Below are 264235 nucleotides of genomic sequence, written 5' to 3'. Positions count from 1 at the left end.
ATAGTGAAACCCCGTCTCTACTAAAAATACAAAAAATTAGCTGGGCGTGGTGGTGGGCGCCAGCTACTAGAGAAGCTGAGGCAGGAGAATCACTTGAACCAGGGAGGCGGAGGTTGCAGTGAGCCAAAATCGTGCCATTGTACTCCAGCCTGGGCAACAAGAGAGAAACTCTGTCTCAAAAAAAAAAAAAAAAAACAAGGGCCAGGCGCGGTTGCTCACGCCTGTAATCCCAGCACTTTTGGAGGCCAAGGCGGGCAGATCACGAGGTTAGGAGATCGAGACCATCCTGGCTAACACAGTGAAACCCCGTCTCTACTAAAAATACAAAAAATTAGCCGGGCGTGGTGGCGGGCGCCTGTAGTCCCAGCTACTCGGGAGGCTGAGGCAGGAGAATGGCGTGAACCCGGGAGGCGGAGCTTGCAGCACCACTGCACTCCAGCCTGGGCAACAGAGTGAGTCTCCGTCTCAAAAAAAAAAAAAAAGCAAGAGCTTTGAGTGAAGTGGGGTGGGGGGTGAGCCCCGACTTTCAGGCCTTGTTCTTGGAGCTATCAGCTTTATGAAACTTCTTCTATGAGTAGGGAAACAACAACAATAAAAAAGAAACTTCTGGGAGGAAGGGGTGCAGACTTGCAGAGGATTACTCTTGACTCACCAATAAGCAAACAGCCTTTGTGATGAGCATTCATGTCAAATAGCATCTATTGGCAGCATCCGCCCCTCAGTCTCCTGATTCATGATCCAGTATCTTGGTCACTAACCTCTCATTCCCTCTTTGCTGCCAGAAAGACTGCAATTGTAATTTCCTCTCTTTGAGTAGTCATAAAGATGCCTGCCCTTAGCTTGTGCTGGCAAAGCTAGCATCTCTAGCCAGCACCTCCTTTCCTTTCTCTGCTTTTATCTTCCTGGGACCCAGTCATACAGAAAAGACTTCTTGCTTGTTTGTGGCAAGGACAGAAGATTACACTCTCATCTCAAAGTAATGGAAAATTACACCTGAGCTTTCTATTAATATACACTAATCTATTCGTATTGTTATACCCAGTCTATTATTGTGCAAAAATCCAACAATCCAACAACAATGTCAAGGTCAGAGTGTTGTCATGGTGTGTCTTGAGTAGGGAGGAGGTGAAAGCTACTGGAGTTGAGGTCCAAGAGAGAGGCTGGCATGTTGGAGAGATCATCATCCAGGATGGTAGTAAGATTTGTGCTTAGAAAGGAAGACTGTGATGCCAAAGACCTGAATGTATGTAAGGGAGTATAAATAATAAGTTAGCCGGGCACGGTGGCTCACGCCTACAATCCCAGCACTTTGGGAGGCCGAGGCGGGCGGATCGCAAGGTCAGGAGATCGAGACAATCCTGGCTAACATGGTGAAACCCTGTCTCTACTAAAAATACAAAAAATTAGCCGGGCTTGGTGGCGGGTGCCTGTAGTCCCAGCTACTCAGGAGGCTGAGGCAGGAGAATGGCAAGAACCCCGGAGGTGGAGCTTGCAGTGAGCTGAGATCACACCACTGCACTCCAGCCTGGGCAACAGTGCAAGACTCCATCTCAAAAAATAATAGTAATAATAATAGTTATTTACATTCTTCTAAATATAAGTAATAGTGGTTAGCATTTACTGAATGTTTGCCATATGTCAGGCAATGTCTTAAGTGCTTCGCAAGCTTTATCTCGCTTTATCTCTTTAATCTTCTCAGTAACCCTCTAAGTGTTCTTCTTTTTTTTTTTTTTTTTGAGACAGAGTCTCGTTCTGTTGCACAGGCTGGAGTGCAGTGGCATGATCTCAGCTCTCTGCAACCTCTGCCTCCTGGGTTTAAGCGAGTCTCCTGCCTCAGCCTCCTGAGTAGCTGAGATTACAGGCACGCACCATGGCGCCGGCTAATTTTTTGTATTTTTAGTAGAGATGGGGTTTTGCCTTGTTGCCTAGGCTGGTCTTAAACTCCTGAGCTCAGGCAATCCACCTGCCTCAGCCTCTCAAAGTGCTAGGATTACAGGTTTGAGCCACCACGCCCAGCTGCTAAGTGTTCTTTTTATTCTTATTTTGATTCAGAACCTACATTGGTGCCTGGCATATAGTAGATATTCAAGACAAGTCAGGTCACTCCTCCACCTAAAACCCTGCAGTGGTTTTCCACTTGGTGGAGGCAGGCACAGGGTGCAGTGGGAGCCCAGAGGAGGGACCCAGATCAGAACTGACTCCAACAGGACTTCAGTGTTGAAAGACAAGGGAGAATTAGCTAGGTGAAGCAGGAGAAAGGCATTCTAAGTGGACTCGTCAGAATGTGCTAATGCATAGAAATGGAACAAAATAGCATGTACATGGGGCATGACCATTAATGTCTTATGGCTGGAGTGTAGCTGCTAACATTTACTGAATGTTTATTGTGTTCATGCTGTGTTAATTATGCTACATGGTAACAAAGACTCTCTCCTTGACCAAACCTAAGTCTGGGTCCTCTGAGCCCTCTTTCTGACTAAGCTCCAACCTTGGGCTCTGTCCTTGACCCACTTAATCCAGTTTTAGCAAAAATACTGCTGAGTCAGTTTAGTAAAAAATGCCTGCCCTCAGTGTCTGATCAACCTCAATATCTGATCAAATTCCTCATCCTCTACTCTCCATGTCTTTCTTTTTTTAGATTTTTTTTTTCTGTGTGTGTGTGTGTGTGTGTGTGTGTGTGTGTGTAAAACAGAGTTTTGCTCTGTTGCCCAGGCTGGAGTGCAGTGGCACAATCTCGGCTCACTGCAACCTCCGCCTTCTGGGTTCAAGTGATCCTCCTGTCTCAGCCTCCTGAGTAGCTGAGATTACAAGCGCCTGCCACCATGCCTGGCTAATTTTTGTATTTTTAGTAGAGACAGGGTTTCATCATGTTGGCCAGGCTGGTCTCGAACTCCTGACCTCAAGTGATCTGCCTGCCTAGGCCTCCCAAAGTGTTGGGATTACAGGCATGAGCCACCATGCCTGGCTGGATTTTTTTTTTTTTTTTTTGAGAGATGGGGTCTCCCTGTGTTGCCCAAGGTGATCTCGACCTCCTGGCTCAAAAGATCCTCCTGACTTGGCCTCTCAAAGTGCTGAGATTACAGGTATGAACCACCATGCTGGCCTACTCTCCATATCTTATCATTCTAGCCTGCCTTCAGCAAGAATCCTGAGTCTACCTAGCAAGATTTCCCCTAGCCTTAAAACAAAGAAAGAAAAATAAGATAAAATAGAAAGATCCCGAACAAGGAGAAAACAGAAGAAAAAAATTCCCCTATCTTTGATGTCTCCTCTTAGTAACTTTCCATTCATTGACTCCTATCCTGTTCCTTGGCTATAAATTCTCATTTTTTCTTATCATATTTGGAGTTGAACCCAGTCTCTCTCCCCTATTGCAAAATCTCATTGCAGTGGTTCCTATACCTGTCACCATAGTCCTGAATAAAGTCTGCCTTGGCCTGGCCTGGTGGCTTATACCTGTAATCCTGGCACTTTGGGAGGCCAAGGCAGTTGGTTTGCTTGAGTCCAGGAGTTCAAGACTAGCCAGGATGACATGGTGAAACTCCATCTCTTCAAAAAATACAAAAATTAGCCAAGGACGGTGGCTCACGCCTGTAGTCCCAGCTAGTTGAGAGGCTGAGGTGGGAGGATTGCCTGCGCCTGGGAGGTTGAGGCTGCAGAGAGCCAAGATCATGCCAGTGCCCTCCAGCCTGGGCAACAGGGAGAGACACTGTCTTAAAAAAAAAAAAAAAAAAAAGAAGAAGAAGAAGGAGAAGCAGAAGCAGAAGAAGAAAGATACAAGAAACTTCTAATTCCTAGACACTCCTGTGATGCACATTCAGTCAGTTTGGGTTATGTTTTGGGAAAATGTATGGCTTCCTCAAATTCTCCAGCTGATTCTGATGCAGCCAGTTTTAAGAACCACTTCTGGAGGCAAGAGAACCATCAAAAGAGTTTGAAGTAGGGTAGTGAATTGATCAAAGTTGGGTTTTAGAAAAATCAGCCTGGTAGGGTAATATACAGAATGGATCAGAGGGAAGGGGTGGGGAGATGACTTAAGACACTATTGCAGTAACCCAGGAAATGAGGAAGCTTCCAGCAGAGGTAGTGGCAGTGTTAATGGACTGTAAAGGAATGCTTCTAAGAGTTGTGAAGAGGGGCTATTTGTGGGAGGAAGAGAGGGAAGGTGGGGACAAGTGAAACAGCAGACTTCCCATCTAGGCCAGGCCCCTTTAAAGACCCTTCCCAGAAGCCTTATCGTATTTGCACTTACACTTCATTGGCTATTCCCTGCTGCAAGGAAGAATGGAAAGTGTATTTTTTTTTAATTGTTCAACTGTTCTAATTTTTTTTTTTTAAATTGATACATAGTTGTCATGCACGTTTGTAAACACCTGTAATCCTAGAACTTTGGGTGTCTGAGGGGGGCGGATTACTGGAGTCCAGGAGTTTGAGACCAGCCTAGGCAACGTGGTGAAACCCCGTCTCTACAAAAAAATAACAAAAATTAGTCGGGCGCAGTTGTGTGTGCTTGTAATCCCGGCTACTCAGGAGGCTGAGGCCGAAGAATCGTTTGAGCCCTGGAGGTCAAGGCTGCAGTGAGCGGTGATCACAGCACTGCACTCCAGCCTGGGTGACAGAGACCATCTGAAAAAAAAAATACATAATAGTTGTACTTATTTATGGGGTGCATGTGATATTTTCATACATGTATACGATGTGTAATTATCAAATAAGGGTATTTAGGGCATCCATCACCTCAAATATTTATCATTTGTGTTAAGAACATTTCAAATCTTCCCTTCTATTTTGAAATACACAATAAATTATTGTTAACTGTAGTTACCCTACTGTGTGTGCTTCAAACTGTTATATAAGTAAAGTTTCGGTGCCACAAAAGAAATAGCACTCGAATATAAAATTTTCTTTTTAATTCTCAACAAGGCAAGGTACTTCTACAGAAGGGTGCACTCTTATAGATGGAGCAATGGTGAGCGCACACCTGGACAAGGGAGGGAAAGGGGTTCTTATCTCTGACGCACGCGACCCCTGCTGCTGTGTCTTTCCCCTATTGGCTAGGGTTAGACAGCACAGGCTAAACTAATTCCGATTGGCTAATTTAAAGAGAGTGACGGGGTGAGTGGTTTGGAGGGAAAAAATGGTTATGCAGGGTGGAGAATGAGTCAGGGCGGAGCAGGTAGCAGGTAATCGGAATGAGTCAGGGTGGGGCAGGTGATTGAAAGGAGTCAGGGTGGAGCAGGTAATCTAAAAGGGTTGCTTTATGAGGAAGTTAAGTTTAAAAGAAGAAGGCAAAGAATTGAACATACTGACATATTGATTCTTTGAAAAGAAATATAGAATCCATATCTAACAAAACACTAGAACTTGTAAACCAAAGTGTATGCGTGACAAGTCTCAATTTAGAAAGTTTATTTAGCCAAGGTTAAGGATGCACCCGTGACACAGCCTCAGGAGGTTCTGACAACATGTGCCGAAAGTGGTCGGGGCACAGACTGGTTTTATACATTTTGGGGAGACAAGAGACATCAGTCAGTATATGTAAGATGTGCCTTGGTTAAATCCGGAAAGGCAGGACAACTTGAAGTGGGGGAGGGAGCTTCCAGGTCATAAGGAGATAAAAGACAAATGGTTGTATTCTTTTTTTTTTTTTTTTTTTTTGAGATAGATTCTCACTCTGTCACCAGGCTAGAGTGCAGTGGCGCGATCTCAGCTCACTGCAACCTCCGCCACCCAGGTTCAAGCGATTCTCCTGCCTCAGTCTCCCATGTAGCTGGGATTACAGGCGCACGCCACCACGCCCAGCTAATTTTGTGTATTTTAGTAGAGACGAGGTTTCACAATGTTGGCCAGCATGGTCTCGATCTCCTGACCTCACGTGATCTGCCCGCCTCGGCCTCCCAAAGTTCTGGGATTACAGACATAAACCACCACGCCCAGCCCGTTGCATTCTTTTGAGTTTCTGATTAGCCTTTCACTGACTACGCAATTCACAGGAATACTCACTTACCCCTTAGTCTGGCTTAGTGAAGCAGTAGGGCAAGGGAAGCAATCAGATATGCATTTGTCTCACATTAACAGAATGCTTATTTATGGAGAATGGAAGGCAGGTTTGCCCTGTGCAGTTCTCAGTTTCACTTCTCTCTTTGGCTTAGTGATTTTGGGTTCCCGAGATTTATTTTCCTTTTACTAACTTATTCCTTCTCTTTTTTTTTGTTTTTTGTTATTTTTTGAGACGGAGTCTCACTCTGTCGCCCAGGCTGCAGTGCAGTGGCACCATCTCGGCTCATTGCAACCTCCGCCTCCCGAGTTCAAGCGATTCTCCTGCCTCAGCCTCTAGAGTAGCTGGGACTACAGGTGCACGCCACCGCATCTGGCTAATTTTTTTATATTTTTAGTAGAGACGCGGTTTTGCCACGTTGGTCAGGCTCGTCTCAAATTCCTCAACTCAGGTGATCCGTCTGCCTCTGCCTCCCAAAGTGTTGGGAATACAGACGTGAGCCGCCGCGCCCGGCCCAACTTATTCCTTCTATCTAACTGTAGGTTTGCACCCATTACCCAACCTCTCTCTTCATCCCTCCCCTGCTCCCACCCTTCCCAGCCTCTGGTAACTATCATTCTCCTCTCCACCTCAATGAGATCAACTTTTTTTTCCTTTTGAGACAGAGTCTCCCTCCGTCGCCCAGGCTGGAGTGCAGTGGCGCGATCTTGGCTCACTGCAAGCTCCGCCTCCCGGGTTCACGCCATTCTCCTGCCTCAGACTCCTGAGTAGCTGGGACTACAGGCGCCCGCCACCATGCCCGGCTAATTTTTTGTATTTTTTTAGTAGAGACGGGGTTTCACTGTGTTAGCCAGGATGGTCTCGATCTCCTGACCTCGTGATCCGCCCGCCTCTGCCTCCCAAAGTGCTGGGATTACAGGCATGAGCCACCGCGCCCGGCTTTTTTCTTTTTTCTTTTTTTTTTTTTTGAGACGGAGTCTCGCTCTGTCACCCAGGCTGGAATGCAGTGGCTGGATCTTGGCTCACTACAAGCTCCACCTCCCGGGTTCATGCCATTCTCCTGCCTCAGCCTCCCGAGTAGCTGGGACTATAGGCGCCTGCCACCACGCCTGGCTAATTTTTTCTATTTTTAGTACAGACGGGGTTTCACCGTGCTAGCCAGGATGGTCTCGATCTCCTGACCTCGTGATCCGTCCGCCTCGGCCTCCCAAAGTGCTGGGATTACAGGCGTGAGCCACCGCGCCTGGCCTTTTTTTCTTTTTTTTAAGATAGACTCACTCTTGTCACCCAGGCTGGAGTGCAGTGGTGCGATCTTTGCTCACTGCAACCTCCACCTCCCAGGTTCAAGCCATTCTCCTGCCTAAGCCTCCCAAGTCGCGGTGATACAGGTGCCTCCTGCCACGCCCAGCTAATTTTTGTATGTTTAGTAGAGACAGGGTTTCACCATGTTGGCCAGGCTGGTCGAGAACTCCTGACCTCAGGTGATCCCCCTGCCTCGGCCTCCCAAAGTGTTGGGATTACAGGCGTGAGCCACCACGCCTGGCCAAGATAAACTTTTTTAGCTCCCACATATGAGTGAGAACATGCAATATTTATCTTTCTGTGCCTAGCCTATTTCACTTAACATAGTGACCTCCAGTTTTATTCATGTTGCTGCACATGACAGGATTTCATTCCTTTTTTTTTTTTTTTTTTTTTTGAGATGGAGTCTTGCTCTGTCTCCCAGGCTGGAGTGCAGTGGTGTGATCTCAGCTCACTGCAACCTCCGCCTCCTGGGTTCAAGCGATTCTCCTGCCTCAGCCCCCTGAGTAGCTGGGACTATAGGCCCCCGCCACCATGCCAGGGTAATTTTTTGTATTTTTAGTAGAGATGGGGTTTTACCATGTTGGCCGAGCTGGTCTCGAACTCCTGACCTCAGGGTGATCCACCCACCTTGGCCTCCCAAAGTGCTAGAATTTCAGGCGTGAGCCACTACACCCAGTCAACATTTGATTTCATTATTTATGGCAAAATAGTATTCCGTTGTGTATGTATACCACATTTTCTTGATTCATTTGTCTGTTGTTAGACACTTAGGTTGATTCCCTATCTTTAGTATTGTGAATGGTGCTATAATAAACATGGTGGTGTCTATATCCCTTTGATTTATTGATTTCTTTTCCCTTGGATAAATACCAAATAGTGGGATTGCTGGATCATATGGTAGCTCTATTTTTAGTTTTTTTTGAGCAACCTTCATACTGCTTTCCATAATGACTGTACTAATTTATATTCCCATCAACAGTGTATAAGAGTTCCCTTTTCTCCACATCCTCACTAGTGTAATTGCCTGACAAGTTCTTACCACCCACTACACAGACAAAATCAATCCACTGAGACCATGGCATTGCAGTAGAGAGTTTAACTGGCATAAGGCCATGAGGCTGGCCCACGTGGGAAAACTGGAGTTAACACTCAAGTCAGTCTCCTCAAAGTCTCAGATGTTAGCAGGTGTTTTTTTGTTTGTTTGCTTGTGTTTTGTTTTGTTTTGTTTTTGTTTGTTTGTTTTTGAGAGGGGGTCTTGCTCTGTCCCCCAGGCTGGAGTGCAGCAGCGCAATGTCGGCTCACTGCAACCTCAGCCTGCCAAGTAGCCAGGACTACAGGCGTGAGCTACTGCGCCTGGCCGATGTTAGGGTTTTTATGGACAATTTGGTGGGCAGGAGGCTATCGAATGGGTGCTGCTGGTTGGTTGGGGATGAAATCATAGGGGTGTGGAAAATGGTCCTTATGCACTGAGTCAGCCTCTGTGTGGGGCCACAGGACCTGTTGAGTCATGAGTCACAAGTCTGGATGGGGTCAGTCTGAAAAATATCTCAAAACACCAATTTTAGGTTTTACAGTAGTGATGTTATCTATAGGAGCAGTTGAGAAAGTCATGAATCTTGTGATCTCTGGCCACATGACTCCTGAGCAATAAGGGATTATAGAAACTGTGCCTACAATTTCGTAGAGTTCAGGCCCCTCCCATAATCCTATTCTTGTGGCCTTTCATTAGTGTCACAAAGGCAGTTTTTTTGTTTTTGTTTTGTTTTGTTTTGAGACGGAGTCTCGCTCTGACGCCCAGGCTGGAGTGCAGTGGCGCTATCTCGGCTCACTGCAAGCTCTGCCTCCCGGGTTCATGCCATTCTCCTGCCTTAGCCTCCCCAGCAGCTGGGAATACAGGCGCCTGCCACCACACCCGGCTAATTTTTTTTTTTTTTTGTATTTTTTGTAAAGACTGGGTTTCACCATGTTAGCCAGGATGGTCTCCATCTCCTGACCTCGTGATCCACCCGCCTCGGCCTTCCAAAGTGCTGGGATTATAGGCGTGAGCCACCGCGCCCAGCCAGGCTGTTTTTGATTTAAGAGCAAGAAGGGCATTAGTTTTAGGAAAGGCCTATTATGATCTTTGCTTTCAAGTTAAACTGTAAACTAAATTCCTACCAAAGTTAGTTTGGCCTATGCCCAGAAATGACCAAGGATGGCTTGGAGGTCAGAAGCAAAATGGTGTCAACTATGTCATATTTCTCTGTCATAATTTTGCAAAGGTGGTTTCACCAGCGTTTGTTATTTTTTTGCCTTTTTGAAAGTGTATTCTTTTGTCTGGGCACATTGCCACCCAGACTACATCAGGGTTCTGTTAGGAAGAAAGGGAGGATGGTGGCTCACACCTGTCATCCCAGCACTTTGGGAGGCCAAGGTGGGAGGATAGCTTGAGCCCTGAAGTTTGAGATAGCTTGGGTAACCTGAGCGAGATCTTGTCTCTACTAAAAGAAAAAAAAAAAAAGCTGGGCGTGGTGGCTGACACCTGTTAGATATGAGTTTTAAATTTCTTTTCAAAGAATCAATATGTCAGTATGTTCAATTCTTTGCCTTCTACTTTTAAACTTAACTTCCTCATAAAGCAACCCTTTTAGATTACCTGCTCCACCCTGACTCCTTTCAATCACCTGCCCCACCCTGACTCATTCCGATTACCTGCTACCTGCTCCGCCCTGACTCATTCTCCACCCTGCATAACCATTTTTTCCCCCCAAACCACTCACCCCGTCACTCTCTTTAAATTAGCCAATCGGAATTAGTTTAGCCTGTGCTGTCTAACCCTAGCCAATAGGGGAAAGACACAGCAGCAGGGGTCGCGTGCGTCAGAGATAAGAACCCCTTTCTCTCCCTTGTCCAGGTGTGCGCTCACCGTTGCTCCATCTGTAAGGGCTCACCCTTCTATAGAAGTACCTTGCCTTGTTGAGAATTAAAAAGAAAATTTTATATTCGAGTGCTATTTCTTTTGCAGCACCGAAACGTTATAGCACGCCTGTAATCCCAGCACTTTGGAAGGCCGAGGCAGGCAGATTACCTGAGGTCGGGAGTTGGAGACCAGCCTGACCAACATGGAGAAACCCTGTCTCTACTAAAAATACAAAATTAGCCGCGCGTGCTGGCACATGCCTGTAATCCCAGCTACTCGGGAGGCTGAGGCAGGAAAATCGCTTGAACCCGGGAGGCAGAGGTTGCGGTGAGCCGAGATTTCGCCTCTGCACTCCAGCCTGGGAAACAAGAGTGAAACTCCGTCTCGAAAAAAAAAAAAATTAGCCAGGTGTGGTGGTGCATGCCTGTCGTCTCATCTACTTGGGAGGCAGAGGCTGAGGTTGGAGAATCGCCTGAACCCAGGACGAGGCTGCAGTGAGCTGAAATCGCGCTGCTGCGCTCCAGCTTGAGCAACAGACCAAGAACCTGTCTCAAAAAAAAAAGAAAAAAAAGAAAAGAAAGAAAGAAAAAGAAAAGAAAAGAAGACCAAAAGAATGGATTTTAGATTGGGTAACCATCTGTCTTTGCCACAATATTCATGGATCGGTGAACTCAATATGAATATATTTCCCCAGTGAATCTAAATACAGATCCTATTGAAATTCCAATAAAAATCTCAACAGAGTTGTTTTTTTGAGACAGAGTCTCACTCTGTCACCCAGGCTGGAGTGCAATGGCATGGTCTTGGCTCACTGCAACCTCCGTCTCCTGGGTTCAAGAGATTCTCCTGCCTCAGCCTCCGAAGTAGCTGGGATTACAGGCTTGAGCCACCGCACCCGGCCTTTTTTGTATTTTTTTAAGTAGAAAAGGGGTTTCACCATGTTGGCCAGGCTGGTCTTGAATTCCTGACCTCAGGTGATCCTCCCACCTCGGCCTCCCAAAAGGTTGGAATTACAGGCGTGAGCCACCTCGCCCAGCCCTACTTTTGTTTTTAATCATTTCCACGCTGTATTCTTTGGTTGGAAGTTACTATGCTCAGTTTATAGTAGGAAGTGGGTAGTTGTGTGCTCCATCTCCTGAAAGGTAGAGTATCTACATACATTATTTAGAATACTTCTGCATGGGGTACTTATTCCTTCTTCATTACTTTCTTTTTCTTCTTTTAGAGACAGGATCTCAAAAGCCCACTGCAGGCTTTGAACACCTGGACTCAAGTGGTACTCCCACCTCAGCCTCCCAAGTAGGTGGAATTTCAGGTGTGTGCCACCACCATGCCTGGCTTCATTTATTTATTTATTTTCTTTTTTTTTTTTTTGAGACGGAGTTTTGCTCTTGTTGCCCAGGCTGGAGTGCAATGGTGCCATCTCGGCTCACTGCAACCTCTGCCTCCTGGGTTCAAGCAATTCTCCTGCCTCAACTTCCTAAGTAGCTAGTATTGCAGGCATGCACCAACACGCCCGGCTAATTTTGTATTTTTAGTAGAGATGGGGTTTCACCATGTTGGTCAGGCTGGTTTTGAACTCCTGACCTCAGGTGATCCGACTCCCAAAGTGCTGGGATTATAGGTGTGAGTCACTGCGCCCGGCCTCAATCATTTATTTCTATCAGTATGCACTCATGGAAAAATATTACTTTATTTTGTTGCTCAAATTGCCCAGCTTTGGCTGAAGGGAATTATTTCAGCTGACTCCTGTGTTCCTTTCACATACCTCCATCATTGTGGGTTTTTTTTTTCCCTTTTTTTAAAATCTTTTTAGTGCATCCTTACTTTCTGGAAGTACAAGATGGTCCAGGCTCACCTTATGTATTTCCTGTACCATTTCTGGAATTAGCCATTTCTCCAAGGAGCCCTGGTTCCTTTTAGTGGAGAGTGGGATTAGAAACCAAGATCTGAGTGGTAGGTGGGACTGTTGCTACTCGGGTGTCATTGCTTCTAGACTCAAATGACAGCAAGAAGATATGTGTGTGTGTCTACTAACCCATGTATATACACATACTCAAATATTTCTGCATGTAAACATCAGTATCTATCCATCTATATATATACATATACATATATATACACATATACATATATATACACATATACATATATACACACACATATACATATATACACACACACATACATATATATATATATATGTATTTTTTTTTTGAGATGGAGTCTCGCTCTGTCGCCTAGGCTGGAGCGCAGTGGCGCGATCTCGGCTCACTGCAAGCTCCGCCTCCCAGGTTCACGCCATTCTCCTGCCTCAGCCTCCTGAGTAGCTGGGACTACAGGTGCCCGCCACTGCTCCGTGCTAATTTTTTGTATTTTTAGTAGAGACGGGGTTTCACCGTGGTCTCGATCTCCTGACCTCGTGATCCACTGGCCTTGGACTTCCAAAGTGCTGGAATTACAGGCGTCAGCCACCACGCCCACATAATTTTTTGTTTTGTTTTGTTTTTTTGAGACAGAGTTTCGCTGTTGTTGCCCAGGCTGGAGTGCAATGACACGATCTCAGCTCACTGCAACCTCTGCCTCCCGGGTTCAAGAGATTCTCCTGCCTCAGCCTCCCAAATATCTGGGATTACAGGCATGGGCCGCCACACCTGGCTAATTTTGTATTTTTAGTAGAGATGGGGTTTCTCCATGTTGGTCAGGCTGGTCTCGAACTCCTGACGTCAGGTGATCCGCCCGCCTTAGCCTCCCAAAGTGCTGGGATTACAGGCGTGAGCCACCATGCCCTGCCCCGGCTAATTTTTTTTTTGGTATCTTTAGTAGAGACGTAGAGACGGGGTTTCACCATGTTGGCCAGGCTGGTCAAGAACTGCTGACCAGGGCCGGGCACAGTGGCTCACGCCTGTAATCCCAGCACTTTGGGAGGCCAAGGCGGGTGGATCATGAGGTCAGGAGTTCGAGACCAGCTCAAACATGGTGAAACCCCATCTCTACCAAAAATACAAAAAATTAGCCAGGCGAAGTGGTGTGCACCTGTAATCCCAACTACTCAGGAGACTGAGGCAGGAGAATCACTTGAACCCAGGAGGTGGAGGCTGCAGCGAGCCAATATTGTACCACTGCACTCTAGCCTGGGCAACAGAACAAGACTCGGTCTCAAAAAAAAAAAAAAAAAGAACTGCTGACCTGGTGATCTGCCAGCCTCGGCCTCCCAAAGCTCTGGGATTACAGGCATGAGCCACCACGCGTGGTGGCTCTGTCACCCAGGCTGGAGTGCAGTGGCACAATCTTGGCTCATGGCAACCTCTGTCTCCCAGGTTCTAGTGATTCTCATGCCTCAGCCTCTCCAGTAGCTGCTGGAACTGAAACTATAGGTGTGCACCACCACATCTTGCTAATTTTTTTTTTTTTGTATTTTTAGTAGAGACAGGGTTTCACCATTTTGGCCAGGCTGGTCTCAAACTCCTGACCTCGGGTAATCTGCCCACCTCAGCCTCCCAAAGTGTTGGGATTATAGGTGTGAGCCACCACACCCACCAATATCTATATATATTTTTTTTGAGGCAGGGTCTTTCTGTGTCACTCAGGCTGGAGTACAGTAGTGCCATCTTTGCTCACTGCAACCTCTACCCCTTAGGCTCAAGCAACCCTCCCACCTCAGCCTCCTGAGTAGCTGGGACTATAGGCACACACTACCATGCCCAGCTAAATTTTTTTTTCTTTGTAATTTTGCAGAGACAGGGTTTTGCCGTGTTGCCCAGGCTGGTCTTGAACTCCTGAGTTTAATCAATGGGCCCATCTTGTCCTCCCAAAGTGCTTGGATTACAGGTGTGAACCACTGCACCCAGCACAGTATCTATATTAACCCAGAGACTTCATATTGATGTATCCAACTCTAATCCATTATCACATGGTTAATTCTAGACTCTTCCTATTGCCTATCTGTACCTCCCACTCCAACAGTAAGAAACATGGCTCCCACCGTCTACTATCCATTTACTTACTGTTGAATCCCAGTATACACATACAGCAATTTCAGAATTGTTAAGCCATATCTTCATGGGAAACAACTTTGACAACTACAGTACAGTGCTTATGCACAGTTCTTTTTGTCTTTAGTCTTACAGATCTCAATCATTTCCAATAGTACTTGCATTAGCACCTTTCCTCCCACCCTCTTCATTGAGGTTATGCTATGCATTTGTAATACAGTTAGATCCTTTTGTCCCAGCCTGCATTCCATCCTGGGATTCCCTTGATCTCCTAAATATTTTTTCCTTAATTTGCTATATTAAAATTTATTCTCTTTTTTTTTTTTTTTTTCCAGAGAGGGAGTCTTGCTCTGTCACCCAGGCTGGAGTGCAGTGGTGTGATCTCGACTCACTGCACTCTCTGCCTTCAGGGTTCAAGCAATTCTCCTGCCTCAGCCTCCCAAGTAGCTGGGATTACAGGCATGCACCACCATACCCAACTAATTTTTGTATTTTTAGTAGAGATGGGGTTTCACTATGTTGGCCAGGCTGGTCTCAAACTCCTGACCTCATGATCCGCTCACCTTGGCCTCCTAAAGTGCTGGGATTACAGGCGTGAGCCACTGTGCCCAGCCGATGCTATGGTTTTTGACAAATGCATTGTGTCACGTATCCACTGTTACAATATCATACAAAATAATTTCATCACCCTAAAAAACTCCTTGTTTCACCTATTAAACCCTCCTCTACTCCAGCAACCATTGATCTTTTTACTGTTTCTTAAGTTTTGCCTTTTACAGAATGTTATATAAATGGATTAATACAGGATATCACCTTTCCAAACTGGTTTATTTCACATAACAATATATATTTACAATTCATCTATATTGTTGTGTGAATTGATAGCACATTCCTATTTATTGAAAAATATATGCCATTGTAGGGCTGTTCCACAATTTGTTTACCCATTCAGATATTGAAGTTTACCTTGGTTTCTTCCCGTTTTTGGCAGTTATGAAAAAAAGTGGCTATAAACCTTCACATGAAGGTTTTTTTGTGGGCATAAATGTTCAAATCCATTGGATAAATACCTAGGAGTATGACTACTGGGTTAAATGATAAGAATATACTTATATTAATAAGAAACTGAGGCCAGGCCGGGTGTAGTGGCTCACACCTGTAATCCTAGCACTTTGGGAGGCTGAGGCAGGTGGATCACTTGAGTTTGGGAGTTCGAGACCAGCCTGACCAACATGGAGAAACCCAGTCTCTACTAAAAATACAAAATTAGCCGGGCTTGGAGGCACATGCCTGTAATCCCAGCTACTTGGGAGGCTGAGGCAGGAGAATCTCTTGAACCCAGGAGGCGGAGGTTGCAGTGAGCCAAGATCGCACCATTGCACTCCAGCCTGGGCAACAAGAGCAAAAACTCCATCTCAAAAAAAAAAAAGAAAGAAAGAAAAGAAACTGAGGCTGAGCACAGTGGCTCACGGCTGTAATCCCAGGACTTTGGGAGGCTAAGGTGGGTGGATTGCTTGAGGTCAGGAGTTCGAGACCAGCCTGTCCAACATGGTAAAACCCCGTTTCTACTAAAAATATGAAAAATAGCTGGGCGTGGTGGCGCAAACCCGTAATCCTAGCTACTCAGGAGGCTGAACCAGGAGAATTCCTTGAAGTCCGGAGACAGAGATTGCAGTGAGTGAGATCGCGCCTTTGCACTCCAGCCTGGAAGACAAGAGTGAAACTCTGTCTCCAAAAAAAAAAAAAGAAAGAAACTGTCTCAAAATATGTGTACCATTCTGTATTCTCACCAGCAAAGGATGAGAGTACGTCCTTACCAGTAAGTGGTATTGTCATTTTATTGTATTTTAGCCTTTCTATTAAGTATGTAGTGTTCTGTCAGTGTTTTTTTGTTTATTTATTTTGTCAGTGTTGTATTAATTTGTATTTCCCTAGTGATGCAACATTGCTTTTAATAGTGAAATATTATTATTATTATTTTTTTGAGACAGAATTTCACTCCTGTAGCCCAGTCTGGAGTGCAATGGCACAATCTGGGCTCACCGCAACCTCCGCCTCCCGGGTTCAAGCACTTCTCCTGCCTCAGCCTCCCAAGTAGCTGGGATTACAGGCATGTGCCACCACGCCCAGCTAATTTTGTATTTTTAGTAGAGACAGGGTTTCTCCATGTTGGTCAGGCTGGTCTCAAACTCCCGACCTCAGGTGATCCACCTGCCTCAGCCTCCCAAAGTGCTGGGATTACAGCCGTGAGCCACCACTCCCGGCATAATGGTGAAATATTGAAAATGACCTACATATGTACCAATACTGGACTGAGTAAATACATTGTGATATATTTATACAATGGAAATTCTTTTTTTTTTTTTTTTTGAGAAGGAATCTCCCTCTGTCACACAGGCTGGAGTGCAGTGGTGCTCTCTCTGCTCACTGAAATTTCATACGCCCAGCCTGGAATTTCATATAATAGTTGAAAAGAATGAATTAAAGAGTTGCATGTGGCCGGGCACAGTGGCTCACGCCTGTAATCCCAACACTTTGGGAGGCTGAGGAGGGTGGATCACCTGAGGTCAGGAGTTCGAGACCAGCCTGGCCAAGATGGTGAAACTCTGTTTCTGGTAAAAATACACACAAAAAATTAGCCAGGCGAGGTGGGGGGCACCCGTAATCCCAGCTACTTGGGAGGCTGAGGCAGGAGAATTGCTTGAACCCAGGAGGCGGAGGTTGCAGTGAGCCGACATCATGCCATTGCACTCCAGCCTGGGTGACAAAAGTGAGACTCTGTCTCAAAAAAGAAAAAAAGAGAAAAAAAAGAGTCACATGTGGTGGCCGGGCACGGTGGCTCACGCCTGTAATACCAGCACTTTGGGAGGCCAAGGCAGGTGGATCACCTGAGGTCGGGAGTTTGAGACCAGCCTGACCAACATGGAGAAACCCTGTCTCTACTAAAAATACAAAATTAGCCGGGCGCAGTGGCGCATGCCTGTAATCCCAGCTACTCGGGAAGCTGAGGCAGGAGAATCGCTTGAACCCAGGAGGCAGAGGTTGTGGTGAGCCGAGATCGTGCCATTGCACTCCAGCCTGGGCAACAAGAACGAAACTCTGTTTCTTTCTTTTTTTTTTTTCTTGAGACAGAGTCTCGCTCTGTCGCCCAGGCTGGAGTGCAGTGGCGCTATCTCTGCTCACTGCAAGCTCCGCTGCCTCCCAGGTTCACGCCATTCTCCTGCCTCAGCCTCCGGAGTAGCTGGGACTGCAGGTGCCCGCCACCATGCCCAGATAATTTTTTGTATTTTTGGTAGAGACGGGGTTTCACCCTGTTAGCAGGATGGTCTCGATTTCCTGACCTTGTGATCCGCCCGCCTTGGCAGCCCAAAGTGCTGGGATTACAGGCGTGAGCCACCGCGCCCGGCCTGAAACTCCGTTTCAAAAAAAAAAAAAAAATGAGTTGCATGTGTCATGGTCAAGTGAGGTGGCTCATGCCAATAATCCCAGCATTTTGGGAGGCCAAGGTGGCCAGATTGCTGGAGCCCAGGAGTTTGAGACCAACCTAGGCAACATGGGGAAACTTCGTCTCTACCCAAAATACGAAAAATTGGCTGGGGATAGTGGCTCAGGCCTGTAGTCCCAGCTACTTAGGCAGCTGAGGTAGGGGGATCACTGGAGCCTAGGAGATCGACACTGCAGTGAGCTGTGTTCACATCACTGCACTCCAGCTTGGGTGACAGAGCCAGACTTTGTCTCTGGAAAAAAAAAAAAGAGAGAGAGAGAAAGAATGAAACATATACTACATATACTACAAGATACATATACTATAAGAAAAATGGATACCACGTTACAATTATGCATCTATAACTATGTATACAAATGATAGATACCAAATTATTCTAGTGGTGTTTTGCGGGGAGGGAGAGGGAAATGGGATAGAGGAGAGATACACAAGACAATTCAAGTCTGTTTATACTTTTCTTGCACTATTAATGTTTTATTTTTAAAACAATCTGAAGCAAAAATGGCAAAATGTTGGGCCGGGTGTGGTGGCTCACCCCTGTAATCCCAGCACTAGGGGAGGCTGAGGGGGATGGATCATGAGGTCAAGATATCAAGACCATCCTGGTGAACATGGTGGAACCCCGTGTCTACTAAAAATACAAAAAATAGCTGGGCATGTTGGCACGCATCTGTAGTCCCAGCTACTCAGGAGGCTGAGGCAGGAGAATCGCTTGAACCCAAAAGGTGGAGGTTGCAGTGAGCCAACATTTCGCCACTGCACTCCAGCCTGGTGACAGAGTGAGACTGTCTCAAAAAAAAAAAAAAAAAAAAAGGCAAAAAAAGGCAAAATGTTGAGATTTGTTAAAATTGAGTGGAAGAAAAAAGAAAAATACTTAGATATAAACCTAACAAAATATGTATAAAATTTATATGAAGAAAACTACAGGTCCAGGCACGGTGGCTCCAGAAGGCGGAGGTTACAATGAGCTGAGACTGCGTCACTGCACTACAGCCTGGGTGACAGAGCGAGACTCCGTCTCAGAAAAAAAAAAAAAAAAAAGAAAAGAAAACTACAGGTGGGATGCAGTGGCTCACGCCTGTGATCCCAGCACTTTGGGAGGCTGAGGTGGGTGGATCATTTGAAGTCAGGAGTTCTAGACCAGTCTGGCCAACATGGTGAAACCCCATCCCTACTAAAAATACAAAAATTAGCTGGGCATGGTGGCGGGAGCATGTAATCCCAGCTACTCGGGAGGCTGAGGCAGGGAGAAGTGCTTGAACTGGGAAGGTGGAGGTTGCAGTGAGCCTAGATAGCACCACTGCACTCCAGCCTAGGCAACACAGTGAGACTCCTGCTCAAAAAAAAAAAAAAAGGAGCCAAAGACCTGAACAGATAACCTCAACAAATAAGACATACAGATGTCAAATAAGCATATTAAAAGATGTTCTACATCATATGTTGTTAGCTGAATGCAAATTAAAGCAACAATGAAATACCACTGCATACCTAGTTAGAGTGGTCACAATTCAGAACACTGACAGCACCAAATGCTGACGAGGATGTGGAGCAAGAGGAACTCTCATTTGTTGATGGTGGGAATGCAAAGTAGGACAGACACTTTGGAAGACAACTGACAGTTTCTTAGAAAACTAAACATATTCCTACCACATAATCCAGCAATCACACTCCTTGGTATTTATCCAAATCAATTGAAAATTCTTGTCCACACAAAAACTTGCACATACGTGATTTTTTTTCTTTTTTCCTGGTCCTTAATCAATCACAAATAAAATGCGTATGTATGTTTATAGCAGCCTTATTTATAATTGCCAAAATTTGGAAGAAACTGAGATGTCCTTCAGTAGATGAATGGATAAATAAACTGTGGTATATCCAGACAAAGGAATATTATTCATCACTAAAAAGAAATGAAGTGGCCGGGTGCAATGGCTCACGCCTGTAATCCCAGCACTTTGGGAGGCCGAGGTGAGCAGATCACTTGAGGTCAGGAGTTCGAGACCAGCCTGGCCAACATGGTGAAACCCTGTCTCTACTAAAAGAAAAAATGCAAAAATTAGCTGGGCGTAGTGGCCTGTAATCCCAGCTACTCTGGAGGCTGAGGCACGAGAATCGCTTGAACCCAGGAGGCGGAAGTTGCAGTGAGCCAAGATGGCACCACTGCACTCCAGCCTGGGCGACAAGAGCTAAACTCAGTTTCAAAAAAAAAAAATAGGCCAGGTGCGGTGGGCTCACGCCTGTAATCCCAGCACTTCGGGAGGCCGAGGCAGGCGGATCACGAGGTCAGGAGATAGAGACCAACCTGGCTAACACAGTGAAACCCTGTCTCTACTAAAGATACAAAAAAAAAAATTAGCCGGGCGTGGTGGCGGGCACCTGCAGTCCCAGCTACTCGGGAGGCTGAGGCAGGAGAATGGCGTGAACCCCGGGGGGCGGAGCTTCCAGTGAGCCGAGATCGCGCTACTGCACTCCAGCCTGGGGGACAGAGCGAGACTCCGTCTCAAAAAAAAAAAAAAAAAAAAAGGAAAAAAAAGAAACAAAGAAATGAGTTGGCTGGGCGCAGTGGCTCACGCCTGTAATCTTACCACTTTGGGAGGCCGAGGCGGGCAGATCACTTCAGGTCAGGAGTTCAAGACCAGAACATGGTGAAACCCCATCTCTACTAAAAATTTAAAAATGGCCGGGCATGGTGGCTCATGCCTGTAATTCCAGCACTTTGGGAGGCCGAGGCGGGTGGATCACGAGGTCAGGAGATCGAGACCATCCTGGCTAACACAGTGAAACCCCCTCTCTACTAAAAAATACAAAAAATTAGCCGGGCGTGGTGGCGGGCGCCTGTAGTCCCAGCTACACGGGAGGCTGAGGCAGGAGAATGGCGTGAACCCGGGAGGCGGAGCTTGCAGTGAGCTGAGATCGCACCACTGCACTCCAGCCTGGGCGACAGAGCGAGACTCCGTCTCAAAAACAAACAAACAAAAAAAAACCCAAAAAGAATGAGAAACGCTGTCTCTACTAAAAATACAAAATTAGCTGGGCCTGGGGTGGCACATGCCTGTAATCCCAGCTACTCAGGAGGCTGATGCAGGAGAATCGCTCGAACCTGGAAGGCGGAGGTCGCGGTGAGCCGAGATTGTGCCATTGCACTCCAGCCTGGGCAACAGGAGCGAAACTCCGTCTCAAATAGATAAATAAATAAATAAATAAATAAATAAATAAAAATAAAAAAAACTAGCCCGGCATGGTAGTGGGCGCTTGTAATCCCAGCTACTCAGGAAGCTGAGGCAGGAGAATCACTTGAACCTGGGAGGCAGATGTTGCAGTGAGCCAAGATTGCCCCATTGCACTCCAGCCTGAGTGATAGAGTAGGACACCATCTCAAAAAAAAAAAAAAAAAAAAGAAAGAAAAAAAAGAAATGAGTTATCAAACCATGAAAAGACATATAGGAACTTTTTTTTTTTTTTTTTTGAGTCAGAGTTTCACTCTTGTTGCCCAGGCTGGAGTGCAATGGCGCGATCTCGGCTCAATGCAACTTCTGCCTCTTGGATTCAAGTGATTCTCCTACCTCAGCCTCCCAAGTACCAGGGATGACAGGCACGTGCCATCATGCCCAGCTAATTTTGTACTTTTAGTGGAGACAGGGTTTCTCCATGTTGGTCAGGCTGGTCTCAAACTCCTAGCCTCAGGTGATCTGCCCGCCTCGGCCTCCCAAAGTACTGGGATTACCGGCATGAGCCACCAAGCCCGGCCTAGATATGTAGGAACTTTAAATGCATATTACTCACTGAAAAAAGCCAGTCTGAAAAGTCTACATATTGTATGTTTCCAACTATGTGACATTCTGGAAGAGGCAAAACTATGGAGAAAGTGAAAAGTTCAGTGGTGATCAACGGTTAGGAAGGAGAGAGACAGGGATGAATAAGCAGAGCACAGAGGATTTTTAGAGCAGTGAGACTATTTTGTGTGATACTATAATGGTGGATACATGCCATTATTCATTTGTCCAAACTCATAGAATATACAACACAAGGCCGGGCGCAGTGGCTCATGCCTGTAATCCCAGCACTTTGGGAGGCCGAGACGGGCAAATTGCTTGAGGCTAGGAGTTCGAGACCAACCTGGCAAACATGGCAAAACCTCGTCTCTACTAAAAATACAAAAATTAGCCAGGCGTTGTGGCGGGCGCCAGTAATCCCAGCTACTTGGGAGGCTGAGTCAGGAGAATCGCTTGAACCTGGGAGGCGTGGATTTCAGTGAGCCGAGGTCATGCCATTGCACTCCAGCCTGGGCAACAGAGAAACTCCATCTCAAAAAAAAAAAAAAAAAAAAAGAATATACAACACAAACGTGAACCCTCACTTAGTGTCAGAAACAGCAACAGCCTCCTATAGGAAGGAGTAATCAGATGTTGTCAATGGAAACAACTGTATTGTCTTTTTGTTTTGTTTTGGGCTTTGTTTTTTGTTTTTTTGTAGAAATGGGGTCTCAATATGTTACCCATGCTGGTCTTGGAGGCCTAGGCTCAAGGGACCCTCCTGTCTTGCCCTCCCAAAGTGCTGGGATTATAGGTATGAGCCTCTGTGCCTGGCCCCAACTATCTTCTTCACCTGTCATGCTTTGGACTCAATCACATCTTGGTTGTGTGGACTGGTTTAAGGGTTGTCAAGCTCACACATAAGACAAGGCAAGGGCCGGCCGGGCGTGGTGGCTCACGCCTGTAATCCCAGCACTTTGGGAGGCCGAAGCCGGTGGATCACAAGGTCAAAAGACCATCCTGGCCAACATGGAGAAACTTTGTCTCTACTAAAAAAAATTAGCCAGGTGTGGTTGCATGTGCCTGTATAGTCCCAGCTACAGGAGTTCGAGACCAGCCTGGCCAACATGGTGAAACCTGGTCTCTACTAAAAAAATATGAAAATTAGCTGGGTGTGGTGGCATACCATGCCTGCAATCCCAGCTACTCAGGAGGCTGAGGCAGGAGAATCACTTGAACCCAGGAGGCAGAGATTGCAGTGAGCCGAGATCGCGCCACTGTACTCCAGCCTGGCAACAGAGGGAGACTCTGTCTCAAAAAAAAAAAAAAAAAGGCAAGGCAAGGGCCAAGATCTGACTAATTTGGTTGGTAAAGAAACAATGAGTCATTCTAGATTTAGACGTTTTATTACTTAGACAGCAAAAAGACGACTAAACCTAGGTGAGAGCTCCCTGTGAATCATTGTCCTCAACACTAAAAATACAACACTGGCTGGGCACGGTGGCTCATGCCTATAATCCCAGTGCTTTGGGAGGCCAAGGCTGCAAGATCACTTGAGCCCAGGAGTTCAAGAACAGCCTGTGCAACATAGTGAGACACCGTCACTACAAAAAATAAAATAAAAATTAGCTAGGCATGGTGGCAGGCACCTGTGGTTCCAACTACTCAGGAGGCTAAGGCGGAAGGACTGCTTGATCCCAGGATTTCAAGGCTTCAGTGAGCTGTGATTGCACCATTGCATTTCCAATCTGGGCAACAGAGTGAGAATCTGTCTCAAAAACAAACAAAAAAACATGACAATGAAGTAAAAAGGGGCCAGATGACTGCAATGTGTATTGTGGGACATTCTATTTGGGAGGAGTCCCTTTACAGCTGCCACTTGGAGGTTTTGTGTTCTGCAGCTTTATAGTATGCAGGATATATATTTATATAAATTTATATTTAATATTTATACAAAATGTGCATTTTATAAATTTTTATTTATGTATTATATTTAAAAGCAGTTTTATATTATGTGGGAGTGAGGCAGAAAGCTCCATTCCTCATCAGAGCCTGAGAGCTGATGGGAAATTGTCTCATGACAGCCTCCCATGGGAGATTTGAGAGGTGGGACATGGCCTTGTAGGCTCAGGCCTCTTGTGATTGATCAGGCAATGACCTGGATTGGTCATTATTTGGAACAAATCCAAGTTCAGACTTTTCAGGTAACTGGCTGTAAATTCCTAGAATCCTTATGTTGTCCTAGAGTTGTCCTAGAAATTGCTTCACTTCCCTTAATCATTTCTTGCTAAGGGCGAGGAGGAATTAGTGGTAGTTCATTAGCTCATAAATTTAGCCTTTATGTGAATTGCAATATGGTTTAATTTTTTTTTTTTTTTGAGACAAAGTCTCACTGTGTCACCGAGCCTGGAGTGCAGTGGCGTGACCTTGGCTCACCACAACCTCCGCCTCCTGCGTTCAAGTGATTCTCCTGCCTCAGTCTCCTGAGTAGCTGGGATTGCAGGCATAGCACACCACCACACCCAGCTAATTTTCGTATTTTTTTAGTAGAGAAGGGGTTTCACCATGTTGGTCAGGCTGGTCTCAAGCTCCTGACCTCAAGTGATTCACCCTCTTTGGCCTCCCAAATTGCTGGGATTACAGGTGTGAGCCACGGCGCCTTGCCTCCTTCTGGTTTTCTTTAGAAATTCCTGAGCAAAGATCTGTTCTGTGTGAAGTAAAGAGCTCTTAACCGGTGGATGGGCCTAACTCAATTACAGCCAGGTTTCTGCCCAGAGAGAGCAGACTGAGTCAACAATCCTGCTTCAGAATGGTGTCTGAACAAGGCTAACTCCTGTTTGGGTATGCCACATGTTACTAGACATTAGGACAAATTAAGACTAACATTCAAAAAGTCAATAACCCACAGGAAGCCTGTGGACTACTTTAAAAATACTTTTTGGAAGCCTGAAAAAAATGTATGCCAATGATAAAAAATACTATGCACTTGGGAAATAAAACCTGCAGCTTGGTGAACTAGCAAAGTGAAAGAGGCTATTGTAAGTGAGGGAAAAGTGTCTTTCAAAAAATGGAAATATAGTTTCTAATGGGGAGAACAGGGAAGTCTGGAAAAGATGGAAGCTCATATATAAAGTAGAAATTACATGGGCTAAAAATGAATGATGGGTTCTTTGCCAGGGACTCTAAAGCTCCTCTCTGAAATATATCCAAGAGAAAGCCAGCTAGAGAATCAGTGGGATCACAAGGATTAAAAAGGGATTTGACGTGTGGCAGGAGCCTGGGAGGTGGGGGTTTCAGGTTGCTGGTGGCTTAAATGAAAGGGCTTTGGCACAGCTTTTGGTGAGGCCCTGGAGAGGTGACTGAGTAAGAAAAGTTTTATCTTTTCCTTTCTCTAAATCTCTTCTTTCCTCCTCCTATTTCATTCTCTCCCTGGCTTTTTCCTGATTCAGCTTTTTTGCTCTTCTTTGCCTTGAACGTTCTTTTTCTGTTTTTCCTTGACCTTATCTTGGACATTTCCAAATTTCCATGCCTAGGGAGACTGCACAACTGGGTTTAGTCCGTAGGCAGGCAAGTTCTCACCTAAAATCGGTACTAAGATATTTCTGGGCTGGGTGCGGTGCCTCACGCCTGTAATCCCAGCACTTTGAGAGGGCGAGGCGGGTGGATCACCTGAGGTCAGGAGTTCGAGACCAGCTTGGCCAACATGGCGAACCACCCCCCCCCCACCCCCCGCGTCTCTACTAAAAAATACAAAAAAATTAGCTGGGCATGGTGGCACACGCCTGAAGTCCCAGCTACTCGGAAGGCTGATGCAGGAGAATCCCTTGAATCTGGGAGGCGGAGGTTGCAGTGAGCCGAGATTACGCCATTGCACTCCAGCCTGGGCAACAAGAGCGAAACTCCATCTCAAAAAAAAATCGGTACTGATATTTGTGCACCTAAGTAGCTCAGAACAGCAATAGGTGAAGGGCAAATCGTCGCACCAAGATCCTTTGCTCTTTCTTCTAGTGTTGGAGAGGATAGACAACCTGGACACCCTTCACCTGGTAGGGTTTGGCTAGGGGAGGCTGACACCTGGTGGTCATATTTGGGAGGTGCAGAGAATTCATAATAGCTCCATGCCTTTACCGTTTACTAACCATGTGTATATTGAGCTATTTGCTGTACATTAATGCTCTCTTTGAAAACTCAAAACAATGTTACCCTGTGGAGTGGGTATCATTACCTCTACTTGATATTTGGATGATTTATGTTAAACGGTTATGAACTAATTTGAGCAATGGGATAATGTGGTCTTTTCTTTCTCCTTTGTCCTCAGCTTCTGGGACAGTACCTAGCATGTAGTAGGTTCTCAGGAAATATTTGATGAGATGTTGTTTTATTTATCAACATCATGGAACTTTAATTCAATGTCATCCCTTTGTAATAGAGCTGATCTGAATACATTCTTGCCAGATAAGCCTAGACTGTCTGCTGCAACTCTTGCTTAAACACCTTTCCCAGACACTTCCCCATATAAGATACTTGGATATCTAGTCAGCTGCTGAAAAAAAATTCAGAATTTTTTTTAGAACTGACACCATCCTCGACTCTCTATACTGGACACCACAAGGCTGAGTCTCTGTTCAAATGCAGTGCTTTTATAAGGAGAAACCACCAAGAAACCAGAAGGTTAAGTCAGCGAAGGCTGTTCAAATGCTGCCATCTTAGACTCCCCAACCTAGACATTAAGTGCCCAAGATGGATGTTTATTGGTAAGAACACTGAAGTCATCCAGGTTGATGGCCAATTTAGTAGAGGAAGACTGTGATACAGGTGGCAATATATCCAGTGGGAGGCTGGCCAGTAGGTTGTTAGATGACTGCAATGAAGAAGAAAAACTGAGTGACATGAACTTCAAAGACACAATGTTGGAAGAGTTACAGCTTCGAAACAGTGACAAAGTAGTAGGAGCATATCCTACCTCTGGGTCTTTTTTTTTTTTTTTTTTGACCAGAGTCTCACTCTGTTGCCCAGACTGGAGTGCAGTGGTGCAATCTCAGCTCACTGCAGCCTCCACCTCCCAGGTTCAAATGATTCCCCTGCCTCAGACTCCCGAGTAGCTGGGACTACAGGCATAAGCCACGACGCCTGGCTAATTTTTGTATTTTTAGTAGAGACGGGGTTTCGCCATGTTGGCTAGGCTGGTCTTGAAATCCTGATCTCAAGAGATCAGCCTGCCTTGGCCTCCCAAAGTGCTGGGATTATGGGCGTGAACCACCACGCCCGCCCTCTGGGTCCTGTAATATGTAGAAAATGAATAAATGTGTGGCCTCCCCTGGAGGGAGATGCAGGGCAGTGGTGTCTTGAGGAGAGAGCAATGTTTCATTTAGAGCTAGAAAGTGGGAAAGTTTCCATGGAAAGGAGTTTGTCTATCTTTGAATGAGAATTCCCTATGGTGCAGTGGAAAAATCTGAGAGGGAGAGGTGCATTGTGGATTTGTGTTGGGGAGGAAACAGAACAGTGTGGAGATGAACGGAAGGGAAAGGATAGATGATCCGTGGGGCTTCTCTTGGCCAGTGACCAAATGTGATAGAACGTAAAGAAGAATGTGGTATGCTTTCCTCAAAGCTGAGGCAAGGGCAGCTATGGTGGGAGATGGGACATTTGGAGCCATTATTTTGAAACTTATCAGGGAGGGGTCTGGAGTCATCAGGATAGGAATGGTGGTTGTAAAGATAAAATCAAAGCCATCTGGCCGGGCGTGGTGGCTCATGCCTGTAATCCCAGCACCTCAGGTGGATCACCTGAGGTCAGGAGTTTGAGACCAGCCTGGCCAACATGGCGAAAACCCGTCTCTACTAAAAATACAAAAATTAGCCAGGTGTGGTGGCAGGCACCTGTAATCCCAGCTACTCGGGAGGCTGAGGTAGTAGAATCGCTTGAACTCTGAAGGTAGAGGTTGCAGTGAGGCGAGATCACGCCACTGCACTCCAGCCTAGGTGACAAAAGTGAAACTCCGTCTCAAAAAAAAAAGTCTGTGCTTCTTGAGACCATGGACTGACTATGTCTGTCTCTCAGATGCCTCTTTATTTCTGTCTCTGTCTAGTTGATATTTTTTCACAATTGGAGAAAATGAAGTGAAGCAGAAAATTTCCAGAGAAAGGTTGAGATGGATAAGAGAGGAATTAGGGAAGCTTATGTTGGATGGGCTCATTCTTTCCCACATTATGGAAGGCATGATCATTGGCTGAAAGCGAAGGGGTAATTCATGCTTCATAAGGTTGTGAGCATTCAATGAGATAGGGATGTGATGCATTTAGTATAGTGTGTGGCTCAATATATAGGAGTTTTAAAAAGCTCCAGTGGGCCAGGCACGGTGGCTCATGCCTGTAATCTCAGCACTTTGGGAGGCCGAGGCAGGTGGATCACCTGAGGTCAGGAGTTCCAGAGCAGCCTGACCGACCTGGAGAAACCCTGTCTCTACTAAAAATACAAAATTAGCCGGGGGTGGTGGCACATGCCTGTAATCCTAGTTACTTGGGAGACTGAGGCAGGAGAATCACTTGAACCCGGGAGGCGGAGGTTGCAGTGAGCCAAGATCATGCCACTGCACTCCAGCCTGGGCAACAAGAGCGAAACTCCGTTTCAAAAAAAAAAAAAAAAAAAAAGGGCCTGGTGGGGCCAGGTGTGGTGGCTCACGCCTCTAATCCCAGCACTTTGGGAGGCCGAGGGGAGAGGATCACAAGGTCTGGAGTTCAAGACCAGCCTGGCCAACATGGTGAAACCCCGTCTCTACTAAAAATACAAAAAAAAATTAGCTGGGCATGGTGGCCCGCGTCTGTTATTCCAGCTGCTTGGGAGGCTGAGGCAGGAGAATAGCTTGAACCCGGGAGGCGGAGGTTGCAGTGAACTGAGATCGTGCCACCGCACTCCAGCCTGGCGACAGAGTGAGACTCTGCCTCAAAAAAAAAAAAAAAAAAAAAAGCTCCTGGTGAAGTCAAAGTCCTGACTTAGCATGGAAGTAGTCACGGCAACCGACAAGGGTTGGGCAAGGTTTAGTAACTGGAAAATGGTGTGGGTGGAGTAGATGGTGCGGCGTGTGGCGTGGGGCAGCACTCAGCAAGGGATGAGTGAACAAACAGGAACTGAGATCTGAGCAGAGTAACCAGTAAGCTACAAAAGTTCAAGGAATACATTCAAGTTACATCATGCATATAACCTTAAGCTGTGGGTTTTAAGTGACACATGGATCCTGGCAAACCATTTGCTATCTTGGCAAACAATTTGCTAGCCAGAAGGCTGCCTTAGACACAAAGGCTATTCCTTTCCAGAGTTGGATGTTAAGGGTTATCCATTAAGAAACTGACTTTGTATGGAATCCAGGCAGTATGATTAGAATTTCTTTCTTTTTGAGACAGAGTCTCACTCTTGCCCAGGCTAGAGTGCAGCGGCATGATCTCGGCTCACTGCAACCTCCGCCTCCGGGGTTCAAGCGATTCTCCTGCCTCTGCCTCCCATGTAGCTGGGATTGCAGGCGAGTGCCACCACGCCCGGCTAATTTTTGTATTTTCAGTAGAGACGGGGTTTTGCCATGTTGGCCAGGCTGGTCTTGAACTCCTGACCTCAGGTGATCCACCCACCTCGGCCTCCCAAAGTGCTGGGATTACAGGTGTGAACCACCAGGCCCGGCCTGATTAAAATTTCTTTCATAACACTTAGTAGGTAGGAAGATAGCCAGGCACTGTGGTGCACTCATGTAGTCCCAGCAATTCTGGAAGCTGAGGCGGAAGGATCACTTGAGCCCAGGAGTTAGAGACTGCAGTGAGCTATGATTATACCTGTGAATGGCCACTGTCCTCCAGCCTGGGAAACATAGGGAGACCTCAACTCCTGAAAAAAGAAAAAGTAGGTAGGAAGACGGAGGAGAGAAAATGGGATGGGGTGGAAGACTGTTAAAAAGGAAAGTGAATGAGATAATTTAGGATAGTAGAAGCCATATTGTTGAAGTGTTTGATAATGAGATGAAGCCGAAAGAGGGAAAGCATTTTGAAGGATAAGAGATGACTATAAAAAGAAGGGAAGGGAATGGAATAAGATGCTGTATATTTGGTTTCCCTCCGTCAAATATAGTATCTAGACCCCAAATATGTAATTGCTGGAAATTTAATTTTAAATAAGAACACTACAAATCTATAAAATATGAAGTAAATTTACCTATTAAAATTGATTAAAACTATACTATCATAATTACTAAGGTAAAAAAACAGAGCAAGCAAGATGGATGCAAAATATTTCCCCTGATTTTAAAATATAGAAAGGTCTTTATTAATTATTAGTAGTAGTATTATTTTTTGAGACGGAGTTTCCCTCTTGTTGCCCAGGCTGGAGTGCAATTGTGCGATCTCGGCTCACTGCAACCTCCACCTCCTGAATTCAAGCGATTCTCCTGCCTCAGCCTCCCGAGTAGCTGGGATTATAGGCATGTGTCACCATGCCTGGCTAATTTTGTATTTTTGGTAGAGACAGGGTTTCTCCATGTTGGTCACGCTGGTCTGGAACTCCTGACCTCAGGTGATCCGCCTGCCTCGGCCTCCCGAAGTGCTGGGATTACAGGGGTGAGCCACAACGCCCGGCTTTATTTATTTATTTATTTATTTATTTTTGAGACGGAGTCTCGCTCTGTCGCCCAGGCTGGAGTGCAGTGGCATGATCTCGGCTCACTGCAAGCTCCGCCTCCCGGGTTCATGCCATTCTCCTGCCTCAGCCTCCAGAGTAGCTGGGACTACAGGCATCCGCCACCACGCCCGGCTAATTTTTTTTGTATTTTTAGTAGAGACGGGGTTTCACCGTGTTATCCAGGATGGTCTCAATCTCCTGACCTCGTAATCCTCCCGCCTCGGCCTCCCAAAGTGCTGGGATTACAGGTGTGAGCCACTGCGCACGGGCGATTTATTTATTTTTGAGACGGAGTTTCGCTCTTGTTGCCCAGGCTGAAGTACAATGGCACGATCTCGGCTCACCGCAACCTCGGCCTCCCGAGTTCAAGCGATTCTCCTGCCTTCGCCTCCCGAGTGGCTGGAATTACAGGCATGCACCACCATGCCCGGCTAATTTTTTGTAATTTTAGTAGAGACGGGGTTTCTCCATGTTGGTCAGGCTGGTCTTGAACTCCTGACCTCAGGTAATCTGCCCAGCTTGGCCTCCCATAGTGCTAGGATTACAGGCATGAGCCATCATGCCTGGCTTATTTTCTTTTTTTGAGACAGCGTCTCAGTCTGTGGTCCAGGCTGGGGTGCTGTGGCGCCATCTGGGCTCACCACAACCTCTGCCTCCAGGGTTCAGGCGATTCTCTTGCCTCAGCCTCCTGAGTAGCTGGGACTACAAGTGCCCGCCAGCACCCCTGGCTAATGTTTGTATTCTTAGTAGAGATGGGTTTGCCATGTTGGCCAGGGTGGTCTCAAACTCCTGGTCTCAAGTGATCTGCCCGCCTCGACCTCCCAAAAAGGAGGGATTACAGGCATGAGCTACCGCGCCTGGCCTTTCTCAGGAATTTTTTTTTTTTTTTTTGAGATAGAGTTTTGCTCTTGTCGCCCAGGCTGGAGTGCAATGGCGCGATCTTGGCTCACTGCAACCTCTTCCTCCCGGGTTCAAGCGATTCTCCTGCCTCAGCCTCCGAGTAGCTGGGATTACAGGCGTGCACCACCACGCCCGGCTAATTTTTTGTATTTTTAGTAGAGATGGGGTTTCTCCGTGTTGGTCAGGCTGTTCTCGAACTGCCGAACCTCAAGTGATCCGCCCGCCTCAGCCTCCCAAAGTGCTGGGATTACAGGCTTGAGCCACCGTGTTGGGCCCTTTCTCAGGAATTTTTAAAGGTCTTTCTTTTTCTGAACAAGTGTGTGTGCTTTAAATCTGTGGTAAATTAAAAATTTTACTTGTTTTACTATTAAAAAAAAATCTGCTGGGCGCGGTGGCTCACGTCTGTAATCCTAGCACTTTGGGAGACTGAGGCAGGCAGATCACCTGAAGTCAGGAGTTCGAGACCAGCCTGGCCAACATGGTGAAACCCCATCTCTACTAAAAATATAAAAATTAGCCGGGCGTGGTGGCGGGCACCTGTAGTCCCAACTACTCAAGAGGCTGAGGCAGGAGAATCGCTTGAACCCAGGAGGCGGGGGTTGCAGTGAGCCGAGATCGCGCCACTGCACTCCAACATGGGTGACAGAATAAGACTCCGTCTCAAAAAAAAAAAAAAAAAATAGCTGTATTCTAAATTGGTACCACTTGGTTAACACGCCCTGGTACTAGTTCAGCCATCCTAATTGCTTCACTGATGTAGATGTTTGATGAAATCCAGTTGGCGTTATACTCACTTTTTAAAAGAGGAATGAACTCACTAGTGAACTAGTGAAAAAAAAAAATCCAGCTGGGTGTGGTGGCTCATGCCTGTAATCCCAGCACTTTGGGAGGCTGAGGTGGGTGGATCACGAGGTCAAGAGATTGAGATCATCCTGGCCAAGATGGTGAAACCCGTCTCCACTAAAAATACAAAAATTAGCTGGGCGTGGTGGCGCCTGCCTATAATCCCAGCTACTCGGGAGGCTGAGGCAGGAGAACCGCTTGAACCCAGGAGGCAGAGGTTGCAGTGAGCTGAAATCGTGCCACTGCACTTCAGCCTGGGTGAAAGAGCAAGACTCCGTCTCAAAAAACAAAAAACAAAACAAAACAAAAAATCCTTGGTATTTAGACAGGGTCTAACCAAAAAGAAAGGAAATAGAAACAAGGTGTATTAATTTCCATAGGCTGCCATAACAAATTCGCCCTGAGTGGCTAAAGAAAAACAGACATTTATTGTCTTTCATGGTTCTGGAGGCTAGAGGTCAGAAATCAAGCGGTCAGCAGGGCCTCTAGGGAATAATTCATCCTTGCCTCTTCTTAACTTCTGGTGATTGCCGCTAACCCTTGGCATCCTTTGGCTTGTAGACACATCACTCCAATCTCTTCCTTCACATGGCATTCTCCTCAGTGTGTCTATGTCCAAATTTCCCTTTTATTTATTTATGTATTTATTTATTGCGATGGAGTCCTGCTCTGTTGTCCAGGCTGGAGTGCAATAGCAGGATCTTGGCTCACTGCAAACTCCGCCTTCTGGGTTCAAGTGATTCTCCTGTCTCAGCCTCCTGAGTAGCTAGGATCACAGGCGCCCCCCACCATGCCTGGCTAATTTCTTTTTTTTCTTTTTTTTTTTTTGAGACGGAGTCTCGCTCTGTCGCCCAGGCTGAAGTGCAATGGCAAGATCTCAGCTCACTGCAACCTCTGCTTCCCGGGTTCAAGCGATTCTCCTGCCTCAGCCTCCTGAGTAACTGGGATTACAGGTGCACATAACCACACCCAGCTAATTTTTGTATTTGTAGTAGAGAAGGGGTTTCACCATCTTGGCCAGGCTGGTCTTGAACTCCTGACCTCATGATCCACCCACCTCGGCCTCCCAAAGTGCTGGATTAAAGGCGTAAGCCACTGCACTGGCCTTTTCTTTCTTTCTTTTTTTTTTTTTGAGATGGAGTTTCACTCTTGTTGCTGAGGCTGGAATGCAATGGCGCGATCTCGGCTCACCGCAACCTCCGCCTCCAGGGTTCAAGCAATTCTCTTTCCTCAGCCTCCTGAGTAGGTGGGATTACAGGCATGAGCCACCATGCCTGGCCAAATTTCCCTCTTCTTAGAAGGACACCAAGGACACCAGTCACATGGGATTTGGGGCCTACTCTAATCTGATATGACCTTCTTTTCACTTGATTACATTTGCAAAGACCTGTCCACAGGTTCTGGGTTGACATAATTTTGGGGGACACTCTTCTTCTCACTTGTTAGGGAAAACTAACCATGTTTGGATTCTTTGGAAAAAACTCTCAAACGGGTTTTTCTTCTGCTCTCACACCAACACAGCAACAATCAATGCAGAAGACTTCTGTGACCAAATGTAGGGGATTTCTCCACACCAACAAACAAGCAATCGATTCTGCAGCGGACACTAACTGGGTGTCCTCTAATTCAATTCTAACTTTATCTACCCTGAGATAACATCAGATCTCATATATGTTGAGGGCTCAGTCCCCAAGACTGCCCCCCACCAGATACCACTCGCAAGTCCAGGCTTCCAGAACTTCTGACTAACCGGCTTTAAGTTGGGTTTCCCACAACTGCCTCTTTGGGTTTGATTAATTTGCTGGAGTGGCTCACAGAACTCAGAGAAACATTTACATTTACTGCTTTATTACAAAGGATGCAGATGAGATACATAGGGCGAGGTATGCGGGAAGGAGTGCAGAGCTTCTGTGCCCTCCTTGGGCACACCCCACTCCAGGAACTTCCATGTATTCAGTCATCCAGAAACTCCCTGAACCCTGTCCTCTTGAGTTTTTATGGAGTTTTCATTACATAGGCACGATTGATTAAACCATTGGCCACTGGTGCTCAACTTGACCTTCAGCCACTCTCCACTCCCTGGAGGTTGGCCTTTGTCTTTTGGGTGAGTCATATCCTGAAGCTATCAGTCAATCATTAGCATACAAAAACACATAACTTTGGAGAGTCCAAGGATTTCAGTAGTTGTATGCCAGGAAACGGGGAGGAAGACCAAATATATATATTTCACAGTATCACACCAGTACACACCGGAACCAGGAGAGTAAGTATATACTCTGAGTTTCTGAAACTACCTTGGGGAATGACAGCAGTGACTGGTAGAGAAACTAAAGAAGAAAGGCAAAGAGTTAATGATAGCAGAGAAAGGGATCGTCCTTGTTACTTGTTTGCTATCCAGATTTTTTAGTATCTAGGCATAATGAATGTTTAGGAGTACTCCTTGGCCCACAAGTTGAAACTATTGATGTGACAGATGTGATCAGAGTAAAGTGTTGCGTGTGGAAACAATAATTGTTTTAGGATGGGTCTGCTCTGTGGAGGAGTGGGTTATGCTGTTCCAGCAGAAATTGAGAGCGTGAAAAAGAGTAGTTTGGTTGTACTTCTTTTTTTTTTTTTTTTTTTTTTTTGAGACAGAATTTCACTCCTGTTACCCAGGCTGGAGTGCAGTGGTGCAATCTCGGCTCACTGCAACCTTTGCCTCCTGGGTTCAAGCGATTCTCCTGCTTCAGCCTCCTGAGTAGCTGGGATTACAGGCGCCTGCCACCATGTCCGGCTAATTTTTGTATTTTTAGTAGAGATTGGGTTTTGCCATGTTGGCCCGGCTGGTCTCGAACTCCTGACCCCAGGTGATCCACTCGCCTCGGTCTCCCAAAGTGCTGGGGGTTATAGGCGTGAGCGACTGCGTCTGGCCTGGTTGTACTTCTGATGGAAAGTGTAGCACCCACCCAGACAGGGACCCATATTCTGCCACCACTCAGCATATTAGATTATGGCCCCTTCCCAGAGCTGGATGGGCCTATAGCTATACCACTGCTTGAAAAACTATGAGGCACACTCTTGCCCAAACACAGACTCAGGCCCATGCATAAAAGATCACTTAACTTTTCAGGGCCAACCTGGTCCTATGTCCCAACTCTAGTCAATATACTGCATGGCAGTTCGTGTAGTATCCCTACCACTATTCAACAAGTCTAAGTCAGGTGCTCATGCACTGACCACAGTATGTACACATCTCACCTCTCAACACATGTGGAGACAGCCCTATCTTGTGGGAACCTACACTGACTTCAGCCTTCTTTTTTTTGAGACAGAGTCTCGCTCTGTCACCCAGGCTAGCATACAGTAGCGTGATCTCTGCTCACTGCAACCTCTGCCTCCCGGGTTCAAGCAATTATCCTGCCTCAGCCTCCTGAATAGCTAGGATTACAGGCTTGAGCCACCATGCCTGGCTAATTTTTGTATTTTTAGTAGAGACGGAGTTTCACCATGTTGGCCAGGCTGGTCTCGAACTCCTGACCTCAGGTGATCTGCCTGCCTCTGCCTCCCAAAGTGCTGGGATTACAAGTGTGAGCCACCGCACCTGACCGACTTCAACCATCTGATCTGCACACTGAGAACAGTCTCCTCCTTAAAAGAGGAGCCAGACAAGTGACCAGTTGGTACAGACAATGTTATCTCAGAGGGTATAGGGTTATGTCTCACGGTGGGTAGGTTTATGCACACCTGCCCCAAAGTGCGAGGCAGTTCACCTTGATAGAGCCCTGCTCAGATCACTGCTCATACTCACGCATTCCTCAGCAAATTATGAGACAGCTCTTACCTTAGAATCAGGTCTCTACCCACCCATCTTAAAAATTTTCCTTGAAATAGCCTTCTGCCAGGCTGGAATCTATATTCAGATATTCAGATATGTGTAGTACATCAGGGAAGAGATGAACTCAAACAGGAACACTAGTCATACCACTATTTAGCAAGAGCTTAGTACAAAGACTTGCTTCAGCACGTCATGGGAAGGATTAGCACAAAAACCAAAACATATCTGTACTTTGTCCCTAACTCAGTGTTCTACAGAACGTACAAAGCAGAGACCAGGAAACACACTTAGCTGGGCATTCAGTAAATCAGCAGGAGCCCCACATCCAGAGCAATCATCAGGAATCATTCCTTCACTCATTACACTAGAAGGCCTACCATAACAATACTATATTGCAGATCACTTGTTAGCAAACCAAGAGAAAAAAATCTTATACGGAAAAGAGATAATACTATATATACTGCCACTGAACACCATAACATGAAGTCCTTGTTGACCAAGACTGATAACTATACTCACACTTAGCCCATCAGGAAACAGCTCTCACTTGGATAAAGGCCTACACCTATACCATTAGATATATCAAAACTGAAATCTGAACTAGGCCATGAAACTCCCCACCTGCCATACTAGGAGAGATTCATGAGCCAAAATGGGGACTAGATGCCTATTCACAAAACAAAGAATGAGCCCTGGCTGGGTGCGGTGGCTCACGCCTATAATCCCAGCACTTTGGGAGGCCAAGGCGGGTCGATCACCTGAGGTCAGGAGTTTGAGACCAGCCTGACCAACATGGTGAAACGCCGTCTCTACTAAAAATACAAAAATGGCCTGGCACATTGGCTCACGGCTGTAATCTCAGCACCTTGGGAGGCTGAAGTGGGTGGATCACCTGAGGTCAAGAGTTCAAGACCAGCCTGTTCAACATGGTGAAACCCCGTCTCTACTAAAAATACAAAAATTAGCCAGCCATGGTGGCAGGCTCCTGTATTTCCAGCTACTCGGGAGGCTGAGACTGGAGAATTGCTTGAACCCAGGAGGTGGAGGTTGCAGTGAGCCGAGATCATGCCACTGCACTCCAGCCTGGGTAACGAGCGAGACTTCGTCTCAAAAAAAAAAAAAAAGAATTGGACAAAATACACAAACAAAGCGAGGAAGGAATGAAGAGATTTATTGAAAATGAAAGTACACTCCACAGTGTGGGAGCGAGCATAGGGGCCCAAGAGCCCCGTTATAGAATTTGTGGGGGTTTAAATACCCTCTGGGGGAAAAAAAAATTAAAAAAAAAAAAACAAAGAAAAATAAATAAATAAATAAATACACTCTAAAGGGTTTCCATTGGTTACTTGGTGTATGCCCTATGTAAATGAAGAGGATGAAGTAAAGTTATAAAGTCATTTTATTGGCGTACGCCCTATGGAGAAGATATTTCCTGTCATAGCTGTAGTGTGTATTGGCCTTATGTTCCTTGCCTCCAGACCCCATTTTCCTGCCTCATTGCCACACCAGTACGTGGGCCACTATAAGACAGCACCAACCTAGAAACAGAGACTACACCATGCCACGCATCTGGCACACCAGAAAACCAGAAGTCAGTCCCTGCCCAGACCACACTTTGTGGTAACATCAAGACTGGGACATACCAGGACAAAGCACTCACAGAGAAAAACAAACACCATCGCTCAGCCCGTATGTTGATCCCCACTTCTCAGCTACCACAGGGTCTAGAGGACACATCCTCATTTTCTCTCAGCACCACTGGTGCCTACCCCTTCTCAGACAAAGGTCAACATCCATACCATCCCTGTGCACTTGAAAAAGCAGCATCAGGCCGGACACAGTGGCTCACGCCTGTAGTCCCAGCACTTTGGGAGGCTGAGGTGGGCAGATCACGAGGTCAGGAGATGGAGACCTTCCTGGCTAACACAGCGAAACCCCGTCTCTACTAAAATACAAAAAATTAGCCAAGTGTGGTGGCACGCGCCTGTAGTCCCAGCTACTTGGGAGGCTGAGGCAGGAGAATCACTTGAACCCAGCAGGCAGAGGTTGCAGTGAGCCGAGATCGTGCCACTGCACTCCAGCCTGGGTAACAGAGTGAGACTCTGTCTCAAAAAAAAAAAAAAAAAAGAAAGAAAAAGCAGCATCTGCCCTCAGAAAGACCATTCTTTCCTTCCCACAAAAATGCTTCACACATAAGGAAATAGCCCAGACCAAACCAGGGTCTACACCACCATTTTATGAACCAAGAGACAGCTCTGGGCAAAAGCAGAGCCCAGGAACACATCTCTGCTCAGTGAGTTACTGGATAGTTGGGGTGATCAGGTCACTGATCCTCACACTGAGAACAGTTTCCTGCCTAAAAGATGACCCAGACAAGTGAACACTTCGTACAGACAGTGTAATCTCAGATAGTATAGGCTTATGTCTCATGGTGGGTAGGTCTATGCAACCTGCCCCAAAGTTTGAGGAAGCTAAAAGGCTGAAGAAAGAGGCTGACAAATCCACTTTCTCATTTTTTTTGAGACAGAGTCTTGCTCTGTCACCCAGGCTGGAGTGCAGTGGCATGATCTTGGCTCACTGCAACATCTGCCTCCTGGGTTCAAGGAATTCTCCTGCCTCAGCCTCCAGAGTAACTGGGATTACAGGTGTGCGCCACCACACCCTGGTAATTTTCGTATTTTTAGTAGAGACGGGGATTCACTATGGTGGCCACTCTGGTCTTGAACTGACCTCAGGTGATCCGCCTGCCTCCGCCTCCCAAATTGCTGGGATTACAGGCATGAGCCGGTGCACCCGGCCCATAAATTCCTATTAAAAGTTTCTTTCTAAGAAAGTGGATTTGTCGGCCGGGTGAGGTGGCTCACGCCTGTAATCCCAGCATTTTGGGAGGCCGAGGTGGGCGGATCACAAGGTCTGGAGATCGAGACCATCATGGCCAACATGGTGAAACCCCGTCTCTACTAAAAATATAAAAATTAGCTGGGCCTGGTGGCACGTGCCTGTAATCTCAGCTACTCGGGAGGCTGAGGCATGAGAATCGCTTGAACCAAGGAGTCGGAGGTTGCAGTGAACCGAGATAGTGCCACTGCACTCCAGCCTGCAGATAGGGCGAGACTCCGTCAAAAAAAAAAAAAAAAAAAAAAAAAAAAAGGCAGATAGAGAGGAAAAGGGGTCCTTGGAAAGTTTTTGTCTTTTTTAAGGCAGCTCCAGAAACGTTTCATGCGTAGCAGAAAAGTCTCAGCGCTTTTTGTTTTTGTTTTTGTTTTTTGAGATGGAGTCTCCCTCTGTGGCCCAGGCTGGAGTGCAGTGGTGTGATCTCTGCTCACTGCAACCTCCGTCTCCTGGGTTCAATCAATTCTGCTGCCTCAGCCTCCTGAGTAGCTGGGACTACAGGCGCGTGCCACCACACCTAGTTAATTTTTGTATTTTTAGTAGAGATGGTGTTTCACTATGTTGGCCAGGCTAGTCGTGAACTCCTGACCTCGTGATCCACCTGCCTCGCCCTCCCAAAGTGCTGGGATTACAGGCGTGAGCCACCGCGCCTGGCCGCCCCTGCTCTTAGAGCAGGCAGGCAACCTTTGATATACAAATATAGGCCATTGGAAACGGGGTCCACCCAATACGGGGATTCCCACCCTTGTCTTCTTGCCCTTGCCCCCACCTGTGCCTGGCATTGTAGTCGTCCCAACACGTATAGAACAGCACAGCGCCCTGCATTTGCATATTAAAGGCTAGGGTGGGAGGGACAGTTTTTTCCGCGGGCTACGTGAATGACACGCCTGGTCAAACCAATCCCCTGAGCCCTATGCAAATCAGACAACGTCTCCTCCAGCCCCACATATAACTGGCTGGTATCTGCTGCCCGCAAGGGTCTCTTCTCTCGGCTTTGGAGACCCCTTCCCTCTTTCTCTGTACAAGGGAGTTTTTCCCTTTCTTCTCCCTTCTTTCTTGCCTATTAAACTCTCCGCTCCTTTTTTTTTTTTTTTTTTTTTGAGACGGAGTCTGGCTCTATCGCTCAGGCTGGAGTGCAGTGGCGCGATCTCGGCTCACTGCAAGTTCTGCCTTCCGGGTTCACACCATTCTCCTGCCTCAGCCTCCTGAGTAGCTGGGACTACGAGTAGATGGGACTACAGGCACCTGCCAACACGTCTGGCTAATTTTTTTTGTATTTTTAGTAGAGACGGGGGTTTCACTGTGTCAGCCAGGATGGTCTCGATCTCCTGACCTCGTGATCCGCCCGCCGCCTCGGCCTCCCAAAGTGCTGGGATTACAGGCGTGAGCCACCGCGCCGGCCAACTCTCCGCTCCTTAAAACCACTCCACGTGTGTCCGTGTCGTTTTATCTAATTCGACTCAATAGGAAGAACCCTGGTGTTCCTCCACTCATCGGAGCCGTATCAAGATGGCGCCACTGCACTCCAGCCTGGGCGACCGAGTGAGACCCGGTCTCAAGAAAAAAAACAAGGGACTTATGAACAAAAGCCAGGTCTGTGTCTTGGGTGACAGCAAGACAAAATGGTGGATCCCTGCAGCATTTTCCCCCAGACCTAGGGTTTATATACCATAGGGGAGGGGGGTGGTTCAGAAGGGATATGTAGGACAACTGAAGTATGATAAAAGGTTGTTTGACCTAAGCGCGGGATTTACGGTAAATATTAATACATGTTCTTACACTAGGATCAATACATAAACTGGAAATCTTAGAGGCCTTCCTCGAATAGGGGTTGATGGGAAGCCAACATGGTGAAATAGCTTCCAAGATAGAGTTGCTTTAGCCTCCACAGGCTAAGTCCACACACTCATTGGCATGCCAGGAACTATCAGAACATGAATCATACCTGAGCCATTGCTCAGTACACTATGAGAAGGGCCTCCCTGTAGACAGATCATTGCCCAGTGTTCAGCAAACTATGACACAGCTCCTAGACATACCCCAGGTGACCACTTGATCAGCAGATCAGAATGTGATGCTGGTTCTGAAACTGCCATTGCAAAATGATAACTGAGACAGTGAAAGTGATCTAACCTAACCAACCCCATCTTGCTTCTAACCTCCAAGTTGTCCTTGTTCATTCCTGGCTGTAGGCTGAAGTAATTTTGGGGGGAACCTAGTTTATAATTTAACTTTGGAACAAAGATTATAATAGCTCTTTCCCTTTTTGCCTGTGGACTAGACTGTCTTTGTAGGACTAATAAATTAGCCAAAAGATGATAAATTATGATTTAGGCTGGGTGGAGTGGATCACACCTGTAATCCCAGCACTTTGGGAGGCCAAGGCGGGCAGATTATTTCATCTCAGGAGTTCGAGATCACCCTGGGCAACATGGCAAAACCCCATCTCTACAAAAATAAAAAAATTAGTCTGGTGTGGTGGTGCACGCCTGTGGTCCTAGCTACTCAGGAGGCTGAGGTGGGAAGATGGCTTGAGTCCCAAGAGGTCGAGGCTGCAGTGAGCCGAGATTTTGCCACTGCACTCCAGCCTGGGTGACAGAGTGAGACACTGTCTCAAAAAATAAAAAGAAAAAGAAAAGAAAAGAAAAGAAATTATGGTTTAGCAGCCATGCAGCTGGAGGCTACAAGATTCTGACCCTCCCCAAACTGCTCCTAAGATCAGTGCTTGACATATTTTTCAGACCCTGCACCTGGCACCATCCAGACTGATAAACTGGATTATCTGATCTTGTGGCCCCCACCCAGAAACTGACTCAGCACCAGAGGACAGCTTCAACTCCCTTTGAATTCATCTCTAACCCAACCAATCAGCACTTTTGACTCACTGGCACCCCACCCACCAAGTCTTCCATAATAACTCTGATCCCTGAATGCTTGGGGAGACTGATTTGGGTAATAATAAAACTCTGGTCTCCCATGCAGCAGGCTCTGAGTGAATTACTCTTCCTCTATTGCAATTCCCGTGTCTTGATAAATCGGCTCTCTCTAGGCAGCGGGCCAGATGAACCCATTGGGTGGTTACAGTTCCAACACCAGCTGAGATAACTACCTGCAGGACAGCACTCTACCTATATCCCTGCCCAACAAGGCACAGGACAATACTTAGGCCAGGATCTGTACACATGTCAACCCTCAAGCAAACTCTATGATAGCCAGCTCTTTCTGTGTACAGGGACCCAGTGTTCTCAGCTGCTCAAGATAAAGAATAAGAGACTTGGTTCAACCCATGATGTGAACTCTTATTACCTTGTAGCGTACCTGGACCCAGCCCCCAATAAGAACCTTCTCTCTATCTCTTCATTCATTTTATTTTATTTTACTTTATTTTTTGAGATGGAGTCTCGCTCTTGTTGCCCAGGCTGGAGTGCCATGGCGCAATCTCAGATCATTGCAACCTCTGCCTCCCGGGTTCAAGTGATTCTCCTCCCTCAGCCTCTTGAGTAGCTGGGACCACAGGCACTCGCCACCACACCTGGCTAATTTTTTGTATTTTTAGTAGAGATGGGGTTTCACCATGTTGGCCAGCCTGGTCTCAAACTGACCTCAGGTGATCCACCCTCATTGGCCTCCCAAAGTACTGGGATTACAGGTGTAAGCCACCACACCTGGCCTATCTCTTCATTCTTTATTCACTCCTTTTCTACTGCAGCCTTGCATCATCCTTCGCCAACTTCCTTCTTTTTTTTTTTGAGCAGCAGCAAGATTCATCGTGAAGAGCAAAAGAACAAAGCTTCCACAGCGTGGAAGGGGACCCAAGCAGGTTGCCCCAGCTTCCTTCTTATAATCAACTACATATCTTCCACTTGAAATCCCAAAGTTAGCCCCTCCCTCCCTCCCTCCCTTCCTTCCTCCCTCCCTCCCTCCCTCTCTCCCTCTCTCCCTCCCTCCCTCTGTCCCACCTTCTCTCCTCTTCTTTCCTTCTTTCTTTTTTGAGACAGAGTCTCATTCTGTTGCCCAGGCTGGAGTGCAGTGGTGCCATCATGGCTTACTGCAGCCTCAAGCTCCCAGGCTCAAGTGATGCTCCCACCTTAGCCTCCTTAGTAGCTGGGACTACAGGCGCACAACACTAAGCCAGGATAATTTTTCTATTTTTGTAGAGATGGGGTTCTGCCATGTTGCCCAGGTTGGTCTCGAACTCCTGGGCTCGAGTGATCCACCAGCTTCAGCTTCCCAAACTACTGAGATTACAGGCGTGAGCCACCATGCTTAGCCCCAAAACTAGGACTTTCTATTTCTATGTCTATAAATGTCAGAGCCAACTTTTAGAAGAAGTCTGTAGCCCCTGTGTCTTCATTCCTGTTCACCACTCTACCCCCGTAAGCTGGCCTCTGCCATAATGCCTCAACTGTGAAACCCCTCTCCTAAGATCAACATTTGCTACACCCCAAGGCTGCATTTCCAGCCCTCACCTACTGGACCTGATGGGGATGGGACATGTGGGCCCCACCTTCCTCGATGAAACGCTCTCTTCCCTCAGATCCCCGGACTCTGCGCCTGCCTCTCCCACTCTCCAAGTTCCCCTCCCGCTGTCCCCTGCTCCCATGGATGCTGTTCTCTGGGCCCTTGAAGACCTCCCCAACTACTTCACACAACTCCCAGGTGACCTGTGAATCTCTGCTCAGGTGTCCTCTCCTCAAGAAGCCTTGGATGGTCCCACCCACAGCACCTGGACTTGCCTCTCTGTCACAGTGTGACCGGATGTTCCCAGGTGCCTGTCTCTCTCTTCTGAGAGCTAAGGTCCTCATGGGCAGGAAACCACTGCCACTCTCCTCCAGGTCTCCAGCACCGAGCATGGTGCCAGGCTGTGAGCCAAGGCTCCGTAAAACTGGGTGCCTCTCGAGCTGGAAGCCTGTGTGTCTGGAAGCTCAGGGAGCAGCTGCGACCTGCACGTGGGATTCCTGAGCTCCCATGAACAGGCAGAAAAAGAGACACAGGCCTGCACGTTGCTGTGGAAAAAGCCCTTGCAGAAGGCAGGAGGGGCTGTCAAACCAGGCTTGCTCTGAAAATGTGGCAGCAAGAGCCGCCTCTAATAAACCCCGTAAGGGCTCAGTAAATGTGTGTTGAATCAGCAGAGAGGCGTCGCTGCAGACTTAGCCATCAAGAGAGGGATGAAGGGCCCTTGAGTTCCTCTGTTAGTGAGGATAATTTAGCAGGCACAAGAGAGGGAGGCTGCATCAGCGGCTTGTAGGGAGAAGCACTCGGCACAGCAGAATGGGCAGTGATGGCCCAACAATTCCAGGTCAAGCGATGGCTTCTGAACACGCAGGGGATCCGGGCCCCTCCTTGCACGCTGAGGGGGAGCACTCTCTGCAGTAGCCGGTGACACACATTTCATCACAGGGACGAGGAGTGACTTCAGGGTGACCGACTGTCTTGGCTTTGCTGGTACGAGGGGATTTCCTGAGAAGCCAGACTTTCCAGTTTAAAATCAGGCCAGTCCCAGGCAAACTGGGACAGCTGGTCACCCTCTGTTGAATTGGAGGGCATGTCAGTCTCAAGCAGGGCCTCTTCCCTTCTGCTGTTTAGAGCGGAGGAAGTGAAGGAGGCCTGGATCTGAGTTGTAGCTCAGTGGGACTATGGGCCTGCCTCCAGTTCTAATGGGGGTCTGCCTGGAAGTGGCATGGGTTGGGCCCTCTTCTGGAAGGCTTGCCCTAAAGGGGCTTGGTCTCAGCTCTGCTATGGGCACACTGTGCTTGACAGTTATGCTGTGAGGGTTAATGCATGTATTAACTCTTTGTAAAAGCCATGCCTCATATGGAGATGGCATATATTGAGGTATGCAACAAGGCTGAAATTAGCCTGAGTGTTTTGCCGAAGTTCTTGACTGGCACTGATCCCTGGTCAAAGCATGCAACATATTATCTAATAGTGTGGCTTTGTAACCATGGGTCTGATGAATTTCAGGGTAGTTTGTACTACAATGACATCATTGTATTGTTTATTTATTTATTTATTTTGGATGATTCGCATAACATAAAATTCACCATGTAAACCATTTAAAATGCACAATTCAGTGGTTTTTAGTATATTCACAATGTTGTAATCATACTATTTAACTTCAGAATATTTTCATCACCCCAAAAATAAATCCTGTGCCTCCCAATTTCCCCCTCCTCACATTCCCTGACAACCACTAATCTACTCTGTCACCCAGGCTAGAGTGCAGTGGTGCAATCTCGGCTCACTGCCAGCTCCACCTCCCGGGTTCACGCCATTCTCCTGCCTCAGCCTCCCGAGTAGCCGGGACTACAGGCGCCCACCACCACGCCTGGCTAATTTTTTGTATTTTTAGTAGAGACGGGGTTTCACCATGTTAGCCAGGATGGTCTCGGTCTCCTGACCTCGTGATCCACCCGCTTCGGCCTCCCAAAGTGCTGGGATTACAGGCATGAGCCACCGCACCCGGCATTTTTTTTTTTTTTGAGACAGAGTCTTGCTCTGTTGCCCAGGCTGAAGTGTAGTGGTACGATCTGGGCTCACTGCAACTGCCACCTCTCAGGTTCAAGCAATTCTCCTGCCTCAGCCTCCTGAGTAGCTGGGATTACAGGTGTGCACCACCATGCCCAGTAATTTTTGTATTCTTAGTAGAGACAGAGTTTCACCATGTTGGTCAGGCTGGTCCTGAACTCCTGACCTTGTGATCTGCCTGCCTTGGCCTCCCAAAGTACTGGGATTACAGGCATGAACCACCACGCCTGGCTCCTTTTTTTTTTTTTTTTTTTTGAGACAGAGTTTCACTCTTTTGTTTTTGTTTTTGTTTTTAGACGGAGTCTCGCTCTGTTGCCCAGGCTGGAGTGCAATGGTGCGATGTTGGCTCACTGGAACCTCCGCCTCCCAGGTTCAAGCGATTCTCCTGCCTCAGCCTCCAAAGTAGATGGGATTACAGGCTCACCCCATGACACCCAGCTAACTTCGTATTTTTAGTAGAGATGGGGTTTCGCCATGTTGGTCAGGCTGGTCTCAAACTCCTGACCGCAGTGATCTGCCCACCTTGGCCTCCCAAAGTGCTGGGATTACAGGCGTGAGTCACCGCATCCGGCCTCTCCAGCTGGGTTTGGTCAATGGGGAGGGACTGGCAAGAATTTTCAGAAAGGACAGAGAATGAAGTAAATTAGCCTGGCTAATTTTTGTATTTTTAGTAGAGATGGGGTTTCACCATGTTGGTCAGGCTGGTCTCAAACTCCTGACCTCAGGTGATCAGCCTGCCAGGGCCTCCGAAAGTGCTGGGATTACAGGCGTGAGCCACTGTGCCTTGCCTGACTTAACTGCTTACTATTGATTAAGATCAAGTCTCTGTAAAGTTGCATATTAACTTGCAGACTTCTTTAATGCAAATATTTTCTGTCTGGTGGAAAAGATAATCCCAAAGCTAACAGTTGTGTTTCCCTATGGGATATCAACCAGTGTTGTATCTAATTTAGTAATCTTATTCTAAAATTCTTTTAGTATCAATATCTATCTTTCAGATTTTCCTCTGAACCTACTTACCATACTGCTGTATGCTCATTAATGAGTTAAATACAAATTTTAAGGCCTGGCATGGTGGCTCACACCTGTAATCTCAGCACTTTGGGAGGCCAAGGCAGGTGGATCCCTTGCACTCAGGAGTTCAAGACCAGCCTGGCCAACATGGTGAAACCCTGTCTCTACTAAAAATACAAAAATTAGCTGGGCATGGTGGCACATACCTGTAATTCCAGCTACTCGGGAGGCTGAGGCAGGAGAATTGCTTGAACCCAGGAAGCAGAAGTTGCAGTGAGCAGAGACTGCGCCACTGCACTACAGCCTGGGAGACAAAGCGAGAATCCATCTAAAAAAAAAAATTTCATTGGTGCTCGCTTTATATTTTGTATGAGTCAGATTTTTTTTTTTTTTTTTTTTTTTTTGAGACAGAGTCTCGCTCTTTCGCCCAGGCTGGACTGCAGTGGCGCTATCTCGGCTCACCACAAGCTCCGCCTCCTGGGTTCGAGTGATTCTCCTGCCTCAGCCTCCGGAGTAGCTGGGACTACAGGCGCCAGGCACCACGCCCGGCTAATTTTTTGTATTTTTTTTAGTAGAGACGGGGTTTCACCGTGTTAGCCAGGATGGTCTCGATCTCCTGACCTCGTGATCCGCCCGCCTCGGCCTCCCAAAGTTCTGGGATTACAGGCATGAGCCACCGCGCCCGGCCGTATGAGTCAGATTTTTAACTTCCTAAAATTTATACTTTGAGAGTAGACACTAATTGTGGCAAGGGTAAGGCACTCAGGTGTCTTATTGAACTCTCCATATCAGGTTCATGAGGACATTAAAAACACCTCCTGGGGACTCCCAGGCATAACCTGGTAAAACAAATATTTTATCGAAACTTCCTGGTTTCATCTTGATTGTGAAGGCAAAAGGAAATTAGAAAAGGGAGACTGTCCACGTTTCTTTTTTCTTCTTTTTTTTTTTTTGAGACGGAGTCTCACTCTGTCGCCCAGGCTGGAGTGCAGTAGCGCGATCTCGGCTCACTGCAACCTCCGCCACTCTGGTTCAAGCGAATTTTTGTATTTTTAGTGGAGACGGGGTTTCATCATGTTGGTCAGGCTGGTCTCGGACTCCTGACCTCATGATCCACCCGCCTCAGCCTCCCAAAGTGCTGGGATTACAGGCGTGAGCCACGGCCCCCGGCCTTTTTTTTTTTTTTTTTTTTTTTTTAGGGTGGAGTCTCCTTTGGGAGGCCAAGGAGGGCAGATCACGAGGTCAGGAGATCGAGACCATCCTGGCTAACACAGTGAAACCCCGTCTCTACTAAAAATACAAAAAAATTAGCTGGGCGTGGTGGCGGGCGCCTGTAGTCCCAGCTACTTGGGAGGCTGAGGCAGGAGAACCTCATGAACCCGGGAGGCGGAGCTTGCAGTGAGCCGAGGTCGCGCCACTGAGCTCCAGCCTGGGCAACAGAGAGAGACTCCGTCTCAAAAAAAAAAAAAAAAAAAAGATGGAGTCTCCCTCTGTCCCCCAAGCTGGAGTGCAGTGGTGTGATCTCGGCGCACTGCAACCTCCGCCTCCAGGTTTTAAGTGATTCTCCTGCCTCAGCCTACTGAGTAGCTGGGAGTACAGGCGTGAGCCATCACGCCTGCCTAGTTTTTGTAGTTTAGTAGAGACAAGGTCTCACCATGTTGCCCAGGCTTGTCTTGAACTCCTGAGTGCAAGGAATCCACCTGCCTTGGCCTCCCAAAGTGCCGGGATTACAGGCATGAGCCACCACTCCAGCCAAATTTTGCTAATTCTATCTCATAAACATTTATCTCTTTTTGTCCAATCTGCCTGCCACTGCCTTCTCAATTCAGTTCTTTATCACCTTTTATTTTCTGAGCCTCCTTACCTGCCTCTGGTTCTACCATTCTTATCACTTATTCTCCTAGTCTAATCCATACAACATTGCCAGTTTCCTCTCACTAAAAGAAAATTATAATCCTGTTACTGCCCTGATTAAAAAACTTCAAGGTCCAGGCACAGTGGCTGGCACCTGTAATCTCAGCACTTTGGGAGGCTTAGGTGGGTTAATCAGTTGAGCTCTGGAGCTTGAGCTTAGCCTGGGCAGCATGGTGAAGCCCTGTCTCTACAAAAAAAAAAAAAAAAAAAAAAATACAAAACTTAGCGGGGTGTGGTGGCGTGCGCCTGTAGTCCCAGCTACTTGGGAGGCCAAGGTGGGAGGATTGCTTGTGCCCAGAAGTTCGAGGCTGCAGTGAGCCATGATTGCACCACTGCACTCCAGCCTGGGCGATAGAGTAAGAGCCTGTCTTAAAAAAAAAAAAAAAAAAAAGGGCCGGGCATGGTGGCTCATGCCTGTAATCCCAGCACTTTGGGAGGCCAAGGGGGGGTGGATCACCTGAGGTTGGGAGTTTGAGACCAGCCTGACCAACATGGTGAAACCCGTCTCTACTAAGAATACAAAATTAGCCGGGCATGGTGGCGTATGCCTGTAATCCCAGCTACTCAGGAGGCTGAGGCAGGAGAATCGCTTGAACCCGGGAGGTGCAGTTTGCCATGAGCCGAGATTGTACCATTGTACTCTAGCCTGGGCAACAAGATCGAAACTGTGTTCCCTGCTTCCGCCAAAAAAAAAAAAAAAAAACCCTTCAAGAGGAGCCATCGTGGAAGTGGAGTTGATGAAACCTGATGACTGAGTGAATATTGCAATCAAGGGTGTGGAACATATCTTCAAGGGTTTCTGACTGCCTCTAGGATAAAGTCCAGGCTCTTAGCACCTAAGGCAATTCATAACCCAGCCTCCACCTACTTTATTAGCCTCATCTCCAGGCACTCCCTAACAAACATTCTCTACTTCAGTTACATTACACTTTTCACAATGCTCTTTCACGCTTCCTTGCCTTTGCACATACTTTTCCTTTGTCCTGTCTTGATCCTCTTCTCTACTAGATGTATACCTATTCACCTATCAGATATCAGACTCCTCCAATCAGAGTTCACTAGTGTCTCCTTGAATTTTGGGCCCAGTATGCATTACCTCACCCTAGTCCTGACATTAGTAGACCTTAAAATATCCCTATTTGGCAGGGCATGGTGGCCAAGGTAGGAGGATCACCTGAGGTCAGGAGTTCAAGACCAGCCTGGCCAACATGGAGAAACCTCCTCTCTACTAAAAATACAAAATTAGCCGGGTATGGTGGCATATGCGGGCGGATCACCTGAGGTCGGGAGTTCGAGACCAGCCTGGCCAACATGGAGAAACCTCCTCTCTACTAAAAATACAAAATTAGCCGGGTATGGTGGCATATCCCAGCTACTCGGGAGGCTGAGGCAGCAGAATCGCTTGAACCTGGAAGGCAGAGGTTGCGGTGAGCCGAGATAGGGCCACTGCAGTTCAGCCTGGGCAACAAGAGCGAAACTCCATCTCAAAAAAAAAAAAAAAAAAAAAAGAAAAGAAAAAAGAAATTAATTCAATAAGAATTGGAAGGGGAAAAAACTAAACTGAAAGAAAACTGAAATAGGCCTAGCACAGTGCCTCACGCCTGTAATCCCAGCACTTTGGGAGGCCTAGGCGGGTGAATCACTTGAGCTGAAGAGTTCGAGAACAGCCTGGGCAATATGGTGAAACCCCGTCTCTACTAAAAATACAAAAATTAGCCGGGCATGGTGGCTCACATCTGTAATCATAGCTACTAGGGAGACCAAGGCACGAGAATCACTTGAACCCAGGAGGTAGAGGTTGCAGTGAGCCGAGATCGAATCACTGCACTCCAGCCTGGGCATCAGAGCGAGACTTCATCTCAAAAAAAAAAAAAAGACAAAACAAAAAATTAATACCTTCATTAGGGTACTTATATTGTGACTATGGCTCCACTAGTCTGTGAGCAATCACAAACGCGAACTATGTCTTATTCATCATTGCCAGGGCCTTGGGGTGGGAGGGTGTCTTCACAGCACAGGACAAATAGTAGGTGTAGTAGGAATGTTTGCTGATTTATTGACCAGAAGCATCTGCAAATGAATGCCTTGAAAAGGGTGTACTGATGAGTATTATTTCCTGGGTGACGTGTTAGGTAAGGGCACAATTAAGTTAAGGAATCTCTGCTAGTGCTCCTATCAAAAGCATTTACAGGTTTCTTAATGTTATTGCCTTTTCCCTTCAGGGACTCACTTGATATTACAGGCACACCCCTGCAAAACATGTGTTATGGGTTCCTCAGCTCTGAATGAGGCTTTAAGGCTTTCCTAAAGTCCAGACAATTTTGTTCAGGCTATGTTGAAATTTACCATCTCATGTTATCTTTATAATTGAGCAGACACCCTGAAAAATTTGTGAACACTCCCACACCACCTTCACAAAACGATATAATTGTAAGCCATAAACAGGTCACATGATTCACCAAGGAAGCTATCCAAACAAGTGCCTGCCTCATCACATCTGCCACTAATTAAGAGAGTGACTCATCAGTAATCCATGATGGTTAATTGTTGTTATTACTGCTTTTGACTTTTTTTCACTCATTCATTAAACTTAAAAAAAAATGTCAAGTATCTACTATTTGAGAGTTACGGTCCTCATCACTGAGGATATAGCATACAACAAAACAGATATGTCCCTGTTCTAACAGAGTCATGGAATTTAGTAGGGGACATAGACATCAAATAAATAAACACATCAGAGATTACCTTTGTGAAATTCAACATTTTAAAAAAGATATTAGGTCGGGCATGGTGGCTCACGCCTGTAATCCCAGTGCTTTGGGAGGCTGAGGTGGGCGGTCACTTGAGGTCAGGATTTCGAGACCAGCCTAGCCAAGATGGTGAAACCCCATCTCTACTAAAAATGCAAAAATTGGCTGACTACTTGGGAGGCTGAGGCAGGAGAATCACTTGAACCCAGGAGGTGGAGGTTGCAGTGAGGTGAGATTGTGCCACTGTACTCCAGCCTGAGTGATAGAGCGATACTCCATCTCAAAACATAAATAAATAAAAATAAAAAAATTAAAAAAGATATTAAAGATTCCTGAGCTTAGAACTCAATGCTCTGGATATGATTTCTTTTCTTTTCTTTTTTTTTTTTTTTTTTGAGACGGAGTTTCGCTCTGTCGCCCAGGCTGGAGTGCAGTGGTGTGATCTCAGCTCACTGCAACCTCTGCCTCCTGGGTTCAAGCAATCCTCCTGTCTCAGCCTCCTGAGTAGCTGGGACTACGGGCATGTGCCACCACACCCGGCTAATTTTGTATTTTTAGTAGAGATGGGGTTTCTCCGTGTTAGTCAGGCTGGTCTCCAACTCCCGACCTCAGGTAATCCACCCGCCTTGGCCTCCCAAAGTGCTGGGATTACAGGTGTGAGCCACTGCACCCAGCAATTTTTTAATTTTTGTATATATATATATATTTTTTGAGACAGAGTCTCCCTCTGTTGCCCAGGCCGGAGTGCAATAGCATGACCTCGGCTCACTGCAACTTCCACCTCCCGGGTTCAAGCTATTCTCCCGCCTCAGCCCCCCAAGTAGCTGGGGTTACAGGCACATGCCGCCACACCAGGCTACTTTTTTTGTATTTTAGTAGAGACAGGATTTCACCATGTTGTTCAGGCTGGTCTCGAACTCCTGAGCTCAGACAATCTGCCCGCTTTGGCCTCCCAAAGTGCTAGGATTATAGACATGAGCCACCATGCCACGCCAAATTTTTGTATTTTTTAGTAGAGATGGGGTTTCACCATATTGATCAGTCTGGTCTTGAACTCCTGACCTCAGGTGATCTGCCCGCCTTGGCCTCCCAAAGTGCTGGGATTACAGGCGTGAGCCACTGTGCCTGGCTTTGGTTTTTTTTTTTTTTTTTTTTTTTTTTTGAGACGGAGTCTTGCTCTGTTGCCCAGGCTGGAGTGTACTGGCGAGATCTCATCTCACTGCAACCTCCGCCTCCTGGGTTCAAGCAATCCTCCTGCCTTAGCCTCCCGAGTAGTTGGGATTACAGGCATGCACCACCACACCTGGCTAATTTTTCTATTTTTAGTAGAGACAGGGTTTTACCATGTTGGCCAGGCTGGTCTCGAGCTAGTGACCTCAAGTTATCAGCCCGTCTTGGCCTCACAAAGTGCTGGGATTACAGGCGTGAGCCTCCGCGCCCAGCCTGAATATGATTTCTTTAGGAAATTTGAGTGTAAACATTTTGTGGTTTCACAACATTATTAGTTAGAGTGTCTTTTTATATAGCTCTTCCTTGAATTGAAAGTCAATGAGTTGTTATTAATAGAAGTAATGGAATTATTTTGTAAGGAATTTTCTCAGTAATATAAAAAGGAGTTCTGGATCAGTTAAAGTCCAGTAGGAACAGATAGCCTAACCAATTTTTTTGAAAGAAGCACTGAATAAAACAACTATTTACAACATTTGCTTTTTATTTTTTTATTTTTATTTTTATTTTTTTTTTGACACAGTCTCACTCTGTCACCCAGGCTGGAATGAAGTGGCGTGATCTTGGCTCATGGCAAACTCCAGCTCCCAGGACCAACAATTCTCGTGCCTCAGCCTCCTGAGTAGCTGGGATTACAGACCTGTGCCACCAAGCCTGGATAATTTTTGTATTTTTAGTAGAGACAGGATTTCGCCATGTTGGCCAGGCTGGTCTCAAACTACTGGTCTCAAGTGATCCACCCACCTCCGCCTCCAAAAGTGCTGGGATTACAGGCGGCGTCAGCCACCGCTCTTGGCTTATTTACACTTGTATAGGATGTAGCGAATCCATAAGTGGTATTGCAGAACCCAGGTTTAACAAAGTAGGAAGCAAAGGAAGGGGGTGATTTCTTGCACTTGGGTTGGAGAAGAGCAAATATTGTATGGAAAGGGCTAATTAACAGGAGGAAATATGACCTTCATTCAGGTGAGAGAAAGGGCCAGCCAGCCTGCTGGAAACCCCTCAGTAAAAAAGTTAGGGAATAAGTACCCTAACTTCATTCTCTGCCCTTTCTGAAAATTCTTGCCAGTCCCTCCCCATTGACCAAATTCAGCTGGAGAGGCCGGGCGCGGTGACTCACGCCTGTAATCCCAGCACTTTGGGAGGCCAAGATGGGCGGATCACCTGAGGTCGGGAGTTTGAGACCAGCCTGACCAACAAGGAGAAACCCCGTCTCTACTAAAAATACAAAATTATCCAGGCATGGTGGTGCATGCTTGTAATCCCAGCTACTCGGGAGGCTGAGGCAGAAGAATTGCTTGAACTCTAGAGGCGAAGGTTGCGGTGAGCTGAGATTGCGCCATTACACTCCAGCCTGGGCAACAAGAGCGAGACTCTGTCTCAAACAAAACAAAACAAACAAACAAACAGACAGACAAACAAACCAACCCAGCTGGAAGCCAGAGGCAATGGGGCTCACTGATGTGATGTACATAGGTCAGTCTCCCAGAGTACAGAACAGAGAAGAGAGCAGATCTAGGCCAGGCGCGGTGGCTCACACCTGTAATCCCAGCACTTTGGGAGGCCAAGGCAGGTGGATCACCTGAGCTCGGGAGTTCGAGACCAGCCTGACCAACATGATGAAACCCCGTCTCTACTGAAAATACAAAAATTAGCCGGGCGTGGTGGCACACACCTGTAATCCCAGCTGATCAGGAAGCTGAGGCAGGAGAATCACTTGAACCCAGGAGGCGGAGGTTGTAGTGAGCTGAGAGCAAGCCACCGCACTCCAGCTTGGGCAACAGAGTGAGACTCTGTCTCAAAAAAAAAAGAGAGTGGATCTAGAGGAGCAAATCAATAAAGGACACACAGCACAGGCCCCTATTACTCGTTCCTCTTTTTTTGTTTTTGTTTTGTTTTGTTTTTTTGGAGTCTCGCTGTCTTGCCTGGGCTGGAGTGCAGTGGAGCAATCTCAGTTCACTGCAACCTCCACCTCTTGGGTTCAAGCGATTCTTCTACCTCAGCCTCCTGAGTAGCTGGGACCACAGGCACATGCCACTACGCCCGTATAATTTTTGTATTTTTAGTAGAGACGAGGTTTCCCCATGTTGGCCAGGTTGCTCTCCAGCTCCTGACCTCAGGTGATCCACCAACCTCAGCCTCCCAAAGTGCTGGGATTACAGGCCTGAGCCACCACGCCCTTTCCTCTTTTTTCAGTTCAGCCCAGGTCTTGAGCTGTTTGCCTCAACTTATCTTACATTTCATTTTCTGACCAGTTTCTGACCTTACCATCTTGTAACTCCTAAACTATTTTTTTTTTTTTTTGAGACGGAGTCTTGCTCTGTTGCCCAGGCTGGAATGCAGTGGCCCGATCTCGGCTTACTGCAACCCCCACCTCCTAGGTTCAAGCAAGTCTCCTGCCTCAGCCTCCTGAGTAGCTGGCACCACAGGTGTGAGCCACCACGTCTGCCTAATTTTTGTATTTGTAATAGAGACGGGGTTTCACCATGTTAGCCAGGCTGATCTCGAACTCCTGACCTCAAGTGATCTGCCGGCCTGGGCCTCCCATAGTGCTGGGATTATAGGCATGAGCCACCACACCAGGCCTAAACTTATTTCTTTTGGAAAACTGAAGACGATTCTTGGAAGACAATACTTGTCACCGCTTCTTACTTGTGACTTTTGGCTTCCTTCCTTCCTCATCCCTTTGATCAAGATGTTTTCATCCGCTGTGGATTGCCTTACCCAGTACAGCATGCACTCTGGAACACCATTTAAACAAAGGCCCTCGTAGGAAGTGCCCCTGCTATATTTGCTTTGGCCCTGTGAGTAGCAGTTGGATGTCACAGACTGAGATAGGAAGCACTTAACTGTGGCCGACTAATGACTCAGACATGACTCTAGTTCTGTTTACTTCCATCCCCCTTTCTTGCCTGGCAACCACTCTTATGAATAGATTAAAATCACCATGAACAAAGACACTGAACTCCAAACAACCAGGTTCAAAGGATACCTCATCAGAGGAGGGATGAAAATGATTGGAGAGACTATATGAACTTGAAAAGCTAGTATTTCTTGCCTATGCTGGATGATGAAATTTTAAAAAGAAAAAAAAAGGCAGGCTAGTTAAGAGTTCTGGCACACACAGGAAAGATAAGCTCCAATTTCAGAATAGTGGTTACCGCTGGAGAGAGAAGGAAAAGAGATACGGAAGTAAACAGGGATTTTCAACTGGGGCTATATTTTAGTAGTATTATTTTTTATTTTTTTAATTTTAATTTTAATTTTTTTTGAGGTAGAGTTTCGCTCTTGTTGCCAAGGGTGGAGTGCAATGGCATGATCTGGGCTCACTGCAACCTCTGCCTCCCGGGTTCAAACGATTCTCCTGCCTCAGTCTCCCGAGTAGCTGAGATTGCAGCTGCCTGCCACGGCACCCAGCTAAATTTTTTTTTTTTTTTTTTTTTTTTTTTTTTTGAGACTCAGTCTCACTCTGTCGCCCAGGCTGGAGTGCAGTGGCTTGATCTTGGCTCACTGCAACCTCTGCCTCCCGGGTTCATGCCATTCTCCTGCCTCAGCCTCCGGAGTAGCTGGGACTACAGGTGCGTGCCACCACGCCCGGCTAATTTTTTGTATTTTTAGTAGAGACGGGGTTTCACCGTGTTAGCCAGGATATTCTCAGTCTCCTGACCTTGTGATCCGCCCGCCTCGGCCTCCCAAAGCGCTGGGATTACAGGCGTGAGCCACCGCTCCGGCCAATTTTTTTTTTTTTTTTTTTTTTTTTTTTTTTTTTTTGAGACGAAGTCTTACTCTGTCTCCCAGGATGGAGTGCAGTGGTGCAATCTTGGCTCACTGCAACCTCTGCCTCCCAGGTTCAAGCGATTATCCTGTCTCAGCCTCCCTAGTAGCTGAGATTACAGGTGTGTGCCACCACGCCTAGCTAATTTTTGTATTATTATTTTTTTTAGTAGAGACTAGGTTTTACCATGTTGGCCTGGCTGGTCTTGAACTCCTGACCTCGTGATCCACCCCACCCTTGGCCTCCGAAAGTGTTGGGATGAGCCACCGAGCCCGGCCTATATTTTATTTTTTAATAAATGAAATTCTGAAGCAGATAGAAGAAAATGCTAGAAATTAATAATAGTGAACGAATAAGTGTTACTTATGAAATTCTTTGTTCTTTCTTATTAGAGACAGGGTCTTGCTCTGTCACCCAGGCTGGAGTGCATGGCACAATCATAGCTCACTGCAGCCAAGTGATGTTCCTAAGTAGCTAAGTCTTTGTCCTTTTCTATGTGTGGAGAGTGTGGCTGAGGAAAGTAGAACAGGGAGGCCTTCCTCACAGATGTGACAAGGGAACTTAGACAGGATGTAAAGAATAGTGCAACTATTTGTCTGCAAGGGTCCAGATGTTGCACTGCAGCATGTTGCTTTAGTCCAGCTGAGGCCTCAATGAACTCCAGAATCGTGATAACACTAGCAGGGTGGAGGCTGTATAAAGGTTGCATGTCTAGCCTTGCTCTACAAAGGAGACAGTTCTCTGTAGTAGATAGGAGCCAGTCTATAAAGCCAGCCTGCTTGGGGCCAGATCTTGGTTCTGGCACTTACTAGCTGTGTCACTTCACTTCTCTGTATCTCAGTTTCCTCATCTGTGAATGTGATGAGAATGTCACCCTACGTCAATAGGTTGTTGTGAGGATTATGGCCACAAACTAAATTTTATGCTATTTTTTGCCATCTATTATCCTTTCAGATGAGCTGAACAAATGGAAACAGTCCTTTAGCATAAGGATTGACAAACTTTAACTTTTCCTTTTCCTTCTTTCTTTCCTTTCTTTCTTCCTTCCTTCCCTCCCTCCCTCCGTCCTTCCCTCCCTCCCTCCCTCCTTCCCTCCTTCCCGCCTTCCCTCCTTCCTTCCTTCCTTCCTCCCTCCTTCCTTCCCTCCTTCCATCCCTCCCTCCCTCACTCCTTCCTTCCTTCCTTCCTTCCTTCCTTCCCCTCTCTCTCTCTTTCTTTCCTTTTTTTGAGACTGAGTCTCACCTTGTCATCCAGGCTGCAGTGCAGTGACAAAATCACTGCAGCCTTGACCTCCCGGGCTCAAGCAATTCTTCCACCTCAGCATCCTGAGTAGCTGGGACTACAGGTGCTCACCAGCACACCTGGCTAATTTTTTTTTTTTTTTTTTGAGACAGAGTCTCCCTCTGTCACCCAGGCTGGAGTGCAATGGCATGATCTCATCTCACTGCAACCTCCACCTCCTGGGTTCAAGCGAGTCTCCTATCTCAGCCTCCCGAGTAGCTGGGATTACAGGCATGCACCACCACGCCCAACTGATTTTTGTATTTTTAGTAGAGACGAGGTTTCACTATGTTGGCCAGGCTGGTCTCGAACTCCTGACCTCAGGTGATCTGCCTGCCTCGGTCTACCAAAGAGAGAGATTCGGTCTCAAAAAAAAAAAGGTGGACAGCCTAGATTATTTGGGGTGAGTGGTACACATGCCTAGGCTCTGTTTGGACTCTTACTAAAAACTATACTGTCCCTTTCTTCAATAAAGAAGACATTTTGTTTCCTTAATACAAGCTGGGGACCATATCTCCACCATTGCGACCCTCCCTAAGCAGATTCTGCTCGTATGCCTCCACTTGCATTACCCCAAGACTCAGGACTTGCTTTCAAAACAGGATCTCCTCAGTCATACCATTAATACTTCAGAAAACGCTCCATCCTGTTGAAGAACTATAGGGAGTCTCAGCCAAGCGTGATGGCTCACACCTGTAATCCCAGCACTTTGGGAGGCTGAGGTGGGTGGATCACTTGAGCTCAGGAGTTCGAGAGTAGCCTAGCCAACGTGGTAAAACCCCGTCTCTACTAAAAATACGAAAATTAGCCAGGCATGGTGGTGCATGCCTGTAATCCCAGCTACTCAGGTGGCTGGGGTGGAAGGATCACTTAAACCTGGGAGGCGGAGGTTGCAGTGAATGGAGATCGCGCCAGTGCACTCCAGCCTGGGCGACAGAGCGAGACTCTGTCTAACAAAAAAAAAAAAAGAAAAAGAAAGAAAGAAATATAGGGAGTCTCTAACAAGGACACTTAAAACCTGCCCAGAACTCAGGATGCACAGCCCACACAAGTTCTAAATCATAGCATGAGTCAGCCATTAGTTAGGTCAGTGACAGACATGGACTATGAAACAGACATTGTCTAGAAAAGGGCAAAAACTACTGCTAACATGCCAGGGGATCGCCACGGTATATACCTTTATCTCAGGAGACACCACCAGCCAAGATGACACCATGGCACATCAGTGCCAAGGACATGACCCACGTATATACCCACAGAGAGCACTTTCCAAACCAGCTCATGGCTAGACCAGGGTTTATAGCCAACCTTCAGCTAGACATACTGAGACAGCTGCCCCTCAGATACCTGCTCATGCCTCCACTAAGGGGGCAGGCTTTGCTGAGACAGGATGTGGACATCTCCCTGCTCAACAAACCATGACACTGGCTTGACACAGGCCTGAGCACACACTCATCCCTAAACCAGTCCAGAGTGCATAAACATTACAAGATTAGGGATTCCCCAAGACAGACTTTGGCCATACACAGAGCCCAGTTTAGATGAAGACAGACTGGTCTTAGCTCAGTCTTGGGTCCTTATGAGTACACCTGCCAAGGACAATGTGCCCATAGCAGAGCTGAGACCAAACCTCTTTAGGGCAAGCCCTCCAGAACAGGGCCAAATGTTCTGGGCATGGGTAATGTCAGCACTTCGGGAGGTTGAGGCAGGAGGATTGCTTGAGCTCAAAAGTTTGAGACCAACCTCAAAGGCAACATAACGAGACATCATCTCTACTAAAATTAAAAAATATATATCTAGCCAGGCATGGTGGTACGCGCCTGTAGTCTCAGCTACTTGTGGGAGTTGGTGGCTGAAGGAGGAGAATGGCTTGAGCCCGGGAGATCAAGGCTATAATCAGCTATGATGGCGCCACTGCAGTCCAGCCTGGGTGACAGAGAGAGACCCTGTCTCAATAATTAATTAAAAAGAAAAAGAAATTAAAAAAATAAAAAGAGGGCCCAACCCATGCCACTTCCAGGCAGACCCCCATTAGAACTGGAGGCAGGCCCATAGTCCCACTGAGCTACAACTCAGATCCAGGCCTCCTTCACTTCCTCCGCTCTAAACAGCAGAAGGGAAGAGGCCCTGCTTGAGACTGACATGCCCTCCAATTCAACAGAGGGTGACCAGCTGTCCCAGTTTGCCTGGGACTGGCCTGATTTTAAACTGAAAAGTCTGGCTTCTCAGGAAATCCCCTCGTACCAGCAAAGCCAAGACAGTCGGTCACCCTGAAGCCACTCCTCGTCCCTGTGATGAAATGTGTGTCACCGGCTACTGCAGAGAGTGCTCCCCCTCGGCGTGCAAGGAGGGGCCCGGATCCCCTGCGTGTTCAGAAGCCATCGCTTGACCTGGAATTGTTGGGCCATCACTGCCCATTCTGCTGTGCCGAGTGCTTCTCCCTACAAGCCGCTGATGCAGCCTCCCTCTCTTGTGCCTGCTAAATTATCCTCACTAACAGAGGAACTCAAGGGCCCTTCATCCCTCTCTTGATGGCTAAGTCTGCAGCGACGCCTCTCTGCTGATTCAACACACATTTACTGAGCCCTTACGGGGTTTATTAGAGGCGGCTCTTGCTGCCACATTTTCAGAGCAAGCCTGGTTTGACAGCCCCTCCTGCCTTCTGCAAGGGCTTTTTCCACAGCAACGTGCAGGCCTGTGTCTCTTTTTCTGCCTGTTCATGGGAGCTCAGGAATCCCACGTGCAGGTCGCAGCTGCTCCCTGAGCTTCCAGACACACAGGCTTCCAGCTCGAGAGGCACCCAGTTTTACGGAGCCTTGACTCACAGCCTGGCACCATGCTCGGTGCTGGAGACCTGGAGGAGAGTGGCAGTGGTTTCCTGCCCATGAGGACCTTAGCTCTCAGAAGAGAGAGACAGGCACCTGGGAACATCCGGTCACACTGTGACAGAGAGGCAAGTCCAGGTGCTGTGGGTGGGACCATCCAAGGCTCCTTGAGGAGAGGACACCTGAGCAGAGATTCACCTGGGAGTTGTGTGAAGTAGTTGTGTGAAGTAGTTGGGGAGGTCTTCAAGGGCCCAGAGAACAGCGTCCATGGGAGCAGGGGACAGCGGGAGGGGAACTTGGAGAGTGGGAGAGGCAGGCACAGAGTCCAGGGATCTGAGGGAAGACAGGGTTTCGTGGAGGAAGGTGGGGCCCACAAGTCCCATCCCCATCAGGTCTAGTAGGTGAGGGCTGGAAATGCAGCCTTTGGTGCTGAGCAGTGGTCATTACAGAAGCCTTGCTCCAATGAGGATTTCTTGCATGATGAGTGATAGCATAGTGAGTTTGCCTGGAGGCTATCACATTCTGTGCTGATCCTTGGTGTGTGAGCGTCTCCTCTGTGGAACAGGGGCTGCATTTGGGTGTGCTGGGGAGTGGATTGTGCATGGGCCTTATTCTTAGTGAGGGCCATCATGTAGCTGCTATGTTACAGCAAGTGTGTGTTTGTGTGTGGGGTGGGGCAGGGGGCTCAGGCCTGGCATTTCCATGGTATGCTTGGTATGTATAGAGGCATAGACCCAGCCTGAGTGGGAGACTATCTCCTGGTGGTACCCGTATTGGCTCTGATGTATACCATGGTTCACTGTTATTTGAAGAGCCATGGGGTGGGTACAGGGTTAAGCCAAGCCATGTGGTGTCTGCTTGCGGTCTGAGTCATTCTGTGGGCATGAGCTTAGGTCTGTGTTGGGGTCTGTCCCCTGGCTCACTGTGTGATGTGTATGTGTGAGTGTGGAACTGTTTTAGGCAGAAGGTGAATAGGAGTTTGCTGGTATAGATACAGCTGCTTGTAGATATAAAGCCTCACCAGAGTGGTCCCTCGTCTGTGTGCTGAAGCCTGCTGTGCTCCAAGGGCTCTCTGTGAAGCAGTGAAGAGGTAACTTTGATTTTTAGGTACTTTCGGGGGGGAAAAAACAGCTTTGAAATGGTAGAAGCACACAGTGTTTCTTTCTAGTTTCTTTATTTTGTATTTATTTTTAATTTTTTTTGTCTCAAACTTCTGGCCTCAAGTTATCCTCTCATTTCTGCCTCCCAAAGTGCTGCAATTACAGATGTGACCCACCAGGCCGAGTCTCTTTCTAGTTTTTTTGTTTGTTTGTTTGTTTGTTTGACAGAGTCTGGCTCTGTCGCCCAGGCTGGAGTACAATGTCACGATCTCGGCTCACTGCAAGCTCCGCCTCCCAGGTTCACGCCATTCTCCTGCCTCAGCCTCTGGAGTAGCTGGGACTACAGGTGCCCGCCACCACGCCGGGCTAATTTTTTGTATTTTTAGTAGAGACGGGTTTCACCATGTTAGCAAGGATGGTCTCAATCTCCTGACCTCATGATCCGCCCGCCTTGGCCTCCCAAAGTGCTGGGATTACAGGCATGAGCCACCACGCCCAGTGAGAATGGCTTTTCAATGGGTAACAGCTTAAAAGGGAACTATTATCTGGGGAGGGAAAGAAGGGGAAAGTTAGAGAAGAGTTTCCCAAATGGTGTGCCTCTGCACACTGGTGTGCCCTCTATGGGTTATAGGGGTCCCAAGGTATTGACCTCCTCAGTCCTCAGGACTGCCCTGCAGGGTTTGATATGGCAGAGCCCCCAGGCTGATCGTCTCTGGCTATGAGCTTCCTGTCCATTTATCACAGTGTGCCCCAAAAGACCTATTTATTTTTATTTTTATTTATTTATTTTTTTGAGACAGAGTTTCACTCTTGTTGCCCAGGCTGGAGTGCAATGGACTGATCTCAGCTCACTGCAACCCCTGCCTCCCAGGTTCAAGCAATTCTCCTACCTCAGCCTCCCGAGTAGCTGGGACTACAGGCATGCGCCACCATACCTGGCTAATTTTTGTATTTTTAGTAGAGGCAGGGTTTCATCATGTTGGCCAGGCTGGTCTTGAACTCCTGACCTCAAGTGATCTGTCTGCCTCAGCCTCCCAAAGTGCTGGGATTACAGGCATGAGCCACCATGCCCAGCCCAAAATATCTATTTCTATGACTACTATGATAAGAAAACAACCTGGAAGCACCATATTAGGAAACAAGGCATACACAAGGCACCACTCCTGATCTTTCTACCAGCCCGAAAAACTTAAGTCAAGAGCTGTTTAAGGTCTTCCACATCAGGTGAAGGCAGACCAGGTAATTCAGACTAACCTTATCTTTACTTTCTAAAGGTAAGTAGGCCGGGCGCAGTGGCTCACGCCTGTAATCCCAGCACTTTGGGAGGCCGAGGCGGGCAGATCAGATGTCAAGAGATCGAGACCATCCGGGCCAACATGGTGAAACCCCGTCTCTACTAAAAATATAAAAATTAGCTGGGCATGGTGGCGGGTGCCTGTAGTCCCAGCTACTCGGGAGGCTGAGGCAGGAGAATTGCTTGAACTCGGGAGGTGGAGGTTGCAGTGAGCCGAGATCACGCCATTGCACTCCAGCCTGGGTGACAGAGCAAGACGCTGTCTCAAAAATAAATAAATAAATAAATAAATAAATAAATAAATAAATAAAGGTAAGTAAAAAAAGTGATCAAAGCACATGAAAAGATGTTTAGAATCATCAAATGGCTACTAATGAGCAATTTATTGGTTCAAGATCCAAGAGATAATTAGATAATAAGGATAATATCACCAACTTTATGTCATAAACTAACATGTAAATAAAATGGATAAGTTCCTTGAAACACAACTTATCAAAATTGATACAGAAAAAGTAGAAAACTCAAATAAAAGTAAAGCTCCATATCTATATGTCTTTACAGTTGAGTTCTACTAAACCATTGAAGAAGAAATAGTTCCAATCTTCTCCAGAGACTAGAAATAGATAGGCTATTCATCAACTCACTTTATGAGGTTCCTATTATCTTGATACCAGAACCCACGAATAGTTTGAAAAAGGGAAAAGACATGTCAATCTCACTTATAGGTGCAAAAATCCTAAACCAAATTTTAGCAAACCAAGTCCAATAATATATGGAAAGGATAATGTATCCTGAATAAGTTGGGGTTATTCCCAGAAACGCCAGGATGGTTTATTATTAAGGAATCAATTGTTTTCATTGGTCGTCTTAATACATTAAAAGACAAAATCATATGGTAATCTCAGAAGATGCAAAAAAAACACACTTTCTACAATTCAATATCCCACTTATGATAAAACTAATGGCAAAATGGCGATATAAAGAAATGTCCTTAATTTAATAAAGATATTCAAATGACTGGCTGGGTGCGGTGGCTCACGCCTGCAATCTCAGCATTTTGGGAGGCCGAGGCGGGCGGATCACAAGGTCAAGAGATCGAGACAATCCTGGCCAACATAGTAAAACCCTGTCTCTATTAAAAGTATAAAAATTAGCTGGGAGTGGTGGCGGGCACCTGTAGTCCCAGCTACTCAGGAGGCTGAGGCAGGAGACTCACTTGAACCCGGGAGGTGGAGGTTGCAGTGAGCTGAGATCATGCCATTGCACTCCAGCCTGGGTGACAGAGCAAGACGCCGTCTCAAAAAAAAAAAAAAAAAAAAAAAAAGATATTCAAATGACTTATACTCATTATCATACTTAACGAAACAAAAGGTTTTTCCTTTGAGATCATGAACATAACAAAGATGCTCACTACAATCATCATTTTTCTTCAACATTGTAGCTGAGGTCTTATGCAGTGTAGTAATGAGAAAAATAATATAAGGTTTTGAGAGGATAAGTCAGAAGTTTTATTATTTGCATAAGATATGCCTGTGTATGTAAACATTCCAAAAGTATATACAGATCAATTCTTCTTCTTCTTCTTCTTATTATTATTACTATTATTTGTGATGGAGCCTTGCTCTGTCACCCATGCTGGAATGCAGTGGTGTGATCTTGGCTCACTGCAACTTCCACCTCCCGGGTTCAAGCGATTCTCCCACTTCAGCCTCCCAAGTAGCTGAGATTACAGGCACCCGCCATCATGCCCGGCTAATTTTTGTATTTTTGTAGAGACAGGGTTTCACCATGTTGAGGAGGCTGGTCTCAAACTTCCGACCTCAGGTGATCTGCCCGCCTTGGCCTCCCAAAGTGCTGGGATTATAGGTGTGAGCCACTGTGCCCGGCCGGGCTTAGACTTTCTGGTCCAGTGCTGGCTCATGAGTAAGGCTGATGTAGTTTGGGCCTATTATGTGTAGGGACTACCCTTTGCTAAAGAGTTATATGGATATACACCTTAATCTAGACAGAAGAAGTGTCCAGTAAGATTTGGGCTTACTTGTAGTCCTGGGCTGAGAGAAACTGTTTCATGGTTTTCGTTGTTGTTGGTGGTGGTGGTGGTTGAGACAGCGTCTCGCTCTGTCACCCAGGCTGGAGTGTAGTGGCGTGATCTCGGCTCATTGCAACCTCTGTCTCCCAGATTCAAGCAATTCTCCTGCCTCAGCCTCCCGAGTAGCTAGGATTACAGGTGCAGGCCACCACAATTAGCTAATTTATGTATTTTTAGTAGAGATGGGATTTCACCATGTCAGCCAGGCTGGTCTCAAACGCCTGACCTCAAGTGATCCTCCTACCTCAGCCTCCCAAAGTGCTGGGATTACAGGCGTGAGCCACCGCACCCAGCCTGTTTCATGTTATGTGACCCTTTGTCTAATCAAAGTTTGCTAAATGGCTCTGATGAGCAGAGCCTCTCTGCTGAACTGCACTGGATATGTAACAAGAACAAAAAATAAACCTTTGTAGTTTTAAGCCATTAAGTTTTTTTTTTTTTTTTTTTGAGACACAGTCTTGCTCTGTCACCCAGGCTGCAGTGCAGTGTCATGATCTTGGCTCACTGCAGCGTTGACCTCCCACCTCAGCCTCCCAAGTAGCTGGAACTACAGGTGTGCACCAACATGCCCAGCTAGTTTTTATATTTTTTGTAGAGACAGGGTTTTGCCACGTTGCCTAGGCTGGTCTCGAACTCCTGGGTTCAATCGATCCTCTGGCCTCAGCCTCCCAAAGTGCTGGGATTACAGTGAGCCACCATGCCTGGCCACCACTAAGATTTTTCAACCTTGGTATAATCTAGCCTAACCTGACTGATACACCAACTCTCACCATATGAGACATTCTACGTTCAAAACTAATCCCATAGGCGATGCCCCCATTCTTCCATTGCTATAAAAATACTGGACACAGGGTAATTTACACAGAAATGAAGTTTAATTGGTTCATGGTTCTGCAGGCTGTATAGGAAGCACAGCAGCTTCTGCCTCTGTAGAGGCCTCAGGAAACTTATAATCATGTTGGATGGCAAAGCAGGAGCAGGCATGTCTTACATGGCTGGAGCAGGAGGAAGAAAGAGATGGGGCAGGAGCTACACACTTTTAAACAACCAGATCTCGAGAGAACTCTATCACGAGAACAGCTAAAGGGGGATGGTGCTAAACCATTAGAAACCGTCCCCATGATCCAATCACCTCCCACCAGACCCCACCTCCAGCATTGGGGATTACTTTTCAACATGAGATTTGGGTGGGGGAACAGATCCAAACTATATCACCTACCTAAAGGTAAGTTTATGGATTCAGACTGCAGCCCATTCTCATACCAACACTCAGCTTAGTGTGAAACAGCTATCAATATAACCAGTTCCTATATCCATGCCATAGTTTAGAAAATCATGGCAAGATATAATTCTAGGTTTGTATATAATGAACTGTGAAGGGTCTGTCTCAACACTCTAAAAATGATCTGTCTAGTCAGGCTGTATCATGTGTAGTGAAAGGGTAGGGTGAATATAGATTTTTGGTTTTTAAGTATTATCTTCTGATTTGCCAAATAGTGGCATGTTTATGTATCATGGTCTATGAAGATCCTGTTTCAAAGCCTATTGAGTAATGAATTGCGGATATCTATATAACCACTATTTGTGGGGATGCTGTCTTCATTTTGACTGAACATAGGTAGAGGATTAGACCTATATCTGGATAGGGAGCTGCATGGCCATATTCTTGGAGGCGACTGTCTGGTTGTTGCTGAGCAGCAGGATTACTAGCTCAGATGCCAGCAGGTAAATGAACAAATACTGTAGGCTGAGTATCTACACATTTAATTGCAGAGGAATATTAATTACTTTCACAAAGAAATTAGCACTCCCCCATTTTTCCTGAAACACTCACCCCTCATGGAAACGGGTTCGGAAAACAACCTGTAATATGAGAGAAAAATAAACAGTATATGCTGGATGTGGTGGCCCACGCCTATAATCCCAGCACTTTGGGAGGCCGAGGCAGGTGGGTCACCTGAGGTCGGTAGTTCAAGACAAGCCTGACCAACATGGAGAAACCCTTCTCTACTAAAAACACAAAATTAGCTGGGTGTGGTGGTGCATCCCTGTAATCCTAGCTACTCAGGAGGCTGAGGCAGAAGAATCGCTTGAACCCAGGAAGCAGAGGTTGCAGTGAGCCGAGATCACGCCACTGCACTCCAGCCTGGGCAACAGAGCAAGACTCCGTCTCACAAAAAACAAAAAACAAAAAAAAGTGTATATTATTATTATTAATACTATATTTAGTAGATATGATAGAGGTGGGGTTTCATCATGTTGGCCAGGCTGGCCTTGAACTCCTGACTTCAAGTAATCTGCCCACCTTGGCCTCTCAGAGTGCTGGGATTACAGGTGTAAGCCAACACGCCCGGCCTTTTTTTTTTTTTTTTTTTTTTTTAAAGACAAGGTGTCACTCTGTCTCCTAGGCTGGAGTGCAGTGGTGTGATCACAGCCCACTGCAGCCTCTGATTCCTGGGCTCAAGTGATCTTCCCACCTCAGCCTCTCTAGTAGCTGGGACTACAGGCGCACACCACCACACCTAGTTAATGTTTAAATTTTTTGTAGAAATGTGGTCTCGCTATATTTCCCAGGCTGGCCTTGAACCCCTGGGCTCAAGCAAACCTCCCACTTCTGCCTCCCAAAGCACTGGTGACATGGGCCACTGTGCCCTGCCATAAATATTCTGATTTTTAAGTCTTGGTTCAATTCAAAAATGGACTGTGTGTGGTGGCATACTCCGGTAATCCCAGCACTTTGGGAGGTTGAGGCAGAAGGATCACTTGAGCCTGAGAGTTCAAGACCAGCCTGGGCAACATAGCGAGACCCTGTCTCTACAAAAAAAAATTATTAAGAAAAAAGAAGCATTGTGTATGGAGAAAAGTGTGCAATGTGGATCAAGAATCCACTCAAGGCCGGGCACGGTGGCTCACACCTGTAATCCCAGCACTTTGGGAGGCCGAGGCGGGTGGATCACGAGGTCAGGAGATCAAGACCATCCTGGCTAACACAGTGAAACCCTGTCTCTACTAAAAACACAAAAAATTAGCCGAGCGTGGTGGCGGGCACCTCTTATCCCAGCTACTCGGGAGGCTGAGGCACGAGAATGGCGTGAACTTGGAGGCGGAGCTTCCAGTGAGCCGAGATCATGCCACTGCACTCCAGCCTGGGCGACAGAGAGAGACTCCGTCTCAAAAAAAAAAAAAAATCCACTCAAGGATACCGCTTTGCAATTCCTGATATAGATGCTGATATAGATGAACTCCTGCCACAGTTCGTCTCCTATTGAACTGTGTTAGGGGTATGGACCTTGGCTGATTTGCTAGTGTCTGCTCAGAGGATTGTCTGCTTAGTAATTTGGGGAGCATATATCTGTATGAGGATCCTCAACTAGACAGAGGGTCATTTCCCACCTTGCTGGCTCCTATTGTTAAGAACTATGAACTGTATGAGGGCTCCTTTGTGTTGGGCCAAGTCATGGTATGTGAAGGAATCCTGAACTGAGCAGGGACCATGCATGGGATGATGGGCTGTGCTGTGTCCCTGGGCTCTGTATCCTGATAGTGACGGTTTATAAGGGAAAAAAATCAGTCCAGAAAATGGGGTTGCTCAAAATAAGTTTGATGAAATAACTCAAAAATATTGCTGCAAAATGCCAGGCGTGGTGGCTCATGCCTGTGATCCCAGCACTTTGGGAGGCTGAGGTGGGCGGATGACCTGAAGTCAGGAGTTTGAGACCAGCCTGACCAACATGGTGAAACCCTGTCTCTACTAAAAATACAAAAATTAGCTGGGTGTGGTGGTGGACACCTGTAATCCTCGCTACTCGAGAGGCTGAGGCACGAGAATCGCTTTAACTTGGAAGGCAGAGCCGAGATTGCAGTGAGCCGAGATTGCACCACCGCACTCCAGCCTGGGCAACAGAGTGAGACTCCGTCTCAAAAAACATATATATATCTATATGTCTATATATATATATCTTCAAAAACCCTGATATGATATTTAACAACAACAACAACAAAAGTTGTGCATTAACCATGGCCAAGTGGAATTCATTCCAGAAAGGTAAGAGATGGTTCAGTATAATGAACTATATTAATTGTATAGTATTTATTAGAGTAATAGATGAAAGGTAGAAAACCACATGATCCTCTTGATATATGCCAAAAAAGGCATCTGATAAGTTCAATGTTTATTTATGATAATAGTTTTTAAAAACCTTAGTAAAACAGGCTCAGATGGATATTGTGTTAACATGATAAAAAAAAAGACTTTAAACAAAAAGCCAACGTCATCCTTTAGTATAAATTTTTTTCTGAACAGCCTCCTGTCTGCTCTTCCATGGCTTGAGTAGCAAAAAGCAACTGAGTAAGCCCTAAAGCAAATGGTTACTATTTAGAATTTAAACACAAATCTTGGCCAGGTGCAGTGGCTCACACCTGTAATCCCAGCACTTTGGGATGCCCACGCAGGCAGATCACCTGAGATCAGGAGTTCGAGACCAGCCTGGCCAACGTGGTGAAACCCAGTCTCTACTAAAAATGCAAAAATTAGCTGGACGTGGTGGTGGGAAAAAAAAAATTACCCGGGTAGCAGGGTGTGGTGGCACACGCCTGTAGTCCCAGCTACTCAGGAGGCTGAGGCAGGAGAATGGCTTGAACCTAGGAGGTAGAGGTTGCAGTGAGCCGAGATAGCGTCACTGCACTCCAGCCTGGATGACAGAGTGAGACTCCATCTCAAAAAAAAGGGAAACCACATGGGTCAGAGCATGAACAGTCTTAAGTGATGCCATCACTAGGATAGATGAGGTGGTCGATACTAGCATAGCTAAGGGTCTCAGCTCTTAGCCCTCATTTTTCTTCTTTCTTTCTTTCTTTCTTTCTTTCTTTCTTTTCTTTTTTCTTTCTTTCTTTCTTGACAGACTTTCACTCTTGTCACCCAGGCTGGAGTGCAATAGCTCGATCTCCACTCACTGCAACCTCCGCCTCCAGGGTTCAAGCCATTCTCCTGCTTCAGCCTCCCGAGTAGCTGGGATTACAGTCACCTGCCACCACGCGTGGCTAATTTTTTTGTATTTTTAGTAGAGACAGGGTTTCATCATGTTGGCCAGGCTGGTCTCGAACTCCTGACCGCAGGTGATCCGCCCGCCTCGGCCTCCCAAAGTGCTGGGATTACAGGCGTGAGCCACTGCGCCCAGCCAGCCCTCATTTTTCTTACCTAGATTTTTACTATTTGGTTTCCTAGTTTATTTTTTTTTATTAATTTTTTTTAAGAGATGGAGGTCTTGCTACGTTGCCCAGGCTGGTCTTGAACACCTGGACTCAGGCTTAAGTGATCCTCTGGCCTCGGATTCCCAAAGTGCTGGAATTACAGGCGTGATCCGCTGTGCCAGGCTGGTTTGCTTGTTTAAACGACATGCTTTAACTTTCACCTTTTACCTGTGCTTAATCATTGAGCTTATTCTTCTACATTTCTTCTTTGCTCCCATTTTTAATTGTATTTCTACTTTGCCAGAGAACATTCGTCAGCACTTATTCTTACATTTGTTTTAGTCTTAGATTTATATAATTGAACATGTTCAATTCTTAAGATCTGTTTTTTTGGCTAAAATTTTTCAATCATCTTTTAGTTGTATGAAACTTGACCCCTAGTAGAATACTCAGAAAGAGTCCTTGAGTACAAAATTACTTGAGTTCTTGAAAGTTTAAAGATGGAATCTTTGGCTCACACTTTTTTTCTTTTTTTTCTCTGATATGTCTGAGTCTTCTGAAACTCAGACTTTTTAAAAGCTTGAGTTTCTTCAAGAGGTTTCTTCACTGTTATCTTACTTTCTATAATTCTGTCAAGTAGTTTGATGCCAACTGATTTTCTTTTCCTGTAGGTCACTTGAGTGTTTTATTTGTTTATTTTGCCTATAGAGTCAAAGGATTTTTTTCTAATCACTATTGTCTGTTTTACTGAGCTATGTCTCAGAGTTGATTGTCAGTATCCTCAAGTACACAGCAGGATCTTTAAATATGTAGAAGTGGATGTTGCTTTATTTCTAGAAAGTTTTGTTTAAGTTATAATTCTAAATATTATAACAGTTCTGTTCCATTGTTTTGTTTTTGTTTTTGTTTTTGAGACAGAGTCTCACTCTATTGCCCAGGCCAGAGTGCAGTGGCACGATCTCAGCTCACTGAAACCTCCATCCGCTGGGTTCAAGCAATTCTCCTGCTTCAGCCTCCCGGGTAGCTGGGATTACAGGTATGTGCCACCACGCCCAGCTAATTTTGTATTTTTTTTTTTTTTTTAGTAGAGATGAGGTTTCTCCATGTTGGTCAGGCTGGTCTTGAACTCTTGACCTCAGGTGATCTGCCCACCTTGGCCTCCCAAAATGCTGGGATTACAGATGTGAGCCACCGTGCCCGGCTGTTTTTTTTTTTTTTTTTTCTTAAGAACTTTCAGGCCGGGCTCGGTGACTTACGCCTGTAATCCCAACTCTACTAAAAACACAAAAATTGAGTGGGCGTGGTGGCACGTGCCTGTAATCCTAGCTTCTCGGGAGGCTGAGGCAGGAGAATTGCTTGAACCTGGAGGTGGAGGTTTCAGTGAGCCGAGATCACGCCACTGCACTCTGGCCTGGCGACCAAGCCAGACTGTGAGTTTGCTCTTTGCCCCTTTAATTTGTTTTGGTTGTCTTGGTTCTTTTTTATTCATTCTTTCTTTCCTTTTACAGCATTTTTCAATGATACCAATTCTCCTTTGGGCACCTTGTAATTTAGTTTTCTCTTCTGAGATGATTTTGTCTTTTTCTGCAATTTCTTTTCTGAGTTCAGTCAGCATGCCACATGTTCCTGCTGTTTGTTTCTATTTTGTGTGTGTGTGTGTGTGTGTGTGTGTGTGTGTGTGTTTTGAAACAGAGTCTGGCTCTCTCACCCAGGCTGGAGTGCAGTGGCACAATCTTGGCTCACTGCAGCCTCCACTTCCCAGGCTCAAGAAATTCTCCTGCCTCAGCCTCCCGAGTAGCTGGGATTACAGGTGCACGCCACCACACACGGCTAATTTTTGTATTTTTAGTAGAGATGGGGTTTTACCATGTTGGCCAGGCTGGTCTAGAACTCCTGGGCTCAAATGATCCACCCGCCTCAGCATCCCAAAGTGCTAGGATTATAGGTGTGAGCCACTGTGCCCAGCCTTAAATTTTTGATTCGCAGTAGTCTTTCATATCTGCAATTGCTTGTTTAATTATATTTATGTTTTTCTCTGCTTTACTATTCTTGTATTTTTTTTGGAGGATATTTATTTTCATCAGCTGAAAAGTTTTGGTTCTTGCTTTTTTACCCCCTTATAGTAACTCTGTGAAGATAATCATTTTCTGATTATTGTAAAGTATCCTGGATTTTCCTGATTCGGTGATAACGTTTTGACTGATTCTATATGAAGAAAAGGATTCAGATATCTTATTTGGTTTATTGGCTCAAGAGCACCCTCTTCTGTTGATACAATAAAGTATAGTGTCTCTAATAAATTATACTTTTGGAGGGAAGGATCATTTGATCTTCTGAATGCTATTCCTCCAATGGCTACTTCTTCATGTCTTGCCTTCACAAGACTACTGTCTCTTGTACTGTGCAATTTTTAGGCTTCTTCCTTTTTTTTTTTTTTTACGCATCTTTCTTTCTTTCTTTTTGAGATGGAGTCTTGCTCTGTTGCCCAGGCTGGAGTGCAGTGGCACGATTATGGCTCACTGCAACCTCTGCCTCCCAGATTCAAGTGATTCTCCTGCCTCAGCCTCCTGAGCACCTGGGGCTCAGTTAATTTTTGTATTTTTAGTAAAGACAGGATTTCACCATGTTGTCCAGGCAGGTCTTGAACTCTTGACCTCAGGTGATCCACTTGCCTCAGCCTCACAAAGTGCTGGGATTTCAGGCGTGAGCCACTACACCCGACCAACACATCTTTCAAATAACACCTTTCTGGCCAGGTGCAGTGGATCACGCCTGTCATCCCAACACTTTAGGAGGCCGAGGTGGGCGGATTTTCTGAGGTCAGGAGTTCAAGACCAGCCTGGCCAACATGGTGAAACCTGGTCTCTACTAAAAATACAAAATTAGCTGGGCATGGTGGCACATGCCTATAATCCCAGCTACTCAGGAGGCTGAGACAGGAGAATGGCTTGAACCCAGGAAGCAGAGGTTGCAGTGAGTTGAGATCGAGCCATTGCACTCCAGCCTGGGCAACAAGAGTGAAACTCCATCTCAAAAAAAGACAAAAAACAAAAACAAAAAACAACACCCTTCCTTTTGATTCTTAGTGCTCTGATCCATCAGGTCTCAAACTCGTTCTTAGTTTTAATTAGGGTGGGACTTTCTTCAGTGTGAACTCTATGTGGTATTATCATGAGAGAAGAGAAGTCTCTTCTCTCACAATTTCTGCCTCACATTTCAAATAAATGGAACTATATAATATGTGGTCTTTTGTGACTGATTCTTTCACGTAGCATAATTTCTTTGAGATTCATCCATGTTGTAGCATGTATCAGTACTTCATTCTTTTTCATGGCCAAATAATATTCCATTTAATGGAATAAGTGGAATATTTGGTATAAATATATCACATTTTGTTTATTCATTCATTAGTTGATGGACACGTAGATTGTTTCCATTTTTTCCAAAGTAGCTGGATTATTTCTCATTCTCATCAACAATATATAAGGGTTCCCATTTCTCCACATTCACAGCAACACTTGTTATTGTCTTTTTTGGGTGAAGAAAATCACTTTATTCTAATTAACTCACAAACAAAACAAAACAAAAAAATCACAACAGCTGGTTCAAGGAGGCCACACAAACATTTGACACGCCCCAAATTCTATACTATCTTAATGAAATTCTACCAAATAAGAACACCCTCTTCTATTGCAATTCTGAAGCAAGAAAGTAATGAATGACAGAGGATTGGTTTAACTGACAGTTTTACACTTTATACCTTCACTATTAAATATATATATATATTTATTTATTTATTTTGAGACAGATTTTGCTCTTGTTGCCCAGGCTGGAGTGCAATGGCATGATCTCAGTTCACCACAACCTGCGGCTCCTGGGTTCAAGTGATTCTCTTACCTCAGCCTCCCGAGTAGCTGGGATTACAGGCATGCGCCAGCACGCCTGGCTAATTTTTTGCATTTTCTTTTTTTTAGTAGAGACAGAGTTTCTCCATGTTGGTTAGGCTGGTCTCGCACTCCCGACCTCAGGTGATCCGCCTGCCTCGGCCTCCCAAAGTGCTGGGATTACAGGCGTGAGCCACCACGCCCGGCTATCAATTATATTTTTATGCTAAATTAACTTAGTTATGAGAGCTGATTTTCCATTTCTTCAATTTGAACTTCTTGATTAGATAAATCCATTTGCAAGTCTGCACTGTTTCACCACCTCATGGAAACCCTCACAGAACTTTATGGCTCCCTGATTCTGGGCACATTCCAAAAACCATTTTATCTCATACAAGAAAGGCTACCGCTGCTGTGCCAGGTGGGTTCCTTGAGGCTCCTGGTAAGTGATGTCACCACTTGGGGGCTCAGCATTATTTACTCCACTGAAGCTCCCATTGATGGCCTGACCCAGTATGTGCCCCACAGCAGAGTCCACAGCCATGCCAGCTGCAGTGATTGCCACCTAGGCCATCAGACCTGGCTGCCGGGGAGTGCAGCAGCAGGAGAGCCAGCTGCAGAGGGTGGGGCTGCTGCTGGTGGCTGAGCTGCTGGTGCTGGCCTGGGTGTAGTTCTTATCTGAGGTGCTCAGCTGGCCAGAGGGGCCACGTGGGAGGTGCAGCTTCAGCTTCCACGTGACGTTGCAAATGTGCTGCGGCTCAGCGTCTAGACGTGTGAAACTATGTTTCTAAAATTATAGCCATTCTTCTGCATGTGAAATGGTATCTCGTGGTTTTGGTTTGCATTTCCTTAGTGATTAGTGATGTTGAACATCTTTATTTTATTTGGTCATTTATTTTTGAGATGGAGTTTCGCTCTGTCACCCAGGCTGGAGTGCAATGGCTCGATCTCGGCTCACTGCAACCTTGGCCTCCCAAGTTCAAGCGATTCTCCTGTCTCAGCCTCCCAAGTAGCTGGGATTACAGGCGCCCGCCACCATGCCAGGCTAATTTTTGTAGTTTTTAGTAGAGACAGGGTTTTGCCACATTGGCCATGCTGGTCTCTAACTCCTGACCTCAGGTGATCTGCCTGCCTCGGACTCCCAAAGTGCTGGGATTACAGGTGTGAGCAACCATGCCCAGCCTTATTTTTTGTTTTTATGTAGAGATAGAGTCTCACTGTGTTGCCAAGGCTGGTCGTGAACTCCTGGGCTCAAGATATCCTCCCATGTTGGCAGCCCAAAGTGCTAGGATTGTAGGTGTGAGCCACCACGTCTGGCCCTGAACATCTTTAAATGTCTTTATCAGCCATTTGTATATCTTCTTTGAAGAAATGTCTATTTAAGCCCTTTGCTGTCCCCGCACCCGCCAACTTTTTTTTTTTTTTTTTTTTTTTTTTTTTTTTTTTTTTTTTTTTTTGAGTAGGAGTCTCACTCTGTTGCCCAGGCTGGAGTGCAATGGGGCAATCTCAGCTTACTGCAACCTCTGCCTCCTGGGTTCAAGCAATTCTCCTGCCTCAGCCTCCCGAGTAGCTGGGATTACAGGCACTGCCACCATGCCCGGCTAATTTTTGTATTTTTAGTAGAGACAGGGTTTCACCATATTGGCCAGGCTGGTCCCTTTGGCCAGGCTGGTCTTGAACTCCTGACCTCCTGATCCCCCTGCCTTGGCCTCTCAAAGTGCTGAGATTACAGGCATGAGCCACCGCGCCCGGCCCCTTTGCCCCTTTTTGAAAATTGGGCTTTTTTTTTTGGCTGGGCGTGGTGGCTCTTGCCTGTAATCCCAGCACTTTGGGAGGCCAAGGTGGGTGGATCAAGAGGTCAGGAGATCCAGACCATCCTGGCTAACACGGTGAAACCCCATCTTTACTAAAAATACAAAAAATTAGCTGGGCGTGGTGGTGGGCGCCTGTAGTCCCAGCTACTCGGGAGGCTGAGGCAGGAGAATGGCGTGAACCCGGGAGGCGGAGCTTGCAGTGAGCCGAGATCACACCACTGCACTCCAGCCTGGGCGACAGAGTGAGCCTCCGTCTCAAAAAAAAAAAAAAAAAATTGGGCTTTTTTTTTTTTTTTTAAAGATTATTGAATGTTAAGGTTATACATTCTAGATAAAAGTCCCTTGCCAGATATATGGTTTGCAAATATTTTCTCCCATTCTGTAGGTTGTCTTTTTACTTTCTTAATGGTGACTTATGGTGTACAAAAAATTTAAATTTTGATGAAGCCCAATTTATCTATTTTTTTCTTTTGTCATTTGTGTTTTTGATGCTGTATCTAAGAAGCTATTGCCTATCCCAGGATCACAAATATTTACTTCTATAATACTTCTATAATTTATTTTTGAATGCTAATTTTGTATCCAGCAATTTGCTACTCTCTAATTAATTATAATAATTTACTTTACTTACTGTACCTTCTCTTTTTTCTTTTTCTTTCTTTTTTTTTTTTTTTTGAGACAAGGTTTTGCGCTTGTTGCCCAGGCTGTAGTGCAATGGCACAATCTCAGCTCACTGCAACCTCTGCCTCCCGGGTTCAAGGGATTCTCCTGTTTTAGCCTCCCAAGTAACTGGGATTACAGGTGCCCGCCATCATGCCTGGTTAATTTTTTGTATTTAGTAGAGGAATTTCGCCATGTTGGTCATGCTGGTTTCGAACTCCTGACCTCAAGGGATCCACCTGCCTCTGCCTCCCAAAGTGCTGGGATTACAGGCATGAGCCACCGGGCCCGGCCCTAATATTTAATATTTTTACCTTTAATTTTTTTTATTTTTTATTGCTGTTTTGTGCCTAGTAAAATATTGAATAGAAATAGTGATAATGGATATCATTGTCTCATTCCTCATTAACAGGGGAAAGCTTTTAATATTTATTCTTTAAGTTTGATGCTTGCTTTAGGTTTCTTTTAAGATTAAGGAAATTCCATTTAGCTATTTTATAAGATTAAATAAATTCTACTTTATTACTACTGACAGTTTTTCTTTTTCTTTTTTGAGACAGGGTCTTGCCCTGTTGCCCAGGGTGGAGTGCAGTGGTACAAACATGGCTCATTGTAGCCTCAACCTCCTGGGCTCAAGTGATCCTCCTCCCACCTCAGCCTCCCAAGTAGGTGGGACCACAGGCATGTGCCACCATACCTGGCTAATTTTTGTATTTTTGGTAGAGATGGGTTTTCACCATGTTGGCCAGGCTGGTCTCGAACTCCTGACCTCAGGTGATCCACCTGCTGCCTCGGCCTCCCAAAGTGCTGGGATTACAGGCATAAGCCAACACGCCCAGCCAGTTGGTTTGTTTGTTTTCAAATCTGTAGTATCACCTTACAGTTTCTAGTTCCTTAAGAAGTATTTAAATAGGGGTTTTAACAGTATCTGGAGTCATAGTGGACGGTGGATGTATTTGTATTGTCTGTTGTTTCTGATGCTTCTTGCTCATTCTTTGTTGTCTCTCACTGTGTGTCTGGTTATCTTTTTTTTTTTTCTTTTGAGACAGAGTCTCACTCTGTTGCCCACGCTGGAGCGCAATGGCTCAATCTCAGCTCACTGCAACCTCTGCCTCCTAGGCTCAAGCAATTTTCATGCCTCAGCCTCCTGAGTAGCTGGGACTGCAGGTGTGCTGGTCTTGAACTCCTGACCTCAAGTAAGCCACCTCCTCGGCCTCCCAAAAGTGCTGGGATTGCAGGCACGAGCCACTGTGCCTGGCTCTGGTTATTTATTTATTTATTTATTTATTTATTTACTTATTTTTTGAGATGGAGTCTTGTCCTGTTGCCCAGGCTGGAGTGCAATGGCATGATCTCAGCTTACTGCAACCTCCGCCTCCCGAGTTCAAATGATTCTCCTGCCTCAGCCTTTCAAGTAGCTGGGATTACTGGTACCTGCCACCACGCCCAGCTAAGTTTTGTATTTTTAGTAGAGACGGGGTTTCACCATGATGGCCAGGCTGGTCTCGAACTCCTGACCTCGTGATCTGCCCACCTCAGCCTCCCAAAGTGTTGGGATTACAGGCGTGAGCCACCACATCTGGCCCCTGGTTATCTTTAGTTATGTGTTGGATATCCTATTTGAAGAATTATTATTATTAATTATTATTGAGATGGAGTCTTGCTTTTGTCGCCCAGGCTGGAGCGCAGTGGCGCGATCTTGACTCACTGCAACTGCATCTCCTGGGTTCAAGCAATTCTCCTGCCTCAGCTTCCCGAATAGCTGGGATTACAGGTGGCTGCCAACATGCCCAGCTAATTTTTGTATTTTTAGTAGAGATGGGGTTTCACCACGTTGGCCCGGCTGGTCTCGAACTCCTTACCTCCGGTGACCCACCCGCCTTGGCCTTCCAAAGTGCTGGGATTACAGGCGTGAGCCGCTGCGCCCGGCCCTGAAGAATTATTTATAGAAATAATTTGAGACTTGGAATAATATTATCTTTTCCCAGAAAGGATTTTTTTGTTCCTTACCAAGTGCCTGGGGCACTAATAGTATGAGAAGAGTATGGGATTACCTTATTCCAAGTTTAAATCTTGGTATTTTGTGGGCCATTCAAATGATAAATCTGATCTATAGAGGTCATGAAGGCTAATTTACTTCTGGTTCGTCCTTACTCCCAGGGTGTAGCTATCTAGTTTCCAAACCCAAAGCAGGGAACAGTACACCTTAGATTCCACCTTTTGTCCCCCAGCCCCATAAACCAACAAATGAGCAGCTCAGCTTCTCACATACCTCTTTGGAATGGTCAGACACCTTAAGGTTAAAAGCTATCCCTGCATGCTATGCTAACCTCTCTGGGTTTCTGGCCTCTCTCTAAGCTTGCCTTAGTCATGACTCACCTGAAAGCATTAGTGCTCTGGAAACAAAGCTTGAGGAATTTTTTGTTTCCATATTCCAGAGTGTAGTCCTTTGAGTTCTCTCTGCACAAGAGAGTGTAATTTGCACTAGGAGTCCCCTTTGGCTGGTGCACGGCTTCAGCTGCTTTCTTCAGTTCCCAGTGTCCACCCCAAAGCACCGCTTGCCTATCAGTTGTTTCCTGGGGTGGGCAAATGACCCCTGGGGCAAAGACTACAACAGAATCCTAGTTGAGAGAGAGAGAGAGAGAGAGAGAGTGTGTGTGTGTGTGTGTGTGTGTGAGAGAGAGAGAGAGAGACAGAGACAGAGACACACACAGAGAGACAGAGATATCCAGAGTCCAGGGTCTACTTTCCTGGTGGCTGCAGGTCACTAACTCATTGTCTTATGTGTCCCTCTCACTTAAGGAACACCTTTTGTTTGGTAAATGCCTCTGGAGGGAAGAGGCCCTGGCTCACTTCTTTCTGTTCTGAGCACAAATTACCCTCACCACCACCCTGGCCCAAGCTACCATCATCTATCTCCTGGATTTAACTGAGTTCCCAGCTTCCACCTTTGCCATTCTATTCTCCTCATAAAAGTGACTGATCCTTTAAAAGAATAAATCAGACATGTCGCTTCTTAGTTTAAAACCTCTCAGTGCCTTTTAAACCCACTCAGAATAAAATCCAAAATCGTTCCCATGACCTACAGGGACTTATATAACCTGGTCCCTGGTTACCACTCAGATCTTATCACCTGTACTTCAGTCACACTAGCTTCCTGCTGTTCCTCAAACAAGCCAGTTATGCTTGAGCCTTAGGGCTTTGTACTTACTGCCTGCAATGCTCTTTACCTTGATATCCTCATGGCTGATTCATTCACCTCCTTTAAGTTTCTGCTAAAGTGTTACCTATCAGAAAGGCCTTCCCTGATCAGCCCATGTAAAACAGCATTCCTTTCCTTTTATTCTTTATGCTCTTATCCAGGTTTATTTTCCTTATAACACTTGTCACCAATTGTCATATTTTATTTTATTTTGTTTTATTTTGAGACAGAGTCTCATTCTGTCACCCAGGCTGGAGTGCAGTGGTGCGATCTTGGCTCACTGCAACCTCTGCCTCCTGGGTTCAAGCGATTCTCCCGCCTCAGCCTCCTGAGTAGCTGGGACTACAGGCATGCACCATCACGCCTGGCTAATTTTTGTATTTTTAGTAGAGAGGGGGTTTCACCATGTTGGTCAGGCTGGTCTCAAACTCCTAGCCTCATGATCCGTCCGCCTCAGCCTCCCAAAGTGCAAGGATTATAGGTGTGAGCCACCGCACCTGGCTATTTGTTTTTAAAAATGTTGTCTCCCTCTCCAGCTAGATTGTAAACTCCATGAAAACAGGGACATATTCTTGTATGTCCAGCATACAAGAATAAACAGTGCCTTGCACATTATAGGTGACTCATAAATACGGTATTAATGAAGAAATTGTGTAACACCTATATAAAGGAGACTAGGCCGGGCGCGGTGGCTCTCGCCTGTGATCCCAGCACTTTGGGAGGCCGAGGCGGGGGGATCATGAGGTCAGGAGATCGAGACCATCCTGGCTAACATGGTGAAACCCCGTCTCTACTAAAAAATACAAAAAAAAAAAAAAAAAAAAAAAGAAAAAAAAAATTAGCCAGGCATGGTGGCGGGCGCCTGTAGTCCCAGCTACTCGGGAGGCTGAGAGCCAGCAGAATGGCGTGAACCCTGGAGGCATAGCTTGCAGTGAGCCGAAATCACGCCACTGCACTCCAACTCCAGCCTGGGCATCAGAGCGAGACTCTGTCTCAAAAAAAAAAAAAAAAGAGACTAAAATTAATCCAGAGGGACAGCAAAGGATTGAATTTTGCAAAAGTAGTAATTATTCCCAAATTAATTTATACATTTATCACCATTCTGATTTTAAAACTGCACAGTACTTTTTGGATCACAAGGTCAGGAGATTGAGACCATCCTGGCTAACATGGTGAAACCCCCGTCTCTACTAAAAATACAAAAAAAATTAGCCGGGTGTGGTGGTGGGCGCTTGTAGTCCCAGCTACTTGGGAGGCTGAGGCAGGAGAATGGCGTGAACCCGGGAGGCGTAGCTTGCAGTGAGCCGAGATCGCGCCACTGCATTCTAGCCTGGGCGACTGAGCAAGACTCCGTCTCAAAAAAAAAAAAAAAAAAATTACACATAACATTAAAACCAAAGGAAAAAAACCCAAAAACCAGTTTGTTACTTCACATGGCATTGGGCAGCTGCTGCTAATTTAAGTTGAAAGCTCTATAGCTAGCTAGCTACATGACTGATTCATCAGTTTGAGATTTGTTCTCCTGTCAAAAGTTTAAGTCTGATGGAAGGTTGGTCTCACATTCTGGTGTTTGGACATCCCTTAGCTAGCATATGTCTGGTCAAAAAGATCTTTGTGGGCTGGGCACGGTGGCTCACGCCTGTAATCCCAGCACTTTGGGAGGCCGAGGCGGGCGGATCACGAGGTGAGGAGATTGAGACCATCCTGGCTAACACGGTGAAACCCCCGTCTCTACTAAAAATACAAAAAAATTAGCCGGGCGTGGTGGCCGGCGCCTGTAGTCCCAGCTACTCGGGAGGCTGAGGCAGCCTAATGGCGGGAACCCGGGAGGCGGAGCTTGTAGTGAGCCGAGATCGCGCCACTGCACTCCAGCCTAGGGGACACAGCGAGACTCCGTCTCAGAAAAAAAAAAAAAAAAGATATCTGTGGCAAGCCAGATATCCTGTCACCTCGCCAAAGGGAAGGTATCCTCTCTAAGCTCTGCCCTCTTGGTTAGGTTGGAGATACCAGGGGATCTTTCTTTTACCACCAAAGGCTCCCTCTAGTGGTACTGCTGCTGTTGCTCTCAGCAGGTGGTGACATTCGCTTAGGGCAGGGAACTGCAGAGAGGGAGCTGAGGAGCTTCCGGCCAGACACAGCCTAGTCGTCTGTGATTTTAGGACTCTGGGCTTGGGTGAAACATCACGTTATTGCTTTGTTTCAGGCTTGATACTACCAGGTGCCTGCTCCTTGACCTCTGTTTAAATGAGGAACTTCAAGAATAGACAATTTCACGCGCGTCCGTGTGAAGAGACTACCAAACAGGCTTTGTGTGAGCAATAAAGCTTTTTAATCACCTGGGGGCAGGCAGGCTGAGTCCGAAAAGAGAGTCAGCGAAGGGAGATAGGGGTGGGGCCGTTTTATAGGATTTGGGTAGGTAGTGGAAAATTACGGTCAAAGGGGGTTGTTCTCTGGCTGGCAGGGGTGGGGGACACAAGGTGCTCAGTGGGGGTGCTTTTGAGCCAGGATGAGCCAGGAGAAGGAATTTCACAAGGTAAGGTCATCAGTTAAGGCAGGAACAGGCCATTTTCACTTCTTTTGTGATTCTTCAGTTGCTTCAGGCCATCTGGATATATGCGTGCAGGTCACAGGGGATATGATGGCTTAGCTTGGGCTCAGGGGCCTGACAGACAAAATGACTCTTTTCAGTTTATTGCATGAAGGAGTTACACTAGTTCAAATTAAAAGTAGATCACGGCCAGGCGTGGTGGCTCACGCCTGTAATCCTAGCACTTTGGGAGGCCGAGGAGGGTAGATCACCTGAGGTTAAGAGTTTGAGACCAGCTTGGCCAACATGGTGAAACCTCGTCTCTAATAAAAATACAAACATTTGCCGGGTGTGGTGGCAGGCGCCTGTAATCCCAGCTACTTGGGAGGCTGAGGCAGGAGAATCGCTTGAACCCAGGAGGCAGAGGTTTCAGTGAGCCGAGATCATGTCACTGCACTCCAGCCTGGGCAACAGAGCAAAACTCCATCTCAAAAAAAAAAAAATAAATAAATAATTAAAAAATTAGGCGGTTATGGTGGTGCGTGCCTATAGTTCTAGCTACTCGGAAGGCTGGGGCAGGAGGATTGCTTGAGCACAGGAGTTCCAGGCTACAGCGAGCTGTGATCACACCACCGCACTCCAGCCTGGGCTACAGAGAGACTTTATCTCTTAACAGCAACAGCAACAACAACAAGCAAAGAAAAAAGCAGGTGAGGGGTTTCTAAGCATGACACAAGCCAAGTTTTTTGTTTGTTTGTTCGTTTGTTTGTTTTTGAGATGGGGTCTTTCTCTGTCTCCAGGGTGGAGTGCGACAGTGCGATCATAGCTCACTGCAGCCTCGGCCTTTTGGGCTCAAGCTATCCACCCAACTCAGCCTCCTGAGTAGCTGCAACTACACTGCAGGTGGGCACCACCATGCCTGGCTATTTTTTTTTTTTTTAATTTTTAATTTTGTAGAGACAGGGTTTCCCTACTTTGCCCAGGCAGGTCTTGAACTCTAGGGCTCAAGAGATCTTCCTGCCTCAGCCTACCCAAGTGCTGGGATTTCAGGCATGAGCCACAATTCCCGGCCCCAAGAAGCTTTAAAGGAGAAAAAGACATAAATTCAACTACATTTAAAAAAATCTTGCATGGCATAAGGCAGCACAAATAAGGATTTTAAAAAACAAATTGTGAATAAATATTTGCACTACATATGAGAGAGAAAACCTTATTTACTTAATACAAAAAAAATTCTTACAAATCAATGACCAATGACGCATTAGAAAAATAGACAAAGGTTATGAGAATATACAGATGGCTAATGTATGAAAGACACTGAACCTCATTAATAACCAAATAAATGCTAATCAAAATATTTCATTTGATTTGTCAGATTAGTAAAGATTTGAAATATTGACAGTTTCCAGGGTTGGCTTGAATATTGATAAATAGCCATTCTTTTAACACTGTCTGTAGGATTATACATTGGGTTAATATTTTGATGCCATTTTATCAATATCTATAAACATTTTAAAGGTATAGACCTTTCTTTTTTTTTTGAGATGGAGTCTCGCCCTGTCATCCAGGGTGGAGTGCAGTGGGGCAATATCGGCTCACTACAACCTCCGCCTCCTGGGTTCAAGCAATTCTCCTGCCTCAGCCCCCCAAGTAGCTGGGACTACAGGCACGTGCCACCATGCCCGGCTAATTTTTTGTATTTTCAGTAGAGACAGGGTTTCACCATGCTAGCCAGGCTAGTCTTGAACTCCTGACCTTGTGAACCACCCTCCTTGGCCTCCCAAAGTGCCGAGATTACAGGCATGAGCCACTATGCTGGGCTGGTGTAGACCTTTTGATCTAGCAACTACACTTTGGTGAATATATCTTGTAGAAATACTTAAAGATGGATACATAGTAATGATCATTGCAGAATTATTTGTAACGATGAATACTTGAAAGAAGAAGCCCTAAATATAGGGCGTTGGTTAAATAATTGATAGTAATCCACGTAGTACAAATGACAAAACCATTAAAATAATTAGATAAATTGCTACTTAAAGGTTTTTCAAACTTTTAAAAAATTAATAAACTATTTTTTTTTTAACACTTCTAGGTCCACAAGGAAAATCGAGTGGCCACAGCTTTCTCTTGGTATTGTAGGGATAAAAACCTTCTTCTTCGCTAGTGCTTTTTCATGGAGGGCTAAATGTTGATATGAATATAGGTCATGGTTGTATAGAGATTGGCTCCTGGTAAATTAAGTGATGGTATGATGATGGCCTTGATTTAAAAAGGTGCTTTTGCTTGATGTGGTGAAAGTTGGTATAGGCTTTATTCTGGTGCTATGAGTAGGGATCTCAGTAGTACTACCTTATGGTTTTCTTGATTAATCAAAAGAGTGGTGATGTAATTCCTCATCTTTTTTTTCTTTTTCTTTTTTTTTTTTTTGAAATGGAGTTTCGCTCTTGTTGCCCAGGATGGAGTACAATGGCATGATCTTGGCCCACCGCAACCTCTACCTCCCAGGTTCAAGGGATCCTCCTGCCTCAGCCTCCCAAGTAGCTGGGATTACAGGCACCCGCCACCACCCCCGGCTAATTTTTGTATTTTTAGTAGGATAAGGTTTCACCATGTTGGCCAGGCTAGTCTCGACCTCCTGACCTCAGGTGATCTGCCTGCCTCGGCTTCCCAATGTGCTGGGATTATAGGCATGAGCCACCATGCCTGGCCGTAATTCCTCATCTTATTGCAGCCTTTTTACTGTATGGTGAGTGGTGGTATGGGTACAGGTTCAGCTCTAAATATTGGTTGCATTGCACTGTGGTTAAGAATGTAGGCTCTGGGCCAGGCGCAGTGGCTCATGCCTGTAATCCCAGCACTTTGGGAGGCCGAGGTGGGTGGAGAACTAGGTCAAAAGTTCGAGACCAGCCTGACCAACATAGTGAAACCCTGTCTCTACTAAAAATACAAAAAATTAGCTGGCATGGTGGCTCTTGCCTATAATCCCAGCTACTCGAGAGGCTGCGGCAGAAGAATCGCTTGAACCTGGGAGGCGGAGGTTGCAGTGAACAGAGATCATGCCATTGCACTCCAGCCTGGGCAACGAGAGCGAAACTCCATCTCAAAAAAAAAAAAAGAATGTAGGCTCTGGTTCAGACTGCATTTTTGACTGCAGTGTATGCTGGAGCTGAGTAGCTTGCCTTCTGGAATTTGCTGCCATCCTTACAACTCACACAGTGAATGCTTATGCAGTTATACTTGGTCCCTTCCTTCACATACTTACCTGCTTGAACCTAGTCTTTGAGTTTGCCACCCCTGCTTCAAGTATTTCAGTTTAGTCATTAAGATGTTGGGCCAGGTGTGATGGCTCATGCCTGTAATCCCAGCACTTTGGGAGACTGAGGCGGGCGGATCACTTGAGGCCAGGATTTTCAGACCAGACTGGCCAAAGTGGCAAAATCCCGTCTCTACCAAAAATACAAAAATTAGCCGGGTGTGACCACATTTGACTCACTCCATTTATTCTACCCTCAACAGGGACTGTACAGATATGCTGCAGTGACCACTCTGTCACAATGCAACCCCATGGAACTCATGTCTGCTTTCTCTAACTCCACCAATTGGAAGGGAACTCTGATTTGGTAGTATCCTGGGCTCCAGTGAATGACTCACTGCATAGGTCTTCTCTGTTTCTCACTCCCCTCTCACTGGTTTGACAATCTGCTTGTTGGCACCCTTCTTCTCTCTGGGATCTATGAATAATAAACTGCTTTTGTTTTTTCATGTGTTTTTGTTATGTTGTCTTCTCTGTACTTCACCTGACTGACACACACAGACCTAATTTTACTCCCAGTGAAAGCTCTCCTAAAGAGTGGCTATCTTGGTAGGAATAAACTGAACACAAGTCAGACAAGAGCCTCAAGGGCAGTTGACGGTATAAACAAGTTTCCTATGAGAGGGACACCTGACCATGGGTCAGATACCTAGGCATTAGGCCATCTGCTAGGATAAAGAAGTATCCTGTGAAAGGCACAGTGTAAATATCCACAAACAATCCCCTGGAACCTGATCAGGGCAGGGCTAGAGTTTACACTCCCTCTGCAGAGAAAGATCTCAAGACCAAACTAGAGAAATACGACATAATTTTTAGGTCTTGGAAAACCAATAGCAATGCTATTCCTACTTTCTTTCATTCTTCTCTTTGAAATTAGCATGGCTGCAATGTTTCTACAGTATGGAAGGTTAAAAAAAAATAGTATCCTCAAGTTCTGGGAAGATAAAAGCTTGAATAAATGTTCCTGACACACTCTTCCTCCTGAATCCTGCTGGAGAGTAACACAACAGTCAGGATAGGTAAGGTGATGGAGCCTAAAAACTGTATTTAAGGCTATATTTCTTTTAGGATTTTCTAGTGGGGATGGAGAGCAGATTTGAGCAGCGTCCAGCCTATGACTGCATATGGCAGTGATGCTAGCATCTGACCATTTCTTCCCAATATGGGACACTTTATTTTATTTTTAAAATTAATTTAAATTTAAATTTAATTTAATTAATTTTTTTGTGACAGGGTCTCATTCTTTTTTTTTTTTTTTTTTTTTTTGAGACGGAGTCTCGCTCTGTCGCTCAGAGCGAGTGCAGTGGCGAGATCTCGGCTCACTGCAGGCTCCGCCTCCCGGGTTCCCGCCATTATGCTGCCTCAGCCTCCTGAGTAGCTGGGACTACAGGCGCCCGCCACCATGCCCGGCTAATTTTTTGTATTTTTAGTAGAGACGGGGTTTCACCGTGTCAGCCAGGATGGTCTCGATCTCCTGACCTTGTGATCCACCCGCCTCGGCCTCCCAAAGTGCTGGGATTACAGGCGTGAGCCACCACGCCTGGCCAGTGAGACACTACAAATAGGCAATTTTGGCTCTGGAGTTCCCCTGCTGAATTGGCTGAGACTGTCTGATCTGCTTAGTGCCAAGAGAGAGTCAAGGGATAGGGCAGGGTACCTCTCTCTTTTTTTTTTGAGACAGAGTCTCGCTCTGTCGCCCAGGCTGGAGTGCAGTGGTGCGATCTCGGCTCACTGCAAGCTCCGCCTCCCGGGTTCACGCCATTCTCCTGTCTCAGCCTCCCGAGTAGCTGGGACTACAGGCGCCCGGCTAATTTTTTGTATTTTTAGTAGTGACGGGGTTTCACTGTGTTAGCCAGGATGGTCTCGATCTCCTGACCTCGTGATCTACCCCCCTCAGTCTCCCAAAGTGCCGGGATTACAGGCGTGAGCCACCGTGCCTGGCCAGGGCAGGGTATCTCTCTTAAAACCTGGGGGTGTTACAGCTCTTTTAGAATTTGTCTAGCAGGCTTTCCAGTAAATACCGGAAAGCCCTCAATGAATTTTAAATTAAAAAATTTAAAAAAAGAAACCTGGAACAAAGACTGATTCTGCTCTATGAAGCCTGTTCTATGAAGGTTCAACCTGCTCACCTGCTTTCCTGAAGCCCTAAGGGACCTGACTGATTCACATGACCATGATGGAAGTTGAGGAAAACTATTTTGCTGGCCTGAATTACTTTCAGCCCCTATGGTTGGAAGAGATTGCCACGTATGCTCAGGGAGGCTTGGGGCAAAGAGGCTTCCTTCCTATGTCTCAGCAAAGGCATATCTCTTCATCTAGTTGATTTCTCACCTACAACAGCAAAAACTGCTTAGTCTTCCACCACTCACTGGTTTACCACTGCTCAGGAGACCCTAATCTGACCTAACTGCTAAGGAGTCAAAACCATGAGCAGGTAAGGAGAAATGACCCATTTGAGGACATTTATTAACTAGAGGGAGGAAGACTAACTCACACAACTAGACAGATGGCTTCTATTGATGCAGAATCACAGGAAGAATCAGAGAATTAGTAAATGATTAAACAAGTTAATATTTGTAAAATATTTAGAACAGTGCTTGGCGTATATTATATACACGTGTGTCAAATGATAAAGTGTAACAAACAAGTAACGAAAGCTCTCAAGGGTGTGCAATTAGAGCACAAAAAAGACAATCTAGAACTAGAAAACATGGTTTTAGAATTAAAAAAAAATTAGTGCACAAACTGGAAAAGAGGATGATCCTTAACTGAGAACCAAATTAGTAATCTGGAAGATCAAGCAGAAGAAATAGCTTTCAACAGAGAACAAAAATGTAAAGAAATAGAAATCATTGAGGATTAAGAAACTCGGGAGATCTGTTGTGAAAATGATAGGAGTCCAGAAGGACAAAGCGAATATAAGAAAGCGAAAACCTAACTAGATAAATAATAGAAGAAAATTTCCCTGAGTTGAAGAAAGATTTGTGTTTGCAGATTAAAAGTGTTCACTGAGTCTTATGAATGATAATGAAAAAAGACACACATCAAAATTTATCCTTGTGAAATCCTTGAATTCCAAGTATAAAGAGAAAACCTTTTAAGTTTCCAAATAGAAAGAACACATTCTAGCTTCCAGCTAGCTTTGGCCACTGGGAGGCACTGGTAAAAGGCTGAAGACTGGGAACAGGGAGAAGCTTGGACATTTCTGTAGAACTTCCTCTCTGTCTTGGGTAATACGTCTGGTACTGGTTGCAGCTCCTCTATAACCCCAGATCCTGCCAGACAGGCTTGTGCTGGATAACCCTGATTCTTGGGCTCTGGTAACACCACTTTCTTTCTTTCTTTCTTTCTTCCCTCCTTCCTTCCTTCCTTCCTTCCTTCTTTCTCTCTCTCTCTCTTTTTTTTTCTTCTTCTTTTTTTTTTTTTTTTTTTTTTTGACAGAGTCTCGCTCCCAGGCTGGAGTGCAGTGGCGAGATCTCGGCTCACTGCAAGCTCCGCCTCCCAGGTTCACGCCATTCTCCTGCCTCAGCCTCCTGAGTAGCTGGAACTACAGGCGCCTGCCACCACGCCTGGCTAAGTTTTTGTATTTTTAGTAGAGACAAGGTTTCACCGTGTTAGCCAGGATGGTCTCGATCTCCTGACCTCATGATCCGCCCGCCTCGGTCTCCCAAAGTGCTGGGATTACAGGCGTGAGCCACCGAGCCCAGTCTTGTCTTGTCTTTCTTCTTTCTTTCTTTCTTTTTCTTTTCTTTCTTTTCTTTCCCTTCCTTCCTTCCTTCCTTCCTTCCTTCCTTCCTTCCTTCCTTCCTTCCGTCCTTCCCTCCCTCCCTCCCTCCCTCCCTCCCTCCCTCCCTCTCTCTCTTTCTTACTTACTTTTTTTCAGGGTCTCACTCTGTCACCCAGGCTGGAGTGCTGTGGCATGATCACAGGTCACTGCAGCCTCAACATGTCCAGGCTCAGGTGATCCTCCTGCCTCAGCCTCCCAAGTAGCTGGGACTACAGGTGTGCACCACCATGCCTGGCTAGTTTTTTTGTATTTTAAAAATCTACAACACAGAAAGGTAGAAAACAGTGGAATACCACCTGCAGAAAATTGGGAGAAAAGAACTTTTAACTAAAAATCCTGTACCAGGCCAGGCGAGGTAGCTCACGCCTATCATCTCAGCACTTTGGGAGGACGAGGTGGGTGGATTACCTGAGGTCAGGAGTTTGAGACCAGCCTGGGCAACATGGTGAAACCCCATCTCTACTAAAAATACAAAAATTAGCCGGGCATGGTGGCGCACACCTGTAATCCCAGCTACTCAGGAGGCTGAGGCAGGAGAATCGCTTGAACCTGGGAGGCAGAGGTTGTGGTGAGCTGAGATTGCGCCATTGCACTCCAGCCTGGGCGACAAGAGCGAAACTCCGTCTCAAAAAAAAAAAAAAATCCTGTACCAAGCTCTAGTAGGCTGCTTCTAAAATGGCTCCCAATGATCCTCACTTCTTCAATATTCACCCTCTTGTAAATCCCTCCTCTTGTGTTGGACCCAGCGACTTGCTTGTAACAAATGAGCCATGGCAAAAGTGATGAGATGTCACTTTCATAGTTAGGTTACAAAAGACTGTAGCTTCTGTGTCTTGCTCATATTCTGTCTCTGGCTCTTCCTAAGTGATTACGCTGATGCAGAGGGCCTCCTGGCAAGGAACTGGGGCCTTTAGTCCAACAGCCAGCAAGGAGCTGAATCCTTCCAGCAACCATTTGAGTGACCTTGGAAGTGCATCCTGTCACAGTGAGCCTTGAGATAAGACTGCAGCCCCAGCTGACACCTTGATTGCAGCCTGTGAAAGACCCTAAATGGACACCTTGATTGCAATCTTACGAGAGAATCTGAAGCAGAAGACCCAGTTAGGTCAGGACTCTAGGCTTCACAGAAACTGTGAGGTTATAAATGCGTTGCTTAAGCCATCAAGCTTTATTTAAAAAAAGTGGAATTCAAGATCAAATGCATTAAACAAGACGAAAAGGGGGCATAAATGTTTCAATCCTTGTTGAAGTGATGAATCACAAACTTTTATGTACTGAAGTATTATCGCAGCTTAATATTTACAGCAAACTCTCAGAAACCCAAGAAGATTTTGATAGAAAACCACCACCATAATGGGAGATTATAATATATCTCCTTCAGAACTTGAATGATCAAGTAGATGAAAAATAAGCTAGAGAATAGATGATTGAATAATGTGACAAACAAGTTCAACATATAATCATATATATGTATATTTCCACATACATTTTAAAATGTAAACTATTTTGTTTTCCAGGTCTTGGGAACTTGGAAAAAAATTTTTTAACGTAAATTATGTTCTAATGTCTATCAACTGTGTGCTTCTTCACAGAGGAAAACTTCATGAATTTAAAGAAGCAGAGATTTGTAGAGGCAACACATTCTCATTGTAATCCAGTAAAATTTAAAATAAATGGTAGAAGATGGTCAAAATATCTTTACTACTTAAAAACTGAGGAACAGTCTCCTAGATACCCCTAGATCATGGCTGGGTACAATGGCTTGTGCCTGTACTCTCAGTGCTTTGGGAAGCCAAGGTGGGAGGACTGCTTGAGACCAGGAGTTTGATACCAGTCTGGGCAACATAGTGTGACTCCTGTCTCTACAAAAATTTTGTTCAAGATCAAAGCCTGGGCAACATAGTGAGACCCCATCTCCAAAAAAAAAAAAAAAAAAAAAGTAGCCAAGCATGGTGGTGCATTCCTGCACTTTAGAGGCTGATGTGGGAGGGTTGCTTGAGCCTGGGAGGTCAAAGCTGCAGTGAGCCGTGATTGTGCCACTGTACTCTAGCCTGGGTGACAGAGCTAGAACCTGTCTCTAAAAAACAAAACAAAACAACAACAACAACAACAAAAAAAACCCAGAGCTTTGGGAGGCTGAGGCAGGTGGATCACTTGAGTCCAGGAGTTCAAGACCAGCCTGGCCAACATGGCGAAACACTGTCTCTACCTAAAAATTACAAAATTTAGCTGGGCGTTGTGGCGTGTGCCTGTAATCTCAGCTACTTGGGAGGCAGGAGAATCACTTGAACCCGGGAGGCAGAGGTTGCAGTGAGCTGAGATCATGCCACTGCACTGCAGCCTGGGCTACAGAGCGAGACTCCATCTTAAACAAACAAACAAACAAAAAAACCCCACAAATCCCCAAAAAACTCCTAGATAAAAGAGAAAATCAAGACAGAAGTTATAAATTTTTTAGGAAGTAACAAAAGGGTAAATGCTTTGTAACAAAACCTATGGAATCATCTAAGGCTCTATTTAGAAGAAAATGTATAGCTTTACATCAGGAATCACAAATGTGTCCAGGGCCTATGTAGGTGATGTAGATGTAGGAAGTGGTTAGATGTAAAAATAGGTAGAGGAAGGGCCTATGGAGAATTGGAGAGTACATGACTGTCCTAAAAGCATTCAAATCCAGCAGTTTGCAATATTCCACTATAAATGCTCTTATTATTAAAAGTGGAAAATATGTACACTGAGTAATATACTATAAACACAGTTGCCAAGCCACAAAATTATCCAAAAGAAAATACAAATAGGGAATTAATGAAAGATAAAGCTCAAATGAGTGAACTAGAAACTTGTCACAGGTTGGGTTGTCAGGGAAACAGATACTAGGGAGTTAAGGGTGTGAAAGGTTTATAGAGGAGTAATGTCTGCGGAAAAAAAGGGAAGGGGGTGTTGTATGACTGCATTGTAGACCTGAGAAAGTCTCTGTCAGTCCACTGGGGAGCTCTGGAGCAAAGATTGTCCATCAGATGAGTTCTGCATTGAGCAGAAAAGGCTATATCCCAATACCTCCTTTTGCTCCATCATTAGCCATGGGCATCCTGAGGATGATTTCAGCTCAAAAACTGAGGTGGTCTGACCTTGGAGCTACTAACAGCTGATGGCAGTAACAGCTAACCAAACTCCTTGAAGCTGGACAGTGAGAGCCTTCATGAAGTGGGATCTGAGTAATGCCTCTCTGTTTCTGTCACAAAAATAAACAAAAATGCGTGAAACCAAAACCCAAAAGCTGGCTTTTAAAAAAGTAAATTCAACCTATTAATGCTTCCACCGTTTTGTGTCTCTGTGCAATTTGCAAAATTGTTCAAGTGGAATACATGTGCACAAATTTTCAAAGAGTGGACATTTAGGATCTATTAAATTATATATTAGGCAAAAAACAAGTAGCAGTTAAAGGGCTGCCTGCCATGGTAGGAACTGTAAATCAACATATTTTCATGCTGGCCTTTCTTCCACTGCCCTAAACGAGGAAGAAATTTGTAATCAATTCAAATTTTAAAAGGGCTACTCCTACTAGAAAATAAGAGAACTTTCTATTAGTTTGAGGTTTGAGTGTCGCCTAAGATCAAAATCAGCGTGAGCCACCGCGCCTGGCTTGATAGTCAATATATTTCTAAGTGTCTCCTGGAGATTGAGCAGAGTAACTGTCCAGAACTTTTGACCTCAATGGCAGAAATAGAAGAAACTGCACTGTCCGAAATGGTGGTTGCTATTGAGCACCTGGAATGCAGCGAATCTAATCTGATTGGAAATGTGTTGTAAGTGTAAACACAGACAAAATTTCAAAGACTTAGAATGCAAAAAAAAAAAGTAAAATATCTCATATTTTTCATATTAATTGATTATGCTCTATTTTGGATATATAAGATTAAATCTATTACGATTTGGTCGGGTGCGGTGGCTCACGCCTGTAATCCCAACACTTCGGTAGGCTGAGGTGGGTGGATAACCTGAGGTCAGGAGTTTGGAGACCAGCCTGACCAACATGGTGAAACATCGTCTCTACTAAAAATACAAAAATTAGCCAGGTGTGGTGGCACACACCTGTAGTCCCAGCTTCTCAGGAGGCTGAGACAGGAGAACTGCTTGAACCCAGGAGGCAGAGGTTGCAGTGAGCTGAGACCGTGCCACTGCACAACAGCCTGGGCCACAGAACGAGACTTAATAATAATAAATCTATTAAGATTTATTTTACCTGTTTAACTTTTTCTAATGTAGCTACAAGAGCATTTAAAATGACACTCATAGCTCACATTTTTGGCTCACGTTATCTTTCTATTGGATAGTGCTGCACTAGCTACGTATTGTAGAGTTTCCTGTATTCCTCTTCTTTTGACTCACTCAAAGTTCCAACCAGTACAGAAATGATGGTAAGCTCATCCTTGTAGTTCTCCATGCCTTTAACAGTATAAGGCCAATGTATGTCATACTGTGTTCAATTTTTGATTCTCCATACATCTTTTGCTCAATAGGGAGGTCATACAGAGATGTCCTGTGTCTATCCATACCAGAAAGTGCACATCGACAGGGGACACATGATGGGAAGGCCATAAGCACCAGCAACAAAAAGACCCATGGAGTGCGATAATGGCTCTAGAATCTTTTTGTTAACCGACCCTGTGAAAGTCACCCTTCTAGCTGTGCTTTCAGTTGAGGTCCTGAGACTGACTACCACTGTGTACAGCCTGATCACTCGACTGGCCATCTGGTGCAGGAGGATGAACCGAGTGGCGGCGGCGGCGGCGGCGGCGGCGGAAGAAGCGGCTCCAAGAGGAACCAGGCACCGCGAGCCCAGAGCGGGAGGAGGAGAGGGGGAGGCGGAGACAAAGGAGGATAAGATGACATCCGGGGCGGCGACGTCGGGAGATGGGGCCCGGAAAACTCTAGGTCCCGCCCTAGCAATTCTCCTTGGCGGGGCTGAGTCCGCTGAGCCGCCTCCGCTGCTCCTTTCCTTCGGCTCAGACTGGCCTCATCTGCCGACTCTCAACTAACCCAGTTTTCTACCCTGGACTGGACCCTCCCACCCAGCCCCCAAAGCAAGTGTTTTTTGGCTTTTTTTTTTTTTTGAAAGGACTAATAAAATAGACAAACTGTCAGCTAGCCTGACTAAGGTAGGAAGAGAAAAAAAAAAAAAGAAGGAAAGAAGGGGAAAGGAGGGAAAAATATTAGTAATGAGCAAGTCGATAAAAACACAGCCATATGATAAAGATTTTAAGAAACTATTGTGGGTAACAAATGTGAATATGTAGAAGAAATGACTGGTTTCCTAGCAAACTATAAACTACCAAAATTGACCCAAGAAGTAGAGAACCTGAAAAGAGCAATAACCATAGAAGAGAATGGAGAGTCACCAGGTGTAGTTGGGTTTTAGCTAATCTTTTTTTTTTTTTTTTTTTTTTTAATGCTTTGATTAGAAAAAAAAAAAAAAGAGACTATGTTCCTCAGGGTGGTCTTGAACTTCTGAGCTCAAGTGATCCTCCCACCTCGGCCTCCCAAAGTGCTGGGATTACAGGTGTGAGCCGCTGTTCCCGGCCAATTTTAGCTAACCTTTAAAGAACAAATAATTTCAATGTTATCTAGTCCATTCTAGATAGTGTTTTTCAAAATATCTGCAGTGAAGAACACGTTTTTTAAAACTTAGAATTATTGTGGACATATACTTTTGCCATTTCTTTCTTTTTTTTTTTTTTTTTTTGAGACGGAGTCTCGCTCTGTCACCCAGGCTGGAGTGTGGTGGCACGATCATAGCTCACGGCAACTTCTGCTTCCTGGGTTCAAGCGATTCTCATGCCTCAGCCCCCTGAGAAGCTGGGACTACAGGTGCGCCACCACACCCGGCTAATTTTTGTATTTTTAGTAGAGACAGGGTTTCGCCATGTTTGCCAGGCTGGTCTCTAACTCCTGGCCTCCGTCCACCTTGGCCTCCCAAAGTGCTGAGATTATGGGCATGAAGAACCGTGCCTGGCCTACTTTTGCCAATTTTAATTTAAAAGACTAGAAAAATTAAATAATACGCAGACATAAAGTGCAAGGCCAATTTTCAAATTTTTAGAATAATCAGAAATAAAATTAAATGTTCTTAAAAAATAATCAAAATAATCCGGGCGCTGTGGCTCATGCCTGTAATCCCAGCACTTTGGGAGGCCTAGGTGGGCGGATCACGAGGTCAGGAGATCGAGACCATCCTGGCCAACATGGTGAAACCCCGTCTGTACTAAAAATACAAAAATTAGCTGGGCATGGTGGCCCGAGCCTGTAGTCCCAGCTACTCAGAAGGCTGAGGCAGGAGAATCACCTGAACCCGGGAGGCGAAGGTTGCAGTGAGCTGAGATTGTGCCACTGCACTCCAGCCTGGGTGACAGAGCAAGACTCCGTCTCAAAAAAAAAAAAAAAAAAAACACTTAAAAAAAATCAAAATAAATTTAACATAGGGCCGGGCACAGTGGCTCATGTCTGTAATCCCAGCACTTTGGGACGCAGAGGCACGTGGATCACCTGAGGTCCGGAGTTCGAGTGCAGCCTGGCAAACATGGTGAAACCCCATCTCTACTAAAATTACAAAAATTAGCCAGGTGTGGTGGCACGTGCCTGTAATCCCAGTTACTCAGGAGGCTGAGGCAGGAGAATCGCTTGAACCTGGGAGGTGGAGGTTTCAGTAAGCCAAGATCGTGCCACCACTGCACTCCAGCCTGGGCGACAGAGCAAGACTTTGTCTCAAAAAAAAAAAAAAAATTGATCGAGACCATATTGGCATCCTGGCTAACACGGTGAAACCCCGTCTCTACTAAAAAATACAAAAAAAAAATAATAATAAATAAATAACATAGGGACAAATAAGATAATTACAAAACCTGAATACATTACTCATTGATGAGTCCGATGATCACTGCTTGGATGTCATAATGATGTTAAATTGCTATAACAATTTCTAAACCCTCTCAATTTCTGTATTTATCTCATCATAGATGGTAACACGTTAGGGACAGGCACCAGTCCTCAGACCACAGAAAAAGATGAAAAGATCCGAAATTTATTTTGTAAAGCTAGCATAGCCTTACATGTGGGAATATATTAAAATATGATAATATTTGCACAAAAGATACATGTAGAAATTTGAAATAAAATATTAATAAACTGAATCTAGCAGTGCAGCAAAGAATAATATACCATGACTAAGTAGGGTCTATTTAAGAAAAGCAAAAAAAAAAAAAAAAAAAAATGCTGAGCACAGTGGCTCACACCTGTAATCCCAGCATTTTGGGAGGCCAAGGTGGGAGGATTATTTGAGGCCAGGAGTTTGAGACCAGCCTGGGCAATGTAGTAAGATCCTGCCTGTACAAAATTATAATTATAAAAATAAAGAAAAGCAAAAATGATTCAACATTAAGAAATCTATTAACATTGCTGGGCATGGTGATATGTGCCTGTAGTCTCAGCTACTCAGGAGGCTGAGGTGGGAAGATTGCTGGAGGCCAGGAGTTCCAGGCTGTAGTGTGTACTATCAATGCACCTGTGAATGGCCACTGCACTCCAGCCTGGGCAACATAGTGAGACTCCAAAAAGTCTATTAACATAATTCATGACCTGAAGCAATTAAAGGAGAAAACTCATGTTATTATGTCAATAGAAACTGAAAAAGCATCAAAAATTCAACAGCCATTTCTAATAAAACTTCGAAGTAAAATAGAAATTAAAAAGAAACTATAGGCCAGGCACGGTGGCTCACGCCTGTAATCCCAGCACTTTGGGAGGCCAAGGTAGGCAGATTACTTGAGGTGAGGAGTTTGAGACCAGCCTGGCCAACCATTTTGTCTCTACTGAAAATACAAAAATTAGCTGGGCATGGTGGCATGCGCCTGTAGCCCCAGCTACTCGGGAGGCTGAGGCACAAGAATCGCTTGAACTCATGAGACAGAGGTTGCAATGAGCCGAGATCATGCCATTGCACTCCAGCCTGGGCGGCAGAGTGAGACTCTATCTCAAAAAAAAAAAAAAAAAAAAAAAAAAAAAAAAAAAAAAAAAAAAAAAGAAAGAAACTATTTAAACATGATAAAGACTTCCAAAACTCAACAGCAAAGATACTAAATGAAAATGTGAAGCCATTTTCACTAAAATCAGGAACAAGAGAAGGATGCTATCACCACTGTTATTCAACATTGTTTTGTATGTTCTAAACAATCCAGTAAGACAAGAAAATGAAGTGGTATGTGTAGAAGACTGTTAGTTGTCCTCCAAAATCTATTCTCCCCTTCCTCCTCAGAAGTTCGGCTTTAAAGCACATGACTGAGAGAGACTACATTTTCCAGTTTTTCTTAAAGCTACCTGCAGCCACATCACCATGTTTGCACCAGTAGAATATGCACAGAAGAGATAGGTTTCAATGTACCCCTCAATTGCTTAAAAGGAAATTGCTTGTCCTAGACTTTTCTCCCACCCTGCTCCCCACAGGCTATAGGCTATAATATAGGTACAACTGTAATTTAGCTTCAACCATTCAGATAAGCACAAAACCCCAGTAGATGGCTGGACAGTAATGGATCACTGAATACCTTGTGGAGCAAGGATGTCCCACCAGCCTGAATTGGTCATATGGATATGTAATAAATAAATAAGCTGGACAGGTGTGGTGGCTCATGCCTGTAAGTCCAGCACTTTGTGAGACCGAGGTGGGCAGATTGCTTGAGCCCAGGAATTCAAGACCAGCCTGGGCAACATGGTGAGACCCCATCTCTATTTTAAATAAATAAATAAATAAATAAAAAATAAACTTCTATCTTTTTTTTTTCTCTCTCGCTCCCTCTGGCTCTCATTTGGCTTTTACTAAAACCAATATAATAGGAATAATTATCAGAAAAAAGACCCAGAAATTATCAAATTTTTATTATATTCATAGAAAACCCAATAGACTCTGGTTTTACAAAAATTTCCAGAATTGTTTTCCTCACACCATTGACATTTTGAAAAAACTACTAGAATTAATAAAAGTTTTTGGTAAGGTGGTTAGCTACATGACAAGCAAAAAACCAGTAGAATTTTCTAATGTTACGAATAACCAGCTAGCGATAGCAATGGGAAAATATTCCATTCACAATACCAAAAAAAATTTAAAATAACCTAGGAACGAATGGAACAGGAGATATACAGGATTTCTATGAAGAACATTATAACTTCTTTTTGAAAAACATAAAACAAGATCTGAGCAAATTGAAAGATATAAAAACACTAATCCTCCCTCAAATAACAAATACAATAAAATTCAAATAAGAATATTTGTAAAAATCCCATTGAACTGGATAAAACAACTTTATATTATAATTATTATAGAAATTAAAATCGTATTTATTATTTTGAATGAGTAAAATATTCATATCGTTCAAATTCAAAAGGTACCAAGAGGTATGCTGTGATTAAGCTCTTTTCCAGGCCTCCCCCAGCCACTCAGTCCATTCCACATAGGCAGCCTAGGTCACCAGTTTCTCCCATAAACTTTCAGAGATATTGGCATCATCATTATTATTTTTTTTTGAGACAGAGTCTCGCACTGTCACCCAGGCTGGAGTGCAGTGGCATAATCTTGACTCACTGCAACCTCTGCCTCAAGTGATCTAGCCTCCCATAATGCTGGGATTTCAGGTGTGAGCCAGCGTCCCCCCACTGTGCCCAGCCTGCATCATATTTTTTTACACAGGTGATAGTGTGATATACAGATTTTTCTGCATATTGCTTTATTTGTCTTAGCAATGTGACTCTGAGATGTACAGAGCTTGCTTGTTTCTTTTATTTTTTTATTTGTATACATTTATGTCTATGATGCTGTATTAGTCCATTTTCATGCTGCTGATAAAGACATACCCGAGACTGGGCAATTTACAAAAGAAAAAGGTTTAATATGGACTTACAGTTCCACATGGCTGGGGAAGCCTCACAATCATGGCAAAGGAAGGGAGGAGCAAGTCACATCTTACATGGATGGCAGCAGGCAAAGAAAAAGAGCTTGTGAAGGGAAACTCCCCCTTATAGTACCATCAGATCTTGTGAGACCCACCCACAACCATGAGAACGCCATGGGAAAGACCTGCCCCCACGATCCAGTTACCTCCCACTGGTTCCCTCCCACAATATGTGGGAATTAAAGGTGAGATTTGGGTAGGGACACAGCCAAACCATATCATTCTGGCCCTGGACCCTCCCAAATCTCATGACCTCGCATTTCAAAACCAATTTTGCCTTCCCAACAGTCCCCCAAAGTCTTAACTCATTTCAGCATTAACTCAAAAGTACACAGTCCAAAGTCTCATCCCAGACAAAGCAAGTCCCTTCTGCCTATGAGGCTGTAAAATCAAAGGCAAGTTAGTTACTTCCTAGATACAATGGGGGTACAGACATTGGGTAAATACAGCCATTCCAAAGGAGAAATTGGCCAAAACACAGGGGCTACAGGCCCCATGCGAGTCTGAAATCCTGTGGGGCAGTCAGATCTTAAAGGTCCAAAATGATCTCCCTTGACTCTATGGCTCACATCCAGGTCACACTGATGCAAGAGGTGGGTTCCCATGGTCTTGGGCAGCTCCACCCCTGTGGCTTTGCAGGGTATGGCCCCACTCCTGGTTGCTTTCATGGGCTGGCTGAGTGTCTGTGGCTTTTCCAGGCACACAGTGCAAGCTGTTGGTGGATCTACCATTCTGGGGTCTGGAAGACAGTGGTCGTCTTCTCATAGCTCCATTAAGTAGTGCCCCAGTAGGGACTCTGTGTGGCAGCTCTGACCCCACATTTCCCTTCTGCACTGCCCTAGCAGAGGTTCCCCATGAGAACCTCATCTCTGCAGCAAACTTTTGCTTGGACATCCAGGTGTTTCTATAAATCCTCTGAAATCTAGGCGGAGGTTTCCAAACCTCAATTCTTGACCTCTGCTCACCTGCAGGCTCAACACCACGTGGAAACTGCCAAAGCTTGGGGCTTGCAGTCTCCGAAGCCATGGCCCAAGCTGTACCTTGGCCCTTTTTAGTCATGCCTGGAGTGGCTGGCACACAGGGCACCAAGTCCCTAGGCTGTGCACAGCACAGGGACCCTGGACCTAGCCCACAAAACCGTTTCTTCTTCCTAGGCTCCCAGGCATGTGATGGGAGGGGCCGCTGTGAAGACCTCTGACATGCCCTGGAAACATTTTCCACATTGTCTTGGAGATTAACATTTGGCTCCTCATTACTTATACAAATTTCTGCAGCTGGCTTGAATTTCTCCTTAGAAAATGGGATTCTCTTCTTTATCACATTGTCAGGCTGCAAATTTTTCAAACTTTTACACTCTACTTCCCTTATAAAACTGAATGCATTTAACAGCACCCAAGTCACCTCTTGAATGCTTTGCTGCTTAGAAATTTCTTCCACCAGATACCCTAAATCATCTCTGTCAAGTTCAAAGTTCCACAAATCTCTAGGGCAGGGGCAAAATGCTGCCAGTCTCTTTGCTAAAACATAACAAGAGTCACCATTGCTCCAGCTCACAACAAGTTCCTCATCTCAATCTGAGATCACCTCAGCCTGGATCTTACTGTTCATATCACTATCAGCATTTTTGTCAAAGCCATTCAACAAGTCTCTAGGAAGTTCCAAACTTTTCCACATTTTTTCTGTCTTCTTCTGAGCCCTCTAAACTGTTCCAACCTCTCTGCCTGTTACTCAGTTCCAAAGTTGCTTCCACGTTTTCAGTTATCTTTTCAGCAACGACTAATACAATTTATTGCATTAGTCCATTTTCACTCTGCTGATAAAGACATACCTGAGACTGGGCAATTTATAAAAGAAAGAGGTTTAACATGGACTTCCAGTTCCACATGGCTGGGGAAGCCTCACAATCATGGCAGAAGGCAAGGAGGAGCAAGTCACATCTTACATGGATGGCAGCAGGCAAAGAAAAAGAGCTTGTGCAGGGAAACTCCCCTTATAATACCATCAGATCTTGTGAGACCCACCCACAACCATGACAACACCATGGGAAAGACCTGCACCCATGATCCAGTTACCTCCCACTGGGTCCCTCCCACAACATGTGGAAATTAAAGATGAGAATTGGATGGGGACACAGCCAAACCATATCAGATGCATATTCTTACTTTCCTGCTATATTGTATCATTCTCCTCTAGTAAACTGTACATTTGTAAGCACCCTCATGCTGGGTCTCCTGGGTCTTCTATAGCAATCCAACCCTGTTTAACTATTGGGAACTTATAGTAGGGGAGTTGTGCCTGACTCTTGTCTGTGAATTTTTTTTTTTTTTTTTTTTTGAGACAGAGTCTCACTCTGTCGCCCAGGCTGCAGTGCAGTGGTGCAATATTGGCTCACTGGAACCTCTGCCTCCTGGGTTCAAACAATTCTCCTGCCTCAGCCTCCTCAGTAGCTGGGACTACAGGATCGTGCCACTGTGCTTGACTAATTTTGTATTTTTAGTAGAGGCAGGGTTCCACCATGTTGGCCAGGCTGGTCTCTAACTCCTGGCCTCAAGCAATTTGCCTGCCTCAGCCTCCCAAAGTGCTGGGATTACAGGCATGAGCCACCACACCTGGCCCTGGCTGATTTTTAATTTTATTTTATAAGCAATACTCTTGTTGGCTTCTATTATGGGCTGAATTGTGTCCCCCTCAAAATTCATATGTTGAAATTCTAATCCCCCTTTCCCCAGAATGTGACTGTATTTGGAGACAGAACTTTTAAAGAGGCAATTGAGGTAAAAAGAGATCATATAGGTGGGCCCTAATCCAATATGACTGGTGTCCTTAGAGGGAAGAGATTAGGACACAGACAATACAGAGCCCATGGGGCAACTATGTTAGGATAGTGAGAAGGAGACCATCTGCAAGCCAATGAGAAAAGCTTCAGAAGAAACCAAACTGTCCCCACCTTGAATTGGACTCCTGGCCTCCAGAACTGTGAGAAAATACATTTCTATTGTTTAAGCAACCTATCTGTGGTATTTTGTTATGGCAGCCTTAGCAAATTAATATAGGTTCTCATCTATCTTGTTCCTGGGAATGACAGTTTGTTAACCATCTCTGCAGAGTCCTGTAGGTCAAAGTTCCATCTTTGCCATTCCAGACTTGCTGTCCATTATGATTATTACATTCACCTTGACTCTGACAGTTAACTGCTACCACATGGCCTCTGCTCTTTCAGAATCCTATTATCTTCATTGACAGACACCAAGGAGCCTAATTACATAGCAATCTCTCCTATCATATACCCTGACCCATAGAAAACAGCCACCATGGAGTTTTTCAATATTGCTAGTAGCCTTAACAAAACAAGTGTCCTCTGGGCCCTCTCGGGAGACATTGTCCACTGATATATTTCCTGGTTTTACAGAAGTAAGCTGTGCTAATTTGCCTACCTTTCTGAGTCTTTTGACCCTTCTCTCAAGTCAAGACAGTTCCAACAACTCCCCTTCATTTACTACAGAGGCATTGTTGTCTCCAAGTTTCAAGGAGCCATTCCAGCAGCATACTAGGACTGGCTCCAGATGTCCTTGCCAGGATGCTAAATCCTGAGTCATGGGAGAGTGTTCCAATAACTATAAATTCTTCCATATCCAGCTTTCTATCCCTTCCTGGTCCAGAACCCTCAAGATCTATTCCCAGTTTATTCTCGTGATTCCTGCAAATAGAAATTTTCCAAGACTGACAACTATTCAGTGAATAATCTCTTTTCTCCCATAGTAGAAACACTGTTTCTCTTCTTGGCCCATGTTAAGAATCACCCCTTGTTATTTGTCTATAGAAGAAATGTGCTGAGGTGGGGGCAGATCTTGTGGAAGACAAGCATCATCCTTCTGTGTAAGTCTATCACTCTCACAGTCAAACCTGGGGTCTATTAGAATAGACTATTCTTTTCCGGAAGATATTAAAAAAAAAGATACAATTTCTTATGAAGGCCTTTTGCTTTCACATCATTCTTTTAAAAAAATTTCTTTTTGAGACAAGGTCTTGCTCTGTCATCTGGGATGGAGTGCAGTGGCATGATCACAGCTCACTGCTGCCTTGACCTCCCAGGCTCAAGCGATCTTCCCACCTCAGCCTTGTGAGTAGCTAGGACCACAGGCATGCACCACCATGCCTAGCTATTTTTAAAAATTATTTGGAAAAACAGAGTCTCACTATGTTGCCCAGGCAGGTCTCAAACTCCTGGGCTCAGGTGACCCTCCCACGTTGGCCTTCCAAGGTGTTAGAATTACAGGCATGAGCCATCGAGCCTGGCCCACACTATTCCTTGAGTTAATAGCTGGCTGACCATGGCTGGGCATGGCGGCTCATGCCTATAATCCTAGCACTTTGGGAGGCCAAGGCGGGTGGATCAGCTGAGGTCAGGAGTTCAAGACCAGCCTCGCCAACATGGTGAAACTCTGTCTCTACTAAAAATACAAAAATTAGCCGGGTGTGGTGGCACACACCTGTAATCCCAGCTACTTGGGAGGCTGAGGCAAGAGGATTGCTTGAACCCGGGAGGCAGAGGTTGTGGTGAGCCAAGATCACACCATTGCACTCCAGTCTGGGCAACAAAAACGAAGCTTCATCTCGGAAAAAAAAAAGTTAGCTGACAAAACTTATCATTTTCTTCCTTTAGGGTTTTTATGGCCATTAACAATAGGAAACTAACTCAACTATTCTTAAAATTCCCACCTTTCAAGTGCTAGAACTATTGCATAAGCTTCCTTTCACTTGTACCCTATACCAATCTCAGCAATTGTGAGGCGACAGCATGCCAGGGATTACCAACACTCTGCTTACCATCATAATGAGGTTCTTGTTTTCATACGTTCTACAAGTGATCCAACTCCAGAATTCCATCCTGAGGGTCTATTTTAAATGACCACTTCTGGTAGCAAAAGTCATACTTTGGGTGAAACAGGCCCTGAGGTAAACGTTTGAGAGCAAGTGGTTTACTTGGGAGGTAATCCCGGGAAACAATGGAAGGAAGTGAGATAGGGAAGAAAGGGAAAACAATATATGGTCTGCCAAAAAAAAAAAAAAAAAAAAAAAAAAGCCATGTGCAAGTGGCTCATGCATGTAATCCCAGCACTTTGAGGTCAGGAGTTCGAGACCAGCCTGGCCAACATGGCGAAACCCCGTCTCTACTAAAAATACAAAAATCGGCCGGGTGCGGTGGCTCATGCCTGTAATCCCAGCACTTTGGGAGGCTGAGGCGGGTGGATCATGAGGTCAGGAGTTTGAGACCAGCCTGGCCAAGATGGTGAAACCCCGTCTCTACTAAAAAATACAAAAACTAGCCGGGTGCAGTGGCAGGCGCCTGTAATCCCAGCTATTCGGGAGGCTGAGGCAGGAGAATCGCTTGAACCTGGGAGGCAGAGTCTGCAGTGAGCCGAGATCACGCCACCGCACTCTAGCCTGGGCGACAGAGCAAGACTCCATCTCAAAAAAAAAAAAAAAAAAAAATGCAAAAGTCAGCCGGGTGTGGTGGCAGGCACCTGTAGTCCCAGCTACTTGGGAGGCTGAGGCAGGAGAATCGCTTGAACCTGGAGGGTGGAGGTTGCAGTGAGCCAAAATCATGCCACTGCACTCCAGGCTGAGCAACAGAGTGAGATTCTGTCTCAAAACACAACACAACGCAACACAACACAACACATGGTCTGCTAATGAACAAATTACACTGGGGCAACTCGGATTCAATTCCACTGGGGCCTCAGGAAGGGTAAATAGGACGTGCATCGAGTTTTCTGCCCAGGGAACAAGGAAGCTGGGGGTATTTTCCCTTCATTTGTGTCCATCATTGATTGAGGGTTTCTCCCAAGTGCCTTAACTCCCTGGCACTTCTGGCCTGCCTTGTATACTGGCTAAGCACACTCCTGTGGTCAGAAAGCCCTTAGGCAGAGAGTCACAAGTGCTTGCAGTAAGAAACCAGTGGCCCGTACAGAAACATTGAGTGCTTAGAGGATATTGGGAGGAACATCTAGAGTCTGTTATGAGGGGGGATGGTGAGCGGGAATTAACAAGTTTTTTTTGTTTTGTTTTGTTTTTGAGACAGAGTCTTGATCTGTTGCCCAGGCTAGAGTGCAGTGGCACAATCTTGGTTCCCTGCAACCTCCACCTCCCGGATTCAAGGGATTCTCCTGCCTCAGCCTCCCCAGTAGCTGGGACTACAGGCACCCTCCACCACGCCTGGCTGGTTTTTGTATTTTTAGCAGAGACAAAGTTTCGCCATGTTGGTCAGGCTGGTCTCCAACTCCTGACCTCAGGTGATCTGCCTGCCTCAGCCTCCCACAGTGCTGGGATTACAGGCATAAGCCACCGCACCTGGCCGGAATTATTACATTTGTTTTTAAATAGCCTTGTTCCCTTTTTCTGGTTGAGGTGAGCTAGTGCCTGTACACTGGTTGCCATGGAGCAGCTAGATGGAAGATTTTCTCATTTAAATTTTGAAGTAGGAGGTTCAGTACTACAAAGCTGCACATACTGGGCGATTCTTCCCCAAATAGGGAGAGGGATTGGATGTTGAGCAGCAATCAATCAGTCAAAAGAACAACAACAAGAAGAAATAACAATTGAAAAATTCTACTACCCACATTATTCATAACCACCAGTCCAAGTTTCTGTTATATTCTCTCATAGCCTCATACTTTTACCTTCTTATTGCTCAGAGGTGTTTTTGTCTGTAACAGAATATCTACCTACAACGGCTTAAAAATGGATTTCTGGGTTTATTTTCTCACAAAACTGGAAAGCTAGAGATCAGGGGCTGCTAGCATTTGTTCAGCAGCTCAACAATGTTAGGGCTGGTGGCTTTACAGTTCTTTTGGCCTTTTCCTCAATGCCACTAGATGACTTTTACAGCTCCACATTAAAGGCAAAAATAAGAAAGAAGAGTTAGAGACAGCGCTGTTATCAGGAAAGCAAAAGTTTTCCCAAAGAATCCCTGCATTCTTTTCCCATGACTGCTGTAACAAACTACCATAGACTTAGTGGCTTAAAAGAACACAAGTTAGTTTGTTTATTTATTTACTTATTCTATTTTATTTATTTATTTATTTATTTGAGACAGAGTTTCACTCTTTTTTTTTTTTTTGAGACGGAGTCTGGCTGTGTTGCCCAGGCTGGAGTGCAGTGGCGCGATCTCCGCTCACTGCAAGCTCCGCCTCCCGGGTTCACACCATTCTCCTGCCTCAGCCTCCCGAGTAGCTGGGACTACAGGTGCTCGCCACCACGCCCAGCTAATTTTTTTGTATTTTTAGTAGAGATGGGGTTTCACCGTGTTAGCCAGGATGGTCTCGATCTCCTGACCTCATGATCCGCCTGCCTCGGCCTCCCAAAGTGCTGGGATTACAGGCGTGAGCCACCGCCCCCCGGCCTAGATAGAGTTTCACTCTTGTTGCCCAGGCTGGAGTGCAATGGTGCGATCTCAGCTCACAGCAACCTCGGTCTCCCGAGTTCAAGCGATTTTTCTCAGCCTTCCGAGTAGCTGGGATTACAGGCATGCTCCATCACTCCCGGCTAATTTTTGTATTTTTAGTAGACACAGGGTTTCTCCATGTTGGTCAGGCTGGTCTCGAACTCCCGACCTCAGGTGATCAGCCCGCCTCGGCCTCCCAAAGTGCTGGGATTACATGCATGAGCCACCAAGCCTGGCCATAAGAACACAAGTTTAATATCTCACAGTTCTGGATGTCGGAAGTCTGAAATGGGTCTCTCTGGGCTAAAATCACAGTGTCTGCAGGGCTGTGTGCCTTCTGGAGGTTCTGGGGGTGTATTGGTTTCCTTTTCTTTTCCAGCTTCTCAAGGGTGCCCATATCCCTTGACAGGTAGCTCCCTTCCACCTTCATAGCCAGCAACAGCAATCACAATCACATCACTTTTGACTTTTTTTTTTTTTTCAAGATGGAGTCTTGCTCTGTCACCCAGGCTGGAATGCAATGACAAGATCTCAGCTTACTGCAAGCTCCACCTCCTGGGTTCAAGCAATTCTCCTGCCTCAGCCTCCCAAGTAGCTGGGATTATAGGTGCCTACCACCACACCCAGCTAATTTTTGTATTTTTACTAGAGGCAGGGTTTCACCATGTTGGCCAGGCTGGTCTCGAATGCCTGACCTCAGGTGATCCTCCTGCCTTGACCTCCCACAGTGCTGGGATTACAGGTGTGAGCCACTGCGCCCAGCCTACATCACTTTGACTTCTGTTTTCATCACCACATCTCCTTCTCTGACTCTTCTGCTGCCAGCTGTCTTCCACATTTAAGGACTCTTGTGATTATTTTGGACCAACCTGAATAATTCCAGCTGATCTCCCTATTTTAAGGTCACCTGGTTTGCAACCTTACTTCTATTTGCAGTCATAATTCCCCTTTGTCATGTAACCTAACATATTCACAGGTTCTGGAGACTAGGACATGTACATCTTTTGGGGGGCCATTATATTGCCTGCCACAACCCACTGTGTCTCTTTGGCCAGTATTCTAGCTGGGAGGAGGCTGGGGAAAATGGGACTGGGAGTGAGAGTTGGGTCGCTGAACAACAGTGTCTGCCATACCTTGCTAGAACTTTAGACAGTTTTTTACTATATACTAATTGTATGATACTCTCCCCAGTAGATTATATGTTCCATAAGAGCAAGAATCATGTCTGTTTTGTTAGTCATTGTATTTTCAGCACATAACACAGTACCAAACACATAATAGCGGCTCAATAAATTCGTAATGCGTAAAGGAATGTATGAACAAGTACATACACACACATATGCACATACTTGCTACAGCATTTCTTTCTTTTCTTTCTTTCTTTTTTTTTTTTTTTTTTTTTTGTTTTGAGACGGAGTCTCACTCTGTTGCCCAGGCTGGAGTGCAGTGGCGCGATCTCGGCTCACTGCAAGCTCCGCCTCCTGGGTTCACGCTATTCTCCTGCCTCAGCCTCCGGAGTAGCTGGGACTACAGGCGCCCGCCGCCACGCCCAGCTAATTTTTTTGTATTTTTAGTAGAGACGGGGTTTCACTGTATTAGCCGGGATGGTCTCGATCTCATGACCTCGTGATCCACCCGCCTCGGCTTCCCAAAGTGCTGGGATTACAGGCCTGAGCCACCACGCCCGGCCTTCTTTTCTTTTCTTTCTTTTTTTTTTTTTTTTGAGATGGAGTCTCGCTCTGTCGCCCAGGTTGGAGTGCAGTGGCGTGATCTTGGTTCACTGCAACTTCCTCCTCCTGGGTTCAAGCGATTCTCTTGCCTCAGCCTCCCCAGTAGTTAGGATTACAGGCGCATGCGACCATGCCCGGCTAGTTTTTGTATTTTAAGTAGAGACAGGGTTTCATCATGTTGGCCAGTATGGTAACAAACTCCTGACCTCAAGTAATCCGCCCTCCTTGGCCTCCCAAAGTGCTGGGATTACAGGCGTGAGCCACTGCGCCCAGCCTGTTACAGCATTTTTGGGGTCATAGCTAAGACCTGGAAACAATTTAACTATTCCTCTATGGGAAACTGATTAAAGAAATAATTGAGGACAGGCACAGTGTCTCACACCTGTAAATCTCAGAACCTGGGGAGGCTGAGGCCGGAGGATTGCTTGAGACCAGGAGTTTGAAACTAGCTTGGCCAAAGTGAGACCCTACTTCATTTACATATATATATATGTAATGAGCCAAGATCGTGCCATTGCACTCCAGCCTGGGCAACAAGAGTGAAACTCCGTCTCCAAAAAAAAGAGAAAGAATTGATTTTTTTCCCAAATAAATCCCTAGTGCATTTATATTATGAAATACTATGCAATTGTTATAAGCCATGAGGCAGATCTTAAATGTAGTGACATGAAAGGATGTTCATGATTTATCATTAACGGAAAATGCAAGTTGCAGAACAGCATGTATTGTATGACCCTATTTATGAGATAGAGAATAAACTGAAGCTTATTGCCCCAGGGAGAAAAGAACACAAAGAACCAGAAAGAACAAAGAATCAAATTCTTGGTCTTGAGTTATTCTAGGAACACATACCAAGCATATTCCTGTCTCATGGGTTTTGCACTGATTTTTCTTTCTGCCTGTAATACTCTTCTCTCACATATTAACATATTGACATGAATTATAATTAATAGCTTGCTCTTTGTTCATTAAGGTCTCTGTCCAATGTTTTCTTCTTAGAGATGCCTGATTTGACCACCCTATCTGAAATAGCATTCCCTATCACTCTTCATCTCCTTGCTCCACTTTATTTTTATGACATTGTATTTCTATTAGTTTAATCGCTTATTGTGTCTCTTCTCCTTTAAAACATACACCTCAGGAGGCCAGGGTTCTCGGTGATTCGGATGTAGGTTGCTGGAGTATCTCACTTTAAGAACCGCTTTTTTTTTTGAGATGGAATTTCTCGCTTGTTGCCCAGGCTGGAGTGCAGTGGTGTGATCTCGGCTCACTGCAACCTCTGCCTCCCGGGTTCAAGCGATTCTCCTGCCTCAGCCTCCCAAGTAGCTGGGATTACAGGTGTCCGCCACCACGCCCAGCTAATTTTTTGTATTATTAGTAGAGACAGATTTCACCATGTTGGTCAGGCTGGTCTCGAACTCCTGACCTCAGGTGATCCACCCGCCTCAGCCTCCCAAAGTGCTGGGATCACAGGCATGAGCCACCGCGCCCAGCCTTTTAAGAACCACTTCTAATGTTTAGGGCAGCAGTTCTCAAAATATTGTCTCTAGACCAACAGCAGGAGTGTCACCTGGTACCTGTTAGAAATGCACATTTCAAGCCCCACCCTAGACCTACTGAATTAGAAACCCTGTGAGTAGGGCCCAGCAGTCTGTTTTAATAAGCTTTCTAGGGGATTCTGATGCACACTAAAGTTTGAGAACCACTGACTGAATAAAAAAATTAGCCAGGTGCTGTGACATGCATTGTAGTACCAGCTACTCAGGAGGTTGAGAAGGGAGGATTGCTTGAGCCCAGGAGGTTGAGGCTGCAGTGAGCCATGATCACACCACTGCACTCCAGCCTGAGCAACAGAGAGACCCTGTTTCAAAAAAAAAAAAACCTGTCTCAAAAAAAAAAAAAAAAAAAAGAACGTTGAAATCCTGTGTTTAACTTAAGTTTAATTTTTTTGTGTCTCTAGACCTGTGATTACTGATCCTCTTTTCCTTCACGAGTTTCACTTTCCAGTAAATGCCCTGCACTCCTAATTTCTGCTTCTTCGTCCTAAAGAATGCTATCTGCTTGATGACCTCTTTGCTAGGGGAAATGGGACATTTTTAATGTGTGGCATGAATTGAATGGTGATTACTTCAATTATCACCCATGGTGGCTTCAAATGGGATGCAATTGTAGGACAAATCTTTGCACAATGAAATGGCTAGAGCACTTAGTCCTTATGGTGACAATGGTGATTGCTAACTTGGCTAAGGCTGTTTCTGATGACCATAAAGAATTTAAATCGAAAAGAGGACAAATTGAAAGCCTTGAATGCACACCTCATACCACAGTGGAAAATCAAAGAGCCACAATGCCAGCATTAAAGTAGTCTTAATTTTCCTGGAGCTGCAGAACAGATAAGCCTGAAGATCATGCTCAGGGACTGATTATAATTTTTTTTTAACTTTTTTGAGACAGAGTTTCGCTTTTGTTGCCCAAGCTGGAGTGCAATGGCGCAACAAGTGATTCTCTTTCCTCAGCCTCCCGAGCAGCTGAGATTACAGGTGTGTGCCACCATGCCTGGCTAATTTTTCGTATTTTTTTTTTTTTTAGTAGAAACAGGGTTTCACCATGTTAGCCAGGCTGGTCTTGAACTCCTGACCTCTGGTGATCCGCCCGCCTCGGCCTCCCAAAGTGCTGGGATTACAGGCGTGAGCCACCGCACCCGGCCGGGACTGATTATAAATGTTGCAGATGTGCTTCATCAATTAAAGGTACAGACTTGCCAGGACTCTTAGGCTAAGTTAAAGGCACTCCTGGGGAAGGAATAGGACCCTAACACATTGGATGGAATTATTTGGCCATAAACAGATGAGGCTGAGAAAAATTTAACCCCCAACTCCCCTTCCTTGCCAGTAGAAGCAGCCCTATATTCCTTGTCTAAAGCTACCAGGCTTCCCCTGCATAAAAACCTTTTATGGCCAGGCGTGGTGGCTCACGCCTGTAATCTCAGCACTTTGGGAGGCTGAGGTGGGTGGATCTCCTGAGGTCAGGAGTTCAAGACCAGCCTGGCCAACATGGTGAAACCCTGTCTCTAGTAAAAATACAAAAATTAGCCAGGTGAGGTGGTGGATGCCTGTAATCCCAGCTACTTGGGAGGCTGAAGTAGGAGAGCTGCTTAAACCCAGGAGGTGGAGGTTGCAGTGAGTGGAGATCATGCCACTGCATTCCAGCCTGGGTGACAGAAAAAAAAAAATAAACAAAAACAAGAAGATCTTAGTGTAGCCCAGATGCTCAAATGCCCAAGGGGAAGGGAATGTTAAAGTGGGATTATTATATGCCACCTGCTCAGTGCCTACTTCCAACTATATTCTCAGAAGAACTGGGTGGTGGGGTGACCCACTGTCTTGATTCACCTAGGACTTACAGGTTTCCTAGGTTATGACATTTTCAGTTTAAAAGCAGTACAGTCCCAGGAAAATTGGGACAACTTGGCCACCCTACTGGGAGGGCACTCTCTTCAATAAGGCATCAAGAAATACGTTGGTGAGATGAGCATTAGTATTATTGAAAAGCTCCATAGAATATCATTTGTAGGCCAGGGATAATGGTGGGAGATGCTTTAGTGGGAACAATAGAGTCCAAAAGGTACAGTGCATGTGATGGTACTTAACTTTGAGAACTAAGGTGGGTGCAAGTATCATAATAAAGTGCAGGGATAGGATGGCAATAGAGTGTTTTTGCCTCCATCTGTTGCAGTGGTTGATTATTTATGGAATTCCCTTGGAATAAAATAGGTGTGACTTTCAGAAGCAGAAAAATTCTAGGTCTAATAGGCAGAAACTTTGCAGACTCCTCGACTCCTACTCTGTTCCCAGATCTACTAAGCCAGTTCACAGATCTGGAGCCCATTGATTAAGAGGGAGGCTGGATCTCTCTGAGAAAGGACTCAGCTGTGATGCTATCACAGATATATATTGCAAATCTTCTAAATCTCCCTCAGACTGGGACCTGTGGCCATTTACCAGAGGACCATGACCAAGAAAAAGGAAATACCCAGAACTATTTGAAAATTATTAGATCCTGTCTCTGAATTGATGCTAATTCTTTTTTTTTTTTTTTTCGAGACGGAGTCTTGCTCTGTCGCCCAGGCTGGAGTGCAGTGGTGCGATCTCGGCTCACTGCAGGCTCCGCCTCCTGGGTTCACCCCATTCTCCTGCCTTAGCCTCCCGAGTAGTTGGGACTACAGGCGCCCGCCACCATGCCCGGCTAATTTTTTGGATTTTTAGTAGAGGTGGGGTTTCACTGAGTTAGCCAGGATGGTCTCGATCTCCTGACCTTGTGATCTGCCCTCCTCGGCCTCCCAAAGTGCTGGGATTACAGGCGTGAGCCACTGCGCCTGGCCAGTGCTAATTCTTATAGACATAGTTTGCCACTGTCGTCCATCACCAGAGAGGGGATTTATTGAGACAGGTGCTAAATAAAGTCTTGGTCTGAGTCCATTTCAGTGGGAACTTGCACCCGTCTTTGCAGAATCACCACACATTGTTTTTCTGACCCACATATCCACAGAGGGAAAGCTCTTATTATAGGGAAGTAGCAAATAGCAACCCTTTTAACTGTACCTCCTCCTCTCACCCCTACCACTAAAGCAATACCAAATCCCTGAGACAATGGGAGAGATTGGAACCAAAACCAAGGACTTGAAAAATGGAAATGTGAAGATTCCAACTACTTACCCGTTTAACTGACCCGTTTGGCCTATGGAAAATGCCATATAGGTTTTGGAAAATGATTGTGAGCTACTGTTAGTCAGATAACGATACCAGTCACAGCTGTGGTTCCCATTTACTGGAGCAAATGAACGTCGCCTCTGGCACCGAATTCCCTAGCAAATGTTATCAGCAAAGATAATCAGGAACAGTTTATCCTCATTCTCTTACCTCAGGGCTATCTTAAACTATGTTGTTTTCTGTCATAATCTATTCCAAAAGGAACTGCTTTCTTTTCATCCCACAGACATAATGCTGGTCCATTACATTGATGACATAATGATAATGATCACTACGAGCAGCAACAATCAAGCACCCTAACTGACTTGTGGTCACAGGCTAGGAGACAAATCCTGTGAAAGTTCTGATGTCTGCTAAATGGATGACATTTCTAGGGGTCCAGTGGTCTGGAGCATGTCAGGATACCTCTTCTAAAATAAAAGACAAATTGTTTTTCCCTGCATCACCCACCACAAAGAAAGAAACCAATCCTCTGTGGGCCTCTTTAGATTTAGGCGGCAATGTATACCATATTTGGGCATGCTGCTCTGGCCTATTTACTGAGTAACCTGTAAGGCTGCCAGTTTTGAGTGGGATTTGAAGTAAGAAAAGGCTCTGCAGCAAATCTGGGCTGCCCTGTTGCTTGGGCCTTATGACTCAGCAGACTGAATGGTTTTGGAAGAGTGTGGCAGAGACGTTCTATGAAGCCCAATACAATTCTCACAGCACAGAATCTTAGGGGATTGAAGCAAGGCTATACTTCCCCTTTTTATTTTTTGAGACAGGGTCTGGCTCTGTTGCCCAGGCTGGAGTGCAGTGGTGCAATCTTGGCTCACTGCAACTTCCACCTCCCAGGCTCAAGTGATTCTCCCGCCTCAGCCTCCAGGGTGGCTGGGACTACAGGTGCACACCACTGCCCCCTGGCTACTTTTTGTATTTTTTGTAGAGATGCGGTTTAACCATGTTGCACAGGCTGGTCTCGAACTCCGGAGCTCAAGCAATCTGCCTGCCTCAGCCACCTAAACTGCTGGGATTGCAGGTGTGAGCCACCACACCTGGCCAAGACTATACTTTCCTTGCTTGACAATTATTCTCCATTTGAAAGGCAGCACCTGGTTTGCTACTAGGCCCCTTTTCCTTTTCTTTTTCCTTTCTTTTCTTTTCTTTCTTTCTTTCTTTCTTTCTTTTTTTTTTTTTAACAGGGTCTTGTTCTGTTGCCCAGGCTGGAAAGCAGTGGTAAAATTATAGCTCACTGCATCCTTGAACTCCTGGGCTCAAGGGATCCTTCCACCTCAGCCTGCCCAGTAGCTAGAACTACAGGTGTGCACCACCATGCCCAGATCATTTTTATTTTTTATATAGAGACAGGGTCTCACTATGTTGCCCAGGATGGTCTCAAACTCCCGTCCTCAAGTGATCCTCCTGCCTTGGCATCTCAAAGTGTTGGGATTACAGGCGTGAGCCATCATTCCTGGCCATGACTGAATTTCTGACTATGGAACACGAAGAAATTATGTGACTTGAACTGTCCATCATTAACTGAGTGTTATCTAACCCATTCAATCATCAAATGGCCATATGCAGGCAGCATTCCATTGTTAAATAGAAATTGCATATAATACTGGATCCTAGAAAAGTGGGAAGGTAAAAGTAAACTGAACGAGGAAGTGGCTCAGACTCTCATGGTACTTGCCACTACTTCTCCGTAAGTCCATACATATGGCCTCAAAGAGAGCTCTCTATGACCATTTAACAAAGCAAGAAACTGTAGGTCTGTGGGTCTATGGATGTGTTTGCATAGTTGGCTTGCAGCTGCTGGAAGTGGGCAGCAGTTGTCTTATAGCCCCACTCAGGAATGGCCCCTAAAGACAGAGGTATAGGAAAATCTTCCCAAATATTACATCTGATTGTTTACATTGAATGAAAGAGAAATGTCCTCATATACTGATCTATGCAGATTCATGGGCAGAGGCTAATAAGTTGGCTGGCTAGTGAAGAGTGTGAAAAAAACAAGGTAAGAATTTGGTGATGAGGAGGCTTAGGAGAGAGATACATGGATGGGCCTCTTAGAGTAGGCCAGAGTGTGAAGGTATTTGTAGTCCTCGTAATTGTCCCCAGAGGGCATTCTTTGTAGAGGAGACACTCAGCAATCAAGTGGATGAGATGATCTATTTTGTTGTTGTTAGCCAACCTTTTCCTTCAGCTACCTTAATGTTTGCTCAGTAGGCCCTTGAACAAAATGGTCATGGCAGCTGGAATGGGGTCTATATGTGGACTCGACAGCAGGTTCTTCTCACTGGAGCTGATCTCTCTAGCATCACTGTTTAATGGGCAATCTGCTTATCAGCAGAGACCAAAAGCTAAGGCATCAGTGTGGTTCCATTCCACAGGGAACCAGATAGCCATCTGGTGGGAGGTTAGTTACACTAGACTCCTTTCCTCATGGGAGAAGGCACAAAATGTCCTTACAGGAATAGATACATACTCTGAATACAAATTTGCTTTTCATACTTGTAGTGTTTTTGCCAGCACCACCATGTGGACTCACAGAATGCCTTATTCATCAACATGGCATCCCACCGAACAGTGCCACCAACAAAGGAACTCATTTTAGGATGAAGGAAATGTGATAAGCTCATCTCCATGGAATTAATTGGTCTTATCCTGTGTCCCATCATGCAGAAACATCTGTCTTGATATGTCAACTGAAGAACCACATCAACTGAAAAATGATGAGGTTTATACATTTGGAAAGGAGAGTTTTTATGGAGTCTCACTCTGTTGCCCATGATGGAGTGCAGTGGCACGATCTCAGCTCACGGCAACCTCCGCCTCCTGGGTTCAAGCGATTCTCCTGGCTCAGCCTCCTGAGTAGCTGAGATTACAGGCATGTGCCACCACACCCAGCTAATTTTTGTATTTTTAGTAGAGACAGGGTTTCACCATGTTGGCCAGGCTGGTCTCAAACTCCTGACCTCAGGTAATCCACCCACCTCGGCCTCCCAAAGTGCTGGGATTACAGGTGTGAGCCACCGTGCCCAGCCACTGAGTTTTATTTCTCATAAGGGGTTGCAACCTGCAGGCTGGCAATCTTGCATGCTGGGAAGCAAATTCTCTGGCTGGACATATCAAGGGAGGAGTAAAGGGAACAGGAATTGAAGCTAAGCGGGTTGGCCAAGTATACATATTCAACAGGTTATAAGAGGAGCATGACTATTCATGAAGGAGAGGCACAGGCATGTGTAGTAAGCTAACATGTAAGCAAGAGGTGTCCCATGTTCACTTTGGGATGGAGACTTAACATTTAGATGTATTACAATTAGGCTCTATACATCAAAAGGTGAAGCAGAGGACATGAAATTCCTCTGTGCGCAGCCTCTGTAGAATAGTCAGAACTACCCCATGATCAGTGGCCTCTGATCAGGAAGAAATGCTAGTCAGTTGTTGTATCAAACCACAAAAGGGAGGGGCAGCGTCAGGTGTCAGGTGGTTGGTTGATATCAGTGGTGGAGCAAATCTTTCAAAAACACTGGTTTCTGTTTAACTCTTAGGGAAGAAAGCTTATTGGCAGTTAGCAAGAGAGGGGGTAAAATGAGGCGTGTCCTATCTCCCATCCCATCATGGCTGGGAACTAAGTTTTAAGTTTTGAAAGTTTCTCTGGGGCCCACTTAGCCAAGAGAGGGGCCGTTTAGTGGGTTGCAGTGGTGGGTGGGGGCATAGAATTTAATTTGATTTAATTTTATTTTATTTTTTGAGACGAAGTCTCATACTGTCGCCCAGGCTATAGTGCAGTGGTGCAATCTCAGGTCACTGCAACCTCTGCCTCCCAGATTCAAGTGATTCTCCTGCCTCAGCCTCCCAAGTAGCTGAGATTACAGGTGCCTGCCACCACGCCTGGCTAATTTTGTTGTATTTTTAGTAGAGATGGGGTTTCTCCATGTTGGTCATGCTGGTCTCGAACTCCTGATCTCGTGATTTGCCAGCCTCGGCCTCCCAAAGTGTTGGGATTACACGCGTGAGCCATCACACCCAGCCTGGATTTTATTTTATTATTTTTTTAAATTTTTATTTATTTATTTATTTTTGAGACAGAGTCTCGCTCTGTGGCCCAGGCTGGAGTGCAATGGTGTGATCTCGGCTCACTGCAACCTCTGCCTCCTGGGTTCAAGTGATTCTCTTGCCTCAGCCTCCCAAGTAGCTAAGATTACAGGCGCCTGCCACCATGCCCAGCTGATTTTTGTATTTTTGTAGAGATGGGGTTTCATCATGTTGATCAGGCTGGAATCTAACTCCTAACCTCAGGTGATCCACCTACCTTGGCCTCCCAAAATGCTGGTATTACAGGCGTGAGCCACCGCACTCAGCCAGGATTTTATTTTTATTTCTCAGAATGGTGAAATTTCCTGATGAAAGCTCAGTGATGACACCAGCTGGGTGGCAGCACCCAGCAAGTTTGGGATTCTGTCCTATTGAACCTACTATGTGCTGTACATCATAGGCCAATATAGCATATTCTCTCCATTGTTGCCATAATGTATGGGTCCAAGATTCAAGGGGTAGAGGTAGGAGTGACCCCCTCACTGAAAAAATATTTGCTTTCCATTTCCACATGTTGGACTCAGTGGGTTAGGAAGTTCTAGTGCAGGAGAAATGCTTCCACCAGGGAATATGACAGGATTCTGACATTTGAGAAGCTGACACCCTGCTCTCTGGCCATTTTATGCTCCTCAGTCTGTCGAACAGCAGCATGATGAACAGGGGGCAAATAAGGAGTCACTGTACTGAGCAGGGTGGTCTATTTTGACTACTACACAATGAAGGCAAGAAGGACTGTGTCTAGAACCCACAGGCTTTCAGTGGGCTTCCTCTTATCATTCTCTTGCTCAATAGTATTGGTCAATGAAAACTGGTAATTCAATCAAGGCAAGAATATAAGGACCCAGATTCAGTGGGGATAAAGGTTTCAGGAACTTCATCAGGTAATGTATCCTGTCCTGCTGAGATGCTGGAAGAGGATAAGGGAAACATGGAGTGAATGGTAGAAAAAAGAGGTATGATTATCAACTGAAGGCTTGCTTCCCGTTTTAGAAGCAGGGACTGTAGCAACTATGTTTATGTTAATAGCTCCTCCTTTCTCTTCTACTTTGTGTAAAAACCACTGGTGTTGGCTAATATTTTAGATTTCATGTGGGCGTATGAATGAATCAACATCGTCCTGTAATGATACAGTAGCTGATAGGACTTTGAACATTCTGTTTTGAGGACATGAGTTTTTCATCCAGACAAAAAGCAAGAGTGGATGTAGAGGGGACAAAAGGAATGGGCAGTACTGGAAATTCTGTTTTCCCTTTCAAGATCCACTTTTAACCTTTCTCCACCCTGCTCTGTCCCCTGACCCATATAAACTGCATTCACCAGCATTTTTTGCATTGTGACTTCTTCTAGCCTTTAGCCCATGGGAGGTATCAGCAGGAGATCAGATGGTGAAGGAGAGAAAGATTGGGGTATTTTTCAGACTCCCTCCCTGCTGGGATATGAATTGGCAGTGACTATATTTCTCCACAGAAACCCACAGTTCCCATTGGGTGTTGCTTTCCTTATAGCTACTGCTACAGCTCTCACTACTTTTTGGTAAGGACTCCCTCCCCTTGCCCCTAGAGGCTTAGGAGTGCTAATGTTTTCTAGTGTTGCTATCCCAGAGGTGCTTCACCACCTGCTGTAGGTTTCCCTTAATCCCGCCCACATCCTTGTGCATGGTTGTTTCACTAAACTCTCTTTAATTATTCCTTTTAAGTATGTCATCTGCTTCCTGTCATGAACCCAATGATATAATTCCTAGTACTGGTTTATATGTAGCTTCTCTCTTCCTTTTTATGATCAGTCTTGCCAGAAGATTGTCAATTTTATTAGACTTTTCAACCAGCCAATTTTTGGTTTTATTGATCCTTTATAATGGATATTTTCTTTTTCATTAATTTTTTAAAGATACCTGCTTATTCTCAGCCAGGCACGGTGGCTCAAGCCTATAATCCCAGCACTTTGGGAGGCCAAGGCAGGTGGATCCACTGGAGGCCAGGAGTTAGAGAACAGCCGGCCAACATGGCGAAAAACCTGTCTCTACTAAAAACACAAGAAAATTATCCCAGCTACTCCGGAGGCTGAGGCATGAGAATCATTTGAACTCAAGAGGCAAAGGTTGCAGTGAGCCAAGACTGCACCATTGCACTTCAGCCTGGGTAACAGAGCGAGACTCTGTCTCAAAAACAAACAAACAAACAACAACAAAAAACCCTGCTTATTCTGGAATTGTATGAATGTTTGCTATTTTAAAGTTTCTTTATTTCTATTTTCATTTACTCTGTTTACTCTGTTATTGGATGCTTAGCTTTTGAATTTTCAACCTTTTTTTCTTTAATAATACAAAGGTGTAAGGGCATTTTTTAAAAATATCACTTTAGCTGCAACCCATAATTTGTCATTAGTTGTGATATGTAATATTTTTGTTATTATTTGGTCCTAAGTATTTTATCTTTTTTGACTTTTCCTTTGACCTGTGATTTATTTCAAAGTATGGTCATTTTCTTTTTTATAATTTTCTTTCTTTATCTTTTTGTTATTGATTTACAATTTAATTGCATTGTGTTCAGAAAATGTGAACTGGTTAAGATTGATTCTTTGAAACTTGTTTACTTTTTTTTATTTTTTCTTTGAGACAGAGTCTCACTCTGTCACCTAGGCTGGCGTGCAGTGGTGCAATCTCAGCTCACTGCAACCTCCACCTCCCAGGTTCAAGTGATTCTCCTGCCTCAGCCTCCCGAGTAGCTGGGATTACAGGCTTGTGCCACCACACCTGGCTAATTTTTTTTTTTTTTTTTTTTGGTAGAGAAGCGGTTTCACCGTGTTGGCCAGGCTGGTCTCAAACTCCTGACCTCAAGTGATCTGCCAGCCTCGGTTTCCCAAAGTGTTGGGATTATAGGCGTTAGCCATCGCGGCTGGCTGACATTTGTTTTTTTTTAAAGCTAGTATATGGTTAATTTTTATACACGTTTGATGTGCTGGACCACCACTAGATGACACATTGCCTTTGTGTGAATTAGGAAAATATGCTCTATCTTCCAGCTAAATGCAGTACCACACTTGAACGTGTGGTTTGGCAAGTGGAGCATGGCATGGAGTTTGGCCCCCACTTTTCCCTTTGGCTGGGTCCCTTTGATCTGTGAACACGGCCCTGGTTATTCTTTTTTTTTTTTTTTCTTTTCTTCACTCCCTCCCTCTACTTCTGTTCATGTGTTCTTGTAAAGTATGTTTATTTTCCAGTTGCTAGGTACAGTGTTCTATGTATAGCTACCAGATCAAGCATATTCATTTGTTCAAATTTTCTACATCATCACTGATTATTTTGTCTGCTTCATCTGTCAATTTCTGAGAGACATGAACTAAAGACCCTGTCTGTGGTGGTGAATTTGTCAATTTCTTCTCGTAGCTCTGTTAATTTTTGCTTCACATGTTTCAAAACTTTAATTGAGTACATTCAAGACTAGGATTGCTATATTTTCCCAGTCAATTGAGACTTTTATGAATACATAGTAACCCTCCTTAAACATAGTAATTATGTTTTTTTAATTTTCTTTATTTTTGAGACAGAGTCTCACTCTCGTTGCTCAGGCTGGAGAACAACGTTGCTATCTCTGCTCACTGCAACCTCCGCCTCCCCAGTTCAAGCGATTCTCCTGCCTCAGCCTTTCAAGTAGCTGGGATTACAGAGATGCACCACCATGCACGGCTAATTTTGTATTTTTAGTAGAGATGGAGTTTTACCATGTTGGTCAGGCTTGTCTCAAACTCCTGACCTCATGTGATCCACCCTCCTTGGCCTCCCAAAGTGCTGGGATTACAGGCGTGAGCCACCGTGCCTGGCCTTATTTGTCTTTCTTTTCTTTTGAGACGGAGTCTTGCTCCGTTGCCCAGGCTGGAGTGCAGTGGCACAATCTTGGCTCACTGCAAGCTCCGCCTCCTGGGTTCACACCATTCTCCTGCCTCAGCCTCCTGAGTAGCTGGGACTACAGGCGCCCGCCACCGCGCCTGGCTAATTTTTTGTATTTTTAGTAGAGACGGGGTTTCACCGAGTTAGCCAGGATGGTCTCGATCTCCTGACCTCGTGATCTGCACTCCTCGGCCTCCCAAAGTGCTGGGATTACAGGCATGAGCCACTGCGCCCAGCCTTATTTTTCTTTTAAAGTCTATTTTATCTGATATTTACCTTAATATCAAAAAGAAATTAAAAGACAAAAGAAATTAAGTTACAACAGCTTAATTTTTGTTGATATTAGTATTTGGCTGGTGTATTTGCCCCATCATTTCACTTTCAAACTTCTTGTGTCCCTGTGTTTTAGGGATGTCCCTTAAAAATAGCTAGATTTCGGTGGGGGCACAGTGACTCACGCCTGTAATCCCAGCACTTTGGGAGCCCAAGGTGGGCAGATCGTTTTAGCTCAGGAGTTTGAGACCAGTCTGGGCTGACTCTACAAAAAATACAAAAATTAGCCAGGCGTGGTGGTGAGTGCCTTTAGTCCCAGCTGTTCGGGAGGCTGAAGTGGGAGGAAAAAGAAAAAGAAAAAGAAAAGATCTTGTTTTCACCAAAGGAGCACTGTAGACAGGAAGGAGACAAGTAGATTGGTTTGGCATAAACAGCCTTAGCATAAAATGCAGAAGTTATCAGGTAGCTTATTCTAAAGAACTTTTCTTCATTTTAAATCTCAAAAAACCCTTTGCATTCATTCTTTAATTATTTTGTTATTTTGTCTTGTTTTGCTTTTATGTGCTTCCTTTTTGGTCCCATTATTTGTCTTCACTGAGATGGTAAGTTAAAGATTACTTGACCTTACAGTAACCTAAAATCAACCTATCATTCCATGAATCAGACTGTCAACATTGGAACTACCCAATCCCTGGCCTCCACCACAGACCTCAGTCCCTGAATAGCACATTGGTATCCATGAGCTTGTGAGATCACCAGGGAAAAATCCCCCCAGCTGCTGAGATAATACCAGATGCTGATAGCAAAGAGCAGGCAAGCCAACAACAAGGATGCAGAAGATTTAATAGCTTTGCAATCTTATAGATCAAAAAGCCAATTAGCTCTGAGTAATTCCTAAAGGAGTCATCATACCATGTAAAAATAGTTCTGCAGTTTCTGGAAGAAGGGAAAACCAGGCCTCAAAGGGCATCATTGCACTCAGGTCATACCACAAGTGTGACATACTGATTACTATGCACACTGCACAGTTCAGTGTTTAGAAGAAGAAATCACTGTGATACATGGCAAGGTAAGCCACAGTACAGGAGAATACTGTAGCTCAGTGGTTCTCAAAAGGGGACCGTTTTGCCCTCCAGGAGACATTTAGCAATGTCTGGAAATGGTTGTAATAACTGGTGTGTGTGTGTGTGTGTGTGTGTGTGTGTGTGTATGGGGGCTGCTACTGACATCCAGTGAGTCAAGGCCAGAGATGTTGCTAAACATTCTACAATGCAGAGGACCCCTGCCCCCGGCCCCCATCCCCCCTATCCCCACAAAAAATTATCTGACCCAGGTTGAAAGTCCTTGCTGTAGATTACACAGAGAAGTATACATAAGTAGCAAGATAGTGCTTCTTGTATCACAGAAGCTGCCTTGTAATAATGACTTCAAAGTTTTCCAGGAAGGATGATGGTACATGAAGATTCACTGTATCATTCTGTTTGCTTTGTATACATTTTAAATTGTCCATAATAAGGAAACATGAAAAGATCAAAGGGCGCTTCTATATTTGATCCTCCTCAAAATGGCAGAAGGTTTTTACAAGCAGAAATCACTGAAATTAATAGGTGGATATTTTCTAGTGGGTGGCTTTAGAATTTCAAAGTCAGACAGGACACTAAAAGACTAGATACAGCTGGTGAAAAACAATCATAAACAATGGAGCATTTTCCCAGAACCAGTTCTGAACACAGCACATAACTTAAATAGTTTTTCAATGCAAATGAACCTGGTTTATCTGACAAAACTTGCCATATTTAGAAGATACTAGCTCTAAAGTTCATATGTGGGGTAGGATTTCTTCATTTGGATTGTCTGTATTTTCTGCCAAACGTGTGTTTTTTTTAAAACACCTTTTATTTTGAAAAGTTGCTGTAGGGGTCAAGGGAAAACTTCCCCTTCATCCTCTGAAAATTCACTGAAAAAACAACTACCAAAAGGCAGATTAATTGGAGAAAAGGTATACAAATTAATTTAACATGTATACATGGGAAGAACCACAGAGTGATTACTCACCCCGCAGTGTGGTTCAGATCTTGGTCAACCAGATTCTGGGAGAGTGGAGACAAGGAATTCTGTTGAGTGGATTACTGGGACAAATGAGTGGATCAGGAAACAGAGATTAATTGTACATTGTCTTGTGAAAGGGTCTTTTCAGGTGTGGTTACATTCTTGGTCCTACAGGGAAAGGAAAAATAGACAATTATTCTTTTTGGTGGGTCTGAATCTTAGCCAGATAAAGGTTTGGGGTGAGGCGGTGGGGAGTGGAAAAGGTCAGAGAAGCCTTGAGGCTTCTTCAGTTCAGCATGTCAAAGTGCTGTATTTTGGGGTATCAGCTTCTGAGCCCCAACATTACACAAGTGGAACAGAGAATCGCTGTATGTCCTTCATCCTATAGGGGAGGGAAAACTTTTCCTTTACCCTCTGAGGGTTCAGTAATTGAGTCTATGAAGTAAACTGATGGCAGACAGATTAACAGGAGAAAAGGTATAACAATTCATTACATGCATGGGGGTATGTCATGAAAGAAAAGTGAATAGCCTCAAACCTAGTGAGATTTAGAAGTTTATATACCCTTTTCATAGGGGTGGGAGGAGGGAGGATATAGGGAACTTAGGATAGAATAAATGATTTTGGGGAAAGATGAGTGGGCCCTCAGAACAGGTGAAAGACTGTGACAAAGTCTGTCTGCGCATGGCTTTGACTTCCAGTCTCCTCTCCTGTTTAATTTTCTCTGGTTGATGAGATTCCTGGGGAGGAGATTCATGATAACTGAGTTAGTTTTGGAGGATATGTCTTTAGGCAGATACAGGAAGTTCAGAGAAAGCCTCTCCCTACATTTGCTCTTCCCCAAGAGCCCTAAGTTTAAAGTAATCAGCATACTAAAACAGCATATTTTGGTATGGTGTTTACAGAACTCCTTCAATCCAGATTCCTAAAGTTAATAGTTTACATTTGCTTTATCATCCTATTACTTTTTTTCTTTTTTTGAGACTGAGTCTCACTCTGTCGCCTAGGCTGGAATGCAGTGGTGCGATCTCAGCTCATTACAGCCTTCACCTCTTGAGTTCAAGCAATTCTGGTGCCTCAGCCTCCCGAGTAGCTGGGATTACAGGCATGCGTCACCACACCCAGCTAATTTTTGTATTTTTGGTAGAGACGGGGTTTCACCATGTTGGCCAGGCTGGTTCCAACTCCTGACCTCAGGTGATCTGCCCGCCTCGGCCTCCTAAAGTGATAGGATTACAGGTGTGAGCCACCGTGCCCGGCCCTATTACTTTTTTTCTAAAATATTTTACAGTAAGTTGTAAAATAATGCCCCATTAACTCTAAATACTTCTGTGGTTGTTCTTTATTTTTAAAATTTTAAATTAATTAATTTTTTAAAGAGACAGGGTTTTGCTCTGTTGCCCAGGCTGGAGTGCAGTGGCCAGATCATAGCTCACTGCAGCCTCTAACTCTTGGGCTCAGGGGATCCTCCCACCTAAGCCTCCTGAGTAGCTGGGACCACAAGTGTGCACCACCACTTATGGCTAATTAAAAATTTTTTTTAGAGATAGGGTCTGGTGATGTTGCTCAGGCTGGTGTTGAACTATGGCCTCAAGAGATTCTCTTGCCTCAGGCTCCCGAAGTGCTGGGATTACAGGCATTAGCCAGCATGCTCAGAGGTATTTTCTTTTGTCTTTTTCTTTTTTCTCTTTTGAGACAGGGTCTTGCTCTGTCACCCAGGCTGGAGTGGAGTGGCATGCTCACAGCTCACTGCAGCCTTGACCTCCCCAGTTCAAGCAATACTTTTATCTCAGCTTCCTCAGTCGTTGGGACTACAGGCGTGCACCACCAAGCTGGAATAATTTTTGTATTTTTTGTAGAGATGGGGTCTCACTCTGTTGCCCAGACTGGTCTTCAACTCTTGAGCTCAAGCAATCCACCTGGCTCAGCCTCCCAAAGTGGTAGGATTACAGGGGTGAGCCACCACATCCGGCTCCAGAGGTGTTAAGTCTAAATACTTCAGTGGGTGTTTTCCCATCACCATGGCACACGTTTACCTACAAAACGAACCTGCATGTCCTGCACAGGTAGCACATGTAACCCAGAACTTTAAATGAAATTAAATTTAAAACAATAAAAAAGAAATTGCCACAGCCATGCCAACCTTCAGCAGCCATCCACATGACAAGACCCTTGACCAGCAAAAAGGTTATAACTCTCTGAGGGCTAAGATGACCGTTAGCATTTATTAACAATAAAGTATTTTAAAATTACAAAAAAAAAGAAAAACACGATTTTGTAGTATGTCAAAAAATTGCATAAACTTAATTGTGAAGGAACATCAGACAAACCCTTACTGAGGTACAATCTACAAAATTACTGGCTTGCACTCTTCGAAAATGTCAAAGTCATGGAAGACAGACTGAGGAATTCTTCCAGATTAATGGAGACGTGATAACTGATCCCCAATCAGAAAAAAATATATATTTTTTGTTGCTATAACAAGCATTATTGGGGTGGGGTGGGAGCACATGTCCTCAGGACTTCCTGAGACTGTGTCATGGAAAAAAAAAAAAGCATTATTGGGGTGGGCACGGTGGCTCACGCCTGTAATCCTAGCATTTTGGGAGGCTGAGGTGGGCAGATCACTTGCGGCCAGGAGTTCCAGACCAGCCTGGACAATGTGGTGAAAAACTGTCTCTAGAAAAATACAAAAAACTTAGCAGAGCATGGAGGTGCGCATCTGTAGTCCCAGCAACTCAAGAGGCTAAGGTGGGAGGGTAGCTTGACCCCAGGGAGGTAGAGGCTGCAGTGAGCCATGATCGTGCCATTGCACTCCAGCCTGGGCGACAGAGTGAGACCCTGTCTCAAAAGAGAAAAGAAAAGAAAAAAAGACCAAATTTGAAATATCTGTAGATTAAAGAATAATACTGTTAGTCCTTTTTTTTTTTTTTTTTTTTCAGATGGAGTCTCGCTCTATTGCCCAGGCTGGAGTGCAGTGGCTCCATCATGGCTCACTGCAGCCTCCACCTCCGGAATTCAAGCGATTTTCCTGCCTCAGCCTCCCAAGTAGCTGGGATTACAGGAGCATGCCACCACGCCCGGCTAATTTTTGTACTTTTAGTAGAGGCAGGGTTTCACCATGTTGGCCAGGCTGGTCTCAAATTCCAGACCTCAGGTGATCCACCCGCCTCGGCCTCCCAAAGTGTTGGGATTACAGGCATGAGCCACCGTGCCCGGCCCATTTTGTTTTTCATGGTACTTGCGGTCCCTAGTTTAGCCTAAGGTGACAATGATAGCAGGCCAACACAGAGCGTGTCAGAACTCGTGCATCCATGTTTCCCACGGTTAGGTCGTATCCCTCGTATTAGCGTAATGCTTGGCACACAGTCAATGGCTGCCCCCTTCCCGATTATTTTCTTTTATCTCAGCAGTCAGCAGGGCGTAATGTAATTTATTTGCTTATATTTATGGCTTTCCCAAAGACTATTATTTCTCTATTCCCAGTGTCTAGCACATATTAGGTGCTTGAAAAATGCGTGTTTGTATTAGTGGTTAGGGGTAGATATTACAGAAGAAGATAAGGTCTACTTGTTGGCTTGTGGATGGCATTTCTCTGTTCTAATGGGAAGTAAGGCCGAAGACTTCGGAGGGCGCAATCCGTGTAGTAACTTCGCAAAGAGGCCCGCGAGTCTCCACGTCGTTGGCTGCCATGCCTCGGGTTTCCGCTGGGTGGAGAGGAAAGTGGGGCGGGAAATCGAAAAACGAACTCTCAGCTCCCGGCATTCCTCGTGGGCGGTGCTCCCCTTTGACCCTTCGCTCGCGTGCTACACATCCGGGCCTCTGCTACTAGTGAGAGGAAGATGGCGGCCGCGGCTGTGGTCGTTCCCGCAGAGTGGATAAAGAACTGGGAGAAATCAGGGAGAGGCGAATTGTGAGTGTTCGGGCCGGAGGCAGGCGCACTGCCGGGCCGGGCCAGGGCGTCAGCTGCACTCTCACCTGTGGTGGGAGGTTGGGGGGGAAAGATGTACCCCCTCCCCCACCCGGGCGGCGGGCGTGGATGGTCGGCTAGGAGTTTCGAACTCGGGGAGAGCTGCTGTCAACCGCCGCGGACCTCCTTCCTTCCCTGGCCTCCCAGAAATCGCTACTGCCTGCGGTAGCTCGGCTTCCTTTAGCCTCTTAGTAGAACTCCTATTCCGCCCCTGCAGGTCTCCGCGCTCCCTCTTGGTCTCTTTTTGTGTCCCCCTCTTCGCTTGATCTCACTTGGCTCCTTTATCTTTATGGGGCTGCGCCGGGGCAATTCGGACTTTCCATCTCTCTCTGTCCCATTTCTTCACTTTGCACCCGTTGGACTCCGCAGTTTGGAGCTTGGCGCCTCCTCTGCCTGAAGTCCGAGGAGGGCGAACCGTCCCGGATTCCCCTCCCCTCCTCTTCGCTCGCTGCCGCGAAGCCCGGGGCGCCGCGAAGAACCCGGTTTGGCACCTCTCGTCCTCCCGGGGAGCGGTCTCTCGACTGTCCCGGCCTCGCGTAGCGCCGTGGGGAAGTGTGGCAGGGATTGCCGCTTTCCCGAAGAACTACCGACATTTCTTTGCTCGGTCTTTTCACCTTAGAGCTATTTCGGGTTGGATTCAACTTTCGTCATTAAATGTTCCTTAAACCCCATTTTATCCTGGGACTGCAACTAATTCTGGCAACTCTCCAAGCTTCTCCAGTACCTAGGATAACGCGTTTCCTTTAGTCGTGAAACTTTCCCCGGTAACACCGAAAACAGTAATTTGCCATACCCCTAGTCTTCTCGCCCCCACATTAGAGCGCTCCCTCCTCCCCTCCCCCTGGAAGGAGTCGTTTAAGCAGCAAAGCAAACCTCAGATTTAAGAACAAATATTAATAACATCTCATTTCCTTCTCTGGATCGCTTTTAGATGCTAAAGCTCAACCCTGGATGAAATTAACCCTTGTTAGCCATTTTTGTCGTCCTTGCCCACCCCTCTCCATTTCTAGTAGCCAGATTACCGTGGCTCATGCTAAAGATTCAGATCTTTGTAACTTCATTACTTGGAACGAAACACGAGGAACGCGTTGCCGGATCCCGCGCTTGTAATAGTGCCAGCCTATGTGGCTTCCTCCCCCGCACCCCCCCGCACTGCTGTATGAAGTCTTAACAGTGTGAGCTCTAGAATTCCCTAAATAAGCGGCTGTCTTAGCCACTTAAGTAGCTGAGTGACCTTGGGTAAGTTCCTTAACCACTTGGACTGTTTCCCCTTGAGTAAATTGGGAATAATAAGTACTCTACTCAAAGGATTGTCGTGAAGACTAAATAATGCCTGTAAAGCACTTGGCTTATAGTAAGTGCTCAAGTGATAGCTATTAAAAGTAATATTATTCCAACCTTTAGATATTTAAACTTCTCAGGACAGCTCATGCACTTAAAGTCTGTACCACTCAGGTTAGCAATTAATTGGTCTCTGACTTATTCATGTGTGTTTATTCTTGCACTGTAATGAATTGGGAGGCACTTGAAATATAGGGACTATGTCTCATATTTCTTTTGGTTTAACACATGCCCCGCCCCCCCAGCATATGCTTAGAGTGCTTATTGGTTTATTAATTGTCAGAGAAGGCTATTTGATAAATCTTCGTTTTTAACTATAATGAACATTTTACAAATCCTCGTATGTGCTAGTTAACAAATAGCTATCAAGTTTGATAGCTGGTTGACAAATAGCCACCAAGTTTCGGGAAGGCAAGATGGGAAGTTACCCAGCCAGACCATCATCTTCATCCATATTAGGGTAATTCCCCAAAACTGATAAAGCAGTTCATTGTTTTGTTTACTTTCAAAGCCAGCTCATTTATTTAGGGGCTGTTATCTTTGTAGATTGCTCAGCTTCCTCCTTTCAGCTACTGTTTTTTGACAGTTTTACCTTTTTTTTTCCCCTTGAGACGAAGTCTCGCTCTGTCGCCCAGGCTGGAGTGCAGTGGCGCGATCTCGGCTCACCGTAACCTCTGCCTCCCGCGTTCAAGCGATTCTCCTGTCTCAGCCTCCCGAGTAGCTGGGACTACAGGCGCGTGCTACCACGCGTGGCTAATTTTTTGTATTTTTACTAGACACGGAGTTTCACCGTGTTAGCCAGGATGGTCTCCATCTCCTGACCTGGTGATCCGCCCACCTCGGCCTCCCAACAGTTTTACTATTATTGCTCCCACCTTAGCATGAGTGGTATTAGGGCTATAAGGTGAAATTCTGCTTGGCTTCTGACTGGTAATGGTTGGAGAAAAAGTGATGTAGGAGGTCGAAATACTTAGATAAAATGGAATTTTAGGTTCACATTATGTATATTTACGTAATACATGCTATCTGTCATAGTTCTTATGTTTGAAGGGCTGCTTAAAAACTGTTACTAGAAGCCGAGTGTGGTGGCTCACGCCTGTAATCCCAGCAAATTGGGAGGCCGAGGCGAGTGGATCACCTGAGGTCAGGAGTTCCAGACCAGCCTGACCAACATGGAGAAACCCCATCTCTACTAAAAGTACAAAATTTGTTGAGCGTGGTGGCACATGCCTGTAATCCCAGCTACTCAGGAGGCTGAGGCGGGAGAATCGCTTGAACCTGGGAGGCGGAAGTTGCGGTGAGCGGAGATCGCGCTGTTGCACTCCAGCATGGGTAACAAGAGTGAAACTCTTTCAAAAAAAAAAAAAAAACCCAAACAAACAAACAAAAACAAACCAAAAACAACAGCAAAAAAACCTGTTATTAGAACTTTACGTGTATATAGTTATTGCATGACTTGTGGAATGTGGATTGAATTATAGTAGATCCAAATCAGTATAGTCAGTTTTATGATTGCATTCTGTTACAGAAAGAGAATTTAAAATTGTGTAACATAATAAGCTATTTTAAATAGTTAAACACATCACCATCCAGTACTTAGTTTCAGTTTATTTGACCTGTTTTCGCTCTATGAAACTTTGTTGCATATAGCATGTCTTTGGAGTTTTTGTATCTTCCTAAAGATAGGTGTTAGCATTTTCATATTACTAGGCAGAATACGTGGTGGTGCAAATATATTACAAAAAACCTTTTTCCTTTTTCTGAAAACAGCCTCTGAAATATAAAACAGCAACTGGAAATGTTAAAAATGAAGGTAGTGTGCCACCACATTATTAGTGAATCTACAGATTAGGCGTTTAGAATATGACCAATATTTAAAATTATACCTTGGGTGAATTTTTCCTTTTTAACAAGATAAATTAGCAGATAAGCTTTAACTTGACTGAAAATTATCTTTTTAAAAATAATGTGATATATTTCATGAGGTTGTTAATTCATTTCTCATCTGTCATTTCTTAACAGCATAAATCTTTTCTGGGGGTGGTAGTCAGCTAGTGTTGAAAGCAACATATGAGATGTATGGGGCATTTTATAACTTTCAGATAGGGCAAATTCTTAATTGTACGCCATGAAAAACAACTGTCTATTAAATGGAAGGTCTTGGCTTTGAAGAATGTTTTACTAGGTAATTAGAGAGAAAAGTAAAACTGTATTTTGCCTATCTGAATGGTCCATCCATCACATACCTAGATATACCATTATATTTCCAGAGATACCAATTATGTTTTTAATGCTAAATTATAGAACTCTTAAAGAGTGACCTTTTGCAAGAGGGATCAGAAGGGCAAAGGAGGACTACCAAAATGTAATTGTAATTTCCAATAATACTTATATCTAAATGCAAACTCTTCCAAATTCTGAAAGATATGTATTTAATCACTTAATTTTGGAATTAGTTTTAGTTTCTTGATTATTTTATATTGACGTAGAACTTGCCATGATTAAGCTAATAAACTTGCATGTACTGGTAGATCCAGTGGAGAATTCTGTTTTTGGTAGAAATCATTAACACAGTGAACTCAGCATTTCTTTGTTACAGGCAACCCTAATGGAGAACTGATATTTGAAGCTCTTAATCCGAAGATGCTAACCTCATGTTAATACTTAGTCTAATTTTGAAATACTTATGTTTGTTGAATATCATCTGTTTGTTTGAATAGCTTATTTAGGTATCAATTAGAAAGTTTTGTTAGGTCTTACCTTATTAATGGCAGTTATAATAAAGTTTTAAAATTTAATTGCCAAATGTTTTGATTGCTTTTCTTTTTCTTCTGCTGCTACTACATGATTTTAGACATTCTAGAACTTATTTAAGTACATTTGGTTGTTCAGAACATGCCATCTGATCTGAATTTCCTGGAGGATTCTAGGTAAAGGGATATAATCATTCTAAGAAGTTTTAGTCTTGGTGGTTGAGTCTTTTTTTCCTTGCAAAGTTGCTCCAAATTCAGCCAAAGCTTTATCTGAAACCTTTTCTTGATGTCTCAGTTTTCATTTAGTATTTAATTTCCCATTTCAACCTGTATTCATAAGCTAAGTATAAGTCTTAGTCTGTTTTCCTGGGAAGAGAAACATTCTTCACAAAATGTTGAGGCAATGTCAGGAGGTTGTATAGGCTACTGCTTTGTTTGTTAAAAAAAAAAAAAAAATTATTCTGTAATGCTTTAATGTTTAGGTAGGGTGAGTGCTGTCAATATACTTGTGCTTTTTTCCTACTGTAAGTGCAGCAACTCCTGTTGTCTTTTTTTTTTTTTTTAACATTTCCTGTTTCCTTTTCTTTTAAATGCATGTTTCTACAAGATAAAACTATATTGTCCCAGTATTCATTTTTGTGGGTTATGTTTCTGTTCTACAAATGATAATAGAGGTAGCACTTTGTTTAGCTACATTTAACCTTTCTGTTGTTTTGTTTTAAATAATTAAGTGAAGCGTAAATGAACATCAGCCTTCTATATATGAAAGCCACATTTGAGATGTGAGCATAATCAAGTAGTTTAAGCTTGTGACTGTTTCCTTTTTACTGGAAAATGGGAACAAGTAAGATGAAAAGCCGTATACTCATGTTAAGAAGTATTCACAAAATACCTTTTAAGTCCTTGAAGGAACTTCAGACATTTTATTCAGTTTTCCATACATCTTTTGACAGAAAGTAGATTCTGTCCTCATTCTCAGGGACCTGAGACAGCATCTCCATAATAGCACTAAACTATTTTAAAAGTGGAAAAAATGAATGCCTAGCTTGGTGGCATGTGAGGTGGTGTGCACTGTGGCACACACCTGTAATCCCAGCTACTTGGGCAACTGAGGCAGGAGGAAGGATTGCCTGAGCCCAGGAGAGCTCTGGGTGACATAGCGAGAACCTGTCTCTATTTTTATTTTTAAAAAATTAAATTAAAAAGTGGAAAAATGGTAAACTCAAGTATTTGAAAGTTATTAAGGGATTAAAATAATTTCAATTTGGACTGAGACAGAAAATTTGATTATTTTTAAGCCATATTAAAGTGGGCAACTATTAGAGGTAGTTTTGTTTGTTCCTCTCCCTATAATTTAGGTTAGTGACCTAAAACCATTAGGCAGGTATATAGTAAGACAAATGTAATGTTCAGAAACAGTTTCTTTAAGAATCCTTGGTGGACTTCTATTAGTGAATTACTTAGGGAGAAGAGCACAGATACATCTACTTGTTGGGGGAAAATTCTTAGTGTTTGTTTTTAGTTTCTTGTTATAACTAGGAATACCTGTTTTTTTTTTTATTAAAAGATTTATTTTTAACTAATTTTTTTTTTGAGACAAGGTCTTGCTTTGTCACCTAGGCTGGAGTGCAGGCGATCACGGCTCACTGCAGGCTTGACCCCCCCAGGCTCAAGGGATTTTCCTGCCTCAGCCTCCTGAATTGCTGGGGCTACAGGTGCATGCCACCATGCCTGGCCAATTAAAACACTTTTTTTGTGCGGGTGTATGAGTAGGGATGAGGTTTTGCTATATTGCCCAGGCTGGTCATAAACTCCTGGCTTCAAGTGATCCTACCCCCTCAGCCTCCCAAAGTGCTGGGATTATGGTCATGAGCCACTATGCCCAGCCAAAGGAATACCTCTTTTATACTAGGGAAATATAAGTATCTATTATGCAAACAAATTGCCTTATTGTAATAACCTTTCAATGGTTCCATATGCAACTTGAGCAAATCTTTGAGATTCTAACTAATAGTTCATGATGACATTGTCATCTGTGTCCTAACGAACATGTTTGTAGCCTGGTGACTGACAATATAGAATTATATTTCAGTTATTTCTTAAAGTTATGTAATGATGACTGTACCATTAGTCTAGGTAGGAGTCTGCAACACTGACGCAACCTCTTCCCCACAACCACTGGAAGGCTTTTTGCAAAAGACATGCATTAAGATTGTTAAATAGAAATGAAACTGTTGAAAATGTGAGGAAGCAAGTGCATTGTTATAAGGAGAAGTTTTTTTTTTTTTTTTGAGACAGGGTCTCACTCTGTTGCCCAGACTGGAGTGCAGTGGCACATTCTTGGCTCTATGCAGCCTTGACCTCCTGGGCTCAAGTGAATAAGGAGGAATTTTAAACAATTATTTTATTTCTCTTTCTTTCTCATCCTTTCCTTTTCCTTTCCTCTTTTTCTCTTTTCTCTTTTTCTATATGAAGGAATATTTGAAATTGCATTTTAGTAGCCTGAATACAAAGGGAAAAATAAGTTACTTTATTCTGTTAAATTCTTCTTTCAAAGACATGGTGCTTCCTGCTATTATTATTATTATTATTTTTTTGAGACGGAGTCTCACTCTGTCGCCCAGGCTGGAGTGCAGTGGTGCGATCTCGACCCACTACAACCTCTGCTTCCTGGGTTCAGGTGATTCTCCTGCCTCAGCCTCCTGAGTAGCTGGGATTACTGGCATGTGCCACCAAGCCCGGCTAATTTTTGTAGTTTTAGTAGAGACGGGGTTTCACCATATTGGCTAGGCTAGTCTCGAACTCTTGGCCTCAAGTAATCTGCCCTCCTCGGCCTCTTAAAAGTGCTGGGATTATAGGTGTGAGCCATGGTGCCTGGCCCCTGCTATTATATTCTAAAGGGAATTGACCCTATAAGGGAAATGAGAACCCAAAGAGGGAGTTGTTTTAATACTTCATAGTAAATATTGATGCAACCTTGATATATATCTCCTCTCCACAAAAGACCTAGATGGCATTTTTAGGTTATATCTTCTGATGCTAGTCTGAAGCAGATGTTATTTCTATGTTGCCTAGTGGAAGGAAGATTGATTTTGTTTTATATTCCAGATAAACTTATGTTAGGTTTAACGTATTTTGTGAAATTAGAAGCTTAATCAGTTTTTTTTTTTTTTTTTTTTTTGAGACAGGGTCTCACTCTATTCCCCAGGCTGCCCAGGCTGGAGTGCAGTGGTACTACGATCACCACTCACTGCAGCCTCGACCTGCAGGCTCAAGTGATCCTCCCAGCTCAACCTCCCAAGTAGCTGGGACTATAGGTGTGTGCCACCACACTCGGCTACTTTTTTTTTCTATTTTTTTTTTTTTTGTAGAGATGGGTTCTCACTTGTTGGCTAGGCTGGCTAGGCTGGTCTTGTACTCCTGTGCTCAAGTGATCCTCCCACTTCGGCCTCCCAAAGTGTTGGGATTACAGGCATGAGCCAGCATACCCAACTTTAACCAGTGTTCTTAACCAACCACTGTTCTCTTCTCAACCCATTAGAAGGCCTGTCTAGTTCTCCAGGGAAGTAGTTGAAAGTACTTGGGATCAAACTTAAACCAGCTTACCATTTGTAAGGTACTCTCAGAATAATTTTTTTAGTGAGAAATGTTTAATAGCTAAATGATATTTTCTTTCTTTGTTTTTGTTTTTGAGATGGGATCTCGCTCTGTCACCCTGGAGTGCAGGCTGGAGTGCAGTGGTGTGATCATGGCTCACTGGTGTGATCTTGGCTCACTGCAGTCTCAACTTCCTGGGCTCTGGTGATCCTCCCACCTCAGCCTCCTGAGTAGCTGGGCCCAGAGGCGCGTGCCACCATGCTCTGCTAATTGTTTGTGTTTTTGGTAGAGACAGGGTTTCACCACGTTACTGAGGCTGGTCTTGAACTCCTGAGCTCAGGTGATATTACCAGGCTGGTCTCGAACTCCTGAGCTCAAGTGATTCACCCACCTTGGCCTCCCAAAGTGCTGGGATTACAGGCGTGAGCTACTATGCCTGGCCTGACATTTTCAAACTAAATATTTAATTTAGTAGATGCTCTCCATTGCCCTTATTTTTTATTTTTATTTTTTCTGAGACAGAGTCTCGCTCTGTTGCCCAGGTTGGAGTGCGGTGATGCAGTCTTGGCTCACTGCAACCTCTGCCTCCTGGGTTCATGCGATTCTCCTGCCTCAGCCTGTAGAGTAGCTGGGATTACAGGTGTGCACCACTGCGCCCAGCTAATTTTTGTATTTTTAGTGGACACGAGGTTTCATCATGTTGGCTAGGCTGGTCTCAAACTCCTGACCTCAAGTGATCCACCCACCTTAGCCTCCCAGAGTTCTGGGACTACAGGTGTGAGCTACAGCGCCCCGCTTCCATTGCCTTTTTATTTTTTGGTTTTGAATATAATTTTATGAAACCTAGAAGTGAATTGTTGACCAGCAAAAGTTTACTCTGTTGACTTTTAATAACCTTACCCTGCTCATCCTGATGATAGGGTATTGACATAATCAGAAGGCACAGAGGTGAGCTGCAAGGTTATGTATAATCTGCAAAGTAGATAATCTCTCTGTGGATGATTGTAATCTGGCATCTTATTTAGCCTTAGATGTGATATATAAGCAGGTCCTGTAAGTCTTAAAATTATTTGTTTCATTGACTAGAAAAAGGATTACTAGATATAAAAGAGTAAGAAACTCTTCTATATGAATTCATTGGCTCTCTTTAAAGCCTTGTGCAGCATGGAAGAATTTTTTTCTAAATTGTGAAATGTAACGAAAATACAGAGAAATCATGAAACCTCAATATAGAGCTTAAAGAATCACTGTTAAGACGCACCCCCATGTAACTTACACCCAGGTCAAGGCAACATACCATTTGTTTCCGATCAAACCTTTCCCACCTCCCATGTAGTAACCATTATCCTGACATTTATGGTTTTCCTCTTTCTTGATTTTTCTCTTTTTTTAACCTTGGATCTTCAACTCAAAGGGACTTTCTTGATTTTCTTTGCAGTGTCATTACCCAATATGTTTAATTTTTTTCTTGAACTTCATATAAATGAAGTCATTGAATATTTATCCTACTGTTTCTGGCTGCTTTTGTTCAACAGTTATGACTTTTAAGATTCATCCATATTGTATGTTTGCAGTTCATTGATTTTCCTTTTTTTTTAGTTCATTCATTTTCATAGTTGCAAGATACTCCATTGTATACCAGTATTTGTTTATTTTTATGCTGTCTTGTTAAACATTTTTGTTGCTTCTAGTTTTTGGCTATTACTAACAGTGCCAATAGAAACATTATTATACAACAGTTTTGGTGTATACAAGCATGTGTTTTTGTGGAGTATATACTAGGTGTAGAATCTCTGGGTTATAGGTTACACTTTAGCTCTGTTAGATATTGCCAAGCTATTTCAGTGTACACTCCCACCAGCAGTGTATGAGTTGACCTTGTTTCACATTGTCACTATGTTTGATATTGTCAGACTTAAATTTTTTGTAAATATGTATGTAATTTTACTGTGGCTTATATTTTTATGAGCATCTTTTTATATGTTATTGGTCATTTGGAGTACTTATTTCTTTTTTTTTTGTTTGTTTGAGATGAGTCTTGCTCTGTCGCCCAGTTTGGAGTGTGGTGGTGGCGCGGTCTTGGCTCACTGCAACCTCTGCCTCCTGAGTTCAAGCGATTCTTGTGCCTCAGCCCCCTGAGTAGCTGGGATTACAGGTGTGTGCCACCACACCTGGCTAATTTTTGTATTTTTAGTAGAGACGGGGTTTCACCATGTTGGGCAGGCTGGTCTTGAACTCCGGACCTCCGATGATCCGTCCGCCTTGGCCTCCCAAAGTGCTGGGATTACAGACGTGAGCCACCACGCCTGTCTTGGAGTTCTTATTTCTTTTTGTGAAAGGTCTCTGTCATATCTTTTGCCTTTTTTGTTATTGAGTTGCTTGAGTTTCTTTCACGGATTTGTAGGGGTTCTTTATATAGTCTGTATTTGAGCCCTTTTTGGGTTACACTGCATGTGTTACAACTGTCTTTTTTTTTTAATTTTAAGTTCTGGGATACATGTGCAGAACGTGCATGTTTGTTACATAGGTATACACGTGCCATGGTGGTTTGCTGCACCCATCAACCCATCATCTACATTAGGTATTTCTCCTAATGCTATCCCTCCCCTAATCCCCCACCCTGCTACAGGCCCCTGTGTGTGATGTTCCCCTCCCTGTGTCCTTGTGTTCTAATTGTTCAACTCCCACTTACGAATGAGAACATGCGGTGTTTGGTTTTCTGTTCTGTGTTAGTTTGCTGAGAATGATGGTTTCCAGCTTCATCCACGTCCCTGCAAAGGACATGAACTCATCCATTCTTGTGGCTGCATAGTATTCCATGGTGTATATGTGACACATTTTCTGTATCCAGTCTATCATTGATGGGCATTTGGGTGGGTTCCAAGTCTTTGCTATTGTGAACAGTGCTGCAGTAAACATACGTGTGCATGTGTCTTTATAGTAGAATGATTTATAGTCCTTTGGGTATATACCCAGTAATGGGATTGCTGAGTCAAATGGTATTTCTGGTTCTAGATCCTTGAGGAATCGCCACACTGTCTTCCACAGTGGTTGAACTAATTTTCTCCCCCACCAACAGTGTAAAAGCGTATCATCGGCAGCAAATACTCTGTTGTTTTCCTTGAAGTGACAGGCTCACTTGGTTCAGTTTTGAGAAAATGCCTGTGAAAGACCCATGTCTTAAAAACCAGTTTGCTTTTCTTTCAAGTAAAAAATGGTGTTTCATAAAAACAAGCTAGTTCAGCTTACAGTTCAAACAATCGCACAAGTGCTTTACCTGTAGACAAATATTGTGGTTGTATTTGGGTGTGTGGCAGAAATTATTTATGCAACCTTTTAAATTTCATATAGGCTATTGAAAGGATGTGTTATTTTTTAATTTTTTTTTTTTTTTTTGGGGGATAGAGTCTTGTTCTGTCGCCTAGGCTGCAGTGTAGTGGTGTGATCTCGGCTCACTGCAACCTCTGCCTCCTGAGTCCAAGCGATTCTCCTGCCTCAGGCTCTCGAGTAGCTGGGACTACAGGCATGCACTACCACACCCGGCTAATTTTTGTATTTTTTAGTAGAGATGGGGTTTCACCATATTGGTCAGACTGGTCTTGAACTCCTGACCTCAATGATCCGCCCTCCTCAGCCTCCCAAACTGCTGGGATTACAGGCGTGAGCCACCGCGCCCAGCCAAAAGGATGTGTTCTTAAAAAAAGACATGCTTTCCCAGGCACAGTGGCTCACTCCTGTAATTCCAGCACTTTGGGAGGCCGAGGTGGGCAGATCACTTGTGGTCAGGAATTCGAGACTGGCCTGGTCAACATGGTGAAACTCCATCTCTACTTAAAATACAAAAATTAGCCAGGCATGGTCGTGCACACCTGTAATCCCAGCTACTCAGGATGCTGAGGTGGGAGGATTGTTTGAGCCTGGGAGGTGGAGGCTGCAGTGAGTCAAGATTGTGCCACTGCACTCCACTCCAGCCTGGGAGACAGAGCAAGACTCTGTCTCAAAAAAAAAAAAAAAAAAAAAAAGCAACAACAACAACAACAAAAACCCCAAAACAACATGTTCTTAGGGTTCAGGATTTAACAAAATTAACAATTTTTTAAGTAACTTTTTTATTGTGGTAAAAAAAAAAAACACCTAACATGAAATCTACCTTCTTAGCAAATTTTAAGTGAGCAGTACAATGTTGTCAACTATAAGTACAATGTTAGCAGATCTTCTCCTGATCTTTTTCATCTTCTATTAGCTGAACTTTATATCCATTATACACCAACTCCCCATTTTCCCCTTCCTGCAGCCTCTGACAACCACCATTCTACTTTTTGCTTCTGAGTTTGACTACGTTAGATACTTTATATAGGTAGAATCATACAGTATTTGTTGTGTGACTGGCTTCTTACCTTAGCACACTGTCCTTAAGGTTCATCCACATTGTAGCACATGACAGGATTTCCTTTTTTTTTTTATGGCTGAATAATGTTTGCTTTCATAGATATACACGACGTTTTCTTTATTTGCTCTTCTGTTGGTGGACATTTAGGTTGTTTCTACTTCTAGGTTATTGTAAATAATGCTGCAGTGAACATGGGAGTGCAGCTATCTCTGTGCGATCCTGACTTAAATTTTTTTGGATAAATACTCAAGTAGGAATGCTGGATCATATGGTAGTTCTACTTTTCATTTTTTGAGGAATCTCTATACTGTTTTTCATAACAATTGCATTATTTTATTTTATTTAATTTTTTTCGAGAGATAGGCTTTTGCTTTGTCACCCAGGCTGGAGTGCAGTGGTGCAGTCATAGCTCACCGTAACCTTGAACTCCTGGGCTCAAGTGATCCTCCTGCCTCAGCCTCCTAAGTGGCTGGGACTATAGGGACGTGTCACCATGACCCGCTAATTTTTAAAATTTTTTTGTAGAGATGGAGTCTTGCTGGGTTTCCCAGGCTGGTCTCGAACTCCTAGCCTCAAGCAATTCTCATGCCTCGGCCTCCAAAAAGACTGGGATTACAGGTGTGAGCCACATGCCTGGCCTATTTTTTTTCTTTTTTTGAGACAAGGTCTCACTCTGTTGCCTAGGCTGGAGTGCGTGGCGTGATCTCAGCTCACTGCAGCCTTGACCTCCTGGGCTCAAGTGATCCTCCCACCTCAGCCTCCCAAGTAACTGGGACTATAGGCCTGCACCACCATGCCTGGCTAGTTTTGTCTATTTTTGTGGAGATGAGGTCTCTTTGTTACCCAGGCTTTTTATTTTTTATTTTTTATTTTTGTTTTTGAGACAGCATTTTGCTTTGTTGCCCAGGCTGGAGTGCTGTAGTGAAATCATAGCTCATCATAACCTGGAACCCCTGGACTCAAGCAATCCTCCCACTTCAGCCTCCCGAGTAGCTAGGACTCACACCACAATGCCTATTTCTTTTTTTTTTTTGCAGAGACAGAGTCTTGCTATGTTGTTCAGGCTGATCTCCAACTAACCTCAAGGAATCTTCCTGCCTCGGCCTTGCAAATTGCTGGAATTACAGGCATGGGCCACTGTGCCTGGCTGGCATCACCATTTTCTTTTATTTTGGAAATATGTTTTATTTTTTAATTTTTTTTTTTTTGAGACAGGGTCTCACTCTGTTGCCCAGGCTGGAGTGCAGTGGCGTGATGTCAGCATATGTTGATTGAAGAGATGGAGTCTTGCTAGGTTGCCCAGGCTGGTCTCAACTCCTAGCCTCAAGCAGTTCTTATCCTTGGCCTCCCAAAAGGCTAGGATTACAGACCTGAGCCACCACGCTTGGCAAGAGTTCCCTTTTATCCACATCTTCAACACTTATTTTTTGTCTTTTTGATAATAGCCATTCTGACAGGTGTGAGGTATCTCATTGTAGTTTTAATTTGCATTTCCCTAGTTATTAATGATTTTGAGGTTTTTTTTTTTTCTGTTGGTCATTTGTATGTCTTTTGAGAAATGTCTACTCAAGTCCTTTGCCCATTTTAAAATTGGGTTGTTTTCTTGACTTCTTTTTTTTTTTTGGGAGACGGAGTCTTGCTTTGTTGACCAGGCTGGAATGCAATGCAGTGGCACCATCTCGGTTCACTGCAAGCTGTGCCTCCTGGGTTGACGCCATTCTCCTGCCTCAGCCTCCCGAGTAGCTGGGACTACAGGTGCCCGCCACCACACCCGGGTAATTTTTTTGTATTTTTTAGTAGAGACGGGGTTTCACCATATTAGCCAGGATGGTCTCGATCTCCTGACCTCATGATCCACCCACCTCGGCCTCCCAAAGTGCTGAGATTACAGGCGTGAGCCACCGTGCCTGGCCCCTTGACTTCTTTATATATTTTGGATATTAACCCCATATTTGATGTTTGGCTTGCAAATATTTTCTCTGAATCCATAGGTTGTCTCCATCACACTGTTAATTGTTTCCTTTCCTGTGTAGAAACTTTTTTTTTTTTTTTTTTGAGACAGAGTCTCGCTCTGTTGCCTAGGCTGGAGTGCAGTGCCGCGATCTTGGCTTACAGCAATCTCTGCCTCCTGGATCCAAGCGATTTTCCTGCCTCAGCCTCCTGAGTAGCTGGAATTACAGGCATGCGCCACCATGCCTGGATAATTTTTGTATTTTTAGTAGAGAAGGGTTTCTCCATGTTGGTCAGGCTTGTCTTGAACTTCTGACCTCAGATTATCTGCCTGCCTTGGCCTCCCAGACTGCTAGGATTATAGGTATGAGCCACTGCACCTGGCCTCCTGTGTAGAAACTTTTTTTGTTTGATGTAATCCCATTTGTCTATTTTTGCTTCAATTACTTGAGCTTTTGGGCTCAAATCTAAAAAATTATAGCCCAGACCAGTGTTGTGTAGCTCTTCCCCTATTTTTTCTTTTAGGATTTTTATAGTTTCAGGTCTTACATTTAAGTCTTTAATTCATTTTGAGTTGATTTTTGTATACGGTGTGAAGTAAGCATCCAGTTTCATTGTTCTGTATGTGGATATTAAATTTTCCCAACATTCTTTATTGAAGAGACTGTCTTTTTCCCATTATGTGTTCTTGGTACCCTTTGTTGAAAAGTAATTGGCTATAAATGCATGGATTAATAACTGCGCTCTCTATTCTGTTCCATTGGTTGATGTGTCTGTTTTTATGCCAGCGCCATGTTCTTTCAGTTACCCTAGTTTTGTAATATACAGTTGGCTGGCCTTATATTTAGTGGGTTGGCTGCATCCACAGATTCAACCAACTGCAGATCAAAAGCTGTGGATATGGAGGGCTGACTGTAAGTATTTTTCTATCTACAGTTGGTTGAATCCGCAGATGCGGAACCTGCGGACACAGAAGGATGACTGTATATATGCCATATATAAGGGACTTTTGAGCATCTGTGAATTTGGTGTGTGTGGGAGATGGTCCTGGGACCAATCCTCCGTGGATACAGAGGGCCAACTGTACCTTGAAGTCAAATAGTGTGATACTTTAGCTTTTTTCTTTTTGTTCAAGATTGCCTTGGCTATTGGTTTTTTTTTTTTTTTGGTTCCATATAAATTTTAGGATTTCTCTGTTTCTGTGAAAAATGGCATTGGTGTTTTGATAGAGATTGCATTGAGTCTTTATATCTCTTCAGGTAGCATGGACATTTAAACAATCTTAATTATTCTAATCAATCAACATGGAATATCTTTTCATTTATTTGTCATCTTCAGTTTCTTTCATCAGCATTTGATAGCTTGTGGTGTATAGATCTTTCACCTCCTTGGTTAAATTTATTACTAAGTATTTTATTTTATTTTTTGTAGCTATTATATTTTTATTTTTCTCTTTCTGCCATTCTTGCAATGCTACAATATAGCTATTTTAAATGGAATTAAAAATTTTTTTCAGGTAGTTCATTTTTAGTATATAGAAACACTACCTATTTTTGTGTGTTGATTTTTATATCCTGTGACTTCACCCTATTTATTATTCCCCTGTTTTTTTAAAATATTTTTTTGCCTTGATGGATACAGTATATTTATTATTTCTAACTTTATGGTGTAGTCATTAGGATTTTCTAAATATAAGATCATTTTGTCAGCAGAGACAATTTCACTTCTTTTCTTGTTTGGATAACTTTCATTTCTTCTTTTTGCCCAATTGCTCTGGCAAGGACTTTTAGTACTCTGTTGGATAGAAGTGGAGAGAGTGGGCAGGTACCTGATCTTAGAGGAAAAACTTTCAACTTTTCGCTGTTGAATATAATGTTAGCTATGGGCTTGTTATTTATGGCCTTTTTTTGTGTGTGTTGAGGAACATTCATTCTATAGTTAGTATGTATATTTTTTTGATATGGAGTCTTGCTCTGTCGCCCAGGCTGGAGTGCAGTGGTGAGATCTCGGCTCACTGCAACACTGCAGCCTCCACCTCCTGGGTTCAAGCGATTCTCCTGCCTCAGCTTTCCAAGTATCTGGGATTACAGACGCACGCCACCACACTCGGCTACTTTTTTTTTTTTTTTTTGAGACAGAGTCTCGCTCTGTCGCCCAGGCTGGAGTGCAGTGGCGCCATCTTGGCTCACTGCAAGCTCCGCCTCCCGGGTTCACGCCATTCTCCTGGCTCAGCCTCCCGAGAAGCTGATTCTAACACGCGCCTGCCACCACACCTGGCTAATTTTGTTTCTGTATTTTTAGTAGAGACGGAGTTTCACTGTGTTAGCCAGGATGATCTCCATCTCCTGACCTAGTGATCCGCCTGCCTCGGCCTCCCAAAATGCTGGGATTACAGGCGTGAGCCACCGTGCCCGGCCCACACTCGGCTGCTTTTTATATTTTTAGTAGAGATGGGGTTTCACCGTGTTGGCCAGGCTGGTCTCCAATTCGTGACTTCAAGTGATCCACCTGCCTTAGCCTCCCAAAGTGCTGGGATTACAGGCGTGAGCCGCTGCGCTTAGCCTCTATAGTTAATTGTTGAGAGTTTTATCATAAGGATATTGAATTTTGTCAAATGCTTTTTCGGAATCTAACGAGATGGTCAAGTGATTTTTATGCTTCATTTTGTTAGTGTAATGTGTCACATTTAGTGTATGTTGTACCATCCTTGCATCCCAGGGATAAATCCATTGTGATCACAGAGAATGATCCTTTTAATGTGCTGTTAAATTCTGTTTGCTGGTGTTTGTTGAGGATTTTTTCATCTGTGTTTATAAGAGGCATTGACCTGTGATTTTCTTTTCTTGTAATGTTTTTGTCTGGCTCTGGTATCATGGTGTAGTAGCCTCTTATATTCCTTTTTGTTTCTGTGTAATCGCTTGTAATGTTTTCTCTTTCGTTTCTAATATTGTTTGAATTTTCTTTTTCTTTATTGAATGTCTAGCTAAAGATTTGTCAGTTTTGTTGATCTTTTTTAAAAAAACAACTTAATTTTATCGATTTTTTTCTTTTTCTTTTTTTTTTTTTTGAGACAAGGTCTCACTTTGTCACCCAGGCTGGAGTGCAGTGGCGCTATCTTGGCTCACTGCAGCCTCAACATCCTGGGCTCAAGTGATCCTCCCGCCTCAGCCCCCCAAGTAGCTGGGACTACAGGCGTGGGCCACCATGCCCAGCTAACTTTTTGTATTTTTTTTGTAGAGAGAGGGTTTCACCATGTTGGCCAGGCTGGTCTCGAACTCCTGAGCTCAAGCTATCTGCCCGCCTCAGCCTCTCAAAGTGCTAGGATTACAAGCTTGAGCCACCGCACCTGGCTGATTTTTTTTTCTTCTTTAATTCTCTATTTCAGTTGTTTCTGCCCTAATCTTTATTATTTCCTTCCTTCTATTAACTTTGGACTTAGTTTATTCTTCTTTTTCTAGTTCCTTGAAGTTTTGAGTTAGGTGGTTTGAAATTAAAAAAGAAAAAGGCATTTATAGGCCCAGCTCTGTGGCTCACACCTGTATTCCCAGAACTTTGTTGGGCTGAGGTGGGCAGATTGCTTGAGCCCAGGAGTTCCAGACCAGCCTGGGTAACATGGTGAAACCCCATCTCTTCAAAATATACAAAATTAGCTGGGCATGGTGGCATGCACCTGTGGTCCCACCTAATGGGATGTTGGAGGGGTGGTGGTGCTGAGGCTGAGGTGGGAGGATCACTTGAGCCCAGGTCGAGGCTGCAGTGAGCCAAGATTTTGCCATTGCAGTCCAGCATGGGTGATAGAATGAGATACTGTGTCAAAAAAAAAAAAAAAAAGCATTTATTGCTACAAATTTCTTCTTTTGAACCGCTTTTGGTATATCTCATGAATTTTGGTATTTATGTTTTCATTTTCATTTGTCTAAAGGTATTTCCTAATTTCCTTTTTGATTTCGTTCTTTGATTCTTTGGTTATTCAAGAATGTGTTTAGTTTCTACATAATTGTGAACTTTCCAGTTTTCTTTCTGGTGTTGATATCTAGTTTTATTCCATTGTGTTTGGAAAAGATACTTGGTATGGTTTCTATCTTTTAAAATTTGTTATTTGTTTGTGATCTAATGTGATCAGAATGTTAGATCACATGTTAGAGCCTGGAAAAAGGTTTGTGTGTGCTTGAGAAGAATGTAGTCTCCTTATCTTGGGTGGCATGTTATGGATATGTCCATTAAATCCATTTGGTCTGTAGTATTATTCAAGTCTTCTGTTTCCTTACTGATCTTTTGTCTGGGTATTCTATGGAAAGTAGTGTATGAAATTCCCTACTATTACTGTGTTGGTGTCTATTTGTTTCTTTAGCTCTGTGTCACATATATTCATACGCTGTTGTCCTCTGATGTGGTATGTGTATATATTTATAATTGTTATATTTTCAAAGTATATTTTGTCTAATATAAACATAGCCACCCCTGTTCTCTCTTGGCTAACATTTGAATGGAGTATCTTTATCCATCCTTTCACTTTCAGCCTATCTGTGTCCTTAAATTTAAAACACGTTTCTTGTAGACAGCATACAGCTTTTTAAAAAAAATAGCTCGTCTTAAAAAAGATCAATTTAGATACTTTGTCTTTTGAACATGGAGTTAGATGTTACATTTAAGGTAATTACTGACAGGAAAGGACTTACTACTGCCATTTTGTTAATTGTTTTTCTGTGTTGTAGCTCTTCTGTTCCTCTTTTCCTCTCTTGCACTCTTCCTTTATATTTTGTTACATTTTTCCTTGCAATTTGTTTGTTCAAGAGATTGGGTCACTCTCTGTTAGATTTTCCCACAGTTTGAATTTTAGTGATTGTATCCCTATGGTATCTCTTAATATATTCCTCTGTTGTCTTTTTCTGTAAATTGGTAGTTGGATCTAGATGGCTTGATCAGATTTTGATTCACACTTTTTTTTCCCCCCTAAAGACAACTTCATAGGTAGGTGATGCTTTCTTTTCTTTTTTCCTTTTTTTTTTTTTTTTCCTGTCTCCCAGGCTGGAGTACAGTGGAGCAAGCAGTCATGGTTCACTGCAGCCTCAATTTCCTGGGCTCAGATGATTTGATTTTTTCACCTCAGCCTCCCGAGTAGCTGGGAGTGCAAGCATGAGCCACCATGCCAGGCTAATTTTTGTATTTTTTGTTGAGACAGCGTTTCACCATGTTTCCCAGGCTGGTCTTGACCTCTGGGCTCAAGCTATCTGCCTGTCTTGGCCTCCCAAAGTGCTGGGATTACAGGCGTAAGCCACCATGCCCAGCCTGCATGGTGTTTTCTTTCATCAGAATCTGGAGGCACATAATGTTTCATAGTCTTTTTTTTTCTTTTCTTTTCTTTATTTTTTTATTTTATTTATTTTTTTTTTTGTAGAGACGGAGTCTTGCTCTGTTGCCAGACTGCAGTGCAGTGGCGCGATCTTGGCTCACTGCAACCTCTGCCTCCTGGGTTCAAGCAATTCTCTTGCCTCAGCCTCCCTAGTAGCTGGGACTACAGGCACATACTGCCACACCTGACTAATTTCTTTTGTATCTTAGTAAAGACGGGGTTTCATTGTGTTGCCCAAGCTGGTCTCGAACTCCTGAGCTCAGGCAATCCTCCCGCCTTGGCCTTCCAAAGTGCTAGGATTACAGGCATGAGCTACCGCGCCCGGCCCATAGTCTCTTTTTGTAATGTGAGCAGCCATTGGTAGATGCCTAGATTCTTTAATTAATTAGGGGTCTTAAGTGGTGATATTCTAATTTCATAATTCCTTCTTTATTACTACAGAGATATTTTTAATCTTCTATGAGTTGCCAGTGGTACAGTTTGTATATGAAAGGCAGAATAAATGCTTGATTAAAATTTTTTTTACTTGCCGGTTGATGTAATTTGCTCTATAAGAATCATCTCATGTTAGGGTGGAAATTGAAATACATGTTTTCTATTTTATTCTAGTTTGCATTTATGTCGGATCCTTAGTGAAAATAAAAGCCATGATAGTTCAACGTACAGAGGTAAGATTTTTAAAAGTATCTTAGTTATTTCTTGATTAAAATTAGTAACTGTCTGCTTTCTATTCATTGTTAGGTATAAAAACAAAAGGTATAAGATAGTTCACATTATATAAAGGTTTTACATGGTTATATTATAATCAGGATTAAAACTGTAGTTACAGTAAGACTATATGTCTGTATACTGATGTTATTTGTCCTGCATTATAATGATATGATATTGCTTGACTTTTGTAATTGGGGCTTGGTATATTTAGCTAAATTTCAGCAGTTATTAGCTGTATCAATCATAAATATGACAGAAAAGATAACATGGAAAGAAAAATTGTTCTGATCTTATTTGCACTAGAAAATTTCCAGAAACTGAGGTTCAATGTTTTTACTAAAGCTGGTTATGTTTAGGTGGTGTCTAGGGATCTTGTTAAAGGCAGTTGTGATGGGAAACATTCAAAGGAGTTGTTTACTGCATATCACAGATATGATTTATTAAATAAAATATTATGTAATTAAACAGTATATATTATAATTTTCCAGTAACTTTAGTTTCAAAGGATTTTACTATTTAACATTTTATTAATTTAAAATTAGACACGTGGATTTGGCAAAGGAGGGGCAAAACTAAAAGCAATTGTGTCTAGTAAGTGTAAAACATTTACATTTGTAGTATTGTTGGGGGTAAAACCCACAGTATTTTTTTAATTAGAAAATACATTTTTATAACCGATATTCTATTTGAAGCCAAAAATCATTAGATAAAATTTATTATGGTCATTTAAATTATGCTTTTGTGAATAGAAGATTAAGAACAGAATTTTACATATATATATATATATATTTATTTTTGTTCTACCAAAAATCATGACTTTCGTAATAGAGGATATACTTTTTTTTTTTTTTTTTAAGGAGACAGGGTCTCTTTCCATTGTCCAGGCTGTAATGCAGTGGTGGTGTAATCATAGCTCACTGTGGCTTCAAACTCCTGGGCTCAAGCAATCCTGCCACTTCAGATTCCCAAGTAGCTGGGACTGCAAGTGTGCAACACCGCTCCTTGCTTATTTATTTATTTATTTTTTTGAGATGGAGTTTCACTCTTGTTGCCCAGGCTGGAGTGCAGTGGCGCAATCTCGGCTCACTGCAACCTCTGCCTCCCGGGTTTAAACGATTCTCCTGCCTCAGCTTCCCAAGTAGCTGGGATTACAGGCATGTGACACCATGCCTGGCTAATTTTGTATTTTTAGTAGAGACGGGGTTTCACCATGTTGGTCAGGCTGGTCTTGAACTCCTGACCTCAGGTGATCCGCCCGCCTTGGCCTCCCAAAGTGCTGGTATTACAGGTGTGAGCCACTGTGCCCAGCCTTATTTTTTTAATTTATTTTTTGTAGAGATGAGGTGTCTTGCTATATTGCCTAGGCTGGTCTCATATTCTTGACCTCAAGCAGTCCTTTCGCCTCAGGCTCCCAAATTGTTGGGATTACTGTCATGAGCCACCTTGCATAGCTGAGGATATACTTTTTAAAGAACATTTGGGCCAAGTGCAGTGGCTCACGCCTATAATCCTAGCACTTTGGAGGCTGAGGTGGGTGGATCACTTGAGGTCTGGAGTTCGAGACCAGCCTGGCCAATATGGTGAAACTCCATCTCTACCAAAAAAAAATACAAAAAAAAATTAGCTGCGTGTGGTGGCGTGTGCCTGTAAGTAATCCCAGCTACTCAGGAGGCTGAGGTATGAGAATCGCTTGAACCCAGGAGGCAGAGGCTGTAGTGAGCCAAGATCACACCACTACACTCCAGCCTGGGTGACAGAGTGAACCTTGTTTCATAAAAAGAACATTTGGATGTGTGAGTGGAGGATGGTTTTGTTTTGTTTTTTTTTTTTTTTGAGTTGGAATCTCGCTCTGTCGCCCAGGCTGGAGTGCAATGGTGCGATCTTGGCTCACAGCAACCTCCGTCTCCCAGGTTCAAGCGATTCTCCTGCCTCAGCCTCCCAAGTAGCTAGGATTACAGGTGCCCGCCACCATGCCCGGTGAATTTTTGTATTTTTAGTAGAGACGGGGTTTCACCACGTTGGCCAGGCTGGTATCGAACTCCTGACTTCAGGTGATCCGTGCACCTTAGCCTCCCAAAGAGCTGGGATTACAGGCGTGAGCCACTGTGCCCGGCCGAGAATGTTTTTTTAATAAATGAAAAAGCCATTTTTCACCCTGTCATATGGGTAAGACCTGTTTTAAGAGTTAATGTTCCTAGCCTGCCACCCCCCAAATTATTTTCTTGTTTATCCTGCTTATAAAATTGCATGATCACTCAAAAGATTTTTGAGGTTGATAGACAGTAATGTATTCTTGTTTAAGTTAGTTGACTGTCAGAAGTATAAGAATGTACAAAAAGACACCTTTCTAAAAATACTTGAGTGCTTTATCTTTTTTCTTCCCCGTGTTTAAAATCAGTTTTTAACATCTCAGTTAACTTTGATCTTGTTTGTTAGAAACATTAGGTGGATAAAATAGAAGAATTTTCTATAAATGATAGTGTAAATAGTGTAATCATGTGACTCTGGATATTCAATAACTATTAGATTATTGTTTATTTGCATGGTTCTGATTCACATGTGAAACCAGAAATAGTTATGAGTGTGGCCTTATTGGCTGAATTGCCATTGCTCTCCTTCTCTTACCCTTGCCTGCTTCCTTAACACATATACTTCTTGGCTGATCTCTGTCAACAGGCAGGCTTTGGTTTGAGGGGCTCCAGTTTGTTGTCCTAGCAGGAAACTGACTGTCATTTCTTCAGAATCTCTTTTCTGTCTTAGGGGTTTGAGTTCGGGCAGTGTTCACTCTGACCTTTCTCTTTCTGCCCTTCCCTTGAATTAATTTCATTTCAGGCAGGCAGTTTCCCTTGCACACACTGCTTCTCCTTGTTTCTTTTATAAATCACCTTCCCCCCACCCCAGCCACTGCCAAAGAAACAACATTGTAATGATGGCTAATAAACATGAGTAATTGGGGTACAGTGTGATATTTTGATACATGTATATAATGTGTAATGATCAAATTAGTGTAGTTAGTGTATCACCTCATACATTTATCATTTCTTTGTGTTGGGAAAATTAAAAATTCCTTCTAGCTATTTGAAAATAAACAGTACGTTATTGTTTAAAAAAACAAACATGAGTAGTACTAGTAATATTAGACACAACCAAGAACTGGTGTCTTCAACATTCAAACCCCGCAAAATCTAAGAATCTCTAGAAGTACCTTCTAGTGGCCATTCTTTTTTTTGAGACAGAAGTCTCGCTCTGTCACCCAGGCTGGAGTGCAGTGGCGCCATCTCGGCTCACTGCAAGCTCCGCCTCCTGGGTTCATGCCATTCTCCTGCCTCAACCTCCCGAGTAGCCGGGACTACAGGCGCCCGCCACCACGCCCGGCTAATTTTTTGTATTTTTAGTAGGGACGGGGTTTCGCCATGTTAGCCAGGATGGTCTTGGTCTCCTGACCTTGTGATCCGCCCGCCTCGGCCTCCTAAAGTGCTGGGATTACAGGCTTGAGCCACCGCGCCTGGCCTCTAGTGGCTATTCTTAAAACTACTCTTTCTGAAGTGTTAACGTTAAGATAAAATATTTTATTGAATTTTTTTGTAGATAACTATGAGGTTGTAAGTTTTCCTCCTCATTGTAAATATAAAGTTTTTCACCAGCAATATAGATTTTATAGGTTTCTGTGGAACTAGCCTGATAGTTTTAAAGCACCACTTACAGTTCCTATGGATAAAACACAATAGGAGTTCCTAACCATTTTTAAATAGGCATTTAGAAAACTCATGAATTAGGCCGGGCCTGGTGGCTCACGCGTATAATCCCAGCACTTTGGGAGGCCAAAGTGGATGGATCACTTGAGGTCAGGAGTTCAAGACCGACCAGCCTGGTCAACATGGTGAAACCCTGTCTCTACCAAAAATATAAAAATTAGCTGGGCGTGGTGGTGGATGCCTGTAATTGCAGTCACTTGGGAGACTGAGGCTGGAGAAGCGCTTGAACCCAGGAGGCAGAGGTTGCAGTGAGCCAAGATTGCGCCACTGTACCCCAGCCTGGAGGGCGAGACTCTGTCTCAAAAGAAAAAAAAAAGAAAACTTGTGATTTGGGGACTATTCATTGCTGCTGTGTGGATTACAATGTGATTGTTCTTATGTCACTTTAGTGTCAGTAAAATGACCCAGGTCACTTGTTCTCTATTTTAATCTCCTTCTGTGATTAAGATTAGACTTCCCTGGTCCCCTGTGAGTACCAGAGGACATATTCTCATGGGACCTTAGTTTTTGATAATTGGCTATTTTGTTCTTCTAAGTTATTGCTTTAAAAAAAAAAGCCAAAAAAACCACCTTAATTGTCTGGAAAATTTTAAATAAGTATTATTTGTTGTTTGTTGTAAAGCATTTTATTCATGGAAATACAAAGCATAAAGTTGACCTCTTATACCTGCGATACCAAAATACAGAAATTTTTTCCTTTGCTTTTATATTGTCATTTAAAAGGACAATGTAGATATAGTTGTAAAACAGGCAGAATATATTTAATAAAGCATTCTTCATAAATAATTGGAATAATTAGCAATAGCAAATAGCAATAGCAAATGATTTAATGAACAAGTTAATTTTACTGCAAAATAGTATTTCATTAAGGGGGGATTTATATACATTTTGATTTCTATTATGTTCCTTTTTGTGGCTAGGAGTCATAGCAGGGGAGAAGTTTATTTTTATTTTTATTTTTATTTTTTGAGACAATGGTGCTATCACAACTCATTGCAACTTTGATCTCCTGGGCTTGAGTTCCCGCCTCAGCCGAGTAGCTGGCATAACAGGTGTGCACCACCACACCTGGCTAATTTTTTTTTTTTTTTTTAAGTAGAGATGAGGTCTCCTTATGTTGCCCAGGCTGGTTTCGAACTCCTAGGCTCAAGCCGTCCTCTTGCCTTGGCCCCACAAAGTGCTGGGATTATAGGCATGAGCCACTGTGCCTGGCTAAGAAGATTTTTAAAATATTTGATTTTTTAACTTGCTGTTTGGTTCTGAAAAAATTTGGATTCCACTCAAAAGGAGATTATAAATAGACTTTATTTTACATGAGCATCTTTAAAGCTTCTTGTTTCACTACTTTTCATGATTGGAAGGAGGTAAAGTTTTCAGTATATGGGACTTAAAAAAAAGATGACCAGGAGGTGTTCACCTGACCACTAACTACCCACTCCAAAACCAAAATATCTTTCTTCAGGAAAGGGGACTGTGGTAATTAATAGTGAATGTTGCTACTTGTGGTTGACAGTTATCATAGAACTGCCATTTTATACATGTATTTTTTGTTTGATTTTTATGGGACAAAGAGATTTAGATTTGGGGAGAAATTTCTCTCACACTAGGGTATGGTTAAAACTCGGTAGTATATTTACTGCTATTCTTTATCTGTTGTCACTGTAGCCCTGAGATTGAATTGAGTATATATCTGAAGTCTACTGGTGAGGAGAATGATTAGTTTGAATCCACTTGCTAGAGTTCATTGAAAATAATTATAGAGACTTGAGTAGCATGAAAAAATGCTTTAAAAGTGTTTTGGGGGGAATCAGAATGCTATATGATGTGCATGGTGAATTTAAATATGTGAAATCTGTAGACATACAGAAAAAACTGGAAAGGAATGCTCAAGCTGTAGTTATAGTAGTGGAGAGATGGTTAACATTTTTCTAACCTTTTAATTTTGTGTTTTTGCGAAAATAAAAGAAAAAATTGCTAGAGGAAAAGCATTAGGATTATATTTTTCATTATTGATGTTTATAATAATTCTGAGACGTAGGAAATATATAGATTTACTTTTCATGTTCAAGAGACTGTATCCTTACATTATTTCTCTTATGTTCAACAGATTTCCAGCAAGCTCTCTATGAGTTGTCATATCATGTAATTAAAGGAAATCTAAAGCATGAACAGGCATCTAATGTTCTTAGTGACATTAGTGTAAGTATGTATATATATTTTTTTAAGTTAATAGTTGTTATATATCTTTTTGCTTTGCCACAAAGATCCCTGAAGTTTATAACTTGTATTTTATTCAAAATTATAGTAGTGGATGGATTTTTTAAATTTTCTTTTTTTTACTTTTTTCCCCTCAAAACTATGGAAGTGAGTAATGGATGTTTTAAGGTGATATTGGTAAGCCATTTTTGCCAGACAGGAACACAGATAGTTTAATCTTTTTATCTGATGGTTAGTAAAGTAGGAAATATCAGGTAAGCTGGTAGGGAGAAAAAAAAAAGCCTGTGCTGTAATGAAATTAAGGTATCCATGGGTGGGGGGAGGGGGGAGGGATAACATTAGGAGATATACCTAATGTAAATGATGAGTTAATGGGTGCAGCACACCAACATGGCACATGTATACATATGTAACAAACCTGCATGTTGTGCACATGTACCCTAGAACTTAAAGTATAATTAAAAAAAAAAGAAGAAATTAAGGTGTCCTTAATTAAAAATGCCACTCTAAAAAAGTAAATTGGCTAAAATATTTTTCTCTCAATATAGTATAAGCCATTTTTTGTTTGTAGTTATGTTTAGAAATTAAATATATTTAAAAAATTGAGGATTAAATTATTTTAAATTGCAATTGTTTGGCTCTAACATTCACTTGGTGCCAGTTTTCATTTACTTATGGTTTAAAAAATATTGACTAGATTAAAAAAAACTCTTTTACATGGTTATTCTGTTTCACTCCTTCATTTATTGGAGAATTTAAGTTAGATTCAGACCAAATATTTTTCATGGTGGTTTGCCATTTGAATTGGAAGATGGGCTTTCAAATTGTAAACCAGTAGTTAAGCTTGAGGTTTTACAAGTGGTGTGCTGTTCTTTTATTATTAAGCTGGCTTTTAAACTTGTATATAAATAAAATTATCTTGTGTCTGTGTATATATGTGTATATATACATTTATAATGAACTTGTATATAAATAAAATTCAGAATAGCTTTTATAATAGGTTTTATTAAGGTGTGGGATTTGAAGCTTCTTGGTCTCAATCTGAACTTCTCTTACTGTGTTTCTTTAATCTTCTGTAGCCTTTTTTTCTGTCAGGGGAGGTAATATTTGTATGTTTTTTGTGCTTTCCCAGGGATAGTCTTAAGGAAATTCTAAGTTTAGCTGTTGTGATTTTCCACCCCATATTGGGGTGTATTTGAGCAGTAGGAATTCAGTGAGTTTCCCTTTTGTCTCTAAATTATCGCCAGCTGATAACAACAGAATTAGTTCATGTTGGAGTAGTCAAGTTCCTTTTTTTTTTTAACGTTAAAAAAATTCAGTTGCTACCAATCTTTCTTAAACAACTAATATTTCATTTTTGAAAACTCTTATCTTACTCTATTTCTGATCTTCAAGTGGCCTGAGTACTTGCATTTAAATAGACATAACCAGAGTTCAGAGCCCTTAAGAAATTTGAGGCTAAAATCTGATTGACAAGGTTATTTAATTTTGTAAATTGAGCATTGGTATAGGTTTTAGTTTGTTTATGGGATCTGATTCTGATTCTTTTTTCATTTATTGAAAATGGATAGTTCAAGTGAATTTGATGTATGTGTTTGGTTCTTACATAGCTTCTTCTTTCTTTTGAATACTCAATGATGTCTTTATAGATACTTCTGCAGCTTGATTGTCTTTGTCATGGCTTTCTCTTAGTACTATATACTGTCTAGTATCTTACCCACAGAAGAGTAACTTGTACGTCTCCTTGCAGCTGCCAGATTTTTCTTTAGAATTTCTTTTAGTTTCTGAAAATAGGCTAATTTTAGGGTTGCTGTACTGCCAGCAAACTGTTAACTGCAATAAGTGAACTATGATCCCTTCTAATGGAAAATAGCCCTAAAATTGAGTGTGGGAGTGGAAAGTCAAGAGACAAGTCTAGAATAATGCTGAAGTTTTTATTCAGAAACAGGAGGATCCTTTTCTTTTCTTTTTTTTTCTCCAAGACAGTATCTTGCTCTGTCACCCAGGCTAGAGTGCAGTGGCACAATCTTGGCTCACTACAACCTCTGTCTCCCAGATTCAAACAATTCTCCTGCCTCAGCCTCCCGAGTAGCTGGGATTACAGGCGCATGCCACCACACCTGGCTAGTTTTTATATTCTTAGTAGAGACAGGGTTTCACCATGTTGGCCAGGCTGGTCTTGAACTCTTGACCTTGTGATCCGCCTGCCTCGGCCTCCCAAAGTGCTAGGATTACAGGCGTGAGCCACTGTGCCTGGCCCGATTTTGGGTCATTTTCTCCGAAGGCTACAAGAGTAAATAAAGAAAATAAAGAGAATATTGAGCTCCAAAAAAGTGGGGAGGGAGGAGGGGAATAAGGGTTGAAAAACTACCTATTGAGTACTGTGTTCACTATTTGGATGATGGATTCGATAGAAACCCAAACCCCAGCATTACGAAATATATTCATGTAACAAACCTGTACATGTACCTCCTGAAACTGAAAACCGCCCAAACCAGCTTTTAGCTTTTTAGCCGGTTTTGTATTTTCAAGATTTCTGTTTTTCTGATACCATTATGATTTTTGCATAAATCAAATATTGACTCAGGCATGAGCACAACATTTAAAGTCTTGGATGAAAAATATACAGTTTTTAACAGTCTTCCTTTAGGTAGGTATGAGGTACTCTAAATTCATGTGATTTCTAAAACGAAACTTCTTTGGAAAAATGTTGCTCATTTGTGCTCTTTAATATTTCCTAAAGTGCTTGTTTAGGTTTCTGTTTTTTTTATCAAGTTATTTCATGGTAGACATTTAAACATTTTTTGCAAACATTAGCTTCTTCCTCTTTGTTATGAAAGTTTACTTGAAGAATTTTAATATTTGTCAATATAATGATGGGGTTTTTGTTTTTAAAAAATTTTTTTTCAGCACCACCTGGTAATCAATTTTTTTTTTTTTTTTTTTTTTTAAAGACAGAGTCTCCTCTGTTGCCCAGGGTGGTGTGCAGTGGTGCGATCTTGGCTCACTGCAGCTTCCACCACCTGGTCTCAAATGATCCTCCCACCTCAGCCTCCTGAGTAGCTAGTACACCATCACGCCTGGCTAATTTTTTTTTTTTTTTTTTTTTGGTGGAGATGGGGTTTCACCACGTGGTCCAGGCTGGTCCCAAACTTTTGGGCTCAAGTCATCTGCCCTCCTCGGCCTCCCAAAGTGCTGGGATTACAGGTATGAGCCACTGCTCCCAGCCATTTTTTGTTTTTAAGTTTCACAGAAGAGTGTTATTATGAAACCCTAATACTTGCTGTGTGGTTTTTTGCTATTTACTGTAATTATATTTTTAAAATTAGGAATTTCGTGAGGATATGCCCTCCATTCTTGCTGATGTGTTCTGCATATTAGGTAGGTATTAAGCCTTTATTTCACCTGTAATGTGCTGTTTGGTAAATCAAATGTTTGTTAAATAAAATGTTTTAAACTAAGAATTTTATAAATGTTTCTGCAAGTCTAGAAGCAAATTGATTCTTTGTAGAGAATATAGCAATATAAGTCAAATGTCATAATCAATGTTATAAACAAGCTTTAGAGGTGTAATTCAAATTGTTTGAGTTTTTGACAATGTAGATTTGTATAAATTTGAGCTAGATCAAGTCATTTCCAGTTAAAAGGCCAAGTTTTCTGAGATTTTGGTAACCAAATAATCTTATTCAATGCAGGTTTTCAATGAATGATGTCAGAATCTCAGACTTAGGACACTCAAGAAATACTTACTTTGCTCTTGTACTCTTTTGATTCTTCTTAATTTTAGAAAGAGCAAGAAGAGCCAAAGTAATCAAAAGTACTTTTGTTTTGAGGATGAGAAACCAGCTTTGGGAATAGCAACTTCTTTATTTTTCCAGAATAAATAAGGATTCATGCAAGATAAAAAAAGGAGTATTTCTGTGACTTTGAATGAAATGTAGTGTCCCATGGCATGGATTTAGAAAATAATGTTTATTATAATTTTTTTTCTCTAATTTTAGATCTAGATGAAAATAACTGAGCACAGTTTTCCCGTCAGTCAGTCCTGTGCTTTCTTTTCTTTTCTTCTCTTTTTTGAGACACGGTCTTACTCTTTCGACCAGGTTGGACTGCAGGGGTGTGATCTTGGCTCACTGCAGCCTCAACCTCTTGGGCTCAAGTGATCCTCCTATCTCACCGCCATGCCCTGCTAAAATATATATATACATATAAAATATATATATATACACACATATATAATCTATATACAGATATATAATATATATTATATATGTGTATATATAATATATGTATATTGTATATGTGTATATATAATATATGTATGTTATATATGTGTATATATGTAATATATATTATATATATCTGTGTATATATATTGGTAGAGATGGGGTTTCACCATGTTGCCCAGGCTTGTCTGGAACTCCTGGGCTCAAACGATCTGCCCACCTGAGGCTTCTAAAGTGCTGGGATTATAGGCATGAGCCACTGCACTAGGCCCAGTCTTGTTCTTTCTGTAACTTTGAATCTAATAGAAGACATTGCCAAACATTATTTTGTTCATTTTATTTATTTAGTTAGTTTTTAGAGGCAGAGTCTCGCTATGTTGCCTAGGCTGGTCTTGAATGCCTGGCTTCAAGTGATGCTCCCACCTTGGCCTTCCAAAGTGCTGGGATTATAGGTGTGAGCCACTGCACCCGGCCAATATTCACTTTAAAATAAGACATCCTCTGCGGGTTTGTGAACCTGGAATGAATTGTTTAGCTGATTAATCTTAATTCTTAGAATTGGATAAATTACTTAAATATCTTACTGAGAATGTAGAATTTGTTCTTGACAAATATAAATGCTGGTGCTTGATCCTTCAGGAAGTTTCAGATTTCATAAGTTCCCGGTAATGTTGGGAGTAGGTCAAAACGTATGTGGACTGGGAGTGATAAATGAAAAGAGAAGACCATTGATGAGATGACCACATGTCCCAGTTTTGTTTTGTTTTCACTGGCTAATTATTAATAGTACCCTCTTTTACTCTCGTAACTATCCTGGTGTGGATGATAGAGTATATGTTCATGGTATCTGTTGGATTGATGTAAGCCAACCAAAAAATGTTTTAAGCTGAAATTTTTAGTGAGGCACTAAAGATATTACCTTTTTTTTTTTTTTTAACAAATAAATACATCATGAAACAAGTTTCGGTTAAAAATATTTTTACTATAAATTCGTAAGACTGTAAGACTGACTTGTAGGTAACATTTTGTGGAAGCTATTGTTCCTTGATAGTGTTGGGAGTATATCTTTCTTTGGGTAATCATCAATTATCAGCTTATTGGCCCTAGTAATTTCTTTATTGACTTACTAGGTTATATTTTTCCCTTCATAGTTATTTAGTAATATGAACTATTGTTACAAGTCATTGTCTTTTACGAGTAACATGAATTCATGAAGATGATGCTTGGTTGCTTTTGGGAAATTTCTCTTAGCCTATCCAGTCCATTTTTTGTTTGAGATGGCGTCTTGCTCTGTTGCCCAGACTGAGTGCAGTAGCACGATCTTGGCTCACTGCAACCTCTGCTTCCTGGGTTCGAGTGATTCTCCTGTCTCAGCCTCCTGAGTAGCTGGGATTACAGGTGCGTGCCACCACGCCTGGCTAATTTTTTTGTATTTTTAGTAGAGACGGGGTTTCACCATGTTGGCCAGGCAGGTCTGAAACTCCTGACCTCAAGTGATCTGCCCACCTTGGCCTCCCAAAGTGCTGGGATTATAGGCGTGAGCTACCATGCCTGGCCTATCCAGTCCATTTTTATAAGCAAGATTATGATGGTAAACTTGGAAAGAGGATTTCCCTCACCTGCCCCCTCACTCACCCACCCTCACCCTTGGCAGAAAAAAAATGATTCAAGTGTGACCCCAGATCAAGGCTGGGGAATAGGAATAAGAATGCGAGCTACCTCTAATAATGATGATGATGATGACAATAATAATAAAAACAATTTAAGTTCTGCTTTTAGAGTACCTTCCATGTTCTAGGCATTGTGTTAAGCATTTAATTTTTGTTTTAATCCTTACATCAACTCCTGTAAAGGTGGTAGGAGTACAGATCAGAAAAATGAGGTTCAGTGAAGCGGTGATTTTTCAAGGCCATGCAAGCCAGTAAGGCAGAATTTGAACCTGGGTCCCTTTGGCTCCACAGCCTGTGATCTTTTTATTACATCATATTGTCATTCTAAATGTTGACAGTTACAAGGGAAATTAGAGCTGCACTTTCCTGGTTAAGATAGCAACTCCCTCCCCACCGCCCCCAGCTCCACCCTGAGACCGAGTTTCACTCTTGTTGCCCAGGCTGGAGTTGCAGTGGTGCAATCTCGGCTCGCTGCAACCTCCGCCTCGCGGGTTCAAGTGATTCTCCTGCTTCAGCCTCCTGAGTAGCTGGGATTACAGGCATGTGCCAGCACACCTAGCTAATTTTTGTATTTTTAGTAGAGACAGGGTTTCGCCCTGTTGGCCAGGCTGGTCTCAAACTCCTAACCTCAGGTGATCCGCTTGCCTTGGCCTCCCAAAGTGCTGGGATTACAGGCTTGAGCTACCATGCCCGGCTGATAGCAACTTTAACAGACTAATAGTATGAAGGTGAGGGGGCATGAGAGCTATAGAAAGGGGGATTCTGCTGTAAGTTGATATGCTGACGGGACCTCTGGGCTGGGGTAGGTAATTGGTGATGCTGGGCACTAGAGTTGGAAATAGCTGAGGGCTTTTTATTAAAATCATAGGGGAAATTAAAGAGAATTTATTCGAGGTAAAGGAGTCAGGGATAATAAATGAGTTTATTAGAATGGTGTTATGAGTTAGAGCAAAAAGAATAAAGAAACCAGGGAAGGTACAGTTGGGATAATAGAGTCCTGTACTGATTGTTGAGATAGCTCAGCTAAGAAATTTACTGAGACTCTATTAAGCGTTTCCTAACATTGTCAGAACCCAAGAGAATGGTTAGACATTTAAGTAATTTATCCAATTCTAAGAATTAAGATTAATGAGCTAAAATAATTCATTCCAGGTTCACAAACCCTCAGAGGATAAGTGTCTTAATCAGGTTAGGTGGCTGAGAGAAGAGAGACTTGACTTGAAGAGGATGAATCTGCCATCCAGTGCCCCTGATCTTAGGGACCTTGAGAGGTAGATCTTAGGGACTTTAGGGCCCTGGAGTATAGATAGATGTTGGGTAAAAGAATGGGCCCAGTTTAGCCCCAATCCCTTAAAATCAGTATCTTTAAAGTTCTAGACTGAGGAGGGACCAGAAAACCAGATAGCAGGGTAGCAATTGGGAGTCCCTGAAAAGGATTGGTGAGATACACATGGGTTAAAAGTCTTAATGAGAAATTGAGATTGTACTGTAATTTACATTGCGTAAATTACACCCTGAAATTTCCTTAATACACATGAGCTAACTGTGTGCTTAGCTACAGTGGCCAGGATATGTAGAAATGGCAACTGTCCAAGAAGGGAAAGTCAAGGGCCAGGAAAATGTGGATATGCTTGATGAAAAATCCCCTTCTCTTTTGATTCTCAGTGTTGGCAGTAGAACATGTAGATGACAATTTTTATTACTTCACTAAAACCAGTGCTTCTCTTTATAGCATATTCTAAATTATGAGTTGACTGTAAAATTAGGTTAATAGTATATAATCAGTTAAAGCAGTAATCCTGAGATCAGCCTTGTTTGTAATCCTGCCGATGCTGGTTGAAATTTTTGGTGCTTGGCATTTGGCACTAATTGTTTTTTTTCTTCCACACTTCAGATCAGAAAATTTTTTGACAAATTTTCTGAATAAGTTACTGAAACTCTCAGTTTTTAAATATTTCAGTGGGAAGATAAAAATTTTGAATAATTTCTATTTACTGACTAGAATTATAATTCAAGATAAGATGTTAATTTTTTTTTTTTTTTTTTTTTTTTGAGACAGAGTCTTACTCTGTCACCCAGGCTGGAGTGCAGTGGCACGATCTCGGCTCACTGCAACTTCTGCCTCCCAGGTTCAGGTGATTCTCCTGCCTCAGCCTCCCTAGTAGCTGTACTTACAGATGCGTGCCACTGAGCCCAGCTGATTTTTGTATTTTTAGTAGAGACGGGGTTTCATCATGTTGCCTAGGCTGGTCTTGAACTCCTGACCTCAGGTGATCCACCCGCTTCGGCCTCCCAAAGTGCTAGGATTACAGGTGTGAGCCACTGTACCCGGCCAAAAATATTTAATACTGTCTTTTCATAAGGTTGGTGGCCAGGTAGCTTGGTTAGAACATGGTAATTTGACCAGGGTGGCGAAAGTCATGGGTTTGATCTTCATGAGTATTAGGATCTTTTTTTTTGAGACAGAGTCTCGCTCTGTCGCCCAGGCTGGAGTGCAGTGGCACGATCTCGGCTCACTGCAAGCTCCGCCTCCCGGGTTCAAGCGATTCTCCTGCCTCAGTCTCCTGAGTAGCTGCAATTACAGGCGTGTGCCACCACCCCAGGCTAATTTTTGTATTTTTAGTAGAGACAGGGTTTCATCATGTTGGTCAGGCTGGTCTTGAACTCCTGACCTCATGATCCGCCCGCCTTGGCCTCCCAAAGTGCTGAGATTACAGGCGTGAGCCACCGCGCCCAGCCTGAGTATTAGGATCTTTAGAGTTAGGAGAAATCTTTGTTATAACCCTGTTCAACTTTCCACCTAAAATAACCTTTTTTTTTTTTTTTTTTTTTTTTTTTTTTAAGCATCTCTGACAAGTGGTCATTTAAACTTTGTTTGAATGTTTCATTTTTTGCAAACAATATTTTTTGAAGCTTTGTCGCTTCCATTGCCATAGCAGGTAGCTCCAGTGTAATTGATGTACCGTTTTATGGATCTGTCATAGGTCACAGAGTCAATCTCCAGTTTTAGGAGAAATTAAAGCATTCATATAACAGCTCATGTTACCATAGTTTTGAATTTTTCCAAATTCAGATTGAAGCATTTTAAAATTAGTTAGTTTTAAATAAAATAAGTATCTTACTTTAGTGGTGGGGAGTCTAGATAAATCAATCAAACTTTTTTCTTGTTCATCATTATAGATATTGAGACAAATTGTTTAGAAGAAAAAAGCAAGAGAGACTATTTTACACAGTTGGTATTAGCATGTTTGGTAAGTTTTTGAAAATATTTTTCCCTTTTAAAAATCTGCATTAAACAGTTGTAATAGAAGTTAATCATGTTAATGGAGGAGGATATTGACATTCAGTTGACTTTTCTCATAAGGTGAGATTTGGGTTTTGAAATAGAATGTTTTGTGAAATAAGACATGCTGTTTCTATGAAATAAGCATGTAACCATATCCATATCACTTAAACTATCTATACATTTAAAACCTTTGGTGATATTCCTGACCTAGTAAGTTCCTAAGAAAAAGGTAAGCATTTATAAAGTAAGTAGAAATGATTGTAGACAGCTTTTAAATGGATTTTTTTTCCTCATAAACTGTTAAGCAAAGAGTAAAAGAATAGAGGTAGTTTAAAAATGATAAATTCTAGAACTTGCCATGATTGTTGTCTGGTAAACCATTTGTGTTCATAAATTTAGAAACAGGGAGAACTGCCATGGTTCAGACCTGGAAGAAGGTGCTTATCTTTGCTATACTAGAATTTAACTTAAAGTAGGAGGCTATTAAGTGCTGTATTAGGTGAAAATCCAGATAAGCCAAATGCAGTCATATTGAAAATTTCATCTGTAGTCCTTGTCATTTATAGGCAGTATACAACATGCATATAATTTTATAGTGAATTTTTTGAAAGCTGTTTATTAAATATTTCAATATTTGGAGTCATAATATTTGTTAAATTGAACTTCTAAGCCTTTTTATAAATTGTACGTTGTTATATAGAGAATGTTATTTTTGTATTCTTATTTAGGAAGCTTTAGTTTGAATATATTTAACGTTGTGGATGCAATGCTAAGGAATAAATGACCTTTAATATTTTTTAATACAGTATTTAGTTTCAGACACAGTTCTAAAGGAACGCCTGGATCCAGAAACACTGGAATCATTAGGGCTTATCAAACAATCACAGCAATTCAATCAAAAGTCAGTTAAAATCAAGACAAAACTCTTGTAAGTACACGTATCTTATGTTGCAGATCAAGTAGCTGAGTATGTTTTTTCGTTCATATTTTGAATGCTAGTAGCTTCTAAGGGGACTTTGAAGATTGTTTTTTTTGTTTGTGGTTAGCATGTCTTGTGTTTTTTGCCTTCTAAAAGTAGCCTAATATTGAGTCATCAGTGACCTTTACCTGTGCAAAACCATTGTTACTTTTGCCCATATTCAAAGTTAAAATAATACTTATGCTTTCATCATTAGCAATAAAATAATTTATGACTGTGGCTATACTCAGGGTATATTCTTAGAGATGGAAATAGTGATATGTTATTGTTCCCTGATGTTAACAATATCCTTTTCTTGTGTTACTGGTTTTCCCTATGTAATTAATATTGGGGTTCTCATATGAATCACTGTTATTTTCTACTCTAAAAGGTACACAAAGAGGTAAACTTTCAACAACTATTCTTATGATTGTTGTAGGTTGGAGATAAGAAAATTCAGTGAGAATACAGTACTCTGTGCAAGCTTGTTAATAAAAATTAATTTTATCCCCTTAATGGTATTTATCTGATTTCAGTTATAAGCAGCAAAAATTCAATTTGTTAAGAGAAGAGAATGAAGGTTATGCCAAGCTGATTGCTGAATTGGGGCAAGATTTATCTGGAAGTATTACTAGTGATTTAATCTTAGAAAATATCAAATCTTTAATAGGTAAGACATGTATCTGTATAGTATGTGTTGTTAAGATAACAAGTTATTTTAACTATTGGAGAATATCCATAAAGACAAAATGAGTGCATTCCATCTACTTTTTTTTTTTCAGTTAAGGAATGGGAGAGGTGTTTAGCTTTTACTTTTAACGGTTTATCAGTAATTATAAGATTTAGCATGATATTTGTGAGAAATTTTTTTGTCACTATTACTTGTATGTTAATATTAGGTCCTGCTCTGTCTAGTCTTTCTTTTTTGTGGAGGGGATCCTGAGTGGTAAGCCAACACTTTCAAAAGAGAATGGATGACAAAGAACAGGATGGACTGTTCTGATAGAGTGCCCTACGTTTTTCTCGTATTTCTATTTTTAAGTATTTCTCAACCATTTTATGGAGGACCGAAAAGCAAACATGAAAACTTTAATACAGTAAATCTTCAGTGAACTTTTGAAACCTACAGATGTGTAATTTTGAACTTGATTTTCAAAATAACTTTACAGGGGACTTTGATACTTATTTTATCTTTATAGTAGCCTTTTAAAGTAAGTGCAACAGCTGTTGTAAAAGTGTAACAGATAGGAAAGTTTTTACTCTCCCTACCCTTTAAGTAGAATTCCTGTAGCATTACTGTTTTCTTTTTATTTGCATTGAGGATTTGGAAGTAGTAGTTGACTTCTGTAGAAAAGATGAATGAGCACTAGAAAAATAGGGTAATCCAGATTTTCCTAAGGTAGAAATAGTTTTTTCTATTGTTTGCTAGGTGTTGTGCTATCTTAGGGAAGATTTTGCAGCATCTGGGTCTTGAGACCTGCCAGAGGAGTCATATTTTGTGCCTCACTAGTTGTATCTTAGGGGTGCTTATCCTCAGCTTCTTGGTTCTTTCTCTTTTTTTGGAGTTTATATATGACTAAGAAAGAGGGAGAAGGTGTCCCAATCCTTATCTCCTTCCTCTAGTGCTTTGTGTAGGAATCCAATTAAAACTATATTTACTATAATCACCCTTGTTCTTACCAACAAGTAAGTAGCTTTTAGTTTATTTTTTTAATTTTTTTTTTTTTGACGGAGTCTCGCTGTGTCGCCCAGGCTGGAGTGCAGTGGCGCAACCTTGGCTTACTGCAAGCTCCGCCTCCCAGGTTCACACCATTCTCCTGCCTCAGCCTCCCTAGTAGCTGGGACTACAGGCGCCCGCCACCACGCCCAGCTAATTTTTTGTAGTTTTAGTAGAGATGGGGTTTCACCGTGTTAGCCAGGATGGTCTCGATCTCCTGACCTCGTGATCCACCCGCCTCAGCCTCCCAAAGTGCTGGGATTACAGGCGTGAGCCACCGTGCCCAGCCTATTTTTTAAATTTTTGTTTATTTTTTTTTTTTTAAGAGACAGAGTCTCGCTATGCCCAGGCTGGTCTTGAACTCATGGGCTCAAGCGATCCTTCTGCCTTGGCCTCCCAAAGTATTGGGATTACAGGCATGAGCCACTGTGCCCAACTAAATAGCCTTTTGTTTAAATTTACCCTTTTCTTTGAAGTTAATCTAGTTCTGGCAGCTGATCTAGTTTCTTTGTTGTTTCTTCCAGTTGTCAATTTAACATCAAGATGGGTGGCCCCCTAGGGCTGTGGGACTCTTGCTTAACTGTGTGGCAGTGACCCATTTTTAAAAACCTTCCCATGGTGGTTCCTTAGTTCCTTTCTGTTCTTTCTTTCTTTTTTTTTTCTTTTTCTTTTTTTTAGATGGAGTCTCACTCTGTCACCCAGGCTGGAGTGCAGTGGCGCAATCCCAGCTCACTGCAACCTCTGCCTCCCGGGTTCAAGCAGTTCTCCTGCCTCAGCCTCCCGAGTAGCTGGGACTCCAGGAGCCTGCCAACACACCCAGCTAATTTTTGTATTTTTAGTAGAGATGGAGTTTCACCATGTTGGCCAGGTTGGTCTCAAACTCATGACCTCAGGTGATCCGCCCGCCTTGGCCTCCCAAAGTGCTGGGATTGCAGGCTTGAGCCACTGTGCCCAGCCCCTTTCTGTTCTTTCTAGGGTAGGCACCACACTTTCCTGAGTGTTTTTTGATCTAGCTTGAGAAGCTTGTCAGTACTGCTTTGCTATAAGTTTGTCTTTCCTTGTATCCTGTCATACTTAATTAAGATAGTATTCCTCACGTAAAAATTCTATGCTATGTTTTTTTTTTCTTTTACTTTATATCCTTTTTTGTTGACATCTGTTTCTTCTATTTCTTGTGAGTTTATACCTTTTTATTCCTTTGTTATTTTGGGAACATTTCAAAGAGGGATTTTTCTTGAAGGTGTGCTTTTATCTTACTAGAAAATGTACACTACTTACTTTTCTTGAACTTTACTCTCAGAGAACAGGCTATGATCCTATTTCTGAAGAACAGTGTAACAAACACAACTGCAAGCTCATGAGGTATATGGACAGACTATGAGTATAAACAATTTGATTTATTGGGCTAAACCTATATTTTAACCCACCGAGTAGCACTCAAATGTCACCTTCTTAGTGAAGCCTTCCCTGCCCACCTCTGTCAAAACTCCCTGCTATTCCCTGATTATTTTTCTTTTTTGCACATATCACCATATAATATGCTCTGTACCTCCTCCCCCTCCACCTGTGATGTAGGCTCTGTGAGGACTGGGGTTTTGTTTAGTACCTTATCCTTAATATTTGGTATGTAGGTGATAAATAAATACTGGGTAAAAAAGGAATGAATATTTCCTCTATTCTTGTATAATCTATACTGACTCTTAGCATTTTTTTCCTGACATGGAGAATTTTAGAAAGTTCATCTCCTTGTCTCAGTGTTTATTTATCTCTGACTACGTGATTTCCTCCTCCCCCAATTGTCTGAGAAATAAACTTTTATTTTTTTGAGACAGAGTCTCGCTTTGTTGCCCAGGCTAGAGTGCAGTGGTATCTTGGCTATCTGCAACCTCTGCCTCCCAGGTTCAAACGATTCTCGTGCCTCAGCCTCCCGAGTAGCTGGGATTACAGGCGTGCACCACCATGCCCAGCTATTTTGTGTGTGTGTGTGTTTTTAGTAGAGATGGGGTTTCACCAAGTTGGCTGGGCTGGTCTTGAACTCCTGGCCTCAAGTGATCCACCTGCCTCAGCCTCCCAAAGTGTTGGGATTACAGGCGTGAGCCCCTGCACCCGGCCTGAATGAAACTTTTCATTGATGTGAAAATAGAGGTTGAAACTTCAATTCCAATGAGTATTCTTTCAGTGTTGTTAGCATTTATTGGAGTCCCTCTTAGTGCAGACTTCATCCAGGCCTTGTCTCATCTGTCCAGAACACCTCACTGACCAGCATCCTATTTTTCATGGCCTCTTTGGATGGGTTTCTCTGTGTTTATTCCCATTGTTTTCTGTTTAGGAACAGTCTAGACAGGTAATACCTCCTTCATCAGCCAGTGTCAGAAACTGATACCTAGTTTGGGCAGTATACATTTTAGGTGCACATACTTTTAGGGTACTTGGTCTGACCGGGATAAATCCTTACTTATCATCCTTTAGTTAAAAGGCAGTTATTTGGCTGGATGCGGTGGCTCAAGCCTGTAATCCCAGCACTTTGGGTGGCCGAGGTGGGCAGATCACCTGAGGTCTGGAATTTGAGACCAGCCTGGCCAACATGGTGAAACCCTGTCTCTACTAAAAACACAAAAATTAGTTGGGCATGGTGGCATATGCCTGTAATCCCAGCTACTCTGAAGGCTTGGGCAGGAGAATCACTTGAACCTAGGAGGTGGAGGTTGCAGTGAGCCGAGATCGTGCCACTGCACTCCAGCCTGGGTGACAGAGTGAGACACTGTCTCCAAAAAAAAAAAAAAAAAAAAAGGCAGTTATTTGCTCCTAAAAGATTCTGGCACATCAAAATTTTTATATTCTGCCGGATAACTTGGGGCTATTTACTGCATGTGGAAGCAACGAAGCAGAACCATTATGCATCTGCATGGTGATTGTGATCTGACACTAAATTTGAACAACTTATTAAATACGAATGAATAGTGAACAGTAGACTATTGAGCTGCCAAGTCATAGACACCATACAAGTGGCCATAGCTTGAAGATGGCAAAAAAACATCTTTTAGAAATTAGAGGAAAGGATATCACAAGTGGACTCCTTTGTTTGCTGAACTAAACTGTAAGAACTCTACTCTTTTGGATGCCCTTCAAAAAAATCAGAGCATCATGCTATACACTTTAAATATATATAATAAAAACAAGTGGTTGCTAAGTGTTCTTTCCTTTCCTTTCTTCTAAATCAGTGGTCAGCAAGTGTTTTCTATAAAGGGTGAGATAGTAAATATTTTTCGGCTTTGTGGACCATGTGGTTTCTGTTGTAACTACTTAATTCTGCCATTGTAGTGTAAAAACAGCGTAAAAACAGCTATAGATAGTACATAAATAAATGTGACTGTGTGCCAATAAAATGTTATTTACAAAAACAGACAGCTGAATGGATTTAACCCACAAGCCATAGTTTGCTGATTCTTGCTCTAAATCAAAAGTTCTGCCTAACAACTAATCACGGAGCTAGCTTATTTGAGCGTAGCTTTAGAGAGTGAAAATGGTTCTTCCTGGTTTTGGATTTTAGTGCTCCAGGACCTTTTTGGCCTAGGCTCTAACCCCTTTACCTTTGCTCGCAGAACCAGAACTTTCTTCACCAAACCTCAAGACCTTCATTTGTTGCCTGGTGTCAAAGGGTATAGATTTGGCTAGGGAAGGGTAGAGTGAGAGTCTTTGCCTTTTCAGTCTCTCAAGTGACCAGAGTAACATTAAAAACAAAATAAATCCTTAAGCCAAATGATTTTTATTTTTGGATAGATTATGGGACATTTTACCCCTTTGACTACATGATTTTGAGTGTATTTAGTATTTTATCTTTGGTTCAATCTGAATATAGGGTCCATTCAGCTTAGACACATCTTATTGTGCCACCTTTCTCCTATTTCTTTGAAAGGGAAGTTGGCTGCCTTATTTACTTAAATTTTTACATTATTGAAGTTTCTTGGCTCTATGTTAGAAGTTTTCCCTTCATAGTAAGAAAAAGAAGACAGCAATTAGTGTTTCCAACTATAGGGGTTTTTTGTTGTTGTTATTTATTTTATTTTTATTTTGAGACAGGGTCTGGCTCTGTTGCCCAAGCTGGGTTGCAGTGGTACAGTCTTGGCTTACTGCAACATCTGCCTTTTGGACTCAAGCCATCCTCCCACCTCAGCCTCCCAAATAGCTGGTACTACAGGCACACAACACCATGCCCGTCTAATTTTTGTATTTTTTGTAGAGACGGGGTTTTGCCATGTTGCCCTGGTTGGTCTCGAACTCCTGAGCTCAAGCTATCCACCTGCCTTGACTTCCTAAATTGCTGGGATTACAGGTGTGAACCACCATGCCTGGCCTTGTTACTGTTTTTTAGATCATACTTTTATTTTGTTATTCATTGGTTCTTGCTTTGAGATGTGCAGTTTTTTTGCAAATAGTCTTTCTTAGAAATAGTCTAGCATAGATTTTTATTAGCTTACTTCTAAAGAAACTCTTTCTACATTGTAGATCATTTCATTTTGTTAAAAACATGATTTTCTTTGTCTCCTAAGGTCCATTCTCTCAGGAACATGATGATTGAGGCTATAATTCCGTTTTCTTGCCTGAAATTTATAGGCTGGACATCTCTCCTAGTTATGTCTGCAATATTATCTTGGTCTTTTATTTTCCTGTTAAGATCTCAATTTGGCCTAATTTCTACAACAGTCATTGTCAGTTTGATCATATTTCTTGCCCCTAGTTGGTGTCGCTGTAACATAACTGGTCATTTTTTCTGTCTTTGGGGAAACTCCAGTTGTTTTTTAGTGCATTTCTTCAAAGACGTATCATTCAAAAGGTGTGAACTCTCTTCAAGGGTAGCGTAACCATTTTATTAATCGCTATAATTTTTCAGCTTTATTCAGGCTTCATTGACATATAGTAGAATGCTTATATTTAAAGTGTACAATTTGACTTTTAATATATGTATACATCTGTGAAAATACCACAAACAAGATAATGCACATTCCTCCCACTACCCCTGAAATTTTCTCTTGCCTCTTTGTGTTTATTCCCCCTCCTCTCTTCTGTTTTCCCGGAGAATCACAAGCACCTGGCACATAGTGGGTAGTTATTTAATACTTATTTAAATGAAGGAGGGCATCTATGGCCATTGTAGATCTGCAGTTTCTTTATTTTTCCACTTATTCTCTTTAAATATGGCTTCTTGTTTGTTCCTCAAAAGGCATAAAGACATATGTGTGTGTGTTTGTGTGTTTGTGTATGTATGTATACGTAAAAATATATATATGTGTATATATATAAATTTCTGTGTGTATTAATGTAGCTGGTGGTAGAGGTAGGGAGCTAGGTCTGTGATCTCGCTAAAGATCACATGATTATCAATGCTTGGGCTGGACAAAGCTCTTCTAAGATGTTTGCATACAAGACTGCTTATATTCTACTACAGCTGCCATTAGGGAAACATTTTGGATATTCAAACTTACTGATTATTATTAGAGTCTCACTGTATATGAACTAGTTTAACTGTTACTTAAAATGCTAAGATTTTAAAAATAATTTTCAGCTGGGCATGGTGGCTCATGCTTGCAATCCCAGCACTTTGGAAGGGTAAGGCAGGAGGATCACTTGAGACTAGGAGTTTGAGACCAGCCTGGGCAACATAGTGAGACCCCATCTCTACAAAAAAGTTAGCCAGGCATGTTGGTTTGCATCTGTAGTCCTAGCCAATTGGGAGGCTGAGATGGGAAGATCACTTGAGCCCAGGAGTGTGAGGTTGCAGTGAGCTATGAATGCACCACTACACTCCAGCGTGGGCAACAGAGCGAGACCCTGTCTCTAAAAATAATAATAAATGAAAATAATTTTCTAAACCTTCAATTGGCTACCTTTTCTATCTTATGGATAAAATTAATTGGACTTACGGCACCTGAGATATGTAATAGAAAACTCATGAGCCAGTTTTTCTTTAATGAAAGATGCAAAGGTGATACCTGTTATAAATAAAAGTGCACATACCTCTTGTTTCAGATTACTGCCTTAAATTGCACCTAGAAGGAAAGTGGGTAGTTGACAGTAAAGGTCACTGATAGAATAGCCTTGATGGAGTAATGCTGTTAAAAAAAACATAATGCTAGTGGTTCACATTTCAGCGTACTGAAAATGTAAACTTAAAAGCAATGTGAATGAAGCACTTAAAAGATCTTAATCTAACATGTTGCTGTTCTATTCTTTATGAGTTTTGTGTATGTAGCCTAATGGGTAATTATAAGCCAGCCAGTTTGCCAAAAATTATATTCAGTGTCTCTTTTGTCTTCTGTGATAGAGTGTTAATTCATTTTTATTTAGTGATTTAATTTTTTATATTTAGTTAATGTAGGAGAAGTTACATGATTTGAGAATTTGCTAGATCTTACTTCCATAATCTATCAGTGTTACAGCAGTGTGAAGGCATTTTTCATCTTTGTTCAGGCTTCATTGACATACAGTAAAATGCACATATTTAAGGTGTGCAATTTGAGTTTTAACATATGTATACATCTGCGAAAACACCACAAACAAGACAGTGCACATTTCTCCCATTCCCCCTCAATTTTCTTCTTCTTGGCTCACTGCAACCTCTGCCTCCCGGGCTCAAGTAATCCTTCCGCCTCAGCCTCCTGAGTAGCTGGGACTACAGCCATGTGCCACCATGCCTGGCTAATTTTTTGTAGTGACAGGGTTTTGCCATGTTGCTCAGGCTGGTCTCAAACACCTGGACTCAAGTGATCTACCCACCTCGACCTTCCAAAATGCAGAGATTACAGGCATGAGCTGCCGCGCCTGGCCTGATCTGCTTTTTGTTACTGTAGATTAATTTGCTTTTTCTAGAATTTGTCTATAAATGGAATCATACAGTGTGTACTGTTTTTGACTGGCTTATTTCATTCAGCATAATTATTTTGTGATTCTTTCATACTGTTACCTGTATCAGTAGTTCTTCCCTTTTTATTGCTGAGTATGTCCACTGTACTTTTCCTTACTCCACTTATCCTATATGGCAAATTGCTTATCCATTTATATGTTGTTGGACATTTGAGGAGTATTGTATATTACAGATAAACCTGCCGTGAACATTTGTGTACAAATCTTTGTATTGACATAGTCATTTATTTCTCTTGGGTAAATACCTAGGCTGGGTCATATGGTAGGTGTAAGTTTAAATTTTAAAGAAACTTGCCAATTTTACAAAGTGGTTGTACCATTTTACACTGCCATCAGCAGCATTTAAGGATCTTAATTGCTATTTTCGAATCACTTTTATGTTCATAGGCCATACTTTTTGGAAGTACAGGGGGAGGTAAAAATATTTAGAAGTTTTCTTTCTAGAACTTCAGGGAAACGTCTTTTTGGAGAGTTTATGAAAATATGGAGCTTTTTTTGAGTAAGACATGATCACTGCTTTAGTCCTTCTTTTCCTTAGTATGAGAAGCGGAAGAAAATGTGTTCTTAAGTTTGGATCTCATAAAAAGAGGGAAAACTTGTATTTGGAGGATTTGGTTTTCTAAGTGATTGCTAAGGTAGTATGAAACGTGAAATGACGTTAGTTTTATAGCATTTAATATAAATAAGTGTGGAGTTAATATAAGTAACTGGAGATATCACCTTACCAAAGGGTTGGGACAGGAATAGGTTACATAGGAATTTTCTTGGAAAAATCCCCTAACTCATCCATAAGGTATAAGTGTTTAGATGTAACATATGTCCCTAAATTTATCACAGTTCTTTTTTCCTCCAGTGTTAGAAGAAATCAGTGTTTATTTGTTAGCCCAATGAAGTGGTTAGCTTGCATTTAGGGACTATGTTTAGTGAAATATACATATTTTAAAATACTGGAAGCTCATTCAACTTGATGAAAGGCATGTGGGAACTGACGTAAACCAAGAGCCTCCAACTCCCTTGGTATTCTTTGATCTATTAGGATAAATAGCATACCACTTTTCCCTTTAGAATGCTACTAAAAGCTATGGATATAAATCAGTGGTATATTTTATAGTTCTGTAGTATATGTAAGATAAAAAAAGATTTTAAAAATGATGGTCCACTTTTGTGAACCTGGACTTTTAACTGTTTATCAGCATTCCAAATACTTCTGCCTAAAACATTAAAAAAAATACCCTTTAGTTGCTTAATTTGTAAAATGCATTGTTTGATTTTCGTGTTTTTCCAAGAATTAATAATGTGGACCTGTTTCACTAGCCCGAGTAATCAAGAACTGATGAGGCAAAGTGTGGCATAGAGGAATGTGTATTTGACTGGTATCACTGGTCCTGGACTATACTGACCCAGCTCTGTCATTAACCCATTCTGTGATTCTGGGAAAGTCACATTCTCATCTGTAAAAATGTGTAGTGGATTTATTTCCCTCTGGGAGAGAGGAAGCAAATTTGTAGAGGAAGTTGTTTTTAAAAACATTTTTATCTTGCTATATGAGTTATTCCTGAAAATTAATGGCTTCACTAGAAATGATGTATAATCATTTTTAAATTTTTGTATGTCTCATCTGTTGCAGGATGCTTTAATCTGGATCCCAATAGAGTTTTGGATGTCATTTTAGAAGTGTTTGAATGCAGGCCAGAACACGATGACTTCTTTATATCTTTGTTAGAATCTTACATGAGTATGTGTGAACCGCAAACACTGTGTCATATTCTTGGGTTCAAATTCAAGTTTTACCAGGTAAAGAAAAACGTGTATGTATGTATATTTAGAGACTGATTTCTTAATCTTGTTTGTATAATTTAATTTGTTTTATTTGTAAATGATTGGTCTCAGGCGTTCTAGCAGAAGAGATAGATAAATGGATAGCTAACAATGCAATGTGATAAGTACTATATTGGTAGTATGAATGATGTGATGTGAAAGCCTAGAGGAAAGAATTATTAAGTTTTGCCTTGGAAGAGGTGGAGTCAGGGAAGACTTTATAGATGTGTCTTTTTTTAAACCTGGTCCTTGAAGGATGAATAGGAGTTCATTAAGGTTTTCTCTGCATAAGTAACAAACAATGTGAGAATCAAGATGTGGCAGTGTGAATATATATGAGATAGAAGGAATGGTTCATAATCTGATGTGGCTGGGTTGTAAGATGGGAAAAGAAGGGACAGGAAGTGAAATTGGGAAGGTATGTGTACTTTAGATTGTCACAGGCTTTGAATACTGTGTTAAGAGTTAGAATCTTATTTTTATTTATTTATTTTTTATTTTGAGATGGGATCTCACCCAGACTAGTCTCAGACTCCTGGTCCGAAGTGATCCTCCCACCTCAGCCTCCCAAGTAGCTGGGACTACAGTCGTGTGCCACTGTGCTTGGATCAAGAATTTTATTTTATAAACAATGGCTATTGGAATTTTTTAGGGACATGAATAAATATTCAAGGCACATCTTATATCATTCGCTTAAGCCACTAAAATAGCAGTCAAGCTAATCTGTGTCTCTGATTATTTCTACTTCAATCCATCTTTCATGTTATTGTTATTGTTGCTTTCTTAAAGAGACCTAACTGAGGCACTTCACTGGTCAAAAACCTTTACTTCTAGGATGAAATTCAAGCTTCCAAATGTGGCAGAAATGGCTCTTCACAATTTGGCACTGTTCTTTCCGGCCTTATCTTTATAGTTATTTTTTTCTTAAATCTAATATTCTAGTCATATTAAGTGACTAGCCATTTCTTGAACTTAGATATAGATATTGCTATGAACCTTTGTTCCTGTAGTTCCTTATAACTAAAAAACCATTCTTACCCAACCCTCTCACTTCTCCTTTCTTCATCTTGTGAACTCCTATTTATTCTTTAAGAGCAAATGCTGCTTGTTCTGTAAAGGCTTAGCTGACTCTTTACCAATGCAGAATTAGTCACTTCTTAATCTGTATTCTCATAAAACTTGACACATAACTTCTAACACCCATCAGGTTATCTTAGAATAAACTGTATCTATCTCCTTTGCCAGACTGTAAACCATATAGGGCAGGTGAATAAACTGTATCTATCTCCTTTGCCAGATTGTAAACCATATAGGGCAGGTTCTATGTTTTACTAATTCCTATGGATTAATTTATTGCCTAGCCTATAGTAAATGCTCACTAATTGTAAACGAGTGATCTATGTTTTAGGAAGACAATTCTCTTGATAGCATGGAGGATTTTAATGTAATAAGGCCTCCATTTACCTTTTGGTATAGCTCTGCTAATTTGTTTACTAGCCTGGGATAGTCAGCTAGTCAGAAAGCATTCATTGAATGTTTATGATTATGCTGTTTGCTAGGCACTGAAGTTACTCTGGTGTAGAGGAGTGTCTGTTTCTATACTCCTGGAGTGTGAGGTCAGGATAATAAGATAATTCCTTTTAGTATTCTTAAATGATATAGTACCTACTGCCTTTGCTCATCTTGTATTTTCTATGATCTGGGATGCTCCAGCAGACAGAAGAGAAAGCAGACGAGAGTTTAAAAGCATTTAGCTTTTCAATACCAAACAAGAGACATGGTAGGGTTTTTGGGCAGGAGCATGATACCTTTGTTCAAAAATGAGCAGTGGTGGCTGGGTGCAGTGGCTCATACCTGTAATCCCAGCACTTTGGGAAGCTGAGGCGGGCAGATCACCTGAGGTCAGGAGTTTGAGACCAGCCTGGCCAACATGGCGAAACCCTGCCTCTGCTAAAAATACAAAAAAAAAATTAGCCGGGCGTGGTGGTGGGCACCTGTAATCCCAGCTACTTGGGAGGCTGAGTCAGGAGAATCTCTTGAACCTGGGAGGCGGAGGTTGCTGTGAGCCGAGATCGTGCCACTGCACTCCAGCCTAGGCAATAAGAGTAAAACTTCGTCTCAGAAAGTCCACTCTTGGTATTGGGAAAGAGAGATTCAAGCATTCTATCAGATTTTAAGAGCCACCATGATTGCTCTGGGCTTGAGTACATGAAGCCAACTGCTTTAGTGACAGGTTGGCTGAAATTTAACTTGTGCATGATTAATTAAAATATAAATTAGGGCTTTGGAGACTGTGGGTTTGAGAGCATATGACAGTGAATAATGATGACCTACTGCATAACATCAAGTTAGTTGAATGTGAGTTTTAGAATTAAAATCTTTTTGTATGAAAACATTCCTTATAAATAATGTAACTTTTTTGAGCTGAATTAAAATATACCCGGGGGGGGGGGGGATAACAGTATTTGAATCATCTTTTTTTTTTTTTGTAGACAACGACCATTTTTCTTATATAAGAAATACTCAGCCAAGAAATACTTAATTTAGAAATAACTTGTTCTTGGAATGACTAACCCTCATATTGCTCTATGTAATACCATCCTTTTGTTTCTGTTGTTAGAACTGTCTTATGGGCCAGGCGTGGTAGCTCACGCCTGTAATTCCAACATTTTTGGAGGGCGAAGCAGGTGGATCACCTGAGGTTGGGAGTTTCAGAGCAGCCTGAACAATGTCGAAAAACCTCATCTCTACTAAAAATACAAAATTAGCCGGGCGTGGTGGTGCATGCCTGTAATCCCAGCTACTTGGGAGGCTGAGGCAGGAGAATTGTTTGAACCCAGGAGGTGGAGGTAGCGGTGAGCCGAAATCGTGCCATTGCACTCCAGCCTGGGCAACAAGAGCGAAACTCTGTCTCAAAAAAAAAAAAAAAAAAAAAAAAAAAGAGAAAATGTCTTGTCATTGTGAGAATCTGCAGTCTTAAGGGCCACTGAGGGTAGGGGAAGAAATGTCAGATATTTTTGAAAAGTTGTGGCCTTGAAGGTAAAGTAAGGAAAGCTATGAAAATCAGGAACTGCTTAGGTGATGTAATCTTGAGAGTTGACTCCCAAGCATATATGGTCAATCTGTGTATTGGTCCCTGGCCTAATTCCACCATACCCCTTTCCCATCACTACCTGAAAATGTTCACAATCCCTTTCCCCAACTCATATGTTGACCCGCTGGGTCTTATTTGGATTAATAGGCTTCTTTTTTTTTTCCCCTTAATGCTAGTATTATTCTATGATATCAACGACAGTGAGAGGTTGAGCATCCCAAATCCACAAAGCTCCGAAATCCAAAACTTTTTGAGCACTGAATGATGTTCAAAGGAGATGATTGGAGCATTTTGGGTTTTGGGTTTTCAGATTTGAGATGCTCAACCAGTATGCAAATATTCCAAAATCTGAAAAAAAAAAATTCCAAAATCTAAAATACTTCTGGTCCCAGGCATTTTAGATGAGGGATACTCAACTTGTACAGTAGAGGATTTGGGGACAGCATGAGAGACAGCACAAAGGACAGGAAGGGAGTACAAGAAAGTGTGAAGGTACCAGAAGACAAACTTGTCTGGAGTTGTCTTGTTACAGGAAAGGAAGAGGAGATGATAGATCTCATCCATATTGCCCTTTGATTTCTGGATTCAAAACACAGTAATAGTAGTAATGGTAGTACCATGGTTCAACCCTATTATACATACCCCAAATTCATTCATTTAAGAAATATAGATTGAGCATCTATATTTGTACAAGGTAGTGTACTAGGTACTGAGGCTATATCTGTAAACAGAAATTTACTTTTTTGATGTTTAGATTCTGAGTAAATTATATGTTAGAAAATAATTAATGAGATGGGGAAAAATACAGAGCAAGATAAGATCAGGAGTGGTAGGTTGCAATTTTAACTAGAATAGTGAGAATACTCATTGAAAAGGTGAGATTTAAGCAAAGACATGAAGGATATGAGGATGTAAACTGTATAGATGTCTGAGGAAAAGCTTCCAGGCCAAGGGAACAGTCAATGCAATGGCTCTAAGGTGTGAGCATGCCTGACGTGTTGAAGAACAGTGAGGAGGTCAGTGTGGATGTATCAGAGTGATTGAGTAGAACAGTAGGAGATGAGGTCAGAGATGTGGGGGATGAGATCACAGAGCCAGTGCAAGGTTTTTGATTTTGATACTGAGTGAAGTCAGTGGAGGGTTTTGAGTAGGGTAGTGATGTGATCTAACTTAGCTTTACATTTTGTTTCTCTCTCATTTTATTGTGAACATTTTCAAATGTAGAAAAGAGTGAATAGTATAATGAATACTTATAACCCCATTACTTACAATTAAGTTTATTAACATGTTGCCATATTAAAAATATTAATTTATGTTACAAATATCATGAAAGCTTCTTCCTAAATACTATAGTTTTACGGTTTTTAAAAGGAAGGGCATTTTCCTTTTTTTTTCTTTTTTTGAGATGGAGTTTCACTCCTGTTGCCCAGGCTGGAGCACATGGCGCAATCTTGGCTCATCGCAACCTCTGCCTCCTGGGTTTAAGCGATTCTCCTGCCTCAACCTCCTGAGTAGCTGGGATTACAGGTGCCTGCCACCACGCCTGTCTAATTTTGTATTTTTAATAGAGGTGGGGTTTCTCCACGTTGGTCAGGCTGGTCCCGAACTCCCGATCTCAGGTGATCCTCCAGGATCAATTTCATAACATAACTAGGTTACTGTCATATAATAAACCTGGACTGTATTCATATTTTCCAAATTGTCCCCAAAATGCATTTTACACCTGGTCTGTTCACATGATATCTAATCAAAGACCACATGTTGTATTTGATTGTCAAGATTCTTCGTCTCTTTTAATTTAGAATAGTTCCCCACCTTCTCCATTTTTTAATGGCGTTGACTTATTGATGAGACCATTCCTAGAAGACCTCATCTTTTGGATTTATCTAATTGCTTTTTCATCTTATTTGTTCTTTATTTCCTGTATTTGTTCTATACTTGGAGTTAGGTCTAAAGGCTTGATTATATTCAGGTAAAATATTTAATGGCAAAAATACTTTATAGATGATGTAACATCTAATGTTCGACTGTCTTTAAATGGTTCAGTAAGTTTGTGATAGTCTGATCCCTCAGTTATACAATGGCATCCCCTCACCCCCCCACCACCTTTCCCTTCAATAACAAATTATCTGCAGGTTGATACTTTGGCAGCCTGGGAATATCCAGTTTCTCATCAACTTTACATTAAATGGTTTAGAATCCATGGATGACCTTTGCTTGAGCCACCTTTCCCTTTAGGGGTTCCAAATTGATGATTTACTAATTTTATCATGCCCTATATATTTATTAGCTGTCATTCTTCTAATATAGAAGAGTTGTCCCTTACTAACTCAGGCTGTTTGCTTTCCTTGAAATACAGTTCCTACTGGAAAGGCAGGACAAATGATTAATATTTTCCCACTAATTACGAGCTATCAGAGTAAGGAGTTTCTTTAATAGCAACCTCCAATGGTGACGTGAGTTGGGTGTGTACGTGTGTGTCTGTGGTGAGAGAGAGAGAGAGAGAGAGAGAACACATGTGTGTGTATGGTTACTTAGATTTTCAATGGATCAGTCTGATTGTGTGTGGCAGTAGTGGATATTGATGAGATTCTGAATGTATTTGAAGGTAAACCAATAGTGTTTGCTGATGGATTGGATACAGGATGTGAGAAAGTAGAGTTAAGGACTATTCTGAAGTTTTTTGGACTGAGCAGTTAAAAAGATAGTGTTGTCACCAACTTAGGGAAAATTTCAGGTAGATTGGGTTTGGAGTGTTGGGAGGGAGAATTAGGAATTCACTTTGCGCATGTTAAGTTTGAGATGTCTCTTAGATATCCAAGTGTAGATAATCGATATACGGATCTGAAGGGGTGGGTTGCCCCTCCACACCTGTGGGTGTTTTTCGTTAGGTTGAACGAGAGACTTGGAAAAGAAAGAGACACAGAGACAAAGTACAGAGAAAGAAAAAAGGGGGCCCAGGGGACCGGCGTTCAGCATACGGAGGATCCATGCCGGCCTCTGAGTTCCCTTAGTATTTATTGATCATTATTGGGTGTTTCTCGGAGAGGGGGATGTGGCAGGATCATAGGATAATAGTGGAGAGAAGGTCAGCAGGTAAACACGTGAACAAAGGTCTGCATCATAAACAAGGTAAAGAATTAAGTGCTGTGCTTTCGATATGTATACACAAAAACATCTCAATGCCTTAAAGAGCAGTATTGCCGCCCGCGTGTCCCACCTCCAGCCCTAAGGCGGTTTTCCCCTATCTCAGTAGATGGAATATACGATCAAGTTTTACACCGAGGCATTCCATTGCCCAGGGACGAGCAGGAGACAGATGCCTTCCTCTTGTCTCAACTGCAATGGGGCGTTCCTTCCTCTTTTACTAATCCTCTTCAGCACAGACCCTTTACGGTGTCGGGCTGGGGGACGGTCAGGTCTTTCCCTTCCCACGAGGCCATATCTCAGGCTATCACATGGAGAGAAACCTTGGACAATACCTGGCTTTCCTAGGCAGGGGTCCCTGCAGCCTTCCGCAGTGTTTTGTGTCCCTGGGTACTTGAGATTAGGGAGTGGTGATGACTCTTAACAAGCATGCTGCCTTCAAGTATTTGTTTAACAAAGCACACCTTGCACAGCCCTTAATCCATTTAACCCTGAGTTGACACAGCACATGTTTCAGGGAGCACAGGGTTGGGGGTAGGGTTACAGATTAACAGCATCTCAAGGCAGAAGAATTTTTCTTAGTACAGAACAAAATGGAGTCTCCTATATCTACTTCTTTCTACACAGACACAGTAACAATCTGATCTCTCTTTCTTTTCCCCACATGGATCTGAGTGAATAATTGGATATATGGACCTGGTGTTCAAGAGAATAGACCAGGCCAGGAATAGAAATGTGGGCATCAAAAGCATGTAGATGCTATTTCAATATATGACATTGGATGAAATCACTAAGGGTTGTATACAGAGAGGCAAGAGAAGAGAACCAAGGACTAAGGCTTGGGGCACTTCAGTGTTAAGGGTCTAGGAGAAGACGAGGAACCAGCAAATAAGGTAGATGAGGAACAACATTGTAAAGTAGGAGGAAAACAGAATGTGGCATTTTGGAAGCTAAATAGAGGAAGGAATGATTAACTATCAAATGCCTCTGATAGGTCATTTAAGGACTGAAAATTAACCATTGGAGGGAGGTCAAAACTAGCAGTTTTGGTGGAATTGGGTGATATTAAGAGATAATGGGAAGAGTAGAATTGGAGACAGTGACAATTGACAACTTTATCAGGCAGTTGCTACAAAGGGGTGCAGACCAAATGGGATGGTAGATGGCAAGGGAAGTGGGCTCGAGATTTTTTTAAGATGGGAGAGAGAACGCATTTGTATTCTGATGGGTATGACTGAGTGGAAAGGGGAGAGCTGGTGTTACAGGGGAGAGAGGTGAGAATTATTTGGAGCGGTGTTCTTGAGGATAGAGAAAATGGAGTTTGGTGCTTAAATGGGTGGATTAACTTGATATAGGGGGATAGAGAGTTTATCATAACAGGTATAAAGGCAATATATGTAGATATAGTTGGGTAGGTGTGATTGGGAGTTTGTAGAAGTCCAGTTGATCTAATTTTCTTACTGAAGTAGAAAGCAAGGACATCAGCTGAGAGGATGAGAGAGGAGGTATTGGAGGTTAGGAGAGAAGGTAGGGAAGTACAGTTATGTGCTGCACAATGATGTTTCGGTCAACAGTGGACCACATATATGACAGTGGTTGCATAAGATTATAATGAAACAGGAACACGTAGCTGAAGAAGAGGCCCAAGAAAAGGAAACTACAGGAGAAGAACCCCCAAGAAAATTCACAGTAAAGGGTTTAGCAGAAGCTTTTCAGCAAGCTCCTTAAAAAGTTTGAAAACGTGGGCCAGGCACGGTAGCTCACGCCTGTAATACTAGCACTTTGGGAAGCCGAGGCGGGTGGATCACTTGAGGTCAGGAGTTTGAGATCAGCCTGGCCAACATGGAGAAACCTTGTCTCTACCCAAAAATGGAAAAATTAGCTGGGCTTGGTGGTGCACACCTGTAATCCCGGCTACTAGGGTGGCTGAGGCAGGAGAATCACTTGAACGCGAGAGGTGGAGATTGCAGTGAGCCAAGATCTTGCCACTGCACTGCAGCCTGGGCGACAGAGCAAGACTCCATCTCAAAAAAAAAAAAAAAAAAAGTTTGAAAACATGGACCCCAATGCTGACCAAGGTTTTTATTAATAGAGAGGAATGTACATGGCGCATTATCTGCTTACAAGCAAATCTGTGATGAAACAAAGAAACCAGGCAAACCATCGTGGCATGGACATATTTCTGAAAAGAGTGACACCTCCTCAAGAAGAGCCTCAGGTCCTTCAGGAGGTATTCCAGAAGAAGACATTGTCATCATAGATGAGATGACCGCTTCATGAGTGTTATTGCCCCTAAACATCTTCTAGTGGGACAAGATGTGGAGATGGAAGACAGTGATACTGATGATTCTGATCCTGTGTAGGCCTAGGCTCATGTGTGTGTTTGTGTCTTAGTTTTTAACAAAAATGTTTAAAAAGCTTAAAAACAAATCTTTTTTTTTTTTTTTTTTTTTGAGACGGAGTTTTGTTCTCCTTGCCCATGCTGGAGTGCAGTGGCGCAATCTTGGCCTCACTGCAGCCTCTGCCTCCTGGGTTCAAGCCATTCTCCTGCCTCAGCCTCCCAAGTAGCCGGGATTACAGGCGCCTGGCACTAAGCCTGGCTAATTTTTTGTATTTTTAGTAGAGATGGGGTTTCACCATATTGGCCAGGCTGGTCTTGAACTCCTGACCTCAGGTGATCTGCCTGCCTCGGCCTCCCAAAGTGCTGGGATTACAGGCGTGAGCCACTGCACCTGTCCAACAAATCTTAAAAGTACAAAAAAGCTTATAGAATAAGGATATAAAGAAAACATTTTTGTACAGCTGTACAATGTGTGTTTTAAGCTAAGCGTTATTACAAAAAAGTCAAAAAGTTAAATATTAAAAAGCTTGTAAGAAAGTTACAGTAAGCTAAGCTTAATTTATTTTAATTTATTGAAGAAAGAAATATTAAAAAAATTTAATGTAACCTAAGTATATAGTGTTTATAAAATATATAGTAGTGTACAGTAATGTCTTAGACCTTCCTATTCACTTACTAATTTACCCAGAGCAACTTCTGATCCTGCACACTCCATTCTTGGTGGGTATCCTACACAGGTGTACCATTTTAAATATTTTATACTGTAATTTTTTTGTTCCTTTTCTATGTTTAGAGAGGTTTAGATACACAAACACTTATCATTGTGTTACAGTTGCCTATAGTATTCAATATAGTAACTTACTGTACAGGTTTGTAGCCTAGGAGCTGTAGAGTATTCCATATAGCCTACATGTGTGGTAGGTTATGTACCATATAGGCTTGTGTAAGTATGCTCTAAAGATGTATTGAATGTATCTCCGTTGTTAAGTGATACGTGATATAGTTGAGTGAATGGCTAAGACAAATGGAGCATGATTGTCCAGCAGCATTAAGGGCCCATTTGAGGACAGATACATGAAATTGGCATTATGGAAGGATTGTCATTAGTGGTAATAATAAGATTTAGGATATGGAGTAAGTGGTTAAGATAGGGTATAGAAGATCTTTGGAAGAGAAAGGGTTCGGGAGAACCAAGAGGCTACGTGGTAGAAGGCTCACTTACATGTATATGAAAATCTCCAAAAGTTAAGAATTGTAGTCAGAGAGAATGACAGAGGTTAATATTGTTGCAAAATGAAGAGCAGTTGACTCAAGGATCCATAAATGGCATCAATAGGACATCACTGAAAGTGGCATAGTAGGGAACTCCAGAGCTCTGTCTCGCCACAAAAACAACATAATGAAGTGGAAAAAACTATCAGTCAACTTGGCTGCTGCCTTATTCTTCCCCAGTCCTTTCCCTGGTTGGTGTAAGTTTTTTTTTTTTACTATATTCTAGAGCTCTACAAAGTTAATTGAGAGTGCTGTGGCGTTTTAAATTGCCTGCCTACTAGTCCCCACACCCAAATCAGTGGTGGCCATGGTGATAGAAGCCCACACTCCTGGTGCAGGTTGCTAATGCTAGAGGGAGCAAAGAATTGTGTTTTTGGGTTTTAATCTGGCTGCCTGCTCCCTGAAGGACTCACATAGGGGCCTACTTTTGTTATCTTTTGACTGGGAGTATTCTCAGGGCTGGTATGGCTTTTGCCAAAAGCACTTAAATGCACAATTATTGTCTGTAATGGCCTGGAGCAAGGGACAACAGCTGAGACAAGCAGTAGTGAGACCGAAAAGCCTGAGAAGGAAGACATTAGAAAAAGAGATACATGGGGAAAAAGAGCTTTTTAAAAAGCTGTCATATATACCATAAGAAGGTCATGCTTAAGCTCAGAGCTGGGCACATGCCCAGAAAAGGCCAACAGAGACCCTAAGCTTTCTCTTCTGGGTCTGAGTAGGCAGGAAGTGAAGACCGAGGCAGAGCTGTGAATGGTCTGGCCAGACTTTGAGGAGTGTCCTAATGCACTTTCTTTTCCCATTTATTTTTGCTCCAGGTCTTTAAAAAAACTGTGAATATACTAGTTGGTCACTAAGCTAACAGAACATAGATTCAAGTGGCCACACGTGATGAAGAATACAAACTTTACAAAAAAAGTTTATAAAAGTCACTAAACACACACACAACAATAAATCCACAATAAGCAGCATCAACCAACCTCTGGGTATTTGGGGGTGGAGAAGAATCTGATCTCCATAGTTGCTACATAATATTAAATATGTCCAGTTTTTTTTTTTTTTTTTTTGAGACAGAGTCTCCCTCTGTCACCCAGGCTGAAGTGCAGTGGCACAATCTCGGCTCACTGCAACCTCTGTCTCCAGGGTTCAAGTGATTCTCCTGCCTCAACCTCCTGAGTACAGCTGGGACTACAGGTGCGCACCACCATGCCTGACTAATTTTTGTCTTTCTAGTAAAGACAGGGTTTCACCATGTTGGCCAGGCTGGTTTCAAACTCCTGACCTCAGTTGGTCTGCCTGCCTCGGCCTCCCAAAGTGCTGGGATTACAGGTATGAGTCACTGTGCCCAGCCTAGATAAGGAATTGAAATCAATAGTCCTAAAATGCTTTATGAGCTAAAGGAAACCAGGAGTGTGCTGTCTCACCAAATAAATAGAGAACATCCATAAAGAGAGAAAAATTATGAAAAGGAACCAAACAAATTCTGGAGTTGAAAAGTACAATAACTGAAATAAAAAATTCACTGTAGAGGTTCAACAGTAGAATTGAGCAGGCAGAAGCAGCCAAGCCAAAGAAAGAACACTGGTTAAAGTAACTCTAGGTAAAATATAAAAGCCAGTACTATTACATTTGTGGTTTGTAAGTCCTCTTTTTTTCCTATATGACTTAAAAGACAAATACATAATAATTATGAACTTTAAAAAAATAATTTCAACTTTTATTTTAGACTCGGGATACATGTGCAGGTTTGTTACCTGAGTATATTGTGTGTTACTGAGGTTTGGGGTACAATTCATCCCATCACCCAGGTTATAAATCTGTCAAATGGCACACTATAAAAATGTAATTTGTGACTAACAATAGATGGAGAGGGGCAGAGATGTATAGGTGCAGAGGTTTTGTACACTATTGAAGTGAAGTTGGTATTAATTCAAACTAGGTTGTTTTAAGTTTAAAATGTTAATTATTATACCCAAAGGAACCACTAAGAAAATAATTAAAAACTAAACAGAAAAAAGAAGGGGATCAAAATGGTGCACACACACAAAATCAAACAAAAAAGACAGTGATAGAGGAAATGAGGAACAAAAATATGACAGAAAACAGCTAGCAAAATGATAGAAGTTCATCCTTATCTATAATTACTTTGAATGTAAATGGATTAAACTCACCAATTAAAAGGCAAGAGTTTGGCAGAATGTATAAAAAAATCATGATCCTTATACTGTATATAAGGAACTCACTTTAGATTTAGAGATACAAATAGCTTGAAACTGAAAGTATGGAAACATTCTGTGCAAGCATTATGCTGGAGAGACCTGGGGTGGCTATGCTAATATCAAAGTAGACTTTAAGACAATAAGTTTTTACAAGAGACAATGAAAAACATTATATAATGATAAAATGGATAACCCATTGAGAAGATATAACAGTTATAAACATACCTGTACCAAACAACAGAGCCCCAGAGTATTTGAAGTAAACATTGGCAGACTTGAAGGAAACATAGTTGTGTAATTATTGGACATTTCCATACCCTACTTTCATTAATGGTTAGAACAACTAACCATTACTTGACAAAAGATGAGTAAGAAAATAGAAGACTTGAACAACGTTATATATATAGAACATTACACCCAACAACAGAATCTACATTCTTCTCAATGCACATGGAACATTCTTTAGAATCATATATTAGGCCACAAAACAAGTCTCAGTTGAAATCATACGAAATATCATCTCTGACCACAACAGAATGAAACTAGATTGCAACAATAGTGAGGGAGTAGTGAGTGATATGAAATTCAAAGCTGGGTGGATAGAGGGAGAATAGTCTGGAAGCAATAATAACAAGCAAAAAGAAAACTGCCACATCACCTCCAGGCCTGGTAGTGTGAGGCGTCTGAGGAAAACAGCTACCAGTTAACTGGGTTACAATGGCAGTGCTGCTCTCAGGGTGAACCAGGCTCTGTGTGAGCACCATGGTGAAAAGAACCTTTAGATGAGAAGTTTGGATATAGGGAATTTTGCTGAGAATGGATCATGAATTCCATATGATTCCGTGGAAGTATTTCAAGGATGTGGAAAGGTATGATGGGACAGAACAGGGATTGTGCATAACAGTATGTGGATGAGAGTGTAGGGCATATTGTGGTGATTTATTTAAACAAGAATGAAGGGAGTAATGAATGTGAGCCTGGTACATTCAAGTCAGGTAGTGGAGGAGAGGTTGTCAATAAGTTAAATAAGCTTTTGTGAGTTTGTTTTGAAAGCCTGGCCACAATTCATTTTTATGGGAAAATGTTTTGCTACTAAATAACCATTTATAAACATTTATTTTTACATGTTTTTAAAATTATTTTGAGATGGAGTCTCCCTTTATCGCCCAGGCTGGAGTACAGTGGCGTGATCTCGGCTCACTGCAACCTCTGCCTCCCGGGCTGAGGTGATTCTCCTGCCTCAGCCTCCCAAGTAGCTGGTATTACAGGTGCCTGCCACCACGCCTGGCTAATTTTTGTATTTTTAGGAGAGATGGGGTTTCATTGTGTTGTCCAGCTTGTCTCGAACTCCTGACCTCAGGTGATCTGCCCACCGTGGCCTTGCAAAGTGTTGGGATTACAGGTGTGAGCCACTGTGCCTGGCCTGTAAGAAAATTAGAATTAGGAAACTATTGTTACATTGAAGACATCTCATCTGTTTTTAAAAAATAGAGTGAAACAATGCCTTCTATAAATGATACACATTACTTTGGTTAGCTTTGTATTTTATTTGCATAATATCATAATTGTGGGAGGAACCTCACATACAAAGGTCTCATTTTCAGTATTGACTATAAAAAGAACATAGTGTATTGTTACTGTTTGGTTTTTATTTTCATTTGGCCAGTTAGTTATTGCCAGTTACTCTCACTTCACTGTTCCATTCATCTGACCTCAGCAGTGTTAAAATTAGCTTTGAAAATTGATAGCATTCAAAGATTCTTATGTTTCTACGTAGGGTCCTCATGGCTGGCCTGGAATTGACTTTGCCATTCTGTACTTTAAAACATCGATTTATTCATCTGTAATATTTATGTACACCTGTTTTGTGGGGAACATCAGCTGACAGCCAGATATACTTAGCATAATACCCAAGAAATAAAATTAAAGGAAGAAAAATATAAAGCAAATGCTGATGGTTCTTCTGCACTTGACAGTTTGTCTATCTGTGTCTCCACTAAGAACTAACTTGAAAAAGCAAGTTAAGAAAACACACGTGTATCAGCCAGGCATGGTGGCTCATGCCTGTAATCTCATCACTTTGGGAGGCTGAGGTGGGAGGATCGCTAGAGCCCAGGAGTTCGAGATCAGCCTGGGCAACATAGTGAGACCCCATCTCTACTAAAAAAAAAAAAAAAGCCAGGTGTGGTGGCATATACCTGTAGTTCCAGCTACTCAGGAGGCTGAGGTGGGAGGATCGCTTGAGCCTGAGAGGTCAGGACTGCAGTGAGCCATGATCATGCCACTGCACTCCAGACTGGGTGACAGAGTGAGACCCTGTCTCAAAACCCCCCAAAACCAAAAAACACACAAAAAACAGAAAAGAAAACACACATATAAACAGAACTGCAGACTAAATCTTGTGCATTATAAAATCTCACTTACGCTATTCAGTTGTGAGATTTTATTTAAATGTTAACCTGCACTGTAAATTGTGTCCATTTTTGAAATTGCTTTCCTTGTGTTCTTCAGAAGATGTTCCAATGTGAAAAGGGATGTTGGCATAATAATCCTTGTATTGAATTCAGATGTTTGGTAAGATAAGGAAGAGCAGTGAAGCATTTTCTTGGCCTAGAGCATTTGATCTAATTGTTCTTAATTATTGGTAGGTGAAGGATATTGCTTTAATTGTCCTTTCTGCACTAAATGGAAACTTTTTTTTTATATTTCTAGGAACCAAATGGCGAGACACCATCATCTTTATACAGAGTTGCAGCAGTACTTCTACAATTTAATCTTATTGATTTAGATGATCTTTATGTACATGTAAGTCAAGTGGGCTGCTAAGAATACTTGGTTGTCTGTCCCAAGGGTAGGGAAGAGGAGTAGGTAGCCACATAGCACCCCCAGGATTGGGCTGGTTCTAGGTTCTCAAGTCTTACTCTTTGAAGCCACAATACATTGTTGATTTGTGTTTACTTTATAAAGTGAATAAGTTTAGTTATTTGGCAGTCTATGAAAATTAAATACCTTTTTGGTCACCTTTACGGAGTTTAAGTTTTGGTCACCTTTACGGAATTTAAGTTTGGATATGAAGTTCAAGTTCTTAACTGTCATCAAGGCATAGCTCATGGGGAGAGAGGCCAAGTTCTAACCAATGTGGTTTTTTAAGCCTTTTTATTATCTACAAATGATGGGAAATATAAAGTTACCTATATACTGCTTCTTTCTCTCTAAAATGTTAATTTTAGGCATTCAGGATGAATGGGGAACTTCATTAGTGTATTTTTATATTTAGTATATTTTAAAAATATTTTTCTTGTGTTATTCGTGTGTACTAAATGACTATTATGCTTTTATTGCTGGACCCAGGATGTAGAAGAGTTCATGATTGTGGCAGATGACCTCTAGTTTAACAAAAATTTAGTCATCAGTTTGAAAATCTAGGCTAATAGTATATAAATTCCTCTTCTATTAGGTTTTGCATTAGGATATCTGTTAATTTAAAACAAGTATGTCCAAAGGTGATATCATCTTCACTGCCTTTGAAATCACTTTATTAACATCATTGCCTATTTTTGTATACTGTGGCTACAGAGTTGAGTAAAACTTGGTCTTTACCTTGGAAGCAGTCATAGTCTAGGAAGGGAGAAAAAAATTTTGCATTATTTAATAGGTACTCTATTGGAGATATTCGCAAAGCTCAGAATAGATAGTGACCATATCTGTCTTGGGGGATTTTGGAAGACTTTCCCAAACTAGTGATGTTGAACTGGGATCTTGATAGACAAGTAGGATCATCTAGGCTGAAATGGTAGAAAATTTTGTAGGTAGAATTAACTGAGTATAAAGGCAGGAGTTGTTGTTGTTGTTGTTTTGAGACAGAGTCTCACTGTTACCCAGGCTGGAATGCAGTGGCGTTATCTCGGCTCACTGCAGCCTCTGCCTCCTGGGTTCAAGTGATTCTCCTGCCTCAGCCTCCCAAGTAGCTGGGATTACAGGCGCACACCACCAAGCCCAAGTAATTTTTGTATTTTTAGTGGAGATGGGGTTTCACCATGTTGGCCAGGCTGGTCTTGAACTCCTGACCTCAGGTGATACGCCCACCTCAGCCTCCCAAAGTGCTGGGATTACAGGTGTGAGCCACCGTGCCCAGCCAAGGCAGGAGATTTGAAAGGGCTTTTTTATCCCCTTAGGGGACTGTCAGGAAGCTCAGAGTGGTTGGAGCCTAGGGTGGTATATAGGGGGAATGAGGATGGAATAGAGAAAGCTAAACTGTTAACGGCTTAAGTGACATAGTAAGGAATCTGGATTTTTCTCTTGGGAGTGGAGAGCCATATTAGTATTTAAAGGAGACATGTGATGTAGAAACTGAGAATATGGAAAATTGGACAGAAAAGGGAAAATTCAAAAACATAGGTATGACTTTAGAGGGAAGTATAGACCGGCATATGTGGAAAGTACAAATTGATGATAGATTTATTATTCATTATGATTGCATTTAGCAGTAAATGTAAGCAGACTAAGTGGTCCTGTTAATATGACAAAGATTGTCAAGTGGAATTAAAAATGAGTTGATTATTTATATGAGAAACAGCTTAAACTTAAGGATAATGAAATGTTGATATGTAAAAGGATGAGAAAATATATCAGTAAACTTACTGTTGGACAAAATAGACTTTTTGGCAGAAGGAGATAAAGAGGGCCACTTCATAATAACAAGATTGTGCTCACTAGGAAGATAAAACAGTTCTAACTTTACATGTATCTAGTGATATATTCTCAAAATACACAGAAATAAAAGTTGAGAGAACTATAAGAAGAAACAGTTTGCCCATCAGAGGGAGTTGTAATTGTCTGGGTAAAAAGATAAGGACCTATGGCCGGGCGCGGTGGCTCACACTTCTAATCCCAACACTTTGGGAGGCCAAGGCGGGCAGATCATCTGAGGTCAGGAGTTCGAGACCAGCTTGACCAACATGCTGAAATCCCACCTCTACTAAAAGTACAAAATCACCCGGGGGTGGTGGCGCACGCCTGTAATCCCAGCTACTTGAGAGGCTGAGGCAGAATTGCTTGAAGCCGGGAGGCGGAGATTGCGGTGGGCCGAGATTGTGCCATTTCACTCCAGCCTGGGCAACGAGAGCAAAACTGTCTCAAAAAAAAAATAAGTAAAAAAATAAAACAAGAGGACCTGTGCCAGGTGTATAAGTACAGCAATAAAAATGTGTTTAATTGCCGGGGGAGAACATACAGAATGAGAAAAAGTCTTGCTTACTTCCTTGCACCGGTCCATAGTGACTTTTCTCTCTCCCTCCCTCCTTTTTTTTTTTTGATAAATGGAATGAAATCTATAATGTTTAATATTTCATTATTATTTTCATTTACTGTTTACATTAAACCTAGTTAATGGAATAGATTATGCATTTCTAGGGGACAGGAACACTTCTTTTATAGCTTATCATAGTGACTAGCAGAAACTACTAAGTAATTTGTTGCCTGAAGTTTTCTTTGTGTTAGGGTTATTTTATAAATGTCTTCATTAATCATCTTCCACTCATACAAGGTGACTGTACTTGAGATACTTGAGCCTTTTTCATAATGGAAGGTCGACTATGCACATAGTACTTTTTCTTTTGCAATAAACTAGTAACTAGCTTGTGACTTAAATAAGCTCCTAGAAAAAGTGAGATGTCAAGTTACTAATAATTTTTCTACTTGAAATTTTTTATTTAGGTGATTTAAATTTATCCCTTTGTGTTATTCAGTAGCTCACCTTTCCCAAATTGGATCCATATTGCAATGCTTTATTTAATTTGGAGTTTAGCCTTTAGTGGGGAAATTTGTAATGTTTTTAATGGAACTGCTATATATTTTCTTCGGTAAACTAATACATTCAATGGAAAACATCACTGTTGTGGTATTATATTACTTTAGGGACTCTATCAGACAGAAGATGTGAAACTTTGAGCTGCGACTTGATTTTAAAAGGGGTACAGAATTCAGGTACTTAATTCTGTCAAATTATAAGAAAATAACTGAAATTTACTTAGAAGGCAAATGGTCACGAATAAGTTAGACTTCTTATTTATAGTTTTATCAATTGAGAATAGTGTTTCCTTTTTATATGAACAAGTAGTTGGTATTAGCTATTTTATGAAATTTTAATGTACCATTTTTAGCTTCTTCCGGCTGATAATTGCATTATGGATGAACACAAACGAGAAATTGCGGAAGCTAAGCAAATTGTTAGAAAGCTTACAATGGTTGTGTTGTCTTCTGAAAAAATGGATGAGCGAGAGAAAGAAAAGGAAAAAGAAGAGGAGAAAGTAGAGAAAGTATGTAATTCATTCTAGTAAAATTAACACTATCTTCTGGATTTTGAATTATGAAATTTAACTTCTAAATAGTCGTTTATGGAAGAATAATTTCTTAGTTTTCATTTTGCTGAAACCTCATTTTCTGGATCATTTGCTACAGTGGTTTTATTTTTAATCTGAATGGCTCCTTTTTAAGAGAAGCTGTCGTGTTTTTTTTTCTTGTATAAATTTCAAAATGTTTTCTAAGTAAAATCACAAGTTGTATTGACTTTAATTGTCCTCCGTGTATTAGTGGCCCTCAAATCCTAAAGAGATTCTCAGAGATGATGAATTCTGGTTTCCTGTGGCACGACATAACATTAAGTAGAACTTAATTCCAAGTCTATAAACTATAATGCCTGTGTCTGTTTTTTTTTTTTTAAATTTATTTATTATTATTTTTGAGACAGGGTCTCACTCTTTCACCCGGGCTGGAGTGCAGTGGCATGATTACAGCTCATTGCAGCCTTCTACCTCCTGGGCTCAAGTAATTCTCCAGCCTTAGCCTCCTGAGTAGCTGGGACTACAGGCATGCGCCACCACACCTGGCTAATTTTTGTATTTTTTGTAGAGATGGGATTTTGCCATGTTGCCCAGGCTTGTCTCAAACTTCTGAGCTCAAGTGATCTGCCTACCTCAGCCTCCCACGTTCCTGGGACTATAGGTGTGAGCCACTGCGCCTGGCCCTGATGTTTTTTTAATAGCTAAAAATTTTGATTGTACTTGCAGGAATGTATTGTTTAATTTCCCATGTATAGCAAATATTTTTGATGTGTTGCTTAGGTCAGCTTTTTAAGTGACAAAGTTTTAAGATTTCTTGATGTCTGTATCCTGAGTATCTTAGTTTTGACTATTCATTTTTAGCCACCTGATAACCAAAAACTTGGCTTGTTGGAAGCCTTATTAAAGATCGGTGATTGGCAACATGCACAGAACATTATGGATCAGATGCCTCCATACTATGCAGCTTCACACAAGCTAATAGCCCTTGCTATTTGCAAGCTTATTCATATAACTATTGAGCCTCTCTACCGAAGGTATGTAACTGTATACTTTACTAATCATTGAGGTAGAAATAGCTTAGGACTACAACAAAATCTGTATTTATCTTATCTCCTCAAACCAAGCATATATTTTAGTACCTTTTATCAAAAGAAAAGAACTATTCACAGAGTGTATCAGTCAGATATATATTAATCAGTGACTTGTCTTCTAACGTCTAGACCAGGGGTTCTAGAATGTGTGCTGCAATGTAGTCTGAAAACTACAAGTTAGACTTCTAGGTTGGGTTTGTTCCATTGAGAGTTGAAACTCCATTCTTCTGGTTTTGACTTTCCCTCCTCTCAGTGGGTGGGAGGGGCAAAGAATTCCTCAGGTTTTTTCTTAGTGTAATTTTTCTCTATCCTGGCTGAGTGCCTCTGAGTGAGGACATTGCCTCTCTGATTCCCTTACCTTTCCTGGCATATAGGCTGCTGTTCTGGAAATTACTAGTTTAGCCTCTCTTATCATCCCCAGTTACTGTGTCATCTAGTCCTTTAGCTTTCTGCCTACTTGCAGGATACTTAGGAGCAGTATTGATAGCAGCTGTGGCTACAGCCCCATAGATCAGAGCCTGCCTCAAAAGCCTCAGCCTTGTGACTTTTGTGTAGCTGCTGGTTGCTGCCGTCAGTGTCACTTCATGGGCCGTGGACCATGCAGGCTTCTTAGAGAGTGACCCCTGTGACTCCACAGTGGGACACCTGCTGAGCAGGTGAGAACTCTGGGTATGGTGTCCTAAAGTGACCCTCTTTTATTACATGGCTCACTTTCCCTACCACCACATTCTACATACCTTAGGTTGTGGAATCCAGATTGAGAAATGTCAGTTGACTTGAATCAGTGTTGTTATATCCATATTTTTCTGTTTCATCTTCCAGTGCATCTTAGGTCCATCCCTTGTTCCCCATTCCCGTATCCAAGTTCCTGATACTGGCCAAGTTTAAAAACAGATTCAGATGGTGTGTATTAAATGTTCCTTGAAATCCACACTTCTCTGATTAAGCAGTTAATTTGGAACATTCTCCTCTGAGCTCTGATTTTTTTTTTTTCTAATGACTGTTGTTTTTATGTGTTTCTACCAGTTGAGAATTATCTGGTGTAATAAAGTTAGGCACAATTGAAATGTAGAAAGCAAATATGAGCAAGAAAAAATTTCACTGATTAAGATAACTTTGTTAAAATGGTAGGTATTGTAGTGTGTGTGTGTATATAGTTATATTTATTATATACTTATTTATTTATTTTACTTTTTAAAATAGAGTTGGCGTTCCTAAAGGTGCTAAAGGCTCACCTGTTAATGCTTTGCAAAACAAGAGGGCACCAAAACAAGCTGAGAGCTTTGAAGATTTGAGGAGAGACGTGTTCAATATGTTCTGTTACCTTGGTCCTCACCTTTCTCACGATCCCATTTTATTTGCAAAAGTGGTGCGCATAGGCAAGTCATTTATGAAGGAGGCAAGTAAGATTTTTCTTACAAACCTAAATTTTGAAATGAAAATGTTCTGAGCATACTTGTGTTATGAGTATCTTTAGAAATAAAAATATGAACCTCATTTAATAAAGGGTTATGTTGAATGAGGTTTGTGGAAAATTCCAGTGTGTCCTAACCATATACAGTCAAGTGTTGCTTAATGACAGGTGAGAAATGCATCATTAGGTGATCGTCATTGTGCAAACATCAGAGAGTGTACTTATACAAACCTAGATGGTATGACCTACTACATACCTAGGCTATATGGTATGGCCTGTTACTCCTAGGCTACAAACCTGTACAGAATGTTACCGTACTGAATACTGTGGGGAGTTGTAATACACTGTTAAATATTTGTGTATCTGAACATATCTAAACATATAAAAGGTAATACTTTGCACTAAGATGTTAGGACAGCTGTGATATCACTAGGCAATAGGAATTTTTTAGCTCTAATATAATGTTATATGACCCTAGTCATATATGTGGTCCATCAACCGAAACATTGTTAAATGGTGCATAACTGTATATATTAATATAAACCCAAATCTAGCGAGATTATTAGTCAAGTCCCTCACATGGGAAAATATACTTCAGACAAGTGGCCGCTTTTTGAATTCCCTTATAATTAGTGGTTACTTAGCATTCTTTTCCTTTGCTTACCTTCTAGTCATTTTCTTGAGTGTAGTTTTCAATCATTGCTGCTATGTGTAAGAAGTCTTTTCAGCCTCAGACTGTTAAGGACCCATTCTTTTATTTATTTATTCTTTTACTAAGATTTTTATTGAAATAAAACATACATACGGAAAAATACAGCTCAGTGACTTTCCCTAAACTAAGCACCCATATGTCCGCTACCCAACTCAAATAGTTTACAGTCCTACCAACAGTGTAAAAGTGTTCCTATTTCTCCACCTCCTCTCTAGCACCTGTTGTTTTCTGACTTTTTAATGATTGCCATTCTAACTGGTGTGAGATGGTATCTCATTGTGGTTTTGATTTGCATTTCTCTGATGGCCAGTGATGAGCATTTTTTCATGTGTCTGTTGGCTGCATAAATGTCTTCTTTTGAGAAGTGTCTGTTCATATCCTTCGCCCACTTGTTGATGGGGTTGTTTGTTTTTTCTTCTAAATTTGTTTGAGTTCTTTGTAGATTCTGGATATTAGCCCTTTGTCAGATGAGTAGATTGTAAAAATTTTCTCCCATTCTGTAGGTTGCCAGTTCACTCTGATGGTAGTTTCTTTTGCTGTGCAGAAGCTCTTTAGTTAATTAGATCCCATTTGTCAATTTTGGCTTTTGTTGCCATTGCTTTTGGTGTTTTAGACATGAAGTCCTTGCCCATGCCTATGTCCTGAATTGTATTGCCTAGGTTTTCTTCTAGGGTTTTTATGGTTTTAGGACTAACATTTAAGTCTTTAATCCATCTTTGTGGAAGACAGTGTGGCGATTCCTCAAGGATCTAGAACTAGAAATACCATTTGATCCAGCAATCCCATTACTGGGTATATACCCAAAGAATTATAAATCATGCTGCTATGAAGACACATGCATGTTTGTTTATTGCAGCACTATTCACAATAGCAAAGACTTGGAACCAACCCAAATGTCCATCAATGATAGACTGGATTAAGAAAATGTGGCACATATACACCGTGGAATACTATGCAGCCATAAAAAAGGATGAGTTCATGTCCTTTGTAGGGACATGGATGAAGCTGGAAACCATCATTCTCAGCAAACTATCACAAGGACAAAAAAACCAGACACCGCATGTTCTCACTCATAGGTGGGAATTGAACAATGAGAACACTTGGACACAGGAAGGGGAACTTCACACACTGGGGCCTGTTGTGGGGTGTGGGGAGAGGGGAGGGATAGCATTAGGAGATATACCTAATGTAAATGATGAGTTAATGGGTGCAGCACACCAACATGGCACATGTGTACATATGTAACAAACCTGCACATTGTGCACATTTATCCTAGAACTTGAAGTATTAAAAAAAAAAAGAAATAGAATAGTACCTGCAACCTGGAGTCTTTCTCATGCTGCATTCTGGTTACTATCCTAACCATAACCATTTATGCTTTTTTTTTTTTTTAAATCAGCTTTGAGGTATAATTTAAATACAGTAAACTTCTACAATTTTAAGTGTACAATTCAATGAGTTTTGACAAATGCATACAGTTGTATGTTCACCACCACAATCATGATATAGAAGTTCCCTCCTTCCATTGCTGTTCCTGGCAACCGCTGATAGGCTTTCCATCACTATAGTTTTGCTTTTTCTACATCTTATTTAATAAATGGAATCATATGTTATATACTCTTTTCAGTCTAGTTTCTTCCACTTAAGCTTTTGAGATTTATCCAAGTTGCATGTGTCAGTAGTTCCTTTATTGCTGAGTGATATTTTATTACATAGACGTACCAGAGTGTAGCCACCAGTTGATGGGCGTTTGGGTTGTTTCTACTTGGAGGCTATTATAAAGATGCTTTCAATATTCTTGCACAAGCCTTTTGGGAGGCATGTGTTTTTGTGTCCCCAGGGGTGGGATTGATGGGTCATATGAGTAAGTATATGTTTAATTTCATAAGAAATTGCCAAACTGTTTCAAAGCATCTGTACCATTTTGCATTCCTAAGAGCTATTGTATGAGACTTCTAATTGTTCCACATTCCCACCAACACTTGTTGTTGTCACTCTTTTAAGTTTTAGTCATTCTAGTGGGTATGTAGTGGTATCTCACTGAGCTTTTAATTTTGTTCCAATGACTAGGGATGTTGATAATCTTTTCATGTGCTTATTTGCCATTTATAGTTATCTTTAGTGAAATGTCTGTTCATGTCTCTTGCACATTTTTAAGTTGGGTTATTTGTCTTTCTATTATTGAGTTGTAAGAGTTCTTTATTCTGGATGCAAGGCCTTATCAGATATGTGATATTGGGAATTTTTTTTCTTAGTCTGATTTGCCTTTTCATTTTGTTAACTATCTTTTGACAGCAAAAAATTTTAACGTTTAATTCCAATTTAGTAGTATTTTTTTTTTTTTTTTTGAGACGGAGTCTCGCTCTGTCGCCCAGGCTGGAGTCCAGTGGCGTGATCTCGGCTCACTGCAAGCTCCGCCTCCCGGGTTCACACCATTCTCCTGCCTCAACCTCCCGAGTAGCTGGGACTACAGGTGCCCGCCAACACGCCCGGCTAATTTTTTTTGTATTTTTAGTAGAGACGGGGTTTCACCGTGTTAGCCAGGATGGTCTCGATCTCCTGACCTCGTGATCCGCCCGCCTCGGCCTCCTGAAGTGCTGGGATTACAGGCGTGAGCCACCGCGCCCGGCCAGTATTTTTCTTTTATGGTTTGCTTTTCATGCTCTAAGAAATCTTTGCCCAGCCCAAGGTTTTAAAGCTGAAAAGAATTATACATAGTTTCTTTAAAGTTGTGAAACATGACAACTAAAAAAACCATCTAGACATTGTTAAAAAGCACAAATGCAGGGTGTCTTCAGTGTTTGGTGATTATATCTAATTTGAATTTTAGACAACAGCAACTGTATAGAAATACTAACGGCTATTGTATATTAATTTCTTGATATCTGAAATATTTGACTTGGCTTTTTATACTTAGCTGGTAGACTTTTTTTTGTTTTTGAAGTAGTATTGCACTCTGTCATGAAGGCTGGAGTGTAAGTGGCACCACCATGGCTCACTGCAGCCTTGTTCAGGCTGAAGGGATCTTCCCGCCTCAGCAGCCCTAGTAGCTGGGACCACAGGTGCATGCGCCATGCCTGGCTAATTTTTTAAATATTTGTAGAGACAGAGTCTCCCTATGTTGCCTAGGTAGGTTGTTTTTAATGCTCACAAATTTACATTACGTAAAGGTACCCTAAAGAAATCTGTTAAGTAGTTAATTATTACTATATATATTGTTTATTATATAATATTCATATGAAATGGAAGTATATCATTTCTAAATGTTGGGAACATTCTAAGTCCTCTGTTCTGACTATTTTGAAATATATAATACATTGTTGTTAACTGTAGTCACCCTACTCTGCTATTGAACATTGGAATTCATTCCATCGATCTAACTGCATATTTGTACCTATTAATCAACCTCTGTTTATTCCCCCTCACCCCCAGCCTCTGTTATCTGTCATTCTATCCTCTCCCTCCATGAGACCACTTTTTTGTTTTTTTGGGTTTTTTTGTTTGTTTTGTTTTGTTTTGTTTTTGAGATGGAGTTTCGCTCTTGTCGCCCATGCTGGAGTGCAATGGCGTGATCTCGGCTCACTGCAACCTCCGCCTCCCGGGTTCAAGCAATTCTCCTGCTTCAGCCTCCCGAGTAGCTGGGATTACAGGTGCCCGCCACCACGCCCAACTAATTTTTGTATTTTTAGTAAAGACGGGGTTTCACCATGTTTGCTACGTTGGTCTCAAACTCCTGACCTCAGGTGATCTGCCCTTCTCCGCCTCCCAAAATGCAGCAATTACAGGCGTGAGCCACCATGCCCGGCCATGAGACCACTTTTTTAGCTTTCACACGAGTGAGAACATATGATATTTGTCTTTCTGTGCCTGGCTTATTTCACTTAACATAAAGACCTTCAGTTCCATCCACATTGCTGCAAATGATATCATTCTTTTTTTATGGCTGAATAGTATTCCATTGTGTATATTATATATACCACATTTTCTTTATTCATTCATCAGTTGATGGGCACTTAACAGGTTGATTCCATAGCTTTGCTATTGTGAGTAGTGTTGCAACAAACATGAGAGTGCGGGTATTCTTTTGATATATTGATTACTTTTCCTTTGGATAAATACCCAGTAATGGGATTGCTTGTAACAAATTATCACATGTACCCCACAAATATGTACAAATATTTGTACCAGTAAAAAATTTAAAGAAATTTAGAAAGGAAGTATAATGTTTCACTCTTGATTTTTATTGTCTGAAAAGGATGATTCATGTTAGCTAGTGCCTGCTCAAGAAACAAAAGGGCTGTATTTTTTCCAGTGCATCATATCAGGTGCACGTCAATTCACTTTGTTCCATTGCTGGTGATGTTAACTTTATCATTTGGTTAAGGTGATCTCTGCTAGGTTTCTCCACTGTACAGTTACTATTTTTCCCTTTGTTATTAATATATGTCTTGTGGGAAGATATAACACTTTGAGACTATATAAACAGACTGTTTCTCCTCATACTTTCACCTACCTAATGCTGCTCTTTTAACCTGAAAATCTTAATGTTCAGATCTCTTGTTCTGAAATTCTTTGGTTACAAATATCAAACTTGTGAGCAGGAGACCAAACCTTCAACTCATGGAAGTCCTGTACATAACCATATACAATGTTATTACCAAGACACACACTTGGTAGAGCTGTCACACTTCCCCTCTTGCCTTCTCCATTGCATTCATCCTGTACACCCGTTCTGCCCTAGTTGTGCCAGGTTCCTGCATTAACTCCAGTCTATTCTTGCAGAGATGAAGGGCAGAAGGGAAGAGAAAAATGTTAATTTTGACCATAGAGACCAGTGTAAGAAGAAATCTGCGTTTTCTCATTACTAGGTTTGTGATGGAAAAGTGAATCTTTACAAGTTATCTGAGTTAGAATTTTGATCTATTTTTACCCATAAAAGATTTTGCTGTGACAAATCATTTGTTCTGTGTTTAAACGGCTTTTGTTGTCTAGCTTGGAATTCAAGCAGGGTTTTTAAGATTGCTTCTAAAGGGTGAATGTGACCTTAGTTCCAAATAATGTATTTACAATTACACTTCTTTAACAAATCTCATTTATAAGCTTAGGGTTGCTTTTATATACAAATTATGTATATTTTTAAAAAGAGGCTTATATACTTATACCAGATATCACTTAACAGAATTATGTTCCAGCCCTATAGTTATTTGTAATTTATTTCTCTGATTATGTGTACATATGTTTCTTAAATTTGAGGTATGTAGTATATAGGACTAACTCCTAGTACAGTGATTCTCAAACTTCAGCGTGCGTCGTAATCACCCAGAGGACTTTTTTTTTTTTTTTTTTTTTTGAGACGGAGTGTCGCTCTGTTGCCAGGCTGGAGTGCAGTGGCGCAACCTCGGCTCACTGCAACCTCCGCCTCCCGGGTTCAAGCGATTCTCCTGCCTCAGCCTCCCAAGTAGCTGGGACTACAGACATGCGCCACCATGCCCAGCTAATTTTTGTACTTTTAGTAGAGACAGGGTTTCACCATGCTGGCCAGAATGGTCTTGATCTCTTGACCTTGTGATCCGCCCGCCTCGGCCTCCCAAAGTGGTGGGATTACAGGCGTGAGCCACTGCGCCCGGCCAAGGACTTGTTAAAATAGATTGTTGGGCCCCATCCTTGGAGTTTTTGATTCAGTAGGTCTTGAGATGAGACGTTAGAATTTGCATTTCTAATAAGTTCTCCTGTGATGTTGATGCTCCTGGCCCTAAGACCAAACTTTGAGGATTCTTGTTCTAGGCTTAAGCAGTGGAGGAGTGTGGTGGTTCTAGAATTGTTTCATATAAAAGGACACATTTTGCTATAATAACATTTTCTTTAATTATAGAGCACTAACATGTTCACCTGACATACTCAAATGTTTTTGATAGCACCTATATATTTTTTAGACTTTATTTTTTAGAGCAGTTTTAGGTTCACAGCAAAATCCAGAGGAAGGCACAAAGATTTGCTATATAGCCCCTGTTCCCATATGTGCATAGCCTCCCTTGTAATCAACATCTCCCACCAGAGTGGTACATTAGTTACAGGGATGAATCCACATTGACACATCACCCAAAGTCCATAGTTTACATCAGGATTTGCTTTGTGTTGTACATACTAGGGATCTCGTCAAATGTATAGAATATTATCACTGCCCTAAAAAATCCTCTGTGCTCTGCTCCTTTATCCCTCTCTCCTCACAACCCCTGGCAACCACTGAGCTTTTCATTGTCTGCATGGTTTTGCCTTTTCCAGAAAGGCATATAGTTAGAATCATATAGTATGTAGCCTTTTCAGATTGTTTTCTTTCACTTAGTAAAATTATACACATTTAGGTTTCCTCTATGTCTTTTCATGGCTTGATAGCTCATTTCTTTTTAGCACTGAATAGTATTTCATTGTCTGCATGTATCACAGTTTATCCATTCACCTACTGAAGGACATGTTGGTTGCTTCCAGGTTTTGGCAATCAAGAATAAAGCTGCTGTAAGCACCTTTGTACAAGTTTTTGTGTGGATGTAGGTTTTTGATCTACTCTGACAGTCTGTGTATTTTAATTGGTGCATTTAGATGATCAGTGTTCAAAGTAATTGATATATTTTGATTAATATTATTATCTACCATTTTTCTTATTCTTTTTTAGTTTTTGCCCCTGTTTTTTGTTCCTGTTTTTGTCTTCCACTCTTTTCCTGCCCTTTCTGGCCCATTTTTGGTTAAGTTTTTTAGTGATTACCCCACAGTTTGCAATGTACATTTACAATTGATCCAAGTCCACTTTCAAACACACTATTTTGCTTCATGGGTAATGTGAGTGCCTTACAATAACAGCATAATCCTAATTCTTTCCTCCTGACCCTTGCATCACTGAAGTCATTCGTTTGCTTATACACACACACACACGCACACACGCATGCGCGCACGCACGCACGCACGCACACATGCATATGCATATGTAATCGAATACATTGTTGCTATTACTATTTTGAATAAACTGTTATTTTTGTTATATTAGTTAAGCATAAGAAAAATAAACATTTTACCTTCACTTAATCTTACTTCAGTGTTTCTTTGTTTGTTTGTTTATACATATCCAAGTTTCTGACCTATATTCTTTCTCTCTTAAGAACTTACTTAGTATTTCTTGCAAGGCAGGTCTACTGGCAACAAATTCCCTCAGTTTTTGTCTGAGAAAGTCTTTATTTCTCCTTTACATTTAAAGTATAATTTCACAGGGTCCAGAATTCTAGGGTTTTTTTTATATATTTTTTTATCTTAACACTTTTAATCTTTCACTCCACTCTGCTTGCATAGTTTCTGAGGAGAAATGTTTTTAATTCTTATCCTTGCTTCTCTATAAGCAAGGTGTTCTCCCCCACACCCAGCGTCTTTTAGGATTTTTTCTTTTTCTTTGATTTTCTGTAGTTATAACATGATATGCCCAAGTGTAGTTTTTTTTTGTTTGTTTGTTTTGTTTTATTATTTATTTATTTATTTACTTTTTGCATCTGTCTTGCTTGGTGTTTTCTGAGTTTCCTGCATCTGTGGTTTGGTGCCTGATACTAGTTTGGGGAAATTCTGTCATCATTGCTTCAAATATTTCTTCTCTTCCTTCCTTCCTTCTGCTATTTCCATTATGCATATGTTCCAGTTTTTTGGTCCTACAGTTCTTGGATATTCTGTTCTGCCTTTTATCAGACTTTTTTCTCTTTGCTTTTCAGTTTTGCAGGCTTCTATGGAGATATCCTCAAGCTCAGAATTTTTTCCTCAGCCACATTATCTCCCAATAAGCCCATCAAAGGCATTCTTCATTCTGTTACAGTGTTTTTTATCTGTAGGATTTCTTTTTTATTTTTTCTTAAAATTTCCATATCTCTGCTTATATTGCCCCCTGCCCTTTTTTTTGAGGTGGAATTTTGCTTTTGTCACCCAGGCTGGAGTGCAATGGCATGATCTTGGCTCACTGCAACCTCTGCCCCCTGGGTTCAAGCAGTTCTCCTGCCTTAGCCTCTCTAGTAGCTGGGACTATAAGCATGCGCCACCACACCCAGCTAATTTTTCGATTTTTAGTAGAGATGAGGTTTCACCTTGTTGGCCAGGCTAGTTTTGAACTCCTGACCTTAGACGATCTACCCACCTCGGCCTCCCAAAGTGCTGGAATTACAGGCGTGAGCCACCACGCCCGGCTCACCGCCTTTTGTTTTTTTTGAGACAGAGTTTTGCTCTGTCACCCAGCCTGGAGTGCAGTGGGGTGACCTTGGCTCACTGCAACCTCTGCCTTCTGGGTTCAAGCAATTCTCATGCCTCAGCCTCCTGAGTAGCTGTGATTACAGGCACGTGACACCATGCCTGGCTAATTTTTTATATTTTTAGTAGAGACGGGGTTTCGCCATGTTGGCTAGGCTGGTCTAGAACTCCTGGCCTTGAGTGATTCACCTGCCTTGGCCTCCCAGAGTGCTGAGATTACAGGTGTCAAACACCGTACCCAGCCAGTCACAGAATCTTGTTTGTCTTTTTTCCCTCCTAGAAGTAAATAGCATAAGTTCCTCTCTCTCTCTTTTTTTTTTTTTAGACGGAGTCTTGCTCCTGTTGCCCAGGCTGGAGTGCAGTGGCACGATCTCTGCTCACTGCAGCCTCTGCCTCCCGGGTTCATGCTATTCTCCTGCCTCAGCCTCCTCTGTAGCTGGGATTACAGGTGTCCGCCACCATACCCAGCTAATTTTTGTACTTTTAGTACAGACGGGTTTATCCATGTTTGCCAGGCTGGTCTGGAACTCCTGACCTCAGGTGATCTGCCCACCTCGGCCTCCCAAAGTGCTGCGATTACAGGCATGAGCCACCGCGCCCGGCAATTAAGTTCCTTTTTTTTTTTTTCAGACAGAGTCTTGCTCTGTCGCCAGGCTAGAGTACAGTGGTGCGATCTCAGCTCACTGCAACCTCCACCTTCCGGGTTCAAGCGATTCTTATAAATATAAATAAAATATATTTTATTTATTGTGTTAGGAATGGGGGAGAGAGATTCTGTGTTTATGTTTTACTCTGCCATTGTAATTAATTTGTCTAGAAAGACTGTTTATGTGGCTATTTCATACGTTGGCCCTTGGTAAAAGCCAAAGTGCTCTAAATTGATTTACAAATAAAGCTTAGCAAAACCTGAAATTAGGCAGGCAGAATATACCCCAGACTGGGTATTAGATTACATTAGGAAATAGGTGAGATAGTGATCTTGTGTTAATATGGAGGCATGTCCTTGTTCTTAGGAGACATCCTGAATTATTTTGAGAAACGTGTCATGCCTGCAAATTTTTTTGGTCTGCCGAAAAAAGGGCAAAATGTTAATTGTTGAATTTAGCAGGTAGGTATATATAGGTGTTTAGTATACTATCCTTTCAGTTTTTATGTAATTTGAAATTTTTCATAATAAAAATTTGGATTGCAAGGAGGAGAATGTGCCTTAGACCAGTAGTTCCAAAACTGTAGTTTATAAACCAAATGCTTTAGAACTTTGAGGCTGATGTTTACTACTTTTTGTTTTTTTGTCAGCTATTACAGGAGGGGGAGTCTGATTCTGCTTCATTCCACTTATTTGTTTTCAAAATTGAAAATCTGTCTTGGTTATGTAGCTTAAAGCCCAAGATTCTTCATAGAGTAGTTTTAAGAAATAAATGCGAAGGTTTTAGTCTGTACGTGGCACATAGTGAGTACTAAATAAATTGTAGTAAGAATGAGAAGGAGGAAGTTGAAAATAGTGTTTTAATTCACACAGTTTCAGGTTCCAGTCTTTTCGAAAATCTTGTGTTTTTTTCCTCTCTCTTCTGAGACATAATCCTGAGTAGTGTTTGAAATGTTGAAGGGGCGGGGATACGAAAAATAGGTCATTAGTAATAAAAAATTATCTAGTTATGTCTATAACTTTTCCATTTATTCCATGACTCCCCAAAAACCCTCCTCCTAATAAACCTATAAACCTATATATTTTTTGTGTGTCCTGTACTGTTATGCAGCCTGATCAGCTACTGTGTCTTTATAGGGCAATTTTGGAACTTGTTTTGGGCCATTCAGCTAATAGCCTATATAGGCATAATTGTGGCTAGATTTATTCAAACTTTTTTTTTTTTTTAAGACAGAGTCTAGCTCTGTTGCCCAGGCTGGAGTGCAGTGGCGCAATCTCAGCTCACCATAACCTCTGCCTCCTAGGTTCACGTGATTCTCCTGCCTCAGCCTCCTGAGTAGCTGGGATTACAGTCACGCGCCCACCATGCCCAGCTAATCTTTGTATTTTTTTTTTAGTAGAGAAGGGGTTTCACCATGTCAGTCAGGCTGGTCTTGAACTCCTGACCTTGTGATCCACCCGTCTCAGCCTCCCAAAGTGCTGGGATTATAGGCGTGAGCCACTGCACTCTGTCTATTCAAACTTAAAAATTCAGTTGCTCACAGGCAAGTGTGTGTGTGTGTGTATATATATATATATATATATTTTTTTTTTTTTTATTATACTTTAAGTTCTGGGATACATGTGCAGAGTGTGCATGTTTGTTACATAGGTATACACGTGCCATGGTGGTTTGCTGCACCCATCAACCCATCATCTACATTAGGTATTTCTCCTAATGCTATCCCTCCCCTAACCCCCCACCCTGCTATAGGCCCCTGTGTGTGATGTTCCCCTCCCTGTGTCCTTGTGTTCTAATTGTTCAACTCCCACTTACGAATGAGAACATGTGGTGTTTGGTTTTCTGTTCCTGTGTTAGTGTGCTGAGAATGATGGTTTCCAGCTTCATCCACGTCCCTGCAAAGGACATGAACTCTTCCATTTTTGTGGCTGCATAGTATTCCATGGTGTATATGTGACACATTTTCTTTATCCAATCTATCATTGATGGGCATTTGAGTGGGTTCCAAGTCTTTGCTATTGTGAACAGTGCTGCAGTAAACATACGTGTGCATGCGTCTTTATAGTAGAATGATTTACAATCCTCTGGGTATATACCCAGTAATGGGATTGCTGAGTCAAATGGTATTTCTGGTTCTAGATCCTTGAGGAATCGCCGCACTGTCTTCCACAGTGGTTGAACTAATTTACAACAGTGTAAAAGCATTCCCATTTCTCCACATCCTTGCCAGCATCTGTTGTTTCCTGACTTTTTAATGATCACCATTCTAACTGGCGTGAGATGGTATCTCATTGTGGTTTTGATTTGCATTTCTCTAATGACCAGTGATGATGAGCATTTTTTTCATGTTTGTTGGCTGCATAAATGTCTTCTTTTGAGAAGTGTCTGTTCATATCATTTGCCCACTTTTTGATGGGTTTTTTTTTTTCTTGTAAATTTGTTTAAGTTCCTTCTAGATTCTGGGTATTAGTCCTTTGTCAGATGGATAGATTACAAAAATTTTCTCCCATTCTGTAGGTTGCCTGTTCACTCTGATGATAGTTTCTTTTGCTGTGCAGAATAGTTTAATTAGATCCCGTTTGTCAATTCTGGCTTTTGTTGCCATTGCTTTTGGTGTTTTAGTCATGAAGTCTTTGCCCATGCCTTTGTCCTAAATGGTATTGCCTAAATTTTCTTCTAGGGTTTTTCGGTTTTGAGGTCTTAACGTTTAAGTCTTTTAATCCATCTTGAGTTAATTGTTGTATATGGTGTAAGGAAGGGGTCCAGTTTCAGTTTTCTGCATATGGCTAGCCAGTTTTCCAACACCATTTATTAAATAGGGGATCCTTTCCCCATTGCTTGTTTTTGTCAGGTTTGTCAAAGATCAGATGGTTGTAGATGTGTGGCGTTATTTCTGAGGCCTCTGTTCTGTTCCATTGGTCTGTGTATCTGTTTTGGTACCAGTACCGTGCTGTTGTGGTTACTGTAGCCTTGTAGTATAGTTTGAAGTCAGGTAGCATGATGCCTCCAGCTTTGTTCTTTTTGCTTAGGATTGTCTTGGGTATACGAGCTCTTTTTTGGTTCCTTATGAAATTTAAAGTAGTTTTTTCTAACTCTGTGAAAAAAGTCACTGGTAGCTTGATGGGGATAGCATTGAATCTATAAATTACTTTGGGTGGTGTGGCCATTTTCACGATATTGATTCTTCCTACCCATGAGCATGGAATGTTTTTCCATTTGTTTGTGTCCTCTCTTATTTCCTTGAGCAGTAGTTTGTAGTTCTCTTTGAGGAGGTCCTTCACATCCCTTATAAGCTGTATTCCTAGGTATTTTATTCTCTCTGTAGCAATTGTGAACGGGAGTTCACTTATGATTTGGCTCTCTATTATTGGTGTATAGGAATGCTTGTGATTTTTGCACATTGATTTTGTATCCTGAGACTTTGCTGAGGTTGCTTATCAGCTTAAGGAGATTTTGGGCTCAGACAGTGGGGTTTTCTAAATATACAATCATATCATCTGCAAACAGAGACAGTTTGACTTCCTCTCTTCCTATTTCAGTACCCTTTATTTCTTTCTCTTGCCTGATTGCCCTGACCAGAACTTCCAATACTATGTTGAATGGGAATGGTGAGAGAGGGCATCCCTGTCTCATGCTGGTTTTCAAAGGGAATGCTTCCAGCTTTTGCTCACTCAGTATGATATTGGCTGTGGGTTTGTCATAAATAGTGCTTATTATTTTGAGATATGTTCCATCGATACCTAGTTTATTGAGAGTTTTTAGCATGAAGGAGTGTTGAATTTTATCGAAGGCCTTTTCTGCATCTATTGAGATATCAGGTAGTTTTTGTCATTGTTTCTGTTTATGTGATGGATTATGTTTATTGATTTGCCTATGTTGAACCAGCCTTGCATCCCCGGGATGAAGCCGACTTGACTGTGGTGGATAAGCTTTTTGATGTGCTGCTGGATTCGGTTTGCCAGTATTTTATTGAGGATTTTTGCATCTATGTTCATCAGGGATGTTGGCCTGAAATTTTCTTTTTTTGTTGTGTGTCTGCCAGGTTTTGGTATCAGGATGATGCTGGCCTCGTAAAATGAGTTAGGGAGGCGTCCCTCTTTTTTTATTGTTTGGAATAGTTTCAGAAAGAATGGTACGAGCTCCTCTTTGTACTTCTGGTAGAATTTGGCTTTGAATCCGTCTTGTCCTGGGCCTTTTTTGGTTGGTAGGTTATTAATTACTGCCTCAATTTCAGAACTTGTTATTGGTCTATTCAGGGATTCCACTTCTTCCTGGTTTAGTCTTGCGGGGGCGTATGTGTCCAGGAATTTATCCATTTCTTCTAGATTTTCTAGTTTATTTGTGTAGAGGTGTTTATAGTATTCTCTGATGGTAGTTTGTATTTCTGTGGGATCAATGGTGATATCCCCTTTATAATTTTTTATTGTGTCTATTTGATTCTTCTCTCTTTTCTTCTTTATTAATCTGGCTAGCAGTCTATTTTGTTAATCTTTTCAGAAAACTAGCTCCTGGATTCCGTGATATTTTGAAGGGTTTTTTGTGTCTCTATCTCCTTCAATTCTGCTCTGATCTTAGTTACTTCTTGTCTTCTGCTAGGTTTTGAATTTGTTTGCTCTTGCTTCTCTACTTCTTTTAATTGTGATGTTAGGATGTCGATTTTAGATCTTTTCCGCTTTCTCCTGTGGGCATTTAGTGCTATAAATTTCTCTCTAAACACTGCCTTAGCTGCATCCCATAGATTGTGGTACATTTTGTCTTTGTTCTCATTGGTTTCAAATAACTTGTTTATTTCTGTCTTAATTGCATTGTTTACCCAGTGGTCATTCAGGAGCAAGTTGTTCAGTTTCCAAGTAGTTGTGTGGTTTTTTCTTAATCCCGAGTTCTAATTTGATTGCACTGTGGTCCGAGAGACTGTTTGTTATGATTTCCATTATTTTGCATGTCCTGAGGAGTCTTTTACATCCAATTGTGTGCTCAATTTTAGAATAAGTGTGATGTGATGCTGAGAAGAATGTATATTCTGTTGATTTGAGGTGGAGAGTTCTGTAGATGTCTATTAGGTCCACTTGGTCCAGAGCTGAGTTCAAGTCCTGAATATCCTTGTTAATTTTCTGTGTTGTTGATCTGTCTAATATTGACAGTGGGGTGTTAAAGTCTCCCACTATTATTGTGTGGCAGCCAAAGTCTCTTTTTAGGTCTCTAAGAACTTGCTTTATGAATCTGGATGCTCCTGTATTGGGTGCATATATATTTAGGATAGTTAGCTCTTCTTGTTACATTGATCCCTTTACCATTATGTAATGCCCCCTTTGTCTTTTTTTGATCTTTGTTGTTTTAACGTCTGTTTTATCAGAGACTAGGATTGCAACCTCTGCTTTTTTTGCTTTCCATTTGCTTGGTAAATCTTCCTCCATCCCTTTATTTTGAGCCTATGTGTGTCTTTGCACGTGAGATGGGTCTCCTGAATACAGCACACTGATAGGTCTTGACCCTATCCAATTTCCTAGTCTATGTCTTTTAATTTAGGGACATTTGGCCCATTTATATTTAAGGTTAATATTGTTATGTGTGAATTTGATTCTGTCATTATGATGCTAGCTGGTTATCTTGCCTGTTAGTTGATGCAGTTTCTTCATAGTGTCGATGGTCTTTACAATTTGGTAGGTTTTTGCAGTAGGTGGTTTCAGTCTTTCCTTTCCATATTTAGTGCTTCCTTCAGGAGCTCTTGTAAGGCAGGCCTGGTAGTGACATAATCTCTCAGCATTTGCTTGACTGTAAAGGATTTTATTTCTCCTTCGCTTATAAAGCTTAGTTTGGCTGGATATGAAATTCTGGGTTGAAAATTCTTTTCTTTAAGAATGTTTATTTTTAGCCCCCACTCTCTTCTGGCTTGTAAGGTTTCTGCTGAGAGATCTGCTGTTAGTCTGATGGGCTTCCCTTTGTGGGTAACCCGACCTTTCTCTCTGGCTGCCCTTAACATTTTTTTCTTCGTTTCAACCTTGGTGAATTTGATGATTATGTGTCTTGGGGTTGCTCTTCTCGAGGAGTATCTTTGTGGTGGTCTCTGTATTTCCGGAATTTTGAATGTTGGCCTGTCTTGCTAGATTGGAGAAGTTTTCCTGGATAATACCCTGCAGAGTGTTTTCCAACTTGGTTCCATTCTCTTCATCATTTTCAGGTACACCAATCAAACGTAGGTTTGGTCTTTTCACATAGTCCCATATTTCTTGGAAGCTTTGTTTGTTCCTTTTCATTCTTTTTTCTCCAATCTTGTCTTCACGTTTTGTTTCATTAAATTGATCTTCAGTCTCTGATATCCTTTCTTCTGCTTGATCAATTTGGCTATTGATACTTGTGTATGCTTCAGGAAGTTCTCATGCTGTATTTTTCAGCTCCATCAGGTCATTTATGTTCTTCTCTTAACTGGTTATTCTAGTTAGCAATTCTCTAACCTTTTTTCAGGGTTCTTAGTTTCCTTGCATTGGGTTAGAACATGCTCCTTTAGCTTGGAGGAATTTCTTATTACCCACCTTCTGAAGCCTACTTCTGTCAATTCCTCAAACTCATTCTTTGTCCAGTTTTGTTCCCTTGTTGTTGAGGAGTTGTGATCCTTTGGAGGAGAGGAAGCATTCTATTTTTTGGAATTTTCAGCCTTTTTGTGCTGTTTTTTTCCTCATCTTCGTGGATTTATCTACCTTTGGTGGATTTATCTGCCTTTGGTCTTTGTCGTTCAGATGGGGTTTTTGTGTGGACGTCCTATTTGTTGGTGTTGACTCTATTCCTTTCTGTTTGTTAGTTTTCCTTCTAATAGTCAGGCCCCTCTGCTGCAGGTCTGCTAGAGTTTGCTGGAGGTCCACTCCAGACCCTGTTTGCCTGGGCAGCTCCAGCAGAGGCTGCAGAACTGCAAAGATTGCTGTCTTTTCCTTCTTCTGGAAGCTTCCTCCTAGAGGGGCACCCGCCAGATGCCAGCCAGAGCTCTCCTGTATGATATGTCTGTCGACCCCTGCTGGGAAGTGTCTCTCAGTCAGGAGGCACAGGGGTCAGGGACCCACTTGAGGAGGCAGTCTGTCTCTTAGCAGAGCTTGAGTACTGTGCTGAGAGATCCACTGCCCCCTTCAGAGCTGGCAGGCAGGAACGTTTAAGTCTGCTGAAGCTGTGCCCTCAGCCGCCTCTTCCCCAAGGTGCTGTGTCCTAGGGAGTTGGGAGTTTTATTTGTAAGCCCCTGACTGGGGCTGCTGCCTTTCTTTCAGAGATGCCCTGCCTAGAGAGGAGGAATTTAGAGAGGCAGTCAGGCTACACCAGCTTTGTGACGCTGCAGTGGGCTCTGCTCAGTTTGAACTTCCCAGCAGCTTTGTTTACACTGTGAGGGGAAAACCCGCCTACTCAAGCCTCAGTAATTGCAGACGCCCCACCCCTGCTGAGCTCCAGCGTCCCAGGTCGACTTCAGACTGCTGTGTTGGCAGCAAGAATGTCAAGTCTGTGCATCTTAGCTTGCTGGGCTCTTTGGGGGTGGGATCTGCTGAGCTAGACCACTTGGCTCTGTGGCTTCAGCCCCCTTTCCAGGGGAGTGGATGGTTCTGTCTCGCCTGGTGTTCCAGGCGCTACTGGGATTTGAAAGAAAACTCCTGCAGCTAGCTCAGTGTCTGCCCAAACGGCCACCCAGTTTTGTGCTTGAAACCTAGGACCCTGGTGGTGTAGGCACAGAGGAAGTCTCCTGGTCTGTGGGTTGTGAAGACCATGGGAAAAGCTTAGTATCTGGGCCAGAATGCACTGTTCCTCACTGCACAGTCCTTCACGGTTTCCCTTGGCTAGGGGAGAGAGTTCCCTGACCCCTTGCACTTCCCGGGTGAGGTGATGCCCCCACCCTGCTTTGGCTCGCCCTCTGTGGGCTGCACCCACTGTTTAACCAGTCGCACTGAGATGAGCCGGGTACCTCAGTTGGAAATGCCAAAATCATTCACCTTCTTCGTTGATCTTGTTGGGAGCTGCAGACTGGAGCTGTTCCTATTTGGCCATCTTGCCAGCCACCGAAGCCATGATTTCTGAGAGTTCATAGAAGTTAGGCTGATTAAATTTAAACAATTTGCCAGGTCTCAACAATCGATATAGCTTTTTTTTAACTTCCCATTTGATCTTCATAGATCTGCAGGTTTTATTTTCCATTTTCAAAATCTGTTTTTTTTTTTTGAGACAGAGTCTTGCTGTGTTGCTCAGGCTGGAGTGCAGTGGCGTGATCTAGGCTCACTGCAACCTCCACCTCCCGGGTTCAAGCGAGTCTCCTCCCTCAGCCTCCCGAGTAGCTGGGACTACAGGCGCGTGCCACCATGCCCAGCTAATTTTTTGTAGTTTTAGGAGAGACGGGGTTTCACCATGTTGGTCAGGCTGGTCTCAAACTCCCGACCTCATGATCTGTCTGCCTCAGCTTCCCAAAGCGCTTGGATTACAGGCATCAGCCACCGTGCCTGGCCGAAGTACAGTTTTTGATCTTCAAGAGGTGCCAGTACTCTGTCCTGTTCATATTTGAATTCCCAATGCCTGGAATGTAGTCATTGAATGAATGAATGAATGAATGCATATCTCTTGTTCTCCCTCCCTGTTTCTGTCTCCCTCCCATTTCTAGCTGGCATTCAATAAAACTTATAGTATTATGTGAGAGTCTTACAGTTGCTTTGAATTAAAAAGCAAATTAAAAGAAAAAGTATCAAGGGAGTAGAATGTATTTTTCTACCAAACAAAAGAAAATTACTTTTATTTGCATGTACTTCTTGATTTAATTTTGTACATTCTTGCTATAATTCGACTTTGATAGGAAGTTCTTTTATTGCTCTTCTAGATGGTTTTATTTTGCTTCCTATATTTCTTTCTCCTTTTCAAATTTTCCTGCTTAATGAAATCTAGAGAATTGATGTTTGAAATTGATATGAAATCTAGAGAATAGATGCTTGAAACTCGTATGAGTCGCCTAGAAAGAGAATTAGGACAACTTAGTAAATAAGAAAATGTTTTATTTCAATGGGAAAAAAATTGTGTGTTGCTTTATTAGGTTTGTTTAAATTATAGTATACCAGGAAAGGAGGAGCTTAACTGTCTTTTTCCCCAACATAATATACCATAAACCTAGTTTTTCCAGTTACAGGATACCTGTATTTTTGCTTCCCAATGTACACCCTATATGCCACCAGAATTATGTGTGTGCTACCTCACCACCCCGAAACCAAACCAAACCAAACCATCTGGCTTTTTTCTGCCAGGCCACTCCTCTATAATCCAGTTCCTTCTTTGCTTACCAGGATGTATGTTGACTTAATAAATGATTTCTGTGAAAAGAACCATGCCTTTTTAACCTGCCAATTAAAAACAAATTGAGTGTATGTATTTTCCCATAAAGGTAACATGGCAGGCCCTGAATTAGTGTTATGTGAAAATGTAGCACAACGGTTAGGCTTTTCCTGTGGTAATATCCATTATATTACTGAAGTGTGAAAATGTATGCATACACAAAACACCCTTATCTACCAAGAAAATAAGAAGCTTGTTATCTGCATATTAGCTTTTCCCTCTTTCTCACTTGATATTGAGCTAAATCCTTGCCAGAAATCTAGATTGTCACTGGTTGTCAGTACTTCAGTTGTCTTTTTGACCTCTACAGACTCCGCCAGCCCTCTCTCTGTTTATATTCACACAAGTATCATTCACTGTTTCATTTTGAATTAATAGACATCCTTGTCAAACATCACTTTAGGGGCTCATCTGTAAATCTGCAAATTGTTTATATTATACGGACCCAGGATTCTTCATTCAGTCTGTACAATTTAAGCAATGGTTTTGTCTTTGTTAGTAATGTTACTGGTATTTTGGGCTTATCTTTCAGTGAGACTTTGGGAGTGGTGAATTAAAAGATAGATTTAAATTTCTTTGCGTTTAATTTTGGCTTTGTTTTTGCATTTTTGTTGCTTTAGTGTTTGATTATACTAATTCCATAGAAGAAAAACTATAATCTCTGGATGGAAAAATGCAAATATATTATAAGGAAGTTTTTGTACTGGCCACAGTTTTTTTTTTTTTTGCTCTTGTTGTCCAGGCTGGCGTGCAATGGCACTGTCTCGGCTCACTGCAATCTACACCTCCCGGGTTCAAGTGGTTCTCCTGCCTAGGCCTCCTGAGTAGCTGGGACTAAAGGTGTGCGCCACCATGCCTGGCTAATTTTTGTATTTTTAGTAGAGACGGGGTTTCGCCATGTTGGCCAGGCTGGTCTCGAACTCCTGACCTCAGGTGATATGCCCACGTTGGCCTCCCAAAATGCTGGGATTACAGGCGTGAAGCACCGCGCCCGGCCCTTGCTATATTTTTATAATAAATTCTTTGATCAATTTTAGGATGCTTTGGTTTGATAGGTTGAGAAAAGAATTGGTTTATAAAAATTGACACTTAAAATTCATGGATGTCAAGTATGACTTAGAGGTTAGAAACAGATAAAATTTAAAAAGGTTAACAGGCTATATTTAAAATCTACATATTTGTAAAAAGTAAGAACAATTTACAACCATGTGCAAGTTAAAGTTTTTTCCAATTAGAAATTAATTGTGACACCATAGTCTTAACCTTTTTGTATTTTATTAATTTCTTTTTTTAAATTGTAGTTTCAGTCTGATGGAAGCAAACAAGAAGATAAAGAAAAAACGGTAAGAGACTAGAAAAATCCAATAATGTGTCTAATGTTTGTCTTGCTACAGTATACTACAAATTTTACTGTGAACAAGGTTTAATCATCTGTATGAGTAATTGTTTTATAATGTAGATGCTGATTATAGTTTTTGGTGGCTTATGCAAAGTTATCTTTTAAGATTAACATTTTTTCCCCTGAGGATTAATATGTTGAAAAAGGAAGAGAGATAAAGTTCCTCATTCCTTTGCTACCCCTTTCCTTTCCTCACCCCATTTTATGTCTTCGGTGGAGAAACATAAATAAGCTTTGTGAAAAGGGTGTGTGAGGAATGGGATATTGTATGTTATGTTATTAAGAAATGGTAATTTTCCCAAGGCTGTTGTAAATTTATTGTTGGTTGTATTAATATAGACCTCTTACTGAAATAACTTTTCCTTCTTTCTTTCAGGAAGTTATCCTTAGCTGTTTGCTTAGCATTACTGACCAGGTACTACTTCCATCTCTTTCTTTGATGGACTGCAATGCTTGTATGTCTGAGGAACTATGGGGAATGTTTAAAACATTTCCATATCAGCATAGGTAAATACATATTATTTTCATGTTTTTAACTATTAGTAATTCTAGTATATTAACCTCTAAGTGTTTAACTTTTCCTAATTCTTCATCTCATCATTTTTTAAGATATCGTCTGTATGGCCAGTGGAAGAATGAAACTTATAACAGTCACCCACTTTTAGTAAAAGTTAAAGCTCAAACAATAGACAGAGCCAAATATATCATGAAGTAAGTTTTAATTTATTTTTCATTTTAATCTAAATTATATCTGAATCTAATTTACTTTCTTTCAGGTAGCTTGTCTGAGCCTCAGTTTTGAGAAAGCCTATGTGTTGTGAATGGTATAGCTGATTTATATACTACAGATGGAATGACTGTTAACTGTGGTTTTAGCTCATTTTGACTACCAAGTTAATGTTTTCATAGTTGTTGTGTTTACATATGGATAAAAATCTAATGGAAATCCTCTTTCATACGTGCATCATATTATAGGATGAAGATTTTGTTTTTTCTTTTTAAGGACAGCCTGCTGTGGCCTTTGCTTACCTTTAGTGATTTGTGCAAGGTAGTAAAAGTTCTAGCAATTTCCTCTGCTGAAAGTTACCGTAATAAATTTTTTTAATCTGTTAGGAAGAACTAATGAAACTATCCAGAACTATCTCCATAGGGAGTCAACTTTTGAGAAATTTCTTTTTTAAAAAAATTTATACACTTTTATTTTCATATCATTAAAAACATAAGAGTGATGTTCTACTTCCCAGTAGATTATTTGAAGTTTAATTATGAAAATCATGTACTTCAGATTAATATTAGTGTAGATGCTTAATTATATTGCTGTATTGCAAGTGTTTTCAACGAGGCTATTGTCAGTTGTCATTCCTTTTTTAAATTCATGGCAGTGGTATGGTTATTCTAATTAAAAGTAGTTCGTTCTCAGTTTATTTAGATTTAACAGTGTGTAATGTCTGTTAAATTTTGTCCTGCCCAGTGATATTGTTTCTGGTCACAGCCTATTGGGAAAACAGGTGTGTGCATGATCACAATCCAGTTTTTTTTTTTTTTTTTTTTCCTGTGAGCCTATGGATTATATTGAAACAACCTAGTATAATAGGTGCTGTTATACAGTATGAATAAAGTGCTATGGGAGGATAGATGAGACTAAATGATTTCACTTGGGGGAGTTTTGTTTGGCAGGAGTTGATATTAGATCTGAAAGAGTTTCTGGACTTAAGAGTTCTCCAGGTGCAGTTTCTAGCTTAACAACAACAGCTAATATTTAGAGAGCTATTACTATATGTGCCAGGCATTAAACTAAGTGCTCTGCATGGATTGTTTAATAATACATTAAGCATTATTAAATACCTTGAATTTATCCGCTCTCTCTACCACCACTACCTTAGTTATTTTATCGGTGTATTATAGTTGTATATTCTCTTACTTAAAAATCCTTTGGTGACTGACTTTACCTGAAGGTATATGTTAAGCTTTATGGCATGGTGATATAAATAAGAGGTCCTCCCTGGTTTGTCCCTCCCTGCATCCAACCTCCTTTCCTGCCAATTCTACTTCCAGATGTACTGAGCCTACTTATGTTCCCCTAAATGTACCACTCTCTCCTTAGCTTCTCTTCCCCTGTATATACTTTCTGTTCCCTCTGTTTGTACAGGTTTTCCCTTACCTTCCTTTCCCCCTTTCCATCTGGTGACCTCATTCTTGGAGAGTGAGCTCCAGTGTTACTTCCAGTGAAGGCTTCCCTAGCATAAACTGCCAAACACAATCAATCTTTATTTCCATCACTATTCTTTAGCATATAATGTTATCATACCTGTAGGTACATTGCTATGATTGTTTTTCTGTTTTTAATTTCTAATGTTTTGAATAGTTTATGTGTTTACATGGTTTAAGTTTCAGTAAATATAAAAGGTATACATACAGCAAAAAGTCTTACCCCATCCTCCATCTACTCAGTTCTTCCCCCCAAGGAAAAGTAACCACTGTTTAGTCTCTTATTTATCCTTCCATATATTCTTAGTATATGCAAGCCAATACAAATATATTATCCCCCTCTTATATTATTATTATAATATTAATATTGTTTTTCTTTGTAAAAATGGGACCTCACTATGTTGCCCAGGCTGGTCTTGAACTCCTGGCCTCAAGTGATCCTCCCACCTTGACCTCCCAGCGCTGGAGTTACAGACGTGAGCTACCACACCCCAGCCACCTTTTATATTATCAATAGCATATAAGTACTGTTCTGTTGATTGCTCTTTTTTAGAATATTGAAATTTAATAAATGAATTTAAATCTGTCTCCTTCACTGGACCAGGCTTGAGAGCAGGAACTGTTCTGTTATTCATCCTTGTATTTCTTTTTTTTTTTTTTTTTTGGGAGTTTTGCACCGTTGCCCGGGCTGGAGTGCTGCAGTGGCACGATGTCGGCTCACTGCAACCTCTGCCTCCTGGGTTCAAGCAATTATCCTGCCTCAGCCTCCCAAGTAGTTGGGATTACAGGCGCCCGCCACCACGTCCAGCTAATTTTTTGTATTTTTAGTAGAGACGGGGTTTCACCATGTTGGCCAGGCTGGTCTCGAACTCCTGACCTTGTGATTCACCTGCCTTGGCCTCCCAAAGTGGTGGGATTACAGGCGTGAGCCACTGCACCCGGCCTCATCCTTATATTTCTACACTGACCTTAGCCAAAAGGCTGAGACGCAATCTTCCTTGTATTTCTAATGCTTAGTACTTTGACTGTGATCGTAGGTATTAATATGAATGAATGAATAAAAATAAAATTTACTACAGAATAATATGTGCAGAATTTTTAATATACTTGGATTTTTGTTATATTTGTAAGCTATAACTATTTTACCAGGCTTAAACAATATGATTTTGTTACTGTTTGATATTTTTACATTGAGCATATAATGTATTAATTTATTACTTGTAGAATTTCATGAGTTTTGAATACTATTTAAAACATGAGCTTGCTATAGGGCATTTAGTAATTCTTTCTACAAATGTTTATTGTGTTCCATATGCCAGACACTGGTAGTTTGAGGGGAAGACAAAGACAAGAAAATATTTCTTTAATTTTTGTTTGTTTGTCCCTCCAGGGTGATGGAGGCAGAAGGGAATGGAATGAAAAACAGAGAGAGGAGGGGTTGGCCTTGGCAAGTAGAGGGAGGCACCTGAAATATTGGGGTTAGAAGTAGGGACAGGTAGTGGTAAGTTGGAAATTTGAACAAAATACTGTATAGCTAACTTTTAAAACTATGGTCTCTCTTTTGTATGAAACAAAAACTGGGATATGGAGAATTGGAAAGGGAAGCAGTTGATGATGAAACAGTTTTGATTGATGGGGCCAGTTTTGTCATGAGAAATTAATTAAAGCAAGTTTGTCACTTGGAGAATGGTCACATCTCCTGAATTATAAACTGAATTCATAATTTACTTCATTATATTTTCATCCTAGAAAGCTTCCTTCCTATCACTTGTAGCCTTTTGAAGTCTCTAGATTTATTATGTAATAATCTCAGGAGAGGCATTTAAGATTCTGTGTAATAATTGTTTTGAACTGTAAGAATTCATAGATAAAATTTGCAGAATGCTGGCAAAAGGATAACGAGCAAAGGAAGAAATAAAGAGGAATGAAAGGAGTAGAATTTAGTTTCAAAATATTGTTTACCTTGAATATGAAAAGCAGATAACTTTACATATTGAGGAGTGCAGCATTACCTATTACTGTGTTAGAGTCACTGAGCCAGCTGGCATGAGACATTTCATTGCATGACACCAAATTTGATATCTTAATCCCTAAACTGATGAGTCCTCCTAAATCTGAAATAATTTTGATTCTTTGTAAGAAGAGTTTTATGTACTTGTAGAGTACATTAAGAGTTTTACTGATTATTAGACTACTACTATAAACTGGAAATGTGTATTTTATAAATGTTAAGCATTTAATATAAAATCTCAATACCCTCTGAGAGAATCCCTAACCAAAATAGCCCAAATCCTACCATAAAGGATGTGATGAATGTGGTTGTTTACATGAATCCGTTTTGGATATTTGGGGAATAATTGCTTTTCCCCCCACGATGATGTAACAAAGCTATCAACGTTACAAGGAATGTTACTTAAGATTATCCCTGCCACCTTTTTCTTCCTCCGTAGGCGCCTAACCAAGGAAAATGTGAAGCCTTCTGGAAGACAAATTGGGAAGTTGAGCCACAGCAATCCAACCATTTTGTTTGATTATGTATGTTTTGAGGTTAATATTATTTTAAGGGATTTTTCTTTCTGTTGCCTTTAAATCAGTGCAAGTGGAAATAGAATGACGTTAGAAAATGAAACATTGTAAGGTTATGCTAAAAACAAAATTACTACACAATATATTTAACACATTGATCTATTTTTCTATTAATAGTAATATGTAACAGTGCTACTATTATAGGCAATATAATAGTTATTTTGTATATATAATGTTATTTTGTATACCACATTTTGATTTCTGGAGGTATTACTTGATGTTAGCTTTTAGAAACATTCAAATAACATTTCATTGTGATTTATATGTAATACTATCACTGCAATATTTATTTATTTATTTATTATTTATTTATTTATTTTTGAGATGAAGTCTTGCTCTGTTGCCCAGGCTGGAGTGCAGTGACCCGATCTTGGCTCACCGCAACCTCTGCCTCCTGGGTTCAAGCGATTCTCCTGCCTCAGCCTTCCAAGTAGCTGGGATTACAGGCGCGTGCCACTGCACTTGGCTAATTTTTTGTATTTTTAGTAGAGATGTGGTTTCACCATGTTGGCCAGGCTGATCTTGAACTCCTGACCTCAGGTAATCCATCCGCCTCGGCCTCCCAAAGTGCTAGGATTATAGGCGTGAGCCGCCACACCTGGCCAATATTTGGAGATATCTAAAACATATGAGAGAGACTAGACTCTTTCATTCCAAAATTCAGCTTTAGGCCTGGAATTATTTCCTTTTTAAATTAATATTTTTAAGATGCAAGGGGTACATGTGCAGGTTTATTACATGGATGTATTGCATAATGCTGAGGTTTGGGTTTCTATCGAACTCCTCACCCAAATAGTGAGCACAGTACCCAATAGGTAGTTTTTCAAACCTTGCCACACCCCACTTAACTTTTAGAGTCCCCAGTGTCTTTCTATCTTTATGTCTGTGTGTACCCATAGTAAAATTTCAGGATACAAAATCAACATACAAAAATCAGTAGCATTTCTATGTACCAATAATGTTCAAGCTGAAAACCAAATCAAGAGCACAATCCCATTTACAATAGCCACAAAAAAAGTACCAAGAGATACATCTAACCAAGGAGGTGAAAGATTTCTACTAGAACTATAAAACACTGATGAAAGAAATCATAGATGATACAAGCAAATGGAAAGACATTCCATGCTCTTGGATAGGAAGAATCAATATAGTTAAAATGTCCATACCACCCAAAGGAATCTACAGTTTCATTGCCGTTCCAGTCAGATTACCACTGTCATTTTTTATAGAATTGGAATTATTTTCTAACTGAAAAATGTAGCCTAAGAAAATATTCTTTAAGGCAGTGATAAAATAGTAATTTCTATATAAATATGAAATATTTATATAGAAACCACTTTATTTAAATATTTATATAGGAAACCACTTTAATTATAAGCATTATTTCTTTTGAAAAATAGAAAGTGTAGCCATTAGTTGGCACAGTAGAAATCCTTTGATCAGTTAATGCCTTCTATTGTTTGTTGCTGTTTTCCAGATCTTGTCACAAATACAGAAGTATGATAACTTAATAACACCTGTAGTAGATTCATTGAAATACCTCACTTCGTTGAATTATGATGTCTTGGCCTGTATCCTTTCAAGTGAAGTAATATGTAGATTTCATATTTAATAGATCATGTGGTAAATGTTTTATTTTCATTCTGTTTTCCTTTAGTAACCATCTGAGGTTGATTCAGGTGGCTGATCTGAAGTTTGGTCAGTCAGTTGTGTGTGTGTGTTTGTGTGTGAGAGAGAGAGAGAGAGAGAGAGTGTGTGTGTGTGTGTGTGTGTGTGTGTGTGTCTTTGTATTGTATAAAGGGAGGCATATTAGGCTTACCAACCTTTTTTTTTTTTTTGTGAGACAGACTTTTGCTCTGTCACCCAGGCTGGAATGCAGTGGCACTGTCTCGGCTCATTGCAACCTCCGCCTCCTGGGTTCAAGCGAGTCTCTTGCCTCAGCTTCCCAAGTAGCTGGGATTACAGGCGTGTGCTACCACACCTGGCTAATTTCCTTGTTTTTAGTGGAGGTGGGATTTCACTGGGTTGGCCAGGGTGATCTTGAATTCCTGACGTCAAGTGATCCACCCACCTTGGCCTCCCAAAGTGCTGGGATTACAGGCATGAGCCACTGCACCCAGCTGGCTTACCAAACATCTTGATATTGATGGAATCTGTCTTGATTGCTGAAAGGTGGAAAGGAGGCTAAAGAAGAAATGTTGGTACTACAGTAAGTGTACTTTTCAATAATTAGTTTTAGCAACATCCCTGGTCTTGGAAAAAAAGAAAAATAATTCGTAATGCCCAACAATTTTGCCCCTATGATGTGGCATATTTATGTTTTAAGGGTCTTTATTAGAGATGTAATGACTTAGTTTTTTCTTAATATATGAAAGATTGTATCATTGAAGCTTTAGCTAATCCAGAAAAGGAAAGAATGAAACATGATGACACAACCATCTCAAGCTGGCTTCAGAGTAAGTATTTTTATTTTTCCAAAGATGAAATTGCTATCTGTGGTAACTGCCATGTTATGTATTTTATTACCTATGCTTAGAGACTTTTAGAAGCCTATTTGTTAAGAGTTGTTGAGAATATCTAGCTACTGAGTTTGTTCTACAGAGCCCTTGGCTATATAAGGAGGTTGATATGGTACTTATTTATTTTCCTGACTTAAGAGACCATTATTGACTGTGATAGAATTTGGGTAAGCATTACTGGGGAGGTGAAATCTCCTTCTTTTTATTTTATTTTTTTGAGATGGAGTCTCGCTCTGTCATCTAGGCAGGAGTGCAGTGGCGTGATCTTGACTCACTGCAGCCTCCGCCTCCCAGGTTCTAGCAATTCTCCTGCCTCAGCCTCCCGAGTAGCTGGGATTACAGGCACGCGCCGCCACGCCCAGCTAATTTTTGTGTTTTCGTTAGAGGCAGGGTTTCACCATGTTGGCCAGGCTGGTCTTGAACTCCTGACCTCAAGTGATCCGCCTGCCTTGGCCTCCCAAAGTGCTGGGATTACAGGCATGAGCCACCATGCCTAGCCAAAAATCTCCTTTTTAACTAACATTATTTCATAGGAGTTGATCGTAAGGGATCTAGTCTCATTTCTTCCCATTCCATCCTGAGGTTCCAGTCATCTTAAAAGAACAAAAACTTGACTTAGTTTAACCAAAAAAACTAACCATATTTCTTTTTAATTCTTGTACCTTTGGTTTCTAGCAGCCAGTTCCTTTTCTTTCAACTTATTGTATCTGATAGCGGAATCTTGCAGTGGCTCCCCATTGTCCTTTAAAGTCTGAAATGTTTAATAAGTCATACAAGTAAGTTCTTTTGAAATCAGGTCCTTTTGCACTGTTCTAGCCTCATCTTTTCCCTGCTTCCCAATATTCTAGATTCCATTAATACTGAACTTCTTGTACTTTCCATGAACTTTTGCCCATTATTCACTTGACTTGGAATACCCTTCATGGCCCACTCCATGTTCTGTTTATTTATTAGATTTCAGCTTAGAGGTCACTTCCTCTGGAAAGCTTTTTCTGTTAATGCTCCCACCCAAAAGTCTGAATTGGGCGCTCCTCTTTTATATTCCCATGGAGCCTTTTGCTCATCATAGTTATTTGTTTACTTTTCTGTATCTTCCACTAGACTCAACTCCTTGAGGGCAGGACTTGTGTTTTGTCCAATATCATTTAGGTGCTTAGCAAATAGTTGTGGAATAGGCTGCAGAGCACTTGACTTTACTTGAATCTCCTACTCTTGTATTGGCTGGAGTCTCCTCCCTATTCATGGTATGATAAGGACCATTGGTTAAAGTTGGTCTCTTGTCTGCTTCTAGGTCTGGTAATACTTTATTTTCTTGCATCTCCACAACTAGTAGCATGTTCCAAGATAAAAAGAGATTTTTTTTTTTTCTTGATTCACATTCGGGGGCTGGCGTTTTGTAATTTATTCAAGTTTACTGAGTGATCTGCAAGATTTTGTTATATCTTAGTTTCACAAACTCTGGAATCAGGCTGCAAAGATTTGACTTACTGCTCTACTTTGTACTATGTGACCATGAGCAAGTTACATGACATATCTGTTCTGAATTTGCCTTATCTATAGGTTATACCAACCTAGGATAATAGTTGCAAGGATTAAATGAGATAATCATTATAAAGTGCTTGGTACAGTGCTTGACATATGTATGCTCAATAAATATTGGTTATTGTTATTATTATGAAACTCCATTCAACAGCATCAGCAATACAATTATTGCTACCTCATTTTGTTTTAGAGGTTTAGTTGAAATGATACTTGTGCATTTTGTTTTATGAGTTGTTTTTACTCTTTTTTTATTTTATATAGGTCTGGCTAGTTTCTGTGGTGCAGTTTTTCGTAAATATCCAATTGATCTTGCTGGTCTTCTTCAGTATGTTGCCAATCAGCTAAAGGCGGGCAAAAGGTATTCATAGCAAATTATATATAACGAAATTCAATAGAGTACTTCTGGTGGTTTGGGGTTATTGAGACTCCTGTTATCCCGAAAGACTACTTACTTGTTGGTTGTAGGCTCAAGTAGAATAGTTGCTCACTTATTTACATGAAATTCTTTAGTTAAATGATAACTTAATACATAAATAGACACCTTTTTTCATGAATAAATGTACTATTTGGCTATATATGTTAATGCACTAAAAAGATACTTTCAGTTATTTGACTGCCTATTAGGCTTTTAAGTAAATGGCTAATATGATATATTGTATATCTTCATATAACAAAACATACTGCACTAGGTCAGTATGCAGTAATTGACCTGTATCACATTGAACATCTGGTAGGAACTTGTTTATCTTGAGGGTGTATATAATACCTTTAAAGCATAATTTTTGAATTTGAGTTTTAGAGATACGTAAGGTTTCCATACCTTTTGGACAATGTCCTTTTTTCTTTATAAATACTGAAGTTTATTTTTTTTTGGGCCAATATCAGTGCTTAGAGTTTGAATTAGTATGTATGTTTATTAAACCTCATGAGAAGTAGACTGACTAGAATCAAAGAACCTGAATTGTTTTCAGAAGCTTTCTGGTAGAAAGCAAACAAACAAAAAATTAAAAGCTACTTGGTGTTCCAAACAAGTATTACCTAAGTAATTATTGACAGATTCTTATTTTGGCTTAGGGAAAACTTAAAAAAAATTTAAACTTATGATTTTATGGGCACATCCCTTATGCTCGTCTCTCTGCCATTTCTATATATTTTTATTCTTTGTCTGTAGGCCAGGAGAACATGCATCATTTTTTAATCTATAACTCAGCTTTCTGTACTGTGAATACAGTTTTTGTGACCATCTAATTAAAACATACTTTAAAGAAAAAATAAACTGTTTCATTGGTACTTATATACTAGTTTTCATGAGGGTTTTCTTTAAAAAAAAAACAACAAACAAAACTAAGGAAAGCAAGGCAAGTTGAGAGAACAAACAATAAGAATCTTAGAAAATGGTTCTTTCGTCTGTTAGCTTGTGTCTTGGGTATGTCTGACTTTATGTTTGGAAAAACATCTGTATGTTTTAGGAAAGAATGTTTTTACTTTGTTTAGATTAATTAAAGAAGATCTTAGAGGACATAAGGTATTATTTCCATTGGTAGTCCTAAACTTTGAAGATTAAAAAGCGTAACTGTTGGCACGTTACTGAAATGTGCTCTGGGCTGGCCACTAAATTGTCATCTTTGGCTCAGATACCACAACTTAGAATTTCTTTTTTTCCTTCCTTCCCTGCCTCGCTTCCAAGTGTATGTGACCATGCTACATCTTTGTCCCTGTTTAGGAAATGGATTATTTAGAAATGGCTCTATACCATCAAAAACATTTTGGCCATCCTGTATTGGAGGAGAAAAAATGCTATGAAGGACTTTATTGGGTCAACTGATAAAATGAAATATGAATGGTAGATTAAAGTATTGTATCAGCGTTAGATGTGCTAAAATTGATAACTGTGCTGTGGTTATTTAAGAGAATAGCTCTCTTAGGAAATTCAGTCTTAGAAATTTTGGGGTAAAAGGCCATGATGTAAATAATTTTCCCTCAAATGATTAAAAAATTGAGTGTGTGACTATGTATGTAGAGAGGGGCTCCAGAGAGGGAGAGAAAATGCAAATGATCAAGCAGGAGTAAAAATGTTACCAGGTGAAGTTGAGGTAAAGGATATATGGGTGAGCTTTGTACTGTTTTTATTTTTCCATCCTATCTGTAAATTTGAAATTATTTCCAAGTAAAAGTTAAAATAAACTTACGCACCAAGTATTTGTCATATAGTTCTAGGAATGCAGTTAAAAACTGCTTCAGCCCCTTCCCCCATATTTATATACAAATAATTTAGGGTTTCTCAGTATATTAATTACAGTATATTGTTACTTTTATATTTGAAGTTCTAACTATAGACTGTTTCTTTTTTCTTTTTGAATAGTTTTGACCTGCTTATATTGAAAGAAGTGGTACAAAAAATGGCAGGAATAGAAATTACAGAGGAAATGACAATGGAGCAACTAGAGGCTATGACTGGTGGAGAGCAGCTAAAAGCTGAGGTAAGAATTGCTATTTTTGTTCATCAACTTTTAAAATTCATAATGTATGCATGGTCATAGTAAAGAATCCAAACAATATATAAGTTTATAAAACCAAATGTCAAAGCCATACATACCTTCCTTTCACAACCACCCCTACCCCCCTTTTGAAATTGAGATACAGTAATTACTTTAACTTTTTAAAAAAGCTGAAACAAAGTATAAAAGACAGTAAGTAATGCATCTGTAAGGAAAATAATTACCAAATAAGGCTGGGCGTGGTGGCTAACGCTTATAATCCCAACACTTCGGGAGGCTGAGGTGGGTGGATCACCTGAGGTCAGGAGTTCGAGACCAACCTGGCCAACATGGCAAAACCCTGCCTCTACTAAAAATACAAAAAATTAGCCAGGCGTAGTAGTGGGCGCCTGTAATCCCAGCTACTTGGGAGGCTGAGGCAGGAGAATTGCTTGAACCCAGGAGGCGGAGGTTGCAGTGAGCCAAGATCTCGCCATCGTACTCCATTCTGGGCAAGAAGAGTGAGACTCTGTCTCAAAAAATAATAAATAAATAAAATAATTACCAAATAATTACTACATCTTCTATGATCCTTGATATCCTCACTCCCTTAAGTCTTAGTTGCTCTGTTGAATCTGTGCCATACTGAATAATGAATAATCCTTTATGAGGGGACTGCAAGGTGGAAAATGGAAAATATGCAAAAATTTAAATTCAGTTGACATTTGTCTTTAAGCCAGTGACTGTAGTCAGTAATAGTCACTGAAATAAATTTGTGTAAGGGAAGGAATGTGGAATGTAGGAGTTTTTTATATTAAGGATTTTAACTCAACTTTTTTGTGTCTTTTTCAAATTAGCATGGGTTATGTACTGTACACTGGTAAATTTGTGTCTTCCCTTGTGCAGGGTGGTTATTTTGGTCAGATCAGAAACACTAAAAAATCCTCTCAGAGATTAAAGGATGCCCTATTGGACCATGATCTTGCCCTTCCTCTCTGTCTGCTTATGGCTCAGCAGAGAAATGGGGTAATCTTTCAGGAAGGTGGAGAGAAACATTTGAAACTTGTGGGAAAGCTCTATGACCAGGCAAGTTAAAGTGGCTTTTATGTTTATGTACATGTTTTTAATCCTGTAAAAGGAAGATAATGTGTTATAATTTGAAAAATGTCATTTTTGCACATCATGTGAATATGAGACATCCTAATGTGAAAGACATTCTGGAAATAGGGCCTATTTCTTTGTAAATTATGATATTTAAGAGATAGCTCCAAGAGATGTTATGTGTAAGGCTGTCGATTAATTAAATATTACATCGTTAAATTCCTGCAACTTCAAGTTGTTTGCATTTATATCTTTCCCGATCTCTGGAAATCTCAGTCATAACAGAATAGATGCTTGCTTGCCCACTTGTGCATGCTCACTCTCTTTTCCCTTTTTTTTTTTTTTTTGAGACAAAGCCTCACTCTGTTACCCAGGCTAGAGTGCAGTGCATGATCTCAGCTCACTGTAGCCTTGGCCTCCCTGGCTCAAGTGATCAGTCTACCTCAGCCTCCCGAGTAGCTGGGGATTATAGGCATGCACCACCACACCTGGCTAATTTTTAGATTTTTTTTTTTGTAGTCGGGCCTCTGCCATGTTGCCCAGGCTGGGTTGCTATCTCTCTTTTTCTTTGTGTTACAGTTGATGATAGTTAAACACATTTTGTGGGCTAATCTTAGGTTTTGGTACTTAATATTTATGAATATATTCTGTAAATAAAGTTTTCTTCTTTTAAGGGCAAAGGAATTGACTTCTGTTTGCCTATGGTTATTATTTTATTTGATTTAGGTAAATATATTCCACTAAAAGTGATGAACAACAGCTTGACATTTAAGAGACCTAGTTGGCTAGTAAAACCTTGGATTAGTCAACCTGTCAGGGCCTTGGCATCTTTTTTTGTAATATGGTCATGTGATTATACTTGTAGATGGTCTCTAAAGTCCTTTTAAGTTATAAAATTTGGATTCTTAATTGTTAAAATATTCCTAAAATGACTTCTTAATCACTTTGGAAAATATGTTGATTTTGTCTTATTTTTTAAATTTAGTGTCATGATACCCTGGTGCAGTTTGGTGGGTTTTTAGCATCTAATCTGAGCACAGAAGATTATATAAAGCGAGTGCCTTCAATTGATGTACTCTGTAATGAATTTCATACACCCCATGATGCAGCATTTTTCCTGTCTAGGCCAATGTATGCCCATCATATTTCGGTAAGTACAAGTGTCTTTGCTGCCGCTCAAGAGCGATCCAAATTATTTCTTAACGGTTTTATCTGTAAGTACATTTCACTACAGATTTTGGGGAACGGTCTTGGCCCTTAAACTAGGATCCCTTCTTTGTTTCCAATAGGGGTACAAAGCTGTGTGGTAGAGGTATACAAAAAAGGTGATGAGAAATTTGGAGTCTAATTGATCATTTAATCAAACATCTGCTGTTAGTGTTTACATATCAACTGCTACAGTCTCCCACTTCTTTCCTAACTAACTGCTGCTTGATTTAATTATCACTTTATTAGCACTATGCAGAAATTCCTGTGTTATGTATACACTCTGAAGGGAAAAAGACAATAAGGGAGTGGTGTTAGGCTGCTTCTTCCCCTTTAGATCCTCTCAATCCAGAGAATTGTATGCCGTCTTTGTGTAATGTCTTACTGTTGTCACACCCCATGGTAGATCAGTCTCAGCTGTGCAAGAGGGTACCTGATTTCTTGACAGACAGAGGTGGGAGAATTTCTTCATCTTAGGAATTCTGACCTGCCCTGTGCTAAGTGAACACACTAATCAGCAATATGGAATCCTAGCAAACAGGAACACCTGGTTGTCTGAGGTTGGCTGAACTTTGCCAGCTCAGAAAATGGAGCAGGTCATTCAAGCTACCTTTTCTCTCTTACTTGTGTAAAATGTTATCTTTGTCTTTTAAGAGATACAAAAACCTAAACAAAGAAATGGCATTTCCCTCTCAGGCTTGGAAGAAAACAGAAAACTAAATGGAAGTGGCTGTATAGCCAAGTCAGATATAAGTCTTTTATCTGTAGGCAACATGCCACTCTTTGGAAAAGGGGTTTCCCAGCAACCTTGGGGTTGCGCTGGATGGGCATCCAAGCTGTCCTGGGGATCCTTGCTTTTGCTTCTTGAGTGAAAGCCTCTGTTGAAGAGCCTTCGTCGAGAGAGTGAAAATGTGTATTAGGTGACTGCTATGTCCCCTCTATAAATTGACTATCAGCAGGCTCTCTTGAGGATAATTCAGCCAAATGCTGCCCAGATTTTTTTTTTTTTTTTTGAGATGGAGTCTCGCTCTGTCTCTCAGGCTGGAGTGCAGTGGTGCAATCTCAGCTCACTGCAACTTCCACCTCCTGGGTTCAAGCAATACTCCTATCCCAGGCTCCCAAGTAGCTGGGATTACAGGTGCCCACCACCACACCCAGCTAATTTTTGTATTTTTAGAAGAGATGAGGTTTCACCATGTTGGCCAGGCTGGTCTCAAACTCCTGACCTCAGGTGATCCGCCTGCCTTGGCCTCTCAAAGTGCTGGCATTATAGGCATGAGCCACTGTGCCTGGCCTGCTCAGATTCTTGAGATGAGATTTTTGAACAATAGTGAGAAGTACAGCAATAATTGTGGATATCAGTTCTATTCCATAAGTCCAGTTCCCCAGGCAATTTGAAATGTAGAACTGTTATGTCTCTTCATTTGATTGAAGGTATGAACTTGAAGTGGGAGTTAAACTGACTTTAGACAAGGACATATTCATCCTAGGTAAATATGAAGTATAGCCTTATTTTCTGACCAAGCCTATTTTTCTAACTAGATAGCGACTATGGGGTTCCTAGCAATAGAAATCACAGATTCAGACCCAGAGAACTGGGGAGATTGGCGGTATCATGTAACCCTCTCATACCTATAAACTAATTTTTAGTTTCAATTGTAGAGGTTGTGGTCCACCTTGAGACACAGGTCTGAAAGATAGGCTTTTACCTAGTTCATATTCTAGATCTTGCCCAGAACAGGTAATTAGGCTGTCTTTTATGCAGATAATGTCAGCCCTATTTTATCCCGTTTTGTTAGAACCTTAGCAGAAGTCATTCTGCTCATCTAGATTCATATTAATTACCTTCAATAAGACCTGTCCTCTAAATTAAAAAACACTCTCTGTTTTCCCAACTGCTATTCCCTCAGGTTTCTGATGCAATTGGGGCTCCTTTTTCATAACTAATGTTCTTCGTAACTTTGTCACTTATGTGGTCTCAGTGGTTGTCAGCATGCTCTCTAAAATGGGGATAACAGAGCATAAATCTTCCCACTTCTAGAACAATTGTAAAATTCTAGAACAATTGTAAAATTGAGCACTCAGGAAGGAAGGCAGGTAACTGAGCTGTAAGGAACTGAGACTCTTTTGCGTATCACAGTGTAGAACTGGAAGCAGAACCTTTGATCATCTCGTTTTGGGTTATGTGTTTAGCACAAATAGAATGATTTAAGTGATTTTCTAACGTAAAGAAGTAACTAGTTTTAGGACTTCCTTTGGGTTCATATTAAGGGTGATACCTAACCTAAACAAAATTTTCTGGATGAGAGCTCTTTCATCCTAAAGAGACTGAAGGATGTGAAACAATAGCAGCAACTCTGTGTTATCTTCATATATATGTGTGTGTGTGTGTGTGTGTGTGTGTGTGTTCATGTATAATATATATGTTATCTTCATATATATAGAATATATATATGTTTTTGTTTGTGTGTGTATATATATATGTGTAATATATTTGGCATACACATATCTCTGCAGCACCTCCCATTGTACTAACAATTTTTTTTCCTCATACAATTAAGAATATGGCATTCCTCTGTTTTTTTCCCCCAAATTAGGATAAACCAGTCAAACGAAAGAAGCTGCAGCATCAGTTCTCACATGCTTTAAACTTCAATATACCACAGCTTTTCACAGAAAAATTTATTTGGCTTAGCAGTAGAGTAACCAGTTGGTCCTGGTTTGCCTGGGATGTTCCCAGTTTTAGCACTGAAGTCTTAAATCCTCAGAAATCCCTGAATCCCCAGCAAACCCTGACAATTGGTCACCCTACTTAGCAGTCTTAAAACAAATTTCTCATAACTTTTCTTAGTGTTGATCCAGCTTTTTATTTTATTTTATTTTTTATTTTTTGAGATAGTCTCCTTCTGTCATCCAGTCTGGAGTGAAGGGGCATGATCTCAGCTCACTGCAACTTCCGCCTCTGGGGTTCAAGTGATCCTCTCACCTCAGCCTCCCAAGTAGCTGGGATTACAGGCATGCGCCACCACGCCCGGCTAATTTTTTGTAGAGATGGGGTTTTGCCATGCTGGTCAGGCTGGTCTCGAATTCCTGATCTCAAGTGATCTGCCCGCCTTGGCCTCTTGATCCGGGTTTTTAATTGATGAATTTTAACAGTTGGTAGGGTCTGCATGTAGTGATACTACATTCTGTCCTAGTTGGCTGTTACTAGTTCCATTCTTCCTCTTTTCTCATGTTAAGACCTTCTATTTGTTCCCTTGAATATCTCAAAAGCAGGACTGGAAACCCTACATGTTCAATCCCTGATACAGCAGCAAGAGGGAGTAGGGTGGGGGAATGAAAGAGGGGGACATGCATATACCCTGTTCACTTTACTCAACAGGTCAGATTAGATAAGAACCCTCTGAGAATCTCCTAGTTGGCACACAGTACTGAAGACTGGAATAGCTTCCAGAGATGATTTATCTTAAAATAAACGTTGTTCGTAAGAAACTAGAATTTCTACAACAGTTTTGAGATTGGTCATCTTTTGAGTCTTTAGGAGGGAATATAGATTTTTATACCATGAAAGTCAAAGCTATAAATTATGTTGTGTGTGTATGTATGTATGTATTTTTACTTTTTATCTACAGTCAAAGTATGATGAACTTAAAAAATCAGAAAAGGGAAGTAAACAGCAACATAAAGTTCATAAGTACATTACATCATGTGAGATGGTGATGGCGCCTGTCCATGAAGCAGTGGTCTCCTTACATGTTTCCAAAGTCTGGGATGACATCAGCCCTCAATTCTATGCTACATTCTGGTCATTGACAATGTATGACCTTGCAGTTCCACACACCAGCTATGAACGAGAAGTCAATAAACTTAAAGTCCAGATGAAAGCAATTGATGACAATCAGGAAATGGTGGGTTTTTGTTCTGGTAGTTCAAGTGCAATAACTTTATGGTATTCAATGTTACCTATATTTTGAAATTGTTTTAGCTCTGGTTCCTTAAAACAGTGATCTTGTTGCTATATAATGTTTTCTTAAATGGGGTTTAATAGTTACTTCTGAGTGGAGGGCCAGGAGATTGGTGACTAGGTGGAGGTTATGATTAATCAAAAATTATTTGAGTGTCCTTTTCTACTGACGGCTATGCTAGTAACTTAAAGTGATTCATGTGACTCTAATAGCAAGAGCAGTAGTTCTCAAGAGGAGAGTTCTTTAGGAGAAGACTATTGAAAAGCTGAGTCTTGAAATGGACAGGCCTTGAAGATAGATTAGGTTTGGAAATATGGAAGCAGATAGGGAGGTCACCATAGGGTTCCAGCAAAGACAGGAAGTAGATTGAGGTTTAGGGAGACCACTTTTACTGATTCACTTTCATGTAGTGAATGTACTTAGTGATGCATATGAATAATTATGATGGGGCCAGATTATGTAGGAATTGGAAGTCAGGGAGAAAAGTAGACTTGGTAAAATTGAGAGCTATTTTAGATTCCTGAGCAGGGGAGTAATGTAAAAAATGATACTTAAAAAAAGATTACTCATGACAGCAGTATGAAAGATGCTTTTTGACTAGCATTAGGCTAAAGACCAGCTAGGTGGCTTTTTAGGCAATCTATTGTGAGAGCATAGACTGATGGAGGTAGTGGCAGTGTACAAGGCTTGTAAACCAGTGTTGGTATAAAGGAGAGGGAAGAGTCAAAGATGACACCATGCCTGAGACTAATAGTGTCAGTGTTGCAAATGTAGCCTGTTCTGATGGTGTATGAAGATGCCATGACAGTGTTACGAGTGTGTTGAATGGAGATAAAAGTAGCACATTCAAGTGGACCTATATTCATGTTAAAGTAGTTATAAACTATCAGCCTTTGTCTCTTTAAACTTTTCAATTAAAAGAAGAAAGGTAATGTGCATATAGTTAGAAAAGTGTCTAATTTGTTCTTTGTAGCCCCCAAATAAAAAGAAAAAAGAGAAGGAGCGCTGTACTGCCCTTCAGGACAAGCTTCTTGAAGAAGAAAAGAAACAGATGGAACATGTACAGAGAGTTCTACAGAGATTGAAACTGGAAAAGGACAACTGGCTTTTAGCAAGTAAGTTGTTGGAATTGTTATGTTCCTGATGCTGGCAAATTACAGAAAACAAAACATTATAACTTTAGAGGTGTTAAAGTGTATTATGTTTGCATTTCAACTCAGTGTTTCCTATCCCATTCTTTGGTTATTTGTTAATGCAGAATCAACTTCATGTTCACTGGAGGAACTGATACAGTTTGCTGGTGAAGTTAATTAACTTTTAACTACATATTGGCAGCTTGTCATTCACCTTTTCTGTATAAAACATATTTCTGGAGAAATCATAGATAGAAAAAAAAGTCCACATAGTAAAAATGATAATCGTGACCAGGCATGACATTTGGTTACAAACTATAAATAGTTTGTGGTTTATAGTATTCTCTACACTAAAGGTAATATGTTGTCATGTTTGGTGGCTTTGAGGCACTTGGGGAAGAAGTTTACCACATAATATATTCTTCCTTTATTTTTAGAATCTACCAAAAATGAGACCATCACAAAATTTCTACAGCTGTGTATATTTCCTCGATGTATTTTTTCAGCAATTGATGCTGTTTACTGTGCTCGTTTTGTTGAATTGGTACATCAACAGAAAACTCCAAATTTTTCCACACTTCTTTGCTATGATCGAGTAAGTTTTTATTGCAACCTTTAAAAAGTTCTCACACAAAGATAGCTAACATCATAATTTATAGAGGTATTATTGTGTGTTTGGTTAAAAAACATGAAGTCAAGAACCAAGTGTCTGAACTTGAATCCTAGCTCTACTACTTTCTAGCTATATGATCTTTGGCAAGTTATTTAACCTCTCTGTGCCTGTTTTCTTATCTGTAAAGCATAAGTACCTGCTTCATAAGATTGTTGTGAGGATTAAATGAATCACTACACATAAAAAGTACCTGATATGTAATAGGCACTCAAGGTTAAACTATTAACTAAGTATTTGAGTTTACGTGTTGTATCATAATAGGTAGAACTCTCTTCTCCATTCTTAACCTTCACTTCTCAAAAAAAAAAAAAAAAAAAAAAAGACAAAAAAGTTTACACCTTCCCATACATACAGTAGCAGGGAAGCTTTTCAGTATGGTCATATTCACATTTTGCATTTAGCTTTTTTCTTATTACTACATTTTGTGGTTTAAAAACATAATGTGGCCGAGTGCGGTGGCTCATGCCTGTAATCCCAGTACTTTGGGAGGCCGAGGCGGGTGGATCACGAGGTCAGGAGATCGAGACCATCCTGGCTAACATGGTGAAACCCCGTCTCTACTAAAAAAAAATACAAAAAAATTAGCCGGGTGTGGTGGCGGGTGCCTGTAGTCCCAGCTACTCAGGAGGCTGAGGCAGGAGAATGGCGTGAACCCGAGAGGCAGAGCTTGCAGTGAGCCGAGATTGCACCACGGCACTCCAGCCTGGGTGACAGAGTAAGACTCTGTCTCAAAAGAAAACAAAAAACATAATGTATGTTCCAGTATGTCAGCTGCCTATTTTTAATTTCTATCAGCATTTCCTCTGCTTACTCTCCCCGTAAACCCAGTAATATGTATGACTAAGTGGTTAAGAAACTATTATGTAATAATAAAAAAAAACTATTATGTAATAATAATGATAATTTTTTTTTTCTTGTCACTGTAAATCAGCTTTCTTTATAAAAGTTCTTGTTTTGGGTGGTGGTTTTATGAATGCACTATTTCCCCACAAAAGCCAAAATCTCCAAAGTTCTCTGCAGTATCCTTATATAAAGGGAATATACATTTTGAGTAAGCTTACCTGTTTATTATGACTTGCTGTAAGAGATTCTAATATTTTTAACTGATTTTGACCTTGATTTGTTTATATTTTTTAAACATTTTTTTCCTATAGGTTTTCTCTGACATAATTTACACAGTTGCAAGCTGTACTGAAAATGAAGCCAGTCGATACGGAAGGTTTCTTTGCTGCATGTTAGAGACTGTGACCAGGTGGCATAGTGATAGAGCCACATATGAAAAGGTATGATTAATAAAAACCCTTATATTTTACCCGTGTATATAATGACCACATCCATTAATATCTAGATAGTTGAGTTTTAAAAGAGAAGCTGAGTTTAAGATTCAGTTGTAAAACTGTGTTTATAAGCACAATTAATTCGTTATTAAAAAGTGCTGTATACTTTTTTATTCTATCTCAAACTGACATTCCAAATTAGTATCTTTGTATAAGTTGAACTTTTTGTGACTACTTATCCAAATACACATGATGTTTTTACACGGAAACATTGATCTAGTCTACTTAAGTTTCAATTTCTGCTATTTTGTGGATAATAATTTTTCTTTAAAAGTGACAAACATTATTTCCTTAGGAATGTGGAAACTATCCAGGATTCCTTACCATATTACGGGCAACTGGATTTGATGGTGGAAATAAGGCTGATCAATTAGACTATGAAAATTTTCGACATGTTGTACATAAATGGCATTACAAACTAACCAAGGTAAAAAAAAATTGGATTTTTCAAAGGCAAATTTTTCTCTTTATACTTGTACTTTTATAATAATGGATCTGAAAATGTTTGTTGTAGGCATCGGTACATTGCCTTGAAACAGGCGAATATACTCACATCAGGAATATCTTGATTGTGCTAACAAAAATACTTCCTTGGTACCCAAAAGTTTTGAATCTGGGTCAAGCTTTGGAAAGAAGAGTACACAAAATCTGCCAAGAAGAAAAAGAGAAGAGGCCAGATCTATATGCATTGGCTATGGGGTAACAAAATTTTATTTTAATGTGATTTACAAGACTAGATGACAGAAGGATTCTGAAGACTTTAAAATGTTTTACAGTGTTGAAGTTTATCTTCTGCCTTCAGGAGATTATGGGAGATTATGCGATCATGTTCCCACAGGCTGGTGAGAGTTACCACTTCTGATTATCAACTTCCGGTCTATACTGGATGATAGTTTTTTAAAAGTCATATATGATATTTCTTGATTGGGAGGAAATATGATTTTCTCATCATAGTTAACAGATCTTCAAGAGTAAAAAAAAAAAAGCCATCTTAGTTTAAGGATTAGTTTATAGTGAAATTGTAATTTTTAAGAAAGTTGGGCATTCTATAAAAACCTTCAAGAACTTATTAAAAATTGGTATTTTTTAATTCTCTAGAACCACATAGTAGAATGAATAACTTGCTAATTTTATTCTTGAAAACCTCATGTTTATGTTTTTTGATTTGTGTTTGTATATTTAAACACTTTGTGCGACTTTCAGCTACTCTGGGCAGTTGAAAAGTAGAAAGTCATACATGATACCTGAAAATGAGTTTCATCACAAAGACCCTCCTCCGAGGAATGCAGTTGCCAGTGTGCAAAATGGACCCGGTGGTGGGCCTTCTTCATCATCAATAGGAAGTGCATCTAAATCGGATGAAAGCAGTACTGAGGAGACTGGTATGCTTATTTGTAGAAACTTATAAGTAATATATTTTATTTCAACAAAGTGAAATGTTTTGTATCACAGAACGAGTACAATGCTGGCTTAGTATTACTTTTTATTCCCTAGATAGGAGTATATAAGCGTTAAGAAGTAATCAGCCTGCTGTTTCTTTCTAATTATTCTCTAGTCATTTTGCTCTGAAATCATAGCTTATTTACATTTAGGGGCTTGTTAAATAAAACCTTACTTTTATTTCAGATAAATCAAGGGAGAGATCTCAGTGTGGTGTGAAAGCTGTTAATAAAGCTTCTAGTACCACACCTAAAGGGAATTCAAGCAATGGAAATAGTGGCTCTAACAGGTAGGAACACTGTGCCATGTGTCATAATTCTAAATTCTTTTTGAAAATGATTTTTATGTATTTTTTTGAGATGGGGGGTCTTGCAATGTTGCCCAGGCTGGTCTCGAACTTCTGGCCTAAAGCGATCCGCCTGCCTTGGCTTTCCACACTGCTGGAATTAGAGGCGTGAGCCACTGCACCTGGCCCTCATAATTATAAATTCTTCTATGAGTCCTCATGAGTAGAAGGGGAGTGATTGTTGAGTAATGTGAAAAGCCATTTATGTTGGGCTTTGAAATTTTGTATGTACCCTATTTTGCTGATACGCTTTACATCCTAATTATGTTTTGTATAGTTATGCTTGTATAATGACTTTGTTTCTCCGGCTGGGATACTCAGGGGAATGTAGGTGTGAAGTTAAACAAATATTTTAGGATAGAGGGACTGCTGTGAACAATCTGAGTAAGGACAGACATAAGAAAAGCCTACACTAATTTAAGTAGTGATCCATCCAGCTAAGTAATGCATTTCCTGATAGTAGTTACCTTGGTTGGTTTGTGGGATATAGTTTTGGTTTTTACCGTTTATTCTCATAGGTTATAAATGTATGCCAAAAAAGAGCCTGACATTATTTTAATAATTCTTTTTTTATTTTTTTGAGACAGTGTCTCTTTCCATCACCCAGGCTGGAGTGCAGTGGCGTGATCTCAGCTCACTGCAACCTCTGCCTCCTGGGTTGAAGCGATTCTTGTGCCTCAGCCTCCCTAGTAGCTGGGATTACAAGCGTGTGCCACCACTCCCGGCTAATTTTTTTTGTGTTTTTAGTAGAGACAGGGTTTTGCCATGTTGACCAGGCTGGTCTCAAACTCCTGGCCTCACGTGATTTGCCTGCCTTGGCCTCCCAAAGTGCTGGATTATAGGTGTGAGCCACCACGCCCGGCTAATAATTCTTTTAAATCTGCAATTCATGAATTTGTTTATGATTTACTGGATAAAGAAATACTTCCTTTTTTTTGAGATGGAGTCTTGCTCTATCACCCAAGCTGGAGTGCAGTGGTGTGATTTTGGCTCACTGCAACCTCCGCCTCCCAGGTTCAAGCGATTCTCTTGCCTCAGCCTCCAGAGTAGCTGGGATTACAGGTGCCCGCCACCATGCCCAGCTAAGTTTTTTGTATTTTTAGTAGAGACGGGGTTTCACCATGTTGGCCAGGCTGGTCTCGAACTCCTGACCTCAAGTGATCCACCCTCCTCAACCTCCCAAAGTGCTGGGATTACAGGCGTGAGCCACTGCACCCGACCATTACTTCTTCCTTTTTCCTTGTCTTAAAGTTGTCCTTTAGTTTTCAAAGGACTCCCCCTTAGTTCTAGTATTTTTGAAGTTAGTAAGAAACCCTTTATGATATATTTTATCATATATCAGACAAAGGATATATTTTATGATTATTTGTGTTAAAATCCCATGTTTTTATTCTTAAGCAACAAAGCTGTTAAAGAAAATGACAAAGAAAAAGGGAAAGAGAAAGAAAAAGAGAAAAAAGAAAAGACTCCAGCTACTACTCCAGAGGCCAGGGTACTTGGTAAAGATGGTAAAGAAAAACCAAAGGAAGAGCGGCCAAATAAAGATGAAAAAGCAAGAGAGACCAAGGAAAGAACGCCGAAGTCTGACAAAGAGAAAGAAAAATTCAAGAAGGAAGAAAAAGCTAAAGATGAGAAATTTAAGACCACTGTCCCCAACGCAGAATCAAAATCAACTCAAGAAAGGGAAAGAGAGAAGGAGCCATCCAGAGAAAGAGATATAGCAAAGGAAATGAAATCAAAGGAAAATGTTAAAGGAGGAGAAAAAACACCAGTTTCTGGGTCCTTGAAATCACCTGTTCCCAGATCAGATATTCCAGAGCCTGAAAGGGGCAAGTTTACCTTTCTTTATATGTTCTTACCTTTTGTTATTTTAATGTATAGTTGGTTATTGTCTCCTTGTTTTGGTAAGTTATATAGGGATTTTGCTAGGGGAACTTGATTGTCATAACAAGTTTTTTTTTTTCTTTTTAAGTGTTTGGCAAACTAGAAATGTACCTTATTCTGACTATTTCTTTTTGTCTTAACAGAACAAAAACGCCGCAAAATTGATACCCACCCTTCTCCATCACATTCCTCCACAGTAAAGGTTAGTATAGCCTGAGGAAGGCAGCGTCCATGTTAGGCTCACCTGTTTGGAATACCAGTGTCCTGACTTCCTTCAAGTCTTATGCCAAGCATTCACTGGAGCCACTGGAGGTTTTATATTGCATTAGAAAATGAATTTTTCTATATTGGTGGACTGATTTTTTTTCCTATTGAGTATTTTTATTATAAAAATATTAAAACTTCAAGGACTTAGCACTAATTTTGTAGTGTTTCAAAGTGCAAGAGAAATTTTACCCAGAAGTGCCTCAACTGCTTTAAGCAGTCTTTTTTGGAGTGCAATGGTAGCTACAAGCAAACGAATCTTTTCAGCAGAATGAAGCCTATTTTTCAGCATATTGAAGAATATATAGCACTGAAGACTTCCTGGATGACACAGGATAAACAAGTTACCTCTGAATTCAAGCTTCTTGATGAGCATCATACCGATGTGTGCCTTCTAAGAAGGAGTCTTGAAAGGAGTTCCATTTTAAAGTCTCCTTGGTGATCAGTTCTCCTGTAGTTGTGTATATTCAGTGAGCATGCAGCTTCTGTTGTGTCTTCCCTTGGAGGTTTGTTTATACCCATTGGGTTCCCAACAAGTTGAACCTTGCGTTACGATAAAAGCAGATGTGGCATCCAATCCTACCACCCAGCAAAGAGAAACCCCAGGCATTCAACTGCAGCACAAAATCGTGGGTGTAGCCTTCTTGAAGACTCAGGGTAGCCATTCCTTGCTCCATATTTAATTTTAATTCTAAAGTCATCTAATTTCATGGAATCTTTGAATTTGCAGTACGTTGAACTTTAAAAAAACTGTAAGTTATTAATTCTTCATCAAGAGCACTGTGGTGGAATATCGTAGTTGATTTCTTTTTCTTTTTTTTTAATGCTTTCTTTGTGTGTGGGAGGTATGAGATTCACCATGATAGGCACTTTGCAGAAAAAAAAAGTGATTACTCTTATATATTTTGTTTTCTTGTTAATACAATGCCACTGAATTTTTCAGCTAGGATTTTAAAATGTATATATTCATATTAGAGTTACAAGTAAAGTAAAATGTGAATCCTCCCAATTAAAGAAGAACTATGAAAAATACAAGGCAGTGTTGTTCTTCCACAGTGACCTCCAGTATTTTAAATTTTTTGTGGCGAAAAAAAATGTTTTGCTTTCTTAAACCTCTTAACTATAGCTTAAGTAGAGAGATATGAACAATGTGGCATTGACATTTATTTTTAAATTCTGAGCAGAGAAAGATTTTTATTTCTTACATTGAGTACATTTAATTTAGTTTTTAACATTACAATTCCATTACATGTTTTTTTTTATTGTTGATATTCATATTGATAATGACATCATGAAATTTATCCTCACAAGAAGTAGCTGGTTTATTTCCAGGTTACAGCCATACTTCCCAAAGTTCCTCTGGGTTCTGAGAACTATGCCAGCTCACCTGTCATCTCCATTCATTTTCTACAGGACAGTCTCATCGAACTCAAGGAATCTTCAGCAAAGGTTTGAGTCTTTTAAAATCATCATGCCTAAGTAAACCAAATGTTCTTTACTTGTTTTATTTAATAGATGTCCTCACCCTAGTACATTCAGTAAGCTGAGATCAGTGGGATAAAGTACTCTGCTTACATTGAATAACCTTCAAAAATATTAAATGTTAAAACTGAAACAACAGATGACAGTGGTCCCTTGTAATGAGATTGTTATAAAATGTGTGTAATGTGGCAACATTTCTGTCATCTCTCCTTCCTTGCTGTGTTATACATTCTCCTTTTATGCTTTTTCAAAATCTGGAAATAAGTTTAACATTCGGGGAAGAGGTTATTTGATTGTTTTGGGTTTATTTAATTTTTCAAAACAAATCTGCCAGGCTGTCTGACTGTTTAGACAACCCAAAATACCAAAAAATAAATTTGATGCATTCACATATCTGTTTTAAAAATGGAACTCATCTGAATCTATAAAAATTCTTTATATATCCTCTGCTGAGGTACCTTTTTGGTAGTTATAGCACAATATCAGGAGATACAGTTAATGTGAAAGAATCATTCCCCTGGAGAGGAATACTCAGTGGTTGTGTTTACATGTCAGTATTAATTCTTACCTATTATTCTACTTTCTTGAGTATTCTGCTACTAAAAGTAGTGTGCAGTTTGTGTATCTTATTACAGAGTTTATTTCAGTATTATACTTGAATTGTCCATTGTTCATGTTGTTTTGTCTTTGTTATAAAACATGTACCCTTCTTTGATTTTCTCCTTTGCCTCCTCTTACAAGCTACAAGCAAATGAATCTGCTCAGCAGAATGAAGCCTATTTTTCAGCATAAATATTGCTTGCCATGATTAAAATAGAAATCAGCTAAGCATGTTTTTTTTACTGGTGGACCAAATGAAATTTTGAAACAGAGCCAGTTGACATTACTAACTGCTTTTAGATGTATAGATTTATAATGAAATGTCTGTGGATATTGGGCAAATAAGCACTAATTTTTAAGTTTATATTAGCCAGTGTACCTGTGTCCTAAAATTGTAGCATTGTTTTTTAGAATATACTGTATTAATCAAAAGTCTCAGCTATACTGGGAGAACTTCCATTTAGTTTTATTTTTTTTCTGATTTGAATGGATGTTTTATTTGAAGTAGATATCGGGATTATTCTGTAATATGCTATTAAAGAACAAGCCGAAATAACACATTAGACACAACATCAACTTAATGACATTATTTTTGAAAATTCTAAACATCCAACGTATTTTTGTTTTTTTGGTGTTAGCCATAACGTCACAATACTAACAGAGTTCTCCATACCTAGTAGGAGTTACAAAAATGTTGATATCAGGTTGGAATTATATACCGCTGTTTTTTATTACATGGGATTATTATTTAAAATGATGTTCCTATTTAGGTTAGTTTTGGAAAACTTAATTTATATTCCATTTCAATTTTGATATCTATAGAACTTTCATTTAATGTAAACTTTTTATTGGCAAACTTAAATATATACTGCAATATACTAGGTTTTTATAACCAGTTTCGAATTGTTTGTGTCAGTCTTAACCATCAGTGGCTTCTATGGGCTATTTTAAATTAATGGGCTAACAGTGTTAACTTCTGAATATTTGTTTACTGAAACATACTTTGAAGCAGTTTGTAACCTGCTGTTAAAATTAACTGGATTTTCTAATCGATGATGGTTCCTCACATTTGTGAAAAGGCCTTTTGAAAATATGTACTGTCTCATTTCATGCTCATAACAGTGCTGTGAGGTAGACAGGGCAGGTGGATAGTGTCTTTTTGACAAATGAGAGACTAAAAGTTCTTTAGCTTTCCCAGTTACATACAATTTGTTAGTATGAAAACATGAACTAAAATTAAGATTTCTTGATTCCTAGCACCACCCATTTCAACAATAGTTGAAAGGGTTTTTCTAGCTCCTTTAGTGTGTTTGCCTTGGTTTTTACAAATTACAGTGATTCAAGTCAATCTCCCACATCCCTCCTTTTTAAAAATGGTGTTTTGCAGGCCTTTAAAATTTAATTAATTTATTCCACATGCAACCAGAAAAATTTGAAAATGGCATATACATATGCTTCTAAAAATTGTGTGACTCCTACTACTTTTCAGATCTTTAGTGCTTAGCATGGTGCCTGGCAGTAAGGTTAGGTATTCAATAAATATTTGAAGTGATCTCTTAAGTCTTTGCATTTGGTAAAGCATGCAAAGTACTGGTTTGCATAGTAGCTGATGTTGCATTTTTATGTGTCTAGAAAGTTTAACAGCATATGAATGTCTTAGAAAAAAAATTTCACTGGACTTTGAGTGATCTCCAAAGTTGATTATCTTTAGCCTGTTTCTGAGGTAGCTTTTACTTTCTAGAGGGTGTGGAAGATACGCATCTATTTTCATATTATCTTGTCACTTGTACCTATAAAATTCTCTCCCTGCTTTAGTTTGTCTTTTCAGTTATGCTTTTTCTGTGGGATTCTCTTTATTATTTATTTGCTATTTTTACTTTCTAATTTGTGGTAAAAGCAATACATGGATTTTAGCTTTTCAAATGAGATTAGCTAAAAGAAGAAAAATCTAGCTTAGTATCCAAATATTTTCTGTCAGTTCACCCTTTACCCTGATTTCCAAATAGTGTATTTCTAGTTTTGATCAATTGTGTTTTGATGTAGCAATTCTAGCAGCTACCTTTGATGAAGATAGTGTTAAAAAAAAAAAAAAAAAAGCGAGTTCCATTAATCAGCCTCTCTGTGATTTAGGAGGGCATCAGTAACCATCTCAAGACAGAATTTAGCTTTTAATTTGTTCACCATCTTAAAATGAGGATTTACAGCCAAACCCAAGCCTAAAAGTGAGGCCATCTTTATATAATATAGTGAAGCTTTAATAAAGTCAATGGAGCAGAGTTTTCTGAAACAGATTCTTAAGGTCAAATTCTTTTTTGGACCTTAATGATCCCAATGTCAAGAATAAAAGCCAATCAAGAACAAAACCTAGCAATGCTACATACAAATCCATTTAATGAATCCTTAATTTTATTTGTCAAACTTGTATTGAGTATTCACTGTGTGTACAAGGAGCTATGACGTATGTAAAAGTAGAAAGGCACCTTAGCTCTTCTACCATACTGGAAACTGTTATGGACAAAAATGTATGACATGAAGTTAATAGGGAGCACTTGTCGTAAAAAAAGGTAAATATAAAATAATGGAAAGTGAGTTGCAGAGTTGAGGGATGGTTGAGTGCTGATGACTTTGGCCATCTTTGAAGGCTAAGTAGGATTTTAAGAAGTTAAGATAAAAATGAACAACCATTCTAGTAATGAGAACTGCTGGAAAGGACAGATATTAGGGAGCAGTGATAGCCACAGCATAGAATGCATTAGGTTACTATAGCAGGATATAATTGTGAAAAGACGGTGGAGAGTTTGGAATGCCTAAACTAAGGGGTATGCATTTAATTCATTAGGCAATGAGAAACTGTTTTTATGCAAAAGAGTGTTTGATCAGAACTATTCTAAAGAAGGAATTGAATTGGGTACATTCTGAACTAAGAATTTCTGATTGTGTGTCAGTTGAGCTATGTGACTTTTTATGTCAAGAATGAAGTATTTGAACATTAATGCCAGAAGTAAGTTCTAGAAAAATTTCTCAATTCCTCGCAGTACGGAAAGTAAGCACAGTTCAAAAGTTCATTATTAATAAGGGGTGTGTGTGTGTGTGTGTGTGTGTGTGTGTGTGTGTGTTTTTTGCTTTTATTGGGAAAAATTACTACTTAGAGAAGTCTTCTTTGAGTATTGCAGCAATATTTCCTGTCTTAATCATTTTCATAAATAATGTTAAGATATGAATAAACCTCACGATTAGAAAAATCTTGGTGTCATTTAAGGCATTCTAGCCAGCAAGAGTATCTTTTAGACAAGTACTTTTATTACTATCATTCTCTTGCTCTTTATTAATAAGCATTTTGTCTATTTCAGTTTATCAACTTTTAAACATTGAAATTTTAAAGAATCTACTTCTGCATTGCTATGGCAGTATTTCTGAGCCAGCTGAATTGAAAATGTTTGGTGGTGTTAAAAAATAAGTGTTTAATTCTCAAACTGATGGTCTTCATTTTTCATGTATTCCTTTGAATACCAAAGGATTTCTTCATGTAAAAATATTTGACTTTTGACTCACTATTCTATTTGTTCCTAAGGTGTATCTAGCATTGTGTAGTTATGTAATGAGTTATATTCAGTATTTTGCTGCATACTACTTTTAATGTCTTAAATTAAACATAGGCTTGTAGCACAGATGTAAATGCCATAAGGTTAGGTATCTGATTATTTCCTGACTCCTTCCTAAATATTTTATGTTACAGCATATTTCCATATTTACAACTCACCTAAGAAGGGTTATCTCTCAATTATTTAGTTAGAATATCCTTGATGATTGGCTGTTTTATTGCATATAGCCCTTTTGGCAGAGAAAGAATAGGCAGAGGAGAATATTGGTTCATTATTTTTTAGTCTTTTGAATTGTTTAATCATCCTCAGCTGACTAGATGGCTTTCTGAGGTATTTAGAACAAGGAAGACAAATTTCACAGTTAATTGTGATTATTTTGGTAGAAATTGGAGTGCTTTCAGAAGTAGAGAACATGCAGCCTTTACATTTGTAAAAATAATTTGGGGTAATCTTTGCATGGTTCACACTGAGGCAGAAAAGAATTATTAGCAAAATCATAGCTAGGTTTTATTTTTATACTTTTGCCCATTGCCATTATTGACTGCCTATCGGTGGATGCTAAGACTATTTAAAATTTCCGTGATTGTGTAGAGGTGTTTTTTTCTGTTTTTGTTTTTTAAACAGTAGAGAAAGTCCAGTCACTATTGTTCATATATGAACTCTTGTAATGGTGGTTATAGGTCTTTACAATAGAGCTATAAGGAATACTTTAGCTTGTGAATTTACTAATGAGTCTCAGTTGAAGCACAAATGAACTGATGGAGTTTAAATGGTAATTTTTATAAGGCCAAGAATTGAAGCCTTTGTATAATTTGTGCCATGTCCTTTTATTTTACCTCTTGTAATCCAGATAGCTGACCAGTTTTGACTTTGGGTATAATTCCCATTTGTGTTTCATTTAATAAACAAATGATGCCAATACTGGAAAACTAATAATCTTTAGTAATATTGCCTTAATTTAACAGCTCTACATTAATCATACTCCTCCACCACTGTCCAAGAGTAAGGAGAGAGAAATGGACAAGAAAGATTTGGACAAGTCAAGGGAAAGATCCAGAGAAAGAGAGAAAAAAGATGAAAAGGACAGGAAAGAGCGGAAAAGGGTTTGTAAATTTTTTTAAAACTAGTTTGGAAAGCTCATTATCATGTACACCAGTGTGTATGTTGCCTTTTAAAAAATACTAGTTTGTTTCATAGTAGTCTGTTATTTCATGATTTTATTGATATTTTTACCCCGAAGTGTTTGCATCTTCTACGTTAATAAGGATCTTCAGCCTAGTAATCTCTGTCAGCTCTGCTTGTCTTTCATGCCATTTTATCAAGTATGTGAAACTACTGCAAATACTCTCCATTGCTAGTTAGCTGTGTCCTTCTCATATAAAAGTAATACTTTAAAACAAAAACAGAAGCCCTTGGTCAATGTAGTTCACAATTCTTGGTTCTAGGATCACTCAAACAACGACCGTGAAGTGCCACCGGACTTAACCAAGAGACGTAAAGAGGAGAATGGAACAAGTAGGTAGACTTATTCATATCTTTGAAGATATCATCGAAGTGAATTGGAAAAGGCTTTCATGATTTTCTTTTGTAATTTTAGTGGGGGTTTCAAAACATAAAAGTGAAAGTCCTTGTGAATCTCCTTATCCAAATGAGAAAGACAAGGAAAAAAATAAGTCAAAATCTTCAGGCAAAGAAAAAGGCAGTGATTCATTTAAATCTGAGAAGATGGATAAAATCTCCTCCGGTGGCAAAAAGGTAAATTAGGAAAATAAAGGAATAATATGCTTTATCTTAAAAAAATCAACTCTGAAAATTTAGCAAATATTGAATTTTTTTCCTAGTCCTATAGTCTTTTGTTCATTATTTAGGGGTGGGAAGAAGAGGTATTGAGGGAGGGCATTCCGTTTGGGGAATTTGAGTCAGTTCAGTCCCAGATTACTAGGAGGGTAGAGTTAGTATACCTCTGAGATTCCTTTCCCCTCTCCATTCCATTCCCACCTACTTCTGTTGATTGAGTTTCAGCTGTTCTTTGCATTTTCTTTCTTATCCACCAAGTCTTTGCTTTTAGTTTCTCTTTATTCCTGAGATTAAAATATGGTCACATGTATTCTCTCTGACCATCATAGCATCATAAAGTCTTGATTGTGATTTGAAACATTTTGGTAACGTTTTCTCCTAATAAACTGATTTGTTTGATACTTGTATTTGACTTAAAAATTGAGTATAAGATACATTCTCTTACATATTAATGGTTGATATTTAAAATGAATCTCATGCATCTGCCATAAAGTAATAAGCAAGCCATTACTAAAGTATAAATTGTTTCCAGAACATTGTTATATATATTGAAAATATATGCCATTTATTCATAGTTCATAAAAACAGCTCTAGAAAATTATATAATGAACATTTTAATTCTATGCTTTAAAAGATAGGCTGTTCTTTTAGGTGTTTTTTAATTGAGGTAAAATTCAAATAACATAAAATTAATCATTTTAAACGTGTACATTTAAGTGACATTTAGTATATTTACAGTATTGTGTAATCATCTCTATCTAGTTCCAAAACATTTTTATCACTTCCAAGAGAAAACTCTATACCCATTTAAACAGTCACTCCCATTTCCCCTTCTCCTCAGCCCCTGGGAACCATAAATCTGTTTTCTTTATGGATTCACTCATTCTGAATATTTTATGTAAATGAAATAGTACAATAATGTGCCCTGTTGTGTCTGATGTCTTTCACTTAGCATAATGTTTTTGAAGTTCTTCCATGTTGTAGCACGTGTCATTTACTTCATTTCTTTTTATAGCTAAGTAATATTTCATTATATGAATATACCACATTTGTTTATCCATTTTTCAGTTGATGGACTTTTGAGTTGTTTCCATGTTTTGGCTATTGTGAATAGTGCTGCTGTGAACATTTGTGTGGGGCTATAAGTATTTGTTCAAACACCTATTTTTAATTAGCTTGGATATATGCCCAAGAATGGAATTTCTGAGTTATATGGTAATTCTATGTTTAACTTTTTGAGGAACCACCAAAATCTTTTAGACAGTGGCTGTACAGTTTACATTTCTACCAACAAAGTATCAGGGTGCAGATTTCTCTACATCCTTGTCAACACTGGTTATTTTCTGTTTTTGTTTTTTATTATAGCCATTCCAGTAAGTGTAAAGTGGTGTCTCATTGTGGTTTTGATTTGCATTTTCTTAATAACTAATGATGCTGAACATCTTTTCATGTGCTTATTGGCCATTTGTTTATCTTTCAAGAAATCTGTTCAGATACCTTGACCATTTTTTATTTAGAGGGTTTGTGTTTTTGTTGCTCAGTTGTAAGAGTTCTTTATGTATTTTGGATACTAGATCCTTATGAGATAGGTGATTTGCAAATTTTTTCTCCAGTTCTATAGGTTGTCTTTTCACTTTCTTGGTAGTGTTCGTTGATGCATGAATGTTTTTACTTTTGGTGAAGTTCAATGTATCTATTTTTTTTCCTTTTGTTGCTTATGCTTTTGGTGTCATATTAAGTAAGTTTTTGAAGACAAATATAGCTCGTGGGTGATGAAAAGGGGTTTTGAGCTGGCTTTTATATTTGGTTTTCCCTTCCCCAGCTAATTCTACCATTTCTTATAGGAGTCCAGGCATGATAAAGAAAAGATAGAAAAGAAAGAGAAACGGGACAGTTCAGGAGGAAAGGAAGAGAAGAAACAATATCCTTTTCATTTTGATGTTTTCAGTTAGTGTAATGGAAAGCTTTGATACTGGTCATGTTTACAATTGTACTCTTTTAGTATGTGGTTTATGTGCTTAAGGGCTGATTAGTTTTGAAATGGTCTTTCCAGTTAACTCTCTCAAAATGTGTGAAATCTGGAAGTGGGATACTTGATGTTCTTGATATTTAAAAATACTTCTGTGGTGACTGAGATGTTTTTTATGCCACTAAGGGATTTATAGTCTTTTGGGTTATATTATCACAGAGAGGAAGAAAGGAAACAGAGAGTCCCTAGGGCCGGGGACATTGGGAATAGAAGGGCAAAATGATGAGGCAGACAAGCAGAGCTGGGCGAGTTTGAGGCTACCAGGCTGGTCAGAGCCCATTTAGGCCTGCAACCTGAGGTGCTGTACTAAAAGGGGAGATGCTATTCTTTCCGCCATTCCCAAAAGTTGTTTTCCCTTAATTTGTCATCTACTCATAAGTCCTCGGACAAGCACAGATAATGAAGACTTTCCATCAAGGTGAGTGTTCTCTCACCACCTTTTCACTTAATGATAGAAACATAAAATGAGGTCTGATAATGTTGAAAAACTAGATGGCATTTTACAAGCTACAACTACTTGTTTTTTTCACCTAAATATAACGACCAAGTCTTTGGGTATAGATGCAAAACAAGATTCAGAATTATTTTTAAGCTGTTTTCATTTTAAGCTTGCTGATTAGCCACACATTTTTTTTTAAGCACCAAGATATATTTAAGAACATCTGGCTTTCTCTTCATCACTTATTCCCATCTTCTCTGGATAATTAATTATGTTTTTAAAGTCCTTATTGCCTTGTAAATAGTGGTAGTGGTATCTGCATTTTATAAGTGAAGAAACAGACTCTGAGAGGTTAAGTTGAAGAGGGTCATAAAGATATTAGTCAACAGAGCCAACACTCAAACCTCAGTCTTTCTATCCTTTAGTGTTCTCTGTTCCTTTTGCTTTCTCATGCTGATGTGTTATCCAAAGATTTTTAAGTTTTCGTGCCAATTTTTTTTTTTTTTTTACCACTGCCCATGTTTTGCAACAGAAAATATGGTCTGTGTTTTTAGTTCTGGAATTTACAATGTGTAACTTTTTTTTTTTTTTTTTTTTTTTTTTTAGGTAATGCACTTATGCTTTATATGAGATTTAAAAAGTATTTTACCCATCTTAAGTAAATTGTGTTTCCATCATAGTGGATACAGTGTTCAGACCCTAATATTGCCTTTTTTGAGCACTTAAGATAATCCGAATAGTTACTGTTTGGTGATGCCTTAGTATTATTGAGGTACGTAGGACAATTTGCCCCCTAAATGTAATGGTTCCAGACAGCTGTGTTTTGAGGCTGTTGATTCTGCCTTTATTTTTTTATTTTTATTTTTATTTTTTTTGAGACAGAGTCTCACTCTGTCGCCCAGGCTGGAGTGCAGTGGCACGATCTCAGCTCACTGCAACCTCTGCCGCCCAGGTTTAAGCGATTCTCCTGCCTCAGCCTCCTGAGTAGCTGGGATTAGAGGTGCCTGCCACCACACCCGGCTAATTTTTGTATTTTTAGTAGAGATGGGGTTTCACCATGTTGGCTAGGCTGGTCTTGAACTCTTGACCTCGTGATCCACCTGCCTCAGCCTCCCAAAGTGCTGGGATTACAGGTGTGAGCCACCGCGCCTGGCCGACTCTGCTTTTTTATAGCCCGTTTTCTTGCTTCCATGTTAGCCATCATTTCTTAATATATTAAGTATACTTGCTTTTCTATACTTCCTTAATATATTAATTAATTAAGTATACTTGCTTGTCTATACCTCCCCCCTAATATTATTGGATGCTTCTAATCTTTTATGAGACCAGATAGATAACCAAGGCTATTTACCAGTGTTTAAATTACAAGTGAGAAATGTCTGAGAGCCAGTTCTGTATAAGGGTACGGGCTTAAAGGTATGGATTTTGTCATCTTTATTTTGGCTGCAAAGCAGGGATTCAAGAGGTTGCCTTATAGTCAACACATGATGAATGGTGTGCTTTTCCTGCTTTTTTGGTGCTTGCTATGTAAGTAGATTAGGGTAAAGTAGGGTAAATGAGAGTTATAAAAGAACATTTCGAATTTAATAGATTTAAAAGGAAATATTACGCTAATTCTTCAATTCTGGCTGCTCCTGCCCCCATCCCAACCTTGACAACTGTCTTCTCTGGTAAGCCATAAACTCTTAATCCTCATTTTAACCTTTCTTTTAATCTGGCATTTTGCTGTCACATGTGGTCTCCCTATTAAAAGAAAAACAAAAAGCCCACCTTTCATATCTTCATGAGGAATGAGCCAGCCATTGTCACTGACAACTTTCACAGTGATTTTATATATCTCTCTTTACTCAATACCTAAATATTATTCTTTTGTATGTGAAGGTTATGCTACAGATTTGAGTTTTACTTACACTGACCATGAATTTGTATTTTACCCCTCTATGTAATTTCTTAGGAACAAAGGGATGACAAAACTGGCCAGGGTTAGATATTTGGCTCGTGGTCTTATAGCAAAACTTCTAGATTCAGATGTTCTTTTAAAAGTATGTCTAGCTGGATGTCCATCCTGTTGAATTCCTCATTGACAACTTTGTACAATACTTTCTTCTGGGGTAGACTCTTAATTTTGTGAGACTCTGGTTGATAGTTTATTTTCTTTTGAGACAAAGAAGTCTCGCTGTTTTGCCCAGGCTGGAGTGTAATGGTGTGATCTTGGCTCACTGCAACACCCGCCTTCCAGGTGATTCTCCTGGTGATTCTTCAAGAGATTCTCCTGCCTCATCCTCCTGAGTAGCTGGGATTACAGGCACGTACCACCATGGCTGGCTAATTTTTGTATTTTTAGTAGAGACAAGGTTTCACCATGTTGGCCAGGCTGGTCTTGAACTCCTGACCTCAGGTGATCCACCTGCCTTGGCCTCCCAAAGTGCTGGGATTACAGGTCTGAGCCACTGTGCTGGGCCATCTGGCTGATAGTTTCTTTTTTTTTTTTTTTTTTTTTTTGTTGAGATGGAATCTCGCTCTGTTGCCCAGGCTGGAGTGCAGTGGTGCAGTCTTGGTTCACTGCAATCTCTACTTCTCGGGTTCAAGCGATTCTCCTGCCTCAACCTCCCTAGTAGCTGGGACTGCAAGCACGTGCCACCACGCCTGGCTAATTTTTGTATTTTTAGTAGAGACAGGGTTTCACAATGTTGGCCAGGCTGGTCTCGAACTCCTGACCTCAGGTGATCCACCTGCCTCGGCCTCCCAAAGTGCTGGCATTACAGACGCGAGCCACTGCACCCGGCCGATAGTTTATTTTAAAACAAAAAAAAAAATTTTTAAATAGAGATGGGGTTTCGCCATGTTGCCCAGGCTGGTCTGAAACTCCTGGACTCAAGCCATCTGCTTGACTTGGTCTCCCAATGTGCTGGGATTGTAGGCATGAGCCGCCATGCCTGGCTGATAGTTTCTTTTTCTGGCTGTTGACTGCTACTTTCTATTTGGATACATTCCAGGGTTGGTCAGGTCTGTTTTTCTTCCTTTTCTTTAAGAATGTTATCATTTCTGATTGGAACCGTCTATTTACAGGCTACTTTGAAATCTGCTGCCCTCCCCCACTCACCTTTTATTTTCTATTCTATAGAAAGGACAGCTCTTACATATGTCATATTTCCATGATTGAAAGATGTCATTACTTGTAAGATTTCATTGTTGTTTTTAGAACAGTTTTTTTAAGGAGGGTTGGTAGAGAAATGACACTGATTTGTAAGTATCATCCTGAGTTTCACAAACATTAAAATAATCACATTAGAATTAAGATACAAGGCCAGGCATGGTGGCTCATGCCTGTAATCCTAACACTGTAGGAGGCTGAGGCAAGAGGATTGCTTGAGGCCAGGAATTTGAGATCAGCCTGGGCAACATAGTGAGACCCCATTTCTAATAAATAAATAAATAAATAAATTTAAAAAACTTAGCTAGGCATGGTAGTGTGCACCTGTAGTACCAGCTCCTTGGGAGTCTGAGGCAGGAGGATTTCCTGAGCACAGGAGTTCGAGGCTGCAGTAAGCCATGATTATGCCAATGCACTCCAGCATAGGTGACAGAGCAAGACTCTTGTCTCTTAAGAATTAAGAAGATAACAGTATATAAATATGACCATAATTAAATTCCTTCCAGTCTTCTGTCATCTTTTCTGGTCTTCTATATTTGGTTGCAAAACTCTGTTCCTTCTCTGCATCTTCTGTTGCCCTTAAAGTCTTTGTACAAATTCATCTTGCCTCTCCTTGATTTAGTCTCTTGAAGATTACTAGTTCCTTTGCCTTTAACCTTTCTTCCTACTTTAACTTTTTTTTTTTAATTCCTGCTTATAAAATTGTCCTCTGAGAACCACCACCCTTTGGCTTCTCAATTTTAATTTGATATATGTGATCCTCAACTCAGGGATGTTGAGTTCAGCAAACTTTTGAAAGTCGTTTTGTGAACCAAATGCTGTGCTAAGCTGACATTTGCTCCCAGGCCTTGAGATACTCAGTCTCCTTGCTTTTTATTATTTTGGATGTAGGACTTTGATTTTAAAGAACATTAGCAGTTAGCACTACTTATTCATAATCTGTATTTTTAATCTACTACATTCCTATTCTAATCCTCCATTCCAAGAAGGCCAAATATATTTTGCAGGTCCATTCCTTCCAGTCTCACATGTGTAACCTAATTTTTATCCTCTAAATCCTAGGTTGCAAATTATCAGCCCTTGGGCAGAATGTGGCTTGTTAAATATACTTTCTTATTTTATTTTATTTTATTTTTCATTTCATTTCATTTCATTTTTGAGACAGAGTCTCTCTCTGTCACCCATGCTGGAGTGCAGTGGTGCAATCTTGGCTCACTGTAACCTCTACCTGCTGGATTCAAGCGATTCTCATGCCTCAGTCTCCCGAGTAGCTGGGATTACAGGCATGTGCCACCATGCCTAGCTAATTTTTTTGTATTTTCAGTATAGACGGGGTTTCACCACGTTGTCCAGGCTGGTCTCAAACTCCTGACCTCAAGTGAACCGCCCTCCTTGGCCTCCCAAAATGCTGGGATTACAGGTGTGAGCCACCACGCCCGGCCTCTCTTTCTTTCTTTCTTTTTTTTTTATAGAGACGAGGCTCACTATATTGCCCGGGCTGGTATTGAACTCATGGGCTCAAGTAATTCTCCTGCCTCTGCCTCTCAACGTGGTATGATTACACATGTGAGCCACCACCGCCAGCAAAATGCACCTTCTTAACCTCACACAATATTTCAAAATTTTAAAAATCTGTTTGTTTTTAAAAATCAGAATTGACAAAATCCAAATTTCAGTTTTTCTTGAAGGATTGGAACATCTGGTAACATTGTGTTCTGATTTCTGCATAGCATCATTATGTCCTGATTTCAGCTAGACTTGTCTAGGTGCTGCCCCCCTTTAGAATAGAGCAAGGGCCTTTTTAAAAACAGTTCACCTCAGTCAGTCCCCACTCAGCTCGTTTCTTTTGTTTTCATCACGTTCTTGGCCTCTGTAGACAATTGATTTTGTAATTCCAGCTCTAAGCCTTTTTTTTTTTTTTTTTTTCCCTTCAGTTCATACTTGGAAACTGACCTCCTAAGCTCCTAAAGATTTCTTGTTTTAGGAATGCATTGCCATTTTGAGGCTTATTCCTAGATGTTGACGATAGGTATTGGGAAAGGGTATGGGATAGGGAACTCATCAATGTTCACATTGATGCCAGAGAAACATTTAATATCTCTGTATAAGTGCAACATTGACTTTTTTTTTTTTGCCACCAAACACACCATTTTATAGGAGGGAAACCTATACTGATTAAAAGAGCTTGCTTATTTGCTGCAGCATATTTTTTGAGGGCAGATTTAATATGCTCTCACTTTGGTCTGTATGTAGTAACCATTAAATGTATACTAGACTCTTGTTAGGAGCTTGAAATGACAGACACAAACCATTTTTGTCTTCATTATCAACTTTTATACTTTAAAAAAAATACTGAGTATAGGTTTTGTGCACTGATATTCATAGGCACGAAAAGTTGAAGAGGGCAGGAGAAATTTTCTATTTCCTTGCTCTTCCACTTACAGTAGAGCAAAATATTCATTTATATGCTGTTTTTTAAAATTTTGACATGGGCATGAACACTTATAAAAGGCTTCCATGCAACATTTGCCCTGAGTGTGTCTTTCCCCTACACACATAATTATCCTGAAACGCATCCCTGGGTGCAGTTAAGATTCAGCTCAACAGAATCCACATCTTAACTCTGTTACGTTTTATCCACGTGGAACATCTCAGGAACTCTGTTTGCTATAAGAATTCCTAGGTTGCAGTATAAGGGTAAATGAAGGAGTAAAGTGGATTTAGGATGGCTGTCCCCATGTCTTTCTCCTCATAACTTCTTTCTTCCTTATAAATATTTGTTTGACTTTTTAAATGTCAAGTTCATCCTTATATGCCTTTCTACCTGGGGTTTATGTGAAAAGAGCGAGAGAATGAGAATAAAATCCTGACAGTTTCAGACACTAGTAAAAATGCATGGAATGCAGTTCTGGGATGCTTCCTTTGAAGTGAAGACACTTAACCAAAAATAATATATTATTTTGGTGGGCTTGTATTTTATAGTTTCTCTTAAAAATTGTTTGGTTGCCATCCAGAGGGCTCTTTTATGAAGAATCTGTATAAACTACTAAAACATTTCTTAGGACCTTTTTGGTGAGTTTGATCATAAAATTAAAAAGCGTGTATGTGTTTTATAAAGGCATACCTCTGTTAAGAAGGCTGGTTTTATGTTTGCCTTTTCTTCTCTACTTTGATCACCACCCTAGCTGTTCCTTTCTCCAGACCACCTTACTTTTCAAACTTGATTCTTGCTGTCACAGCTCTCTGTAACATCAGTTAAAATCAGCTGCCTCAACTCTTTGAGGATGTTTGTGCATAGGACGGCATTGTGAAACATAGGGAAACGGCAGTCTTACTAACAAAACAGGACCTATCTCTGGCCAAAAAGAAAAAAACAAACAAACAAACAACTTAGGAGGTCCAGATAATTACCAACATAAAATGGCGTTCACAAATATAATCTTGTCTCAGCAGAGTAGGAAGGCCATCTTCTGTTGAGATGTGTCCTACAAATGTGGTATGTGATATTACCAATACAGCTTATAGCACCAATAGGTGTCTGTGATGGAGAACAGCAGGCTATGAACTGAGCCTGGAGTAGAAAATTTTTGAGAAACAGCAACAGTCCTAGATGTGAAAAAGATAGATCTGTGTGATCCCTTACATTTAGAACTTATACTTTCTTATTTACAATGGTTAAAGCAGCACATGTTTTTAAAAAATAGTTAATAAAACACTTAGGAGAATGTTGCAGGTAATGTGATATAAATGTTAATAAGAAGAAAAATACTGCTCTGCTGAAAACAGAGTCCTGAAGGCTGAGTTTCATCACTATGCAACTTTCTTCTTGGTGACAGCTAGCTCTTTCTGAAGTTCAGTAAACTTGGGGGCAGTTTTCAAGTTTGTAATCCTAATACCTCAGCATTATTTTATTAAAATACTCTGTGGACACTACCAAGAGACTGACATCCAGTATCTTCTTTCCACTTGCTCTTGTGCTTGCTGATTTGTCATTCCAGGCTATGGACAGACCCCCTAAGCTGAAAGTCTCCCAGAGGAGGATGCCAAAGCTCCGTGCGTCACTCTCAGAACGATATCTCCCATAATTAAGAGCTTCTGGTGCTGTCCATTTAATGGGAATCTGCTTTAAGTCAGAAGATGAATACACACCACCATCCTCTTGACGAGACATTCCAAAGTCACTGATTTTCAGAACATTATTTTCACCTCCAGGCAGTTTCTTACAGCAAGGTCCCTGTGTATACATTTTTTACTCGAGATACACCATCCAGAATCAGCATCTAATGAAGATTTCACTAACTGAGTTTTAGTTCATTCTTCTTTCTCAGAAAGGAGAGGAAATCGCCTCCTGGAACCAGTTCCTTAATGACGTAGATAGGCCGTCTTTGTGTGCGAACTCCTATACGTTTGACAGTACTGGGATGATTATATTGCTTGAGGATTTTGGCTTCTAGTAAAAATTTTAATTTCAGTTCCTGGGGAAGACGTTCTTGACATGTTTTAACAGCAACAGCAATTTTATCCTTTAATGTGACCTTAAATGTGTCACCAAAATTTCTCTCGCGTCTTGTAATGTGACACCTTTATGATTGAGAACCCATTTCTTATTCTCCTTATGGCCATACTGTGATACCATGATGCTCTTAATTGGAACATTGACTTTTTTTTTTTACAATTTAAACAATTGAGATAAAATTCATATAACATCAAATTTGCCTTTTACTTTTTTTTTTTCTTTTGAAGACCAAGTCTCGCTGTTGTCTCCCAGGCTGGAGTGCAGTGGCGTGATCTCGGCTCACTGTGACCTCCGCTTCCCGGGTTCAAGCAATTCTCCTTCCTCAGCTTCCTGAGTAGCTGGGACTACAGGCGTGCACCACCATGCCTGGCTAATTTTTGTATTTTTAGTAGAGATAGGGGTTTCACCATGTTAGCCGGGATGGTCTCGATCTCCTGACCTGGTGATCCACCTGCCTCGGCCTCCCAAAGTGTTGGGATTATACGCGTGAGCCACCACGCCTGGCCTCAAATTTGCCATTTTAAAGTGTACAATTCAGTGGTTTTTAGTATATCCACTGTGTTGTGCAAGCATCACCACTGTCTAATACCAGAGCATTTCTGTCACCCCAAAAAGAAACTCCATGCCTATTAGCAGTCACTCCCAATTCTTCCCTTCCTCGGCCCCTGGAAACCAGTAATGTACTTTCTGTCTCTGTGATTTTGCCTGTTTTGGACATTTCATTTAAATGGAATTATGCAATAATTTGTGGCCTTTTGTGTTTGGCTTTCACTTAGCATCATGTTCTCAAGGCTCATCCATGTTGTGGCATGTATCAGTACTCCATTCCTTTTTATGGCTAAATGATGTTTCATTGTATGAGTGTGTACCACATTTTATTTATCCATTCAGCAATTAATGGACAGGAACAATGGCTTTTAAGTATTAAATTGTAAGTTCAACATTAAATGTATCCACAGTTATTGATAATATCAAGATTATACATGGTGTGAACAGAATGCTGTGTAGAAATGGTATGTAAATTATTTGTCAGCATTTCATGTAAGTGATTATTTTCTAAGGACCCTTCTAGCCCTGGTTTTAAGAAATATGTGAATGTAGTATTTTCATCAATAAAGTTTAATGCATTAAGCATTAGCTTAAAATTTGAATGAAGGCAGATGTGAAGATATTTGCCACATGTTGTAATAATCATGTTTTGAAATTATTTCAATATGAAGTATTTGAAAAATGTCAATACATAAAGGAAAGGAAATGAGTATAATTAAGTCAATATATTTTTAAAGCAATTTTTATAATTTAGCAGACACTGCATCTTAATATAAGTTACTATTAAAATTGTGTCCTTGTGAAAAATGTGATGTCATTTTTCTTTTTTTGTTGATCATGTAAAATAGGTTACTTTTCTTTGCTACATTTTGTATTTACTTTTGCTAAGCTATTGCTTGCCCTTGTGGAATGTTTTACTTGTTGCTCCATTTTTTTCTCCCTACCCCCACCCCTCTCTCCCACACGCACACAATGTTCAATTTTTTTTTTAAGTCATCATTAATGTGTTTATCTTTAATGGTTTCTAAGAATGGACAAAAAGAAACACACAAATATTTCATCCTTTTCTGGGGACTCAAGTCTTTGTTACTGATGGAACTCATTAACTTCTCGTTCTTTCTTAAATCTTCCTCCCTCCTTACCTTTTCCTCTCCTTCCTTCTCCCCTTCTTCCTTTCTTCTCCCCTCCCTCCTTCTTTCATTCTCCTTCCCTCCCTCCCTCCTTCTTTCATTCTCCTTCTCTCCTTCTCCCTTCCTTTTCTCCTACCTCCTTTGACTAACCCTCCCTCCCCTACTCCCTCCTTTCTTTCCTTCCTTCCTTCTTCTCTATCAATATAATCACTTTGTTTCTTTCAGGTGAGGTTGGAGTGGAACTGTTCAGCTGCGACCAGAAATTTATTTTCCTGAGTAAATTGCCAAGAATTAAGAATGAAGAGGGCCATTTGCATCTCCTTAAATTATTCAGTTATCTGCTTTATTGCTCCATGTGGAAAACTTAAAATTGTTAAGTTGTGCATTACTGTATTTTAACTTGTTGCTTAGTTTCTACATGTTTATTTTCAGTAATGGCTGAAAGTGTTAACTGTTCCATACTTTTAGCACAATGTGCTGCATAAGGTTACCTGTGTACAGAGTTTTACTTTAGATTAACTAAATATTGCCTGGGTTCAGTTTTTATTTCCATTCTGAAATGCTTCCTTTTTATTGTTTGAAACTGAAAATAAACAATTGTTGAACCCTTTTGATTTTACCTCATTTTAAAACTCAGTTTTAATTTATTATTTGGCTTGTTCTTAATATTAGTCACTAAAAGCAGTGGGAACATTGTCTTATGAAATGCTTAGGAATCATTTTATATAGTACATGTACAACATTAAACGTGTTTAAAAAAGAAAAAGGTACCAGCGATCACTTGTCCCTTGCCATTTTTTCTTGTAATTATGTTAGACAAATCTTGGTGGCGGGGGGATCAAAACATAATTGTTTTAATTCTACAGCTATAGGAGCTTTGTATTGCTGAACTTTCGTCTGGAAAAGTTTCACAGTGACATTTTTAAAAGAGAATTTTTTTATCTACTGAATTCTACCAGTGTAACCTTTTTTCTAAATAAACAATAGTTTTCTCAAATGGTTGTATATTATTGTGTATATTGTTGCTTATTCAAAATAACTTAGCAAAGATAATTCATTAAGGTTCCTAGCCCTTCTCAGTTCTTATTCCATGGGCTACATTATTTTCAAATGACATATCATCCAATAATAGGAAAATATCCTGTTTGATTACCTCTGCAGTTGGAGTAAACAGTGGACTGATAGCATGCCTGGATTTGTTCATTTAGTCTTCAGTTCGTTGGAAACGATACCTATGCAAATTAAAATTTTCAGAGAATGACAAAAAGGATATAATTTTTTAAAGAATTGAGAAATGCTGAGCATATTTTAAATGAATTGGCAAAAGGGTATAAATCTTGATGTCTCTTTTCAGGTAATTGTAATTTGCAAAAATCGATGAGCAGAATATTTATGGGAGGGTGATGTATTCAGTGACTGTTGAGTGCTTATAGTGTGCCTGACATAAAAATAGATGTTTTGTTAGAGTGATTTTTGACTTTGAGAAAATAACTATGGCTTACCTCAAAATTATTTGTCTGAAAGATATCAGGAAGAACTTTCTAGTTGTTAAATATGCATTCATATTTTAAAGGTTACATGATTGTGATTTTGAACTAGAAAGTTTACTAATTAGATAGCATCAATATGCCTTCTCCCTGTTGCCCCAAATCATCAAACACAGGTAATTAGTTCTGGCCTTTCTAGAAATGCATTGATGATGGAAAATACTATCTTTGGATTAACTGTGTAAAAATAATGTATGTTGGACGTAGGAAATCTGTGTTTGTAAAGTGCTAGCTATTTTAGGGCATCTACTCTTTTCTAGATCCAAAGAAGTACAAGACCTATCTTGAGAGTGCTTCCAATCTAGTTTGGAAAAGAAGAACCAAATGAATGCTATAAGGGGCCAGCAAACTTTCTGTAAAGGGCCAGATAGTAAATATTTGTGGCCTTGCAGGCCATGTAGTTCCCATTGCAACTACTAAGCTCTGCCATTGTAGTGTTGATGCAGTTATAAATAATATGTAAGTGAATAAGCATGGCTGAGTTCAGTAAAAGTTTATTTACAAAAGCAGGTGGAAGCCTAGATTTGGCCTGCAGGCTGTAGTTTGCCAACCCCTTCTGTAAAGAGTAGAGAGTCCTATAGGGTTTTCATTAAAAAATATTTGAGGGTAGGAGAGGGGTGAGGGATAAAAGACCACACATTGGGTACAGTGCGCACTTGGGTATTGGGTACAGTGCGCACTTGGGTGATGGGTGCATCAAAATCTCAGAAATCACCACTAAAGAACTTACTCATGTAAACAAACACCACTTGTTCCCCAAAAACCTGTTGAAATATTTGAGTGCCTCTTAGGTATCAGAGGTACAGCCATGAGCAAAACAAACCCCTGCCCTCATGGAACTTCCATTCTAGTCAGTAGAGGCAGACAACAAACAAATGATGTTACTTGGAGGGAGGTCCTCGGGGGAAGAATAAACCCAGATAAGGAGACTGGGGTGAGGCCGTATTTACTGCTGATTACACAGTGACTATGGAGTAAAGATGAGCGAAGCAGGGCATTTTGAGGCAGTTATTACAGTATGAATATTTTATTACCGAATAATGTGTCTGTGATTCCCAACCCATCTTTGAACCTTTTACATGAACATAATATGCAGGATCTCTCTCTCTCTCTCTCTCTCTCTCTCTCTCTGTCTCTCGTTCTAGTGGGTGGCATCTAGGCTTGCCATTTTCTAGAAAGGAGTTCTTGACTAAAGGCTCATGAATGAGCTTGGGGGGTATTTATGGGCCTTCCAGAATCCCAGAAATTGGGTACAAGTTTGTGTTATGTACACTTTTCTGAGTCTATAGCTTTTGCCAGATTCTCAAGAAAATAAGCCTAAGGTGGTAAGTTTGTTTTTCTGGGTCTTGTTCCAAAGGTGTCTGAGACCTTTATAACTAACTCTGAATCTTTTTGGGGATGGTGAGAAGGTGGAAGACAGTTGTCTATCTACCTTGGATTAAATGGTAGGGGCTAAAGTTAGAGCAGCAGCCTTCCTTGCCTTGGCAAACAATCTACAAGTGATTTGCAATTTGTTGGAAAGTAACTGGTCCGTGCGGGCCATTTCCTCTTTTAAGGAGGTGCTTTAGCCAAGTATGGGCAGACATCCTAGTAGCCCTTTTTTTTTTTTTTTTTGGACAATTATGTAATTGATTTATTTCTACCCTACTATGATCCAAAAAGGATTTATGAAAAAAAAAAAAAAAACATAGTACAGTATCTTTAAATGAGAAAATTTGTTTCTGGGTGAAATTAATAACCTAAATGAAGCTATTACCCCAAAATGTCATGTACAAGTGGGCCATGGAGAAACTGGCAGGCCACAAAGAGAAGGTAATGTGGTTAGTTATAGGAACTAGTGTCCATCAAATACAAAGCTAGTTGCAGCGGAGAAGAATGTTTCCTGGCACCGAGGCCTGAAAGAAACTTCTTTGCATTCACAAAGCAGTCATGTCTTTTCAGTGGATAAAACAAAGGAATGTATCTTTTAAATGGTCTTGAGTATTACCTGATGGCCAACACCTTAGTTCATTCTAGTAAGGTTATTTCTACAATGACACCGGAACATGCGGTCCAGGCATGCAGGTCTCTGATGATTTGTTTCAGTCCAGGAAAACATTTTTAAATATTTGAGACAGGGTTTGTAAACTGGGATTTATTATAGCCTTGTTTTTTATAAGTATGTTTGTAAAGATTAGGAAACTCATGCGACTGTTGTTTGGTTCCCATGATACAAGTAATATGAACAAGACCTCTTTAGTGTAAAAGCTTTGCCTGCCCTTTGTTTCATTTTTATGGATGGTAATCTCTAAGGCTGCCTCTTAGATAGGATGAAGCTTATTATACTGTAACTGCTTAATATTCTATCTCATTACTTATCAGAAATGTGGTTCCAATGCTTAAGTTTTTGTTTGTTTGTTTTTTTTGAAACACGGTCTCACTGTTTCCCATGCTGGAGTGCAGTGGTGTGATCTTGGCTCACGGCAGCCTCCACCTCACGGGCTCAAGCGATTCTCTTGCCTCAGCCTCCTGAATAGCCGGAATTATAGGCACGTGCCACCATGCACGGCTAATTTTTGTATTTTTGGTAGAGACAGGGTTTCACCATGTTGGCCAGGCTGGTCTCGAACTCCTGACCTCAAGTGATCCGCCTACCTCGTAAATGTTTAAGTTTTAAAAATTGAAGTAACATTTCTAGAGACACTATCTTTCAGGGCCAAGGAGATTTTATTGGGTCCAGAGTTGAGAATAAAAAGAGGAGCTGCATAAAAGATGATAATTCATGCTAATTGAACACAGATTTTCTTCTATTTATAGACACAAGTAGACATAAGAACAACAAAAGGAGGGATATTGGAAGTAGTGATTAAAGGAAGTGTGGCAACCTGAGAAAATAAACCTTAATGTAAAAAATTCTGTTTTTGTTCCTCATTCTTAGGTACTGTTTTAAGCTGTAATGAATGGCCATTTCTAAATGGATCAGGCTTAAAAAGCTTAATTCCTTTGATGTGTTGCTAAATGGATGGGGTTAATAGAGGAAGGAGAGGGAACAGTGATGATTCTGATTGGGCACAGGGCACATAAGCTTGAGAAATACATAATTGCAGATCAGAAATAGCCTTCATTTCATGGATAGGAGCTAGAAAATGACCTGGCACTTAACCTCTAGCTTCGTCGGACCTCTGATTTTTGTTAGATGACAGCTAGATGTCCTTGGGCTTGAGTGTCAGACCAATAGACAGCTATTATTACCTCTGTCCTCAAAAAATTTTCTTACATTTTAACCAGAATGATATTGTACTTTGTTCAAGGCTTTCTTGGTCCTAATTTCATGTGGTATGTAATAGTACTTATCTCCTATTACATATATCATCATTATCAAAGAACACTTCTGAATTGTAATTGGATACGCCACTGCTAGGCACTATTATACAGCATCTTTTCTGCTTTCTGGAATAATTGATCCAAGACATCAGTAAGACAGACAAACATGCTAAGCAAGAAACAATATATAAAATGAGTAAGGTATCCATACCACATGCAGCTGGGGACCAGGTACATTTTAAGAGGTTGGTGAATACTCGGTAAGAATTACCTCAGACTAAGTGTGATTTGAGAAGTTTTTGTCCACAACAGGTTTGTCTAGGAAAATTTTATAAAGGATTTGGACTTTAAGGAAGCCAATTGATTTCTACTTAGACCTAGAGGGTATAGGTCTTTTGGGGGGTCTCATTTAACTCTAAGTTGGCACTGGCGGAGAGTGAATGTTGAACTTGGAATTCTGAACAATTCTGGTATTATGCAGAATCTTTGAAGCCAATTTGTTATACCAGCCCAGGAATAGAT

The 264235-nt window shown here is 41.6% G+C and overlaps 1 protein-coding gene, 1 non-coding gene and 2 pseudogenes across 23 annotated transcripts; 2 read left to right on the top strand and 2 right to left on the bottom strand.

Annotated features, from left to right (window-relative positions):
• Positions 1-73668: 73668 nt before the first annotated feature.
• On the bottom strand, positions 73669-80686 carry LOC129024188 (coiled-coil-helix-coiled-coil-helix domain-containing protein 2-like; annotated as a pseudogene).
• Positions 80687-86922: 6236 nt separating this feature from the next.
• Positions 86923-86984, top strand: LOC129025528 (U7 small nuclear RNA). The gene has a single exon (XR_008497278.1). It is a non-coding gene; the product is annotated as a U7 small nuclear RNA (small nuclear RNA).
• A 39759-nt stretch (positions 86985-126743) lies between these two features.
• Positions 126744-259860, top strand: THOC2 (THO complex subunit 2). Of its 22 annotated transcripts, none has more exons than XM_063660343.1 (40): positions 126744-126877; positions 146928-146986; positions 152892-152983; positions 156331-156382; positions 162078-162148; positions 162990-163111; positions 163678-163811; positions 173407-173573; positions 188383-188475; positions 191832-191987; positions 192873-193045; positions 194306-194501; positions 214787-214828; positions 215261-215391; positions 215494-215595; positions 219543-219627; positions 221156-221249; positions 222054-222134; positions 224001-224097; positions 226102-226219; positions 227123-227302; positions 228303-228467; positions 232156-232431; positions 233462-233603; positions 234059-234216; positions 235449-235577; positions 235927-236058; positions 236146-236330; positions 236408-236473; positions 236835-237013; positions 237258-237360; positions 238816-239246; positions 239445-239503; positions 240979-241014; positions 246215-246352; positions 246695-246764; positions 246847-247004; positions 248891-248967; positions 249448-249493; positions 256667-259860. In XM_063660343.1, the coding sequence occupies exons 1-39, from the start codon at positions 126807-126809 to the stop codon at positions 249473-249475; spliced, it is 4848 nt and encodes a 1615-aa protein (XP_063516413.1). In that variant the 5' UTR covers positions 126744-126806; the 3' UTR covers positions 249476-249493; positions 256667-259860. The 22 variants fall into 22 exon arrangements, 20 of the variants coding, with proteins under 20 accessions (XP_063516413.1, XP_063516409.1, XP_063516405.1 ...); XM_063660339.1 differs by having other exon boundaries at positions 240883-241014; XM_063660335.1 differs by having other exon boundaries at positions 219543-219639; positions 240883-241014.
• Positions 256668-257304, bottom strand: LOC129024187 (tyrosine-protein kinase Fer-like; annotated as a pseudogene).
• Positions 259861-264235: the final 4375 nt, after the last annotated feature.

Source organism: Pongo pygmaeus, chromosome X (assembly GCF_028885625.2).
Source record: "Pongo pygmaeus isolate AG05252 chromosome X, NHGRI_mPonPyg2-v2.0_pri, whole genome shotgun sequence".
In the NCBI taxonomy this organism is placed as follows: domain Eukaryota; kingdom Metazoa; phylum Chordata; class Mammalia; order Primates; family Hominidae; genus Pongo; species Pongo pygmaeus.
This window is presented reverse-complemented; position numbering and strand designations above follow the sequence as displayed.

Coding starts and splice junctions, on each gene's coding strand:
- THOC2 (XM_063660335.1), top strand. CDS start 126,807: ATGGCGGCCGCGGCTGTGGTCGTTCCCGCAGAGTGGATAAAGAACTGG. Junction 173,574..188,382: donor TCAAATTCAAGTTTTACCAG/GTAAAGAAAAAC, acceptor TTATATTTCTAG/GAACCAAATGGCGAGACACC. Junction 234,217..235,448: donor CACTTCTTTGCTATGATCGA/GTAAGTTTTTAT, acceptor TTTTTCCTATAG/GTTTTCTCTGACATAATTTA.